Genomic DNA, 252,500 nt, shown 5'->3' on the forward strand with positions numbered 1-252,500 from the left:
TATATATATATATATATATATGTATATAAACCTTTTTTTTTAATTCATTATTAATATAAACGTGTCAGCTTTTTGTCAATTCATGATGCCTTTATCTCTATTTTTACATTTTGATAGAGAGAGGTATTTTTTAAAAATCATTTAATTTTATTTTTTTTAAGTTATGTACATTTATATGTACATGTAGATGATGTATCGGGACAGATCCATGAAGAGTTTGAGCAGAAATATGTCATATAGGAATGAACTATACACAATAACACATTAACAAAATGCTGTGTCACATGAATGGTTTTTGAAGTAATACCTTTGTGACATGAAAAAAACACAAGTAATATAAAAAAAAAAACCTTGTGTTTACTTTTTGATATCAAAATAAAACAAAAAGCAGTTTGGCTAATGAAGATGAAGTCTAATAAACAAGCTTTGTTCTTCCCTTGGTTCAGTACAACAAAATTAAAGAGGAGTGACAACTCTCACATCGAATACAGAATTTAACAGTCTTTGTTCAGTTTGATGAGACGACAAAACATTTTAGCTAGCGTTGATGTTAACTGAACACTGATACAGTCTGCAGTTAAATAAAGAAGGAGTGAACGTCCCAGTAAACAAAGTAAAGACTTTATAAACAAGTTGTGACAACGTTCACGACACATCACCTGCTGCTTTCTCCTTCGCTGTATACTTTCAGTGTGGGGACAAGTGTCTCCAATGTTGTCCACACCTGTCTCCATCTAAACACAGCAGTGCGCTTTTGAACGTGCGGCGGGAAGTGAGGGGAAATTACGTTAAACCAAGCGCTTGGCTCCGTTTACTCCGAGGGGAAATCTCCCGAGCAAAGTCTGTGTCCTTCGTCCGCCATGATTATCAAGCCAAACGCCGCTAGTGCGCATACTTCGTATTACTAACCGTCTGGAATTGTATCGCAAATTATCATTATACCGTTTATTGTTACATCCCTCGTCCATTAACAAGTAAAGAGTCAAGAGCGGTCACAACATTTTCTTGCCGCAAATGTTGGTCAATTTGTAGGGCTTACGGTAAATGACGAGGGCGGTCGCGGCTTTTGCCGCAGTTGCCGTGGTTAAATTCGAGCCCTGGCATTATGGTCCGAAAAATACGGTATTAGTGCTAAAAAAGAAGTGAACCTCCCGCCCACTTTCTGGCCACTCTCATGTTCCTGCTGCTAACTGGCATCTTTCAATAATGAATCACACACAGCTCCGCTGCTATTTCATTCATTATTCACCTCCAGCAGGACAGCCAGACCACTCACAATCTCCCAACCTGAATCGGAAGCAATGACTTTCGCACACAACACCTTAAAGGCCTACTGAAATTAAAATGTTTTATTTAAACGGGGATAGCAGATCCATTCTATGTGTCATACTTGATCATTTCGCGATAATGCCATATTTTTGCTGAAAGGATTTAGTAGAGAACAACGACGATAAAGGTCGCAACTTTTGGTCGCTGATTAAAAAAAAGCCTTGCCTGTACCCGAAGTAGCGTGACGTCACCGGAGGAAGGACTCCTCACATTTTCCCGTTGTTTACAATGCAGCGAGAGAGATTCGGACCGAGAAAGCGACGATTACCCCATTAATTTGAGCGAGGATGAAAGAATCGTGGATGAGGAACGTGAGAGTGAAGGACTAGCGTGCAGTGCAAGACGTATCTTTTTTCGCTCTGACCGTAACTTAGGTACAAGGGTTCATTGGATTCCACACTTTCTCCTTTTTCTATTGTGGATCACGGATTTGTATTTTAAACCACCTCGGATACTATATCCTCTTGAAAATGAGAGTCGAGAACGCGAAATGGACATTCACAGTGACTTTTATCTCCACGACAGTACATCGGCGAAGCTCTTTAGCTACTGAGCTAACGTGATAGCATCGGGCTCAAATGCAGATAGAAACAAAATAAATAAATCCATGACTGGAAGGATAGACAGAAGATCAACAATACTATTAAACCATGGACATGTACACTACCATTTAAAAGTTTGGGGTCACCCAAACAATTTTGTGGAATAGCCTTCATTTCTAAGAACACGAATAGACTGTCGAGTTTCAGATGAAAGTTCTCTTTTTCTGGCCATTTTGAGCGTTTAATTGACCCCACAAATGTGATGCTCCAGAAACTCAATGTGCTCAAAGGAAGGTCAGTTTTGTAGCTTCTGTAACGAGCTAAACTGTTTTCAGATGTGTGAACATGATTGCACAAGGGTTTTCTAATCATCAATTAGCCTTCTGAGCCAATGAGCAAACACATTGTACCATTAGAACACTGGAGTGATAGTTGCTGGAAATGGGCCTCTATACACCTATGTAGATATTGAACCAAAAACCAGACATTTGCAGCTAGAATAGTCATTTACCACATTAGCATTGTATAGAGTGTATTTCTTTAAAGTTAAGACTAGTTTAAAGTTATCTTCATTGAAAAGTACAGTGCTTTTCCTTCAAAAATAAGGACATTTCAATGTGACCCCAAACTTTTGAACGGTAGTGTAAATACACGGTTAATAATTCCCAGCTTGGCGAAGCTTAACAATGCTGTTGCTAACGACGCCATTGAAGCTAACTTAGCAACGGGACCTCACAGAGCTATGATAAAAACATTAGCGCTCCACCTACGCCAGCCAGCCTTCATCTGTTCATCAACACCCGTGCTCACCTGCGTTCCAGCGATCGACGGAAGGACGAAGGACTTCACCCGATCATCCGTGCGGTCGGCGGCTAGAGTCGGCTAGCGCGTCTGCTATCCAAGTCAAAGTCCTCCTGGTTGTGTTGCTACAGCCAGCCACTAATACACCGATCCCACCTACCACTTTCTTCTTTGCAGTCTCCATTGTTCATTAAACAAATTGCAAAAGATTCACCAACACAGATGTCCAGAATACTGTGGAATTTTGCGATGAAAACAGAGCTTTTTTGTATTGGATTCAATGGTGTCCGAATACTTCCATTTAACTAGTGACGTCACGCGCATACGTCATCATACATAGACGTTTTCAACCGGAAGTTTAGCGGGAAATTTAAAATTGCACTTTATAAGTTAACCCGGCCGTATTGGCATGTGTTGCAATGTTAAGATTTCATCATTGATATATAAACTATCAGACTGCGTGGTCGGTAGTAGTGGCTTTCAGTAGGTCTTTAAACTGCCAGTCCCTGTAGATCACACCAAGAATCTGCAATGAAGCTCACTTCTACCTTGCTCTCGCTGCTGGTCCCTCTGTTCCATGGACACCAGGGCGGAGAAGTGCGCCTGATCGTAAGCCAACACCAGCGGGGAGCAGTGGCAGCGGCTGGGAGGCACCTCCAGAGGCAAGTAGAGGCCCCCAAACGGGATGGGAGCAAACGCTAGGAGTCAGGACCACAACGTTAAGAGTTGGACATTTCTCTATTATCGGAAAGATCAAGACAAGGCGAAGGCTACCTTCTCCTCCCGAGTCTCTGAGCATCGTGTCGGCCACCACCACTATCGGCCTGCGGAGCACGTGGGCCAGCACAAACACATGGAACTCCTCCAGGCTCTCATAGACCGGATCCTCTGAATTATCCACCCTGCAGATAGAAACACGCAGGATTTCAAGTTCCCGAGTCGGTACAGAATCAGATCAGAATCAGAAGAGTTTTTATTGCCATTGTTTGAGAACGGGTTCACAAACTAGGAATTTTACTTGCCGCAATGGTGCAACATAAAACACATATAACACAGAATATAAATCAATCAATCAATCAATGTTTATTTATATAGCCCTACATCACAAGTGTCTCAAAGGGCTGTACAAGCCACAACGACATCCTCGGTACAGAGCCCACATACGGGCAAGGAAAACTCACCCCACTGGGACGTCAATGTGAATGACTATGAGAAACCTTGGAGAGGACCGCATATGTGGGTAACCCCCCCCCCCTCTAGGGGAGACCGAAAGCAATGGATGTCGAGTGGGTCTGACATAATATTGTGAAAGTCCAACACATCAGCGAAAGTCCGGTCCATAGTGGGGCCAGCAGGAACCATCCCAAGCGGAGACGGGTCAGCAGCGTAGAGATGTCCCCATCCGATGGACAGGCTAGCGGTCCACCCCGGGTTGGGAGCAGAGTAGAATAGAAAAGAAAAGAAAAGAAAAGAAACGGCAGATCAACTGGTCTAAAAAGGGAGTCTATTTAAAGGCTAGAGTATACAAATGAGTTTTAAGATGGTACTTAAATGCTTCTACTGAGGTAGCATATCTGTAACTGAGCTATCACATCTTGTTATTGTTCATGTGCCTGATGGCTGAGGGGAAAAAACTGTTCAGGTGGCGGGAGGTGTGGGTCTGGATGGACCGTAGTCTCCTGCCTGAGGGGAGAGGGGAGAATAGTTTGTGTCCAGGGTGAGAAGAGTCAGCTGTGATCCGACCTACACGCCTCCTGGTCCTGGAGGGGTGGGAGTTTGCAGCCAATCACCTTCTCAGCAGCAGTCGATGCTTGTCCCGGACTGTGGCGCCGGGGAACCACACGGTGATGGCGGAGGTGAGGATGGACTCAATGATGGCTGAGTAGAACTGCACCAGCATCTCGGTCGGCACCTTCAGTTTCCTCAGCTGCCGCAGGAAGTACATCCTCTGCTGGGCCTTTTTGATGAGGGAGCTGATGGTCGGCTCCCACTTGAGGTCCTGGTTGATGGTGGTGCCCAAGAAACGGATGGAGTCCACAATGGAGACGGGGGTGGGAGAGTCAATCAGGGTGAGGGGGGATGGTGGGGCTTTGACTTTCCTGAAGTCCAAGATCATCTCCACTGTTTTCTGGGCATTCAGCTCCAGGTTGTTGAGGCTGTACCAGGACGCCAGCCGGTCCACCTCTCTCCTGTAGGCGGACTCGTCGCCATCCGAGATGAGCCCGATGAGAGTAGTGTCGTCCGCAAACTTGAGCAGCTTTACCGACTGGTGACTGGAGGTGCAGCAGTTTGTATACAGGGAGAAGAGCCAGGGGGAACGTACACAGCCCTGAGGAGTACCAGTGTTTGTGGTTCGACTGTCCGAGACAATCTTCCCCAGCCGCACGTGCTGTCTTCGGTCCGTCAGGAAGTCATTGATCCAACTGCAGAGTGAGTCGGGCCCGCTGAGCTGGTAGAGCTTGTCTCGTAGCAGTCCAGGGTGCAAGCACACTTGCCGCAAAAATAGGAAATGTATCGGCTAAGCATGATCTCACCGCTTTCACCTGGCGGGACAACAATAGGTCCATCTGTGCAGGCTCGACACGTGTTTGAATGAAAGCGAGCGAAAGTAAGCGCGGAGGCAGAAGGCTCAGACACAAGGGAACAAGGAAATGTGCAACAATTAAGTTGTGGCGCACACAAACAGCCTACGCCGCCAAATTAGCTCTAATGAAGAGCCTCTTAATATGCGACTCCCACTCATCCCATTTAGGGACTCCTCTCACAGTCGGACCATCAAACATTCCAAACTTGATTACTGTGTTAGAGTCAAGCTCAATGACAGCTTAGAACAACCAAACTAATGATGCTGTTTAAAATGGGAGGTTGTTTACTTCTTACTTCTGACAACAGGCTAAAATTACACACGGTTAGTCGTTTTTTTTTTACGCCGACACATAACACCTGCTTGGAGAACGGAAATGAGAAACCATGATGATGGTTTCTGTGTGCGGAGGCGGAGGAAACCAGTTTGTTTCCGATCTGCTATAAAAAACCTGCTTGCATTCTTGTTTATGCAACAAGGAAGTCAGTAGGAGGGAGGGCTGAGATGAATAATACCACAATCTGTCACTAGATGGCACAGTAACATGTCAACTGACAGCATGTACTTCAATTACTGTTTTGCAATAGGAAAGGTTGGGGATTGAATTTTTTAGCATGGAAGATTTTGGTTATATTTTCAATTATGTCACTTTGTCCAAACCCCCTCGTCCTTAAAACGGTACTTTATACACATATCGAGTGTTTTATTTAGTAAAACAATCTATAAAAATTCAGTATCAACAATTTTTCTCAAACAAATTACGCTTGACTGACATATAAAGACACTGTCACTGTCCTAAAAGTTCTAGACATAAGCAGGGCCGCCAAACCCGGCTAAATTCTAAGCAGAATTTTATTTTGAAACCTTCTCTTCCATTACATTTTTCACACTTTTTAATTTGTTATTTATATCAAACAATTGTAATGCTTTTTTAATCAAAACTTTATTTTAATTTGATGCATGTTTGTACTAAAACAAATTCATAGGAAAGACATTTTCCAACAATTTATGTTTTTAGTGCAAAACAACAAATTGAGCATATTTGGGATTTGTTATAGTAATTGGGATGTGTTATACATTGTATATATTATATAAAAATACACTACCGTTCAAAAGTTTGGGGTCACCCAAACAATTTTGTGGAATAGCCTTCATTTCTAAGAACAAGAATAGACTGTCGAGTTTCAGATGAAAGTTCTCTTTTTCAGGCCATTTTGAGCGTTTAATTGACCCCACAAATGTGATGCTCCAGAAACTCAATCTGCTCAAAGGAAGGTCAGTTTTGTAGCTTCTGTAACGAGCTAAACTGTTTTCAGATGTGTGAACATGATTGCACAAGGGTTTTCTAATCATCAATTAGCCTTCTGAGCCAATGAGCAAACACATTGTACCATTAGAACACTGGAGTGATAGTTGCTGAAAATGGGCGTAGATATTGCACCAAAAACCAGACATTTGCAGCTAGAATAGTCATTTACCACATTAGCAATGTATAGAGTGTATTTCTTTAAAGTTAAGACTAGTTTAAAGTTATCTTCATTGAAAAGTACAGTGCTTTTCCTTCAAAAATAAGGACATTTCAATGTGACACCAAACTTTTGAACGGTAGTGTATAATATAATAGTATGGTATATCAGTATATATTATATACTGTGAGGCAGACGCACTAACCCCTCTTCCACCGTGCTGCCCACGGTTTAGACCAGACCTGGGCAAATTTAGGCTAATAAAGATTTTTAATCCGGCCCGCCGGACGTTTTCACATAGTTTTTATTAGACCTATAACAGGGGTGTCCGAACTTTTTCCACTGAGGGCCGCACACTGAAAGATCAAAGCAAGCGGGGGCCATTTTGACATTTTTTATTTTAAAAACCAATACAATATATGTATAAAAAATATACATTTAGGCCTCCACTCAGGCTTGATCCCGGGGTGCCCAAAGGGTTTAGGTTAAAAAATGTTTTTTAAAAATGTGTCATTATTTTGTATTATTATTATTATTATTATTATTATTATTCAAAGTTTAAATCTCTAGATCAACATTAGGTCTATCTGTCAATATAAAAAAAATGTTTTTAAGATTTAAGGTGTATGCCCTTTTTGTCAAAGAAAACCATGTTTTTTTAATGGAAAAAACACAAAATATGCAATATTCTCCCCCAATAAAATTTTAAAGTGGAATATTTCAGATTGTATAATAATTGGAGCTCATAACAACATTGATTTTAATTTATTATTATTTTTTGAGCAATGACACTTAAAAAAAAAAAAAAAAAAAAGTCCCACTACAATTATTGGGGATCCAAAAGGGTCCTGCTCAGTAAAGTGTTAAAATATAAATCGTAATTTTTTTTAAAACTGTTAACACAATAGTCCTGAGATCAACTTCAGATCTGTCCGTCAATTATAACTTGTATTGTTGTTTATTATGTTTCTTGTTTGTTCGTTTTAGGCCTTTCTTTAAAAAAAAACAACGTAGTTTTTTTTATGGCAAACACAAAATATGCAACATTTTCCCCCAAAAAATATCTCAAAGTGGAATATTTAATGTGACGTAATTCGAGCCTTGAATAGGTCAATAGTTCATAATAACATTGTGTTTGATTCATTATTATTTTTTAGAGAAAGAAACAGCCTGGTTGACAGCTTTGTGTTATTAGAGTCAACATAGCAACATTTTCTTGTCATTTGTTTGCTCTTTTATACCACTGTTTATGTTTTTTAATCGTATTTTTAGAATGTGCCGCGGGGCCGTTAAAAAATTACCTGCGGGCCACAAATGGCCCCCGGGCCGCACTCTGGACACCCCTGACCTATAACATCAAAAGTGTAGCTGCCATTATGATGTGCAGTGATGTTTTCAAATGGCCGTAAGTCTTGAAGTATACAAAGTATTTTAATGGTCGGAATCTGCGCTTTTGGGTGTTGTACGGGTTATTACGGTAATCTCCGTCACAGCAGCTGGCAGCAGACAAGGCACCAAGCAAGTGTGGGTGGGGTTTGTTTCCAGAGCAGCCAGCGTGTAACACTGATGCCAGGGACAGAGGCGGAAGCAGATTTTTTACAACAAAGTCTGCAGAAAAGTGATATTATAACTAGAGATATCCGATAATATCGGTCTGCCGATATTATCGGCCGATAAATGCGTTAAAATGTAATTATTAATTATTAATTATAAATGAAATTATCGGTATCGTTTTTTTTATTATCAGTATCGTTTTTTTTTTGTTTGTTTTTTTTTGTTTTTGTTTTTTTTATTAAATCCACATAAAAAACACAAGATACACTTACAATCAGTGCACCAACCCAAAAAACCTCCCTCCCCCATTCACACTCATTCACACAAAAGGGTTGTTTATTTCTGTTATTATCTGGTTCCTACATTATATATCAATATATATCAATACAGTCTGCAAGGGATACAGTCCGTAAGCACACATGATTGTGCGTGCTGCTGCTCCACTAATAATACTAACCTTTAACAGTTAATTTTACAAATTTTCATTAATTACTAGTTTCTATGTGACTGTTTTTATATTGTTTTACTTTCTTTTTTATTCAAGAAAATGTTTTTAATTTATTTATCTTATTTTATTTGATTCATTTTTTTAAAAAGTACCTTATCTTCACCATACCTGGTTGTACAAATTAGGCATAATAATGTGTTAATTCCACGACTGTATATATCGGTTGATATCTGTATCGGTAATTAAAGAGTTGGACAATATCGGCATATCGGATATCGGCAAAAAGCCATTATCGGACATACCTAATTATAACAGATTGTAGGTGTTTTTTAACCCATTGTGTTATATTTTGCCGCATTTGTTGCATTTTGCTGGATTGTAAAAAATGTCAATCGAGGTGGTGGTCTGAGAAGTAAAAGAGGAGCAATGTTCAATTGTTGTTAATATTCGGTGTTTTATCATTCATAGTTAATATTGTAAATCCCACATTCTTTATTTTCTTGTACATTTTGGGTGTCTCATTCAGTAAAAAAAACTGTCAAATTCCATCCGGTTTTTTAAGTGGTCTGTCATCACATTTTGAATTTTTGTATTAGTGTTCCTGAAAAAAACTAAACTACCCATTGTACAGCATATTTTTACAGCTAAATATATACAAACCCAAAGCCAGTGAAGTTGTCACGTTGTGTACATCGTAAATAAAAACAAAATACGATGATTTGCAAATCCTTTTCAACTTATATTCAATTGAGTAGACTGCAAAGACAAGATATTGAATGTTCACACTGAGAAACGGATATTGTTTTTTGCAAATAATCATTAAATTTGAATTTAATGGCAGCAACACATTGCAAAAAAGTTGTCACAGGGGCATTTTTACCACTGTGTTACATGGCCTTTCCTTTTAACAACACTCAGTAAAGGTTTGGGAACTGAGGAGACACATTTTTGAAGCTTCTCAGGTGGAATTCTTTCCCATTCTTGCTTGATGTACAGCTTAAGTTGTTCAACAGTCCGGGGGTCTCCCTTGTGCTATTTTAGGCTTCATAATGCGCCACACATTTTCAATGGGAGACAGGTCTGGACTACAGGCAGGCCAGTCTAGTACCCGCACTCTTTTACTACGAAGCCACGCTGTTGTAACACGTGCAGAATGTGGCTTGGCATTGTCTTGCTGAAATAAGCAGGGGCGTCCATGAGGATGGCAACATAAGTTGCTCCAAAACCTGTATGTACCTTTCAGCATTAATGTTGCCTTCACAGATGTGTAAGTTACCCATGCTTTGGGCACTAATACAACCCCATACCATCACACATGCTGGCTTTTACACTTTGCGCCTAGAACAGTCTGGATGGTTCTTCTCCTCTTTGGTCCGGAGGACACGACGTCCACAGTTTCCAAAAACAATTTGAAATGTGCACTCGTCAGACCACAGAACACTTTCCAACTTTGCATCAGTCCATCTTAGATGAGCTCGGGCCCAGCGAAGCCGGCGGTGTTTCTGGGTGTTGTTGATAAATGGCTTTGGCTTTGCATAGTAGAGTATTAACTTGCACTTACAGATGTAGCGATGAACTGTAGTTACTGTCAGTGGTTTTTCTGACGTGTTCTTGAGCCCATGTGGTGATATCCTTTACACACTGACGTCACTTTTTGATGCAGTACCGCCTGAGGAATCGAAGGTCACGGGCATAGCCGCTTACGTGCAATGATTTCTCCAGATTCTCTGAACCTTTTGATGATATTAAGACCGTACATGGTGAAATCCCTAAATTCCTTGCAATAGCTGGTTGAGAAATGTTGTTCTTAAACTGTTGGACAATCTGCTCAGGCATTTGTTGACATTTGTTTGTGAATGACTGAGCATTTCACGGAAGCTGCTTTTATACCCAATCATGGCACCCACCTGTTCCCAATTAGCCTGTTCACCTGTGGGATGTTCCAAATAAGTGTTTGATGAGCATTCCTCAACTTTCTCAAGTCTTTTTTGCCACTTGTGCCAGCTTTTTTGAACCATCAAATTCCAAATGAGCTAATATTTGCAAAAAATAACAAAGTTTACTATCTTGTCTTTGCAGTCTGTTCAATTGAATATAAGTTGAAAAGAATTTGCAAATCATTGTATTTTGTTTTTATTTACCATTTACACAACGTGCCAACTTCACCGCTTTTAGTACGGTATATATTTAGACCACGCAAGCAGCCCACGTTGGCCCTTTCTGAGCATGTGCCCTTGTCTTTTTCGAATTGTATTACTAATTCAATAACTTATGAGAGTGAGTCATAAAAAAAAAAGAGTGGTAAAATGATAACTGTCTGTACTTCCTCATGAAATGACCTTTAGTGTATATTTACTTAACTGCAGCAGGCACCAAACCTCCATAGGAGTACGGCATTCCCCTTGAGAGATGCCCTTTATTTGCAAATAGTTTTAAAGCAGGGGTCACCAACCTTTTTGAAAGCAACAGCTACTTCTTGGGTACTGATTAATGCGAAGGGCTACCAGTTTGATACACACTTAAATAAATTGCCAGAAATAGCCAATTTGCTCATTTTACCTTTAACTCTATGCTATTATTAATAATGAATGATATTTACACTTAATTGAACGGTTTAAAAGAGGAGAAAACCCGAAAAAAATAACAATTACATTTTGAAACATAGTTTATCTTCAATTTCGACTCTTTAAAATTCAAAATTCAACCGAAAAAAAGAAGAGAAAAACTAGCTAATTTGAATCTTTTTGAAAAAATTTAAAAAAGAATTTATGGAACATCATTAGTAATTTTTCCTGATTAAGATTAATTTTAGAATTTTGATGACATGTTTTAAATAGTTTAAAATCCAATCTGCACTTTGTTAGAATATATAACAAATTGGACCGAGCTATATTTCTAACAAAGACAAATCATTATTTCTTCTAGATTTTCCAGAACAAAATTTTTAAAAGAATTCAAAAGACTTTGAAGTGAAGTGAAGTGAAGTGAATTATATTTATATAGCGCTTTTCTCTAGTGACTCAAAGCGCTTTACATTGTGAAACCCATTATCTAAGTTACATTTTTAAACCAGTGAAATAAGATTTAAATTTGATTCTACAGATTTTCTAGATTTGCCAGAATAATTTTTTTGAATTTTAATCATAATAAGTTTGAAGAAATATTTCACAAATATTCTTTGTCGAAAAAACAGAAGCTAAAATGAAGAATTAAATTAAAATGTATTTATTATTCTTTACAATAAAAAAAATACATTTACTTGAACATTGATTTAAATTGTCATGAAAGAAGAGGATGGAATTTAAAAGGTAAAAAGGTATATGTGTTTAAAAATCCTAAAATCATTTTTAAGGTTGTATTTTTTCTCTAAAATTGTCTTTCTGAAAGTTATAAGAAGCAAAGTAAAAAAATAATGAATTTATTCAAACAAGTGAAGACCAAGTCTTTAAAATATTTTCTTGGATTTTCAAATTCTATTTGAGTTTTGTCTCTCTTAGAATTAAAAATGTCGGGCAAAGCTAGACCAGCTTGCTAGTAAATAAATACAATTTAAAAAATAGAGGCTTCTATTTGAGCTATTTTTAGAACAGGCCAGCGGGCTACTCATCTGGTCCTTACGGGCTACCTGGTGCCCGCGGGCACCGCGTTGGTGACCCCTGTTTTAAAGCATCACTGTGGGAGAAACATAAATGTGAGACGGCTTACCCTCCATTCGCGTTGCCGTTTTTGCTGAGATGCGTGCGAGGCTCGCTGGAGGCTAACTTGAGCAACTCGTTCCACTCCCGCTCCCACTCCTCCTCGGTGTACACTAGGCCGGACTGCACAAGCAACATAACTGTGGTGAGCACATGCTCGCCTACACACATGCATGCATGCACACTATTGCTTTCATCGTTCAGTGGCGCTATTTCCAACCAAGAGGTTTGATCAACCTACAGCTACTAATGAGAAAGCCTGATTCGAAAGTAGCGCTCCTAATTCTGAGAAGATTCTAAGATTATCAGCCATTTGTGGTAGAATGTGTGACAGTGGACACTCCTCCACAACCTCTTTGTTCTGTTGGGTTTGCTGCCACCTCCACCTCCTCTTCAGAGCGTCTCTTTCAGCTCCACTCTTCATCATGGTGTACAGGGACTTCCTCAGCATCAGGTCTCTGTCATGAAAGCCCCACATACCTGACGGAGATAGATGCATGCCATTATTACTAGGGATGATGTTTGATAAGAAATTATCGAGTTCGAGCCTATTATCGAATCCTCTTATCGAACCGATTCCTTATCGATTCTCTTATCGAGTCCAGATAGGTTGTTGTATATGGAAAAAAAAACACACAATATTTGGTTTAACAAAAGCTCACTTTTATTATATAAGAAAAAAATAAAATCTAATAAATAAATAAATATCGACTGTTACCCCCCTAAAAAAAAAAAAAAAAAAAAAAAATATTGACTGTTGTTACCCAAAGTATATTAAGTGGGATTTTTCAGAAAAACAAATATATACAGTAACAACCTGTCTCTGTGATCACTATAGGTGTATAAATAATAATATAGTGTTAAATAAAATCAGTCCCTTGGGCACAAAACTGAAAATAATACAGCTCTCCAAAAAGTGCACTTCTGCTGCTATTGGAACATAACTGTTTGTTATGATGCTTTGACATTTTTGCACTTTATTTCTTTATTGAAAGAAAATTCTATGAAGAGAAAAGTTGTTTGCAAATGTGGTTACAACGCTAAAAAAATTAAAAGTTAAAGGCCTACTGAAAGCCACTACTACCGACCACGCAGTCTGATAGTTTATATATCAATGATGAAATCTTAACATTGCAACACATGCCAATACGGACGGGTTAACTTATAAAGTGACATTTAAAATTTCCCGGGAAATATCCGGCTGAAACGTCGCGGTATGATGACGTATGCGCGTGACGAACGGAAGTTATGGTACCCCGTAGAATCCTATACAAAAAGCTCTGTTTTCATTTCATAATTCCACAGTATTCTGGACATCTTTTGCAATTTGTTTAATGAACAATGAAGGCTGCAAAGAAGACAGTTGTAGGTGGGATCGGTGTATTAGCAGCGGACAACTGACAACGTCACGCTACTTCCGGTACAGGCAAGGTTTTTTTTTTATCAGAGACAAAAAGTTGCGAACTTTATCGACGTTGTTCTATACTAAATCCTTTCAGCAAAAATATGGCAATATCGCAAAATTATCAAGTACGACACATAGAATGGATCTGCTATTCCCGTTTAAATAAAAAAAATTCATTTCAGTAGGCCTTTAAAGCTAAAAAAAGAAATACACTTTATTGAGTAAACATTATTTCTTTATAGGGGGAAAGATGTGATGTTATGAGCCAGGGAAGGGGTCGGCAACCCAAAATGTTGAAAGAACCATATTGGACCAAAAATACAAAAAACAAATCAGTCTTGAGCCGCAAAAAATTAAAAGCCATATTACATACAGATAGTGTGTCATGAGATATAAATTGAATTAAGAGCACTTAAAGGAAACTAAATGACTTTAAATATACCTATAAATGAGGCATAATGATGCAATATGTACATATAGCTAGCCTAAATAGCATGTTAGCATCGATTAGCTTGCATTAATGCAATGACCAAATATGCCTGATTAGCACTCCACACAAGTCAACATCAACAAAACTCACCTTTGTGCATTTACGCACAACGTTAAAAGTTTGGTGGACAAAATGAGACAGAAAAAGAAGTAACATAAAACACGCCCTAGAAAGTCGGAGAAAGTTATACATGTAAACAAACTACGGTGAGTTCAAGGACCGCCAAAATTAGTAGGACAAAACGGCGCTCGCCAAATACTCGAATCAGTGAAGCATGTTTAATATAAACAGTGTGATTCATAACAATTAGGGAGGTTTGTGTCATGTTTGTCCTCCTGCAGAAACCATATTAAAACAAAAAATATATTTTTTCCCCTCATCTTTTTCCATTTTTCAATACATTTTTGAAAAAGCTCCAGAGAGCAACTAGGGCGGCGCTTTAAAGAGCCGCATGCGGCTCTAGAGCCGCGGGTTGCCGACCCCCGAGCTAGGGAATATAACAACTACACTACCCAGCATGCAACGGGAGTGACGAGCATGCGCGGTAGCCCCGAAAAGTGTTGTTGCATGTCGCCACCCGGCAGCTAAGAATGAGGTTATGAGCACGCTGTGAAAGTAAACATCAAGAACTCAGCCAACACGCCTCGTCTGCATTATTTATAATTAGACAGTCAACACATATACAGTGTGATTTTGTTTTGTTTACAAGGAAAGAAAAACAAAAGTTCAAAAAGGGAGATGTGTTGTATATATATGTATGTGCTGTGGTTGCTTTAAGAACGTTGCGACAGCTGCCGTAAAGGAGGTGCGTTGCTAGCCTGGTTGCTATGTTCCCTGTTGGTGGTAAAAGTGTTGGTCATGTGTTTTTACCCTGCTCAAATCTCTCAGTAAAGTTATTCATTGGATTATACCTTTTTGTTTTGAACTTTATTACACCTTGGAGCGCTTTTTCCCGTTCATTGTTTTCCTGCTTTCCTTATCTGCGCCTAATGACTGAGCTACGTGACGCCATTTCTTGTGATGTCACACGGAGCATTTCTGGTCGGGACGGGATTCGAATAAAGAATCAACTCTTTTTCTTTACTATAGTGGTCTCGATTAACGGGTACCGGTTCTCAAAAAGGGATTCGAGTCCCAGGACTCGGTTCTTTTCTTATCGAACAACCGGGAAAACCGGTTTCGAGTATCATCCCTAATTATTACTGCATCTGGAGAAAGGTACAACTGCGAGTCCTAAAGGAACAATACACTGTATTTGATGCCAGCACGCGTACAGCACAGCATTTACAAGACCCCAAATTAAAACATTGGCGTGTCCCCAGGAATTTTATTTTGAAACTATCCCTTTTCGGAACATACTGTAAGACTGTGATCACCTATTATTCTATCTAACAGCGCTGGCAATATTTCCAGCCAACACTAAGGGCCTGATTTACTAAAGGTTTGCGTGTACTAAAACAGGTGCAAACCTGATAGCACACACAGAGCTGATCTACTACACGTGTGCAAAGTGGATTGCGTCTGTTAAGTGAGCAGAATAATCCTTTTGTCTTCATTAATATGCAAACTATATGCTGAACAATAAAACGGCCACGATACTGGGAGGAGAAGATGGAAATATAATTATTTTTCACGTGCAATGTGATTTATCAACACTCATTACCGTTTTGCGAGCACTATTTTGCGTTTTATTTAGCACGTGCAAACTGACAGTTCCACACACGGCTGCAGGATCAGTGCTTTTGCTGCAAAGACAGACGAGGGATAGACAAGAATCCTCTTAAGTGTGTGTGTCAACATTTTGGATGATATGAAATAAAAAAATATTAAGACATATCTTCTATTCAGCAACATCATTTTATAATTGTATAGCTGCTGGAGGACTTTAAGGGGCTGATTAAAACAAATTCCAACTGTCGAGTCAACACTAAGTGCCTGATTTACTAAAGGTTTGCGTGTACTAAAACAGGTGCAAACCTGATAGCACACGCAGAGCTGATCTACTACACGTGTGCAAAGTGGATTGCGTCTGTTAAGTGAGCAGAATAATCCTTTTGTCTTCATTAATATGCAAACTATATGCTGAACAATAAAACGGCCACAATACTGGGAGGAGAAGATGCAAATATAATTATTTAGCACACGCAATGTGATTTATCAACACTCATCACCGTTTTGCGAGCACTATTTAGCGTTTTATTTAGCACGTGCAAATTGACAGTTCCACACACGGCTGCAGGATCAGTGCTTTTGCTGCAAAGACAGACGATGGACAGACGAGAATCCTCCGCCTTACGTGTGTGTGTCAAAATTTTGGACGTTCAGAAATTTAAAAAAATATGAAGACATATCTTCTATTCAGCAACATCATTTTATAATTGTATAGCTGCTGGAGGACTTTAAGGGGCTGATTAAAACAAATTCCAACTGTCGAGTCAACACTAAGTGCCTGATTTACTAAAGGTTTGCGTGTACTAAAACACGTGCAAACCTGATAGCACACGCAGAGCTGATCTACTACACGTGTGCAAAGTGGATTGCGTCTGTTAAGTGAGCAGAATAATCCTTTTGTCTTCATTAATATGCAAACTATATGCTGAACAATAAAACGGCCACAATACTGGGAGAAGTTGTAAATATAATTATTTAGCACGCACAGTGTGATTTATCAACACTCATCACCGTTTTGCGAGCACTATTTTGCGTTTTATTTAGCACGTGCAAACTGACAGTTCCACACACGGCTGCAGGATCAGTGCTTTTGCTGCAAAGACAGACGATGGACAGACGAGAATCCTCTGTCTTAAGTGTGTGTGTCAAAATTTTGGACGGTCAGAAATTTAAAAAAATATGAAGACATATCTTCTATTCAGCAACATCATTTTATAATTGTATAGCTGCTGGAGGACTTTAAGGGGCTGATTAAAACAAATTCCAACTGTCGAGTCAACACTAAGTGCCTGATTTACTAAAGGTTTGCGTGTACTAAAACACGTGCAAACCTGATAGCACACGCAGAGCTGATCTACTACACGTGTGCAAAGTGGATTGCGTCTGTTAAGTGAGCAGAATAATCCTTTTGTCTTCATTAATAGGAAAAATACACGCTGAACAATAAAACGGCCACGATACTGGGAAGAGAAGATGCAAATATAATTATTTTTCACGCGCAATGTCATTTATCAACACTCATCACCGTTTTGCGAGCACTATTTTGCGTTTTATTTAGCACGTGCAAACTGACAGTTCCACACGCGGCTGCAGGATCAGTGCTTTTGCTGCAAAGACAGACGAGGGACAGACGAGAATCCTCCGCCTTACGTGTGTGTGTCAACATTTTGGACGGTCAGAAATTTAAAAAAATATGAAGACATATCTTCTATTCAGCAACATCATTTTATAATTGTATAGCTGCTAGAGGACTTTAAAGGGCTGATTACAACAAATTCAACCGTCCAGCCAACACCAAGGGCCTGATTTACTAAAGGTTTGCGTGTACTAAAACAGGTGCAAACCTGATAGCACACGCAGAGCTGATCTACTACACGTGTGCAAAGTGGATTGCGTCTGTTAAGTGAGCGGAATAATCCTTTTGTCTTCATTAATATGCAAACTATATGCTGAACAATAAAACGGCCACAATACTGGGAGAAGTTGTAAATATAATTATTTAGCACGCGCAGTGTGATTTATCAACACTCATCACCGTTTTGCGAGCACTATTTTGCGTTTTATTTAGCACGTGCAAACTGACAGTTCCACACACGGCTGCAGGATCAGTGCTTTTGCTGCAAAGACAGATGATGGACAGACGAGAATCCTCTGTCTTAAGTGTGTGTGTCAAAATTTTGGACGGTCAGAAATTTAAAAAAATATGAAGACATATCTTCTATTCAGCAACATCTTTTTATAATTGTATAGCTGCTGGAGGACTTTAAGGGGCTGATTAAAACAAATTCCAACTGTCGAGTCAACACTAAGTGCCTGATTTACTAAAGGTTTGCGTGTACTAAAACAGGTGCAAACCTGATAGCACACGCAGAGCTGATCTACTACACGTGTGCAAAGTGGATTGCGTCTGTTAAGTGAGCAGAATAATCCTTTTGTCTTCATTAATAGGAAAAATACACGCTGAACAATAAAACGGCCACGATACTGGGAGGAGAAGATGCAAATATAATTATTTTTCACGCGCAATGTAATTTATCAACACTCATCACCGTTTTGCGAGCACTATTTTGCGTTTTATTTAGCACGTGCAAACTGACAGTTCCACACGCGGCTGCAGGATCAGTGCTTTTGCTGCAAAGACAGACGAGGGACAGACGAGAATCCTCCGCCTTACGTGTGTGTGTCAACATTTTGGACGGTCGGAAATTTAAAAACATATGAAGACATATCTTCTATTCAGCAACATCATTTTATAATTTTAGAGCTGCTAGAGGACTTTAAAGGGCTGATTACAACAAATTCAACCGTCCAGCCAACACCAAGGGCCTGATTTACTAAAGGTTTGCGTGTACTAAAACAGGTGCAAACCTGATAGCACACGCAGAGCTGATCTACTACACGTGTGCAAAGTGGATTGCGTCTGTTAAGTGAGCAGAATAATCCTTTTGTCTTCATTAATATGCAAACTATATGCTGAACAATAAAACGGCCACAATACTGGGAGAAGTTGTAAATATAATTATTTAGCACGCGCAGTGTGATTTATCAACACTCATCACCGTTTTGCGAGCACTATTTTGCGTTTTATTTAGCACGTGCAAACTGACAGTTCCACACACGGCTGCAGGATCAGTGCTTTTGCTGCAAAGACAGACGATGGACAGACGAGAATCCTCTGTCTTAAGTGTGTGTGTCAAAATTTTGGACGGTCAGAAATTTAAAAAAATATGAAGACATATCTTCTATTCAGCAACATCATTTTATAATTGTATAGCTGCTGGAGGACTTTAAGGGGCTGATTAAAACAAATTCCAACTGTCGAGTCAACACTAAGTGCCTGATTTACTAAAGGTTTGCGTGTACTAAAACACGTGCAAACCTGATAGCACACGCAGAGCTGATCTACTACACGTGTGCAAAGTGGATTGCGTCTGTTAAGTGAGCAGAATAATCCTTTTGTCTTCATTAATAGGAAAAATACACGCTGAACAATAAAACGGCCACGATACTGGGAAGAGAAGATGCAAATATAATTATTTTTCACGCGCAATGTCATTTATCAACACTCATCACCGTTTTGCGAGCACTATTTTGCGTTTTATTTAGCACGTGCAAACTGACAGTTCCACACGCGGCTGCAGGATCAGTGCTTTTGCTGCAAAGACAGACGAGGGACAGACGAGAATCCTCCGCCTTACGTGTGTGTGTCAACATTTTGGACGGTCAGAAATTTAAAAAAATATGAAGACATATCTTCTATTCAGCAACATCATTTTATAATTGTATAGCTGCTGGAGGACTTTAAGGGGCTGATTAAAACAAATTCCAACTGTCGAGTCAACACTAAGTGCCTGATTTACTAAAGGTTTGCGTGTACTAAAACAGGTGCAAACCTGATAGCACACGCAAAGCTGATCTACTACACGTGTGCAAAGTGGATTGCGTCTGTTAAGTGAGCAGAATAATCCTTTTGCCTTCATTAATAGGCAAACTATATGCTGAACAATAAAACGGCCACAATACTGGGAGAAGTTGTAAATATAATTATTTAGCACGCGCAGTGTGATTTATCAACACTCATCACCGTTTTGCGAGCATTATTTTGCGTGTTATTTAGCACGTGCAAACTGACAGTTCCACACACGGCTGCAGGATCAGTGCTTTTGCTGCAAAGACAGACGAGGGATAGACAAGAATCCTCTTAAGTGTGTGGTCAACATTTTGGACGGTCAGAAATTTAAAAAAATATGAAGACATATCTTCTATTCAGCAACATCATTTTATAATTGTATAGCTGCTGGAGGACTTTAAGGGGCTGATTAAAACACATTAAATTGATGCATTTTGGTGTTCTTTAGTATTTTTTTTTAATAAGGTTAGGTTTTTTTCACATTGAATATCAACAATGTTTATTTTATACATTTTAATATTTTAACAATATTAAAATATTTATTTTATGAAAAAATAACTTTTTCAAGTATGCATTGAGAAGCCTCCTCCAATTAGCGCACTTTCGGCTGTAAGACATTTAAAAGTGGTTTCATTGTAGAAGCAATGACAGACTGCTTCTAAAATGCTCATAAAAGTGGTGCATGTTTCCTGCATGTTTGAAAACAGCAAAACGCCAGAGGTAGGAGCATGAAAACATGGATGTGCAGTAAATGAGTGTCTCTGTGGTGATGCCCCGTATGGTACACGCAAAATCCTCGTTTAAATAAGGCGGTCTGCACATGCAGTCTTAGTAATAGTACATGCTATTTTATAGATTGCACACGCTGTTTGCAGCCCCTAAGTTGCAGTTCTTCCAGTTTAATTCAAGTCAAATATACTCTAGAGGCCAACCTAAAGAAGCAGCATGAAGGAGGCAGTTTCCATCTCCAGTGGTGGCCAAAGGAAGCAGTTTCTTACAGCTGGTGCACATGGTGGACCACCAGTTCAGACGACCTGCACAAACACACACAAAATACTATATAACACTGAACGTGCAAAAAGAGCAACAGAAGGAACACACATGCTGAAAGCTCAAAGTTGGATGACCTGGTATGGAGACGTTAAATCATTTTGCTTAAATAGAGCTTCCTACAGAAGTAGAGTTACAGTTTACTACTATGTGGTGAAACAATCTGCAGTAATATGGTTTTCTGATCAACAATCTGTTAGAACAGTATGGCAAGGCATTAGTATATGTCAAAGATTGTACAAGTACTATACACAATGCACAGTGTGTTGCTGTTTTGGGTTACATATCAAATTAATTATACCTGTAAAAAGAAAAAGCTTTCAAATTAGTCCAAGGCCATGATACTTATTCAGCATGTAAATAATATATTATAGCTGAGGCCTTGAATTTACATTTTTTAAGGTCAAGGCAAGTGTTGCCTTAAAGGAAGGCTCATATTTTTGTCAGCTTTTTGTCATTACATGATACCTTTATCTCTATTTTTACATTTTGATTGGGGGAGGTATTTTTGTATTATTATTTATTTATGGTTTTAAGTTATGTACATTTACATGTACACTACCGTTCAAAAGTTTGGGGTCATATTGAAATGTCCTTATTTTGAAGGAAAAGCACTGTACTTTTCAATGAAGATAACTTTAAACTAATCTTAACTTTAAAGAAATACACTCTATACATTGCTAATGTGGTAAATGACTATTCTAGCTGCAAATGTCTGGTTTTTGGTGCAATATCTACATAGGTGTATAGAGGCCCATTTCCAGCAACTATCACTCCAGTGTTCTAATGGTACAATGTGTTTGCTCATTGGCTCAGAAGGCTAATTGATGATTAGAAAACCCTTGCGCAATCATGTTCACACATCTGAAAACAGTTTAGCTCGTTACAGAAGCTACAAAACTGACCTTCCTTTGAGCAGATTGAGTTTCTGGAGCATCACATTTGTGGGAAGGTCAATTAAACGCTCAAAATGGCCAGAAAAAGAGAACTTTCATCTGAAACTCGACAGTCTATTCTTGTTTTTAGAAATTAAGGCTATTCCACAAAATTGTTTGGGTGACCCCAAACTTTTGAACGGTAGTGTATATGTACATGTAGATGATGTATCGGGACAGATCCATGAAGAGTTTGAGCAGAAATATGTCATATAGGAATTAACTATACACAATCAAACATTGACAAAATGAAGTGTCACATGAATGGTTTTTGAAGTAATACCTTTGTGACATGAAAAAAACACAATAAATGTAAAAAAAAAACATGGCGTTTACTTTTTGATATTAATATAAAACTCAAAGCAGTTTGTCTAATGAAGATGAAGTCTAATAAACAAGCTTTGTTCTTCTCCAACATCGCCTCCTTGTAGTTTGGTGCAACCTCTCACATCGAATACACAATCTACACAGCCCGCGCTCAATTCGATTGAGATGACAAAAACATTCGAGCTAGTACTGACGTTATTTGAACACTGATACAGTTTGGCAGTTAAATAGCGGAGTAAACATCCCAGTCAACAAACTAAAGACTTTATAAACAAGTTGTGCCAATGCCTGCCTCATGTTTCCTCACGTCATTACCTCTCAGTCACAGCAGCTGATGGACGCCGTATTGAGAAAATAAAAGCAACATCAAATAGTTTTCTCCTTCGCTGTATCTTTTCAGTGTGTCTGTCTTCAATATTGTCCACACCTGTCTCCATCCAAACACAGCAGTGCGCTCTTAAACGCACGGCGGGACGTGAGGTGAAATGACGTTAAACCCAGCGCTTGGCTCCGTTTATTCCGAGGGGAAATCTCCGGAGCAAAATTGGTGTCGTTGGTCCGCCATGATTATCAAGCCAAACGACGCTAGTGCGCATGCGCCTGACTTCGTGTTTTGCCTAAAATGCATTACAGTGTTACCCACACATTCATTTATTTGTGGCGGCCCGCCACGAAAGAATTACGTCCGCCACAAATAAATAAAAAAAATAAAAAATAAAAAAAATGTTTTTTTTTGTTTTTTTTGTCCTGTCCAGCTTCTCAGGCAAATCATATAGTTGATGTAGATGCCCATATAGGCTGTTCAGATTTACTTTACAAAAGAGAAGTGTAGGATACTTCTCTTGTTGCCTTATTTGTATTTGACCACTACTGTTTTCTGTTTATTTGTTACTGACTGTGGCAGGACACCTCTGCCTCTGTTTCACTTTATGTTGCTGGTAAATAATATGGTTGTAGTAGTAGGCTAAAGTTTAACTATTTAGTATGCACTAATTAAAAGGGCGGAGCTTTAAGAGACATTTTAGCTTTTATATTTTATAAGATATATTTTTTGTAAGAACCACAATTAATAAATATATTTCAGTGAATAACTTATTGTTCAAATCTGTATATAAATATGTACATAAAGTGTTGTAATTATATTGTAAAATGGATGGATGGATGGACGTTTAAAACCAAACTGTTATTATTAATTAGTAAGTATACATTTTTTGAGCCTTTTTAGAGAAAATCATATCATTGTAGTAAATTATGCAAATTATGTGATGTCATGGTGACCACGCCCATAGCCACGCCCATAGCTACGCCCCCACCGCCACAGGTATCTTGGCAGTTTATGGGAAACACTGCATTAATAAATGAAGTTTTTTGGTAATTAAAAAATTAGACGGCATTACTAACCGTCGGGAATTTTATCACAAATTATCATTATACCGTTTACTGTTACATCCCTCGTCCATTAACAAGTAAAAAGTCAAGGGCGGTCACGGTCATGTTGTTGCCGTAAATTTTTTAGGGCATTATGGCAAGTCGGCGGTCGCGGCTTTTGCCGTGGTTAAATTCGAGCCCTGATAGCCTATAAAAAACTGCCAAATATTTGATCTCACTTTGCTTGGTGGTGCGAAATAATTTTTTTGTCACGCTAAATATTACAATATTCTTTAGACGGGGTGACATCACCCTCAGCCTGTGGCCCTCAGTGGAAGGAAGGAGTCTTAGCCTTGCATAGTCACAAGCAGTCAGCCTCCCTCCTTCCAGCTGAAATGACTGAATCATTTATTTAACAGTACACAGATGGGCTAAGCAATCAATACCTTTTGGTGACTTGCATTTTTATCCATTAACGGGGGTCCTAATTGTTTTTCAATTTGACATCTCAAAAGCAGATTTCTTGAGCCCATCTTGATTGATTGGAATTTGTTTGCTGGAATTAATTCAGAACATTATAATTAGTGCATAGGTCAACATATTAACTACAATTAATATGTTTCCTCCCAGTGGCGAGGTTCCAATGGAAATAACTGGAGAGAATGGTGTTACGCGGGGAGATGGGAAACTTCCCTTGCTGGTTTCCCGTCGAGTTCAAAGCTAGAGCCGGAAGATGAATCCTTGGGGATCCTGAAGAAGTGGCTTCATCCAGATGTCTTGGTATTATTCTCAACTGAACTCTCACCCGTTGCCCCATCTGAATTGCAGACTTTGTGGATTTTAAGTACAACGTTCCGTCCAAACAAGTGTAATGAAACTGACCCGCCTGCTCCAGGGCCATCATGGTGGACTGCTCTATCAGGTCTCTCTCTATGAAGGTCCTGAAGTCCTCGCTGTACACGCTGAGGTCCGGCAGCTGGAATGTGTAGATGGGCATCTCGAGAGGGAACTGCTCGTTGGTACACTCGTTGGCCACCTGCAGCCTCGCCAGGGAGACAATGGCGGAGCTGGCGTGGGAGATCCCCCGGGACAGACGCTTCTCTGGGGAGGAACATGGAGACAGATGTGAATGGATGTAGGGGAAACAAGTGGGGTCAATAGTGGAGACCATGTTCTAGGCTAGTGGTTCTGTTCCAACTTGTTCTATTGTTAATTCATGCCATTTTAAGCAGTGAACTACGTTCATACTGAACCAGTGTTTCCCACACATTCATTTATTTGTGGCGGCCCGCCACGAAAGAATTAAGGCCGCCCATAAAAAAATATATATTTTTTTTTTAAATTTTTGTCCTGTCCAGCTCCTCTGGCAAATCATATAGTTGATGTAGATGCCCATATCGGCTGTTCAGATTTACTTTACAAAAGAGAAGTGTAGGATCAAGATTTTTGGAGCTCTTTGTTCAGTGGATCAGATGTTTGATGAAGCTTTGTGTCTATCTACCACCACAACTGTTTTCTGTTTATTTGTTACTGACTGTGGCAGGACACCTCTGCCTCTGTTTCACTTTATGTTGCTGGTAAATAATATGGTTGTAGTAGTAGGCTAAAGTTAAATTATTTAGTATGCACTAATTAAAGGGCAGAACTTTAAAAGACATTTTAGCTTTTATATTTTTATAAGATATATTTTTTGTAAGAACCACAATTAATAAATATATTTCAGTGAATAACCTATTGTTCAAATCTGTATATAAATATGTACATAAAGTGTTGTAATTATATTGTAAAATGGATGGATGGATGGATGGACGTTTAAAACAAAACTGTTATTATTAATTAGTAAGTATACATTTTTTGAGCCTTTTTAGAGAAAATCATATCATTGTAGTAAATTATGCAAATTACTCGATGATGTCATGGTGACCACGCCCTTTTTTGCACCACGGACCGTTTTAATGTAGGCATTATTTTCTTGTGAAAAATACAACTCACTATAACGCTGAAGTAGTGGGAGCCCTGGGCTTGTTTCTTTGCAATGAAATGCTGATGTAAATCAGCCTTTGGCTACAATCTGTCACATTTATATTTGATATGTTCATGAATGTATCATGTCACAAAGTTATAACAAATGGCAACTTCCTATGAGGAGTTTTATTGTACATCATTGGTGTGTCTAATGCACAGGTGTCAAACTCAAGGCCCGCGGGCCAGATCTGCCCCTCCACGTCCTTTTATATGGCCTGCAAAAGCTTGGAAACAATATGTGTCAATAAAATACCTTATATTTTCTTTCTTTACTTTCTTATTTCTTACTAAAGGTATTTGGTTGTTTTTCTAGTTTGACAGGGAAAAAATTGTGTCCAATATTGCAACAAATATTATAGTATCTAACTTTTATGGTCAAAATCCAAACACATATTTAAATATCTGCTTAACTTCATCAAATTGTACACTATAAAAATGACCAATAGATTTTACTGTAAAATGTAGTGATTATTTTTACAGCATATGACTGTAAGTTGAAAAAAAACCCGACCAATGTTTGTTTTTCTACAGTAAAATTCGGTCGACTGAGCTGTCAGTATGTTTGTTTTTTTTAAATCCACGGTTGATGATTTTATGGTACCACATTTTATTTTGGTAAAAAACTGGCATCTGAGTTGCCAAAATAAAATTAAACAGCGGTACTGTATTTCTGTTTACAGTAATATGTTGTAATAATAATAAAATAACACCATATATTTTACAGTAAAAGTCTGGCAACTAAGCTGACAGTTTTTTTCTGTAAAAAACAGCGGTCAAATCCACAGATTTTTTTTACTCTTTACGTAAAAACAAAAAAAGCAAAATATTTAAATTCATAGGCAAATTCATTAATTATTGACTGTAACAAGCGGCCCTCTATTGGCAGCCATGACTGCGGTGTGGCCCTCAATGAAAACAAGTTTGACACCCCTGGTCTAGTGGGACAGGCCAAAGTTAAGTCGGAGAAAAGGCACTCCTTTAGAAATTATTTCATGTTTCTCTCCGGCCCGGTAACAAATGCTTCACGGAAAGGTACCGGTCCCCGGACTGGCGGTTGGGGAACACCGATGTAGACCACAAGGAAGTCTTTTACATTTAGAAAAACATTATAATATGACCCCTTTAATGCCCCTTCAGTGTTTCCCACACATTCATTTATTTGTGGCGGCCCGCCACGAAAGAATTACGTCCAACACAAATAAAAAAAATAAAAAAATAAAAATTGTTTTATTTATTTATTTATTTTTTTGTCCTGTCCAGCTTCTCAGGCAAATCATATAGTTGATGTAAATGCCCATATAGGCTGTTCAGATTTACTTTACAAAAGAGAAGTGTAGGATACTTCTCTTGTTGCCTTATTTGTATTTGACCACTACTGTTTTCTGTTTATTTGTTACTGACTGTGGCAGGACACCTCTGCCTCTGTTTCACTTTATGTTGCTGGTAAATAATATGGTTGTAGTAGTAGGCTAAAGTTTAATTATTTAGTATGCACTAATTAAAGGGGCAGAGCTTTAAGAGACATTTTAGCTTTTATATTTTATAAGATATATTTTTTAATTAATAAATATATTTCAGTGAATAACTTATTGTTCAAATCTGTATATAAATATGTACATAAAGTGTTGTAATTATATTGTAAAATGGATGGATGGATGGATGTTTAAAACAAAACGGTTATTATTAATTCATAAGTATACATTTTTTGAGCCTTTTTAGAGAAAATCATATAATTGTAGTAAATTATGCAAATTACTCGATAATGTCATGGTGACCACGCCCATAGCCACGCCCCCATCTTGGCAGTTTATGGGAAACACTGCCCTTATAATCCGGCGCACCATTTGTATGAAAACAGTCTAAAGTATACCATTCATCTGCAGTGCGCCTTATAATCTGGTGTGCCCTATGACCCGGAAAATACGGTAAACATTGTTTGGTTTAGCAACAAAGTTGAAATGGGCTTGTCAAGTAATTCCTCAGGTATAGTACTGTAAAGGAGGCATCTACAGTATTTGAGAAGAAGCACTGGATGAAACAAGAAAGTACGGTAATTAAAACATAAATCCCAATTGTACTATTTATAGTGATTTTTCAAAGTAAATCCAACAAAACCGATGCAATAGGTTTGTCTACCTTGTGCATTGTCGTCCTGCTTCTGCGCACACGGCCTGTCGATCTTGCTGACAGGGGTTGGTGTGTCACGCGCCTCCGGCTGTTTGTAATAGCGGCCCTCGTTGAAGACCTGCGGCAGGTTGGCAGTGTGGACCTGCCTGAGCTCCTCATAATCATTCAGAGCAGCACTGAGGTCCCAGTTTTTACCTGTGGGGTCACACAATAATAATGATGAAGAAAAACACCATCAAGTCTCAAGAAATTACAATTAATCATCAGTAAAACAGATTTTTTCCAGCGGTTCAAAAAGCTGACTGGAATTTCCCCACAGATGTGTGGCAACATGGAAACTACTGACAGCATATTACTGTAAACAATAATAAACACTGCTATCTTGGAGGTGCTACTGAGAGCAGAAAGTGATAACCTGGTATTGAAATCAAAAGGAAACTTAATTTGTAAAAAATGTCAACATAAAACAAAATTTTAAATGTGTGATTAACCAATCGTCAACTATTAAGATTCTATTGATTGTGTAGAACTGCATCATGAAGCAATTGAGGGTAAATAGAGTGCACTACTTGGCTAGAACCAGCAGAGGCGCTGTTGTTTGTGGTCTAAAGCAGTGTTTTTCAACCTTTTTTTGAGCCAAGGCACATTTTTTGTGTTGAAAAAATCCGGAGGCACACCACCGCCAGAAATCATTGAAAAACAAAACTCAGTTGACAGTAAAAAGTCGTCGTCGCAATTGTTGGATATGACATAATCAAGCATGCATCAATGTAGCTCTTGTCTCAAAGTAGGTGTACTGTCACCACCTGTCACATCACACCCTGACTTATTTAGAGTTTTTTGCTGTTTTCCTGTGTGTAGTGTTTTAGTTCTTGACTTGCGCTCCTATTTTGGTGGCTTTTTGTCTTTTTTTGGTAATTTCCTGTTGCAGTTTCATGTCTTCCTTTGAGCGATATTTACCGCATCTACTTTGTTTTAGCAATCAAGACTACTTCAGTTGTTTTTATCCTTCTTTGTGGGGACATTGTTGATTGTCATGTCATGTTCGGATGTACATTGTCTTCGCTCCACAGTAAGTCTTTGCTGTCGTCCAGCATTCTGTTTTTGTTTACGTTGTAGCCAGTTCAGTTTTAGTTTTGTTCTGCATAGCCTTCCCTAAGCTTCAATGCCTTTTCTTAGGGGCACTCACTTTTTGTTTATTTTTGGTTTAAGCATTAGACACCTTTTTACCTGCACGCTGCCTCTAGCTGTTTCCGACATCTACAAAGCACTTAGCTATCTGCTGCCACCTACTGTAATGGAAGAGTATTACACGGTTACTCTGCCCAGCTCTAGACAGCACCGACACTCAACAACAACACATCATTTGCAGACTATAATTACTGGTTTGCAAAAAATATTTTTAACCCAAATAGGTGAAATTAGATAATCTCCCACGGCACACCAGACTGTATCCACGGCACACTAGTGTGCGCGGCACAGTGGTTGAAAAACACTGGTCTAAAGAGCAACATGGCGTCAGGATTATTCAGCTCAACACAACACTGGCATTGAAATAGAAGTTCAGAACATTTGAAAGATTCTTGCCCCAACGAAGTTAGGGATAAGTACCTTTCACATTTGAATACCGGTGCTCAATGGTACCAATTTTCGGTACACCTGGGTGGGTTCATGTGTTAATAAATGTGAATTTGTTAAATAATAAAATATAAAAAAAATGTATTTAACATTTAAAAACTGCGCTGATAATGATAACTTTGCTGTCCAGTTATATATTGATGTCTGACACTTCTTAGTCTCATTTGCAAGTATTACATAGCAGACTTTGCATACAGTTGCCATTCCAAGATGTTCGATAACAGCAGTGTATAGACCAGTGTTTTTCAACCACTGTGCCACGGCACACTAGTGTGCCGTGAGATACAATCTGGTGTGCCGTGGGAGATTATCTAATTTCACCTATTTGGGGTAAAAAAATATTATTTGCAGACCAGTAATTATAGTCTGCAAATGATGTGTTGTTGTTGAGTGTCGGTGCTGTCTAGAGCTCGGCAGAGTAACCGTGTAATACTCTTCCGTATCAGTAGGTGGCGGACGGTAGCTAATTGCTTTGTAGATGTCGGAAACAGCGGGAAGCAGTGTGCAGGTAAAAAGGTAGATAATGCTTAAACAGAAAATAAACAAAAGGTGGGTGCCCCTAAGAAAAGGCATTGAAGCTTAGGGAAGGCTATGCAGAACAAAACTAAAACTGAACGGGCTACAAAGTCAACAAAAAACAGAATGCTGGACGACAGCAAAGACTTACTGTGGAGCAAAGACAATGTACATCCGAACATGACATGACAATCGACAATGTCAGTCTTTTTTCTAACATATGTTAGAAAAAAGGCTTGTTTGGAGGAAGTACCGTATTTTTCGGACTATAAGTCACAGTTTTTTTCATAGTTTGTCCGGGGGTGCGACTTATACTCAGGAGCGACTTATGTGTGAAATTGTTAACACATTAGCGTAAAATATCAAATAATATTATTTATCTCATTCACGTAAGAGACTAGACGTATAAGATTTCATGGGATTTAGCGATTAGGAGTGACAGATTGTTTGGTAAACGTATAGCATGTTCTATATGTTATAGTTATTTGAATGACTCTTACCATAATATGTTACGTTAACATACCAGGCACCTTCTCAGTTGGTTATTTATGCCTCATATAACGTACACTTATTCAGCCTGTTGTTCACTATTCTTTAGACATTTTAAATTGCCTTTCAAATGTATATTCTTGGTGTTGGCTTTTATCAAATACATTTTCCCCAAAAATGCGACTTATACTCCAGTGCGACTTATATATGTTTTTTCCCTTCTTTATTATGCATTTTCGGCAGATGCGACTTATACTACGGTGCGACTTATACTCCGAAAAATACGGTATGAAGAAAGGCAAGATAGTTTTATGAATATCTCCGTAGGGATGTCCGATAATGGCTTTTTGCCGATATCCGATATTCCGATATTGTCCAACTCTTTAATTACCGATACCGATATCAACCGATACCGATATCAACCGATATATGCAGTCGTGGAATTAACACATTATTATGCCTAATTTGGACAACCAGGTATGGTGAAGATAAGGTACTTTTTAAAAAAATTAGTAAAATAAGACAAATAAATTCAAAACATTTTCTTGAATAAAAAATAAAGTACAACAATATAAAAACAGTTACATAGAAACTAGTAATGAATGAAAATTAGTAAAATTAACTGTTAAAGGTTAGTACTATTAGTGGACCAGCAGCACGCACAATCATGTGTGCTTACGGACTGTATCCCTTGCAGACTGTATTGATATATATTGATATATAATGTAGGAACCAGAATATTAATAACAGGAAGAAAAAACCCTTTTGTGTGAATGAGTGTAAAAGGGGGAGGGAGGTTTTTTGGGTTGGTGCACTAATTGTAAGTGTATCTTGTGTTTTTTATGTTGATTTAATAAAAAAAAAACAAAAAACGATACCGATAATAAAAAAAACGATACCGATAATTTCCGATATTACATTTTAACGCATATATCGGCCGATATTATCGGACATCTCTATATCTCCGCCATTCCTCCATGGTTTGATTTCCAATTTTGGGGACTTATGCAGATTCCAAATGCATACAAAGAGGTACCAATAGGTAAGAAAAGTTGGTTTTGCATAATAGGTGCCTTTTAGTAGATTATAGTCTTAGAAGCAATTCATATAAAGACTAGAGAGCAAAGAAATATGGTGTTTTTGTAAGGAACACATGCTCCATCTCAAACAGAGTAAAAGGTTGAGGTTGGGTAGGGTCAGACCAGTGAAGATGCTGCAGCCAGACAGATCCATTAACAGAGTGACAGCAATATCCTGATGCGTAGGAGAAACCTGAGCATGCACACACTCTTGTTAAGACTCAAGCTGAAGAAATTGTGTGCGCACATCAGGCAGGGCGTGGCTCGTATGGCAGAGCGGCCATCCAGCAACATAAGGGTTCTTGGTTCAAATTTCAGTTTCAAGTTTGCTTCTGGTGCCATTCACACTGGTGTAGGGTTGTACGGTATACCAGTACTAACAAAGTATCGCGGTACTAATCAATTGAAATCGGTACTATACCACCTTTGAAAAGAACCGGTACCGTTCTTTCATCTGAATGCCGCTGTGCGGCGGTGACTACAGAGCCGAGGCGCATGATGTTGAGTGTGTCAAAACGCAGAAACAAAGTGCATACACGTGAAAACATCATGGAGAGGAAAAATGGAAAAAACTACAATTCTACTGGTTAATAAAGAGGGTGGCGAAGTACAATGTGGAGTTATTTGGGCTTCAAAACTAACAATAAAGGTCAACTTTAAACATGGAGGCACCGCGTTGCAAGTAGTGTTTTACACCTTTCATGCTTGTCGGCTCCCAGACCGTGGTCACTTTCACTTCACAATGGGTCCTTAAAGCTCCGCTCTTTGGTCGGAATGAAGAGGCTGTCGATTAGTTACAACTTGGTCACTTTACTTATAATTTCCACAGGGCACAACCGGACATCCACCATGCTATTAACACTCCTGCACATGCTAGCGCCACCTCTCCTAAATTGCCAACTAACTCACTCACGTCACTCACCCCACATACTGCCATTCTTAAAAGGGGCACCCGCACACTTACGCTCCTCTCACAACAGCTGCTTTAAAACACGCCTCGTCAAACGTGGCGATTAGTATTTCCACCTTTGCTTCAAACGTAGGTAAACATTTAAATAATAAGCATTTAGATCTGCACAAGGAGTTATAAAAAGTGACAGGTAATAATGTTGTTGCACATGTCCTGCTGTTCGGTCCGGTGCAGACTGTAGTCGAGGAGCACACGAAAGAAGGATCTGAGCCGAGGATGTCGTTGTTCCTTGTGCAGCCCTTTGAGACATGTGATTTAGGGCTATATAAGTAAACATTGATTGATTGAAGATTCCCTTCAGGGTCTATGCCATTTCAATGCATTTTAATTTATATTTTAACCTTGAAAAATTGTTCTTTTACTGTGAGTGTTTAATGAAGGGTAAGATATTCTGTTAAAATAAAGCCAATATTGACATTTTTCTTAGTTCAATTTATGATAAAATGATAAATGGGTTATACTTGTATGGCGCTTTTCTACCTTCAAAGTACTCAAAGCGCTTTGACACTATTTTCACATTCACACACCGCTCCTGCCACGCAAGGCGCTAACCAGCACACATCAGGAGCAAGGGTGAAGTGTCTTGCCCAAGGACACAAAGGACAGGACTAGGATGGTAGAAGGTGGGGATTGAACCCCAGTAACCACCAACTTCGCCACGCCGTCCCCTTGTCCTTTATTTGTAAAAGTATCGAAATGTATCGATATACATTTTGGTACCGGTACCGGTACTAAATTATTGGTATCGGGACAACCCTACACTGGTGTATGGATGTTTGGTGGTTGTCGGAGAGGCCGTAGGCGCAAATTGGCAACCATGTTTCCGTCAGTCGACCCCAAGGCAGCTTTGGCTACAAATGTAGCTTACCACCATCAAAGTGTTAATGTGGAGTGAATGAATGACGGGTTCTCAGTTTTCACTGTTAAGCAGGGCCGGCCCGTGGCATAGGCCGTATAGGCAAATGCTAAGGGCGCCGTCCATCAGGGGGCGCCAAGCCAGTGCCACAAATGGAGGGGAAAAAAAAAAAAGTTGGTACTATTATTTGTAAGTACAAAAAATAATCCCACGTTAATTAAAATGCAAAGTAAAGCCTATTTAATAGAAATATTATTTGTTACAACATTACGCCCCCCCCCCCCCCATGCCCCCGCACGGTGCGCCCCCTCCCTTCCCGTATCACGACTCTTACCACATCAAGAAATCAACACAAGATGTCAAAACGGCCAAAACTGTCAGGTGCCCAGGGAAGAAAAAATAGAAAAGAAGAGGAGGAGAAACGAGAAAAAGACAGAGGTAGCAGGTAGGTAACGTTAGCCTACATTAAATTATTTGTCTGTTACAGAATGTGATAGTAACCTGGCTTTTTAGCATTAAGCTAATGTTACATGATTCGGCAATTGCTAATCAATAAATAGCTAGTTCTGTTTTAACGTCGGGTAAATATTGTGGAGGGGGCTAAATTGTTATGGAAAATAATAATGTAACGTTAGGTAATTACAGTACTCCCACCTTACATTCCTCAGGGACATTTGTATTAGATCTTTTAAGCAGGTGTTTTTTGTTGACATTGTTATTGCCTTCTGGTTAGCTAATGTTTGCCCTGCAGGTAATAGTCACTTTTCCACCCCTTTATATATTAGGTATAGTTGTAAGCCTAGTTGTTAAAGTGCACATCATTAATGTTAATTAAGCAATATCACATGAGAGGGAATGCTGTTTTTAAATTTGAGCACTGCTGTGATTCGGTTAAAGATAATCATAACATAACATTCTCATATAATATGTTAATTTGCTTTCATTAAGTAAAAAAAAAAGGTAAAAGACAAAGCTATTCGGTTTCTTGTGAGTATATACACTTCACTGCCGATGTGTGGGGGGGCGCCACCTAAAATCTTGCCGAGGGCGCCAGATTGGTTAGGGCCAGGCCTGCTGTTAAGTGATTTGAATGTCTAGAAAAGCGCTATATAAATCTAATCCATCATTATTAATAGTGTTGATAAAACTCAAAAGCAGTCAAATTGAAATCAATCTTGCTTCTTTAAATAACGACGTAATGCGACTATCTTCTGACTTGGCTTTGGATAAAAGAGGGTAAGTGTAAGCGCATTGTTTAACTGTCAGGTTCTTGGCTCCGTTTGGCCTCTCTCTTATCACTCTCATGGCGTTCTTTGTGGAAGGAAGCAGACAGCTGTATTTGGAGAGAAAGCTCTTAACGCCCAGTCTGCACATTCAATGAAGCATAGTGCTGCATTTAGCAGCAAAAGAGATGAGTGTTTTTTCCTACAGAAACAGCTTAAAAGAGTGTGATAGTAAAAAAAGAGTAAAGGATACTGATGCTTCTGATAATGAAAGAATAATCTGCTTCTATAACGCTTGCAACTGAAAACCTTCATAAAAGTATGCACCTATCAGGGGCTTGTAACCTGACCATGTATGTCGGCCCCTAATGGACTCCTATGAGCGGAAGTTAGGCTATTTCCTCTTGACGAGACGTGATGCTTCTTCGCTAAACTGAACATGAGACTTGGAACCGCTGATTGCCGTCTCTCAAGCCAATCAATGCAAACGGATTTAGTGAGCGTCTCTCAGAGGTGATCAAAACCCTGCAGCAGGGCCGCTAATGCACGGTCCCTAAATGCATCCGTACCGCAGGCTTGCAATGGAAACAGTTCTCTGCTGCGTTTGAAACGGCTGTCGTCAGCAAAAAGAAGAGCTGACAAATTATTAACATGGTTACCCACATCCATTAGCGACATATTAGCATGATTCATGCAGGTATGTAACCGTAGGGGATTGACTTATTAAATGTGACGCCACTAAAAATATGGTTACGGACTCGCGCTCCAAAAAGGTAATAAGCCGCGGATATATAGGTTGTGAAATGAGTCATTTACACGGAAATATTTTGTTAATGTTTATTTACATACCTTAATTGTTTCCAATTGCTGCCTGTACCACGGCAGTAAAACGGTTCATCAAACAAAACAGAAGTCGCCGTCATGGGCCCACCAGCTGCAGAAGCTAGTTCTCCAATCAGTTAAACTAACTCAATAACTTCACTGTGACATTTTGGTAAATTTATTAAGGAATTTGTGAAACTGAAACAATACAAAAATAGTGCCAATCTAGGTTGATAATACTAACACACACACTTGTAAACATGTTAGCATATTAACTTTCAATTAATTATGATTGTTTTTATTAGAGATGTCCGATAATGGCTTTTTTGCCGATATCCCATATTCCGATATTGTCCAACTCTTAATTACCAATTCCGATATCAACAGATACCGATACATACAGTCGTGGAATGACATACTTGCCAACCCTCCCGTTTTTAGCGGGAGACTCAGTCTGCAATATGCTGTTTCTCAGAAAAGTTAACTAACAATTTAACTTTAAATAATGCAAATACCTCCCAAACTGATGTTTGCCTTCGCAGACTGTAAATACCTTTTTGTGGATGACAGTTTATGAGGTGGCGACTTGTCCAGGGTGTACGCCGCCAGAGTGCAGATAGGCTGCAGCCACCCCGCATCATCGAGAGAGACAAGATGTATAAAATGGATGATAGGTTGAGGATTTATCAAGTTATAAGTTTTCTCATTTTCCAGCATTTAACTTTTTTTTTTTTTTTTTTTTTTGGTGATTATTTCCAAGCGCTGCAACATGACTGGCTGGTACTGTGTGGCCTTGGAAACGCTGGAGACGAAAGCGGCACGCATTGCTTTGCAGACCGCAGACTTTCTTACCCCCGCCAAAGAGGTTATGTTTTCACCAGGGTTTGTCTGTCTGTTTGATAGCAACTGAACTTAAAGGGAAACTTCGGTTTTTTTCAACCTGGGCCCTGTTTTCATAATTTTTTCTGTATATGTGAGTGCTGGATAAAACATTTTTTGAGGTCGCGCCAGTATTGAGCAGGGCAGGCAGCCTCCAGCCCAGCTAACGCTCGTACACAGGGCAACTGGCTCTCGTCAAAATTCGGCCTATAAACATGCATTTTTTTCACACTGACAGGCTCAGATAGTTACAATGAGTGTCCGACAACATACTAGAAAGGAGAAATTAACGTATGTCTCTACCTTTAGCTGGAGATCGCTGTTTGTTGTGAGCTGTGTCCAAATCTCACCACGCTACAAATCTCGTTCCGAAATCTCGCGATAACTCGCGACAAAACACCGGTGGAAAAACAGTTACCTGACTGAGGTGAAGAGAGACGACCGAAGTGATTTTGTATTGGACTAAGTTACCGAAGACTGTTAGTTTAGTTTTATAGAAAAGGATAAAAGTAAAACAATGGTTCGTGAGTGCGCATTTCCAAACTGTGGCAACAAAATGTTGCGCTACTCTTCGCGCAGCTTTCATAGACTACCTTACTTCAACACGGACACACTGAAGTTATGGCTAGCTGTGCTACAAATGGATGCCGACACTCCTGTTGATGTACTGCGCCGTGCCGACCACAGGGTCTGCAGTGATCACTTTGATCGGGATGACTACTGCCAGTCAAAGAAGAGACCAAATCCGAAGCACCTTTACCTAAAGAAAAGTGCAGTCCCAAGATGGGAGACACCAGCTGCATGCAGAGTGCAGGTAATGTTACGTTATTAGCTAATATGTTGTGTTGATGTGATATCAGTATACACGAATGATAGTAGCAAATATAAGCACTGTATTAGCACCTTTACTAGGTAAAGGTGCTAATAAGGTAAAGATGTGATATATTACTGGGAATGTCTGTGGATTGTTTATGTGTAGTCTATGTTGTTATTGCTCACTGCCTAGGAAAATATTTTGTGCAGTCAATATTTTCTGAGGAACATAGTGGCATTTGGAGGGGTTAGAACTAAACTAGTATTGTGTGTAACTGTATTTTCTGGTATAAAAAACATTCACCTAAAACTACCTGAAAAATGAATATGCAACAATGACATGGTACACTACAATTTATGTTTTTTTCTTTTTGCCTTAGGAGAATGCCGGTACAGGTTTTCCTTCTCTAAACAAAGCGCACAGTGGGTTGCAAAGCCCATCTATGAACGGACCAAGCAAACCTTCCGTACCAACCTCATGGAGAGAGTCCTGAAGAGAAGGGATGACCACACTGTTGTTTATACAGAGCCTTTGCCCTGTCGCAAACCACGCCGAAGATTACTGCACAACATAGCTCCTGTTCCGAGGCCTGAAAAGGCAGACTTACTTGCACGGCACAGTTCACGGTTCAAACCATACTAAAGCTGACAAAAAATAATGTATAGAACATTATTGGTGTGTGTGGGGGTGTGGTTGTGGGGGTGTTGGTTTGTGGTTTAAAATAAAGAGATAGAAACACAGCTGTGCTATTGTTATTACTTTATTGTAAAAGATTGAATCTTACAGTGATATGTACGTGTACAGAAATATTTACAGTATATTGAAGATGTCCTCTGCCTCGTTGAAGCCAGTGTAAGTGCCGGTGGGAGAGGGGTACTTGCTTCTTATAGCCATAACTATACATCTAGGCAACACTCTCCTATTGCCACGACCTAGACGCTCTCCTCTGAGCGCCCACTCCAGCACCACACGGTAAGCCACTAGTCTGCATTGGCTGGAGAAGAGGAAAGAATCAAGTTTATTTGTGAAAAGTATGATGACTAAATACATACTGTAACAGTTATGAAGACTAAATACATACAGTTCTGAAGACTAAATACATACAGTTCTGAAGACTAAATACATACAGTTCTGAAGACTAAATACATACAGTTATGAAGACTAAATACATACAGTTATGAAGACTAAATACATACTGTAACAGTTATGAAGACTAAATACATACAGTTATGAAGACTAAATACATACTGTAACAGTTATGAAGACTAAATACATACAGTTATGAAGACTAAATACATACTGTAACAGTTATGAAGACTAAATACATACAGTTATGAAGACTAAATACATACAGTTATGAAGACTAAATACATACAGTTATGAAGACTAAATACATACTGTAACAGTTGTAATGACTAAATACATACTGTAACAGTAATTACTCATACCAGAGACCTTTCTCAGTAAATAAATTACACAAAGCTAAATATGTCACGTATACTCACTCAATAGACAGCTGGCCGTTTTCTCCCTGTGGTCTTGGCCGCCTCTTCCAGTTGATTTTGGGAACATGGAAGAAGGTCTCTAGCACTGCCCTGTTGATCAAGGAGGGGAAATCCTCTGATGACGTTACACAGCGTTGTGTACCGTCCACTGGGTAATCCCCAAACACAGCTGGCTGCAAAAGGTCCCATTCCCTGCAACAGAGGCATTCCTCCTCTGTAGGCAAAGGTACACAGCACCCACAGGAACACCACCAGTTTCCAGTGTTTCGCAGCCTTGCAGCAGCTGGTTCCGTGCCCTCTGCCTGTTGCCCAACTCCGTCTCTCCTCGTCCGTTCTTCAATTTCTTGAAGCTCTTCATCTGTGTACTCCGGCTCAAATAGATACGGCCGGCCATCAAAATCAAATGCAATTTCATCCACGTCGTCCACATCAGGCAAAAATTCAGCCATGACAGACAAACAAACAAACTTTTCTATAAAACTAAAATAACAGTCTTCGGTAATCCAACAGAAAATCACTTCAGTCATCTCTCTTCACCTCAGTCAGGTAACTGTTTTTCCACCGGTGTTTTGTCGCGAGTTATCGCGAGATTTCGGAACGAGATTTGTAGCGTGGTGAGATTTGGACACAGCTCACAACAAACAGCGATCTCCAGCTAAAGGTAGAGACATACGTTAATTTCTCCTTTCTAGTATGTTGTCGGACACTCATTGTAACTATCTGAGCCTGTCAGTGTGAAAAAAATGCATGTTTATAGGCCGAATTTTGACGAGAGCCAGTTGCCCTGTGTACGAGCGTTAGCTGGGCTGGAGGCTGCCTGCCCTGCTCAATACTGGCGCGACCTCAAAAAATGTTTTATCCAGCACTCACATATACAGAAAAAATTATGAAAACAGGGCCCAGGTTGAAAAAAACCGAAGTTTCCCTTTAAATAGTAATGGATATGGTATCGTGGAGGGGGGCGTGACCAGCGGGCCTGCCGCAGAACGGGGTGTGCAAGGACCGACCTAGAAGACAGCAACTGGTGCGTAGATTGCCCGGCTGGGCCTTGTTATCTAATCACCTGTCGCCTTTATTAGCAGCAGCCGGATGAGACAAGTTGTGGGAGTTGGAGTGGGAGCCAGAGAGAGAGAGAGAGAGACATGGACTAAGGAAAATAAATTTTGCTGGAAAGCAAAAGCCTATCAATATTTATGAAAATAAAACAGTGTTGTACCCTGAAATCCGGGCTCTCGTGGCAGTGTGTGGTGGTCCGAGGAACCCACTAGAGGGCAACCTCTACAGATATTTTTCAGGAAATGTCACAAAAAACAATTCCTGCACTTCCTGCTTAAGGCCTTCCACGCCCCACCTTAGCGCACCGCACTGCGCAGAGAATTCTGGGAGATGTAGTTTATTTCAGACCCGGCCAAGGCTAAAGCGCCGGAAAAAACTGCACACTAAGTTTTTGTTTGCTACCGTCAGGCGTCACGGTAATATTGTGAAGACTTTGAAACCGAAATACCGTAGTATCTACAATACCATTACACCCCTACTAGGCAGCTTTCTAACTATTGTCAAAGTAAATAACGCTACACAAGTTGATTTTCATTTCTTCATTTAATTGCTTATAGTTTAAAATGTGTATATTAAATGACAAAACATACTAATATGTCCTTACCTAATTTAAACATTCTACTCCAGTGAAAGAGTCCTTCAAAAAGGGGGGCACAGTTCGATGGTTAGAATTTTTCAAACAGGTTTCCTTACCGTTACTAGGGTGACTATGTGTTTATTATTCCTTGTTATACGTATGCTCAGCAGCACAACTCCATGGGGGTGCACAGGTCCAGCCCTCTTGCACGATCTCAATGTGATTGGTCACTTTTTAGTCACTGCTGATGCAATCATAAGATAGTAGAACAATTGCCAGTAAAGAATCTTTGGAAGTCTTGAAGTGAATCATAGGAGCACCAGTGACTGGTCGTAAAGTAACTTAGCGTGGGTAAATTCAGAATACAGAGACATTATTTTTTGGGACAAACTCATATTTTATACAGTGGGTTTGGAGTGATAAGTCTTTAAAGGTGCAGAAGTGAATTTGATTGATTGATTGAGACTTTTATTAGTAGGTTGCTGTCATGTCTTGGTTTGGTTTGGCCATGTGCTGTTTATTTTGGGACTCTTTTTAGTTCCTGGTTGTGCACTTCCTTGTTTGTTTGTTACCTTGCCAACCCATTAGTTTTCACCTGTCTTGTCACGCACCTGTTTCACGTTTTGAGTCACGCACCTGTTTTCACTGATCATGTCACTATTTAAAGGCCTACTGAAAGCCACTACTAGCGACCACGCAGTCTGATAGTTTATATATCAATGATGAAATCTTAACATTGCAACACATGCCAATACGGCCGGGTTAACTTATAAAGTGCAATTTTATAATTCCAGCCACACTTCCGGTTGAAAAACTCCTTCGGATATGATTTATGCGCGTGACGTCACAAAATCCACGGAAGTGGTTGGACCCCATCGAACCCGATACAGAAACCTCTTGTTTTCTTCGACAAAATTCCACAGTATTCTGGACATCTGTGTTGGTGAATCTTTTGCAATTTGTTTAATGAACAATGGAGGCTGCAAAGAACAACGTTGTAGGTGGGATCGATCGGTGTATTAGCGGCTAAGTACAATACTTACAGCAACACAACAAGGACTACTTACTACGCCTAGCCCGGGGGTCGGCAACCCGCGGCTCTAGAGCCGCATGCGGCTCTTTAGCGCCGCCCTAGTGGCTCTCTGGAGATTTTTCAAAAATGTATGAAGAATGGAAAAAGATGAGGGGGAAAAAAAAAATCATTTTTTTTATTTTAGTATGGTTTCTGTAGGAGGACAAACATGACACAAACCTCCGTAGTTGTTATAAATCACACTGTTTATATTAAATATGCTTCACTGATTCAAGTATTTGGCGAGCGCCGTTTTGTCCTACTTATTTTGGCGGTCCTTGAACTCACCGTATAGTCTGTTTACATGCATGACTTTCTCCGACTTTCTAGGACGTGTTTTATGCCACTTCTTTTTCTGTCTCATTTTGTCCACCACACTTTTAACGTTGTACATGAGTGCACAAAGGTGAGTTTTGTTGATGTTATTGACTTGTGTGAAGTGCTAATCAGACATATTTGGTCACTGCATGACTGCAAGCTAATCGATGCTAACATGCTATTTAGGCTAGCTATATGTACATATTGCATCATTATGCCTAATTTGTAGCTATGTTTGAGCTAATTTAGTTTCCTTTAAGTCCTCTTAATTAAATGTATATCTCATGACACATGTAATATGGCTTTTAATTTTGTGCGGCTCCAGACAGATTTGTTTTTGTTTTTTTGGTCCAATATGGCTCTTTCAACATTTTGGGTTGCCGACCCCTGGCCTAGCCGATGCTTGCCGCCAAACCCACGGATGAAGTCCTTCGTCGCGCCGTCGATCGCTGGAACGCAGGTGAGCACGGCTGCTGATGGGAAGATGAGGGCTGGCTGGCGTAGGTGGAGCGCTAATGTTTTTATCATAGTTCGGTGAGGTCCGGTTGCTAAGCTGCTAAATTAGCCTTAGTGTCGTTAGCAACAGCATTGTTAAGCCTTACCAGGTTGAGCATTTTTAACCGTGTAGTTACATGTACATGGTTTAATAGTATTGTTGATCTTCTGTCTATCCTTCCAGTCAGGGGTTTATTTATTTTGTTTCTATCTTCATTTGAGAACGATGCTATCACGTTAGCTCAGTAGCTAAGTGTGTCACCAATGTATTGTCGTGGAGATAAAAGTCACTTTAAATGTCCATTTCACGTTCTCGACTTTCATTTTCAAGAGGATATAGTATCCGAGGTGGTTTGAAATACAAATCCGTGATCCACAATAGAAAAAGGAGAGAGTGTGGAATCCAATGAGCCAGCTTGTACCTAAGTTACGGTCAGAGCGAAAAAAGATACGTCCATCACTGCCTCTCAAGTCCTTCACTGTAACGTTCCTCATCTACGAATCTTTCATCCTCGCTCAAATTAATGGGGTAATCGTCACTTTCTCGGTCCGAATCTCTCTCGCTCCATTGTAAACAACGGGGAGTTGTGAGGAATACTAGCTCCTGTGACGTCACGCTACTTCCGGTACAGGCAAGGCTTTTTTTTATCAGCGAGCAAAAGTTGCGAACTTTATCGTCGATTTTCTCTACTAAATCCTTTCAGCAAAAATATGGCAATATCGCGAAATGATAAAGTATGACACACAGAATGGATCTGCTATCCCCGTTTAAATAAAAAAAAATCATTTCAGTAGGCCTTTAAATCGGTCTGTTTCTGTTGTTCGTCCTGGCGACCTCACACTTGTTCATCACTCTGCTTCATGTCATGTTCACAGTTCCTTGTCAAGTAAGTTTTGTTTATTAATGCCACAGTTAGTGTTTTTGTTTCATTGTTCATAGTTTCTGCTAGTGATTGGTTGATGAGGCCTCATGAAGCGTTTCGACACATTGCAAAACTGTATTGATACTGTGTCAATACTGTGTCACTAAATACTGACATCTGCTGGACATTAAAAATCCCTACAGGCAACCTATGGACCGACTCAACTGACACTGATTTTATGACCTAGTACAGTGGTTTTCAACCACTGTGCCGCGGCACACTAGTGTGCCGTGAAATATTGCCTGGTGTGCCGTGGGAAATTATACAACTTCACCTAATTGGTCCCAAAAATATTTTTTGCAAATCAATAATCATAATAATGTGCCGTTGTCTAGTGCCTGTGCTGTATAGAGCTCGGCAGGGTAACCATGTAATACTCCATATCAGTAGGTGGCAGCAGGTAGTTCATAGCTTTGTAGAAGTCGGAATGTGTTGAGGATGGTTTGTCGTGATCCCAATATGCAGAGCACAGCGTGCAGGTAAAAAGGTATGTAACGCTTAAACCAAAAATCAACAAAAGGCGAGTCCCGCTGGGAAAAGGCACTGAAGCATAGGGATGGCTATGTAAAACAAAAGTAAAACTGAACTGGCTACAAAGTCAACAAAAACAGAATGCTGGACGACAGCAAAAACTTACAGCGTGTGGAGCAAAGACGGCGTCCACAAAGCACATCCCGTTCATGACATGACAATCAACAATGTCCCCACAAAGAAGGATAGCGTACGCACAACTTCAATAGTCTTGATTGCGAAAAAACAAAGCAGGTGCGGGCAATAGCGCTCAAAGGAAGGCATGGAGCTGCTATAGGAGAACACCAACAAAAAAGGAAGGGTCACCAAAATAACAGCGCAAGACCGAAACTAAAGCACTACATACAGGAAACAACAACAAACTCAAGATAAGGCACGACAACCTGGTGGAGTTTCATTTTTTTAAACTTTTCTGCTGGTGGTGTGCCTCTGTATTTTTTAATGAAAAAAATGTGCCTTGGTTAAAAAAAGGTTGAAAAACACTGACCTAGTATACACAATAATATAAACCAAGTCATTGTATTTCATTTAGGATTGTTTCATATCTTCATTTAAATAAAAATATATTTGTATCTTTTTTAGATACAGTCAATAAATAACGTGAACATGTATCGTGACTAGGATGGTGGAAGGTGGGGATTGAACCCCAGTAACCAGCAACCCTACGATTGCTGGCACGGCCACTCTACCAACTTCGCCACGCCGTCATTCCTGTACCTTCTCTAGTAACAGTAGTGATGGGTCCGGCAACACAGATGCATCGGCGCATGCGTCGAGCTCATAGAGCGATACCCTGTGTCGGTGCGCGTACCGCTTTTAGAAAGTCACATGACCGATCATGAGCTGCTTTGGTCACGTGACCGATAAGCGAACTGTATCGCACTGAGTCGCATCCGCTGTGCCCTGTGAGCAACGTTCCCTCTAAGGTGCGCGCCTGCGCAATTGCGCACTGCTCAAGCGTCCTCCGCGCACAGCAAATATATGCCGCGCACCAAATCAAACCCATCTGAATTCTAAACAAAATAAACACTTTTATTCTGTGTAATTTTGAAATGCAACTTTGAGTGACAGTGACAACAAGCGGCCCTAACGGTGTTTGTCAACGACACGCATTGCGCCGCTTCCTAATAAACACAGTTTGGCGCGCAGGCGTCAGTGCGATACAGTTCGCGTATCGGTCACGTGACCGGAACAGCTCATGATCGGTCACGTGACCAAAACAGCTCGTGTTCGGTCACGTGACTTTCTAAAAGCGATACGCGCACCGACACATGGTATCGCTCTATGAGCTCGACGCATGCGCCGATGCATCGGTGTTGCCGGACCCATCACTAGTTTCTGCCTTTGTGCAAGTTTTGTTTTCATAGTCAAGTTTTTACCTCCGCTGGGAGCGCCTTTTGTTTATACCCTTTTGAGTGTTAAAATGGAATAATGTATTTAAATTCACGTCTCGCACGCGCCAATTTTCCGTTGCCTTCCGGAGAAAGAAAACCCCAGGACCAAGTCTTGACAGTTGCACAGTGAAGTACATATTCCGTACAATTGACCACTAAATGGTAACACCCGAATAAGTTTTTCAACTAATTAACACGAAATGTATTATTTGACAACTTACTTTTGATTCTCAACACTCACATTTTCAGTCATGACTTTACATTGCGTTCAAAACATACATTCTGTGTCCAGTGTTCAATTTCTTGTAAAATGACCAGCATGAAGGACTATATTTTTAATCAGCAATCACTCATTCATAGAAGAAACAAATACTGTATTGGTCTCTGTCCAGAACATACTATTACTTACTTAATTTTTATACATTTTGATTTCTATTTACTGTTTTAATTGGTTTTACCCTTTAAAATCGTTTTTAATCATATTTATTTTTATATTGTTTTTATATTGGTTTTATATTTATTTATTTTTTGTTTTTATTCAGTCATTGGTGGAGCTGAAGATAATATTTGAATATTGTTTTTAATATTGTTTTTAACATTGTTATGCAGCACTTTGGAAACATTCTTGTTGTTTAATGCCTGGTTCACACCAACGGCGCTTGCCGCGCTTTAAAGCGGCGAGCAAAGCGCCGTCATTTTTGTCAATTTTTCCACGAATATCCCGATCTCCGAAGTAATGTTATGCTTTGATACGCTCTGATACGAATTAGTTGCCGCTTTGTTACCGTTCCTCACAATTTGATCCCGCTTTGATACGCTTTAAATCACGCTTTGATACGTTTTATTACGCTTTATTGAACTTTATTATGCTTTGATGCGATCATGACGCTTTAAATCAGGCTCTGACACGATTATCAAGCTCTGTTGTGCATTGTTACAACAAAAATAAGAAAAAAATGTGAAAAACTCAGTATACTGTTTTCCACACATTTTTTATATTCATTTATTTTTTCAATTCCTCTTTTTTTTCCGTTATATTATGTTTATTATTTATTATGTTTTATATCTTCATTTCTTTTATTTCTTTGTCATATTAATAAATATCTATCTTTCATTTCTTATGGTAGTTGACAACAATAAAAGGCATTTCTTTTATTTTTTATATTCATTTATTTTTTCAATTCCTCTTTTTTTTTCATTATATTATGTTTTATATCTTCATTTCTTTTATTTCTTTGTCATCTTAATAAATATCTATCTTCCATTTCTTATGCTAGTTGACAACAAAAGGCATTTCTTTTATTTTTTATATTCATTTATTTTTTCAATTTCTCTTTTTTTTCCGTTATATTATGTTTTATATCTTCATTTCTTTTATTTCTTTGTCATCTTAATAAATATCTATCTTTTTAATAAATATCTATCTTTCATTTCTTATGCTAGTTGACAATAATAAAAAGCATTTCATTTAAACGTAACATATTCTCTTTATTATTAACATTTTCATACAGAAAAATGATAGACAGTAATGTCAAACTGCAACATCAAACAGCAGAAGTACAGAAACAATGATCATCGTATAAAAAAAGCAATGATGCAAAAGAGAATGGATTTGTAATCCTGTGTTGGTTTTACATAAAGTTTCAATGTCACTAGTCAATATCACAGTCACTTCCTATTGCGCTTTGAACCAAGATCTGTTAAGCTTTCCTACGCTTTGAGTCAAGCTTTGCTGAGCTTTGTCAGGCTTTGTCACGCTTTGATACTCTCTCGGGGCTTTATTCCATTCTTGACAGAGCGCAGAATTTTTTTAAACCGTTTAAAAATTTTTGGCGAACTTGCCGCATGTCCCGCTTCACTACAAGCTTTCCCACGATCCATTAGGACCCTCACGCTTTAATCAGGCTTTGTTACGCTATAACGCCGCTTTGCATGCCGCTTTAAAGCGCCGTTGGTGTGAACCTAGCATAAATGTGCTATATAAATAAAGAGGATTGGATTGGATACTACATCTGATCTGAACTTCATTCTTAATTTCTATTTACTCAGGACACTGGCGCCGATCTCACTAACCATGCCCCATATTTCTGTGGCTTGTGAACTTTTGCACTCCAGTGTTTTGTTGTGTTCAATGTGGCTAAGTGAGTTAAGCTTACATGCCAGTAGCGCCTGGCTCCTCAATGCGACCCAGTGAACGCACACAAAGCCGTCTCTTGGGAGAGTTCTCGTAAAAACGTCACCGCGGCTTCTAAATCAGTGGTGTGGCCCTCTGTTGTGAGCCCCTGTCTTTACCCTCCCTTCCTTTTGTCTCCTTTCTGCTGCTTTTTCCACCTCATTTCCTCTCCCAACTCCTAACCTCAGAACCCAGCCCACATCAGGGAGTAGACCAGGGGTCACCAACGCGGTGCCCGCGGGCACCAGGTAGCCCGTAAGGACCAGATGAGTAGCCCGCTGGCCTGTTCTAAAAATAGCTCAAATAGCAGCACTTACCAGTGAGCTGCCTCTATTTTTTAAATTTTATTTATTTACTAGCAAGCTGGTCTCGCTTTGCCCGACATTTTTAATTCTAAGAGAGACAAAACTCAAATAGAATTTGAAAATCCAAGAAAATATTTTAAGGACTTGGTCTTCACTTGTTTGAATAAATTCATTATTTTTTTTTACTTTGCTTCTTATAACTTTCAGAAAGACAATTTTAGAGTAAAAATACAAACTTAAAAATGATTTTAGGATTTTTAAACACATATACCTTTTTACCTTTTAAATTCCTTCCTCTTCTTTCCTGACAATTTAAATCAATGTTCAAGTAAAAAAAATGTTTTTATTGTAAAGAATAATAAATACATTTTAATTTAATTATTCATTTTAGCTTCTGTTTTTTCAGCGCAGAATATTTGTGAAATATTTCTTCAAACTTATTATGATTAAAATTCAAAGAAATTATTCTGGCAAATCTAGAAAATCTGTAGAATCAAATTATTTCAAAGCCTTTTGAATTTCTTTTAAAATTTTTGTTTTGGAAAATCTAGAAGAAATAATGATTTGTCTTTGTTAGAAATATAGCTTGGTCCAATTTGTTATATATTCTAACAAAGTGTAGATTGGATTTCAACCTATTTAAAATATGTCATAAAAATTCTAAAATTAATCCTAATCAAGAAAAATTACTAATGATGTTCCATAAATTATTTTTTAAATTTTTTTCAAAAAGATTCGAATTACCTAGTTTTTCTCTTCTTTTTTTCGGTTGAATTTTGAATTTTAAAGAGTCGAAATTGAAGATAAACTATGTTTCAAAATTTAATTGTCATTTTTTTCGTGTTTTGTCCTCTTTTAAACCGTTCAATTAAGTGCAATTATCATAAATTATTAATAATAACATAGAGTTAAAGGTAAATTGAGCAAATTGGCTATTTCTGGCAATTTATTTAAGTGTGTATCAAACTGGTAGCCCTTCGCATTAATCAGTACCCAAGAAGTAGCTCTTGGTTTCAAAAAGGTTGGTGACCCCTGGAGTAGACCATCAACCGGACCACCCACTCCTTGTTAGTCGTTATCAGTAGTCTCTTACCTTCCAGCAGGTCTCTTGCCAGACCCGGTTCTGCCCCCGTGGACCGAACAAAGTCTGACAGGACCGCGTCCATGTCCAGAGTCATGTGATCATGTGCGTGCGCTGCCCAAGGTGCAGCGGAGGCCTTGGTGGACGCCAGCCTTCACGTTCTCATCTGATGAAGACATCATGAAAAAAAAAGAGGTTTTAGAATACAACTTGTTGCATACCAACTTTAAAAGTGCTGGGGTCGAGCAAGTGGGAGCGGCGCTCCGCCTCGTCTTACTCACAGCCATAACAGAACACCCAGTCTCACACATTTAATATCAACAAAGTCGCAGCCAGAGGTCGTATCCAGGACACACCTGCCTGTTTCCAAAAGCCTCTGGCGTTCCGCCTGTAATCACAACAATGCCAACTCTCTTCCTGCCTCTGTGCGCTCCTGGCTGTGATTGAATATCTTCAACCGCATCGCTGCTCTACTTACCAAGAGAGCATGTTTACGTGGTACAAACACAGCCACCAAATCCCTGGTGGTCAATAGTCTTGCTCGGTCACAAACAACGCTATTGAGAAGCGTTTCCGCCCTCGTTTTGCGGAATGAATGAGTTCATGCATAACTTTCATTCCTCTGGTGTGGGGGGGAGGTCAGAGAGGAGAGAGAAACACACCCCCGCAGGTCTGCAGCAACAACAACAACAACAACATGCTTCTGGGTACAAAGCAGAGGTTGCTCGAGCTTTGACAGAGGAGGAGCCGCAGCTTACTGGAAGGGCTCGTGCCTGCGCTGGCAGTCGGTCACTATGCCACGGTCCGCGTGACATTTCAACCCACCGGGACGGAATCATCTTGGCTTCAAAATGTCCTCTCAGTTACTTCAGATCAGGGGTGTCGAACTCGTTTTAGCTCAGGGGCCGGACGGGTAAAATCATGGCATAATAATTTAAAACGACAACTTAATAGACAACATAAAATAGAACAAGCACATTCTGAAAATGTGCATACCACAAATAATCCTCTTGACAAAACACTTCAAAGTTAGTTAAAAAATCTGAGGAAAAAATTGGTGCGTTTTCAAAAACGCCATGAAGAACACAATTAACTTAAGACTTAATCTCAGTGCATCTAAAAAGCAATTACCGTATTTTCCGGAGTATAAAGCGCACTTAAAATCCTTTTTTTCCCCTCAAAACTCCACAGTGCGCCTAATGTACGCAATAATTCTGGTTTTGCTTACTGACCTTGAAGCAATTTTATATGGTACATGGTGTAATGATAAGTCAGTGTTTCCCATAAACTGCCAAGATACCTGTGGCGGTGGGGGCGTGGCTATGGCCGTGGTTATGGGCGTGGTCACCATGACATCATCGAGTAATTTGCATAATTTACTACAATGATTTGATTTTCTCTAAAAAGGCTCAAAAAATGTATACTTACTAATTAATAATAACAGTTTTGTTTTAAACGTCCATCCGTCCATCCATCCATCCATTTTACAATATAATTACAACACTTTATGTACATATTTATATACAGATTTGAACAATAAGTTATTCACTGAAATATATTTATTAATTGTGGTTCTTACAAAAAATATATCTTATAAAATATAAAAGCTAAAATGTCTCTTAAAGCTCTGCCCCTTTAATTAGTGCATACTAAATAATTTAACTTTAGCCTACTACTACAACCATATTATTTACCAGCAACATAAAGTGAAACAGAGGCAGAGGTGTCCTGCCACAGTCAGTAACAAATAAACAGAAAACAGTAGTGGTGGTAGATAGACACAGAGCTTCATCAAACATCTGATCCACTGAACAAAGAGCTCCAAAAATCTTGAACTTTAGACTGCCATCAGTTTTACTCCCTACACTTAACCATGTGTTTCCTACTGCCTGCAGACTTTGCACCCTTTGTTATATACACATGTTGTGTTTCTAATATAAATACATTTAATAAAGTCAAATACAAATAAGGCAACAAGAGAAGTATCCTACACTTCTCTTTTGTAAAGTAAATCTGAACAGCCGATATGGGCATCTACATCAACTATATGATTTGCCTGAGAAGCTTTTTTTTATTTGTGGCGGACGTAATTCTTTCGTGGCGGGCCGCCACAAATAAATGAATGTGTGGGAAACCCTGAAAGTGTGGCCAGTAGATTACAGTCAAACATAAGAGATACGTGTAGACTGCACTATGATGGCAATAGGACTCAAGAAACAACCTTTGACCAACATTTTATATGTTCCATTGAGAATATAGAACATTGCACACGGCGCTCAAAAACCTATCAAAATGTTTTAGTACGACTTTGCTAAGCTATGAAGCCGCACCGCTTGATGTGCTTCAGCATACGAGTATTATTATGGTGTGTGTATAAGGTAAGACATATTATCTGGCGTTTTGTTTCGCAATATTATGCAAAAGCAACTTTTCTTACCTTTTGGTAATTGCTGATATGTATTTCGGGTCTGCATAAATCTTGAAAAACTGTGCGAGTCCGCCTTTGTAGTCTGTGCCGACTCCGTAGTTGATAAGCTTCTTTTTTTTCCTCTATCTTCTTGTTATGGGACATTCATCCTCCACTGTTGCCATTTCTAATATAAAGTAGTTTAAAGTTCTTACTTATATCTGTCAGTAAACTCGCCATGAAAGCACTAAAACATACCGGTATAGTGAGTTTACATTATTCACCCAAGGAACTTTAGTTATTAGAGAGTTCCGGTCGGACGGTTTTTCACGGGACACATTCGACATATGTTATTGTTTTCCGGATGAGGAGATGCTGTTCCGTTATTGATTGAAGTAAAGTCTGAATGTCATTAAATAAGTTCGCTCCATCTTTTGACACTTCTTCCACTCCCGTCCCGATCTTTAAACATAAACTATGCAACATTTTGACCAAAGAACCACCATTACATGTTATGTAGACCACAAGGAAGTGTTTTACATTTAGAAAAAAAAACCATAATATGACCCCTTTAAAGGCCTACTGAAAGCCACTACTACCGACCACGCAGTCTGATAGTTTATATATCAATGATGAAATCTTAACATTGCAACACATGCCAATACGGCCGGGTTAGATTAGTAAAGTGCAATTTTAAATTTCCCGCGAAATATCCTGCTGAAAACATCTCGGTATGATGACGTTTGCGCGTGACGTCACAGATTGTAGCGGACATTTTGGGACAGCATTGTGGCCAGCTATTAAGTCGTCTGTTTTCATCGCAGAATTCCACAGTATTCTGGACATCTGTGTTGGTGAATCTTTTGCAATTTGTTTAATGAACAATGGAGATAGCAAAGAAGAAAGCTGTAGGTGGGAAGCGGTGTATTAGCGGCCGGCTGCAGCAACACAAACACGTAGCGGCTACATCGTAGCCGGTGTTTCATTGTTTACATTCCCTAACGATGACAGTCAAGCTTTACCATTGGCCTGTGGAGAACTGGGACAACATAGACTCTTACCAGGAGGACTTTGAGTTGGATACGCATGCTTGTGGAGATGGGACAACAGAGACTCTTACCAGGAGGACTTTGAGTTGGATACGCGCTACCGTGAGTACGCAGCTGCGGCTTCCAAACATTTGATCGCTTGCCCGTACGTGCGTGCCGCTATGTGCATGTCACGTACGTAACTTTGGGGAAATATATGTGCTGTATGAACTTTGCTGAGGTGAACGGTACTTTGGGCTGTGGTATTGAGTGTGTTGTGCGGGTGTATGATTTGTATTGGCGGGTTATATGGACGGGAGGGGGGAGGTGTTTGTTATGTGGGATTAATTTGTGGCATATTAAATATAAGCCTGGTTGTGTTGTGGCTAATAGAGTATATATATGTCTTGTGTTTATTTACTGTTTTAGTCATTCCCAGCTGAATATCAGGTGCCACCCGCCTCTCACAGCATCTTCCCTATCTGAATCGCTTCCACTGCCCTCTAGTCCTTCACTCTCACTTTCCTCATCCACAAATCTTTCATCCTCGCTCAAATTAATGGGGAAATCGTCGCTTTCTCGGTCCGAATCGCTCTCGCTGCTGGCGGCCATGATTGTAAACAATGTGCAGATGTGAGGAGCCTTTCAACCTGTGACGCCACGCTACTTCCGGTACAGGCAAGGCTTTTTTATCAGCGACCAAAAGTTGCAAACTTTATCGTCGATGTTCTCTACTAAATCCTTTCAGCAAAAATATGGCAATATCGCGAAATGATCAAGTATGGCCTTTAATGCGCCTTATAATCCGGTGCGCCTTTTGTATGAGAATAGACCTGAATAGACCCGCTCATCAGCGGTGCGCATTATAATCCGGTGCGCTTTATGGTCCGAAAAATACGGTATATACAATTGAAGGCAAGCAAATCCATGTATTGTGTTTAATAAAAAAGAAAAATATGGTTAAATATGGAATTGATCAATTTCAAGCATTTAGGAGATATTACCCAATGCAACATTGACACTTTGTAGGAAAACATTGAATGCATTAAAAACATTCTACATGTCACACCTACCTCTGTGATCACGGCGCCACTAAAAGTAGTTCCTCAGTGTTTTTAACTCTCAGACTAATAATGTCACTAATATTTGGTTAATACGTGGGTCACGACACTTAAATGGAGCATTGTTGGCGGTTTTTGGATGTTTTTTAGAGGGCATTATGGGCGCAATACATGAGCTTCATTGGTAGTCACCTTGTACTTGTAGTATATTACAACATTTGAATGCATAAAACAAAGAAAAACATGTGTTCTTGTCTTACATAGGAAAATATAAAAAAAAGTGCAGTTTCCCTTTAAGAGCAGCCATGTTCACAACAGTCCCCCCCCCCCCACTGTAGGAGGTAACTGTGACTCAGAAACAACTGACTACATGTTCCACATCTGACATGATAACCGTGTGGGTGGGAGTCCGTCATTCCGTTAAAACATTTTGCCTGTCATACATAAGGCATTTTAGAGAACTAAAAAAAGAAATGAACAAAAGAAGCACTTCACTACTACTGTTACATTTATAAATCAGACCTACAAGGAAAAGAAATCCCTGTTAATAGATTTCAAAGTACAAACGTACTTACGGGTTGGTTTCTAGTATGTACAACTGTATTTCACTTGAACCACAGCTAATTAGATTACAAAATCAAGAAATTCCACTTGAACCAGAGCTAGTTAGAGTACAAAATCAAGAACCATAAACACATAGAATAAATATAAAACATAATACAATCACAATGCAGAGGGCTTTCCAAGTTTAGGATTGTGATAATGTGTAACTTAAAGGCCTACTGAAAGCCACTACTACCGACCACGCAGTCTGATAGTTTATATATCAATGATGAAATCTTAACATTGCAACACATGCCAATACGGCCGGGTTAACTTATAAAGTGCAATTTTAAATTTCCCGCGAAACTTCCGGTTGAAAACGTCTATGTATGATGACGTATGCGCGTGACGTCAATCGTTGAAACGGAAGTATTCGGACACCATTGTATCCAATACAAAAAGCTCTGTTTTCATCGCAAAATTCCACAGTATTCTGGACATCTGTGTTGGTGAATCTTTTGCAATTTGTTTAATGAACAATGGAGACTGCAAAGAAGAAAGTTGTAGGTGGGATCGGTGTATTAGCGGCTGGCTGCAGCAACACAACCAGGAGGACTTTGAGTTGGAGAGCAGACGCGCTATCCGACGCTAGCCGCCGACCGCATCGATGATCGGGTGAAGTCCTTCGTCGCTCCGTCGATCGCTGGAACGCAGGTGAGCACGGGTGTTGATGAGCAGATGAGGGCTGGCTGGCGTAGGTGGATAGCTAATGTTTTTAGCATAGCTCTGTGAGGTCCCGTAGCTAAGTTAGCTTCAATGGCGTCGTTAGCAACAGCATTGTTAAGCGTCGCCAGGCAGGAAAGCATTAACCGTGTATTTACAGGTCCATGGTTTAATAGTATTTCACAATATTATGTTAGACCCACTCGACATCCATTGCTTTCGGTCTCCCCTAGAGGGGTGGGGGGTTACCCACATATGTGGTCCTCTCCAAGGTTTCTCATAGTCATTCACATCGACGTCCCACTGGGGTAAGTTTTTCCTTGCCCGTATGTGGGCTCTGTACCGAGGATGTCGTTGTGGCTTGTGCAGCCCTTTGAGACACTTGTGATTTAGGGCTTTATAAATAAATATTGATTGATTGTTGATTTTCTGTCTATCCTTCCAGTCAGGGGTTTATTTCTTTTGTTTCTATCTGCAGTTAAGCCCGATGCTATCACGTTAGCTCCGTAGTTAAAGTGCTTCGCCGATGTATTGTCGTCACTGTGAATGTCCATTTCGCATTCTCGACTCTCATTTTCAAGAGGATATAGTTCCGAGGTGGTTTAAAATACAAATCCGTGATCCACAATAGAAAAAGGAGAGAGTGTGGAATCCAATGAGCCCTTGTACCTAAGTTACGGTCAGAGCGAAAAAAGATACGTCCTGCACTGCACTCTAGTCCTTCACTCTTACGTTCCTCATCCACGAATCTTTCATCCTCGCTCAAATTAATGGGGTAATCGTCGCTTTCTCTGTCCGAATCGCTCTCGCTGCTGGTGTAAACAATGGGGAAATGTGAGGAGCCTTTCAACCTGTGACGTCACGCTACTTCCGGTACAGGCAAGGCTTTTTTTGTCAGCGACCAAAAGTTGCGAACTTTATCGTCGATGTTCTCTACTAAATCCTTTCAGCAAAAATATGGCAATATCGCGAAATGATCAAGTATGACACATAGAATGGATCTGCTATCCCTGTTTAAATTAAAAAAAATCATTTCAGTAGGCCTTTAATATTCAAACAGGAGGGTAAAAGTGCATTAAAATGGTATTGAAAATCAATTTTTTTCACTTAACAATGGACACGCTTGGAATTAAACTATTAGCCTAGTATCTGTTTCATCTTTTATTTATTCACTGTGGCTGTTGTAGTTAACACAACGTAGAACCTGCATTAGACTATACAGGTGTGCCTAATGTTGTGGCCTGTATCTACTTCCCCACTAGATTTATCTTACAGGCTTTGTGTGTTTAACTGAGAAGAGTACTAATGAGGCGTTATATGAGTCAAGCCTGTCATAGGACTGTGAGCGTTGTTGCAACAACCATAAAGATAGTCTCATTCCTTTTTACTACTTGAAAATGCAATCAATGCAGTACAGATCTGCGGTTTGTGGTGAGATTTATCGGCAATAAAAAAAAAAAAAGTATCACTGAGGATACTGTACACTTTAAGAGTCCAATTGCTGTCAGTGATGTCAGTGCTGTTCTACTCGGAGCAGAATTTTGAAGAGATCAAACTTACTTTCTGTATTTTTGCTGAGGTTTGATGACAAGCCATCAGACGACCGTGGGACTGTCGGGACCAGACGGAGTTCTAGTCCATGACTTCACAGGGCGCGAGGCGGAGTAAGACAGTGGGGATGCAGAGAACCCTGAAATACACGCAACAATACAGGAAACCACAAACCTCTGTAAGTTTTTCATGCTGTGGTAAGACAAAAAAAAAACACCAAATGGAAACATTACAGTCGGATTATTATTCGTGTCAAGTGAGTATTACTCTGATCTTTGGGAAACAATTGCAGTCATTTCAGTTGTTCACAGTAGGAAAAAAGGTAGTTGCAATGCTATACACTACCGTTCAAAAGTTTGGGGTCACATTGAAATGTCCTTATTTTTGAAGGAAAAGCACTGTACTTTTCAATGAAGATAACTTTAAACTACCGTAATTTCCGGACTGTAAGCCGCACCTGACTATAAGCCCCACCAGCTAAATTTAGGGGAAAATACAGATTGCTCCATATATAAGCCGCACCCGACTATAAGCCGCACCAGACTATAAGCCGCAGGGTTTTGATGTGTAATTACCGTAGTATATAGGGGTTCCTGCTACCACGGAGGGGATTGTCGGGACAGAGATGACTGTTTGGGAACGCAAAGCGTCCCATTTATTAACAATAAATCTTTCAATCATTCAATCAAACTTTCAAATCTTTGACATGGCGAACAGCATTCGTGCAGAGTACAAATAATACAACGGTGCAAAGTAATACAAAGTGCTCGCCTGTACGTTATCAAAATAACCAGCCTACCGGTATATGAAAAGTCAGTCTTTAATCATTGTGTCATCGTCTTCCTCCTGCGTACTAAAACCACCGAAATCCTCTTCGTCGGTGTCGGAGAAGAACAGGCCGTAAATAAGCCGCACCCTTGTATAAGCCGCAGGGACCAGAACGAGGGGAAAAAGTAGCGGCTTATAGTCCGGAAATTACGGTAGTCTTAACTGTAAAGAAATACACTCTATACATTGCTAATGTGGTAAATGACTATTCTAGCTGCAAATGTCTGGTTTTTGGTGCAATATCTACATAGGTGTATAGAGGCCCATTTCCAGCAACTATCACTCCAGTGTTCTAATGGTACAATGTTTTTGCTCATTGGCTCAGAAGGCTAATTGATTATTAGAAAACCCTTGTGCAATCATGTTCACACATCTGAAAACACTTTAGCTCGTTACAGAAGCTACAAAACTGACCTTCCTTTGAGCAGATTGAGTTTCTGGAGCATCACATTTGTGGGGTCAATTAAACGCTCAAAATGGCCAGAAAAAGAGAACTTTCATCTGAAACTCGACAGTCTATTCTTGTTCTTAGAAATGAAGGCTATTCCACTAAATTGTTTGGGTGACCCCAAACTTTTGAACGGTAGTGTATGTGTCTCATTGCTTGTCAGCAGCTGCAAAATCACAATAATGCATTTTTTTTGTTGATTCCTATGATCAAAAAACAACTGAAGTACGGCTACTGACAGAGACCGAAGGTGTTTTGTGCACATGTAATGCCATGTGTATTAGTGGCTCAAACTGGTAAGTTTGGTGATTGAATTCAAAATGGTACTAAGTACCGTACTTTTCAGACTATAAGGCGCACTTAAAATCCTTGCATTTTCTCAAAACTTGACAGTGCACCTGATAACCCGGTGCGCCTAATGTACGGCATCATTCTGGTTGTGCTTACCGACCTCAAAGCTATTTTATTTGGTACATGGTGTAATTTATAAGTGTGACCAGTAGATGGCAGTCACACATAAAAGATGCGTGTAAACTGACTAAGATGACGCCAGTAAACAACACCAAAACTTAAAATGTTAAGAGATACGTGTAGACTGCACTATGATGGCAATAGGACTAAAGTAAACAACACCAACATTTTATATGTTCCATTGAGAATATAGAACATTACACACGGCACTCAAAAATCTGTCAAAATGTTTTAGTACAACTTCGGTAAACTATGGAGCCGCACCGCTTGATGGATTGTCGGCACATTAAACATAAGAGTATTATTATGGTGTGTGTATAAGGACCATACTTGCCAACCTTGAGACCTCCGATACCGGGGGGTGGGGGAGGCGCGGTCGGGGTGGGGCGGGGGCGTGGTTAATAGGGGAGTATATTTACAGCTAGAATTCACCAACTCAAGTATTTCATATATATATATATATATATATATATATATGTATGAAATACTTGACTTTCAGTGAATTCTAGCTATATATATATATATATATGTATATATATTTATTTTATTATACATATAAATAAAATAAATACTTGAATTTCAGTGTTCCGGGGGCTATCCAGTAGATGGCAGTATTGTCCTGTTTAACTTCTCCTCCGTTCATGACTCGGCCACCGTGTTCAATGGAGAAGTCTGTTTTACAAAATGTACAGGCAACATAATTACATACCCCTTCCCCTTCGAACTGTCCTGGATGAACTGAAATTCTTGTTTCCATTCGTTTTGGAAGTTGGAAGCGTATTTCTTCATCTTGCTTGTCGAAGGCGTCGCCATGTCTGTAACTTCCTCGTTCTTCTGCTTCGCCTCCTTGTTGTGTGCGCAGTTGTGCACTCTACTCTCTAAAAGCCGTAGATGTTATGACGTCATTGGGCAGGCAAGCAGTTTATATTGTGGGAAAGCGGACGTGAGAACAGGCTGTCCCCACTCAGGTCCGCATTGAGCTGGAGGGGGCGTGGCCTCCAGCTCCGGCTGAATACCGGGAGTTTGTCGGGAGAAAATTTCTGCCGGGAGGTTATCGGGAGAGGCGCTGAATACCGGGAGTCTCCCGCTAAAAACGGGAGGGTTGGCAAGCATGATAAGGACCGCAAAATGGCACCTATTAGCAGACATTATCTGGCGTTTTGTTTCGCAATATTACGCAAAACCAACTTTTTCTTACATTCTGATCTGTATTTGGGATCTGCATAAGTACTGAAAATTTGCGCGGGTCCGCCATTGTTGTCCGTGATGACACCGTAGTCGATAATCTTCTTCTTTTTCTCTACTTTCTTGTCATGGGACATTCATCTTCTGCTGTTGCCATTTCTAATATAAAGTAGCGTAAAGTTCTTACTTATATCTGTCAGTAAAATAGCTATCAAAGCGCTAAAACATACCGGTGTAGTGGGTTTACATAATTCACCCACGAAACTTTAGTTATTAGAGGGTTCCGGTCGGACGTTTTTTCACGGGACACATTTCCGGCATTATTGAGCCACGGATGAGAAGATGCTGCTTGATTGAAGTAAAGTCTGAATGTCATTAAAACAGTTAGCGCCATCTTTTGACATTTCTTCCACTCCCGTCCTTGCACGCTACACCGCTGCAACAAAGATGACGGGGAGAAGACGCTGTCGAAGGTGAGCCACGTAAATAAGACCGCCCACAAAACGGCGCATCCTGAAGAGACGCTCAGAAAGCTACTAGAAAATGGTCTGTAAAACACATACTTGCCAACCCTCCCGTTTTTAGCGGGAGACTCCCGGTATTCAGCGCCTCTCCCGATAACCTCCCGGCAGAAAATTTCTCCCGACAAACTCCCGGTATTCAGCCGGAGCTGGAGGCCACGCCCCCTCCAGCTCAATGCGGACCTGAGTGGGGACAGCCTGTTCTCACGTCCGCTTTCCCACAATATAAACAGCTTGCCTGCCCAATGACGTCATAACTGTAGAATGATTGAGGGCGAGTTCTTGGTTTCTTATGTGGGTTTATTGTTAGGCAGTTTCATTAACGTCCTCCCAGGGCGGTAACAACACACAACAACAGCAGTCACGTTTAGTCTACCGTAAAGCATTTATTTTGCCGTAAACAGCAATGTTGTGACACTCTTAAACAGGACAATACTGCCATCTACTGGATAACCTCCAGAACACTGAAATTCAAGTATTTCTTTTATTTATATGTATGATAAAATAAATATATATATATATAGCTAGAATTCACTGAAAGTCAAGTATTTCATACATATACATATATATATATATATATATATATAAAATACTTGAGTTGGTGAATTCTAGCTTAAATATATTCCCCTCTTAACCACGCCCCCCCCCCCCCCCCCCCACCTCCCGGTATCAGAGGTCTCAAGGTTGGCAAGTATGGTAAAACATCATCTAAGCAACATTTTGACCAAAGAACCACCATTACATGTTATGTAGACCACAAGGAAGTATTTTACATTTAGAAATAAATCATAATATGACCCCTTTAATGCGCCTTAAAATCCGGTGCGCCTTTTGTATGAAAATAGACCTGACTAAACCCGCTCATCGGCAATGCGCCTTATGATCCGATGTGCCTTATGGTCCAAAAAATACGGTAGGTATAAGGCATGGTGAAATCTTTGCCATTTTACAGTCCGTCAGTCCAATCATATTCATTGGACAGAATCATCACAAAATGCCGACACGCATGAGAAAACAACACAAACCTGGTTGAGAAAGTGCAACGCTAGCCTGGCCATATTTGCTTATAAACAACAATGTGTCGACGTGCTGATGTTGCTTAAGGCACGGAAGGGTCACTATTGTGGATGTTATCTTCCAGTGAATGACACACAACCAGCAGAGGTCATGTGACATGTTTAGATCAACAAATTTGCTGTGTTGACACAAAATTTGTCGTAGAAGCAAAAAAAAACAACAACTTTCTAAACCATTGCTGCTTTTCTACTGCGCAAAACGGTCGGAACAAGACACGCTAAAGAACAAAGATGTAGAAGAATGAGCGTCACCTGTATTTTCGTCTTGGAATGTGGAATGGACCGAGATTGAATAGGCTCTCAGCTCTTTTCTAGCAGTGGTTCGTCGAGAGTTCCATTCTTATGACAGCTTTGAAAGTCCAATTTAAGTCTAAATCAAGACTTACCGTATTTCCTTGAATTGCCGCCGGGAATATAGTATTCGCCTGCCTAGAATTACAGCCGGGTCAAACTCGTTTCGCAAAATAATTAGCGCATGCTTGGCACTTCAGCCGGGTCAAATATGAGTCATTAAATGACTACCGCTTCCTGGTGGTAGAGGGCGCAAGTCAGTGTTTCCCACACATTCATTTATTTGTGGCGGCCCGCCACGAAAGAATTACGTCCGCCACAAATAAAAAAAAATAATATATATATATATTTATTTTTTTTTGTCCTGTCCAGCTTCTCGGGCAAATCATATAGTTGATGTAGATGCTCATATAGGCTAGGATACTTCTCTTGTTGCCTTATTTGTATTTGACCACTACTGTTTTCTGTTTATTTGTTACTGACTGTGGCAGGACACCTCTGCCTCTGTTTCACTTTATGTTGCTGGTAAATAATATGGTTGTAGTAGTAGGCTAAAGTTAAATTATTTAGTATGCACTAATTAAAGGGGCAGAGCTTTAAGAGACATTTTAGCTTTTATATTTTTATAAGATATATTTTTTGTAAGAACCACAATTAATAAATATATTTCAGTGAATAACTTATTGTTCAAATATGTACATAAAGTGTTGTAATTATATTGTAAAATGGATGGATGGATGGATGGACGTTTAAAACAAAACTGTTATTATTAATTAGTAAGTATACATTTTTTGAGCCTTTTTAGAGAAAATCATATCATTGTAGTAAATTACGCAAATTACTCGATGGTGTCATGGTGACCACGCCCATAGCCACGCCCCCACCGCCACAGGTATCTTGGCAGTTTATGGGAAACACTGCTAGTGATCCTTCTTGCGACTACTGGTACTGCAGAAGGCCGGTGCTGCAGAAGAAGACAACAAGCAGCAAGCATGAGCAGCGATCGTTTGCTTGCACTTTTAACATGGAGGATTACATATCTAAAATAAAACAGTTTTCTAAACTGGACTTTCAATCGAAGCAGGAGGTAATAATTAAAGGAATATCTCCATCGAGACAGAGAGACTTTTAAAACTGAAGAAAGATAAGGAAGACTGCTTTTGATCAGAAGCAGCTGTACATGGACTCATTTATAAGTAAAGGTAAGACCATAATAATGTTTTTTTTTATTAAATGTGCTTTTCATGATAAGGTAAGCGCCGGAGTGAGAAGAGGTTTTAAAATAATTAGCGCATGCTTGCCCATTCCGCATGCTTTTGGTAAGCGCAGGAGTGAGAAGAGGTTTTAAATTAATTAGCGCCCCGGCGGCTATTCAAGGAAATTCGGTATATCTAAATGAGCCCAACATAAATTAATTAATGTTTTGGACAGAACACATAAAAGGACATACATAATACGGTGTTTTGTTTTTTTTGTCATAAAAAAATACAATCATGTGTGCTTACGAACTGTATCCCTGCTGACTGTATTGATCTATATTGATATATAATGTACGAACCAGAAATATTAATAACAGAAAGAAACAACCCTTTTGTGTGAATGAGTCTGAATGAGTATAAATGGGGGAGGGAGGTTTTTTGGGTTGGTGCACTATTTGTAAGTGTATCTTGTGTTTTTTATGTTGATTTAATTATTTTTTTTAAAAATATATATTTATTTGTATTTTATTTATTTATTTTTTTAAATTTATTGTGCGGCCCGGTACCAATCGATCCACGGACCGGTACCGGGCCGCGGCCCGGTGGTTGGGGACCACTGATCTACGCCATTGTCTTCTCAAAACATAAAAAAGACCACAGGTTGTATATTTAATCTTTAGGTTCAAATACACGCATTTGGGTCCAAGACCACTGGGGAAAATGACCTTGCAGCCAATTAGTGTTTGTCTCTTATCGGCTTTCTCCTGAGAAGCCCATACGTTAGTGATTGCATTAAGTCAAGTCACTGTGGGTCACAAAATTGCCATTCTTTACATGTCATCCACAACCCTGTAAGGAATGAGGTTTAAATCATGCAAGACTAAAACACATGAACTCGCTAATGATGGAGGACATGAAATGAAATGTACCTCTCTTGCACTACACATGACCACATGCTGCTTTGACTACATGGCACTACCGCCTCTGCAAAATGACAAAAGCAAAAGCCAAGAGGAGAAGGATTTTATTTTTCCTCAGATGTCCTGTTGTTTTGCTATAAATGCACTGCATATACATGGGCATCATAGCCAAGCGCAGTGAGTTAATAGTCACCCACGTGCAAGGCAGAGATGCAGCAAGTGGGAGGTGACTTGTACTCATATTTGCACGCCTTCGTCTCCATCACAGGAAGATACATGTAGGTGAAGGTTTGTGGCCGCAAATTCCCCCAGGTATATTTATAGCTTGAATTTAGAAAATCTGTTATTCTTGCATAATTTGTCTTTTTGGAATTATGCTACAGTACTGTACATATTTAGTACGGCATGGTCAAGAGAAAAGTGATGAAACACATTCATTCATAGAAGATATCAGGCATAGGTGACGTTTTCATGAGCTGTGTGGTAATTGGACAGTAACTTGACCATAAACAAAAAAAAGGTGTCATCCAGTTCTGTCTCCATGACTATGTTTACACTAAAGGCTCAAGTGGCCCAAATCAAATTTTTCCAGCTGACTGTTTGGACTGCAAATAAAATGTGATCTTTGTGAGACTTCAGTAAAAAACATGCACAGGCTGCAATGTGGCCTCGATGCCACTTGCATGTGCAATTCGATAAAGTAAAAACAAAGTAAGTTGACCGGATTATGTAACTGAACAAGGAAGTCGCTACAAGTACTACTACAAAATAAAATACAAGTCGCCACTACTTAACAACACAACATGTTTTTTTTTACATACAGATAAATTAAAAGTAATATAATGTATGAATTTGTTCATACTACTGTCACTACCCAACTGCCAAAGAACTGTAGACACCTTAATATTTCAGTGTTTCCCACACATTCATTTATTTGTGGCGGCCCGCCATGAAAGATATACGTCCGCCACAAATTAAAAAAAAAATATATATATATATATATATATATATATATATATATATATAGATATATATATATATATATATATATATATATATATATATATATATATATATATATATATATATATATTAATTTTTATTTTATTTTTTATTTTTTTGTCCTGTCCAGCTTCTCAGGCAAATCATATAGTTGATGAAGATGCCCTTATAGGCTGTTCAGATTTACTCAGGATACTTCTCTTGTTGCCTTATTTGTATTTGACCACTACTGTTTTCTGTTTATTTGTTACTGACTGTGGCAGGACACCTCTGCCTCTGTTTCACTTTATGTTGCTGGTAAATAATATGGTTGTAGTAGTAGGCTAAAGTTAAATTATTTAGTATGCACTAATTAAAGGGGCAGAGCTTTAAGAGACATTTTAGCTTTTATATTTTATAAGATATATTTTTTTGTAAGAACCACAATTAATAAATATATTTCAGTGAATAACTTATTGTTCAAATCTGTATATAAATATGTACATAAAGTGTTGTAATTATATTGTAAAATAGATGGATGGATGTATGGATGGACGTTTAAAACAAAACTGTTATTATTAATTAGTAAGTATACATTTTTTTAGCCTTTTTAGAGAAAATCATATCATTGTAGTAAATTATGCAAATTACTCGATGATGTCATGGTGACCACGCCCATAGCCACGCCCCCACCGCCACAGGTATCTTGGCAGTTTATGGGAAACACTGTATTTGTTGCTTCCTATACTGTATATACTGTTATACTATTTGATCTTGCACTGGTACTGTATTTGACTACTATACTTCTACTTGTACTGATACCTTTACCATAACTACTGTAACTTATTGTGCAACTCATTGTCTTGTAATTAACGTACATCAGAGCTATTCAAATGTTTGTATTTTTTTTGTATTTAGTATATTCGATTCTGTAACTAGTAATTGGATCCCACTGTACGCAATATCTGAAGGGCATGGAAAAAAGCATTTCACTGTGGTGTACTCTGCATGTGAACTTGAAACTTGAATGGATATATATCAGTGGTGTGCCATCAGGGCCAGCAAGGCCTTTTCTGCTGGCCTAACATAACCAGAAATCATCATCATAATTAAAGATAAAAGTAATTTTGAATTTACTTTCCCTAAATATCTAAAAGTATTCATATTCTCTTTAAGTCATATTATGCTCTTTCCAGTGCTGTTGTTTTTAAGTTAAGAGTTTGTATCCAATCAGAATTCAGCTAGCTTATGTTGCCATGCTGTACGAAACCTGCCCGGGACATTCAGAATCAACAATGCGGGCGTCTGTGTACCGTAAGTGAACGGACACAAACAGTTGATAGACAATTGCCATAGCCTATCAGATCACGAGTTGTTGTCTGTGCCTTACGCCGTGATTGGATACTCACTTGGGAGTCCCAAGTGAGTATCCAATCACAAGTTGTGAAAACAGGAAGTGGCACTGGAGCCATAGAAAGCCACAGAAAACTCGCCGGTACTCACAAAGAAGGAGAGCAAAATGTTGATTAGGTGGCAGATATATATTTGCAAGGCCATTTTCAAGAAGGATACTTAAAGGCCTACTGAAAGCCACGCAGTCTGATAGTTTATGTATCAATGATGAAATCTTAACATTGCAACACATGCCAATACGGCCGGGTTAACTTATAAAGTGCAATTTTAAATTTCCTGGGAAACTTCCGTCTGAAAACGTCTATGTATGATGACGTTTGCGCGTGACATCGAGGGTTGAAGCGGAAGTATTCGGACACATTGTATCCGAATACAAACAGCTCTGTTTTCATCGCAAAATTCCACAGTATTCTGGACATCTGTGTTGGTGAATCTTTTGCAATTTGTTCAATTAACAATGGAGACTGCAAAGACGAAATTTGTAGGTGGGATCGGTGTACAGCAACACAACCAGGAGGACTTTGAGTTGGATAGCAGACACGCTACTGTCCTCACCTTGACTTCCTCCGTCTCCGGGCCGCCGACCGCATCGATGATCGGGTGAAGTCCTTCGTCGCTCCGTCGATCGCTGGAACGGGTGTTGATGAGCAGATGAGAGCTGGCGTAGGTGGAGAGCTAATGTTTTTAGCATAGCTCTGTCGAGGTCCCGTAGCTAAGTTAGCTTCAATGGCGTCGTTAGCAACAGCATTGCTAGGCTTCGCCAGGCGGTACAGCATTAACCGTGTAGTTACAGGTCCAGAGTTTGGTAGTATTGTTGATCTTCTGTCTATCCTTCCAGTCAGGGGCTTATTTCGTCTGTTTCTATCTGCATTTAAGCACGATGCTATCACGTTAGCTCCGTAGCTAAAGTGCTTCGCCGATGTATTGTCGTGGAGATAAAAGTCACTGTGAATGTCCATTTCGCGTTCTCGACTCTCATTTTCAAGAGGATATAGTATCTGAGGTGGTTTAAAATACAAATCCGAGATCCACAATAGAAAAAGGAGAGAGTGTGGAATTAAATGAGCCCTTGTACCTAAGTTACGGTCAGAGCGAAAAAAGATATGTCCTGCACTGCACTCTAATCCTTCACTCTCACGTTCCTCATCCACGAATCTTTCATCCTGGCTCAAATTAATGGGGTAATCGTCGCTTTCTCTGTCCGAATCACTCTCGCTGCTGGTGTAAACAATGGGGAAATGTGAGGAGCCTTTCAACCTGCGACGTCACGCTACTTCCGGTACAGGAACGGCTTTTTTTATCAGAGACCAAAAGTTGCGAACTTTATCGTCAATGTTCTCTACTAAATCCTTTCAGCAAAAATATGGCAATATCGCAAAATGATCAAGTATGACACATAGAATGGATCTGCTATCCCCGTTTAAATAAAAAATATTCATTTCAGTAGGCCTTTAAGAGAAACTACATCTTGTGAGACGAGGTCAGGCGACACCGGTGAAATGGTTTGCCCGCCACTTTCACTATGAGCGGTACCACTGGCTTATATGACGTCGAATGGGTGCTACAAATTGTGAGTTCAAATATTAAATTGTTTCATGTTTAATTTGTTTCATACAATTCTTTTGATTTTGACAGTTGCACGTAAGATATGTTTTAATTGCTGAAGCGGGTTTATTGAATGTTAGATGCGCCAAAAAAATAGACCGTTTTGTACACAGTTGAGGGAATGCAATGCCCAGTAGTGTGCAAGTGTGCTTCTGTATAGTATCTCCAGTCGTGTCCATGTGGTGACATCAATTACGGTGAAGTCGCACTAAGTAGGACATCACTGAAGGCCTCGGTGAGAAACGCACGGCCCGCCACTGCTGTTAAGTAGTGATGGGAATTCCGGTTCTTTTTTGGCTGGGCTCACTAAAAAGAGCCAACTCTTTCGGCTCCCAAGTGGCTCCTTATATTTCTTGTTGCTTAAATCAGTGTTTTTCAACCTTTTTTGAGCCAAGGCACAGTTTTTTTGTAACTCATAAACTTGAAAACCACACTAGCCATTATTCACCACAAATAATACAAATTATATTTTAAGGTTTATTAGTTTTTAAAAAATGCATATAATAGATCCCATATTTCAAGATATTACACATTATTATCGCATTTAAATGCAATTTTTCCTACTAGCTTGAGTACACCAGGCATTATGAGATTCATGTTTTCAGTATATTTTTTCTTTATGAAGCATGTTGACAAAAATATTGTTTTATTATTTCACAACACATTAATAAAGTATTAGTAAATGATTATATATCAGGGTTTCCCACACACTCATTTATTTGTGGCGGCCCGCCACGAAAGAATTACATCCGCCACAAATAAAAAAATTAAAAATTAAAAAAATATTTTTTTTTTATTTTTTTTTGTCCTCTCCAGCTTCTCAGGCAAATCATATAGTTGATGTAGATGCCCATATCGACTGTTCAGATTTACTTTACAAAAGAGAAGTGTAGGATACTTCTCTTGTTGCCTTATTTGTATTTGACTTTATTAAATGTATTTATATTAGAAACACAATATGTGTATATAACAAAGGGTGCAAAGTCTGCAGGCAGTAGGAAACACATGGTTAAGTGTTGGGAGTAAAACTGATGGCAGTCTAAAGTTCAAGATTTTTGGAGCTCTTTGTTCAGTGGATCAGATGTTTGAAGAAGCTCTGTGTCTATCTACCACCACTACTGTTTTCTGTTTATTTGTTACTGACTGTGGCAGGACACCTCTGCCTCTGTTTCACTTTATGTTGCTGGTAAATAATATGGTTATAGTAGTAGGCTAAAATTAAATTATTTAGTCTGCACTAATTAAAGGGGCAGAGCTTTGAGACATTTTAGCTTTTATATTTTATAAGATATATTTTTTGTAAGAACCACAATTAATAAATATATTTCAGTGAATAACTTATTGTTCAAATCTGTATATAAATATGTACATAAAGTGTTGTAATTATATTGTAAAATGGATGGATGGATGGATGGATGGACGTTTAACACAAAACTGTTATTATTAATTAGTAAGTATACATTTTTTGAGCCTGTTTAGAGAAAATCATATCATTGTAGTAAATTATGCAAATTACTCGATGTCATGTGACCACGCCCATAGCCACGCCCCCACCGCCACAGGTATCTTGCCAGTTTATGGGAAACACTGAATATATATATATATATATATATATATATATATATATAATAAAGTAATTAGATATTGTTAGTGGAGGTTGGTGATGAGTCACGTATCCCATAGTTGACAGCTTGTTTCACTTCTTTAAATCAGTGTTTTTCAACCTTTTTTGAGCCAAGGCACAGTTTTTGCGTTGAAAAAATGCGGAGGCACACCACCAGCAGAAATCATTAAAAAACAAACTCAGTTGACGATAAAAAATCGTTGTCGCAATTGTTGGATATGACTTCCGAAAGGGACAAGCGGTAGAAAATGGATGGATGGATGGACTTTAAACCATAACCAGGCATGCATCAATATAGCTCGTGTCTCAAAGTAGGTGTACTGTCACCACCTGTCACATCACACCCTGACTTATTTTGAGTTTTTTGCTGGTTTCCTGTGTGTAGTGTTTTAGTTCTTGTCTTGCGCTCCTATTTTGGTGGCTTTTTCTCTTTTTTTGGTATTTTCCTGTAGCAGTTTCATGTCTTCCTTTGAGCGAGATTTCCCGCATCTACTTTGTTTTAGCAATCAAGAATATTTCAGTTGTTTTTATCCTTCTTTGTGGGGACATTGTCGATTGTCATGTCATGTTCGGATGTACATTGTGGACGCCGTCTTTGCTCCACAGTAAGTCTTTGCTGTTGTCCAGCATTCTGTTTTTGTTGACTTTTTAGCCAGTTCAGTTTTAGTTTCGTTCTGCATAGCCTTCCCTAAGCTTCAATGGCTTTTCTTATGGGCACTCACCTTTTGATTATTTTTGGTTTAAGCATTAGACACCTTTTTTACCTGCACACCGCCTCTAGCTGTTTCCCACATCTACAGAGCAATTAGCTACCTGCTTCCACCAACTGATATGGAAGAGTATTACACGGTTACTCTGCCGAGCTCTAGACAGCACCGACACTCAACAACAACACATCATTTGCAGACTATAGAACGTGAAAAGCGGTAGAAAATGGATGGATGGAATTACTGGTTTGCAAAAAAATATTTGTAACCCAAATAGGTGAAATTAGATCATCTCCCACGGCACACCAGACTGTATCTCATGGCACACTAGTGTGGTTGAAAAACACTGGCTTAAATTAATGTATTATCAAATAATGTGTAAAATAAATAACAAATTTAAAAAAAAAACATCAAATATAAGACATGTATAGTATTTATATGCCTTTATTAATAAACTTTACACATACATAAATTAACTTAATATAAAAAATACCTATGTTAATTTGTAAAAGTTTCTCATCAATTGAGTCTTGTTTTCCTGGGGTCATAGCCTTTTGCAAAAAGTGGCTCATAGTGTTCTGGGATGTAAGTGTACTAGGTTGCTGTGGTGGTGATTGACATACTAGCTGATGCTCCACACACAACAGTTGCAGGACCTTAATTAGCAGAGTCCCTTGCTGGACTTTTTTCCAACTCCGTTAATTGCACTGTTGGAGGATTAGTCCGCGCATGCCTGTGCTGGTTGTTAGTGGCGCTTGCTCGATATGACATTTTTATTTTACAAAGTGTACACTCTGCCTAACACTTTTAATATGTGTCCAAATCTTACTCCTTTTCCTGCGGCCACTCATCTTGTAATTTGCATACAAGCTTCTACTATTAAAATGAATAATTGACAATTTGTTATCACATTCAATGTTGCTATTATATTGATCATCTGTATAATAAAAACAACTATTACTGATGTGGGAGAAAAAAATTGTATCTGGATCTATATCATTTTCCAAATCCTGGTTTTTGTGATCTTTGTTGCAGAAATTTTTTAGTTCCATATTTTCTTGTTCAACAAACTTTGATGTTGTTTCAATAATCTCTATAAGTGTAGGTGGATGCAATCCTCAATGTAGGTCCTCTTGTTTAGTCGTCCCTTGGAACATAGTAGTGCCGATGCTGAATTTAGGTGCTTGTTTTCTGTCAGAGTCCATTATCATCGTTGTTGTGGTAGCTGTGTAAACTTTAAAAATTGTCCAGGTCCTTGATGTCATGGACAACAATTACTCTTGCTTCTGGACTTCCATTCAGCTTGATGTAGATTTTACAGTTGGCGCTCCAAGTTCCCTGGATTTTTCCCTGCCTTCTCAAGTCGTGTGCTTTCTTGGCGATTCCAGCATTACGAATCTCTCTCGCTCCATTGTAAACAACGGGGAATTGTGAGGAAAACTAGCTCCTGTGACGTCACGCTACTTCCAGTACAGGCAAGGCTTTTTTTTATCAGCGAGCAAAAGTTGCGAACTTTATCGTCGATTTTCTCTACTAAATCCTTTCAGCAAAAATATGGCAATATCGCGAAATGATCAAGTATGACACATAGAATGGATCTGCTATTCCCGTTTAAAGGCCTACTGAAATGAATTTTTTTTATTTAAACGGGAATAGCAGATCCATTCTATGTGTCATACTTGATCATTTCGCGATATTGCCATATTTTTGCTGAAAGGATTTAGTAGAGAAAATCGACGATAAAGTTCGCAACTTTTGCTCGCTGATAAAAAAAAGCCTTGCCTGTACCGGAAGTAGCGTGACGTCACAGGAGCTAGTTTTCCTCACAATTCCCCATTGTTTACAATGGAGCGAGAGAGATTCGGACCGAGAAAGTGACGATTACCCCATTAATTTGAGCGAGGATGAAAGATTCGTAGAGGAGGAACGTTACAGTGAAGGACTTGAGAGGCAGTGATGGACGTATCTTTTTTCGCTCTGACCGTAACTTAGGTACAAGCTGGCTCATTGGATTCCACACTCTCCTTTTTCTATTGTGGATCACGGATTTGTATTTTAAACCACCTCGGATACTATATCCTCTTGAAAATGAGAGTCGAGAACGTGAAATGGACATTCAGGGCCTTTTATCTCCACGACAATACATCGGCGAAATGCTTTAGCTACGAGCTAACGTGATAGCATCGTGCTTTAACTGCATATAGAAACAAAAAAAATAAACCCCTGTCTGGAAGAATAGATAGAAAATCAACAATACTATTAAACCGTGGACATGTAAATACACGGTTAATGCTTTCCAGGCTGGCAAAGGTTAACAATGCTGTGCTAACGACGCCATTGAAGCTAACTTAGCAACTTAGCAACCGGACCACACAGAACTATGCTAAAAACATTAGCTCTCCACCTACGCCAGCCAGCCCTCATCTGCTCATCAACACCCGTGCTCACCTGCGTTCCAGCGATCGGCAGAAGGACGAAGGACTTCACCCGATGCGTTTGGCGGCCCGGAGACGTAGGAAGTCAAGGTGAGGTCGGCGGCTAGCGCGTCTGCTCTCCAACAAAGTCCTCCTGGTTGTGTTGCTGTAGTCCGCTGCCAATACACCGATCCCACCTACAACTGTCTTCTTTGCAGCCTTTATTGTTCATTAAACAAATTGCAAAAGATGTCCAGAATACTGTGGAATTATGAAATGAAAACAGAGCTTTTTGTATAGGATTCTACGGGGTACCATAACTTCCGTTAAACTGACTTCGTCACGCGCATACGTCATCATACCGCGACGTTTCAGCCGGATATTTCCCGGGAAATTTTAAATGTCACTTTATAAGTTAACCCGGCCGTATTGGCATGTGTTGCAATGTTAAGATTTCATCATTGATATATAAACTATCAGACTGCGTGGTCGGTAGTCGTGGGTTTCAGTAGGCCTTTAAATAAAAAAAAATCATTTCAGTAAGCCTTTAATTAACTATCTTTATAATCGATTTTAATCGATTTAATCTATTTAATCGATTAGTTGTTGCAGCCCTAGTTTAGACTGGCCCAAAAAAAATCAGATCTGAGTCACTTGAGGGCAAAAAAATCCAATTTGGTGTGCAATGAAAATAAATAAACATACAAAAGACAAAATAGATATCAGAATTGACTTTCAGCCATGCTGAAGTGCACATTTAAGTAACACTAATAATCTATAGCATAATAAATGTTTTTAAATAACTGTACACCTGTGGCCTCAAACACACAACAACACACCACCACCTTACACACACCTTGCTTTTGCCATTGGGCGGGTGACTGTGCAGTATAGGCACAGACAGCTGCTTATCAGCTCCTGGCCACAGGGTATCTACCCTCTGGAAAATGCAGAAAACAGGAGGCCACAGTCATTCTGATCCATTTGCAAACATCATAACACAGACGTGACGTGGCCGCTCTCCTTTTACAACTCTTGGGCTTTTAAGTCTAGACTCCCATGCTTCACATGCTCGGCTGAGAAATGCTGCAGGAAGCAATAATGTCACTTTACATCTCATTGCCACGCTGCACACTGCGAGATCAGCAAGCGTGTGCATGGAACTGGGACTTGTTGTTAGGACAGGAATCTTAGAGGTATGTTTCAGCACTAGTGACCTGAGGAAGACAACAACAATGTTCATCTACCCCAATACAATTCTAATTCAAAATAGGGGGCGTTTTTTTCGGGAAAAATGGCAAAATTGTCATTTACATCAGAAATCCCCGTTAAACCAATACAAATGTTTTTTCTTTTAATTAATATGTATTTGTTATTGGCCTGAACGGGACCTGAACCCATGTCCCTTGTGTAACAAGAACATGTAATTTACCACTATGATATCCACGGTCCACCCTGGCACACTTACTGTATTTGGCAGGTTATAAAGAGTTTCCCAGTGAGGAACCATCTATTATTGTGTAAATGAAATTTTAAAACAATTCCAGGCTCCTTCATGGCACTTACAGTTGAGACATTTTTTCAAGCTGACTCACGTCGTTTCTTTCGACCAGAAGGTATGTGTGAGAAGTTGCCTGCTTTTTTTTATGTAAAGATAATAAGTCTCCTATTTGTCAAGTTTTTTACAGCTTTGGTTTTTAACAGGGATGTTTTTCCGTCGTCTTTAATAGGGCTCCAGCTATCAATTATTTTAGTAATCAAGTATTCGAATGAAGCTGAGATAGGCTCCAGCACCCCCCGTGACCCCAAAAAGGGACAAGCGGTAGAAAATGGATGGATGGAAGTATTCTATCGATTAGATCACAGGCGTCAAACTCAAGGCCCGCCACATCATTCTATATGGCCCGTGAAATGGTAATAATATATTTTCATAAAGAATATTTTCTTACTAAATGTATTTGTTCTTTTCATTTTGATATTCAGAAGATACATGAACTGCATGCTTATCTTTATATACATGTCTTTATTAAAATTGTATATTATCTAATAATGCAACAAAATGCAACATTTAAAAAAAAATAAAATAAAATAAGCACTTGAATATCAAATTGACTTATGATTTCAAAGCAAGTTATCAAATTGTGCACTGTAAAAATTAAAATAGACTTTTACAATAGGTAAAATTCTGGCAACTGAGCTGCCAGTTGTTGTTTTTTACTACAAAACAACTTTGGTACTGTTTGTCTTTACAGTAATACACTATAAAATTAACCACTCTAGATTTTACTGTAAAAAAGAGTGGTACTGTTTTTCCATTCCATCCATCCATCCATCCATCCATCCATCCATCCATTTTCTTCCGCTTATCCGAGGTCGGGTCGAGGGGGCAGCAGCCTAAGCAGAGAAGCCCAGACTTCCTTCTCCCCATATATGCCGTAAAAAACCACTGCAACTTTTACGATAAAATTCCAGCAACTGAGCAAGGTTTTTACACTAAAATCTTTTCTTTTTTTTTTTAAATGAACTTAAAAGAAGCGAATAATCAAATGCTTAGGCAATAATGCAATATCATTAGCCGAAACCTTATTTAAAAAAAAAAAATCATATTTACAAGTGGCCCTCTGAGGTCAGACATAACTGCGATGTGGCCCTCAATGAAAACAAGTTTGACACCCCTGGATTAGATTATTTGAATAATCGAGTAATCGGTTAAAACACACTTTATAGCCTCAATGTGTATTTTAGGAAAAATACGGTACTAATGAACAAATATTGTTCTGCTTGCCATAACCTTCATTCTCGTTTTCTACACTGCAAAAAGTCAGTGTTCAAAAACAAGAACAAAAAAAAAAATTAGGGGTATTTTACTTGAACTAAGGAAAATTATCTGCCAATAGAACAAGAATATTTGCCTTGTCAAGACTTTCCAAAACAAGAAAAAAATTAGCTAACCTCAATGAACCCAAAAATACCTTAAAATAAGTATATTCTCACTAATAACAAGTGCACTTTTCTTGGTAGAAAAAAAAATAAAGTGAGACATTTTTCCTCAATATATTGAAAAATATTCTTAAATGAAGTAAATGCTAGTGCCATTATCTTGACATAATGATATGCGCTCGGCATTACATTTCTTGAAACCAGCAAACATATACTAAAAACTAGTTTAATTTTAGCCGCTCAGGCAAATCATATTGTCTAAAAATGCATTTTCCCATCCATAACATGACATCATCGCGCCAAGTGTGTGCTCTTTCAGTCAATTAGTGCACGAGGAATATACATATATACTATATATATATATATACTATATATATATGTATATATATATATATATATATATATATATATATATATATATATATATATATATATATATATATATATATATATATATATATATATATATATATATACATACATACATACATACACACACAGCCCGGCCCCCAGCCAAAAAATTTTTAATTATAATTTTGAAGAATTTACCTGAATGTGCATGAACTATTTCTGTTCAAAATAGTTTGAAATGTCACATGTTAAATGTTTAAATATTAACTGTCAGTTTACTGTACTGTGCCAACTGTACTACTACCGTAATTTCCGGACTATAAGCCGCACCTGACTATAAGCCGCACCAGCTAAATTTAGGGGAAAATACAGATTGCTCCATATATAAGCCGCACCCGACTATAAGCCGCAGGGTTTTGATGTGTAAGTACCGTAGTATATAGGGGTTCCTGCTACCACGGAGGGGATTATCGGGACAGAGATGACTGCTTGGGAACGCAAAGCGTCCCATTTATTAACTATAAATCTTTCAATCATTCAATCAAACTTTCACATCTTTGACATGGTGAACAGCATTCGTGCAGAGTACAAATAATACAACGGTGCAAAGTAATACAAAGTGCTCGCATGTACGTTATCAAAATAACCAGCCTACCGGTATATGAAAAAGTCAGTCTTTAATCATTGTGTCATCGTCTTCCTCCTGCGTACTAAAACCACCGAAATCCTCTTCGTCGGTGTCGGAGAAGAACAGGCCGTATATAAGCCGCACCGTTGTATAAGCCGCAGGGACCAGAACGAGGGGAAAAAGTAGCGGCTTATAGTCCGGAAATTACGGTATATGAGTACGTGTTTTCTATTGTTTCATTGAAAATAAAACAGCAAAGTCCATTTGGTTGTCATCTGTTTTAATTATGAGACACAATTGTGTCAAAGTCCTGATTTTTTTATTTCATGCTTGAAATAAGAAACTATTACTTTAAAAAAATAGTTTTATACTTGTGAGTGTTGATGACACAGCTTTGCAACAGTTGATATTCTAGTTTCAAGCATGTTTTACTCAATATAGGTCATCAAATCTCAGCAACAAGCTGTAATATCTTACTGAGATCATGCTTAGTGAGAAGAATTATCTTATCAGACAGAAAATAAGCAAATATCACCCTTATTAGAGATATTTCATCTTACTTTGATTTCAGTTTTTGCAGTGTAACAAATTCACATCATCAACATTGAAATTGCACTTTTACCATGTGTGAATTAATAAAAACAAAAACTCTCCACACACCAGATTTTATAAATTTTTGTAAGTTACACTCAAACAATTAATCGAAGGAACAGAATATAAATTGAAGTTTTTTTCTAATCAAATTAATCGTTGCAGCCCCAGTCTTTTTGTCCATCCATCTCTCTCGTGTTGTTCATTTGCTTGAATCATGTAACACAGTGTTTCCCATAAACTGCCAAGATACCTGTGGCGGTGGGGGCGTGGCTATGGGCGTGGCTATGGGCGTGGTCACCATGACATCATCGATTAATTTGCATAATGTACTACAATGATATGATTTTCTCTAAAAAGGCTAAAAAAATGTACACTTACTAATTAATAATAACAGTTTTGTTTTAAACGTCCATCCATCCATCCATTTTACAATATAATTACAACACATTATTCACTGAAATATATTTATTAATTGTGGTTCTTACAAAAAATATATCTTATAAAATATAAAAGCTAAAATGTCTCTTAAAGCTCTGCCCCTTTAATTAGTGCATACTAAATAATTTAACTTTAGCCTACTACTACAACCATATTATTTACCAGCAACATAAAGTGAAACAGAGGCAGAGGTGTCCTGCCACAGTCAGTAACAAATAAATAGAAAACAGTAGTGGTCAAATACAAATAAGGCAACAAGAGAAGTATCCTACACTTCTCTTTTGTAAAGTAAATCTGAACAGCCTATATGGGCATCTACATCAACTATATATATATACCTTCCTAGTCACGTCCGTTGTGTCCTTGGGCAAGACACTTCACCCTTTGCCTCTGATGGCTGCTGGTTAGCGCCTTGCATGGCAGCTCCCGCCATCAGTGTGTGAATGTGTGTGTGAATGGGTAAATGTGGAAATAGTGTCAAAGCGCTTTGAGTACCTTGAAGGTAGAAAAGCGCTATACAAGTATAACCCATAACCCATAACCCATATGATTTGCCAGAGAAGCTGGACAGGACAAAAAAAAAAAAAAAAAAAAAAATTTTTTTGATTTTTTTATTTGTGGCGGACGTAATTCTTTCGTGGCGGGCCGCCACAAATAAATTAATGTGTGGGAAACACTGTAACATGCAGCTAGGAGCGTGGCCAAGGCTTGAGCGGATAGACGCCGAGAAAGAAGGACATAAAACCGGATTTCCCTTCAAAAAACCACAAGGTTGACAGGTATAGCATGTCTACACCACAAGCTAACACAGAAGCCAACATTTGTTACATGTGACCTTATGGCCGAGTCCAAGCTTGGGCTCAGCTGTGTGCAGCGTTTGCCCAAAACAAAGATGTGGTTGCTGAGGGGCACAGCAAAAGATCATAACCCCTCTTAAATGTCAGTCCACCCCAGATCTACTATCACTGCAACCAAACCCTGCTCTCTCCACTGGGAACTTCCCAAACGGAAGTTACGAGCACACAGCGACGGCTAAAACAGTGAAATCCCCCCCTGAAAACAGAACATTCTTCCCCTCCTGAACATATGAAGAAGTTGCAAAAAAGGACAATAAACATAATAAAGTGTCAGTATAGAAACTGTACAAAGCTAAAGCGGTACTCATCTGTGTATTTATTTTCTGATTGCCGAGCAGAAAAACAGGCCAGCTTGTGTTTGCTATTGAGATTATGCTGAGAGAAATTTGCAAACATTCTTAGGAGTTCTCACCAGCTCACTTGGAACCCAAAGTGCATTTCACTTTGGCCTGTTTGGGTTAGTTTGGTCCTTTGAGCATGTTATCATGAGAATTTAGTCGGATTTTGAGCAAATTGACAGGCTAACAAACAATGGATTAGAACAGAGCTGGGCAAATATTTTGACTCGGGGGCCACATTGAGAGAAAAAATGTGTCTGGGGGGGCCAATGTGTATATAAATGATATATACACTGTGGAGGGGGGCGTGGTCTGCGGGCCTGCCGCGGAGCGGGGTGTGGAAGGACCGGCCTCGAAGCACAGCTGGCAGGTGATTGCAGTGTTTCCCATAAACTGCCAAGATACCTGTGGCGGTGGGGGCGTGGCTATGAGCGTGGCCACCATGACATCATCGATTAATTTGCATAATTTACTACAATTATATGATTTTCTCTGAAAAGGCTAAAAAAATGTATACTTACTAATTAATAATAACAGTTTTGTTTTAAACGTCCATCCATCCATCCATCATCCATCCATTTTACAATATAATTACAACACTTTATGTACATATTTATATACAGATTTGAACAATAAGTTATTCACTGAAATATATTTATTAATTGTGGTTCTTACAAAAGATATATCTTATAAAATATGAAAGCTAAAATGTCTCAAAGCTCTGCCCCTTTAATTAGTGCATACTAAATAATTTAACTTCAGCCTACTACTACAACCATATTATTTACCAGCAACATAAAGTGAAACAGAGGCAGAGGTGTCCTGCCAAAGTCAGTAACAAATAAACAGAAAACAGTATTGGTCAAATACAAATAAGGTAACAAGAGAAGTACCCTACACTTCTGTTTTGTAGAGCAAATCTGAACAGCCTATATGGGCATCTACATCAACTATATGATTTGCCTGAGAAGCTGGACAGGACAAAAAAATAAATAAAAATAATTTTTTAAAGTTTTTTTAATTTTATTTGTGGCGGACGTAATTCTTTCGTGGCGGGCCGCCACAAATAAATGAATGTGTGGGAAACACTGGATTGGATGATCAGCCCCAGCTGGGTAATCCAATCACCGGCCAGCTGTGCTTCGAGGCCGGTCCTTCCACACCCCGCTCCGCGGCAGGCCCGCAGACCACGCCCCCCTCCACATACACATTTAGCTGTAAAAATATGCTGTACAGTATGTGTGTTTGGGTCCCTTTTTTTCAGGAACACTAATACCAAAAGTCACAATGTTTGATAGATTTCTAAAAAAGTTATAACAGACCACCTCAAAAAAACAGAATGGAGTTTTACAGTTGTTTACTGAATGGGACACCCAAAATGTATATGAAAACAAAGAAAGTGGGATTTACAATATTAACTATGAACAATAAAACACTGAATATTAACAACATATGAACAAAAACTGCAAAACATGAATGCAAAGTGTAATAAACACCTACAATATGACATATTATCACTTTTATGCAGACATTTGTTGTAAAAATCTGCTTCCGCATCTGCTGGCTGCTCTGAAAACAAACCCCGCCCACTCTGCTTTGTTCCTGGTCTGAGCTGCTGTGACCTAGATCAGTGTTTTTCAACCTTTTTTGAGGCAAGGCACATTTTTTGCGTTGAAAAAATTCGGAGGCACACCACCAGCAGAAATCATAAACTCAGTTGACAGTAAAAAGTTGTTTACGCAATTGTTGGATATGACTTTAAACCATAACCAAGCATGCATCAATATAGCTCTTGTCTCAAAGTAGGTGTACTGTCACCACCTGTCACATCACACCCTGACTTATCCGGACTTTTTTGCTGTTTTCCTGTGTGTAGTGTTTTAGTTCTTGTCTTGCGCTCCTATTTTGGTGGCTTTTTCTCTTTTGTTGGTATTTTCCTGTAGCAGTTTCATGTCTTATATTTCACGCATCTACTTTGTTTTAGCAATCAAGAATATTTCAGTTGTTTTCATCCTTCTTTGTGGGGACAATGTCGATTGTCACGTCATGTTCGGATGTACATTGTGGACGCAGTCTTTGCTCCACAGTAAGTCTTTGCTGTCGTCCAGCATTCTGTTTTTGTTTACTTTGTAGCCAGTTTAGTTTTACTTTCGTTCTGCATAGCCTTCCCTAAACTTCAATGCCTTTTCTTAAGGGCATTCACTTTTTTTTTTTTTTTGGTTTAAGCATAAGACACCTTTTTACCTGCATTTACAAAGCAAATAGCTCCCGGCTGCCACCTACTGATATGGAAGAGTATTACGCGGTTACTCTGCCGAGCTCTAGACACTCAACAACAACACATCATTTGCAGACTATAATTACTGGTTTGCAAAAAATGTTTATAACCCAAATATGTTATGGAGACGGCGTGGCGAAGTTGGTAGAGTGGCCGTGCCAGCAATCGGACGGTTGCTGGTTACTGGGGTTCAATCCCCACCTTCTACCATCCTAGTCACGTCCGTTGTGTCCTTGGGCAAGACACTTCACCCTTGCTCCTGATGGCTGCTGGTTAGCGCCTTGCATGGCAGCTCCCGCCATCAGTGTGTGAATGTGTGTGTGAATGGGTGAATGTGGAAATAGTGTCAAAGCGCTTTGAGTACCTTGAAGGTAGAAAAGCGCTATACAAGTATAACCCATTTATCATTTATCATTTATGTGAAATTAGATCATCTCCCACGGCACACCAGACTGTATCTCACGGCACACTAGTGTGCCGCGGCACAGTGGTTGAAAAACACTGACCTAGATTACCGTAATAACTCCTATAACACCCAAAAGTGCAGATTTCAACCATTGAAATATTTTCTATAATTCAAGACTTAGTCATTTAAAAACAGCACTGTACATCATAATGGCGGCTACAGTTTTGATGTTAAAGGTCTAAAAAAAATTATGTCAAATGTCCAGCGGGCCGGATTGAAAATCTTAATGGGCCGCATGTGGCAAACGGGCGGTATTTTGCCCAGGTCTGGATTAGAATAAGGGTCTTCAATGAGTTATTTGTTAAAAGACCAATGCCGCACAGTGGAGACTATGGAGTATACAGTATAAAGTTAAAGTACCAATGATTGTCACACACACACACAACAGGTGTGGCGAAATTATTCCCTGCATTTGACCCATCGCCCTTGATCACCCCCTGGGAGGTGAGAGGAGCAGCAGCGGTGGCCGCGCCCGGGAAACATTTTTGGTGATATAACCCCCAATTCCAACCCTTGATGCTGAGTGCCAAGCAGGGAGGTAATGGGTGCCATTTTTATAGTCTTTGGTATGACTCGGCCGGGGTTTGAACTCACGACCTACCGATCTCAGGGCGGACACTCTAACCACAAGGCCACTGAGCAGGTCAGCAATGTCCAGAGGTAGCAGGTTTGGCTAAATGTTCAGTCAAATAATCAAAAACTACTTCACTTCTTTATTAGGGCAGCACAGTGTCCAAAAAATAAGCTACTCTCCCTGTTGACCCAAAGTCATTTCCAAATTCCTCTCTTTTGTTTCAGCGGCTAACGGGTGCGGTATTACTGCAGTTGAGAAAAGGGCACAGTTACTCGAGCTTCTACTCCACAAGCTGTCATTCTTTTGTTTGTCAAGCATTCGATGAGACACCCGCAGAGAGCAGAACATTTGTTTTCTCATCTTAAGATCGAGAGTAAGCGACAGCTAAGCAACTGATTTCAACCTGCGTTTTCTGTATAGTGCCTTCTTCAGTAGAAAGAAAGTGCCAGACAAAATGGAGAGCTTCCAACAGGGCTTTTTTCACAAAGAAATGGAGGTCTGACCTCCTTTTCAGAGTGAAAGAAAATGACCTACAGTGTGGGTTTTCATGAATCTGAATTGAGCCACCAACGACATACTGTGCAACTGTGTGCGGTTTGATCTCGGAAAAACGAATTGAGGCAAGGCGGGGAATAGCTGTGCCCGCTTGACCCTGGTGGGGTAAATGTCTTCTGCAACAAACCTCTTTCCAGACTGACTGACAAGACTGACAAGGGAGCAAAAATTTAAAAAATAAAACCTTGAGCAGAATACCAAGTCAAATGTCTTGTCTGTTACATACTTGTCCAATAAAGATTCTTTGGACAACAGGTGCGGAAAGCATTACTGCGTTTATTTAACGTGAATATAAAATGTCATCCATCTTTTTGAAATAAGTGCAAAAAAGTCAAAGAAAAAGCAAACCCAGATTTAATCATTTGATGTTTGCTTAGTTTAGATCAGGGGTCGGCAACCCGCGGCTCCAGAGCCGCATGCAGCTCTTTAACCACTCTGATGCGGCTCAGCTGCATACTTGCCGACCCTCCCGATTTTCCCAGCATACTTGCCGACCATCCCGATTTTCCCAGGAGACTTACAGATCTCAGTACCTCTCCTAGAAATCTCCCGGGGCAAATATTCTCAGATTTTCACCCTAACAACTAAATTAAGGGCGCGCCCTAATGGCACTGCATTTATTGTCCTCTATAGCCTGTACAAACAGCGTGCCACATGTTGTACGTAGCTTTTACTTACACACGTAGGAGACAGCAAGGCATACTTGGTCAACAGCCACACAGCTTACACTGACGGTGGCCAAATAAAACAACTTTAACACTGTTACGTTACTAATATGCGCCACACTGTGAACCCACACCAAAAAAGAATGACAAACACATTTCTGGAGAACCTCCGCACCGTAACACAACATAATCACAACACAACAAATACCCAGAATCCCATGGAGCCCTAACTCTTCCAGTCTACATTATACACCCCCGCTACCACCAAACCTCCCCACACATCCGTGCGTCGGTTGAGGTGGGCGGGGTTTGGTGGTAGCGGGGGTGTATAATGTAGAGTTAGGGCTGCATGGGATTCTGGGTATTTGTTTTGTTGTGTTTATGTTGTGTTACAGTGCGGATGTTCTCCAGAAATGTGTTTGTCATTCTTTTTTGGTGTGGGTTCACAGTGTGGCGCATATTTGTAACGTAACAGTGTTAAAGTTGTTTTATACGGTCACCGTCAGTGTATGCCTTGCTGTCTCCAACGTGTGCAAGCAGAAGCTGCATTCAACATGTGGCCAAGCAGGTACGCTGTTTGAGCGGGCTGTAGAAGGCGCTAAAGGCAGTGCCATCACGCCCTGAAATTCGGCAGTCTCCTGGAAAAATTGGGAGGGTTGACAAGTATGATGCTGTCAAGCGCCATTCATTTAAAATTCATATTAAGGTGCAGGCTGGTGCGTGTGTCTGAGACCCCTGGTTAAAACATAGCACAAAGCAAAAAAAAGCTTTGTATGCAGTGTTATTTCATTTTAAATTTTCAAAAGAGTTTTGTGGCTCCCATTGTTTTCTTTAATTTGTGAAACTTGTCAAAATGGCTCTTTGAGTGGTAAAGGTTGCCGACCCCTAGTTTAGATCATTTGCAGTTTGAAATCCAAATTTTTAAGAGGTATGATTCAATTAAATTCCCATGTATACTACATCTGGGGGATTTTATTTCCATGTATGGCTTTGGACTTTTAGCACGGCTAAAAAACAAGGAAGCTTAAAAAACTATAATGGAAAAGCCTTAATAATAAAACCAGCTTTGGCTTACATGGAAATGTTTCAGATATATAATTGTTTGTGACAATGTAGGGTTAATTAGAATGTCATAAACCATTAATTGCTTTACATAATAATAGCAAAGATCAATGCATCTTGAATTAGGCTCTGAAGACGGCCGGGTCTGGTATGTCATGATAAATATCATACTAGTCTGTTATGAAGTCATCAAAATGTCAAAGCCACACGGGCAGCGGGGATATATATGAAGCTGTCTGGTAAAGCTCGGCTTCATATCATTAAAACTAGATATCTTTTCAAATCTATGCAATTAGCAGACAAATGTGACTTTCAAGGTGAAAGTGGTACCGCAGTTAGTTTAATACTTTCACAGTTCAAACAGCTCAGTTTGACTGAAACATAATGCAGCATGCTTCAAAAAAGACTTAACACTGACTCAGTATTGAATATAGAAGGGGAAAAGATGGCATTTGGTTTTGAATCATATCATTCATAAGATTTTAGGGTCGAATTGGTCAAATTGGTACAGGTTCCTCTTCGGCACTTGAGCCACACACATTTCAACCAAGATTCTGAGAGAACTGTTCAATGAGAGAGTATGTATGTTATACATCAGTTTCCCAACTTGATTTAATGTTTTCTTTTCACACAGGATACTATCGGCACAAACCAAAAGCATCACAACAAGCCATGTGAGACCAGTATGTTCTCTCATTGGTCAGATGCGGGTTCAAAACATGCAAACCAGCAGAGGTTTTGGTGTACAAATTAGTAAACAAAGCAGCGCTAATAAACATTAGAGAGAAAAAGCTGTCCATCAGAATACAGTAGGAGAATAATCCTACAGTACTTCAGTAGAGGACATATTTGGTAAGTCATCTACTGTATCTATTGACAACCTGTAGTTAAGTCAGCACTAAGCCTTTTGGGGTCAAACACGATCGGTTCAAATGCCAGTTGGAACGGACCGAGGTCGGACTGCTTTGATGCTTGCAGAGATAAGGTCGGTTGCAGTTCGAACTCCAAAGCTTTGCGCAGTTGGAGGCGTATTTTTTAAGAATATTTTTATCATATTTGAATAACCTCCGGGGGATGGAAAAAACAGGTAGTAGCAAACCGTATCTTTAAGGCGATTAGCCGAATGAGCACAACATTTTGTACGCACTTTCAGAAGACTTACACGCACAAGTCCATAAAACTTGAGCAACGTTCGGGGGAAAACATGGCCGACATCAACCAAGACGTCTGTCGTGACACAAACAAGACTTAGTCACTAATTGCCCATAAGTCATTGACAAGGACATCTATATTACATGTGTGCTAAAATGTCTTCCAAAGCATTTTGAGCACACCCCATAGTGGGTAATAAAAACGTCATTTTCAATCTTTTGAAAAATGAACAGAGAGATGTACTTATTTTTCCCCATGACTTTACATTTGTTGGCATACAAACAGTTGTAAGACTAGCCTGGGAACAATAGCTCCTTACTTCTTTTTTTAATAATCAAAGAGTCAAAACAGACGAGCCCCCTTTGTGGCGTCTGGATGACCTCTCTCTCTCTCTCTCTCTCTCTCTCTCTCTCTTTACGCTCTGGCAGACACTTGACTTCGCCTCCTCACCCGTCGAGACGTCTGAAGCACAGGGTCCACTTTAAAGCGCTGCAGTGATTGGACGTTGATTACATGGGGCTCTTGACTTATTTCTTTTCCAAATGAAGGCCAAAGTTTTCCTGTGTCGAAACATAACACAAAGCCATAGCTAGCAGGTGCTTTGTTTTTTTAAGGAAACCAATGTTGTTGATTTTTTTCTCTACAATTAAAGCTTATGATAGGGTTGTTTTGTTTACTCAGGATAGTAGGCAGTTGGTAGGCATCTTCCCAAAGGAATGCCACCGGGCATCGGGTGTGAGTGACATGGAAGTATGAGCTGAGTTTAACACTAATCATCATCTCTTGCTGTCTTGGTTTTCTGCAGCTAAATGTCAGTGACATAAACATAATTCTCAGCGGTAAATGATCGGGTGCCAAGCTTTGAGCCATCTGTGGAACTCGGCATGGGCTGGCATGGCACTCATGGGCCTGGCTTATCCAAATCAGCTGACCGCCTTCACCAAAAGCAGGTGATAGGTTGAAAACCAAGGAGCGACACTGACAGAAGGATTTTCAATTTGAGTGTTTGTGTAATGCAGATGTGTAATGCTGACTTAGACTTAGACTTAGACCAGGTGTGTCAAACTCATTTTAGATGGGGGGGCCACATGGAGAAAAATCTCTTCCCAAATGGGCCGGACTGGTAAAATCATGTCACGATAACTTAAAAATAAAGACAACTTCAGATTGTTTTCTTTGTTTAAAAATAGAATAAGCACATTCTGAAATTGTACAAATCTTCTTGGTTTTTTTTTTACACTTACATGTTGCGGTTAATAGTATTGTCGTTATTTATATTTTCTGAATACATTATGTGATAATGTTCATCAGTCAACTCATTGGTGTTCATTTTCAATCTATCAAGATAAAGAAATTATATCAAAATCAAATTACTGTATGTTATTTGTATATTTTGATCATTTTCCTTAACTGGTGCACTAACATCATGTGGTTTATTTTGTACACTACAGTTCAAAAGTTTGGGGTCACCCAAACAAACACATTGTACCATTAGAACACTGGAGTGATAGTTGCTGGAAATGGGCCTCTATACACCTATGTAGATATTGCACCAAAAACCAGACATTTGCAGCTAGAATAGTCATTTACCACATTAGCAATGTATAGAGTGTATTTCTTTAAAGTTAAGACTAGTTTAAAGTAATCTTCATTGAAAAGTACAGTGCTTTTCCTTCAAAAACAAGGGCATTTCAATGTGACCCCAAACTTTTGAACGGTAGTGTACATATGTAGCATCATCTACAAAAATACAAAGAATTGCTATTGCGACATCTAGTGGACACATTTAGAACAGCTGTTTCTTTCATTCAAAAATTACAGGTTGATTTTTATACTTAGCAAACTCATCCCGCGGGCCGGATAAAACCTCTTCGCGGCCCTGATCCGGGCCCTCCGGCCGTACGTTTGGACACCCCCGACTTCGACAAACTTTAATGATCCACAAGGGAAATTGTTCCACACAGTAGCTCAGTTACAAAGGATGGAAAGGGTAAGGATGGAAAGGATAATGCGGGTATAAAGTAAGACTAAAAACGTACTGTAGTAGCAATATAAAATATAACATCCATCCATCCATTTTCTACCGCTTGTCCCTTTTGGGGTGGCGGGGGGTGCCGGAGCCTATCTCAGCTGCATTCGGGCGGAAGGCGGGGTACACCCTGGACAAGTCGCCACCTCATCACAGGGCCAACACAGATAGACAGACAACATTCACACTCACATTCACACACTAGGGCCACTTTAGTGTTGCCAATCAACCTATCCCCAGGTGCATGTCTTTGGAGGTGGGAGGGGCCTATCCCCAGGTGCATGTCTTTGGAGGTGGGAGGAAGCCGGAGTACCCGGAGGGAACCCACGCAGTCACGGGGAGAACATGCAAACTCCACACAGAAAGATCCCGAGCCCGGGGATTGAACTCAGGACGACACCCCTGACTTCCGACAAACTTTAATGATCCACATGGGAAATTGTTCCACACATGAGCTCAGATACAAAGGATGGAAAGGGTAAGGTTGGAAAGGATAATGCAGGTATAAAGTAAGACAAAAAATGTACAGTAGTAGCAATATAAAATATAACATATATGTAATATTTATATAATATCACCACAATATCCATTGTGGTGAAGGAGGAGCTGAGCCGGAAGGCAAAACTCTCAATTTACCGGTCGAACTACGTTCCCATCCTCACCTATGGTCATGAGCTTTGGGTTATGACCGAAAGGACATAGCGGCCCAAATGAGTTTCTCCCTTAGAGATAGGGTGAGAAGTAGAGCCTAGTCTATAAAATCCGCTACACCTCCCTGATACCGAAGTACATGTCAAACTACTTCCTTAACGTAAATGACCGCCATAACCACAACACCAGGGGGAGCTCCACTAACCACGTTAAACCCAGATTCCGAACTAACAAAGGTCTTAACTCATTCTCTTTCTATGCCACATCAATGTGGAATGCGCTCCCAACAGGTATAAAAGAAAGGGCATCTCTATCCTCCTTCAAAACCGCAATAAAAGTTCACCTCCAGGCAGCTACAACCCTAAACTAACACCCTCCCCTGATTGCTAATAATCAAATGTAAACAATCAAATGCAGATACTTTTTCTTATGCCTTCTGATCTCTCTCTCTCTCTGTCTCTCTCTCTGGTCCACTACTTGCTGTCCATATCCTACCCCCCCCCCCTCCACACCCCTGATTGTAAATAATGTAAATAATTCAATGTGATTATCTTGTGTGATGACTGTATTATGATGATAGTATATATGATAGTATATATCTGTATCATGAATCAATTTAAGTGGACCCCGACTTAAACAAGTTGAAAAACTTATTCGGGTGTTACCATTTAGTGGTCAATTGTACGGAATATGTACTTCACTGTGCAACCTACTAATAAAAGTCTCAATCAATCAATCAATCAATGCTCCTCCACATGGAGAGGAGCCAGATGAGGTGGTTCGGGCATCTGGTCAGGATGCCACCCGAATGCCTTCCTAGGGAGGTGTTTCGGGCACGTCCGACCGGTAGGAGGCCACGGGGAATACCCAGGACACGTTGGGAAGACTATCTCTCCTGGCTGGCCTGGGAACCCCTTTGGATCCCCCGGGAGGAGCTGGACGAAGTGGCTGGGGAGAGGGAAGTCTGGGCTTCCTTGCTTAGGCTGCTGCCCCCGCGACCCCACCTCGGATAAGCAGAAGAAGATGGATGGATGTAATATTTACATATTATGTTATATACTGATATATTATATTCTATTTTTATACAATATATAACAATTACCAAGCAAAATATAGTGCAGTTTCGTCATAAATCGAGACAGCTACTGAAGAAAGAGACAACATAAACCAGGTCATTGATTGAAGAAATGTATGAAGAGCAGATGCAAAACTACTCATTCTGCACTTTAATGACACAACAACTGCTTATTATGATCTTCTCCGTGTGTGTGGCGACACATTTCAGTCGAGTGAGCTCATGCTTTAGTGCTTTGAAAACGGGCCACCATTACCAAAAATAACGCTGGGACAATTCCCGTGTACGTATTACATTGCCACCGTACATCACATCACAAACATCTCAATGTGACTAAGCACACGGAGCCTCGCATCCATGTTGACAGCGTCCGAGTCTTCGCCATCACTCGCCGTTATTCGTCTGCGTGTTTTGAGCCTTAAAGCGAGAATAAACGCTAAAGTTGCACGCATGGAGGCACGTAGACGCATATCAAGACAGGTGCACCTGTCCGCAGTGCTAACCTATTGTGCGCGGAAGCCGTAGAACAGGGCCTGGCGGTCCTTGATGGGAAGCCCCCTGAACCACTTAGAAAATATTAAAACCCGAGCGTGTCTTACCGTTCTGTCGTCAGTCATTGCTCCCCATTGTAACGTTTTCAAGTCCCGGGGCTGCTTGACGAACCGTTAATTCCTGCCTGGCCGCCTCCCTCCCACCTCTCTCGGTCTTCCTCTCTCACAGTTGCTCATCCCCATGTCATATTCCTCCGCTGCAGCAGAGTCTAAGCCACGCCCCCCTCCGGCTGCCGTGTGACGTAAACCACCGGTCGGCTCGGGCCGAGCGCGCATGCGCGCACGTAGGCGAGCGTGAGCAGGACCCGAAAGCCCGCGAGAGGCCGCTGTAGTGCCTGAGTAAAAAAAATAAAAAACTGATCTCAACGTTAGACTTCCAACAAGACAATTCAGCGGGTATGTTGTGACACACTGTGGTGGCTTTGCTACTAAATACAACTTTTGTTTCTTCTTATAATGCATTCACACACAAAAAACTTGAATTGTTTAAGAGTAAACGTTGGTGGCAGGCATTATTTTCCCAGAGTAACAAACACACATACAATATGAATATATGATACATAAACACACATACAATATGAATATATGATACATATGAACAAGGTATTCGTCTTTAATTTGATACATTACCACGCATTGTTTCAGTTTTAATTTTTACATATTTTATGATTCCCCCATTAATACTGCATGTTGTGTTTGTATCGCTATCTGAGTTGTAAACCACAGAATCGCACTACTTACAGTCAGGCCTGGCCCTAACCAATCTGGCGCCCTAGGCAAGATTTTAGGTGGCGCGCCCCCCCACATCGGCAGTGAAGTGTATATACTCACAAGAAACCGAATAGCTTTGTCTTTTACCTTTTTTTTTACTTAAAGAAAGCAAATTAACAATCAGAATAGTTAACAAGATTAAAAAAAATATGGATAAATAAATGAATACAAAAAATAAAAAATGAATATATGAAATATAATATTTTTTACATACATAAACACAAAATAAAACGTGTCAACAAGTTGCATAAAATAAATTAAAAATACAATATAAATAAGGCACTGCACAAAACAAGATATCAAACCAGTATGACTTTAACAACTATATTACAAAAAAAGGGGATCCTACAGAGTTCTCTATTTGTGCTTTTTAATATTGCATTAACTAGAATTACTTACAAATGACTGTACACCAGGGAGTACTGTAATTACCTAACGTTACATTATTATTTTCCATAACAATTTAGCCCCCTCCACAATATTAACCCGACGTTAAAACAGAACTAGCTATTTATTGATTAGCAATTGCCGAATCATGTAACATTAGCTTAATGCTAAAAAGCCAGGTTACTATCACATTCTGTAACAGACAAATAATTTCATGTAGGCTAACGTTACCTACCTGCTACCTCTGTCTTTTTCTCGTTTCTCCTCTTCATTTCTCTTTTTTCTTCCCTGGGCACCTGACAGTTTTGGCCGTTTTGACATCTTGTGTTGATTTTTTGATGTGGTGACGTCCAAAAAGAGTCATGATACGGGAAGGGAGGGGGCGCACCGTGCCGGGGGAGGGGGGGCGTAATGTTGTAACAAATAATATTTCTATTAAATAGGCTTTACTTTGCATTTTAATTAACGTGGGATTATTTTATGTGTTTAGAAATAATAGTACCAACTTTTTTTTTTCTTTTTTTCCCCTCCAACATTTGTGGCACTGGCGTGGCGCCCCCTGATGGACGGCGCCCTTAGCATTTGCCTATACGGCCTATGCCACGGGCCGGCCCTGCTTACAGTCGTATTAAACCACAATAAACCGGGCGCGACCTAGATTTGTTTTTTGGGTGAATCTAGGTCAGCTGATTAAACACGCACATATTTTGAATGCATGCATGCACATTTACACATATGTTAACAACCAAAACGGGAAACAGTACTATATAACTATTTGTGAACATTATTAATCCATGCTTATTCACATTAAGAGCCCAGTGTGTGTGTGTGTGTGTGTGTGTGTGTGTGTGTGTGTGTGTGTGTGTGTGTGTGTGTGTGTGTGTGTGTGTGTGTGCGTGTGTGTGTGTGTGTGTGTGTGTGTGTGTGTGTTCTTGTATTTCTACCCTTCTTGAGACATCAACTAGGAAAAGTAGCTTCCATATGAGATATGTGAACAAGTCCGGACCGAAATCATGTTCCAAATACGGAAACCATTGCAATTAATAGAGAGCCAAATAGTAGAGTCTGTGAACATTGCTCCAAAGTCAGGATTTTTTGTTGATTTAATGTGCATACAAATGTTTTTGGAAGAACGGTTGAAAATTCCTATAAGCACACTCCGCAACCTTGTGGACAGCCTTCCCAGAAGAGAGGAAGCTGTACAAGCTGCAAAAGGTGGACCCACATCATATTGAACCCTATGGGTTAGGAATGGGATGGCACTTCAAGTTCATATGTGAGTCAAGGCAGGTGGCCAAATACTTTTGGCGATATAGTGTATATCTAGAAAGGGTGGTCCTAAAGAGGTAAGCATTTTTCGGGGGTCTCAAGAAGGGTAACAAATACAAGAGTGTGTGCGTGTGTGTGTCTGTTCTTGTATTTCTACCCTTCTTGAGACATCAACAAGGAAAAGTACCTTCCATATGAGGACCGGTGAACAAGTCCGGACCGAAATCATGGTCCCAATACGGAAACCATTGCAACTAATAGAGAGCCAAATACTAGGGTCTGTGAACATTGCTCCAAAGTCAGGATTTTTTGTTGATTTAATGTGCATACAAAAGTTTTTGGAAGAACGGTTGAAAATTCCTATAACCACACTCCGCAACCTTGTAGACGGCCTTCCCAGAAGAGATGAAGCTGTACAAGCTGCAAAAGGTGGACCCACATCACATTGAACCCTATGGGTTAGGAATGGGATGGCACTTCAAGTTCATATGTGAGTCAAGGCAGGTGGCCAAATACTTTTGGCAATATAGTGTACATCTAGAAAGGGTGGTCCTAAAGAGGTAAGCATTTTTCGGAGGTCTCAAGAAGGTAACAAATACAAGAGTGTGTGCGTGTGTGTGTCTGTTCTTGTATTTCTACCCTTCTTGAGACATCAACAAGGAAAAGTACCTTCCATATGAGGACCGGTGAACAAGTCCGGACCGAAATCATGGTCCCAATACGGAAAACCATTGCATCTAATAGAGAGCCAAATACTAGAGTCTGTGAACATTGCTCCAAAGTCAGGATTTTTTGTTGATTTAATGTGCATACAAAAGTTTTTGGAAGAACGGTTGAAAATTCCTATAAGCACACTCCGCAACCTTGTGGACGGCCTTCCCAGAAGAGAGGAAGCTGTACAAGCTGCAAAGGGTGGACCCACATCATATTGAACCCTATGGGTTAGGAATGGGATGGCACTTCAAGTTCATATGTGAGTCAAGGCAGGTGGCCAAATACTTTTGGCAATATAGTGTATATCTAGAAAGGGTGGTCCTAAAGAGGTAAGCATTTTTCGGAGGTCTCAAGAAGGTAACAAATACAAGAGTGTGTGCGTGTGTGTGTGTGTGTGTCTGTTCTTGTATTTCTACCCTTCTTGAGACATCAACAAGGAAAAGTACCTTCCAAATGAGGACCGGTGAACAAGTCCGGACCGAAATCATGGTCCCAATACGGAAAACCATTGCATCTAATAGAGAGCCAAATACTAGAGTCTGTGAACATTGCTCCAAAGTCAGGATTTTTTGTTGATTTAATGTGCATACAAAAGTAAACATTGACAGGTGCAAAGGCAGCAATATACGATAAAACAAGACGGCAGCTAAAGATCGACTTGCCTATTCATCCCGAAAAAAACCCGCCAGGTGAACAGCTGATTTTACGACTTCCGGGGCTGACGAAAGACAACCCTCGTCCCACGTCCCATATATGACCATAGGATGAACAAATAGACTACGGTACTAAGACTATAGTGGCCGTTAACAGTTAGCTTCTACAGCTGGGTTTACCAAAGTGCGGCACAGGGGCCATGGGTGGTCCGTGACTCGTTTGTCATCGGCCTTAAGCACGTTCAATCAATCAATCAATCAATGTTTATTTATATAGCCCTAAATCACAAGTGTCTCAAAGGGCTACGTTACAAAAAACAAAAAAATAGAGATCTCATTGGCAACACTAAATGGTCCCTAGTGTGTGAATGTGAGTGTGAATGTTGTCTGTCTATCTGTGTTGGCCCTGCGATGAGGTGGCGACTTGTTATCCGCCCGATTGTAGCTGAGATAGGCTTCAGCACCCCCCGCAACCCCGAAAGGGATAAGCGGTAAAAAATGGATGGATGGATTTGCACCCCTGGTGGTGAAATCTATCAAAATTAGGGTGGTCCCAAAAAGGAGGGATTTTTTCAAATTGACTGTGTGTCGGTTTTAAAAGTGCTCCCCCTCTGGTCAACATATGAAATAACAAGTGTGTGTAAACAATTTGAAGTGCTCCCCCTCAGGCCAACATATGAAGTTAAGTTAAAGTACCAATGATTGTAAAACACACACTAGGTGTGGTGAAATTTGTCCTCTGTAGAGTGGCCGTGCCAGCAACTTGAGGGTTCCAGGTTCGATCTCCGCTGCCGCCATCCTAGTCACTGCCGTTGTGTCCTTGGGCAAGACACTTTACCCACCTGCTCCCAGTGCCACCCACACTGGTTTAAATGTAACTTAGATATTGGGTTTCACTATGTAAAGCGCTTTGAGTCACTAGAGAAAAAGCGCTATATAAATATAATTCACTTCACTTCACTTCACACTCTGCATTCGACCCATCTCCTTGTTCACCCCCTGGGAGGTGAGAGCATTGAGCAGCAGCGGTGGCCGCGCACGGGAATCATTTTTGGTGATTTAACCCCCAACTCCAACCCTTGATGCTGAGTGCAAAGCAGGGAGGTAATGGCTCCCATTTTTATAGTCTTTGGTATGACTCGGCCAGGGTTTGAACTCTTGACCTACCGATCTCAGGGCGGACCCTCTAACCCAGGCCTGGGCAATTATTTTGACACGGGGGCCACATTTAGAGAAAAAATGTGTCTGGGGGCCGGTATATCTATTTTTAGAAACACTAATACAAAACCTCCCAATAATGTCTGATTGAAGGCTAAAAACGTTATGACAGACCGCCTTAAAAAATGTAATGGAATTTTACATTTTTCTATGAACGATAAAACACTGAATATTGACAAAATATTTCGACATATTTTACAATCAAGTGAAACGCAACAAAAATGCAACAAACAGTGAAATATGAACGCGAAGGGTACAGAAAAAACCCACCTACAATCTGATATATCTGATATTTGCTGAATTCCCCTCAGGGATCAATAAAGTACTTTCTATTCTATTCTATTCGATTCTATTCTATATATCACTAAGCTTTAGAACTTTGTTGTGAAAATCTCCTTCCGCGTCTGTGGAAACGCTTCCCGCCCACACTGCTTGGTGCCTCGTCTGAGCTGCTGTGACGTAGATGACCATAGTAACTAATTAGATGACCAACGTAACTAGTATATCATGCATAAGCGCAGATTCCAACCATTGAAATACTTTGTATAGTTGAAGACTTACGGTCATTAGAAAACATCACTGCACATCATAGTGGCAGCTACAGTTTACATCTTAAAAATCTAAAAAAATTATTTGGGAATGTCCGGCGGGCCAGATTGAAAAGCTCAACGGGCCGCATGCGGCCCCCGGGCCTTAATTTGCCCAGGTCTGCTCTAACCACTAGACCACTGAGTAGGTGGAAATAACAAGTGTGTGTAAGAAATTTAAATGCGCCCCCTTTGGCCAAAATTAATAACATAAAAACATTGAAAACATTTATATAGAGACATACTGCAATAACTTGTAGTAAATAATGAAGATTAAAGGCCTACTGAAATTTTTTTTTTTTATTTAAACGGGGATAGCAGATCCATTCTATGTGTCATACTTGATCATTTTGCAATATTGCCATATTTTTGCTGAAAGGATTTAGTAGAGAACAACGTCGATAAAGTTCGCAACTTTTGGTCTCTGATAAAAAAAAACCTTGCTCCTACCGGAAGTAGCGTGACGTTGTCAGTTGTTCACTCCCTCATATTTTCCTATTGTTTTCAACGCAGCTAGAGCTATTCGGACCGTGAAAGTGACGATTACCCCATTAATTTGAGCGAGGATGAAAGATTTGTGGACGAGGAACGTTAGAGTGACGGACTAGAATGCAGTGAAATACATATATTTTTTTCGCTCTGACCGTAACTTAGGTACAAGCTGGCTCATTGGATTCCACACTCTCTCCTTTTTCTATTGTGGATCACGGATTTGTATTTTAAACCACCTCGGATACTATATCCTCTTGAAAATGAGAGTCGAGAACGCGAAATGGACATTACAGTGCCTTTTATCTCCACGACAATACATCGACGAAGCTCTTTAGCATCTTTAGCATGAGCTAACGTGATAGCATCTGTCTCAAATGCAGATAGAAACAAAATAAATAAATCTCTGACTGGAAGGATAGACAGAAGATCAACAATACTATTAAACCATGTACATGTAACTACACGGTTAATAGATCTCAGCCTGGCAAAGCTTAACAATGCTGTTGCTAACGACGCTAAGGCTAACTTAGCCACCGGAGCTATGATAAAAACATTAGCGCTCCACCTACGCCAGCCAGCCCTCATCTGCTTTGCTCAGCAACACCCGTGCTCACCTGCGTTCCAGCGATTGACGGCGCGACGAAGGACTTCACCAGATCATCCGTGCGGTGGGTCTGCTAGTATCGGCTAGGCGTCTGCTAGCATCGGCTAGGCGTCTGCTATCCGAGTAAGTGGTCTTTGTGTTGCTACAGCCATCTACAACGTTCTTCTTTGCAGCCTCCATTGTTCATTAAACAAATTGCAAAAGATTCACCAACACAGATGTCCAGAATACTGTGGAATTATGAAATGAAAACAGAGCTTTTTTGTATTGTATTCAATGGAGAAGGCATACCTCTGTTCCTCGGGCTACGTCACGCGCATACGTCATCCTTCGAAGGCTTTTTCAACCGGAAGTGTGGCGGGAAATTTAAAATGGCACTTTATAAGTTAACCCGGCCGTATTGGCATGTGTTTCAATGTTAAGATTTCATCATTGATGTATAAACTATCAGACTGCGTGGTCGGTAATAGTGGGTTTCAGTAGGCCTTTAAAAACCAATTACAAACAAAACAAATCTAAAAATGTACAAAAACGTACCTTTTTTTTATTTGCATAGTATGTATATATTATTAATGTTGTCAATACAAATCTTTATATATCTACAAAGGGTGGTCCTAAAGAGGTAGGCCTTTTTCAGAGGTCTCAAGAAGGTAAGAAATACAAGAATGAGTGTGTGGGCGTGTGAGTTTGTGTGTGCGTGTGTGTGTGTGTGTGTGTGTGTGTGTGTGTGTGTGTGTGTGTGTGTGTGTGTGTGTGTGTGTGTGTGAGAGTGCCTCACTGGCTGCATGCACTGCGTCGGTGGGAGTCGGTCAGCAGCGCTGCCTCCTCTTCCCCACTTGCTGCCGCACATAAGTCCCCCGGCTCCCACGGCAATGAGGTCCCTCTTCGTCTTCCGCTTCTTCTCCGGTGCGATCCGGATCATCTTCCTCCTGTGTTGCTGTGTTTCTCACGCTGGCTGCAAAGCTCCATCGCCTTGCCCGAGTGGACAGTTTCTGTTGAAGAGCCAGTGCGTCCTCTGTCATCCCACCTGCTTTGAGTGCCAGGGGCATGAGCTGTTTGAATGCACTACCTGTGGAGTGGGTGAGTAAGAATGTCCAGTAAAGTTGGATCGACTAAAGAAAAAGCATATAGGAGAGCTGGGCAAATATTTTGACCCGGGGGGGCCACATTGAGAGAAGAAAATGTGTCTGGGGGGCCAATGTGTATGTGTGTATAAATGATATATACACATTTAGCTGTAAAAATATGCTGTACGGTATGTGTGTTTGGCTCCCTTTTTTTCAGGAAGACTAATACCATTGATTGATTGATTGAGACTTTTATTAGTAGAGTGCACAGTACAGTACATATTCCGTACAATTGACCACTAAATGGTAACACCCCAATACGTTTTTCAACTTGTTTAAGTTGGGGTCCACGTTAATCAATTCATGGTCAAAAGCCAAAATTCACAATGTCCGATAGAGTTCTAAAAACGTTATGACAGACCACCTCAAAAAACGGAATGGAATTTTACAGTTTTTTTTTACTGAATGGGACACCCAAAATGTACATTAAAATAATGAAAGTGGGATTTACAATATTAACTATGAACTAGTGCTGTCCCGATACCGGTACCAAAGTGTATTTCAATACTTTTCAATACTTTTCTAAATAAAGGGGACCACAACAAATTGCATTATTGGCTTTATTTTAACATAAAAATCTTACGGTACATTAAACATATCTTTCTTATTGCAATTTTGTCCTTAAATAAAAAACTGAACATACTAGACAACTTGTCTTTTAGTAGTAAGTAAACAAACAAAGGCTCCTAATTAGTCTGCTGACGTATGCAGTAACATATTGTGTCATTTATACACCTATTATTTGGTCAACATTATTAAGGGCAAGTGATAGAAAATAAATTATTAATCTACTTGTTCATTTACTGTTAATATCTGCTTACTTTCTCTTTTAACATGTTCTATCTACACTTCTGTTAAAATGTAATACTCACTTATTCTTCTGTTGTTTGGATACTTTACATTAGTTATGTATTTATTTTTTGTTTTTATTCAGTCATTGGTGGAGCTAAGGATAATATTTGAATATTGTTTTTAATATCGTTGTGCAGCACTTTGGAAACATTCTGTTGTTTAAATGTGCTATATAAATAAAGTGGATTGGATTGGATAATTTTGGATGATACCACACATTTAGATATCAATCCAATACCAAGTAGTTACATGATCATTCATTGGTCATATTCAAAGTCCTCATGTGTTCAGGGACATATTTACTGAGTCTTTAAACATAATAATATAAATAAAATAAAAAAACAAAAAAGATTTTGTGATGCTAAAAAATATCGATGTAATCATAGTAGTATTGACTAGACTAGTAACGGCCGGTACTTTTTAGAGGCGGTATAGTACCGAATATGATTCATTAGTATCGCGGTACTATACTAATACCGGTATACCGTACAACCCTACTATGAACAATAAAACACTGAATATTAACAACATATGAACGTCACTCCTCCTATACTTCTCAGACCAGCTCACCGATAGACATCTTTTACCATCAAGCAAAACACAACAAAAATGTAAAAAACAGCAAAATATGAACGCAAAGTGTAATACACACCTACAATACGATATAATATCACTTTTATGCAGAACTTTGTTGTGAAAATCTGCTTCCGCATCTGTTTCTGACACATGTGTTTGGAGCTGGCTGCTCTGTAAACAAACCTCACCCACTCTGTTTTGTTCCTGGTCTGAGCTGCTGTGACGTAGATTACCGTAATAACTCCTATAACACCCAAAAGCGCAGATTTCAACTATTGAAATACTTTCTATAGTTCAAGACTTACGGTAATTTAAAAACAGCACTGCACATCATAATGGCGGCTACAGTTTTGATGTTAAAGGTCCAAAAAAATTATGTAGAACGTCCGGCGGGCCGAATTGAAAATCTTAATGGGCCGCATGTGAGGCGTGGGCCGTATTTTGCCCAGGTCTGGTATACAGTGCATACCAGACCTGGGCAAAATACTATACTGTATACTATACAGCAGGGGTCACCAACGCGGTGCCCGCGGGCACCAGGTAGCCCGTAAGGACCAGATGAGTAGCCCGCTGGCCTGTTCTAAAAATAGCTCAAATAGCAGCACTTACCAGTGAGCTGCCTCTATTTTTTAAATTGTATTTATTTACTAGCAAGCTGGTCTCGCTTTGCCCGACATTTTTAATTCTAAGAGAGACAAAACTCAAATAGAATTTGAAAATCCAAGAAAATATTTTAAAGACTTAGTCTTCACTTGTTTGAATAAATTCATTAATTTTTTTTACTTTGCTTCTTATAACTTTCAGAAAGACAATTTTAGAGTAAAAATACAACCTTAAAAATGATTTTAGGATTTTTAAACACATATACCTTTTTACCTTTTAAATTCCTTCCTCTTCTTTCCTGACAATTTAAATCAATGTTCAAGTAATTTTTTTTTTTTTATTGTAAAGAATAATAAATACATTTTAATTTAATTATTCATTTTAGCTTCTGTTTTTTCAACGCAGAATATTTGTGAAGTATTTCTTCAAACTTATTATGATTAAAATTCAAAGAAATTATTCTGGCAAATCTAGAAAATCTGTAGAATCAAATTTAAATCTTATTTCAAAGTCTTTTGAATTTCTTTTAAAAATTTTGTTCTGGAAAATCTAGAAGAAATAATGATTTGTCTTTGTTAGAAATATAGCTTGGTCCAATTTGTTATATATTCTAACAAAGTGTAAATTGTATTTTAACCTATTTAAAATATGTCATAAAATTCTAAAATTAATCTTAATCAGGAAAAATTACTAATGATGTTCCATAAATCCTTTTTTAAATTTTTTTCAAAAAGATTCAAATTACCTAGTTTTTCTCTTCTTTTTTTCGGTTGAATTTTGAATTTTAAAGAGTCGAAATTGAAGATAAACTATGTTTCAAAATTTAATGTCATTTTTTTCGTGTTTTGTCCTCTTTTAAACCGTTCAATTAAGTGTAAATATAATTAATTATTAATAATAACATAGAGTTAAAGGTAAATTGAGCAAATTGGCTATTTCTGGCAATTTATTTAAGTGTGTATCAAACTGGTAGCCCTTCGCATTAATCAGTACCCAAGAAGTAGCTCTTGCTTTCAAAAAGGTTGGTGACCCCTGCTATACAGTATAGTTTTGCTTATATGGGATGGGACTTTTTTTTTTTTTTACAATGAAAGAATATTGACATTCTTGCTACTCCTGTCTGTCTGATGTGTATTGTAGTGCTTATCTTTATAGAGCGAATACATTGATCATTGTTTCATCATAGCTTGCTGTATAGCTTCTTCTATTTGACCTTATATAGATAAAGGAAGATAAGAACATTCCTATCAGGTGAATTCAAAATGTAATGGATGACCAGTAAAAAACATTCCAAAGTAGTTTGTGGTTTAACATTTACCCTTGTTAAACAGTCACAGGTGCCCTTCCTAGCATCTCAAGTCACAGCAGTACCATTGACATTCTTAAAAAAGTGTAGGTGTGATCATTTTTCTCTAGCATTTTCTGTGTAATCTGATCGTGTCAGAATAGGCTCTTTGTTATAATCCGAGGGAAAGGGAAAAAAAAATATCCCCTTTGGCTAGAATTACCTGAGCAGTTCACTGGGCTTAACCGCTCTGCTTCACACAGACTTGTGTGGTTGTCACAGTCGTATTCTGCAGTATAGTGATTGTTTTATGCGGTCCACAGCTTTGATGTTGTTTATCAAAGAGCATGAAACATCACGGTCCTCGCCAGACTCTGCAATGTCTATTGTTATGTAGTATGTGTAGAGCAGGGTCAATAGCGGGTGCAGCCTGTGGTTACTCTTCTGTCCCAACTCAACTTTTTAAGATAGTACTGTGACCCAGCTGCTTCTAGGGGTCCCTCAGGTGTCAATGCTTAGCCCACAGCATGTATGAGCAACGTAGGGCTTAGCAAGTTGTGTACAATAGCACAACACAAGGTTTTGTATCCGAATTTGAGGTTCTCAGTAAGTGAGACATGATATGCATTGGCTATGTTTACATGCGCAGATATTCCTGTATTAAATCCGAATACAGTATTGTAAATATTTGGGAACATTTTAAGACATGTTAACACCTTTTGTATGTTTGGCGACTCCGATTAAAAACCTGATTCCGATTCTGTATCAACCCAAGGTTAGGTTTTATTAACTCGTAAATTGGAAAATGTTCCCTGACTGAGAATCGAACACGAGTTAAAGCAGATCTGGGCACATGCGGCCCGTTAAATATTTTCAATCCGGCCCGCCGGACGTTCTACATAGTTTTTTTTAGACCTTTAACATCAAAATGGGACACTCAAAATGTACATGAAAATAAAGAAAGTGGGATTTACGATATTAACTATGAACAATAACATCCTTCATACCGACAGCCATCAGACTGTATAATGAATATGTTCCTTTGACTGTACATGTACTGTAAATGTATAACCTATTTATATTATTCACATGTGAATAATGTTGTATAATAGACAGTATTTATCTTATTCACATGTGAATAATGATGTATAATAGACTGTATTTATATTATTCACACGTGAATTATGCTGTGTAATAGACTGTATTTATATTATCACATGTGAATAATGCTGTATAATAGACTGTATTTATATTATTCACATGTGAATTATGCTGTATAATAGACTGTATTTATATTATCACATGTGAATAATGCTGTATAATAGACTGTATTTATATTATTCACATGTAAAAAATACCTAAGTGTTTATTGTCTATTGTGAGCAAACTGTGCTGCTGAATTTCCCCCAGGGATCAATAAAGTACTTTGTATTCTATTCTATTCTATTCTAAAACTGTCGCCACCATTATGATGTGCAGTGCTGTTTTTTAATGACCGTAAATCTTGAACTATACAAAGTATTTCAATGGTCAAAATCTGCGCTTTTGGGTGTTATTGGAGTTATTACGGTAATCTATGCCACAGCAGCTCAGACGAACAACAAACCAGAGTGGGCGGGGTTTGTTTTCAGAGCAGCCAGCCCGAGAAACGCATGTATCAGGAACAGATGCGGAAGCAGATATTTACATGATAATATATCATATTGTAGGTGTTTATTACACTTTGCATTCATTTTTTGCTGGTTTTAAAATTTGTGTTGCGTTTTGCTTGGTCTGAGAAGTAAAAGAGGAATGACGTTTATATGTTGTTAATATTCAGTGTTTTATTGTTCATAGTTTATTTTGTAAATCCCACTTTCTTTATTTTAATGTACATTTTGGGTGTCCCATTCAGTAAAAAACTATAACATTCCATTCCGTTTTTTTGAGGTGGTCTGTCATAGAACTCTATCGGACATTGTGACTTTTGGTATTAGTGTTCCTGAAAAAAAGGGACCCAAACACACATACTGTACAGCAGATTTTGACAGCTAAACGTGTAAATATAATTTATACACACATACACATTGGCCCCCCCAGACACATTTTTTTCTCTCAATGTGGCCCCCCAGTCAAAATATTTGTCCAGCTCTGAGTTAAAGGGATCTGCGCTTTTTTTTGGAATCACAATCATTATGAGAGACAAGAACATGCATGTCTTTTTTTTTTTTTTTAAGATTTTAAAGATGGTAAAAAATTAGAGATGTCCGATAATATCGGCCTGCCGATATTATCGGCCGATATATGCATTAAAATGTAATATCGGAAATTATCTGTATCGTTTTTTTTATTATTGGTATCGTTTTTTTTTTTATTAAATCAACATAAAAAACACAAGATACACTTACAATTAGTGCACCAACCCAAAAAACCTCCCTCCCCCATTTATACTCATTCACACAAAAGGGTTGTTTCTTTCTGTTATTAAAGGCCTACTGAAATGAATTTTTTTTATTTAAACGGGGATAGCAGATCTATTCTATGTGTCATACTTGATCATTTCGCGATATTGCCATATTTTTGCTGAAAGGATTTAGTATAGAACAACGACGATAAAGATTGCAACTTTTGGTATCTGATAAAAAAAAGGCTTGCCCTTACCGGAAGTAGCGTGACGTAGTCAGTTGAACATATACGCAAAGTTCCCTATTGTTTACAATGATGGCCGCATGAAGTGAGAGAGATTCGGACCGAGAAAGCGACAATTTCCCCATTAATTTGAGCGAGGATGAAAGATTTGTGGATGAGTAAAGTGCAAGTGAAGGACTAGTGGGGAGTTGAAGCTATTCAGATAGGGAAGATGCTGTGAGAGCCGGGGGTGACCTGATATTCAGCTGGGAATGACTACAACAGTAAATAAACACAAGATATATATATACTCTATTAGCCACAACACAACCAGGCTTATATTTAATATGCCACAAATTAATCCTGCATAAAAACACCTGCGTGTTTGTTACGCTAGCTCCTAGCTCCTCTGCTAGCTCCTAGCTCCATAGAACACGCCAATACAATTCAAACACCTGATCAACACACACAATCACTCAGCCCAAAAGACCGTTCACCTAACCCAAGGTTCATAAAGCTTATATATTTTTAAAAAGTTACGTACGTGACGCGCACGTACGGTACGGTACGTGTTATGCTAGCTCCTAGCTCCTATGCTAGCTCCTAGCTCCATAGAACACGCCAATACAATTCAAACACCTGATCAACACACACAATCACTCAGCCCAAAAGACCGTTCACCTAACCCAAGGTTCATAAAGCTTATATATTTTTAAAAAATTACGTACGTGACGCGCACGTACGGTACGGTACGGTACGTGTTATGCTAGCTCCTAGCTCCTATGCTAGCTCCTAGCTCCATAGAACACGCCAATACAATTCAAACACCTGATCAACACACACAATCACTCAGCCCAAAAGACCGTTCACCTAACCCAAGGTTCATAAAGCTTATATATTTTTAAAAAGTTACGTACATACGCAAAAAAAAGTTGCGCACATACGGTCAAGCGATCAAATGTTTAGAAGCCAAAGCTGCATACTCACAGTAGCACGTCTGCGTCTTTGTCATCCAAATCAAAGTAATCCTGGTAAGAGTCTGTGTTGTCCCAGTTCTCTACAGGCGTCTGTGTATCGAAGTCAAAAGTCCTCCTGGTTAGAGTCTCTGTTATCCGAGTTCTTCCATCTTGACTGCATCTTTCGGGAATGTAAACAAAGAAGCGCCGGCTGTGTACTGTTGTGGCTGACTACGTTCGAAAAATACGTCCATTTCGCACCGACAACTTTCTTCTTTGCTTGCTCAGCTTCCTTCTCCATAATGCAATGAACATGATTGAAACAGATTCACGAACACAGATGTCCAGAATACTGTGGAATTATGAAATGAAAACAGAGCTTTTTCGTATTGGCTTCAATGTGGAAGGCATACCCGTGTTCGCCGGTCTACGTCACGCGCATACGTCATCCTCAGAGGCGTTTCGAACCGGAAGTTTAGCGGCAAATTTAAAATGTCACTTTATAAGTTAACCCGGCCGTATTGGCATGTGTTATAATGTTAAGATTTCATCATTGATATATAAACTATCAGACTGCGTGGTCGGTAGTAGTGGGTTTCAGTAGGCCTTTAATATTCTGGTTCCTACATATATATCAATATATATCAATACAGTCTGCAAGGGATATAGTCCGTAAGCACACATGATTGTGCGTGCTGCTGCTCCACTAATAGTACTAACCTTTAACCATTAATTTTACTAATTTTCATTCATTACTAGTTTCTATGTAACTGTTTTTATATTGTTTTACTTTCTTTTTTATTCAAGAAAATGTTTTTAATTTATTTATCTTATTTTACAATTTTTTTTAAAAAGTACCTTATCTTCACCATACCTGGTTGTCCAAATTAGGCATAATAATGTGTTAATTCCACGACTGCATATATCGGTTGATATCGGTATCGGTTGATATTGGTATCGGTAATTAAAGAGTTGGACAATATCGGAATATCGGATATCGGCAAAAAGCCATTATCGGACATCCCTATAAAAAATGCTAAAAATATGCGGCTAACGGGAGTCACCGTTGTAGCCTTCAAACCCCTCTACAACAACTTCTAAACCCTCCAGCAACGTTTTATATACACACTGAAAGTATAGAAATAATGTAGTAACAGAAACATTGATAACAATATGTAATATGTTCAATATTTACAGCATTTTGATCATTTCAATTATTTCCGGGACTGATTTATTACGCGCATTGATTTCCGTTTCCATAGCAACGCACGTCTGACTTCTGGCAACATGTGTGTTCCGACTTTTGGAGTCAAGCGTGAGTGTATTTTCTTATAATGGCAGACTTGGTAACAGAAAACAAAGATGACTATTTTTGGACAAATGAGGACTCACAAGCTTATCTTTTTGAAGGTGAATATACTGCTGCTTATAGAAGCGAGCACGAAGGAAGAGTGAAACGTTCGGAAGCCGGGAAAGGGGGGTGAAAACTATTTTGACGCTATAAATATGGAACTTGGACACAAGCTATTTCGACACAAATTGTTTGCTTACCCAGCTGGACCAGACGAACAACTGTCTATCGAGTGAGTCACTTTAATATCGATCATGATACACGCAGCACGTCATGCGTGTTGGTACAACTGCAGTACATACGCAGTCTGGATAGCTCAGCTGTGTACAACCAAAACAAAACATTTCGAAAACCACATAGAACACATTTTATTTTTGCCAAACCTCCTTCATCCCCAACATTTTTGGAAAAGGGATGCCATGTAGGGATTTGTTCAGGTTAATGGCATTATCCTTGGAGAAGAAAATGGATTAGGCGTCACATAAACAGGTGTGTTGTGTTCTTTTCCTCCTGCTCAGATGAAGATGGACAGGAACGTTTCCTCCACCAAGGTCGCTGTCGGACCCACTGCCCGCGGGGACTGTATCCTGACAGGGGTCACTATGCCTGCCTGCCCTGCAAAGCCAATTGTGAACTCTGCACAGATGGCAACTTATGTGCCAAATGTCGAGAACACTACAAACTCCACAATGGGCTTTGCCAAACAGCGCTCTGTGATATAGGTAAACGGGAAGCTAAATCTTGTGTTACAGTTAGTTGCATTGACACACTGTTACTTAAAGGGATCATATTGTGTTTTTTTCTAAATTGAGAACACTTATTTGGGATCTACATAACATGTAATGGTGGTTCTTTGGTCAAATTGTTGCATACATTTTGTTTCACAGACCATCTTCAAGCCATTTCTTCTTATTTACTTAACTCCACTTAAACTGTGTCTTCTCCATGTCAGCCATGTTTTAGTTTTCAGCGCTTCCATATCGAGTCTACAGACTGATACAAGTTAGAAGCAGTGATGGGCAAGCTACTTGGAAAATGTAGTTAGCTATGCTACAAGTTACCCCCAATTAAATGTGGCTAAGCTACAGGGGAAGCTATCCCCAGAGAATTGTAGCAAGCTCAATGGCAAAATTAGCTTGCTGCACATATATATATATATATATATATATATATATGTATATATATATATATACATACTGTATATGTGTTTATCTAACCCTAACCATAGCCCTAAACCTAACCCTAACCTTAACCCCCTAAGGGTTATGGTTAGGGTATGTATACATATATATATAAATACTGTATATATATATATATATATATATATATATATATATATATATATATATATATATATATATATATATATATATATATATATATATATATATATATATATATATATATACATACATATATGTATGTATATATATACATATACATACATATATGTATGTATGTATGTATGTATGTATATATATATATATATATATATATATATATAAATATATATATATATATATACATACATGTATGTATGTATGTATGTATGTATATATATATATATATATATATATATATATATATATATATATATATATATATATATATATATATATATATATATATATATATATATATATATATATATATATATATATATATACATATACATACATATATGTATGTATATACCGTAATTTCCGGACTATAAGCCGCTACTTTTTCCCCTCGTTCTGGTCCCTGCGGCTTATACAAGGGTGCGGCTTATTTACGGCCTGTTCTTCTCCGACACCGACGAAGAGGATTTCGGTGGTTTTAGTACGCAGGAGGAAGACGATGACACAATGATTAAAGACTGACTTTTCATATACCGGTAGGCTGGTTATTTTGATAACGTACAGGTGAGCACTTTGTATTACTTTGCACCGTTGTATTATTTGTACTCTGCACGAATGCTGTTCGCCATGTCAAAGATGTGAAAGTTTGATTGAATGATTGAAAGATTTATTGTTAATAAATGGGACGCTTTGCGTTCCCAAACAGTCATCTCTGTCCCGACAATCCCCTCCGTGGTAGCAGGAACCCCTATATACTACGGTAATTACACATCAAAACCCTGCGGCTTATAGTCGGGTGCGGCTTATATATGGAGCAATCTGTATGTTCCCCTAAATTTAGCTGGTGCGGCTTATAGTCAGGTGCGGCTTATAGTCCGGAAATTACGGTATATATATATATATATATATATATATATATATATATATATATATATATATATATATATATATATATATATATATATATATACTATCGTTCAAAAGTTTGGGATCACCCAAACAATTTTGTAAGATAGCCTTCATTTCTAAGAACAAGAATAGACTGTCGAGTTTCAGATGAAAGTTCTCTTTTTCTGGCCATTTTGAGCGTTTAATTGACCCCACAAATGTGATGCTCCAGAAACTCAATCTGCTCAAAGGAAGGTCAGTTTTGTAGCTTCTGTAACGAGCTAAACTGTTTTCAGATGTGTGAACATGATTGCACAAGTGTTTTCTAATCATCAATTAGCCTTGTGAGCCAATGAGCAAACACATTGTACCATTAGAACACTGGAGTGATAGTTACTGGAAATGGGCCTCTATACACCTATATCGATATTGCACCAAAAACCAGACATTTGCAGCTAGAATAGTCATTTACCACATTAGCAATGTATAGAGTGTATTTCTTTAAAGTTAAGACTAGTTTAAAGTTATCTTCATTGAAAAGTACAGTGCTTCCTCTCCGCTTTGTAGATCTCGGGCCAATCCAATCCAATCCACTTTATTTATATAGCACATTTACACAACAAGAATGTTTCCAAAGTGCTGCACAGCCATGTTAAAAACAATATTAAAAACGATATTAAAAACAATATTAAAAACAATATTATGCTACACCAATGACTGAATAAAAACAAAGAATAAATGAATAGAAAACCAATACAGAGACAATAAAAAAAATAAATATGATTAAAAACGATTTTAAAGGGTAAAACCAATTAAAACAGTAAAATAGACATCAAAATTGATAACCCTCACCCTAACCACACAGGACAACAGAGGACAGAAGACCACACAACTCACGTAGTGTTAAAAGCCAAAGAATAAAAGTGGGTCTTAAGACGAGACTTAAAACACTCCACTGTGGAAGCAGTTTGAAAATGGAGGGGCAGAGTGTTCCAGAGTTTAGGGCCGACCACAGAGAAGGCCCTGTCTCCCCTGGTTTTAAGTCAAGACCAAATCTTCCTGTGGATTACCAATACATCAAAGAAACCGACACCTTCATGTCGCTTCCCATCCCACACAGTGGAGTTTTACAAGCCTTTTGATTGGTAAGATCAAAGACAGCTTTTGTCTTCTCGCCGGGAACTCATGGAAACACAAAGTTTTGAGATAACTTAGATACAATTATTCTGACACCTATTGACTACAATGGCGGACTTGCGCAAAGCTCTTCCGGTAAATCTTTACCATGTATGGAGATATCTGTTTACGGCACCAATGGGGGAAACGTCACAAGTGGGGCGAATTCCAAACAACTCGTTTGGAGGAAGTATGAAGGAGGGCAAGATAGTTTTATAAATATCTCCGAAACCTCCATGGCTTGATTTCAAATTATGCGGATCCCAAATACGCCAAAACAGAATAGAATAGAATGGACTTTATTGTCATTATATTTGCATATAACGAGATTAAGGACTCCAATTTAAGGTGCCATCGTGTCATCGGCGCGCCGCCATCTTGTACTTGATGGCGCGCCGCCATCAGGTACCATTAGTTAGGAAAAGTTGGTTTTGCATAATAGGTCCCCTTTGATGCGATCATTTACCATATTCATTGTATTAAAAATGGAACTTAGATGCAAAGAAGTCATTAGAAATGCTACAGATGGTAAGATTTGCATGTCTGTGTTCCAGGACAGGTTCAGGATCCTGACACCGGCGAGTGCATTGACTGTGAAATAGGCTGTAAAACATGTTCCACAGGTAAAAGTCCTACTTTGGCATTCTTGTGTATTATTGCACTGAAGGTCATGTATATCTATGAAACTCAGTGCATCACTGTTGTCATTCTTCCATTTTTTTTACAGAAGAGCCAGAGATGTGCAACAGCTGTGCCGAAGGTTATTTTCTGTGAGTTTTTTTATTTTCCTTTCATTTGATCTTTTACTGAGTGACAGTTTCTAACTCTCTTATGATGAAGGTGTCTTTAGACATTACTCTGGTTATTTGAAAATAGGATACAATAGAAAGACCTTGAGGGGGAGAAAGTTTTTATACCGTTTAGAAATTGATTCGGAAAGTAAAATGACTGGAATCTCAAATTCAAGATGTCGCAAAACAATCCCGTAATCCATACCCATGATCCTGTAAATATTATAAAGTTAATTAACCTACTCAGTGGCCTAATGGTTAGAGTGTCCGCCCTGAGATGGGTAGGTTGTGTGTGTGACAATCATTGGTACTTTAACTTTAATTTATTTTTACCTGGAGAAGTTTACCAGTCTTAAAACAATCCAGATCAATTAAAATAAAATAAATCTCCTTATCATTTGAAGATGCCAAACAAAACTTCACAGCCAGTGAACAAGAAAATGTTTGTTCGACAGGCTTTTCTCATCATTTCCATGCTAGCCATTCACCGCTATCATGTTAGCATGACCTCAGTAAATCTACAGTATTTGTATATGCTTAACAAATTGTCTGCCTAATAGGGTTACTCGATACTGACAATATATCATATAAATTATATAAATATTAGAGATGTCCGATAATATCGGCCTGCCGATATTATCGGCCGGTAAATGCTTTAAAATGTAATATCGGATATTATCGGTATCGTTTTTTTAATTATCGGTATCGTTTTTTTTGTGTTTTTTTTTGTTTTTTTTTTATTAAATCAACATAAAAAACACAAGATACACTTACAATTAGTGCACCAACCCAAAAAAACTCCCTCCCCCATTTACACTCATTCACACAAAAGGGTTGTTTATTTCTGTTATTAATATTCTGGTTCCTACATTATATATCAATACAGTCTGCAAGGGATACAGCTCGTAAGCACACATGATTGTGCGTGCTGCTGCTCCACTAATAGTACTAACCTTTAACAGTTAATTTTACTAATTTTCATTAATTACTAGTTTCTATGTAACTGTTTTTATATTGTTTTACTTTCTTTTGTACTCAAGAAAATGTTTTTAATTTATTTATCTTATTTTATTTTATTTAAAAAAAAACCAACCTTATCTTCACCATACCTGGTTGTCCAAATTAGGCATAATAATGTGTTAATTCCACGACTGTATATATCGGTATCGGTTGATATCGGTATCTGTAATTAAAGAGTTGGACAATATCGGAATATCGGATACCGGCAAAAAGCCCTTATCGGACATCCCTAATAAATATGAATGGATGACCGGCGATATACATTTTAATGCAATCGTCATATCAAGAAAATGCATGTTGATAACACATTCTTCGCTGTGTCTGCAAATTTGACAATAACAAGCGTACAAACCCATCTTCAACGCAATGTAACGTCCTCGTGAGCGGCTAATGTCCCTCCACAATGCAAAGGCACTTCTAAGTCAGCATTCTCGCTTCCAAGTTTCATCCCTTGAGGACGAGTCATAGCGAAACCTGCTACACTACACACCAGACAAGGATACAATAAGCCATGCTAAATGCTAACCGCTCCAGGTAGAGCTCTTGAATGATACACATATCGAGAGTAACGATACCAAGTATAGTAACAGAATACAGTATGTGTCAGGTAATGCTTTGTCATGCTTTTTGTTGTTATTCTCTTTGGTTTTGAGTCTGTTTCTGTTTCAGCGCTTCTTGCTTTGTTTATGTTCTGGTTGCTAGGTGCGCTGATCACACACACTAGTTTCTGTTTATTAATTAGTGTCCCCACCTGCTGGCGGCACTAATTACGCTCTCTTCTATGCCTGTCTCGCCGTTCACACTATGCAACAATTACTTTGGTTTCCTTGTGCCTATTTTCTATGCGACAATTACGTGGGTTTGCTTTTGGCTACTATTTGCTCAATGCTACGGTAAGACTTACTTGTTGTTCGCTCTATGCAACAGTTCACGTTTGCTAACCTCGCCCAGCTTTTTCTGTTCTTTCTGTGCGCTTCCAAGCGGCACGTCGTTTTTGCTTTTCACCTTGTATATGAAATTAAAAGACTGACCGTTTCCTGTCGTTCTGCATCCTGGGAACACGACTGTCGCTGTATTGGACCACCTCATAACAATACGGTCGATACCACAGTTGTTAGATCGATAATTGTTCACTGCGGAAGTCTTTATGTGTGGGTTCCCCGGGGACCGACAGAATCCTCGTGACCCAAGTCCGGGGTTCAACAAGTCTTTTATTTTCCTTTTTTATGTTGGGCAACGTTCTCGGTTTGTCTCGCTCGCGGCCTCCTGCTCGCTCGTGCGTGTCTGCTCCTCTCTCCCCCTCATGACCTCGGACGCTGCTGATAAAGGAGACAGGTGATTAGATAACTAGCCCCAGCTGGGCAATCTACTCACCTGTCAGCTGGGCTTCGAAGCCGGGCCATACACACTCCCTTCCCGCAGGAGGCGCGCCGACCACGCCCCCCTCCACATTCACTATCTCAAAAAATTTAGTTGTTTTTGTTATTTTTTACAAACCCAGAAAAGAAGTCCCTGGTCACAGGGGTGCTTTAACAGCAAAAAAGTAAATATTTAAATCAGAGCCAATAGTAGGAAATCTTTTAAATATTTAATTGATATTGTTACACCAACATCCTGTGTTTTTGTCTGATTATAATTGTGATAAAAAATGTAAATCATTCAATGATTTAAACATTTCAAGTATGAGTATTAGCATTAATACAACCAATACTGCCCCTGTAATTACTTGGTATTGGACATCTACATTTGTGGTATTGCCTAAAGCTAATGTAAAGTATCCAAACAACAGAATAATAAGAATAATTACATTTGAACATAAGCGTAGATAGAACCATCTAACAACAGAAAGTAGCCAAAATATTAACATTGAATTATCAAGTGAATTATTAATATTTGAACAAAGTAATACAACCGCAAATGATGCAATATGTTACGGCATACAGTACGTCAGCAGCCAAATTAAAGGCCTTTTTAACCCGTTTTGAAATGGTTCTACCAAATTGCATATTGTGGTACATACTGTATTGTTATCAGAGGAGGCTGCAATATATTTTGCGGTGTCGAGAACAGTGGGATGTCAGGTTGAAGAGAGGAAAAGCGTGCAGGCGTGTTCAGGGGTTAAAATGCGTGCCTATTGCTCACTTTCCGGTAGGGTTATACGTTATACCGGTACTAGTATATAGGGATGATGTTTGATAAGGAATTATCGAGTTCGAGCCTATTATCGAATCCTATTATCGAACCGATTCCTTATCGATTCTCTTATCGAGTCCAGATAGGTTGTTGTATATGGAAAAAAACACACAATATTTGGTTTAACAAAAGCTCACTTTTATTATATAATAAAAAAAATAAAATCGAATAAATAAATAAATATTGACTGTTACCCACCTAAAAAAATAAAATAAAATAAATAAATATTGACTGTTGTTACCCAAAGTATATTAAGTGGGATTTTTCAGAGAAACAAATATATACAGTAACACAAAAACAAGCTGTCTCTGTGATCACTATAGGTGTATAAATAATAATATAGTGTTAAATAAAATCAGTCCCTTGGGCACAAAACTGAAAATAATACAGCTCTCCAAAAAGTGCAATTCTGCTGCTATTTGACATAACTGTTTGTTATGACGCTTTGACATTTTTGCACTTTATTTCTTTATTGAAAGAAAATTCTATGAAGAGAAAAGTTGTTTGCAAATGTGGTTACAATGCTAAAAAATGAAAAGTTAAAGCTAAAAAAAGAAATACACTTTATTGAGTTAACATTATTTCTTTATAGGGGGAAAAATGTTATGAGCTAGAGAATATAACAACTACACTACCCAGCATGCAACGGGAGTTACGAGCATGCGCTGTAGCCCCGAAAAGTGTTGCATGTTGCCACGCTGTGAAAGTAAACGTCAAGAACTCAGCCAACACGCCTCGTCTGCATTATTTATAATTAGACAAACAACACATCTACAGTGTGATTTTGTTTTGTTTACGAGGAAAGAAAAACAAAAGTTAAAAAAGGGAGATGTGTTGTATATATATGTATGTGCTGCGGTTGCTTTAAGAACGTTGCGACAGCTGCCGTAAAGGAGGTGCGTTGCTAGCCTGGTTGCTATGTTTCCGGTTGGTGGTAAAAGTGTTCGTCATGTGTTTTACCCTGCTAAAATCTCTCAGTAAAGTTATTCGATGGATTATAGCTTTTGTTTTGAACTTTATTACACCTTGGAGCACTTTATCCCGTCCATTATTTTCCTGCTTTCGCTATCTGCGCCTAATGACTGAGCTACGTGACGTCATTTCTTGTGATGTCTCACGGAGCATTACTGGTCGGGACGGGATTCAAATAAAGAATCAACTCTTTTTCTTTATCATAGTGGTCTCGATAACGGGTACCGGTTCTCAAAAAGGGATTCGAGTCCGAGGACTCGGTTCTTTTCTTATCAAACAACCGGGAAAACCGGTTTCGAGTATCATCCCTACTAGTATAGTACTGCGATACTAATGAATCATATTCGGTACTATACCGTCTCTAACAAGTACCAGTCCCCGCCTCCCTTTTTTTTTTTTAACGGGCATGACGGCGCCTCATCTTCACGTCGTGACTTCGCTAGTTTTACGATCAGAGGAGCTTGTTTGGCAGCACACAATCACGGAGTACTTACAAGCAGACACAGTGTGTAGACAGAAAGGGGAGAACGGACGCATTTTGGCCGAAAAAGTAAAGATAAAGGTGAAGTTATAACACTGAAACACCCTCAGGAAGAGGTGCTTTAAGACATGGCTAGCGAGCTAGCGGCTAACGTCCAGGCGCAGTCTGCAGTGTTTTAGCTACTTCTAAATCACTAATCCTCATCTCCATGGCGACAAATAAAGTAGGTTTCTTACAAGTATCATCCCTGCAGGACAAGGAATAGGTAAACATGCTTCACTACACACCGTAGGAGGATACAATAGCTCACCGCCATCACAATGTAAACAAATGTCATGAGTGGATCTACACCTGACATCCACTGTAATGATACCAAGTACAAGAGCGTATCTAGTCGATACTAGTATGATAACATTGATATTTTTTAACATCACAAAATCTTTTTTCCTTTTTAAAATTCATATAATGTTTATAAACTCAGGAAATACGTCCCTGGACACATGAGGACCTTGAATATGACCAATGTATGATCCTGTAACTACTTGGTATCGGATCGATACCCAAATGTGTGGTATCATCCAAAACTAATGTAAAGTATCAAGCAGCAGAAGAATAAGTGATTATTACATTTTAACAGAAGTGTAGATAGAACATGTTAAAACAGAAAATAAGCAGATATTAACAGTAAATGAACAAGTAGATTAATAATTCATTTTTACAGTTTGTCCCTCATAATGTGTACAAAATAATAGGTGTATAAATGACACAATATGTTACTGCATACGTCAGCAGACTAATTAGGAGCCTTTGTTTGTTTACTTACTACTAAAAGACAAGTTGTCTGGTATGTTCACTATTATATTTAAGGAGTAAATTGCAATAAGAAACATATGTTTCATGTACCCTAAGATTTTTTGTTAAAATAAAGACAATAATGCCATTTTTTGTGGTTCCCTTTATTATTATTTAGAAAAGTATCAAAATACATTTTGGTACCGGTACCTGTACCAAAATATTGGTATCAGGACAATCCTACTCTGGTTGGGGGTGTCACTAATGTCATATTGATTTAAAAAATGTTTCTAATATTTTCGCGATCAACCGATAAGGTCCCAAAGATCAACTGGTGGATCGCGATCGAGGGGTTGGCGACCCCTGGTCTAATGAATTGTTTTATCTATGTTGTACTGGACAACTATATATATTTGCTATGTTGCAGTCAGTCCCATTTCCGGTTCTATTTCTCCATTACCATCACGGTCATGTGATTTCATTACAAAAAATATGATAAGTTAAAAGCAAGCACTGATTTGAAGCCCTGCACGATGGTGGCTGGAAGTACAAATGTTTGACTTGTGAAGCCTATTTTGGTCAAAATTAAACATCTGTTAGGACGGCTGCACTCAAAGCTGCTCTGAAATTCCCCCTTGAAATGCCCCTGTGTTGCAAATTACTTTTTATATAATATTTTCATTGTTGCACTTCCCACTAATCAATCTCCCTTTTACTTTGAATCAGCGGTTAGAGAGCTTAAACAGACCTCTGATTGTGAGCTTCTCCCCCCGCTTTCTGGTATTATGTGAGTCCGGTTACCGTCTATTCAGAATGCGACAGTGTTACCTGAGCCATTGGGAGCTCAGAGGGAAAGGTTTGCTTCAAACAGGTAATAATAGGTGTATGCAAAGAGAAGGGAGGAGCTGGTGTGTTTGTGTCACCACTTGTGAATCACAGCAGCAGGTGATTGTAAGGTAAAAGTCAACATGGGATGACAGTTTACTGCTCTTCTTAAACATATACTGTATGTGCGCGTGTGCAACATTTTATATTAGTAAGCCTTAAAATGATAAATGCCCTGGCAAAATTTTAAGTCAAATTCTTTTTTTAATTTTTCAGTTGGAAATGACACTAGAGAGTGGTAAAAGGTAATGTTAACTAACAAACGAATGTCATGTTTCAAAGTTATAATAGCGAATAAGTGAGATGTGAATACATCAGAATGTTATTTTTGATTGAAATATGTATTTTTTGTCAAGGGTAGGGTTGTCCAGATACCAATGTTTTGGTACCGGTACCGAAATGTATTTCGATACTTTTCGGTACTTTTCTAAATAAAGGGAACTACAAAAAATGTCATTGTTGGCTTTATTTTAACAAAAAATCTTACGGTACAGTAAACACATGTTTATTATTGTAATGTTGTCATTAAATAAAATAGTGAACATACGAGACAACTTATCTTTTACATACTTGCCAACCTTGAGACCTCCAATATCAGGAGGTGGGGGGGGGGGGTGGGGGGGGCGTGGTTGGGGCGTGGCTAAGGGCGTGGTTAAGAGGAGAGTATATTTACAGCTAGAATTCACCAAATCAAGTATTTCATATATATATATATATATATATATATATATATATATATATATATATATATATATATATAAATAATATATATATATATATATATATATATATATATGTATGAAATACTTGAGTTTCAGTGAATTCTAGCTATATATATATATTTGTTTTATTTTTTATTTTATTATACATATAAATAAAAGACATACTTGAATTTCAGTGTTCTGCAGGCTATCCAGTAGGTGGCAGTATTGTCCTGTTTAAGAGTGTCACAACATTGCTGTTTACGGCAGACAAACTGCTTTACGGTAGACTAAACGTGACTGCTGTTGTTGTGTGTTGTTACCGCACTGGGAGGATGTTAATGAAACTGCCTAACAATAAACCCACGTAAGAAACCAAGAACTCTCTCTCCTTGTTGTGCACTCTACTCTCTAAAAGCCGTAGATGTTATGACGTCATTGGGCAGGCAAGCTGCTGGGAAAGCGGACGTGAGAACGGCTGTCCCCACTCAGGTCCGCATTGAGCTGGAGGGGGCGTGGCCTCCAGCTCCGGCTGAATACCGGGAGTTTGCTGGGAGAAAATCTCTGCCGGGAGGTTGTCGGGAGAGGCGCTGAATACCGGGATTCTCCCGCTAAAAACGGGAGGGTTGGCAAGTATGTCTTTTAGTAGTAAGTAAGCAAACAAAGGCTCCTAATTAGTCTGCTGACGTATGCAGTAGCATATTTCCATTCTATTAATGTGTAAATATTATGAGGGACAAGCTGTAAAAAATAATTATTAATCTACTTGTTCATTTACAGTTAATATCTGCTTACTTTCTGTTTCAACATGTTCTATCTACACTTCTGTTCAAGTGTAATAATCACTTATTCTTCTCTTCTTTGATTTTTTACATTAGTTTTGGATGATACCACAAATTTAGGTATCGATCCGATACCAAGTAATTACAGTATCATACATTAGTCATATTCAAAGTCCTCATGTGTCCAGGGACGTATTTCCTGAGTCTATAAACATAATATGAATTTTAAAAAGGAAAAAGATTTTGTGACGTTAAAAATATCGATCTAATCATACTAATATCGACTAGATACGCTCTTGTACTTGGTAACATTACAATGGATGTGGGGTGTAAATCCACCCATGGTGTTTGTTTACATTGTGACGCCGGTGAGTTATTGTATCCTCCTACGGTGTGTAGTGAAGCATGTTTAGCTATTCCTCATCCTCCAGTGATAATGCTACTTGTAAGAAACTTACTTTATTTGCTGCAATGGAGGCGAGGATTAGTGATTTAGAAGTAGCTAAAACACTGCCGACTGTGGATGGACGCTAGCCATGTCTTAAAGCACCTCTTCCTGAGGACACTTCAGTATTATAGCTTCACCTTTATCGTTCGTTTTTAGGCCAAAATGCGTCCGTTCTCCCTTTTCTGTCTACACACTGTGTCTGCTTGTAAGTAGCCTGTGTGTGTGTGCTGCCGAACATGCTTCTCTGCTCGTAAAACCAGCAATGTCACGACGTGACGATGAGCCGTAATGCCCGTTAACAAAAAGAGGGGCGGGGGACCAGGACTTTTCAGAGGCGGTATAGTACCGAATATGATTCATTAGTATCGCGGTACTAGTACTAGTACAATACTAATACTATATTAGTGTACCGTACCACCCTAATTGTTTTGGTTTTATCGCCCAGGCCTAATTAAAATGTTACAATTGGCAATTGTCATCAAAAACAGATGGAGAATGTCCTATGGGATACATTGTGGTTGTCTTTTTTTTTTTGTGGTGTAAGTCGCTGATGTGAAAGTAATGAGCGTGTTGGAGTGGTCTGGCTCCGTGAAGAAATGATGGATGTTTGGCATTTATTGACATTTAGCTTCCTCTCTAAGGAAATAAGAAATGACTGAGACAACACTCAACAGGTTTGGTCTCCTCGCCTGCAGCTTAACTTGATGGTGCGCCCACGGCGTGTTTCAGCGATCGTACACGCACACCGGGAAGGGAGGAGGCGTTGCTTTGGTAATGCTGTTGTGTCTCGGTGGAATGGAGAGTCTAATATTTGCACAGAGGGGTCCTCAAACATCCCGCGGTTTCTCAAGTGGTGCGTTTTCAGAGACGGCGTCGGGTCCACGCCAGCTGCTATTGTTGCGTGACTTGATGGATGCGGCGCGGCGCCTCCAGCTGTTCCCCCTCAAACAACCAATGCATCTTAGCGCCATGGCAACGCCACAAGAGATTGCAGCCAGTGGTCGGACTCTTATAGGGGAAGTCGGCACAACACACTGAGAGGATTAGCGGATTGTGGCTAATGAGCTCGCTGCCTTTCAGAATTTGGCTTTTCGGAAGTAAAGTGGAACCTCTCAAACTAACATTTTCTGGAAAAATATGCCTCAAAAGTTAAAAAATGTAACTTGCTGTGACATAGGCAAGGGTATGTTTACCATGAATTGATTAACGTGGACCCCGACTTAAAAAGGCCTACTGAAATGAATTTTTTTTATTTAAACGGGGATAGCAGATCTATTCTATGTGTTATACTTGATCATTTCGCGATATTGCCATATTTTTGCTGAAAGGATTTAGTATAGAACAACGACGATAAAGATCGCAACTTTTGGTATCTGATAAAAAAAAAGGCTTGCCCCTACCGGAAGTAGCGTGGCGTAGTCGGGTGAACATATCCGCAAAGTTCCCTATTGTTTACAATGATGGCCGCATGAAGTGAGAGAGATTCGGACCGAGAAAGCGACGATTTCCCAATTAATTTGAGCGAGGATGAAAGATTTGTGGATGAGGAAAGTGCAAGTGAAGGACTAGTGGGGAGTGGAAGCGATTCAGTTAGGGAAGATGCTGTGAGAGCCGGGGGTGACCTGATATTCAGCTGGGAATGACTACAACAGTAAATAAACACAAGACATATATATACTCTATTAGCCACAACACAACCAGGCTTATATTTAATATGCCACAAATTAATCCCGCATAACAAACACCTAGGTGTTTGTTATGCTAGCTCCTAGCTACTAGCTACTAGCTCGAGCTAGTTATAGCTCGAGCGGGTTATATGGACGGGATCCCGTCCATAAAACCCGCCAATACAATTCAAACACCTGCACAACACACACACTCACTCAGCCCAAAGGACCGTTCACCTAACCCAAGGTTCATAAAGCTTATATATTTAACCAAAGTTACGTACGTGACACGCACGTACGGGCAAGCGATCAAATGTTTGGAAGCGCGCGGGTGGGACCTGATATTCAGCTGGGAATGACTACAACAGTAAATAAACACAAGACATATATATACTCTATTAGCCACAACACAACCAGGCTTATATTTAATATGCCACAAATTAATCCCGCATAACAAACACCTAGGTGGCTGTTATGCTAGCTCCTAGCTCTTAGCTACTAGCTCGAGCTAGTTATAGCAAGCGATCAAATGTTTGGAAGCGTACTCACGGTATCGCGTTTGCGTCTGTGTATCCAAATCAAAGTCCTCCTGGTAAGAGTCTCTGTTGTCCGAGTTCTTCGATCTTGACTGCATCTTTCGGTAATGTAAACAATGAAACACCGACTGTGTTGTGTTGCTGACTTCCCTCGCAAAATACTCCGCTTCGCACCGACAACTTTCTTCTTTGCTTGCTCAGCTTCTTTCTCCATAATGCAATGAACAAATTGCAACAGATTCACCAACACAGATGTCCAGAATACTGTGGAATAATGAGATGAAAACAGAGCTATTTCGTATTGGCTTCAATGGGGAAGCCATACCTCTGTTAAACTGGCTACGTCACGCGCATACGTCATCCTCCAAAGGACTTTTCAACCGGAAGTTTAGCGAGAAATTTAAAATGTCACTTTATAAGTTAACCCGGCCGTATTGGCATGTGTTGCAATGTTAAGATTTCATCATTGATATATAAACTATCAGACTGCGTGTTCGGTAGTAGTGGCTTTCAGTAGGCCTTTAAACAAGTTGAAAAACTTATTCAGGTGTTACCATTTGGTGGTCAATTGTACGGAATATGTACTGTACTGTGCAATCTACTAATTAAAGTCTCAATCAATCACTCATTGCATCAGGGGACCCCAAACTTTTTGATTCGGGGGCCACATTGGCTTAAAATAATTTGGCCTATCTATATACATACACTTGTAAAGAACATCATGTCATGGCTGTCTTGAGTTTCCAATAATTTCTACAACTCTTTATTTTTTTGTGATAGAGTGATTGGAGCACATACTTGTTGGTCACAAAAAACATTCATGAAGTTTTGTTCTTTTATGAATGTATTATGGGTCTACTGAAAATGTGAGCAAATGTGCTGGGTCAAAAGTATACATACAGCAATGTTAATATTTGCTTACATGTCCCTTGGCAAGTTTCACTGCAATAAGGCGCTTTTGGTAGCCATCCACAAGCTTCTGCTTGAATTTTTGGCCACTCCTCTTGACAAAATTGGTGCAGTTCAGCTAAATTTGATGGTTTTCTGACATGGACTTGTTTCTTCAGCATTGTCCACACATTTAAGTCATTACTTTGGGAAAGGCCATTCTAAAACCTTCATTCTAGCCTGATTTAGCCATTCCTTGACCACTTTTGATGTGTGTTTGGGGTCATTGTCCTGTTGGAACACCCAACTGTGCCCAAGACCCAACCTCCGGGCTGATGATTTTATGTTGTCCTGAAGAATTTGGAGTTAATCCTTATTTTTCATTGTCCCATTTAAAGCACCAGTTCCATTGGCAGCAAAACAGGCCCAGAGCATAATACTACCACCACCATGCTTGACGGTGGGAATGGTGTTCCTGGGATTAAAGGCCTCACCTTTTCTCCTCCAAACATATTGCTGGGTATTGTGGCAAAACAGCTCCATGTGTGTTTCATCTGACCTCACATGGACAAAGATAAGACCTTATTGCAGTGAAACTTGCCAAGGGACATGTAAGCAAATATTAACATTGCTGTATGTATACTTTTGACCCAGCACATTTGCTCACATTTTCAGTAGACCCATAATACATTCAAAAAAACACCAAACTTCATGAATGTTTTTTGTGACCAACAAGTATGTGCTCCAATCACTCTATCACAAAAAAATTAGAGTAGTTCTCCATTTACAATAAGTGCTTCCAGGATTTTTCACACTTTTTTTTATTTGTTATTGTTGCAGCCCTAAACGCCTGAATTTGTCAGCTTTTTCAGAAAGTTGCAGCAAAAGTTGCAATGTTTTGAAGCTTATTATTATTCAATAACAATGAATCAGCTTGTGATTGAATGAATGTGTTATTAATCCACCTGTCATGTAGATCATCCACTGCCTCCCCTCACTGATCCACCTCATCGCTGATATCATCCATTCTTCCCTCACACCTAGAAATGTTCCCCTCAGCCTTCAGAACAGCAGTCATAACGTCAATTTTGAAAAAAACCTGTCTCAGATCCAAATCATTTCAACAACCTTCGTCACATTTCAAATTTACCATTCATCCTTGATAAAAAATGTCTCCTCCCAGATTCACTCCCACATACTGTTAAATTCCAGTCTGGTGTGACCCTGCACAGCACTTGTAAACAAACCACTAACGATCTCCTCCTGGCAGCTGATTCTTGTCTTCTCACCACCAACAATACTGCATTTACATCTCGTGACCTGAATATTAACCAAGTTTTAGCGATATTGTTATTATAGAGGCTAACGCAGACAAACTATTTTTAGTGGCCCTGGGATCTGAGCCGAGGATGTCGTTGTGGCTTGTGCAGCCCTTTGAGACACTTGTGATTAAGGGCTATATAACTCAACTTTGATTGATTGACATAGAGCTAACTAGCTTGAGCTGCTATATCAGGCATGGGCAATTATTTTTACTCAGCGGCCACATTGGTCGGTGTCTGGGGCCTGGTACATATGTGAGTATATATATATATATATATATATATATATATATATATATATATATATATATATATATATATATATATATATATATATATATATATATATATATATATATATATATATATATATATATATATATATATATATATATAAAATGTATCAGTGGTCTTTGATGGCTCTCATTAAATCTGTCATGATTAATAGTGTTGTTGTTGTTGAAGGGAGAAGCAAATGTTGTGATGCTTCTGTAAAATGACTATGCCTCCGTATGCTTAAAATGAGCAAAATACCTAAATATGACAATAGATCCTGTTACTACATTACATATATACTTACAACAAAACATTTATTTGGGTTTATTACAGCGCTTTATAGGCGGAATAGAGCGACTCTCATTGGCTCCATTGTTATTTGTCTTTTGGTAATGTTTATTATGGGCTTGCTGCAATGCAAGCAGCCCATATTATTATTCCTCATACTTCAACTTTAATTATTATAGTTCCGCACGTTTCTCTTATGCTTAATACGTGACGAACGGGCTGACGAACCCCCACATATGTTATACCGGCGGAAAGGTCTCACTCGCGCCTACGGCGGTACTTTAAGTTGGCAACATTTCGTGTTACCATGGTGATGCTATTCACAAATATTTTAAAAAATGGGCCAATTGAATGGGTAGATACCCTTTTAATGGACGATTGCTCTGAGACAAACGCCAAAAAGACAAGATTACCTCTTCTTGTAGCTCAGTCATACTTTCACATAGCTCGGTGCTTAACGTCTCATTTTGTTCACACACTTGTCTACTTTCGACACAAGCTAACTGATAGCATGCTAACGTTAGCTTGCTTGCATGCTAACATAAGCATGATGTTTTTTTAGCTAAATTTGCTTCCGTTTACCCCAGAGTCAAATAACTTGGTAGCATGTAAAGCATGTAAAGTTCGCATACTAGCAAGCTAATATTAGCATGCTAACTTTTTTTTTGCTGTTTTTTCACCCTTTTCTCTACTTCCGCAGCTATACACCTTACAGCCGTGTTACTTGATATGTGAGACATGATAACTGTTAGCATGCCATCGTTAGCACACATGCTAAGTTTTACATTTTAATGTAAGCATGCTAATGCTTACATACCAAAGACTATAAAAAATGGGACCCATTACCTCCCTGCTTGGCACTCAGCATCAAGGGTTGGAATTGGGGGTTAAATCACCAAAAATGATTCCCGGGCTCGGCCACCGCTGCTGCCCACTGCTCCCCTCACCTCCCAGGGGGTGAACAAGGAGATGGGTCAAATGCAGAGGATAAATTTCACCACACTTGGTGTGTGTGTGTGACAATCATTGGTACTTTGACTTTAATGTTTTAGGCTAGCTCTGTAGCTCATTTTGAACAGTTACATCTAAAACTCACGGATTCAGACACTCGGCACCATCTTAAAAGTATGGCGGCTTCCGACGACCCCCGGCCAGAGGTCCAGGGCACAGATAGCAGGCCCATCAAAATTTCCGTGGGAATTTGCTAGTTTACAAAATACAATGCATAAAAAAAGAAACATATGTGTTCTTGTCTTACATAAGGATTGTGAATGATAGGCACAATTCCCCCCCAAAAAGTGCAATTCCCCTTTAATGACACCCTCTGAGCTGCAAATAAAATGGCCATTAACTTTTTGTATGTGAGGGGGGAAGGGGGGGGGGGAATAAGCACAATAAGTTTGAAAAAAAAAAAAGAATGGAAGTTCTATTGCCAACAAAACAGTTGCCGGTGTCATTTCATCCAGCTTTATGTGGGTGGAAACTGCCTCCATCAACATTCATCTTCTATTGTGTCACTTTGAAAGGTCCATTTAAAATGTCACAATAGGCCGACATATTGGCTCTTAAAACTTTTGGTCAATAATTAATTGAAGAGTTTTGTTCGCATAAACTTTGCTTGGATTTAGACAAATCACTGTTGAGTATGCGTAAATATTATGTTTGGTATTACACTCGGGTTGTTTATTAACTTTTTTCCTTCCCAGTTTCAGACACCAGTGTCGCAAGCACTGTCCCCGCAGCACATATGAGGACTGGAGCAGGGGTGTGTGTTTGTCCTGTCCCACATCCTGCACAGACTGTAGGAGTGACGCACGCTGCCTTGCCTGCCAGCCTGCTTACTTCTTATATGGTACCATATTTGGCCTTTTTTTCCCATTTTCTTCTCTTATTACCATTTTTTTTAATGTCAACGCAGTACTATAGTGTCTTTACATGCAGTCACTGTGTAGGTGTCCATATTCAGTTGACACTCAGTCATGAGTCTTCATTTGGATTGCAAATCAAGTTTGTGTGCGCAAATGGGAAAGATTTGATATGCAAATCATGGCTTTTTGCTTTTCAATTGGCATGTTAGGTTGTATTCTCTTTGTAAAAAATGTTATAGGTAAGATAAATGTCACATAATCTTATTAAAATGATATAAAAATAAATATAACCACAAAAATAACAACTAGATGAGGCAATTCCTGAAGGAATTGCGTGTGAATGCTCCAATGCTGAAGTTCAAGTGAAACGCTGACAGAATGTAGTATGAATGTAATTAGTTTGAATCAGGGGCGTCACTAGCTTTTAAGGACGGGGGGGGCTTAGCCCCCAGGAGATGCAGGATGCGAGCGAATGTAGCGCACGAGCACAAAACTTCACAAACGGCTAACAAAGACTTAGAAAATATTCATTGTTATTATCATTATTTCAGTCGGTTTCTTTTCAATCTGGGTTCAGTACAACAACAAACATGGGTTTGCACAGTGACATTTTGTTTACATCATCAATAAGAAACAATGACTTGCATGATCCTTCAAGATACACTGAAACACAATGAAAGTCATGGCATTAGCCTCTATGTTATTCATTCACAACATAGAGGCTAATGCCACCACTTTAGCTCACAATACAATAATTGTTTGTTCCCAAATATTTTGAAGTTGCACAGATTACATTTTGGACACATATGTGACTAAAATGGTTGTAAATGCAAGCCCTGGAAATATTACTTAATACTTGAATTAAAGTAATATCTGGACCGAGATAATTTGGCTTGTATATAATATATTTATATATATATATATATATATATATATATTATGGCAAGCCGTTAAGGAAATTAAATATATATGGAAGTCTGAATAGAAATGAGAAACTTTTATATATGCTGTAAATAAGAAAGACTGCTGATCTGAAAAAGAGCCAAAACTGTCACAGAGCTGAGGGACCATCTTCAAAGTGCAATGCTGAAACAAATAATGCAAACAATAAAATGTAACTTCCAGGGTTTGAGATTAACGTAGTCCCGTCGTCCCGGGGATGGTAAAAAAAAATGCACGGGATGAAATTAAATGCTCCCCGGGACGATGGCTTTTAACCATTTTTTTTCTTTTTCTTTTTATGTATTTATTCATTTTACATTTTATATTAAATATCTTGGTTTTTCCACCCTCTGAAAATCCTATGAAATGTTTAACAAGCCATCCTATAATAATACAACAGCTATTAATGTAACAATACAATAAAAAATATATATTTAATGATGTTGTTTTCATTATTTTAACAATAGGCTAATGTATATTACTTTATATAGATTCTACAAGAAACACAAAACTTAAAAACTAAATTATTTACAATTGCAGACACAAGGTTCTTGTTCTGCAGTGCTGTGTGCTAATGTGCTTCGTAGACCTGCAGGATCGCAAGCAAGGTCGCAGAGAAAATGCGGACTGGATTTTGAGTGATGTGGGCATTTTCTATATGAACAAGTGGAATGGATTGGATACCGACGCACTAAAGGGGCTCACTAACTTACGCTATGAAGTGAGGGGAAACTGAGTGAATAATGACAGATTATATGATTATATATTTAAACTCATATTCGGGCCACTTTATAATTAATATGTCGGCATGTCGGCATAACGCGTTGACCTCGCGACGTCACGCGCATACGTCATCCTCCAAAGGCGTTTTGAACCGGAAGTTCCCCGGGAAATTTAAAATTGCGCTTTATAAGTTAACCCGGCCGTATTGGCATGTGTTGCAATGTTAAGATTTCATCATTGATATATAAACTATCAGACTGCGTGGTCGCTAGTAGTGGCTTTCAGTAGGCCTTTAATTTTGGTGTAGAAAAAAATGCTTTGGAGCATTCACACAATAATTCGATGTAGTTATTTTCATAGTGGATTTCAATGTTTCAACTGTTGTCTCTTCCCTGTTAGGAGACAATTGTGTTCAACAGTGCCCGCAGCAGACCTTCACTGACACCACTGGGTGGCGCTGTGAGTCTTGCCACAGCTCCTGCCAGACATGTCACGGGCCTCGGTCTACAGACTGTGACCTTTGTCTCGCTGGAAACCCTCCTCTTCATGGGCAGTGCCCTCTGGCTAACTGCCCATTGGGCCACTACTTTGATGGTAAGTCTTCCTCATAGCCATTAAGGTGGCTACTTTTCCCCTTCCACCTGCTAGTATTGGACAGACACAAGATTAGAGTCGAACTGGGTTCATTCTCTGATGGTTGATGTCTTGCTGGAGGGCACTCGAGCAGAGTGGGCACACCCACGTTGTCATCTGAGAGCCACTTTAATGGAGCAGTTCTAGAAAGCCTAGCTCCGGCACCCACATTGATCTTTGTCACTTCTGAAGTACCAATAATGTTATCAGCCAGGCTATTATTGTCAAGAACCATTTTATTTATGTGATGTACAGTTTTCACAAAAGTGCTTACAATTTTCACATTTCAACAATATTTTCTTTATCACAGTATATCTTCTGAAGGGACAAGAAATTAAACTGTGGTTATACTTTAGAGTAGCCCAGTGTAAATATTGACAGCGGTTTTTAATTTTGTTTTAGTCACTGTTTTTTGACGAACATATATGTATTTAGTCTAGTTTTAATCAACAAAATTACATATTTCAGTCAGCCAAAATGACTAATTATTATTTTTTGTGTTGTTTATATTTAGTTTTAGTTGACTAGAATTTGGTTGACTATAATATATACCAGGGGTCACCAACCTTTTTGAAACCAAGAGCTAATTCTTGGGTACTGATTAATGCGAAGGGCTACCAGTTTGATACACACTTAAATAAATTGCCAGAAATAGCCAATTTGCTCAATTTACCTGAAACTCTATGTTATTATTAATAATTAATTATATTTACACTTAATTGAACGGTTTAAAAGAGGAGAAAACACGAAAAAAAAATGACAATTACATTTTGAAACATAGTTTATCTTCAATTTGGACTCTTTAAAATTCAAAATTCAACCAAAAAAAAGAAGAGAAAAACTTAAAAAAAGAATTTATGGAACATCATTAGTAATTTTTCCTGATTAAGATTAATTTTAGAATTTTGATGACATGTTTTAAATAGGTTTAAAATGCAATCTACACTTTGTTAGAATATATAACAAATTGGACCAAGCTATATTTCTAACAAAGAAAAATCATTATTTCTTCTAGATTTTCCAGAACAAAATTTTTAAAAGAAATTCAAAAGACTTTGAAATAAGATTTAAATTTGATTCTACAGATTTTCTAGATTTGCCAGAATATTTTTTTTGAATTTTAATCAGAATAAGTTCGAAAAAACAGAAGCTAAAATGAAGAATTAAATTAAAATGTATTTATTATTCTTTACAATAAAAAAAAGTAAATGTACTTGAACATTGATTTAGATTGTCAGGAAAGAAGAGGAAGGAATTTAAAAGGTAAAAAGGTATATGTGTTTAAAAATCCTAAAATCATTTTTAATGTTGTATTTTTTCTCTAAAATTGTCTTTCTGAAAGTTATAAGAAGCAAAGTAAAAAAATTTATGAATTTATTTAAACAAGTGAAGACCAAGTCTTTAAAATATTTTCTTGGATTTTCAAATTCTATTTGAGTTTTGTCTCTCTTAGAATTAAAAATGTCGGGCAAAGCGAGACCAGCTTGCTAGTAAATAAATAAAATTTAAAAAATAGAGGCAGCTCACTGGTAAGTGCTGCTACTTGAGCTATTTTTAGAACAGGCCTGCGGGCTACTCATCTGGTCCTTACAGGCTACCAGTTGCCCGCGGGCACCGCGTTGGTGACCCCTGATATATACAGTACAGGCCAAAAGTTTGGACACACCTTCTCATTCAATCTTTATTTTCATGACTATTTACATTGTAGATTGTCACATCAAAACTATGAATGAACACGTGTGGAGTTATGTACTTAACAAAAAAAGGTGAAATAACTGAAAACATGTTTTATATTTTATTCGCCCTGCGATGAGGTGGCGGCTTGTCCAGGGTGTACCCCGCCTTCCGCCCGAATGCAGCAGAGATAGGCACCAGCACCCCCCGCGACCCCGAAAGGGACAAGCGGTAGAAAATGGATGGATGGGATGGACGTTTTATATTCTAGTGTCTTCAAAACAGCCACCGTTTGCTCTGATTACTGCTTTGCACACTCTTGGCATTCTCTCAATGAGCTTCAAATGTGCTTGAAGTTCATCCAGAGAATGCCAAGAGTGTGCAAAGCAGTAATCAGAGCAAAGGGTGGCTGTTTTGAAGAAACTAGAATATAAAAGATGTTTCCAGTTTTTTCACCTTTTTTTGTAAAGTACATAACTCCACATGTGTTCATTCATAGTTTTGATGTGACAATCTACAATATAAATAGTCATGAAAATAAAGAAAACACATTGAATGAGAAGTTAAATGGCCTTTTTTAAAGTTTCCTTGAAATAACTTTTATTTAAATTAACCAGCAAAGCATTTGTTTAACAAAAAAGTAGCTTAATCGTTATGGTCAGGAAGGAAACTGTTAGTCATTTTATGCTCCGCAGGTCAATATTAATAGATATTTTTCAGGCATTTCTTCTTTTTCCACTGCTACTGTGACCCATCCGGTCTGGTTTTTGCTTTTCCGTTCTGCCCGGGACTCGAACCTGAGAGACGAGCGTGCTAGCTACCGAGCCAAAAGCCCGAGCTGATTGTGGAATCTTTACAGTAAAACGTTACTGTAAAGTTTCTACAGTCAGTGGTGGAAACGTAATATAAAACAGTGAAATGAAACTTAACTGTTTATTATTTGTTGACTAAAATGTTTAATTTGCCTCATTTTAGTCAGGGGAAAATTGGTTGATTACGATAACTAAGACGGAAATTGTTAGTCAACAAAATTGACACTGAGGTATGCAGTGTACAGCTTGTGTAGCATTATATATTATTATCTAAATTAAGGGTGCTAAAAATATGTATTCAAATCTAAATAACAATTTTTATTTATTCCAATTCTTAATCGATTCATAACTTTAGAGAATCGATTTAAAAATATGTTTTTTGGTTTTTGTTTTGTTTTGCAAAACGTTTTTTTAAGAATCATTGTTTTAATTTAAAAATTAAAAAAATATTGATATTATTATTATTATTGATAATGTTGCTTTTATTAATTTTTGATTTTCCTTTTTTTTTTTAAGTATTGAATTTGTAAGTTTTCTCAATGGGGTTGCTCTATTTACTTTTATTAGATTGGTTAACATATTGTGATTTTTGTAAATATAATTGTAAAAAGGCCAACACGGCGTGTATAAGTGGTACACAAGCAGCCAAGAGGAGCTTTTGTAACCTGTAACCTGTTTTGAAAAGGTTTTTGTCAGAATAATTGTATCTAAGTTATCACAAAACTTTCTGCTGCCATGAGTTCCCGGCGAGCCGACAAAAGCTGTCTTTGATCTTACCAAGCAGAAGGCTTGTAAAACTCCACTGTGTAGGATGGGAAGCGACATGAAGGGGTCGGCTTCTTTGATGTATTGTAATCCACAGGAAGATTTTGTCTTGACCCGAGATCTACAAAGCGGAGAGGAAGCAGGACCTGACCCCCCTCCAGGCACCTTTTCTTTGAACTGTTTTGTGACCAAAGGCAGCGGCTGTTTATGACCCCTGTCCCTTTAGAAACAGCTGTTGCCATGTAATCAGGGAAAGTCCAAATAAGAGAGGATGCGTACAATCTTTCGTCCGAGCGTGGTGGGAGACCGTACAAAGAGTACAGCCCAGACGTTTCTCCTCAATTGAGCCAAATTGAATTCTGTCTCTGTTTAATAGATGTTATCAGTGTTTGAACCTGACATTTTTATTATCATTTATATACCAAATAATATATTACAAGAATTGTGTTAGGTCGAAAATCGATTCTGAATCGAATAGTCACCCCAAGAATCGGAATTTAATCGCGAGGTGCTCCAGATTCTCTATTTATTATGCACAAAAGATCAATCAAAACACAGCAATTGTGGTCTAAATAGGTGGGGACATAAGTGACTACCAAGGTAGTACTTTGCTTTGAGAAGATAAACCATAAAAAAAGGGTGCTGAAATGTGGTGAGTCTGCTAACATTTATGAGATGCATGTATTTTATAACTTTTATACCGCTTGTTTTTATTCCAGCCGAATATGCTAAATGTCACACCTGTGACATGTCCTGCAAGACCTGCTTCGGCCCACAACCACTGGATTGTTCCTCTTGTTTTGAAGGTACCAACACTTTCTGTCATGCTTTAAAAATCCCAAACATGATGTCTCTCATGAGCATGGTGGTGTCACAGGCTATTTCCTGGACCAGGAAAGTTCTTGTGTGGTGCAGTGTCCCTCCGGCTCCTACGCTAACTCCGCCACTCAGCTGTGTGAGAGCTGCTCGCCTAACTGCGAAGCTTGCGTGGGCGCCAGCGATAACTGCATCAGCTGCTCCAAGCAGGGCAGCTTTAAGCTCTTTCTCCACCAAGGGATGTGCTGGTCAAATTGCCCAGAGTAAGCTGCAATAACACTTTCATCCTTGCTACGAATGCTGTTTCCCAGAGACATTATGTGTTTGTTGAGTAACAATGCCAAAGAAAAACATCACCTGAGCACTGCGATGCTTTTTGACTTTGGGGCCCACCTAAATATTAACACTGAATTAGTAATCTTACCCTTGATTTGAATTGTATCCAATAATTACTACTTACCTACTTACACTTTAAGAGGATAAACCTTGTCGAATGATATGAAACAATGTGTTAATCACAAAGATTATTATCAAGGCTTAGTTCAGGATAATTACAAAATAAATACTAATTAAATATGAGGGAAAAGAAGTGACTCATATAAATTAGAGATGTCCGATAATATCGGTCTGCCGATATTATCGGCCGATAAATGCGTTAAAATGTAATATCGGAAATTATCGGTATGGTTTTTTTTTATTATCAGTATCGTTTTTTGTTTTTTTTGGGGTTTTGTTTTTTTTTGGTTTTTGTTTTTTTTATTAAATCCACATAAAAAACACAAGATACACTTACAATTAGTGCACCAACCCAAAAAACCTCCCTCCCCCATTTACACTCATTCACACAAAAGGGTTGTTTCTTTCTGTTATTAATATTCTGGTTCCTGCATTATATATCAATATATATCAATACAGTCTGCAAGGGATACAGTCCGTAAGCACACATGATTTTCCGTGCTGCTGGTCCACTAATAATACTAACCTTTAACAGTTAATTTTACAAATTTTCATTAATTACAAGTTTCTATGTAACTGTTTTTATATTGTTTTACTTTCTTTTTTATTCAAGAAAATGTTTTTAATTTATTTATCTTATTTTATTTTATTCATTTTTTTAAAAAGTACCTTATCTTCACCATACCTGGTTGTCCAAATTAGGCATAATAATGTGTTAATTCCACGACTGTATATATCGGTTGATATCGGTATCGGTTGATATCGGTATCGGTAATTAAAGAGTTGGACAATATCGGCATATCGGATATCGGCAAAAAGCCATTATCGGACATCCCTAATATAAATTGAAGAAAAATACATCCATATACAATTGCACAGTGATAACATACATTGTAATTGAATTAATAATAAAATATAATAATATATATAGATATTTGTGGAGGTTGCCCTCTAGTGGGTTCCTCGGACCACCACACACTGCCATGAGAGCCCGGATTTCACAGTACAACACTGTTTTATTTGCATAAATGTTGAGAGCCTTTTGCTTTCCAGCAAAATGTATTTTTCTTTGGTCGTGTCTCTCTCTCTCTCTGGCTCCTACTCCAACTCCAACACTGTCTCGTCCCGGCTGCTGCTAATAAAGGCGACAGGTGATTAGATAACAAGGCACACCTGGGCCATCCACTCACCTGTCGCTGTCTTCGAGGCCGGTCCTTGCACACCCCGTTCCGCAGCAGGCCCGCAGGCCACACCCCCCTCCACAATATTACCTAAATAAACTATTTAAAATGAAAATACAGCTTCACCGCTTTAGTCATAATTTTTGCAATTAATATGCACTGATTTCCCAAATAGTTAGTTTTTTTGTATTTTCACACCTACATGCGAAGTCCAAGGGTGCGCTTATTTCATTTTAGCGCGTATAACTGAATTACTTTTCCGGTTGACCTATGACGTCACACGAGGATTTGCGGATTCCCTACAACTTGTTTTAACTGATGTCCGCTGTAATATTTGCACAGATTACAAATATCTCACATGGCTATGCTGATGTTAAAAAAGCAGATAGCATCAAGAAACGATCTTGAATTGCGCTAAGGACATGATGCTACTACCAAGAATGTACAGTATCTGGTTGGATGCAAAGAAAGGCAGCGGAAGAGTTTTTTTGAAGGCTTATTTTATTTAGTTAAATAATATAACTTAGGTACCCTAGCTGTAAAAACAAAAATATGGTATATGGCAAAAAAATGGATATCATATGCAGCTGAGATAGGCTCCAGCACCCACCGCGACCCCAAAAGGGACAAGCGGTAGAAAATGGATGGATGGATGGATCATATTTCTTAGCTAATTTGCTGTAGCTTGATGACGTTGCATCTCTGATGATAGTATTGATATTTGTTAAACATCCTTAATTCAATTCTGAAATGTGCAGAAGGCTCATGTTCTCCAGGTCATCTTTGTGTGTGTGAATGACGGAAAGAAAAGCTCAGACTCCCTTAAGATAAATAATTTGGCTCCACCTGCTGATTTGCATGTGTAACCCATAGGGATCAGCCCCCTTCACACGAACCAAAGTGTGCAGATTAAGATACAAGATCGCTAGATAACAAACCTAAACACTAACCTGTTGTTCAGAGTAAATCCTAAACCGTCAGAGAATATTCCCATATGAACTTTTACGGGTCAATATGGTAATAGCCCACCTGATGGAGACAAGTGGAAGAAGAATATAAAAGAAGACACATTCAATGTTTCAATCAATCAATCAATGTTTATTTATACAGCCCTAAATCACGAGTGTCTCAAAGGGCTGCACAAGCCACAACGACATCCTCGGCTCAGATCCCACATCAGGGCAAGGGAAAACTCAACCCAATTGGACAATGAGAAACCTTGGAGGGGACCGTAGATGTGGGACCCCCCCCCCGGGCGACCGGTGCAATGGACATCGAGTGGATCTAGCATAATATTGTGAGAGTCCAGTCCATAGTGGATCTAACATAATAGTGAGAGTCCAGTCCATAGTGGATCTAACATAATAGTGTGAGAGTCCAGTCCATAGTGGATCTAACATAATAGTGAGAGTCCAGTCCATAGTGGATCTAACATAATAGTGTGAGAGTCCAGTCCATAGTGGATCTAACATAATAGTGTGAGAGTCCAGTCCATAGTGGGTCTAACATTATATTGTGAGAGTCCAGTCCATAGTGGATCTAACATAATATTGTGAGAGTCCAGTCCATAGTGGATCTAACATAATAGTGAGAGTCCAGTCCATATTGGATCTAACATAATAGTGAGAGTCCAGTCCATAGTGGATCTAACATAATAGTGTGAGAGTCCAGTCCATAGCGGATCTAACATAATAGTGTGAGAGTCCAGTCCATAGTGGATCTAACATAATAGTGTGAGAGTCCAGTCCATAGTGGATCTAACATAATAGTGTGAGAGTCCAGTCCATAGTGGATCTAACATAATAGTGAGAGTCCAGTCCATAGTGCATCTAACATAATAGTGTGAGAGTCCAGTCAATAGTGGATCTAACATAATAGTGTGAGAGTCCAGTCCATAGCGGATCTAACATAATAGTGAGAGTCCAGTCAATAGTGGGTCTAACATAATATTGTGAGAGTCCAGTCCATAGTGGATCTAACATAATAGTGAGAGTCCAGTCCATATTGGATCTAACATAATAGTGAGAGTCCAGTCCATAGTGGATCTAACATAATAGTGTCAGAGTCCAGTCCATAGTGGATCTAACATAATAGTGTGAGAGTCCAGTCCATAGTGGATCTAACATAATAATGAGAGTCCAGTCCATAGTGGGGCCAGTAGAAGACCATCCCGAGCGGAGACAAATGCTTCTAGGTAGCATCTCTAACTGTTACCAGGAGGGCATTCCAGAGTACTGGAGCCCCAATAAAAAACACTCTATAGCCCGCAGACTTTTTTTGGGCTCTGGGAATCACTAATAAGCCGGAGTTCTTTGAACGCAGATTCCTAATACAATATTGCTGTATTAAAAGCAATAACTGAGTGATCTGGTGTTCTTCCAGGGGTTACTTTGAGACAACAGAGGGGTCATGTGACGCCTGCGAGACTCCCTGCCTCACGTGCGACGCTGTCAGCACAAAGTGTCTGTCCTGCACTGACGGCCACTACTTGGAGGGCGGCGTGTGCACGCTCAACTGTTCACTGGGCACGTACCCTGCAGACGACGCCACCTGCAGACGCTGCCCCCCACATTGCGACGTCTGCGCCGATGACAGGACCTGTTACAGTAAGTGAGAAGGAAGAACATTCCCCTTAAGGTCATCCCAACGGAAAGTTCACCACTTCTCTCTCACAACCCTTTAGAATGTAGCTTCTTATACCTGATGCTAAATGGCGCATGTAAGGCTAATTGTCCAATGGGCTACTATGAGGACCTGGATGTGGGCCGCTGCGGTCTATGCCACCCCACCTGTGGCAGCTGTTCTGGACCTTTGGTAGACGACTGTGACAGCTGCTCCACATTCAGTCCCAAACTCTATAAGGGCACATGTTCAAAGGTGTGCCAGACTGGCACCTACTATGAGGATGCAGCTGCAGAGTGTCAAGGTGAGCCTTGTTGTGCTAGTTAAAACATGGTGTTGTTAGCAACCATGCTAATATTGTCAACACACACGTTAGTTAGGTCGTGTACGGCCTTTTCTGGACTCTCCAAAGTACAATTAGGTTGTTTTCTGGAAAATATACCTCAAAAGTCAAACACATCCAGACTGGATTACCTTTTTTTTTCCAGACATGCACTTATTAATTATATTAATGTGAAGTGAATTATATTTTCTATAGCACTTTTTCTCTAGTGACTCAAAGCGCTTTACAATGAGAAACCCATTATCTACAAAACCCAAAACCATTGAAGTTGGCACGTTGTGTAAATGGTAAATAAAAACAGAATACAATGATTTGCAAATCCTTTTCAACCTATGTTCTATTGAAAAGACTGCAAAGACAACATACTTAACGTTCAAACTAGTAAAATGTGTTATTTTTTGCAAATATTAGGTCATTTGGAATTTGATGCGTGCAACATGTTTCAAAAAAGCTTGCACAAGTGGCAGAAAAAACTGATAAAGTTGAGGAATGCTTATCGACCACTTATTTGGAACATTCCACAGGTGAACGGGCTAATTGGGAACAGGTGGGTGCCATGATTGGGTATAAAAGCAGCTTCCATGAAATGCTCAAACAAGGATGGGGCGAGGGTCACCACTTTGTCAACAAATGCGTGTGTCAGGTTTAAGCACCGAACTATCTATTAAACAGAACAAGAAGCAAGGAATCAGGCAGAGACAGAGTTCAATTTAGCTAATGAGGAGAACGCATGGAGCTGCACACTCAGTTACAGTCTCACCCTACGCTCTGAGGAACAGTCCATGTGTTCCTCTATTTATTCGGTGGAGGAGTTCCCTAGTTACATGCTGAGGCTGCTTCTAAAGGGAGGGGTCACACATTATGCGAGCAGCTCAGTAGGTACAATACGTGATTATTCAGAACGGAATGTGCTGGCCTTGACTGGCGTTATTGACTCATTCCGCATTAGTATGATGGAGACAAGGCTTGAATTGCTTTGCCAGTTGGCGACACACTGTCATGTTTATGATGATTTATTTCTTGAATACAAATATTATTATTCACTTCTCAGCAGTGAGACACTCACTTTCTTCCATAGCATAGTTGGAAAAATAAAATCCTTTTCATCGCTATGTAACCTGCCTTACTTCCTGTGTCGTATCCTCGATTAAATGAAACGACAGTTATAACTTGTGAAATCTAACTATAAACCATACTTGCCAACCCTCCCGATTTTTCCGGGAGACTCCCGAATTTCAGTGCCCCTCCCGAAAATCTCCCGGGGCTACCATTCTCCCGATTTTCACCCGGTCAACAATATTAAGGGTGTGCCGTGATGGCACTGCCTTTAGCGTCCTCTACAACCAGTCGACGCGTCCGCTTTTTCACCATACAAACAGTGTGCCGGCCCAGTCACATGTTGTGTACGGCTTCTGCAGATACACGTAAGTGACTGCAAGACATACTTGGTCAACAGCCATACAGGTCACACTGAGGGTGTCCGTATAAGCAACTTTAACACTGTTACAAATATGCGCCACACTGTGAACACACACCAAACAAGAATGACAAACACATTTCGGGAGAACATCCGCGCCGTAACACAACATAAACACAACAGAACAAATACCCAGAATCCCTTGCACCCAGAATCCCTTGCATCCCTAACTATCCCGGGCTACAATATACACCCCCGCTACCACCAAAACGTCGCTCTCCCCCACCCCTCAACCCCGCCCCACCACACCTCAACCCCCCCAATCTCCCGAATTCGAAGGTCTTAAGGTTGGCAAGTATGCTATAAACTAATGCCAGCGAGTTAGACCGGATGTTTTGGTCAAATCTTACGGGGTTCCCTGTGACATTTGCTACGCTAACTAATGGCGGCGATGCTTTTAACTCAAATTTTTGCTTGCAACTTAAAGCATAAAAATGAGCTTAAAACATTCTAAAGTTAAGGTATATTTACTTATATTTACAGTGGTATGACTACTATCAGTGTTAAAATGGTACTTCAACAATTTCCTGTACTCATAGGTGGATTAATGACCGGGCCTACCGGGCCCAGGCCCAGGGGGCCAGAGGCCCCAAGGGGCCAGGCCAACTTGGCCCCGCGGCCGCGACCCAAGCAAAACTACTTTTGCAAAAATAATAATCTTAAGCCCCAAGGGGCCAGGCCAACTTGGCCCCGCGGCCATGATCCATAGAGGGTAAGAGGCCCCAAGGGGCCAGGTCAACTTGGCCCCGCGGCCGCGACCCACAGAGGGCCAGAGGCCCCAAGGGGCCAGGCCAACATGGCCCCGCGGCCATGATCCATAGACGGTCAGAGGCCCCAAGGGGCCAGGCCAACTTGGCCCCGATCCATAGAGGGTCAGAGGCCCCAGGGGGCCAGGTCAACTTGGCCCCGCGGCCACGATCCATAGACGGTCAGAGGCCCCAAGGGGCCAGGCCAACTTGGCCCCGCGGCCACGACCCACAGAAGGCCAGAGGCCCCAAAGGGCCAGGCCAACTTGGCCCCGCGGCCGCAAGCCACAGAAGGCCAGAGGCCCCAAGGGGCCAGGTCAACTTGGCCCCGCGGCCACGATCCATAGAGGGTAAGAGGCCCCAAGGGGCCAGGTCAACTTGGCCCCGCGGCCGCGACCCACAGAGGGCCTGAGGTCCTAAGGGGTCAGGCCAACTTGGCCCCGCGGCCATGATCCATAGAGGGCCAGAGGCCCCGAGGGGTCAGGCCAACTTGGCCCCGATCCATAGAGGGTCAGAGGCCCCAAGGGGCCAGGCCAACTTGGCCCCGCGGCCACGACCCACAGAGGCCCCAAGGGGCCAGGCAAAATTGGCCCCGCGGCCATGATCCACAGAGGGCCAGAGGCTCTCAATCATTATTATCAAAGCTAATTCTCAAATTGGATGGATCACACAACCTCACTCACATATTCTTTATCAATTATTAAAGGTTGTTTCTGAATTTTGATCACAGAACTTAATGCAAATATTCTTGATTGATTGACAAAGCTCATTCTCAAATTTTGATTACACAACCTTACTCTGACAAATTATCATTATCAAAAAGCTCTATCTCGAATTTGGATCACAGAATCTCACTCAAGTATTCTTAGCTGTGCCCCTCCCCCATCAAGTCTTTCATAAACCGGTCTGTTCTTTTAGAATCTCCTCATTTGGTATTTTGAACTCGTGAGAGACTGCTCAAAATTTGGTTTCCTTTCCCTCAGTTCAGACTCAGAGATAATTTGAAATCATTCAACAAGAAGTTTAACGCGCGCACACACACACACACACACACTTGAGTTGAGCATTACTTGGAAATTCTTATATTTTCCATTTTGCTGTTATTATCAGCATCTTCCCATTTTGTCCTTTTCTTTCGAGAAAGTTTACAGTCTGACATTTGTCACTGCTGTCAGTTAATAACTTTTTGGTCTTTGACCCATTTTGTCATTTTCTCGATTCGATCGTCACTGACCACTCTCTCCTGTCTGGCAGACATCGTTGCTGCCATCATAGCTAGCAAGCTGCCTGCAGCGGGTCATCCCTATGTTCCCCGTCCCTATGTTACCCGGGTCCTATGTTCCCCTCTACCGGGGAACTAAGGACCCTTTTTAAAAAAAAGGGTTCTATGTTCCCCGCTGCGGGGAACGTACAACACTTTTTCCAGAAAAGGGTTCTATGTTCCCCGCTGCTTCCAATGCGCGACTAAGTAAGACGCACGCAGACACGCATGACAGAGACGCGTTTAAGTTGTCGAAGGAAGGAAGTTCGCGTTTGAGTTGCTCTATCTGCTGCCGCACGCCCTGTGACAGGTTAGGTTTAGGGATGGTTTTGGTCAGGGCACAATTTCGCCAAAAAAGTGCTCCACAACGCCCTGTGACAGGTTAGGTTTAGGGATAGTTTTGGTCAGGGCACAATTTCGCCAAAAAAAAGTGCTCCACAACGCCCTGTGACAGGTTAGGTTTAGGGATGGTTTTGGTCAGGGCACAATTTCGCAATTTCGCCAGATACAATGCAGGGAACATAGGACCCTTTTTTAGAAAAAGGGTCCTAAGTTCCCCGGTCGCATACAAAGACCCAGGAACAACCGGGGAACATAGGACCCGGGGAACATAGGACCCGGGGAACATAGGCACGCTCCCGCCTGCAGATAGCAACATTTTGGTGTCCTTTGGGAAAATATTTAGAAAGAAGACAAAAGTACACACAGTTGTACAACTATTATCTTTATGATCTTTTTTTTGTTAGTTTCTCTGTTACTGTGTGTGGCCAATTAAGCGACTTTTGGCCATACCTGGCTGGTGACATTTAGCGACTTTCTGGTTGATGTTAAGATTAATAATAGCAACAGTTCTCTTCATCTTAATGCAATTTATTGTGTCTGTCTCTCCACATTTTGCCATTAGGTACTTTGAGCTCTTGTTGGTCAGTCACTCTAAGGTACATTGTTGCTGCCATCATAGCTAGCAAGCTGCCTGCAGATAGCGACATTTTGGTGTCCTTTGAGAAATATTAAGAAAGAAGACAAAAGTACAAGACATTGTACGATTACTATCTTTTTAAAATTATTTGTTTCACTGTGTGATTGACCGACTTTGCCGCTAGATTTCGCGTCTTTTGGCCATACCTGGCTAGCGACTAAAAACATCATTTAGCGACTTTTTGGTTGTGAAGATAAGTGGTAAAAGCAGATCTTCCTGTTGGTCTTCCCACATTTTGCCATTTGGTACTTTGCACTCTTCTTGGTCACTCCAAGGCATTTGTCCCTGCCTTCAGCTAGTCACTTGGCTCTTTTGGAATATATTTCACTGTAATTGTCTCTCTCTCTCTCTTTCTCCTCAGTACAAATCAGCCTGTTCCCTTGCCATTCATCACTGACCACTCTGCTCTCCTGTCTGTCAGACATTATTGCTGCTTGCAGATAGCTTGGGGTCCTTAGAGAAAATATCAGAAGAGAAAAGTACACAATTATCTTAATTATCTTTTTTATTCAGTCAGTCCTTCAGTGAGTCCCAGTGTGTTGGCGATTAAGCAACGTTGGCATTCAATTAGCGACTTTTGGCCATACATGGCTGGCGACTCAAAAAACTAGAAAAAAAGTACAAAAAGTTGTACAATTAATATCTTTATTATCCTTAATTCCCCTGAATCCTAGAGTGTGTTGCAATTAAGCAACTTTGCTGCTAGGTTTAGCGACTCTTGTTTTGGGCATACCTGGCTAGCGACTACAAACATTATTCAGCAACTTTTTGGCTGTTAAGATTAACGTTAATAAATTAAATCCTAATACAATTTATTGTGTTGGTCTCGCCATCTTGCTATTAGGTACTTTGAATTCTTGTTGGTCTCTGCTAAGGTATCTGGCTGTTGTCTTTGCCTTCAGTTAGTCACTTGGCTCTGGAATATATTTAACTGTACTTGGCTCTCTCTTTCTCCTCAGTACAAATCAGTCTGTTCCCTTGCCATTTAGACATTTTCTTGATTGGATCATCACTGACCACTCTGCTCTCCTGCTGTCTATCAGACATTGTTGCTCCCATCATAGCTAGCAAGCTGCCTTGGTGTCCTTTGTGAAAATATTTAGATAGAAGACTAAAGTGCACAAAGGTGTACAATTATTATCTTTTCAAAATATTTGTTTCACTGTCAGTGTGATTGACCGACTTTGCCGCTAGATTTCGCGTCTTTTGGCCATACCTGGCTAGCGACTGAAAACATCATTTAGCAACTTTTTGGTTGTGAAGATAAGAGGTAAAAGCAGATCTGCCTGTTGGTCTTTCCACATTTTGCCATTTGGTACTTTGCACTCTTGTTGGTCACTCCAAGGCATTTGTCCCTGCCTTCAGCTAGTCACTTGGCTCTTTTGGAATATATTTCACTGTAATTGGCTCTCTCTCTCTTTCTCCTCAGTACAAATCAGTCTGTTCCCTTGCCATTTAGACATTTTCTTGATTCGATCATCACTGACCACTCTGCTCTCCTGCTGTCTATCAGACGAATCAGTTGATTCTCTGCTCTCAATTGTCTATGCTAGTAAGCTGTTATTCTCTGCTTTGGAGTGTTGATGCTGGGTTGCTAGTTTTCTAAATCACCTCACACACTTGAAGGAAGCAGCACCGATCATAAACACACAAACAAACTCACACACACACACACACACACACACACACACACACACACACACACACACATAGTTGGTTTATCTGTTGTGATAGGCAAAGAGCCAATGTGCAAAGAAAGAAGGGAAATATGGATCATAAACGTTTAAGTGGAGGAGCTAGAAAAAAAATTCAGCAAGAAAAGAAAAAAAAGGAATCAGTTTTACTTGAGAGTGTTCCAAATATCTCCAGCTTCTTCAGTACAAAGACATCTGCTGAAAGCAATTCTATAAATGCTACTGCAAATTCAGCTAAGGTTAGCAATGCACCTGAGCTAGCATGTAGCTCCCAAGATCCTGAGACCACTACAAGTGTAGACACTGAACCAAATGCTTCTGATGCTTATGATTCAACCAATTCAGCAGTAGCCAGTTGCTCGGATGAATGTGAGGTCACTGCACCTCTGGACAGCATAGAAAATGAGCTGAATCTTTCTTCAACACCATCTACAGTGACAACTCTACCTAGTGATCCCGCTAAATGGGCTGAGACCCTCACTGAGTCAATGAAGGAAGTTCTTATTCAAAGAGGTGCAAAATCATTTCACAACCGTCACAGCCATTATCCAGCTTCTGTGAGGAACAGTGGGCTAGGAGGCAAAACCCGATGCCTAAACAATGAACATTTTACTTCACACTTGCCCAATGGACAACGAGTACAAAGAGAGTGGCTGATGTACTCTCCCTCTACTGGTAATGTTTACTGCTTTGCATGCAAACTGTTTTCCCCAAAAACGCATTCTTTTGTGACAGGCTATTGTGATTGGAAACACTCAGAAAGATTTGGTGAACATGAGCGAAGTGCTGAGCACATAACCTGCATGCAAGCAGTCTTGAACCGCGCCAAAGGTGCCACAGTTGATGCAGACCTGTTCAAACAGTTTCAGGCAGAGAGCAGCTATTGGAGGCAGGTGTTACAAAGAGTTGTTGCAGTCATTAAATTCCTTGCAGAAAGGGGCCTTGCATTTAGGGGTAAAAATGAATCGTTAGGGTCTCCTCTCAATGGGAACTACCTTGGTATTCTGGAGGTCCTGGCTGAATTTGATCCCTTTCTAAAGGATCACATCAGAAAGTTTGGGCAGATGGGTCGAGGTAATACCTCATATCTGTCCTCCACCATTTGTGAGGAATTCATTGAATTGATGGGTGCAAAAACCAAACAGGCTATAGCAGATGAACTGCAAGCAAGCAAATACTACTCTATCATTGTGGATTCAACCCCAGATTTATCTCATGTGGACCAATTGACATTCATATTCCGTTTTGTTAGCAAAGAGGGCAGTGTTGTTGAACGCTTTGTGGGTTTTGAGCCCATTACTAGCCATACAGGTGAAAGTTTGGCTAACTGTGTCATGTCTGTGTTGGAAAATCTAGGGTTAGAGCTGTCAAATTGCAGGGGGCAGGCTTATGATAATGCCAGCAACATGTCAGGGAGGTATAATGGGTTGCAGGCTCACTTAAAGAAAAGCAACCCATTAATACACTATATTCCATGTGCAGCTCACTCTTTGAATTTGGTGGGAGTCAACAGCATTGACAGATGTGGAAATGAAGTCTCTAAGTATTTTGACTTGATTCAGTCTATTTACAACTTCACAACTGCATCCACACACCGATGGGACAGGGTATTTGGCAATTCCAACATAGATCTCACACTTAAAGCTTTATCCAACACGCGTTGGAGTTGCCGTGCAGAATCTACCAAAGCACTGTGGCAGAACTACAGTAAAATAAAAGCAGCACTACAGGTTATTTCCACTGATGACACAGAGAAACGAGACACACGAACTGAAGCTGACAGTCTAGTGCGGAAGCTGGATTCACTTGAGATGGCCTTCATGGCAGGCTTTTGGGACACTGTTCTGTCCAGATTTCAGGCCACAAGTCTGCAACTTCAAAAAGCAGACATGGACCTTGGTACAGCAGTTAGATTGCTGGAATCTCTGCGCACCTTTGTTCTCTCCCAAAGAGATCTATTTGATCATTTTGAGCAGAAAGCCTTAAACATGTTGGGTGGCACCCCATCTTACAGGGCTGAACGGACGAGGAAACGTAAAAAGTTTGCTGATGAATCAGCATCCCCAGATGTTGTGCTTGAGGGAAGGCAACTGTTTCAAATAGAGACATTTATTGCCTCTATTGATCAACTGAGTTCAAGCCTTAATCACCGTCTGGAGGCCTACAAACATCTGAACAATTTGTTCAGTGTCCTTTTCTCTTTGGATACAGAGTCCAATGCTTCAGTCCTTCACAAGGCCAAGATTCTCACTGAATCATACCCATCTGACCTCAATGAAAGTCTTGGACAGGAGCTTATACAGTTCAAATCTTTTATACAGCTCAACAACACTGATGAGGAGAGGACCCCTTCAGGACTGCTCAAAACAATAATACATTTTGGACTACAGCCTACGTTTCCTAATACATACATTGCGCTACAGATTTTTCTCACTCTACCGGTCAGTAACTGTGAGGGAGAACGCTCATTCTCTCTTTTGTCAAGAGTAAAAAATGAGCTGCGCACAAGAATGACTCAGAAAAGATTAAATGCGTTATCTCTAATGGCAATTGAGAGTGAGCTGACAAGAGAGTTGGACTTCAATGATGTGGTGGATGATTTTGCAAAATTGAAAGCACGAAAGAAACCCCTTGCTTAAAGGTGCACTGTGTAAGATTTTTAGGTTATTTCCAGAATTCACCCATTCACTAATGTTAGGCTACCTGTTTTCATGAATACTTACCACCACCATAAAATTCTAAGTATCCATTATGACTTGGAGAATTGCACTTTTGCCATTTCTGGGAAGTGTCACCTGGATTGTGAAGATAGGATTGACTTTAGGCAGAAGCTTGGTGCTTTCTCTGGCAAACTGAACCTCAAGCTTCATTCTCTGCAGCTTTGCATTCTTGTGCAGACTTTCATCCACAAGGAACTTTTCAACTTCCCCACTATCGTGAAGGGGCCATCAAAAGATTTCAGTGTGTCCAGCATGTCTAGTCTCTTACTCTCCTTTCTTTGAGCCATCTCTTGTTTCTCATCTGCCCTACTCTCGAATTTTGCCTTCATGAATTTACTCCAGTTGAGTTCAACCTCCCTTTTTGCTTGTGCTGCTGCCTTGAAACCTCTGAAGCTCCTGGCTCTTCTGTAAAATTATTGACCTATTGACTGCGTTCAGTGTGCCCAACTTCTTCAGTTTGTAGTCCACCTTGCCACATTGTCTCTCCATCCCAATGTTGTGCACAGGGGTGCCATCAATGTTACTAGCCTGTTCACTGACAGGGTCCATTGGGAAGGTCTCCTCATCCATCCTCTGCCTGGCCAGGACAGTCTTCAGATGGGGCAGCATGAGATCTGTCAGCTGCTTCACTTCATCCAAGTATTCGGCAGCCACGTCTGACACTGAGTTCAGGACATGTCCAGTGCCTGTCCAGCCACTATAGCATTCTTGGAAATGGGCTATCTTGACCTGCATGCAGCCCTTGTACCATGAACTGGCCTACACCTTTCTTTGTGGTGCTCTCCGATGCATGTTATCATTTTACCTTTCTCCTTCTCCTCAAGCTTAACCACAAATAGATACAGACTTTGAGCCTCAATTTGCTGCACAGCTGCCGTTATGCCAATGTGTTTTCCTAAGATATTATTTTATTTTTAATGATAGAAGGGAGGAAAAGGGGGCAAAAATCATGTCCGATTTAGTTTTTTGGGTGGGTTGGGGGGTTTATTTCATGATAGCTACCAACTTCCAATACATAATATCTCTCAAATGACCCAATGCACCATCACTGAAGTGGGCGTAATCATTTTCAAAAATGTTTATTTTTAGGCCATTTATCCCCTCCCCCTGTGTCTGTGTGAAACCTGTGCTTGTCAGTGTCTGTGTGGTATACCTAATAGTGTGTGTGCAGTATGTGCACTCTTCTGTACAGTACAGTGTGCATGTCTGTTCACAGTATACAGTATTTCTTGCATAGTGCGTGCGTGTGTGTGCGCCCACACGCGCGGGGGGTTGAGGGGCCAAGACCATGTCAGGCCCAGGGGGCCAAAATTTCTTAATCCGCCCCTGCCTGTACTGTTATTAAAAACGTTGTGATGGCAGAAGTTAATACACACAGTCACATTATAATAGAACCTTTGACAATCTAATAAATGGATTTAGTGATGCAGCTTTTATACTAGTTGTTTAAAGAAATGCATATGCTGCTGAATGACGATGACGGATTATGTGCAGAGTGCCATCAGACTTGCACAAGCTGCTCCGGACCAGACCCGAACCAGTGCACCCAGTGTGAACGGGGCCTGGTGCTGGACCCGAACACACTCCTATGTGGGGTGACCGGTGATAGCGACTGCCCCCCAAAGACCTTCCTGCACGACGACCAGTTCACATGCATAGGCTGCCATCGCCACTGCTACTCCTGCGAAGGGCCTGGCAGCCATGAGTGTCTCACTTGTGCGGTCCCAACATACCTTCACAGTGAGTTCCTACTTGTGTTCTTCTTTTTGGGATTTAAAAGGAATTAGATATACAGTACATATATAACATACCTTCACAGTGAGTTCCTACTTATGTTCTTCTTTTTGGGATTTAAAAGGAATTAGATATACATATATGTGTATATGTCTGTGTGTGTGTGTATTGTATATATATATATATATATATATATATATATATATATATATATATATATATATATATATATATATATATATATATATATATATATATATATATATATATATATAATACACATATACACACATATATATATATATATATATATATATATATATATATATATATATATATATATATATATATATATATATATATATATATATATATATATATACACTACCGTTCAAAAGTTTGGGGTCACATTGAAATGTCCTTATTTTTGAAGGAAAAGCACTGTACTTTTCAATGAAGATAACTTTAAACTAGTCTTAAATTTACAGAAATACACTCTATACATTGCTAATGTTGTAAATGACTATTCTAGCTGCAAATGTCTGCTTTTTGGTGCAATATCTACATAGGTGTATACAGGCCCATTTCCAGCAACTATCACTCCAGTGTTCTAATGGTACAATGTGTTTGCTCATTGGCCCAGAAGGCTAATTGATTATTAGAAAACCCTTGTGCAATCATGTTCACACATCTGAAAACAGTTTAGCTCGTTACAGAAGCTACAAAACTGACCTTCCTTTGAGCAGATTGAGTTTCTGGAGCATCACATTTGTGAGGTCAATTAAACGCTCAAAATGGCCAGAAAAAGAGAACTTTCATCTGAAACTCGACAGTCTATTCTTGTTCTTAGAAATGAAGGCTATTCCACAAAATTGTTTGGGTGGCCCCAAACTTTTGAACGGTAGTGTATATATATATATATATATATATATATATATATATATATATATATATATATATATATATATATATATATATATATATATATATATATATATATATATATATACAGTATATATATATTTAATACACACACACACAGACATATACACACATATGTATATGTATAACATATACATTACATATAACTATATATATATGAACATATAGACATATATATAAATACACATACACATATGCAAATAAATATAATGTATATATGTGTGAATATGTATGCATACATATATTTGTGTGAATATATGCGTGTGTATATGTGTGTATATCAATATATATATGTGTGTATGTATAAATGTATATGTGTGTATGTATGTGAGTTAACATACGTGTGTATATATACAGTGTGTATTATCTATTTTTTTATTCACAAAAATCAGAAAATGTGAATCAATATAATAAAGGAAAATAGAACAACCCAACTCAAACCCAGCTTTACAATACTTAAGATATACATTTACAGCGCATTTGAGAAGACTACAAATACAATACTTAGTTTTGAATTAACAATAGCAATAACAACAATAGCGTTGATAGCATTCTTGCACTCCTCTCCAACAGTCAATCCATCCTGGACTATCATAACACAGTCAAACATGTCATAAAGTCATGCACAGCCAGTTATCTGGAAATCAATGTCAATAAAACCGAAGAAATATGGTTCAACCCCCCCTCACCTCAGCACCCCATCATCATAAACAAACAACCAGTTAAAACAATTGACACTTTTAAATACCTGGGCGTAACCTTGGACAATAAACTCACCTTTGATCAACACACCACAGACATTCTAAAAAGAAGTCAACAAAGACTGTCAGCCATCCGTAAACTTAAAGGACTACACGTTGCACCTCACCTCCTGTTGTTACTTTACCAAAGCAATGTTCAACCCATCCTTATGTGCTGTTCCACATGTTTTTTCACTATGCTTTCTGTAACCAACCGGACCAAACTCACACGCATTACAAACATAGCAGCTAAAATCATCGGCCTACCCACACCCAACATTTCAGATCTAAACCACAGGTCCATCATAAGACTGGCAAACACGATAGTCCAGGATATGACTCACCCACTACACCAGGGGTCGGCAACCCGCGGCTCCGGAGCCGCATGCGGCTCCTTGACCACTCTGATGCGGCTCAGCTACATACATGCCGACCCCCCCGATTTTCCCAGGAGATTTATGGATCTCAGTGTCCCTCATAGAATACTCCCAGGTTAAAAGTAATCCTATTTACACTCTAATTACTAAATAAAGGGCATGCCCTAATTGCACTGCAGTAATTGTTCTCTATAGCATTTACATACAGCGTGCCAGTCCAGCCACATGTTGCATGTTGTTATTACTTGCACACACAGGAGACAGCAAAGCATACTTAGTCATCAGCCACACAGCTTACACTGACGGTAGCCGTATCAAACAACTTTAACATTGTTACGTTACAAATATGCGCCACACTGTGAACCCACACCAAAAAAGAATGAAAAACACATTTCTGGAGAACATCCCACCGTAACACAACATAAACACAACACAACCATTACCCAGAATCCCATGCAGCCCTAACTCTTCCGGTCTACATTATACACCCCCGCTACCACCAAATCCCCCCACACATCAACATTTTTGTTATTTTTGTTCGTGATGTGTAATGTCTATTGGTTAAATGTACGGCAGTGAAAATTAATTCCCCAACGGGGACCAATAAATCTAAATCTAAATCCAATCGATAATAGTGATTAAAAACATCAAACAAAAACAAACAAAATCAATTACAATGACAGAAACAATATGTATTATTATTATTATTATTACTTATAATTTCCATCACCATCACAGCCATGAATCATAAATACAGTAACAACAGTCACACTTGCATTGTAACTCATAAACTTGAAAACCACACTAGCCATTATTCACCACAAATAATACAAATTATATTTCAAGGTTATTTATTAGTTTAAAAAAATGCATATAATAGATCCCATATTTCAAGATATTACAAATCATTAACGCATTTAAATGCTATTTTTCCTACTAGCTTGAGTACACCAGGCATTATGAGATTCATGTTTTCAGTATATTGTTTTTTTTATGAAGCATGTTGACAAAAATATTGTTTTATTCTTTCACAACACATTAATAAAGTATAAGTAAATGATTATATATATATATATATATATATATATATATATATATATATATATATATATATATATATATATATATATATATATATATATATATATATATATATATATATATATATATATATATATATATATATATATATATATATTAAATAAAGTAATTAGATATTGTTAGTGGAGGTTGGTGATGAGTCACGCATCCCATAGTTGACAGCCTGTTTCACTTCTTTAAATCAGTGTTTTTCAACCTTTTTTGAGCCAAGGCACAGTTTTTGCGTTGAAAAAATGCGGAGGCACACCACCAGCAGAAATCATTAAAAAACCAAACTCAGTTGACAGTAAAAAATCGTTGTCGCAATTGTTGGATATGACTTCCGAAAGGGACAAGCGGTAGAAAATGGATGGATGGATGGACTTTAAACCATAACCAAGCATGCATCAATAAAGCTCTTGTCTCAAAGTAGGTGTACTGTCACCACCTGTCACATCACACCCTTACTTATTTGGAGTTTTTTGCTGTTTTCCTGTGTGTAGTGTTTTAGTTCTTGTCTTGCGCTCCTAATTTGGTGGCTTTTTCTCTTTTTTTGGTATTTTCCTGTAGCAGTTTCATGTCTTCCTTTGAGCGATATTTCCCGCATCTACTTTGTTTTAGCAATCAAGAATATTTCAGTTGTTTTTATCCTTCTTTGTGGGGACATTGTTGATTGTCATGTCATGTTCAGATGTACATTGTGGACGCCATCTTTGCTCCACTGTAAGTCTTTGCTGTTGTCCAGCGTTCTGTTTTTGTTTACTTTGTAGCCAGTTCAGTTTTAGTTTCGTTCTGCATAGCCTTCCCTAAGCTTCAATGCCTTTTCTTAGGGGCACACACCTTTTGTTTATTTTTGGTTTAAGCATTAGACACCTTTTTTACCTGCACGCTGCCTCTAGATGTTTCCGACATCTACAAAGCAATTAGCTACCTGCTGCCACCTACTGATATGGAAGAGTATTACACGGTTACTCTGCCGAGCTCTAGACAGCACCGACACTCAACAACAACACATCATTTTCAGACTATAGAACGTGACAAGCGGTAGAAAATGGATGGATGGATGGATGGATTTACTGGTTTGCAAAAAAATATTTTTAACCCAAATAGGTGAAATGAGATCATCTCCCACGGCACACCAGACTGTATCTCATGGCACACAGGTTGAAAAACACTGCTTTACACAGCAATATATAAGTTGAGTGAACACTGCCTCTGCTGGTTGATGCCAATATTGGCATATTTTTGGGATCTTGTAATACTCTTGTAAGATCTATATTTTGCATAACAATTTATTGTCAATGACGTCATCAACTGGCCTAATTCATCTGCAGCATAATTACTGGTGTATAAGAATCTCACATTCTATTGAAAATGTGAGAACTGTAAAGAACTAGCGTTGAGTACAGCACAAAAAAAAGAAGTGTGTATGCATTAATTTGTGTATTTGCAGACAGGACTTGCGTGAACGAGTGTCCAGCTGGCACGTACACGACGAGGCAGGAGGCAGACGGAACCCAGCTGGGGTTCTGTTTACCGTGTGACCGCGTATGCGCCACCTGTACAGGGGTGTCGCCCAAAGACTGCCTGGCGTGTGCACCCGGATACTTACACCTCCTTCATCTGTGTGTCAGCCATTGTCCTACCGGGTATGATTGCCTTGCCATCATTTCCCATTGTGTGGACTTTGTGTAGAGACGTACAGTAAGCTCTTTATAGTTTCTGTTTGCTTTCTCCTTCCTGGAATTGATTCATGGACGTTACTTTCTTAGGATAGATAGATAGATAGATGAATCAACAATAGCACATTATGACCATAATCCTACTAACATTCAACCCCATAGGTCCAGGTCCTTTTGAGATCTAGTGTAACAAGTTTCTTGGCATTTTTAATTATTATTAGCACACAGTTTTGCAGTAGAGTAGAACTGCGTGTAGCTAAATAAGGTACAGTAGTCACTGCAAACAACAACAATAATAAATGTATCGTTAAATGAATACTCTCTCATTAGAGGGGACCTATTATGATTATAGTCTACATTTGAAACACTCCCTCGTGGCTTAGATCAGGGGTTCGTAACCTTTTTTATCTCGAGGCCCAAATTTTCCACTAAAGAGGGGCACGGTACCCACTCAAAAATTAACACTGAATTAGTAATCTTACTCTTTATTTTTCAATCAATCATCAATCAATGTTTATTTATATAGCCCTAAATCACAAGTGTCTCAAAGGGCTGCACAAGCCACAACGACATCCTCGGTACAAAGCCCACGTCGATGTGAATGACTATGAGAAATCTTGGACAGATTAAACCCCCTACCCCCACCCCACCCCCCACCCCCCACCCTCCACCCCCCTCTAGGAGGGGGTTAATCGTTAATCGTGTTCAATAATTATATCTAAACCTACTCACAGTTTAACAAAATAGACCTTGCCAAACGATATGAACGCATGTGTTAATCACAAAGATTATTATCAAGGCTTAGGTCAGGCGGATTACAAAAATAAATACTAATCAAATGTACTTAAACTTAAAGAAACTGATGAAAAGTAAATTACGCAGTGCTGCAATAAATCCACTCATCCTGACTAAATGTTAAAGTACTTTAACTTTAAGGGATTTATTGATTTAATGTGAATTTTGCTCTCCAAGTCACATTCATACAGAGGTGGGTAGAGTAGCCAGAAATTGTACTCAAGTAAGACTACTGTTACTTTAGAGATTTATTACTCAAGTAAAAGTAAGGAGTAGCGACCCAAATATTTACTTGAGTAAAAGTAAAAAGTATGTTGTGAAAAAACTACTCAAGTACTGAGTAACTGATGAGTAACCTGTTTGTTTAATGATGACGGCAACAAGTAATGCACAAAAACATAAAAATAACAATGAGCAAATTCAGAGCCAGGAATATCTCTTAAGCAACTAAAACAATAATATATATTAAATAATAATACATTAACATTTAAAAAAATTAAGGCAAATTGAGCCACAATAACTTAATAGGACCATAGGCTCAGTAAGCAGAGATTACAAAGGAAAATAACAAGTTAGCCTTTACGCAAACCATAAACTGATAGGTGTGGGCTGCATCTGGGAACACACTGTGCACTTCTGATTGGTGTTTCTATGCATGCGTGTGTGTGTGTGTGTGTGTGTGTGTGTGTGTGTGTGTGTGTGTGTGTGTGTGTGTGTGTGTGTGTGTGTGTGTGTGTGTGTGTGTGTGTGTGTGTGTGTGTGTGTGTGTGTGTGTGTGTGTGTGTGTGTGTGTGTGTGTGTGTGTGTGTCCTAGAGGCTGCAGTGCGTTAATAAATGTCCCCACACGATGTACATTTGACAGTGATTCATAGCAGGAAAGCTAACATCAGCCTAAGGTGACAGCCAAAATTTTTACTAACGTTACTTGTAATACATGTGCGTCCTCAAATTTGACGTTGAGTTCATGTAAGCTTAAGCTTGTTGCCGCTGAAACTTTATGTGCAGTTAATCACGTGACCGCCCGGCTCTGTTTGATTGGTGAAACGTTTTCAAACGTCACCAGTGACTGCATTTGATTGGTGAAACGCAGGCGTGCGACAGATCCTACTTTGAAGGTCTGTCTGACAAACCAAAACAAACAAAGCGTGCATTAACAGATCGATAAAAATCAGTAGCGAGTAGCGAGCTGAATGTAGATAAATGGAGCGGAGTAAAAGTAGCGTTTCTTCTCTATAAATATACTCAAGTAAAAGTATGTTGCATTAAAACTACTCTTAGAAGTACAATTCATCCCAAAAGTTACTCAAGTAGATGTAACGGAGTAAATGTAGCGCGTTACTACCCACCTCTGCATTTATAACCCACTTTTTGCGAATGTCTGCAAGATGTTCAATTGTGGAGCCATTCCCGGATTGGAAATGAAAAGTAACATCATTTATTTTTTGAAAATGTTCTTAAATACAGTGCATCCGGAAATAACTCACAGCGCTTCACTTTTTCCCACATTTTGTTACCTTTGGGCAGTTTTTCCCCATCCCTTTTTGCAGCACCTATCAAGCTCCATTAGGTTGGATGATAAGCGTTGGTTTACGTCCAGGATGTCTCTGTACATTGCTGCATAAATCTTAGTCTAGTCAGGGAGGTGACCAAGAACCTGATGGTCACTCTGTCAGAGCTACAGCATTCCTCTGTGGAAGTCAGAAAGAAGCCATTTCTTGGTAAAAGGTTGGCCAAATTGTCAAGTCAAGTCAAGTCAACTTTATTTATATAGCACATTTTCAACAACTTTTTAGATTGCACCAAAGAGCTTTACAGGTTAAAAAAGCATGGAGCAAACAAAAAAAACAACAACAACAACAACAACAACAAAAAACAACTAAGCAAAACAAAAAAAACAAACAAAGAACATAAACAATAAGTGTGCTAAACAAGATAATGCAAATGCAATACGGTAAAAGGGGTCGAATAAAAAGTTTTAAAAAATTGCACCTGAAAGACTCTCCAACAATGGGAAACAAAATTCTCTGGTCTGATGAGACAAAGATTGAAGTCTTTGGCGTGAATGCCGGGCATCATGTTTGGAGGAAACCAGGCACTGCTCATCACCAGGTCAATACCATCCCTACAGTGAAGCATGGTGGTGGCAGCATCATGGTGTGGGGATGTTTTTCAGCAGCAGGAACCGTTAGACTAGTCAGGATAGAGGGAAATATAAATGCAGCAATGTACAGAGACATCCTGGATGAAAACCAACACTTATCATCCAACCTGATGGAGCTTGAGAGGTGCTGCAAAGAGGAATGGGCGAAACTGCCCAAAGATAGGTGTGCCAAGCTTGTGGCATCGTGTTCAAAAAGACTTGAGGCTGTAAAGGTGCATCAACAAAGTATTGAGCAGACTATGAATATTTACGTACATGTAATATTTTAGTTTTTTATCTTTAGTAAATTCGCAAAATTAAAAAATGTTTTCACGTTGTCATTATGGGGTATTGTCTGTAGAAATTTGAGGACAAAAATGAATGAATACCCCTTTGGAATAAGTCTTTGACTTGACAAAATAAGGTGGAAGAAGTGAAGGGCTGTGAATACTTTCCGGTGCGCTGTATATATTTTGAATTTTTTTCCAGACGCAGTCGAAAATAAACTTAATAAACATTAGATAGAGTCACAACATTAGGTACACCTGCACACTTGCCATCGATTCATACTTTGCATTAAAAAACCCAGCTGTTTTAGCAGCATTAATGACTGCACGTGTTACTACGCACATGCCAGGATTATTGAAAATAATACTTTATTTGACCTTTTTGTGTAATATCTTATAGATTGAAGCAGAGAGGGAAGACATCCTCCCCCTCTGGCTGAGATCGTGACTTAATGTCCAAACGAGTATCAATCAATCAATGATCAATCATCAATGTTTAGTTATATAGCCCTAAATCACGAGTGTCTCAAAGGGCTGCAGAAGCCACAACGACATCCTTGGCACAGATCCCACATCAGGGCAAGGAAAAACTCAACCCAATGGGACAATGAGAAACCTTGGAGGGGACCGCAGATGTCCCCCCTAGGCGAGCGGTGCAATGGACGTCGAGTGGATCTAGCACAATATTGTGAGAGTCCAGTCCATAGTGGATCTAACATAATAGTGAGAGTCCAGTCCATAGTGGATCTAACATAATAGTGAGAGTCTAGTCTATAGTGGATCTAACATAATAGTGAGAGTCCAGTCCATAGTAGATCTAACATAATAGTGAGAGTCTAGTCCATAGCGGATCTAACATAATAGTGAGAGTCCAGTCCATAGTGGATCTAACATAATAGTGAGAGTCCAGTCCATAGTGGATCCAACATAATAGTGAGAGTCCAGTCCATAGTGGATCTAACCTAATAGTGAGAGTCCAGTCCATAGTGGATCTACCATAATAGTGTGAGAGTCCAGTCCATAGTGGATCGAACATAATAGTGTGAGAGTCCAGTCCATAGTGGATCTAACATAATAGTGTGAGTCCAGTCCATAGTGGATCTAACATAATAGTGTGAGAGTCCAGTCCATAGTGGATCTAACATAATAGTGAGAGTCCAGTCCATAGTGGATCTAACATAATAGTGAGAGTCCAGTCCATAGTGGATCCAATATAATAGTGAGAGTCCAGTCCTTAGTGGATCTAACCTAATAGTGAGAGTCCAGTCCATAGTGGATCTAACCTAATAGTGAGAGTCCAGTCCATAGTGGATCTAACATAATAGTGAGAGTCCAGTCCATAGTGGATCTAACATAATAGTGTGAGAGTCCAGTCCATAGTGGATCTAACATAATAGTGTGAGAGTCCAGTCCATAGTGGATCTAACATAATAGTGTGAGAGTCCAGTCCATAATGGATCTAACATAATAGTGAGAGTCCAGTCCATAGTGGATCTAACATAATAGTGTGAGAGTCCAGTCCATAGTGGATCTAACATAATAGTGTGAGAGTCCAGTCCATAGTGGATCTAACATAATAGTGTGAGAGTCCAGTCCATAGTGGATCTAACATAATAGTGAGAGTCCAGTCCATAGTGGATCTAACATAATAGTGAGAGTCCAGTCCATAGTGGATCTAACATAATAGTGTGAGTCCAGTCCATAGTGGATCAAACATAATAGTGTGAGAGTCCAGTCCATAGTGGATCTAACATAATAGTGAGAGTCCAGTCCATAGTGGATCTAACATAATAGTGAGAGTCCAGTCCATAGTGGATCTAATATAATAGTGAGAGTCCAGTCCATAGTGGATCTAACATAATAGTGAGAGTCCAGTCCATAGTGGATCTAACATAATAGTGAGAGTCCAGTCCATAGTGGATCTAATATAATAGTGAGAGTCCAGTCCATAGTGGGGCCAGCAGGAGACCATCTGAGTATGTCCACCTTGCAGTGATGTCACAATGTAGCCAGACCCCAAAACCTTCTGGAAAAGGTGCATCCAACCTTATAATTTGACGCTTTGGTATTAACACAAATATCTAATATTGTAACAACATTTATATGCCAGAAAATAATACATTTATCATAGGTTCCCTTTAAGTAGTGCAGGTGTACCTATTGTTGTGGTGCTATTGCAAAATGACATCATACTAATAAATGTCCTATTGTTTTCTTACATATAAATGTGCTTTTATGTCAGGTACTACCAAGCCGGCGCCCACTGTAAGAAATGCGACCACTCCTGTGAGATGTGCACGGGTCCGGGACCAGAGTCCTGTCGGCCCTGTCTCCCTCCTCTTCTGGAGCTGCAAGGAACCAAGATGTGTGTTGAACGTTGCCCACAACGCTTCTACCAGCTGGACGAGGTGTGCAAGCAGTGCCACATCAGTTGTCGCACCTGCACAGGTACGTGCCAACACAATATGTGACTGCGCGCCGCACTTTCTGTCAATATTGGTGGCCGCTTTTACGGTTATCCTCACCAAATGGCGTATGTTTGGCAGACGCCTCCCCTCAGAGCTGTGTGACGTGCGACAATGGCAGCACGCTGAAGGACAAAGTCTGTTATCCACGCTGTGAGGAGGGGAAGTACTTCACTGAAGAGGTTTGCTGTTCATTTCAACTATTGACAGTATGATGCTGCTACATCTTAGTTATAAAGTACGGCATCTACACCAGGGGTCACCAACACGGTGCCCGCGGGCACCAGGTAGCCCGTAAGGACCAGATGAGTAGCCCGCTGGCCTGTTCTAAAAATAGCTCAAATAGCAGCACTTATCAGTGAGCTGCCTCTATTTTTTAAATTGTATTTATTTACTAGCAAGCTGGTCTCGCTTTGCCCGACATTTTTAATTCTAAGAGAGACAAAACTCAAATAGAATTTGAAAATCCAAGAAAATATTTTAAAGACTTGGTCTTCACTTGTTTAAATAAATTCATAATTTTTTTTACTTTGCTTCTTATAACTTTTATAAAGACAATTTTAGAGAAAAAATACAACCTTAAAAATGATTTTAGGATTTTTAAACAAATATACCTTTTTACCTTTTAAATTCCTTCCTCTTCTTTCCTGACAATTTAAATCAATGTTCAAGTAAAAAAAAAATTTTTATTGTAAAGAATAATAAATATATTTTAATTTAATTCTTCATTTTAGCTTCTGTTTTTTCGACAAAGAATATTTGTGAAATATTTCTTCAAACTTATTATGAGTAAAATTCAAATAAATTATTCTGGCAAATCTAGAAAATCTGTAGAATCAAATTTAAATCTTATTTCAAAGTCTTTTGAATTTCTTTTAAAATTTTTGTTCTGAAAAATCTAGAAGAAATAATGATTTGTCTTTGTTAGAAATATAGCTTAGTCCAATTTGTTATATATTCTAACAAAGTGCAGATTGGATTTTAACCTATTTAAAACATGTCATCAAAATTCTAAAATTAATCTTAATCAGGAAAAATTACTAACGATGTTCCATAAATTCTTTTTTTAATTTTTTCAAAAAGATTCAAATTAGCTAGTTTTTCTCTTCTTTTTTTCGGTTGAATTTTGAATTTTAAAGAGTCGAAATTGAAGATAAACTATGTTTCAAAATGTAATTGTCATTTTTTTCGTGTTTTCTCCTCTTTTAAACCGATTAATTAAGTGTAAATATCATTAATTATTAATAACAACATAGAGTTAAAGGTAAATTGAGCAAATTGTCTATTTCTGGCAATTTATTTAAGTGTGTATCAAACTGGTAGCCCTTCGCATTAATCAGTACCCAAGAAGTAGCTCTTGGTTTCAAAAAGGTTGGTGACCCCTGATCTACACTATCAGGTTTTTTTGGGGCATGGCTCCCTAAGTGGAGACGGTTATTTTAGCTCCCAAGTGGCTCCTGTGATTTTTTTTTTGTTGCTTAAATTAATGTCTTAAAACATTTTAAAGCCTGAGCCACTAAATAATTGACAGAAAATTCCAATTACCGTAATTTCCGGACTATAAGCCGCACCTGACTATAAGCCGCACCAGCTAAATTTAGGGGAAAATACAGATTGCTCCATATATAAGCCGCACCCGACTATAAGCCGCAGGGTTTTGATGTGTAATTACCGTAGTATATAGGGCAGGGGTCACCAACCTTTTTGAAACCAAGAGCTACTTCTTGGGTACTGATTATTGCGAAGGGCTACCAGTTTGATACACACTTAAATAAATTGCCAGAAATAGCCAATTTGCTCAATTTACCTTTAACTCTGTGTTATTATTCATAATTAATGATATTTACACTTAATTGAACGGTTTAAAAGAGGAGAAAACACGAAAAAAAATGACAATTACATTTTGAAACATAGTTTATCTTCAATTTCGACTCTTTAAAATTCAAAATTCAACCGAAAAAAAGAAGAGAAAAACGAGCTAATTCGAATCTTTTTGAAAAAAATTAAAAAAGATTTTATGGAAGATCATTAGTAATTTTTCCTGATTAAGATTAATTTTAGAATTTTGATGACATGTTTTAAATAGGTTAAAATCCAATTTACACTTTGTTAGAATATATAACAAATTGGACCAAGCTATATTTCTAACAAAGACAAATTAATATTTCTTCTACATTTTCCAGAACGAAAAATTTAAAAGAAATTCAAAAGACTTTGAAATAAGATTTAAATTTGATTCTACAGATTTTCTAGATTTGCCAGAATAATTTTTTTGAATTCTAATCGTAATAAGTTTGAAGAAATATTTCACAAATATTCTTCGTCGAAAAAACAGAAGCTAAAATGAAGAATTAAATTAAAATGTATTTATTATTCTTTACAATAAAAAATATAAATTTACTTGAACATTGATTTAAATTGTCAGGAAAGAAGAGGAAGGAATTTAAAAGGTAAAAAGGTATATGTGTTTAAAAATCCTAAAATCATTTTTAAGGTTGTATTTTTTCTCTAAAATTGTCTTTCTGAAAGTTATAAAAAGCAAAGAAAAAAAATGTATGAATTTATTCAAACAAGTGAAGACCAAGTCTTTCAAATATTTTCTTGGATTTTCAAATTCTATTTGAGTTTTGTCTCTTAGAATTAAAAATGTCGAGACCAGCTTGCTAGTAAATAAATACAATTTAAAAAATAGAGGCAGCTCACTGGTAAGTGCTGCTATTTGAGCTATTTTTAGAACAGGCCAGCGGGCTACTCATCTGGTCCTTACGGGCTACCTGGTGCCCGTGGGCACCGCGTTGGTGACCCCCGATATAGGGGTTCCTGCTACCACGGAGGGGATTGTCGGGACAGAGATGACTGTTTGGGAACGCAAAGCGTCCCATTTATTAACAATAAATCTTTCAATCATTCAATCAAACTTTCACATCTTTGACATGGCGAACAGCATTTGTGCAGAGTACAAATAATACGACGGTGCAAAGTAATACAAAGTGCTCGCCTGTACGTTATCAAAATAACCAGCCTACCGGTATATGAAAAGTCAGTCTTTGATCATTGTGTCATCGTCTTCCTCCTGCGTACTAAAACCACCGAAATCCTCTTCGTCGGTGTCGGAGAAGAACAGGCCGTATATAAGCCGCACCCTTGTATAAGCCGCAGGGACCAGAACGAGGGGAAAAAGTAGCGGCTTATAGTCCGGAAATTACGGTAGTCTACTTGTCAAGCGTAAGTACAGCGTAAATATAAATACGGCTAATCCTTAATCACTCAATTGATAAATTACGGAAATTACGGTATTTAAAACTGGAGCTTTTATTGGTCCTTCTGAACAAATTTTTTTTTTTTACAAAAATCCATTTCCAGATATGATTTTCAATTCGTATCATATTTGACACAGCAGGTCACAGGATATTATTAGGGGTTTTTTTATAACAAAAAAAAATACACATAAATATCTATCATGTTATTTCCTAACATAAACATAACAGATCACTTGAATTCACATTCTTTATCATTGTCAAAGCATATTCAATGTTGTAATTATTTGCCATCTAAAATAACATGCAAAAGGTCAACATCAGTATGTATGTTTTTAAAGAGAACATTACAAAACAAAATATCAAATAAAATGTTTATTTCTTCATGACTATGCATAATATATGCTGATTATCAGAATGCCCATAATACTGGGAGGAGTGGATGCAAATATACAAACCCCAAAAGCAGTGAAGTTGGCACGTTGTCTAAATGGTAAATAAAAACAAAATATAATGATTTGCAAATCCTTTTCAACTTATATTCAATTGAATAGACCGCAAAGACAAGATACTTAACATTCGAAATGGAAAACTTTGTTATTTTTTGCAAATATTAGCTCATTTGGAATTTGATGCCTGTAACATGTTTCAAAAAAGCTGGCACAAGTCGCAAAAAAGACTGAGAAAGTTGAGGAATGCTCATCAAAGACTTATTTGGAACATCCCACAGGTGAACAGGCTAATTGGGAACAGGTGGGTGCCATGATTGGGTATAAAAGTAGATTCCATGAAATGCTCAGTCATTCACAAACAAGGACGGGGCGAGGGTCACCACTTTGTCAACAAATGCCTGAGCAAATTGTTTAAGAACAACATTTCTCAACCAGCTATTGCAAGGAATTTAGGGATTTCACCATCTACACTCCGTAATATCATCAAAAGGTTCAGAGAATCTAGAGAAATCACTGCACGTAAGCGATGATATTGCAGACCTTTAAACCCTCAGGCGGTACTGCATCAAAAAGCGACATCAGTGTGTAAAGGATATCACCACATGGGCCCAGGAACACTTCACAAAATTACAGTTGGTCGCTACATCCGTAAGTGCAAGTTAAAACTGTACTATGCAAAGCCAAAGCCATTTATCAACAACACCCAGAAACGCCGCCAGCTTCGCTGTGCCTGAGCTCATCTAAGATGGACCGATGCAAAGTGGAAAAGTGTTCTGTGGTCTGATGAGTCCACATTTCAAATTGTTTTTGGAAACTGTGGACGTCGTGTCCTCCGGACCAAAGAGGAAAAGAACCATCCGGATTGTTCTAGGCGCAAAGTGTAAAAGGCAGCATGTGTGATGGTATGGGGGTGTATTAGTGCCCAAGACATGGGTAACTTACACATCTGTGAAGGCACCATTAATGCTGAAAGGTACATTCAGGTTTTGGAACAACATATGTTGCCATTAGGGATGTCCGATAATGGCTTTTTGCCGATATCTGATATTCCGATATTGTCCAACTCTTTAATTACCGATACCGATATCAACCGATACCGATATCAACCGCTATATGCAGTCGTGGAATTAACACATTATCATGCCTAATTTAGACAACCAGGTATGGTGAAGATAAGGTACTTTTTTTAAAAATTAGTAAAATAAGATAAATAAATTAAAAACATTTTCTTGAATAAAAAAGAAAGTACAACAATATAAAAACAGTTACATAGAAACTAGTAATGAATGAAAATTAGTCAAATTAACTGTTAAAGGTTAGTACTATTAGTGGACCAGCAGCACGCACAATCATGTGTGCTTACGGACTGTATCCCTTGCAGACTGTATTGATATATATTGATATATAATGTATGAACCCGAATATTAATTACAGAAAGAAACAACCCTTTTGTGTGAATGAGTGTAAATGGGGGAGGGAGGTTTTTTGGGTTGGTGCACTAATTGTAAGTGTATCTTGTGTTTTTTATGTTGATTTAATAAAAAAATTTAAAAAAACAAAAAAAAACGATACCGATAATAAAAAAAACGATACAGATAATTTCCGATATTACATTTTAACGCATATATCGGCCGATAATATCGGCAGGCCGATATTATCGGACATCTCTAGTTGCCATCCAAGCAACGTTACCGTGGACGCCCCTGCTTATTTCAGCAAGACAATGCCAAGCCATGTGTTACAACAGCAGGGCTTCATAGTAAAAGAGTGCGGGTACTAGACTGGCCTGCCTGTAGTCCAGACCTGTCTCCCATTGAAAATGTGTGGTGCATTATGAAGCCTAAAATACGACAAGGGAGACCCCCGGACTGTTGAACAACTTAAGCTGTACATCAAGCAAGAATGGGAAAGAATTCCACTTCAAAAATGTGTCGCCTCAGTTCCCAAACCTTGTTAAAAGGAAAGGCCATGTAACACAGTGGTAAAAATGCACCTGTGACAACTTTTTTGCAATGTGTTGCTGCCATTAAATTCTAAGTTAATGATTATTTGCCAAAATAAATGAAGTTTCTCAGTTTGGACATGAAATATGTTGTCTTTGCAGTCTATTCAATTGAATATAAGTTGAAAAGGATTTACAAATCATTGTATTCTCTTTTTATTTACCATTTACACAACGTGACAAATTCACTGCTTTTGGGTTTTGTAGTTTTATCCTGGTATTTTGGATCTTAGTAGATCAGACTCAAAATGCCTCAACTATTTTGTTTATTTTCTTCACCTTTGCAGGGTGAAAAAAAAAAAAAAAAAAAAAGTACCTTGACTACTTTTACAGGCAACCTGTGCGCCATGTGACCGCTCATGCCAACACTGCAGTGGTCCCAGACCTGACCAGTGTCTGATTTGTCACCAAGATTTTGGTCTCCACGCCGTGGAGAGTCGCTGTGCCCGCTGCTGCCAGGCAGGCGGCAACCATTCAGACTGTTGTGTTTGTGACAGCCGCTCAGGTACGAACGCCATCTTCATAAACAATTCACTACTAAAAGTGTGTGTGTGTGTGTGTGTGTTAGCTCTGTGTGTGGAGCTCACCGGACCCAGGTCAGGCGAGGAGCTGGTGACCGACATGAACATGTCATCGAGAGTGCTCAAACACACCTCGGTGGCCGCGCCCGTCGCCCTGCTGGCGGCGCTGGTTTTGGCTGTGCTGGCCTTGGCTTTAGTGAAGGCCCGAGCCAGGAAGAGGCTCTGCTGGAAGCAGAGTTACGAGAGACTGAGCGGCAACGCCAACATGCCTCACGGCGTGCCTGAACCGGACAGCGGGGACGAGGTGGACGTGGTGTACACCAGCAGAGGAGGCTCGGTGTATCGGCGCTACAGTTTCATCCACGAGCGGGACGCCCACGCTGATCCTGTGGACGAGAGCACTTGTCTCAACCAGTCCTAGACCGGACCCCCTGAAGGGTACCAACTAAAAACACTGTGATGTGTACGCCAGGTCACTAGATGGCAGCCTTTGTGGCACAAGTCACCGTATCAATAGGAGGAGTTTTAGTGGTTCAAAAGTAAAATGATGAATATTTGTTGCTATTTGAGTTGTGAAGGAATTTATCTTGACAATATCTACAAACATTATATTTATTTAGAATTGTGACTATCTCACATAAGCCTTTTATTACACAGTATATTCTCAAAGAATGAATGGTCAAATAGGGACAAGATTCAATAAATAAATACATCTTTACATAAGTTCTTAAATAATGAAATGTGTCATTGATCATTTAAAATTGGCATTAAATACATAAATGTGTTGTAAAATTGTCATTCATTTTAAATGAAATTTGATTATTTAATCATTTATTTCATTTAAATTTCATTATTTGATTATTGATATCATTATTCGATGATTTATGAAAATGTATTTTATTGATTTATACTTAATTTATTAAATGAAATTATTTTAATTATTATTTAAATTGATAATCGACTTAATAATTACAAACGTCAATGTGTCATGACATATTTAGATCATTATTGAAAGATTTATTTAATTAATTTTGAATACATAAATATTAAAAAACACTTAAATTGGTCATTAATGCATTATAATTTAAATTAATAGGTGTTTTTGAATGTGTCATACAGTTTTTAGTGTAAAATTATATTAAATTATTCTGTCATTTCATTAATTATTTCATGAATGAATTAATTATTGATTGCATTTTGGTATTAATTAAATAAAGACACATGTTAAGTAAATGTTTAAATATGTATTTATTACAAAGTAAATAAATACATATTTTAATGATGATTAGATTGAGTTGAGTGTGTCAATTAATGAAATCATTAAATAAATCATAATAGGATGAAATCAATAATGAACTATTGATGATGAAATCAATAAATAAATCCTAAAATAAGGAAATCAATCATTGATTATTTTTAAATCAATCAATTGTTCATAAGTAACTCAATAGTTAATTGTCTTCACTATTTATTTAAAGGGGAACTGCACTTTTTTTTCGGAATTTTGCCTATCGTTCACAATCATCATAAGAGACAAGAACACACATCTTTGTTTCCAATTTTAAACACCCTCCATCAACGTTGTATATACACACTGCAAGTCTATATATAATGTAGTAACAGACACCTTCATAAAAATATGTAATATGTTCAATATTTACCATATTTTGGTCATTTTATGCACAGACGGAACTATTTCTTCGGCACATTTATTTCCGTTTCCATAGCAGCGCACTTCCGACTTCCTGTTACACATTTGTTCCTCAAACACGAGTGTGTGTTGTAATCGTGTCCGACTTGGTAACAGACAACGTAGACGACTATTTTTTGGACAAATGAATATTGACAACATTATCTTTTTGAAACTAAATATGGAAGGATGAGCTGCTGCTTCTAGAAGCCAGCACGAACGGAGGGTGAAACGGTGGAGCAGACAGACAGCCTTACGGACAGAACGGAGGGTGAAACGGTGGTGCAGACAGACAGCCTTAAAGACAGAATGGAGGGTGAAACTGTGGAGCAGACAGAAGCCGAGAGAGTGCAACTTGGTCACGTTGCTAACCTGGAACTTTCTGCCAAATTATGCCGAATTAATGGATTATTTACCCCAATTGGAACTTTCAGTCAAATTATGCCGAATTAATGGAATATTTACCCCAATTAACTGACGTCATTCCGGCCAGCTGGACCAGACGTACACCTGTCCATCCAGTGAGTCATTATGATACACGCATACAACTACATTACATACACTGTCTGGATAGCTGTGTACAAACAAAACATGAAATAATACTTTACAGATACTATAATATGATCGTTCGTCTTTTTCACTCAGTACATATTGGTGTTTTATCACAGTGTTGTGCATTACAAACTCAAACGCGTTCCGTTCTGACGTAGAAACTAGCTTATCCCTTGCCGTAGTTAGCTTTTATGGCTAATACCGAAGCACTGTTTGTGTTAAATAGTTGTTCAGTGTTCACTCTTACAATAACAATGTTGCTACAACTTGGTTAGGTTAGAGAATGTAAATGAAGTATTACTGACGTTTTTCAATGCATTTTTAAAGTGATTTAGAGGTAGAATGGATTGCTCCAATGGGTGAGGGCCGACATCCGGGCAACTGAGCTACATACTGTTGTGTGTCAATCTTACCACTGAATTGAATACACAAAGCTTAGTATCCTTTAGAAGGTTTATTATTAATCACAGACCGACAGGAACATCACACTGCCGGCCGGCTCCGTCACATGTGTGTGGTGTTACATAACAACTGGTACCTTGAACAAATCCGTTTCCTGTTCCGGGTCATGTGACCAGATGGATAACCAATACATGACATCCCTCTTTTCCTTGGAAATAAACTTGTACCGTAAACAACCTCTGTACTGACCCTTAAAACCACAAAACGTTTTCTCCAAACAAACCTGTGAAACCATTGCACAGTAACATGTGGAACACTTTTTTTCCCAATGCACAATAACTCTCTTTTCTTTTTTTTTTCCAATGTAAGTCAACCTAGGTCAAGACAAAAATCACTGAACCTTCCAGGTGGTTTTGTAACCCTTTGGGGTCTGGCCTTTGGCACTTCTGACATCCGGGTGTGGTGTGGAGTGTGATTGTCATTAGTCTGTCCCTCTGTGTCCCCTCCAAGTGCAATGTCCTCCGTCCACTGCGTCTCCTCTTGTGTGTCGTGTCTCTCTGTTGGTCGGTTTGTCACATATCTCTTTACATGTGTGGTGTTTCTCTGATATCTCGCTCCTGTTGGTGATTCAACCACAACCTGATTCCCTGTTTTGCTCACCACTTTATGTGGTGTCGCGTTGAAGGGTGTGGTGAACTTGTCCACCTTGTCCTGCTGTACGAGCACTGTGTCTCCAACGTCTACTTGTGAGTACTGAGCTCCCCGTCGTTCATCAGCATAGAGCTTTGCTTTTCCCTTTTGCTCTGCATCTCTATCACGTACTTCCAGCGACGCTGTGTGTGATCCACAGAGATCTGGCAATTTTCCCCTCATCCTCCGATTGAAGAGTAGTTCAGCAGGGCTCTTCCCAGTAGTAGCATGTTCTATGCTCCGGTACACAGTCACATACTTCCTTAGTTCACGTTTCCAGTCCAGTCCTTCTGCATGGGCGATCCTTATCCTTTTCATTAGTGATGAGTTCTGACGCTCAACTTCTCCATTTGCTTGAGCCCACTTTGGAGTCGTCTTCACGTGTGTGATTCCATTTGTCTCGCAATACTCCTTGAACACGTCAGACTTGAACTGTGGCCCCTGGTCTGACCTGCAGGTAACTGGCAGTCCGTGTCTGCTGAAAATAGACTCCAGACTGTCCACAACCTTCTCTGCAGTTGTGGAGGTCATAATGTCATACTCATAATAGCGACTGTAGTAGTCCACCACCACAAGTATGGAGTGGTTAGTTGGCAGCGGTCCTAGCAGATCTATGGCCACATCTTGCCAGGGCCCGTCCGGTAGACTTGTGGATCTCAGTGGTTCTGGTGGGTCATGTCTGGCTACAATCTGGCATCCATGGCAGGCCTTACAGTACTTCTCGGCTGCCTTCTCCATGCCAGGCCACCAAACCTTGGTTCTGAGGTGCTGTTTGGTTCCCACTATTCCCAAATGTCCCTCATGGGCTAGTGTAAGTGCTCGTGCTTGCAGTCTCTGAGGCAGCACTATGCGTGTCCCCCGTAACACAATGTATCCAATAGTACATAGCTCGTTAACAATTGGTGCATACTGTTTACAATTATCAAAACATCCGCTTGTTATTGCATTGCGTACCTCAATTAATTCTGGGTCAGTAGCAGAGGCTTCCTCTATCTCTCGTGTAGTAAGTGCTTTGGGTGTGGCACTCATTGCTACAAATCTAACATACTCTTCTGAATCATGTTTGTGTACCTCTTTCTGTGCTGTGTTGCCCAGCAGCCGTGACAATGGGTCTGCTATGTTTTGTTTCCCCGGTACGTATACAACTCTGAAATCATATGGCTGTAATCTGAGGACCCATCTCTCAATGCGTGCGGATGGTTTGGATCTAGGGCCATATATAACCTCTAATGGCTTATGGTCTGTGACCAAATCAAATCTCTTGCCATACACATAAGGATGTAGTCTCTCACAAGCCCATACTAGAGCTAAAGCTTCGCGCTCTGTCTGAGAGTACCTACGCTCACAGTCTGTCAGGCTGCGACTCACGTAGCACACAGGTACCATCTCCCCCTGTTGTTTTTGCACTAGCACTGCACCTAACCCTACTGGACTAGCATCTGCTATCACCTTGGTTGGTGCGTCTTTGTCAAAGTAGGCTAGTATAACAGCTTTTGCTAATTCCTCCTTCAAAACCTGAAACGCTTTTTTCTGTTCTGGACCGAACTCAAATGGTACGTCTTTTCTGGTCAGGCGTCTTAAAGGTTCTGATATTGTTGCAAAACCTGAGATAAATCTCGAACTGAATCCTACGAGACCCAAGAAGCTCCTAACTTCCGAAGCATCCTCTGGTTCTCTGGCCTCTACTATAGCTCTGACCCTCTCTTCTGTAGGACCAATCCCTTTCTGTGTCAGAAGTATCCCCATGAAAACCAACTTGTCCATGTTGAATTGACATTTATCTGGATTTAGTGTTAAACCACACTGTGAAAGCCTCTTCATCACAGCATGTAACCTCTTGTCGTGTGTTTCCTGATCTTGTGCATGTACTATCACATCATCTGATATGTTCTCGACACCCTCGATGCCGGCTAGTGCATTGGCTATCTCATGCTGGTATTGCTCACTGGCTGATGAGACACCAAAAATCAGCCTTTTGTACCTGTACACTCCATTGTGTACTGCAAAAGTGGTTATATCTCTTGACTCTGGGGTCAGTTCTAACTGATGGTAGCCCCATTTAAGATCTAGCTTGCTAAATATAGCAGAGCCATTCAGGCCTTGTAAAACGTCATCCACGGTTGGAATAGGGTACCGTTCTCTTATGATCGCTTCGTTGGCCCTCCTCATATCTAGACACAACCTGATATCATTGTCAGGTTTTGGGGATATCACCACGGGGTTTAACCAAGGGGTGGGACCTTTGACACACTCTATTATGTCTAGCTCAGTCAGCTCCTTTATTTTATTCTCTACAGCCTCTCTGAGGTTGTATGGTATGCGCCTGAGAGGCTGTGCCACTGGCTTGACTTTTGGGTCTATTCATAGGCTGAGCTGTTTGGTTTTTAATTTTCCTACACCCTTAAATACCTTTGGGTATTGTTGCCTGAGGGTGCCTTTGATGTCTGTAACTACAGATACATTCTCACCTATTTTCAGCACCCCTAGTTTCATGGCTGTCTTTCTCCCCAGTAGTGGTTCACCATTACCCTTGATTACAATGAACTCTGCCTGTTCAGATCTGTCACCGATGGTGATTTCACACTCAAACATCCCCTTAATTGGCAGTGGTTCATTGGATGAGTATGGGTACAAATTCCTCTGCTCTTTTGGCACATAAGAATTACATTTGATATTTTCTGCTTTTAGTTTTTCCCATACATTTGTTCCCATCACATTGCTCTTAGCACCAGAATCAACCAGCATTTCCACCTTAACTCCCCCCACACAAAATGTAAGTTTCTCTGACATGTCATCCTCTTTCACATTGAATGTAAACTCACTGTCATGTTCTACCTCCAGATTGTTCACATTTTGGTTTCTTGATCCTCTTGAACGGCACATTTTGGCGTAGTGGTCCTTCCCGTTGCATTTGTGACATGTCTGTCCACGTGCAGGGCATTTGGGATCTTTTGCCATGTGATCAGCGCATCCACATCTGAAGCACTTCCTCTCCGAAGTGGCGCCTTCTTCTTTTTCCGCTGTTTTCCCTCTAGGTGTAGAGTATTTCCCTCCTTTTTGAGCAACGCGATGCACAGCCTCCGTGTCCCTCCCGTAGACTGTAGGTTCCCTCTTTTCCTCAGTTAGAGACATGGCTGCCATCTGTTCCTCGATCCTCTCACATTGTGAGGCTAATTCCAATGTGCGGGCAAGAATCAACGTGTCCCCTTCCTCCAGTAGCTTTCTGCGCACATATGATGATGTACATTTATTCAGGATAGCGTCCCTTATCTGGTTGTCTGTGTCAGCCTGGAAGCCGCAATCCCTCGCAGTCCGTCTCAAACGTGTAGAAAACTGTTGCACCGTCTCACCTGTTTCCTGGCACAACTTGTGAAACGTCTGGCGGGCATATGCTGAGTTGACTTTGGGCACGAAGTAGGTGTTCAGCGCCGTGACTGCCTTCGCATAGTCAGTCACCTCCCCGGTGTCTGGTAGAGTTTGGAACACATCCTGGACGTCTGGTCCCGCCAGGTGTAAAAGTAGAGCTCTTCTCCTCTGCTTCACCACAGCCGTGGCGTCAGCATCAATAATCAGTCCTTTCCCATCAGCATATAATTCAAACGAAGTCAGCCAACGGGTCCATCTCGGCCCGAGCGTGGCTGGGTCCGTGTAACATGCGAACGTTTGAATCCCCGACTTGTCCATGTTGCTTGTTTAACTCCTTTTAACGTCCAACTAAACAGTCTTCAAACGTCCACAATAATCCTCGTCGCCATTGTTGTGTGTCAATCTTACCACTGAATTGAATACACAAAGCTTAGTATCCTTTAGAAGGTTTATTATTAATCACAGACCGACAGGAACATCACACTGCCGGCCGGCTCCGTCACATGTGTGTGGTGTTACATAACAACTGGTACCTTGAACAAATCCGTTTCCTGTTCCGGGTCATGTGACCAGATGGATAACCAATACATGACACATACGGGTTCTTCGAGCCATAGCAACCAGACTGGCGTTGAAAACAAACCGTTGCCATTACTCTTTAACCTGTCGACCTACGCTGGTTAAACCCGTCATTCTGCCTCCAAAATGCCGAAAAACTGTGTTGTTTTTGGTTGTGCTAACCACAACCGGAAACAGGGAAAACAAAGGTTGTATTTTGTTCTGCCAAAGCGTGATAAAAGCCCACAGAGACGAGACAAATGGCTCGCAGCTTTACACTGGGAAAACGAGGACGGTTTTCACTGGAGTCCCCCAAAGTCCCGGGTCGTGTGTTCGGATCACTTCGTTTCTGGTAAATATAAGGAACAAAAATCCACCTTCTTAACCACAACTTGGCTATACGTCCGTGCTAATGTTGTACTTGTTGAGTTTGTACCTTATAACGTTCGACAGCTGAAGTTGTTGTACAAAAATAACATGCGGTATATACTATATAGTCTATAGCCTAGCTAGCTATTTTCGAAAACCGGTTTCGTTTAAATTTGCGCTTAACAGTTGGGTTTTTAAAAACCAATAAACCCTATAATTTTCATGTTGCCATTCAATACATGTAGCCCTCGAATCTCTCAATATTTTATACACTAACACTTGATCTTGTTGTTGATAACTTCCGCGTCTCTTTCTTAGTAGCGCGCAGGCTAAGCTAACTAGCAAGCTAAGCTAAGCCTGAGAAGCTTTAAAGTTCACTGAGACGAGTCTGACGCAAATAATACATTTTCGTTTTTTCACACGATATGCGAATAAGTAAAAATGCGTAAATGAAGGATTTAACGCCGACTTCCAAGCCACAACGCTCGTTAAATGCTTTTTCTGTCAATGCTGTGTTCGCTGTGAGCTGGTTTGTTTTCAACGAATTCCCGGTTGCTAGGGGATTGGTAGGCGGAAGTGACGTAGGTCCGCCCTCACCCATTAGCGGCATTGCTAGCTAGCTGGAACGAGCCGATTTTCACATGTTTTTTATTTATTTTATTTTTATTATTTTTTTACTCACTGTTCGATGCCGCTTGTGTCCGTCATAATTTGACTCTAATCCTCCAATTTGTTGGTATTTTTTAAAATGTTTTAAAATAATATTTATGTATTCATTTGATAGGGAAATCATAATACAGGTATTAAGAAACACCCCCCCCCCCCCACACACACACACACACACAGACTTGTCCTTTTACTTTGTTATAGTACATTAATAAACACACCAATCTTGTTAATAGATGTATATTACACTTATTATATATGTATATTTTACTTGTTAATATATGTATATTACAACTCCTTTGTTATAGTACATTAATAAACACACCAATTATATTGTTAATAGTTGTATTTTACTTTGTTATAGTACATTAATAAACACACCAATTATATTGTTAATAGTTGTATTTTACTTTGTTATAGTACATTAATAAACACACCAAAAAGATTAATAGATGTATATTACTTTGTTATAGTACATTAATAAACACACCAATAATCTTGTTAATAGATGTATATTACTTTGTTATAGTACATTAATAAACACACCAAAAAGATTAATAGATGTATATTACTTTTTTGTATATTACTTTTTATTATAATCAGCATTTCCGTTTTCTTAGCGTTGAGTTGCAAAAAGTTAGCGGACATCCATTGTTTAATTTCATTAAGACACGCCTCCAGCTGACTACAATCCGGCGTGTTGGTCAGCTTTAAGGGCATGTAGAGTTGGGTGTCATCAGCATAACAGTGAAAGCTAACACCGTATTTGCGTATGATGTCACCTAGCGGCAGCATGTAAATACTAAAGAGTGCAGGGCCAAGAACCGAACCCTGGGGAACTCTGCACGTTACCTTAACATAGTCCGAGGTCACATTGTTATGGGAGACACATTGCATCCTGTCAGTAAGATAAGAGTTAAACCAAGACAAGGCTAAGTCTGACATACCAATACGTGTTTTGATACGCTCTAATAAAATATTATGATCAACAGTATCGAAAGCGGCGCTATAGTACATTAATAAACACCAATAAGATTGTTAATAGATGTATATTACTTTGTTATAGTACATTAATAAACACACCAATAAGATTGTTAATAGATGTATATTACTTTGTTATAGTACATTAATAAACACACCAATAAGATTGCTAATATATGTATATTACTTTGTTATAGTACATTAATAAACACACCAATAAGATTGCTAATATATGTATATTACTTTGTTATAGTACATTAATAAACACACCAATAAGATTGCTAATATATGTATATTACTTTGTTATAGTACATTAATAAACACACCAATAAGATTGCTAATATATGTATATTACTTTGTTATAGTACATTAATAAACACACAATAAGATTTCTAATATATGTATATTACTTTGTTATAGTACATTAATAAACACACCAATAAGATTGCTAATATATGTATATTACTTTGTTATAGTACATTAATAAACACACCAATAAGATTGCTAATATATGTATATTACTTTGTTATAGTACATTAATAAACACAGCAATAAGATTGTTAATAGATGTATATTACTTTGTTATAGTACATTAATAAACACAGCAATACGATTGTTAATAGATGTATATTACTTTGTTATAGTACATTAATAAACACACCAATAAAATTGTTAATAGATGTATATTACTTTGTTATAGTACATTAACAAACACCAATAAGATTGTTAATAGAAGTATATTACAACTCCTTTGTTATAGTACATTAATAAACACACCAATAAAATTGTTAATAGATGTATATTACTTTGTTATAGTACATTAATAAACACACCAATAAGATTGTTAATAGATGTATATTACTTTGTTATAGTACATTAATAAACACACCAATAAGATTGTTAATAGATGTATATTACTTTGTTATAGTACATTAATAAACACAGCAATAAGATTGTTAATAGATGTATATTACTTTGTTATAGTACATTAATAAACACACCAATAAAATTGTTAATAGATGTATATTACTTTGTTATAGTACATTAATAAACACACCAATAAGATTGTTAATAGATGTATATTACTTTGTTATAGTACATTAATAAACACGCCAATAAGATTGTTAATAGATGTATATTACTTTGTTATAGTACATTAATAAACACACCAATAAGATTGTTAATAGATGTATATTACTTTGTTATAGTACTTTAATAAACACACCAATAAAATTGTTAATATATGTATATTACTTTGTTATAGTACATTAATAAACACACCAATAAGATTGTTAATAGATGTATATTACTTTGTTATAGTACATTAATAAACACACCAATAAAATTTTTAATAGATGTATATTACTTTGTTATAGTACATTAATAAACACACCAATAAGATTGTTAATAGATGTATATTACTTTGTTATAGTACATTAATAAACACACCAATACAATTGTTAATAGATGTATATTACTTTGTTATAGTACATTGACAAACACCAATAAGTTTGTTAATAGAAGTATATTACAACTCCTTTGTTATAGTACATTAATAAACACAGCAATAAGATTGTTAATAGATGTATATTACTTTGTTATAGTACATTAATAAACACAGCAATAAGATTGTTAATATATGTCTATTACTTTGTTATAGTACATTAATAAACACAGCAATAAGATTGTTAATAGATGTATATTACTTTGTTATAGTACATTGACAAACACCAATAAGATTGTTAATAGAAGTATATTACAACTCCTTTGTTATAGCACATTAATAAACACACCAATAAGATTGCTAATATATGTCTATTACTTTGTTATAGTACATTAATAAACACACCAATAAAATTGTTAATAGATGTATATTACTTTGTTATAGTACATTAATAAACACACCAATAAGATTGTTAATAGATGTATATTACTTTGTTATAGTACATTAATAAACACACCAATAAGATTGTTAACAGATGTATATTACTTTGTTATAGTACATTAACACACCAATAAGATTGTTAATAGATGTATATTACTTTGTTATAGTACATTAATAAACACAGCAATAAGATTGTTAATAGATGTATATTACTTTGTTATAGTACATTAATAAACACAGCAATAAGATTGTTAATAAATGTATATTACTTTGTTATAGTACATTAATAAACACACCAATAAGATTGTTAATAGATGTATATTACTTTGTTATAGTACATTAATAAACACACCAGCAAGATTGTTAATAGATGTATATTACTTTGTTATAGTACATTAATAAACACACCAATAAGATTGTTAATAGATGTATATTACTTTGTTATAGTACAGTAATAAACACACCAATAATCTTGTTAATAGATGTATATTACTTTGTTATAGTACATTAATAAACACAGCAATAAGATTGTTAATAGATGTATATTACTTTGTTATAGTACCTTAATAAACACAGCAATAAGATTGTTAATAGATGTATATTACTTTGTTATAGTACATTAATAAACACACCAATAAGATTGTTAATAGATGTATATTACTTTGTTATAGTATATTAATAAACACACCAATAAGATTGTTAATAGATGTATATTACTTTGTTATAGTACATTAATAAACACACCAATAAGATTGTTAATAGATGTATATTACTTTGTTATAGTACATTAATAAACACACCAATAAGATTGTTAATAGATGTATATTACTTTGTTATAGTACATTAATAAACACAGCAATAAGATTGTTAATATATGTCTATTACTTTGTTATAGTACATTAATAAACACAGCAATAAGATTGTTAATAGATGTATATTACTTTGTTATAGTACATTAATAAACACAGCAATAAGATTGTTAATAGATGTATATTACTTTGTTATAGTACCTTAATAAACACAGCAATAAGATTGTTAATAGATGTATATTACTTTGTTATAGTACATTAATAAACACAGCAATAAGATTGTTAATAGATGTATATTACTTTGTTATAGTACCTTAATAAACACAGCAATAAGATTGTTAATAGATGTATATTACTTTGTTATAGTACATTAATAAACACACCAATAAGATTGTTAATAGATGTATATTACTTTGTTATAGTACATTAATAAACACACCAATAAGATTGTTAATAGATGTATATTACTTTGTTATAGTACATTAATAAACACACCAATAAGATTGCTAATATATGTCTATTACTTTGTTATAGTACATTAATAAACACACCGATAAAATTGTTAATAGATGTATATTACTTTGTTATAGTACATTAATAAACACACCAATAAGATTGTTAATAGATGTATATTACTTTGTTATAGTACATTAATAAACACACCAATAAGATTGTTAACAGATGTATATTACTTTGTTATAGTACATTAACACACCATTAAGATTGTTAATAGATGTATATTACTTTGTTATAGTACATTAATAAACACACCAATAAGATTGTTAATAAATGTATATTACTTTGTTATAGTACATTAATAAACACACCAATAAGATTGTTAATAGATGTATATTACTTTGTTATAGTACATTAATAAACACACCAGCAAGATTGTTAATAGATGTACATTACTTTGTTATAGTACATTAATAAACACACCAATAAGATTGTTAATAGATGTATATTACTTTGTTATAGTACATTAATAAACACACCAATAATCTTGTTAATAGATGTATATTACTTTGTTATAGTACATTAATAAACACAGCAATAAGATTGTTAATAGATGTATATTACTTTGTTATAGTACCTTAATAAACACAGCAATAAGATTGTTAATAGATGTATATTACTTTGTTATAGTACATTAATAAACACACCAATAAGATTGTTAATAGATGTATATTACTTTGTTATAGTACATTAATAAACACACCAATAAGATTGTTAATAGATGTATATTACTTTGTTATAGTACATTAATAAACACACCAATAAGATTGTTAATAAATGTATATTACTTTGTTATAGTACATTAATAAACACACCAATAAGATTGTTAATAGATGTATATTACTTTGTTATAGTACATTAATAAACACAGCAATAAGATTGTTAATAGATGTATATTACTTTGTTATAGTACATTAATAAACACAGCAATAAGATTGTTAATAGATGTATATTACTTTGTTATAGTACCTTAATAAACACAGCAATAAGATTGTTAATAGATGTATATTACTTTGTTATAGTACATTAATAAACACACCAATAAGATTGTTAATAGATGTATATTACTTTGTTATAGTACATTAATAAACACACCAATACGATTGTTAATAGATGTATATTACTTTGTTATAGTACATTAATAAACACACCAATAAGATTGTTAATAGATGTATATTACTTTGTTATAGTACATTAATAAACACACCAATAAGATTGTTAATAGATGTATATTACTTTGTTATAGTACATTAATAAACACACCAATAAGATTGTTAATAGATGTATATTACTTTGTTATAGTACATTAATAAACACACCAATAAGATTGTTAATAGATGTCTACTACTTAGTTATAGTACATTAATAAACACACCAATAAGATTGTTAATAGATGTATATTACTTTGTTATAGTACATTAATAAACACAGCAATAAGATTGTTAATAGATGTATATTACTTAGTTATAGTACATTAATAAACACACCAATAAGATTGTTAATAGATGTCTACTACTTAGTTATAGTACATTAATAAACACACCAATAAGATTGTTAATAGATGTATATTACTTTGTTATAGTACATTAATAAACACACCAATGATCTTGTTAATAGATGTATATTACTTAGTTATAGTACATTAATAAACACAGCAATAAGATTGTTAATAGATGTATATTACTTTGTTATAGTACATTAATAAACACACCAATAAGATTGTTAATAGATGTGTATTACTTAGTTATAGTACATTAACAAACACACCAATAAGATTGTTAATAGATGTCTACTACTAAGTTATAGTACATTAATCAACATACTGTAGACTAGAGCGGCACACAAATGGTGCCTAGAGTACAAGTCAAGCAGACACGCCTCCTGACTAATAAAAGCCCTGGTGGTGCCAAAGCTGAACACACAAGAGCATCCCCTTCTTGTCTGCAATGAACAAGAGAAGGATCTTTGACAAGTTCCTCAAAGGCCGCCTGCTGAGGTCCGTCATCCTGGTCCTGGTGAGTCTTCTCACACTCTTCACCCTGAGGGAGGCGGACTTTAAAACGCCACAGCAGTTCTCCGCCGACCACCCCGGATGTTCCGCCATCCTCACAGCAGACCTGCAGCACCACGAGGAGCACCTGCAGCGTCTTCTGTCCTCCACCCAGAGACGCCACCTTCTCCAGGAGGACTTCTACGTCAACCTGACCCGGGACTGCCAGGGCTACGTCGCCCGCAGAGGTTTCATCACGGTCCCTCTCAGCGAGGAGGAGAGGGAGTTCCCCATCGCGTACTCCATGGTGGTCCACGACCAGATCGAGATGTTCGAGCGCCTCCTGCGGGCCGTGTACGCGCCCCAGAACGTCTACTGCGTGCACGTGGACCGCAAGTCCACCGGGAAGTTCCGCGCCGCCGTGGAAGCCATCGTTTCCTGCTTCCAGAACGTCTTCATCGCCGACAAGTCGGAGAAGGTGACCTACGCCTCGTGGTCCAGAGTGCAGGCGGACCTGAACTGCATGGAGAGCCTGTCCAAGTCTCCGGTGCGGTGGCGGTACCTGCTGAACACCTGCGGCACAGACTTCCCCATTAAAACCAACAAAGAGATTGTGGAAGTCCTGAAGGTCCTGAACGGGAGGAACAGCTTGGAGACGGAAGCCACCAACGACTACAAGAAGCAACGCTGGTTGTATCACTACAACGTCACCCATGACGTCATCAGAACTGACGTGAAGAAGAGCCCGCCGCCCATTCGGACCCCGATGTTCAGCGGTAACGCCTACTTTGTGGTCAGCAGGTATGGAAGAATTATTGTAGCAAAATGTGTTTCTTAATCGCATTGTGTACTCATTTTTGTGTCTGTACCTCAATTTGTGTGTGTCATTAAGAGGCGTGTTTTCATTTGTGTCCATATTTTGATCTGTCTGTCCATAATTCGATCTATGTACTGTATATGTGTGTGTGTGTGTGTATTTCTACCCTTCTTGAGACATCAACAAGGAAAAGTAGCTTCCATATGAGGAGGTGTGAACAAGTGAGGACATAAATCATGGTCCCAATAACATTGCATCTAATAGAGAATGTCTCATTAGCACCCCTGCTGGTGAAATATATCAAAATGAGGGTGGTCCCAAAAAGGAGGGGATTTTTCAAATTGACTGTGTGTCAGTTTTAAAAGTGCTCCCCCTCTGGTCAACATATGTAAAAACAAGTGTGTGTAAGAAATTGAAATGCGCCCCCTTTGGCCAAAATTAAGTAAAATATGAAAATGAAAATGTGTATAGAGACCTAGTGTAATAACTTAAATAATGAAGATTAAAAAACAATTACAAACAAAAAATTTATAAACAACTAAAAGTTCACCTTTTTTATATTTGCATAGTACGTATATAGTATTAATGTTGTAAATGGGTTATGGTAAATGGGGTTATACTTGTTATTACCGTATTTTTCGGAGTATAAGTCGCTCCGGAGTATAAGTCGCACCGGCCGAAAATGCATAATAAAGAAGGAAAAAAACATATATAAGTCGCACTGGAGTATAAGTCGCATTTTTTGGGGAAATGTATTTGATAAAAGCCAACAGCAAGAATAGACATTTGAAAGGCAATTTAAAATGTCTAAAGAATAGTGAACAACAGGCTGAATAAGTGTACGTTATATGAGGCATAAATAACCAACTGGTATGTTAACGTAACATATTATGGTAAGAGTCATTCAAATAACTATAACATATAGAACATGCTATACGTTTACCAAACAATCTGTCACTCCTGATCGCTAAATCCCATGAAATCTTATACGTCTAGTCTCTTACGTGAATGACATCAATAATATTTGATATTTTACGCTAATGTGTTAATCATTTCACACATAAGTCGCTCCTGAGTATAAGTCGCACCCCCGGCCAAACTACCAAAAAAAAATGCGACTTATAGTACAAAAAATACGGTACTCCCCCTCTGGTCAACATATGAAATAACAAGTGTGTGTAAGAAATTGAAATGCGCCCCCTTTGGCCAAAATTCATTTAAAAAAATTTAATAAAAATGTGTATAGAGACATAGTGTAATAACTTAAAGTAAATAATGAAGATTAAAAAACAATTACAAAAAAAAATTAATAAATAACTAAAAGCTTACCTTTTTTATATTTGCATAGTTCGTATATATTATTAATGTTGAAAATGGGTTATGGTAAATGGGTTATACTTGTTATTACCATGAATTGATTAACGTGGACCCCGACTTACCATGAATTGAAAAACGTATTCGGGTGTTACCATTTAGTGGTCAATTGTACGGAATATGCAATCTACTAATAAAAGTTTCAATCAATCAATCAATCAATTGTATAGCCTATTGCGCTTTTCTACCTTCAAGGTACTCAAAGCGCTTTGACACTATTTCCACATCCACACACTGATGGCGGCAGCTGCCGTGCAAGGCGCTGACCGCGACCCATCAGGAGCAAGGGTGAAGTGTCTTGCCCAAGGACAAAGCGGACGTGACGAGGTTGGTAGAAGCAGGGGATCGAACCAGGAACCCTCAGGTTGCTGGCACGGCCACTCTCCCAACCGTGCCACGCCGTCCCCAAATGCAAATCTTTACATATCTAGAAAGGGTGGCCCTAATGAGGTAGGCGTTTTTCGGAGGTCTCAAGAAGGTATGAAATGCAAGAATGTGTGTGTGAAGCAGGAACACTGATTGGCTGTCTTTTGACATGTGACACTTCTGCCGTGTAAGACTTGTGTGTTTGTGCAGTGATTGTGTAAGAAGACACGTCAACAATTTATATTTCCTTTCCCTACACTCACCGCTACTGTATTTTCCAAACAATAAGCTGCTACAATGTTGTTATGAAGCGGCTAATTTTTCTTCGCCAACGCCCATAATGTTTTATATTCAACAAATACTTTTCATGTCACACCAACAGAGACACTGAAAGTGTGTCATTGTTTGTGCTACGGCGCCATCTTTTGGACGAGTTCGCTCAAAATTATTCTTATTTCATCATTTCAAGCGACGTTTGTAAATTTTACAATGTAACTAAAACAAATCATACTTGCTTAACCGTCCCATGTGTGATGTCCGTAGGAGAGTTTTCATGCATATTGCTACCTGCTATCGTAATGTAATCAAGCTAGCGTCGTCAGGATTAGCAAATATGCTAACGAGTTCGCGTCTGTTGGTATCAGGCAAAATCGAACTGTTTGAGAAATCAGCGAAAATAAAAAAAATCAATCTGTTTGAGAAATCTGTGAAAATACAAAAAAATAGAATTGAAAAATCTGTGAAAATACAAAAAATCTAACTGTTTTAAGAAATCAGTGAAAAAAAAAAAAAATCGAACTGTTTGAGAAATCAGTGAAAATACCAAAATATAGATCTCTTTGAGAAATCAGTGAAAATACAAAAAATAGAACTGTTTGAGAAATCAGTGAAAATACAAAAAATCGATCTCTTTGAGGAATCAGCGAAAATAAAAAAAATCGAACTGCTTGGGAAATCAGTGAAAATACCAAAAAATAGATCTCTTTGAGAAAATAGTGAAAATAAAAAAAATCTAACTGTTTGAGAAATCGGTGAAAATAAAAAAAATCAAACTGTTTGAGAAATCAGTGAAAATAAAAAAAATCGAACTGTTTGAGAAATCAGCGAAAATAAAAAAAATCGAACTGCTTGGGAAATCAGTGAAAATACCAAAAAATAGATCTCTTTGAGAAAATAGTGAAAATAAAAAAAATCTAACTGTGTGAGAAATCGGTGAAAATAAAAAAAATCGAACTGTTTGAGAAATCAGTGAAAATAAAAAAAATCGAACTGTTTGAGAAATCAGCGAAAATTAAAAAAAATCGAACTGTTTGAGAAATCAGCGAAAATAAAAAAAATCAATCTGTTTGAGAAGTCAGTGAGAATACAAAAAAATCGAATTGAAAAATCTGTGAAAATACAAAAAATCTAACTGTTTTAAGAAATCAGTGAAAATACAAAAAATCGAACTGTTTGAGACATCAGCGAAAATAAAAAAAAATCGAACTGTTTGAGAAATCAGTGAAAATACCAAAAAATAGATCTCTATGAGAAATCAGGGAAAATACAAAAAATAGAACTGTTTGAGAAATCAGTGAAAATACAAAAAATCGATCTCTTTAAGGAAATCAGCGAAAATAAAAAAAATCGAACTGCTTGAGAAATCAGTGAAAATACCAAAAAATAGATCTCTTTGAGAAATCAGTGAAAATAAAAAAAATCGAACTGTTTGAGAAATCAGTGAAAATAAAAAAAATCTAACTGTTTGAGAAATCAGCGAAAATTTAAAAAAATTAATCTCTTTGAGAAATTAGTGAAAATACAAAAAATCGAACTGTTTGAGAAATCAGCGAAAATTTAAAAAAAATTGATCTCTTTGAGAAATTAGTGAAAATACAAAAAATCGAACTGTTTGAGAAATCAGCGAAAATAAAAAAAATCAATCTGTTTGAGAAGTCAGTGAGAATACAAAAAAATCGAATTGAAAAATCTGTGAAAATACAAAAAATCTAACTGTTTTAAGAAATCAGTGAAAATACAAAAAATCGAACTGTTTGAGACATCAGCGAAAATAAAAAAAAATCGAACTGTTTGAGAAATCAGTGAAAATACCAAAAAATAGATCTCTTTGAGGAATCAGTGAAAATAAAAAAAATCGAACTGTTTGAGAAATCAGTAAAAATAAAAAAAAATCGAACTGTTTGAGAAATCAGTGAAAATAAAAAAAATCGAACTGTTTGAGAAATCAGCGAAAATTAAAAAAAATGTATCTCTTTGAGAAATTAGTGAAAATACAAAAAATCGAACTGTTTGAGAAATCAGCGAAAATTAAAAAAAATTGATCTCTTTGAGAAATTAGTGAAAATACAAAAAATCGAACTGTTTGAGAAATCAGCGAAAATAAAAAAAATCAATCTGTTTGAGAAGTCAGTGAGAATACAAAAAAATCGAATTGAAAAATCTGTGAAAATACAAAAAATCTAACTGTTTTAAGAAATCAGTGAAAATACAAAAAATCGAACTGTTTGAGACATCAGCGAAAATAAAAAAAAATCAAACTGTTTGACAAATCAGTGAAAATACCAAAAAATAGATCTCTTTGAGAATACAGTGAAAATACAAAAAATCGAACTGTTTGAGAAATCAGCGAAAATAAAAAAAAATCGAACTGTTTGAGAAATCAGCGAAAATTCAAAAAATTCAACTGTTTTAGAGATCAGTGAAAATACAAAAAATCAAACTGTTTGAGAAATCAGTTAAAACACAAACAATTTAACTGATTGAGAAATCAGTGAAAATACCAAAAAATCGATCTGTTTGAGAAATCAGTGAAAATACAAAAAATCTAACTGTTTAAGAAATCAGTTAAAATACCAAAAAAATCGAACTGTTTGAGAAATCAGCGAAAATACAAAAAATTTAACTGTTTGAGAAATCAGTGAAAATAGCAAAAAATCAAACTGTTTGAGAAATCCGACTAATTTAGTGCATGGCAACGTAGCGACTAAGAGTCTAATTTGGTTGACTTCAGCACAGAATAACATGAGTGCCAGGCGCCGACTAGTGGTGAGTACTGGGAAAGGAAATGTGAAGGTTTTTTTAGACACTCAGATCGTTGCACGGACACACAAATCTTACACGGAAAAAGTCAGGTGTAAAAAGGCGGCCAATCACACATATGGAAATACGGACACACACATTTAAACACACACGCAGTTCTGATGACACACCCAGATGGAGACACACAAAGGTGTGCACAACAATCGGACTACAGACACACAAGAGTGAGATAGTTCCGCTCCAATAATCCTTTCACAAGCAGGGCCTTTGTGGAGCACGTGCTTCAGGACCGGGAGGTCCGGGCCCTGCTGCAGTGGGAGGAGGACACCTACAGTCCGGACGAGCACCTGTGGGCCACCTTGCAGAGGATGCCCTCAGTCCCCGGGGCCGTGCCCGCCAACGCCAAGTACGACCTGTCCGACATGCAGGCCTTGGCGCGGGTGGTCAAGTGGAGCTACCTGGCGGGGGACGTGAGGAAAGGGGCCCCCTATGATCCGTGCTCCGGGGTGAATAGAAGGGCGGTTTGTGTCTATGGGCTGGGGGACCTGCAGTGGCTCCTGAGACAGCACCACCTGCTGGCCAACAAATTTGACCCCCTGGTGGATGATCTTGTCATTAGGTGCTTGGAGGCCGTTCTCTACTTTAAAGCTTTAGATGCCAGATAATTGACTCTTACAAGGAACTCTGATTCTACCATCCATCCATTTTATACCTCTTGTCCCTTTTACAATTCTAGACATTAATCATGCAATATGTGCTTTTATACAATCACCACACCAGCTGGGGTTCTTGTCTCTGACCGTTCACTTTAATGTCTCTAGTCACACCACGGAGCCTCTCACTCACATGACTTTTTGGAATGATTGCCCCACTTTTGTCAGGGAAAATGACAGGAAATTGACCTTAATTGTGGATTTTGTATATTGCTTGGAATGAAAACAAAACTTCTTGAACAAATATTTAACTCTTCAGACAAAAACACGTTAGGCACTTCATTAATGCATCGAAGTCTGTGGCGCTATCTTGTGGACGTTGTGTGTAAATACGCTCATTTGGACTTCTAGTAAAACATCGTTTCAACTGTACATTTGTGGAAAAACAATACAAATATGCAACATACAGTACAGGCCAAAAGTTTGGACACACCTTCTCATTCAATCTTTATTTTCATGACTATTGACATTGTAGATTGTCATATCAAAACTATGAATGAACACATGTGGAGTTATGTACTTAACAAAAACAAGGTGAAATAACTGAAAACATGTTTTATATTCTAGTTTCTTCAAAATAGCCACCCTTTGCACACTCTTGGCATTCTCTCCATGAGCTTCAAGAGGTAGTCACCTGAAATGGTTTTCACTTGACAGGTGTGCTTGAATGCCGAGAGTGTGCATTGCAGTAATCAGGGTGGCTATTTTGAAGAAACTAGAATATAAAGTTAAAGTACCACTGATAGTCACACACACACACTAGGTGTGGTGAAATTAACCTCTGCATTTGACCCTACCCTTGATCACCCCCTGGGAGGTGAGGGGAGTAGTGAGCAGCAGCGGTGGCCGCGCCCGGGAATCATTTTGGTGATTTAACCTCCAATTCCAACCCATTTTTACAGTCTTTGGTATGAGTGGTTAGTGTCCCCCCCAAAAAAAATCGGTAGGTTGTGAGTTCAAACCCCAGCCAAGTCGTACCAAAGACTATAAAAATGAGACTATCATTGGTACTTGAACTTGAACTTAATGACTCGGCCGGGGTTTGACCTACCGATCTCAGGGCGGACACTTTAACCACAAGGCCACTGAGCAGGTGACTACCTCTTGAAGCACATCGAGAGAATGCCAAGAGTGCGTAAAGTAGTAATCGTAGCAAAAGGGTGGCTATTTTGAAGAAACTAGAATATAAAGTTAAAGTTCTACTGATAGTCACACATTAGGTGTGGGGAAATTGTTCTCTGCATTTGACCCATCCCCTTGTTCACCCCCTTGGAAGTGAGGGGAGCAGTGAGCAGCAGCGGTGGCCACGCCTGGGAATCATTTTGGTGATTTATCTCCAATTCGAACCCATTTTTATAGTCTTTGGTATGAGTGGTTCGAGTGTCTCTCCCCCCCCCCCCCCCCCCCAAGATCGGTGGTGTGATTAACCTCTGCATTTGACCCTACCCTTTCTCACCCCCTGGGAGTTGAGGGGAGCAGCGGTGGCCACACCCAGGAATAATTTTGGGGATTTAACCCCCAATTCCAACCCTTGATGCTGAGTGCCAAGCAGTGAAGTAATGGGTTCCATTTTTATAGTCTTTGGTATGAACTCAGTGGCCTAGTGGTTAGAGCGCCCGCCCAGAGATCGGTAGGTTGTGAGTTTAAACCCCGGCCGAGTCATACCAAAGACTATAAAAACGGGACTATCATTAATGACTCGGCCGGGGTTTGACCTACCGATCTCAGGGCGGACACTTTAACCACAAGGCCACTGAGCAGGTGACTACCTCTTGAAGCTCATGGAGAGAATGCCAAGAGTGTGCAAAGTAGTAATCGGAGCAAAGGGTGGCTATTTTGAAGAAATGTTTTCAGTTATTTCACCTTTTGTTGTCAAGTACATAACTCCACATGTGTTCATTCATAGTTGTGCTGTGACAATCTACAATGTAAATAGTCATGAAAATAAAAACTGTACTGTATGTAGATCCAAAATAGCGCTATGACTCGCTGGAGTTGCCTTTTGTGAACATTGTTGTCCCTCCACATGAAAAAAATAACGCTTTATTTTTTTCTCCCCAGGCCAGTAAAAATAAAGGCGGGGTCAGAGACCTAAAAAAAAAAAAAAAGCACTTTTAAAATCAAGAGCAACCATAAAAATATATTACTTTCTCTCCTTTTTGTCACCTTTTGAATATAAATATATATTTCAATGCAATAAAGCAGTACATGCATCATTGATTTGTAACAGAGTGCCTTAAATAGGGTAACAAGGAAATGCACTCCTCTGGACAGGACAGAGCAACACTAAAAAGGGATTAAAACAACACATAAGTAACAGGCAGCATGGCTTCAACGAGGCACTTTTCCAGTCACATCACCCAAAACACACTAGGGGGGGGGAAAAAATCGAGTGGCAGCGCTTTAAACATTCTTCATCCTTCTCTTGCTCTGTTGCTCAAGGGTCACTCGGGCAGGGCAGCGGCGGCCGTTTCCACTTTGCTGTGCCCGTCCTGGTCGATCCTGCACATACACATGTTGTACTTTACTTGTAACCCTTGGGCAAACTTTACATGGACTACACACTCTTCAAAAGAGTAGAAGTGTTACAAGTAGGACTGTCAACAAAAAAATGGATTATTAGATTCAGTGTTTCCCACACATTCATTTATTTGTGGCGGCCCGCCACGAAAGAATTAAGGCCGCCACAAAATTATTATTATTATTTATTTATTTTTTGTCCTGTCCAGCTTCTCAGGCAAATCATATAGTTGATGTAGATGCCCATATCGGCTGTTCAGATTTACTTTACAAAAGAGAAGTGTAGGATCAAGATTTTTGGAGCTCTTTGTTCAGTGGATCAGATGTTTGATGACGCTTTGTGTCTATCTACCACCACTACTGTTTTCTGTTTATTTGTTACTGACTGTGGCAGGACACCTCTGCCTCTGTTTCACTTTATGTTGCTGGTAAATAATATGGTTGTAGTAGTAGGCTAAAGTTAAATTATTTAGTATGCACTAATTAAAGGGGCAGAGCTTTAAGAGACATTTTAGCTTTTATGTTTTTATAAGATATATTTTTTGTAAGAACCACAATTAATAAATATATTTCAGTGAATAACTTATTGTTCAAATCTGTATATAAATATGTACATAAAGTGTTGTAATTATATTGTAAAATGGATGGATGGATGGACGTTTAAAACAAAACTGTTATTATTAATTAGTAAGTATACATTTTTTGAGCCTTTTTAGAGAAAATCATATCATTGTAGTAAATTATGCAAATTACTCGATGATGTCATGGTGACCACGCCCCCACCGCCACGGGTATCTTGGCAGTTTATGGGAAACACTGAGATTACCGTATTTTTCGGACTATAAGTCGCAGTTTTTTTCCTAGTTTGGCCGGGGGTGCGACTTATACTCAGGAGCGACTTATGTGTGAAATGATGAACACATTAGCGTCAAATATCAAATAATATTATTGATGTCATTCACGTAAGAGACTAGACGTATAAGATTTCATGGGATTTAGCGATTAGGAGTGACAGATTGTTTGGTAAACGCATAGCATGTTCTATATGTTATAGTTATTTGAATGACTCTTACCATAATATGTTACGTTAACATACCAGGCACCTTCTCAGTTGGTTATTTATGCCTCATATAACGTACACTTATTCAGCCTGTTGTTCACTATTCTTTAGACATTTTAAATTGCCTTTCAAATGTCTATTCTTGGTGTTGGCTTTTATCAAATACATTTCCCCAAAAATGCGACTTATACTCCAGTGCGACTTATATATGTTTTTTCCTTCTTTATTATGCATTTTCGGCCAGTGCGACTTATACTCCGAAAAATACGGTAATAGCAATTCTTATTTGTAACTATTCTTTAAAAAAGTTGTTTTTTTCTAATTGTGTGCTACCAAAAGAATTACAGCTTAAGCCATAAACCAGTAATACATCTTTATTTATTATATATATATATATATATATATATATATATATATATATATATATATATATATATATATATATATATATATATATATATATATATATATATATATATATATATATATATATATACTTTCAATGAATTAAATATTTTTAAAACTTCAGATCTATCTATTGTATTGATATGAAGTTATTTATTAATTAATTTTTTGTATGTTTTATAACCTTTTTGTCAAAAATTGTATTTTCTTAATAGAAAAATGCAAAATATGCCTAATTTCTAAGAGTGGTATGTTTTTAATTGCAGCCCTAAATAGATCAATAGATCAAGACAACATTGATTCTGAAACAGAAGACATAAATTGTTTCCAGTGCAAAACTGACTTAGAATGGGTATAAAAAAGCATGCAGGACTTGGTTGAGTTTGCCTAAGATCATTTCCACTGCGTTTAAGCAATTTAATGGCTGTTTCACCCATTTACGCTCATCAAAGCTCTGAGAATTATGCTACTTTTTCTGGCGCCATCTGGTGGTTGTGTGCTGTAGTCACACCAAAATAATATTTTCTTGTTTTCCCAATCAGCAAGAATTAGATTCCTTCAGGTTTCTTGTCAAAAAGCATATTAATTGAACAGGATTACAGTCTGTCTAAAAATATCAGTTATATTGGGAGTTAATGGAGCTGAAAGAATATGTTTATATCCAATAACAACGTGGCAATCAAAAATACAATGCAATATTTAATTACAACAAAAAACTCCCAGGCAACATTTAAGACTGCTAACCTTCAAACTGAACAATCCTAAAATATAAGGAACACATCTGATGGGCCCTAGGGTTGCACAAAGGTTAATTAAACAGCTTTATAACATTAAAAACACTTTTTGTCATGTGGTGACCATTTGTCTGAAACACTAAGGATGCAGGGACAGATGCTGTGGTGGGACTACAGTACTAATTATACACTCCATATAATAATAGTCAGGAGGACTTTGAGGGCTAAAATATAATGATTTTCAATGAGTAGTAGTTTTTAGTTTTGTTCAGTTATTGACTTTATTGTCATCAAACAATTGTATGTAATAAAAACAATAACAAACTAGTTTAAATATTGTGATTTTCAAGGTAAAAGTTTATTTTCAAGACAAAATGATTTTCAAGGTAAAAGTTGATTTTCAAGACAAAATGATTTTCAAGGTAAAAGTTGATTTTCAAGACAAAAAATTATTTTCAAGGTAAAAGTTGATTTTCAAGGTAAAAGTTGGATTTTCAAGACAAAAAATGATTTTCACGGTAAAAGTTGATTTTCAAGACAAAAAATTATTTTCAAGGTAAAAGTTGATTTTCAAGAAAAAATAATATTTTCAAGGTAAAAGTTGATTTTCAAGACAAAAAATTATTTTCAAGGTAAAAGTTGATTTTCAAGACAAAAAATTATTTTCAAGGTAAAAGTTGATTTTCAAGGTAAAAGTTTATTTTCCAGGTAAAAGTTGATTTTCAAGACAAAACGATTTTCAAGGTAAAAGTTGATTTTTCAAGACAAAATTATTTTCAAGGTAAAAGTTGATTTTCAAGACAAAAAAAGATTTTCAAGGTAAAAGTTGATTTTCAAGACAAAAAATTATTTTCAAGGTAAAAGTTGATTTTCAGGAAAAAATAATATTTTCAAGGTAAAAGTTGATTTTCAAGACAAAAAAATATTTTGAAGGTAAAAGTTGATTTTCAAGACAAAAAATTATTTTGAAGGTAAAAGTTGATTTTCAAGGTAAAAGTTGATTTTCAAGACAAAAAATGATTTTCAAGGTAAAAGTTGATTTTCAAGACAAAATTATTTTCAAGGTAAAAGTTGATTTTTCAAGACAAAATGATTTTCAAGGTAAAAGTTGATTTTCAAGACAAAAAATGATTTTCAAGGTAAAAGTTGATTTTCAAGACAAAAAAAGATTTTCAAGGTAAAAGTTGATTTTCAAGACAAAAAATTATTTTCAAGATAAAAGTTGATTTTCAAGGTAAAAACTAATTTTCAAGGTAAAAGTTTATTTTCAAGTTAAAAGTTGATTTTCAAGGTAAAAATTGGTTTTCAAGACAAAAAATTATTTTCAAGGTAAAAGTTGATTTTCAAGACAAAAAATTATTTTCAAGGTAAAAGTTGATTTTCAAGTTAAAAGTTGATTTTCAAGGTAAAAATTGATTTTCAAGGTAAAAGTTGATTTTCAAGACAAAAAATGATTTTCAAGGTAAAAGTTGGATTTTCAAGACGAAAAATTATTGTCAAGGTAAAAACTGATTTTCAAGGTAAAAGTTGATTTTCAAGACAAAAAATTATTTTCAAGGTAAAAGTTGATTTTCAAGACAAAAAATTATTTTCAAGGTAAAAGTTGATTTTCAAGACAAAAAATGATTTTCAAGGTAAAAGTTGATTTTCAAGACAAAAAATGATTTTCAAGGTAAAAGTTGATTTTCAAGACAAAAAATTTATTTTCAAGGTAAAAATTGATTTTCAAGGTAAAAGTTGATTTTCAAGACAAAAAATTATTTTCAAGGTAAAAGTTGATTTTCAAGACAAAAAATTTTTTTCGAGGTAAAAGTTGATTTTCAAGACAAAAAATTATTTTCAAGGTAAAAGTTGATTTTCAAGACAAAAAATTATTTTCAAGGTAAAAGTTGATTTTCAAGGTAAAATTTGATTTTCAAGACAAAAAATTATTTTCAAGGTAAAAGTTGATTTTCAAGGTAAAATTTGATTTTCAAGACAAAAAATTATTTTCAAGGTAAAAGTTGATTTTCAAGACAAAAAATTATTTTCAAGGTAAAAGTTGATTTTCAAGACAAAAAATTATTTTCAAGGTAAAAGTTGATTTTCAAGTTAAAAGTTGATTTTCAAGGTAAAAATTGATTTTCAAGGTAAAAGTTGATTTTCAAGACAAAAAATGATTTTCAAGGTAAAAGTTGGATTTTCAAGACGAAAAATTATTGTCAAGGTAAAAACTGATTTTCAAGGTAAAAGTTGATTTTCAAGACAAAAAATTATTTTCAAGGTAAAAGTTGATTTTCAAGACAAAAAATTATTTTCAAGGTAAAAGTTGATTTTCGAGACAAAAAATTATTTTCAAGGTAAAAGTTGATTTTCAAGACAAAAAATTATTTTCAAGGTAAAAGTTTATTTTCAAGGTAAAAGTTGATTTTCAAGACAAAAAATGATTTTCAAGGTAAAAGTTGATTTTCAAGACAAAAAATTGATTTTCAAGGTAAAAATTGATTTTCAAGGTAAAAGTTGATTTTCAAGACAAAAAATTATTTTCAAGGTAAAAGTTGATTTTCAAGACAAAAAATTATTTTCAAGGTAAAAGTTGATTTTCAAGACAAAAAATTATTTTCAAGGTAAAAGTTGATTTTCAAGGTAAAATTTGATTTTCAAGACAAAAAATGATTTTCAAGGTAAAAGTTTATTTTCAAGGTAAAATTTGATTTTCAAGACAAAAAATGATTTTCAAGGTAAAAGTTGATTTTCAAGACAAAAAATGATTTTCAAGGTAAAAGTTGATTTTCAAGACAAAAAATGATTTTCAAGGTGAAAGTTGATTTTCAAGTTAAAAGTTGATTTTCAAGGTAAAAATTGATTTTCAAGGTAAAAGTTGATTTTCAAGACAAAAAATGATTTTCAAGGTAAAAGTTGGATTTTCAAGACGAAAAATTATTGTCAAGGTAAAAACTGATTTTCAAGGTAAAAGTTGATTTTCAAGACAAAAAATTATTTTCAAGGTAAAAGTTGATTTTCGAGACAAAAAATTATTTTCAAGGTAAAAGTTGATTTTCGAGACAAAAAATTATTTTCAAGGTAAAAGTTGATTTTCAAGACAAAAAATTATTTTCAAGGTAAAAGTTGATTTTCAAGACAAAAAATTATTTTCAAGGTAAAAGTTGATTTTCAAGGTAAAAACTGGATTTTGAAGACAAAAAATTATTTTCAATGTAAAAGTTGATTTTCAAGGTAAAAGTTGGATTTTCAAGACAAATAATGATTTTCAAGGTAAAAGTTGATTTTCAAGACAAAAAATTATTTTCAAGGTAAAAGTTTATTTTCAAGGTAAAAGTTGGATTTTTGCATTAGGGTTGTACGGTACTAGTATAGTATTCTGGTATTAATTCATCAAAAACGGTATTATACTCTGAGTATAAAGTACCTGTTAGCCATTTATTTTTTTTTACGGGCATGACGGCGACAAATAAATTAAGTTTCTTTCAAGTATCATTATCACTGCAAGACGAGGAATAGCTAAACATGCTTCACTACACACCGTAGGAGGATACAATAGCTCACTGGCGTCACAATGTAAACAAATGCCATGGGTGGACCTACACCTGACATCCACTGTAATGATACCAAGTACAGGAGCGTATCTAGTCGATACTACTATGATTACTTTAAAATGTATATATATATATATATTTTTTATTTATTTATTTATTTTTTTTTTAAATTGATATCATATTCATAAACTCAGGAAATATGTCCCTGGACACATGAAAACTTAAAATTATGACCAATGTACCAACTATTTGGTATCGGATCGATATCTAAATGAGTGGTATCATCCAAAACTAATGTAAAGTATCCAAACAAGAGAAGAATAAGTGATTATTACATTTTAACAGTAGCTAGAACATGTTGAAAGAGAAAGTAAGCAGATATTAACAGTAAATGAACAAGTAGATTAATAATATTTTTTTACAATTTCTCCTTCATAATGTTGACAAAATAATAGGTGTATAAATGACACAATATGTTACTGCATACGTCAGCAAACTAATTAGGAGCTTTTGTTTGTTTACTTACTACTAAAAGACAAGTTGTCTAGTATGTTCACTATTTTATTTAAGGACTAAATTACAATAATAAACATATGTTTCATGTTCCCTAAGATTTTTTGTTCAAAATACAGCCAATAATGACATTTTTTTGAGGTCTGCTTTATTTAGAAAAGTATCGAAAAGTATTGAAATACATTTTGGTACCGGTACCAAAATATTGGTATCGGACAACCCTATTGTCTGCAAATGCACATTATAAATAAGATAAATAAATAATTAAGATAAAATAATAATTATAAACAACAATAAAAATAATTACAATAAAATAATTAAGATAAATAAATAATTAGAAATATAATAACATATATTGTGAGTCATTCTTGCAAAGTAATGACTTCAATGTGCAACATCCCCAACAGAGTGAGTGAAGTACCGTACTTGTTGGTATTTCATGTTTTTAGCAGCAGTTTTTAAAAATGTGCCTACGTGATGTGCTGCATCCCCTCTGAAAAATCCAATTAAAGCCCAAAACAGATGAACAGTCATTGCTTAATAAGTGTGCAGATTGCTTTAAGTGCACATGCTCGGGAACATTAGATGTGCGGTGAGTCATGCAAACAAGCTGTGAAGGCTCAAATCAGTGTCAGGGAGGATGAGGATGAGGAGGCACCATGTGAGCGTGCAAACCACACAACCACTTCCTTGGAGACACACCCATTTTACTTAGGACAACAGGAATTTACTTACCGAATATCAAAAAAATCCCAATGTAAACCTTTCATCGGAGAAAACATACATGCCAGTAATTATCAACACAGCGAGAGGCTTGAAATGAAACCACACAGGACACAAAAAGTGTCTAATTGTGAGTGAGGTGGGCCCTCTTAGGGGTCAGCGGGTCTTGGTTAGTTTTGTGAAAAGCAAAGTTCTGACACCAAGCCCTGGGTAAATAAAATAAAAAATGCAGAATACCTTTTATGGCTTTTCCTATTTTTTTCCTGGTCAAACCTTAAGAAGGGAGCAGGGAAATGAAGTTTGAGAGAGCAGAAAAGACAGCCAGAAGCAACCAAACTACAATGTTTGTTGTACAACATGGAAGAACCTTTCGCCTGAGGGTGTATTCTTATCTTAGTATGTTTTTCTACAACATACACACCTGCATGCGATCCTATTTCATTGCCGTGCAGTAAAAATTCTATCACATTTGGGTAAATATTGAATGATGATGTAAAACACAGAATTGAACAATTTAAAACATCAACAAAAACATCTCTTCTGTGCAGGAGACATCAATTCAATGACTATCTAAAACTCAAAGTGTATTTTACATGTTCTTTGTGTTGATAAAACTACTATGAAAAACATTTGGCCCCAAAAGATGGGGACAAAATGGTCAAAAGAAGTGCAAAATACAAAAAAAATCAACCATCAACGTCCCATGCACAGACATAATATTAATAAATCAGTAACACTCAACACCTGCAGTCGTATAAAACCATCATGACAAGTATAGGCAACACCCGTACAATTATTATGACAACCATAAACCCAAACAATGAGTGTGACATCATCATCATCAACACTGCATCTTCACTATAGGGGTCAAACATTTTCTATTCTGAAAGCTACTTTTACTAGATAAAAATGGCTGCTAGCTACTCAGTTTTGTGACATTTCTTTTCACAGCTTATTTCAACGGGAATAAGTTTGTTTTGCCAGCGCATTAAAAACCTCTAAAGGCTTAGTGGCCACATGCGTGGACAGCACCTTTTAGCTCTTATTTCCAAAATTGTGTACACTACTGAATTGGGGTCTTATGGCCACTTATGTGGACACTTATACTGCCATCTGGTGGTGTAAGAAGAGTATAACATACAATGGAATTTGGAGAAAAAAAGGGTAAAAATAAGAATTAGCATGTCACTAAACATGAAGTACATGTTTGTGTACTTATGGACTAAGTACATCATATCAAAAGATGATTCTTAGTTTTTATTCTAATTAGGGTCCAATAAGCCCAAATAGCAAAGAGAAATAAAAAAAAAAAAGCATGTAAACAAACAACTTGGGCCTTAAGCCTTGTTTTGTATGACAAAAACAACAAAAAATGTTGTTCATCTGCATCTTAACTCCTGCAGTAGATTTTAATTTTTTTCTTTTTACACTTGCATTACAGTTAAGGATATTTAAATATTGTTTAAAAAAACATTACATGGAGACTTGAGACACTCGTGATTTAGGGCTATATAAATAAACATTGATTGATTGATTGATTGACTTAATTACTGAAAGTAACAGTAGAGGGAAAATCAAGTTGCCTCTATATTGAAGCTATTATCATATATATCTAATTTATGACACCAAAAACGTCCAAAGTTTGCGAATAAATAGAAATGATCGAAATAATATCAATCCCAGCCGTTTTGAGAGTTAACAAGGAAGCCATTCACGAACCATACCATACCATGAATTGATTAACGTGCACCCCAAATTAAACAAGTTGGAAAATGTATTCGGGTGTTACCATTTGGTGGTCAATTGTACGGAATATGTACTGTACTGTGCAATCTACTAATAAAAGTTTCAATCAATCAATCAACATGGTCCGTGATGTAGAAATAGCAACCGCAGATCTGTTCCCCATCAACAACAATGCTAATAAAGCAGACTTTGTGAGAGCCAACAACGATTACTTGGGGAAAATTATGATCCAGAACCTCATATTTTTGATCCCGAACACAAAGTGGATGAGCAATACCTACTCAGTGGCCTAGTGGTTAGTCCGCCCTGAGATGGGTAGGTCGTGAGTTCAAACCCCGGCCGAGTCATACCACAGACTATAAAAATGGGAGCCATTACCTCCCTGCTTGGCACTCAGCATCAAGGGTTGGAATTGGGGGTTAAATCACCAAAAATGATTCCCGGGCGCGGCCACCGCTGCTGCCCACTGCTCCCCTCACCTCCCAGGGGGTGATCAAAGGTGATGGGTCAAATGCGGAGAATAATTTCGCCACACCTAGTGTGTGTGTGTGTTAATATCATTGGTACTTTAACTTTAATACGTTTTAGAAGCCGAGTGCTAAACGGATGTAGCTCCAATAAAAAACTTTAACATCAACAACATTGCTAGGTACTAAACATACAAACTATTTTATATAAAACACACACTTACTGTAATATTTCCACTCTCATCGGGATGCCAACCGACAGGACGCTCACATAATTGTGTTTACATGAAGGTTCAATCACAGTTCAATCACTAGCGTCTTTTTCACTATCTCAGGGGATGTGAAAGTGGACCAGCCTCTCGGTCCATGGCCACATTTGTCTACTACCGGGTGAGAGACGCATGAATTATAATTTAAAGTTGACTTTTAGCAAGTTTGAGACGAAGCAGGAGCTGACGCCGGCTTAGTGTGTCAACAATAGCAGCGTAAGCTAGCTATCAATGCGCCGCTAGAATAGGCCGTCTGCGTTAGCGCTTATAATAACAATATCGCTCATATTTGGTTAATGGAGCATTTTTGGCGGTTTCTGGAAGTTTTTAAAAAGGGTATTATGAGCGCAATAGTATCTGTTGACTTAATTGTTAGCTTATTTATTTACGATTTAATTTGCATGTTCCTTTTGACTGTACATGTACTGTAAATGTATAACGTATTTATATTATTCATATGTGGATAATGCTGTATAATAGACTGTATTTATATTATTCACATGTGAATAATGCTGTACAATAGACTGTATTTATATTATTCACATGTGAATAATGCTGTATAATAGACTGTATTTATATTATTCACATGTGAATAATGCTGTACAATAGACTGTATTTATATTATTCACATGTGAATAATGCTGTATAATAGACTGTATTTATATTATTCACATGTGAATAATGCTGTATAATAGACTGTATTTATATTATTCACATGTGAATAATGCTGTACAATAGACTGTATTTATATTATTCACATGTGAATAATGCTGTATAATAGACTGTATTTATATTATTCACATGTGAATAATGCTGTATAATAGACTGTATTTATATTATTCACATGTGAATAATGCTGTATAATAGACTGTATTTATGTTATTCACACATGAATAATGCTGTATAATAGACTGTATTTATATTATTCACATGTGAATAATGCTGTATAATAGACTGTATTTATATTATTCACATGTGAATAATGCTGTATAATAGACTGTATTTATGTTATTCACATGTAAATAATGCTGTATAATAGACTGTATGTATATTATTCACATGTGAATAATGCTGTATAATAGACTGTATTTATGTTATTCACATGTGAATAAGGCTGTATAATAGACTGTATTTATATTATTCACATGTGAATAATGCTGTATAATAGACTGTATTTATGTTATTCACATGTGAATAATGCTGTATAATAGACTGTATTTATATTATTCACATGTGAATAATGCTGTATAATAGACTGTATTTTTGTTATTCACATGTGAATAATGCTGTATAATAGACTGTATTTATGTTATTCACATGTGAATAATGCTGTATAATAGACTGTATTTATGTTATTCACATGTGAATAATGCTGTATAATAGACTGTATTTATATTATTCACATGTGAATAATGCTGTATAATAGACTGTATTTTTGTTATTCACATGTGAATAATGCTGTATAATAGACTGTATTTATGTTATTCACATGTGAATAATGCTGTATAATAGACTGTATTTATATTATTCACATGTGAATAATGCTGTATAATAGACTGTATTTATATTATTCACATGTGAATAATGCTGTATAATAGACTGTATTTATATTATTCACATGTGAATAATGCTGTATAATAGACTGTATTTTTGTTATTCACATGTGAATAACATGTGAATAATCTCTAAGCATTCCGAAACAGACTGTTTGAAAGTACGCCTGATCAAGTGGTACTTCCCAAACACTGTTGTATTCTACCAGAGATTTTTAGGACCTTCAAAGACCAATGTCAACAATCGCTAACAAATCAGAGGCTCTTAAAGCGCACATGAGAGAAGGGCTCCTGTGCATCTGCAATCCCCTGATTCACGTACGATCGTACGCTTAAATTTTCTTTCTAGGAAGTTGACCTCTAAACCAGTGGTCCCAACCACAGGTCCGGGGACCGGCACCGGTCCGTAACGCATTTGCTACCGGGCCGCACAGAGACATTAAATAATTTATAACCGACCGCATTTCCTCCTACTTAACTTTGACCACTCCCACCAGACACACCAATAAGCTTGTTCATAGATGTATTATAAAACTCCTAATAGGAAGTCGCCATTTGCTATATTTGTTACATCTTTGTTACATGGCACAATGCACATTATTAAACATATAAAATGTAAAGGTGCCAAATTGTAGCCAAAAGCTAGGTTCCATCTAGCTAGGTTGATGACCTAAGTTTAGGGCAGATCAGGAACAAAGTGACCATAGTAGTTAAAGTGCATAAGGCCGATGGAGAAGTGCTAAATTGTTGCATATAATAATTGTGCTGAAGGAAAAAAAGACACATCTCCTTTGGCCTAGTAAGTTAAAGTGCTGGTGTTATTGCACATAGTCCTATTACATAAGTGGTTAGCAATAACGGATGTAGTAACGCATTAAAATTTGGACCAAAAAGATAGCATTAGTGTATCTATCTATGAAATATTGCACAAAATATGAATACATAACATTTAGAATGGAAATAGTAACCCACAGAAATATATTGGAACTAATGTCAAGTATTTCTAGCTTTCTTATATATCCATGCTCTTGTCCTTGAATGTGATGTATCACCTAAAACCCATCAGATATTAAAGGCCTACTGAAATGATTTTTTTTTATTTAAACGGGGATAGCAGATCCATTCTATGTGTCATACTTGATCATTTCGCGATATTGCCATATTTTTGCTGAAAGGATTTAGTAGAGAAAATCGACGATAAAGTTCGCAACTTTTGCTCGCTGATAAAAAAAAGCCTTGCCTGTACCGGAAGTAGCGTGACGTCACAGGAGCTAGTATTCCTCACAATTCCCCATTGTTTACAATGGAGCGAGAGACTCGGAGCGACAAAGCGACGATTACCCCATTAATTTGAGCGAGGATGAAAGATTCGTAGATGAGGAACGTTACAGTGAAGAACTAGAGGGGCAGTGATGGACGTATCTTTTTTCGCTCTGACCGTAACTTAGGTACAAGCTGGCTCATTGGATTCCACACTCTCTCCTTTTTCTATTGTGGATCACGGATTTGTATTTTAAACCACCTCGGATACTATATCCTCTTGAAAATGAGAGTCGAGCACGCGAAATGGACATTTAAAGTGACTTTTATCTCCACGACAATACATCGGTGACACACTTAGCTACTGAGCTAACGTGATAGCATCGTTCTCAAATGAAGATAGAAACAAAAGAAATAAACCCCTGACTGGAAGGATAGACAGAAGATCAACAATACTATTAAACCATGTACATGTAACTACACGGTTAAAAATTCTCAGCCTGGTAAGGCTTAACAATGCTGTTGCTAACGACGCTAAGGCTAATTTAGCAACTTAGCAACCGGACCTCACAGAACTATGATAAAAACATTAGCGCTCCACCTACGCCAGCCAGCCCTCATCTTCCCATCAACAGCCGTGCTCACCTGCGTTCCAGCGATCGACGGCGCGACGAAGGACTTCATCCGTAGGTTTGGCGGCAAGCATCGGCTAGGCGTCTGCTAAGTAAGTCCTTGTTGTGTTGCTGTAAGTATTGTACTTAGCCGCTAATACACCGATCGATCCCACCTACAACGTTCTTCTTTGCAGCCTCCATTGTTCATTAAACAAATTGCAAAAGATTCACCAACACAGATGTCCAGAATACTGTGGAATTTTGTCGAAGAAAACAAGAGGTTTTTGTATCGGGTCGATGGGGTACAACCACTTCCGTGGATTTTGTGACGTCACGCGCATAAATCATATACAAAGGAGTTTTTCAACCGGAAGTGTGGCGGGAATTTAAAAATTGCACTTCATAAGTTAATATTATTGTATTGGCATGTGTTGCAATGTTAAGATTTCATCATTGATATATAAACTATCAGACTGCGTGGTCGCTAGTAGTGGCTTTCAGTAGGCCTTTAAAGCCTAAACAAAGCCTACTACTAGCAAACTTTTTTTCTTTTTTTTTAAACAAAAGTCTATGGAGAGCTTTTTTGCAAAAGGAAAAGGCCAGGGGCTCCCACTAATTGAATGCTATGGTGAGTTTTTTCATGTATTCATTTTTCATGCACTTATTTGCTATATCTATCTGCCAAACGTGGAAGGCCGGTCCGTGAAAATAATGCCTACATTAAACCGGTCCCTGGTGCAAAAAAGGTTGGGGACCCCTGCTCTAAACCACAAGGATGTCACTCACTCATTTAGTTACACAAACGTGGAAGGTTTGGCTGCAAATGTATCCAATTGTCATGGTGGGATAACTGCTGATGATGGCACATGGACAACAGTGTGCTGCTTGTTAAAGAAGGGGGTAGTACTCACAGCTTGATACAATCTGGTATGGACACGTACTCCATGGGGACCAACTCTGCCAGGTCTGTCAGGCTGTACACGTACTTGATTTTCTGACTAAATTTGGTGCTGTAAAAAAGAGTTGAGTTATAAAAGCAAGAACTAATGAAGAATGTGCACGGTCTCTCTTACCTAATGAAAGGTTTAGTGAGTGCCAACACGGTGCGAATGAACCAAGAGGGATGGACGATTATCAATGACTTTAGGTTCTTCCTTAACCTGGAAAACAGCAAGTTATTAAACGTACATTTTAAGACGCCATATTGCTATTGTAGTTAAAGTGACAAATCACCTTCTGTCAATCTGCTGATAACATTTTCTGAGCCAGCCGACGGTTGGCATCTTTTTCCGAGAGGTTGCCCCGTTGAGATAGACAATCATGTAGTTCTCTGCCACCAGAAGCTCCAGTGTGCCGATGACGTACCTGCAAGATTCCATTAGCCGCGGTTATGAAAGGCTCTCTCACGAGGCAGATAAACACTTACTTGAATAAATTGTCCATGATGTATCTGTAATTTGGTTGACTGCTCTCAGGCATGAAGCACACAGCAAAGACAATTATGGCATTCAAGCCGTCGCCATAGTAACCTGCACGGAAAACATCACTTAGTGTTTACTATTGAAAAGCCTACTTATTTCCCTTTTAAATTGTGTCCATTCGCAAGTAACAAATATTTATGGAAGTTTGCATGTGCCAAATCTTCCAAATATTATACAGCACAGTCGCCGCTTAAAGCATATTCTACAATGTTATGGTCCGAAATTAAACATTTTCAAACATAAAAAATGGCTAAAACTAAAAATACCGATACTACAGTAGTATTTGCCACTAAAGGAGACCAAACTAATCAGAGCGCCCATGTTCAGTATCAAGGCCACTGATTGGCTCAGCCTCAGGCAGCATTACTATATTGGATTAGAAGATCTTTAAAGTGACCATAGGGTGTTATTTCATGTCCAGAGGGCTCTCAGGGTGCTGAAAAACCTATTTATTATCCCACTTCTCTGTGAGCGCTTTGAGTATCTAGTAATAGAAAAGCGCAATATAAAATCTAATCCATTATTATTATTTAGAAGGTTGTTAAAATATTTTTACGATCTAGCTATGAAATTAATTGATTTATAATAATGATTCCTAGTCTGCCGAAATTAATTTAATTTAATGTCCACAACCAATTAACAGCGATAAACGAGGGCGACTGTATTCTTCCGTTGCTATGGAGACTAGGGATGTCCGCCGATATTATCGGCCGATAAATGCGTTAAAATGTAATATCGGAAATTATCGGTATCGTTTTTTTTATTATCGGTATCGGGGTTTTTTTTGTTTTTTTTTAATTAAATCAACATAAAAAACACAAGATACACTTACAATTAATGCACCAACCCAAAAAACCTCCCTCCTCATTCACACAAAAGGGTTGTTTCTTTCTGTTATTAATATTCTGGTTCCTACATTATATATCAATATATATCAATACAGTCTGCAAGGGATACAGTCCGTAAGCACACATGATTGTGCGTGCTGCTGGTCCACTAATAGTACTAACCTTTAACAGTTAATGTTACTCATTTTCATTCATTACTAGTTTCTATGTAACTGTTTTTATATTGTTTTACTTTCTTTTTTATTCAAGAAAATGTTTTTAATTTATTTATCTTATTTTATAATTTTTTTTAAAAAGTACCTTATCTTCACCATACCTGCTTGTCCAAATTAGACATAATAATGTGTTAATTCCACGACTGTATATATCGGTTGATATCGGTATCGGTTGATATCGGTATCGGTAATTAAAGAGTTGGACAATATCGGAATATCGGACGGCGTGGCGAAGTTGGTAGAGTGGCTGTGCCAGCAATCGGAGTGTTGTTGGTTACTGGGGTTCAATCCCCACCTTCTACCTTCCTAGTCACGTCCGTTGTGTCCTTGGGCAAGACACTTTACCCTTTGCCTCGGATGGCTGCTGGTTAGCGCCTTGCATGGCAGCTCCCGCCATCAGTGTGTGAATGTGTGTGTGAATGGGTGAATGTGGATATACTGTCAAAGCGCTTTGAGTACCTTGAAGGTAGAAAAGCGCTATACAAGTATAGCCCATTTATCATTTATCATTTATATCGGCAAAAAGCCATTATCGGACATCCCTAATGGAGACCTGTATTGGAAACATCTGGAGGACCGTTATGTTAATTAATTAGTCCAGATTCTGCCTCTGGAATACCGTCCCACAGCTGTGTGTGACCAGCATATATTGTGTGTACTAGTGTTGTACAGTATACCGGTACTAGTATAGTATTGTGGTACTAATGAACCAAAAACGGTACTATACTCTGTTTATAAAGTAGCGGGGGGGGGGGGTGTATATTGTAGCGTCCCGGAAGAGTTAGTGCATAAAGGGGTTCTGGGTATTTGTTCTGTTGTGTTTATGTTGTGTTACGGTGCGGATGTTCTCCCGAAATGTGTTTGTCATTCTTGTTTGGTGTGGGTTCACAGTGTGGCGCATATTTATAACAGTGTTATAATGATAAATGATAAATGGGTTATACTTAGGGATGTCCGATAATGGCTTTTTGCCGATATCCGATATGCCGATATTGTCCAACTCTTTAATTACCGATACCGATATCAACCGATACCGATATCAACCGATATATACAGTCGTGGAATAAACACATTATTATGCGTAATTTGGACAACCAGGTATGGTGAAGATAAGGTACTTTTTCAAAAAATTAATCAAATAAAATAAGATAAATAAATTAAAAACATTTTCTTAAATAAAAAAGAAAGTAAAACAATATAAAAACAGTTACCGGTACATAGAAACTAGTAATTAATGAAAATTTGTAAAATTAACTGTTAAAGGTTAGTACTATTAGTGGAGCAGCAGCACGCACAATCATGTGTGCTTACGGACTGTATCCCTTGCAGACTGTATTGATATATATTGATATATAATGTAGGAACCAGAATATTAATAACAGAAAGAAACAACCCTTTTGTGTGAATGAGTGTGAATGAGTGTAAATGGGGGAGGGAGGTTTTTTGGGTTGGTGCACTAATTGTAAGTGTATCTTGTGTTTTTTATGTGGATTTATTAAAAAAAACAAAAAAAACAAAAACGATACTGATAATAAAAAAAACGATACCGATAATTTCCGATATTACATTTTAACGCATTTATCGGCCGATAATATCGGCCGATAAATGGCCGATGTCTATTATCGGATATCTCTAGTTATACTTGTATAGCGCTTTTCTACCTTCAAGGTATATAAAGCGCTTTGACAGTATTTCCACATTCACCCATTCACACACACATTCACACACTGATGGCGGGAGCTGCCATGCAAGGCGCTAACCAGCAGCCATCAGGAGCAAGGGTGAAGTGTCTTGCCCAAGGACACAACGGACGTGACTAGGAAGGTAGAAGGTGGGAATTGAACCCCAGTAACCAGCAACACTCCGATTGCTGGCACAGCCTCTCTACCAACTTCGCCACGCCGTCCCTGTTTAACTTTTTTTGTACGGCCACCCTCAGTGTGACCTGTATGGCTGTTGACCAAGTATGCGTTGCAGTCACTTGTGTGTGTGAAAAGCCGTAGATATTATGTGACTGGGCCGGCACGCAAAGGCAGTGCCTTGAAGGTTTATTGGCGCTCTGTACTTCTCCCTACGTCCGTGTACACAGCGGCCTTTTAAAAAGTCATACATTTTACTTTTTGAAACCGATACTGATCATTTTGAAACTGATACCGATAATTTCCGATTTTAAAGCATTTATCGACATCCCATTTAGTTTTTTTGTTGTTACTAATAGGACTTTAATCATGCAATCTACAACATTAAACTACGAGTGCTGCTGTTAGAATATGTCCTTGACACTGACCTCCATGGCTTATAACTCGCTTGTAAGGGTCAATGGCCGTCATGTCCACCCTGTGCTCCTGGTCTCCAATGCGAAACACCCTCCAGCGTCTGCCCTCCTCCCTTTCCTCTGAGGCAGAGTATTGCTGGACTGACTCCACGCCCTTCTCTAGTAGTTCTGTAGATTTGGGCTTGGGGAGATCATCTGAGAGAGAAAAAGGGGGAACACAGGGGAGTCATTTTGTATTCTTGCTTCAGCTAAATAATTACTCCAACATGTGTGGTGGACTGATCATTATAGTAGACATGCTGCATCTATCTCAATTACAAATATACTGCATTTCCTTATATAATGGCAGGAGATGTTTATTTCCTTTAAATTGAATTGCAGATGGAGGTTTTTATTTAAGTATCTGTTAAATAATAGTTCACAATACTAGCTAACTAGAGTTCAAAACTAGGAAAAAGGACTACTGCAGGGAAATGCAGAGGAAAAAGTGAGAACCAAAGCAGACTGGGAAGAATGAACAGTAAACATTCACCACATTGTGGAGTGTGCGCGAGCGGATGATGCATCACACCACTAATTCTGCTAGAGTGAAGGCCATTATATGAGGAAATGCAGCAAATCTCTTCATTTACAACCTGCACAGCTCACATTTTCATGTGCATTGATACAGAGTGGATGATCTGGGAATGTCACAGTGAAATAACAGAAATAAACGAGCTGCAGAAAGTAAAGAATCATCAACAGTGGCAAAACAACCTTGATGATTGAAATATTTGAGTGATTAAGGATTAGCCGTATTTATATTTACGCTGTACTTACGCTTGACAAGTAGACTACCGTAATTTCCGGACTATAAGCCGCTACTTTTTCCCCTCGTTCTGGTCCCTGCGGCTTATACAAGGGTGCGGCTTATTTACGGCCTGTTCTTCTCCGACACCGACGAAGAGGATTTCGGTGGTTTTAGTACGCAGGAGGAAGACGATGACACAATGATTAAAGACTGACTTTTCATATACCGGTAGGCTGGTTATTTTGATAACGTACAGGCGAGCACTTTGTATTACTTTGCACCGTTGTATTATTTGTACTCTGCACGAATGCTGTTTGCCATGTCAAAGATGTGAAAGTTTGATTGAATGATTGAAAGATTTATTGTTAATAAATGGGACGCTCTGCGTTCCCAAACAGTCATCTCTGTCCCGACAATCCCCTCCGTGGTAGCAGGAACCCCTATATACTACGGTAATTACACATCAAAACCCTGCGGCTTATAGTCGGGTGCGGCTTATATATGGAGCAATCTGTATTTTCCCCTAAATTTAGCTGGTGCGGCTTATAGTCAGGTGCGGCTTATAGTCCGGAAATTACGGTAATAAACCATACTAACCTGAGCATGAACTTTATATTTGATGTCTTGGCTTTTTACAAGAAACTACTGAGATAAACATGTGTTTATTTGGATCTGTATGCAAAGATTACTAATACAGTATGTAAACTATACTTTTAGTTGTGTTTTTTATTACTATAGTTTGCATTTTGTCCTAAATCATAAAAAATTGCTATTTGCAGAAATGATGCAAACATTATAACATGGTGTTTCTTAAAAATGTGGTCAATTTCAGGAGAGGGGGAAACAATGTCATGCACAAAAAAAATGATGATAGACAAAGAATGAAACATGAAAAAGGGCCATGATTTATTTTGTCATCAATCTGGACACGGTGTGATTGACCATGAATGAGGGGGAACTGTTCATGAGACCTTACCACAAGCACCAGAGAGAAACCTGTTGCTGCCCTGCAGCCTGTTTCCAGGCCGGCAATGGAAACAAGTCTTCCATGTGAAAAAGCAGAAGGCAGCGGTGTGGAAAGACAAAAACAACACAGCACATTTTAACTAACACTTTCGTGTGTGGCCTACCCAAAACCTGCAGAATCAAGGAAGCATCACACTATACGGACAGAAGAATGGGACTCTTAATTGTGAAATTATTATTCAGTGGTTAGGCTGGATCATGTGACTTAATACAGTACAGGCCAATAGTTTGGAGACACGTTCTCATTCAATGAGTTTTCTTTATTTTCATGACTATTTACATTGTAGATTGTCACATCAAAACTATGAATGAACACGTGGAGTTATGTACTTAACAAAAAAAAGGTGAAATAACTGAAAACAAGTTTTTATATTCTAGTTTCTTCAAAATAGCCACCCTTTGCTCTGATTACGGCTTTGCACATTGTTGGCATTCTCTTGATGAGCTTCAAGCACACCTGTGAAGTGAAAACCATTTGAGGTGACTACCTCTTGAAGCTCATGGAGAGAATGCCAAGAGTGTGCAAAGCAGTAATCAGTGCAAAGGGTGGCTGGCTACTTTGAAGAAACTAGAATATAAATATTGTTTTCAGTTATTTCACATTTTTTTGTTAACTACCGTATTTTCCGCACTATTCAATGAACGTCCTATTTTAAAACTTTGTTCATATATAAAGGCGCACCGCCTTATAAGGCGCATAGAATAGACGCTACAGTAGAGGCTGGGGTTACGTTATGCATCAATTAGATGGAGCTGCGCTAAAGGGAATGTCAACAAAACAGTCAGATATGTCAGTCAAACCTTATTAATAGATTACAAACCAGCGTTCTGACTAGGGCTGCAACAACTAATCGATTAAATTGATTAAAATCGATTATAAAAATAGTTGCCGATTAATTTAGTCATCGATTCGTTGGATCTATGCTATGTGCATGCGCAGAGGCAATTTTTATTTTTTTTGTAAATTTTTATTTTTTATATAAACCTTTACTTATAAACTGCAACATGTACAAACAGCTGAGAAACAATAATCAAAATAAATATGGTGCCAGTATGCTATTTTTTTTCTTTCAATAAAATACTGGAAAGGATAGAAATGTAGTTTGTCTCTTTTTTATCCGATTATTAATCGATTAATCGAAGTAATAATCGACAGATTAATCGATTATCAAATTAATCGTTAGTTGCAGCCCTAGTTCTGACAACTCCATTCACTCCCAAAATGAATAAACAGCTGTCTTAATATTTTCCCCGAGGTAAAGTCAGTGACGTGGTATTTCGTTTATCTTTTAACAACAGCAAGGTATAACATGTAGTGCAACATTTATATCACATAGTGGAGGGGAACTTTTCCTCAATTCAATAAACACATAAAAAAAAGTCTGATACTGTTACGGTAAATCAAACGTTAGTGCAATCACAATATAGTAACACTCGAAATAGTGCAGAGCAATAACAATATATCAATAACTCAACGTTGCTCAAACGTTAATGTCACACAACACAACACACAAAATAAACATGTAAAGCTCACTTTATTAAGTTATTCCTCATCCACGAATCCCTCGAATTCTTCTTCTTCAGTGTCCGAATTAAACAGTTGGGTGAATACGGCATCCAACACCCGTCGAAGTCGTCAATAATCGAGTCAGTGTCGCTGCTGCTCTATTCCCGTGTTCTACTGCGTGACTGATCGCCTTGAGTTTAAACTCTGCGTCGTAAGTGTGTCTCTTAATAGAAGCCATTTTGGGGTCTTTACATAAACACACAAATGGAAATGAAACGGCACGCCTCGCGCAGACATATATCCCAGCATGCACCACGCACATCTTCTTCTACGGGGGAAAATGAAGTTGGCGGCTGCTTACCGTAGTTGCGAGACCTGTTGTGGCTCAATATTGGTCCATATATAAGGCGCACCGGAGTATAAGGCATAAGTCAGCTTTTGAGAAAATTGGAGGTTTTTAGGTGTGCCTTATAGTGCGGAAAATACGGTACATAACTCCACATGTGTTCATTCATAGTTTAGATGTGACAATCTACAATGTAAATAGTCATGAAAATTTAAAAAAAGCATTGAATGAGAAGGTGTATCCAAACTTTTGGCCTGTACTGTACACTACCGTTCAAAAGTTTGGGGTCACCCAAACAATTTTGTGGAATAGCCTTCATTGCTAAGAACAAGAATAGACTGTCGAGTTTCAGATGAAAGTTCTCTTTTTCTGGCCATTTTGAGCGTTTAATTGACCCCACAAATGTGATGCTCCAGAAACTCAATCTGCTCAAAGGAAGGTCAGTTTTGTAGCTTCTGTAACGAGCTAAACTGTTTTCAGATGTGTGAACATGATTGCACAAGGGTTTTCTAATCATCAATTCGCCTTCTGAGCCAATGAGCAAACACATTGTACCATTAGAACACTGGAGTGATAGTTGCTGGAAATGGGCCTCTATACACCTATGTAGATATTGCACCAACAACCAGACATTTGCAGCTAGAATAGTCATTTACCACATTAGCAATGTATAGGGTGTATTTCTTTAAAGTTAAGACTAGTTTAAAGTTATCTTCATTGAAAAGTACAGTGCTTTTCCTTCAAAAATAAGGACATTTCAATGTGACCCCAAACTTTTGAACGGTAGTGTATACTTTTGACCCAGCAGGAAATGCACCTGTGAAGAGGTTAACCCATGACAAAAAAACAACTCTTTCATTGACAGGTTGCACTTTTGCAGGTTAAAGAGAGATCACGTGTCCTAACAAAGTTGACTTAGCAGTGCATTGCAAATACAACCATTGGAAAAGGCCCTTACCTTCCCATTCAAACTCATTGCTGTTGTCGGAAGGTGTGTCCATGTCATCCAAGTCCAGCTCTGTACTTTCATCCAACTCATCAGACAGAATAGAACCTTCACTACGGTCGAGAGTGAGGCTGATGTCCGGAGCCGCGAGCTTCTTCTTCTCCTTCTTGCCATGGTTCACTGTGTAGCCTACAGAGAAGATGAGGAGTAACAATCAATGTTTCACAGACTTTTAATCCTTACACAGTTGTGTCTTACAATTAAGAGATGTTTTTCCTGGCAATACTCCATGGCTAGAGGATGGGAAGATAAGTCCATTCGAAAGGTCAGCCAAAGTTTACCGAGAGTGATGAGCACAATTAACACCTCTGCGTCATGTGTAACTAGGCCTGCAGATACCATTCTACACAGCGTCCAGACTGGCCACATTAGAGAGACTAAACATGTCTACATTTAATATTGATCAAAACTGAGCATTAGCATTTTTGTGAAGGCTGTTCTGATGGCGGACTTGAACTAGATCAGAGGTGTCAAACTCAAGGCCCGGGGGCCAGATCTGGCCCGCGACATCATTTTATCTGGCCCGCAAACGCCTGGAAATGATATGTGTCAATAAAGTACTTCATATTTTCTCACTAAATGTAATGAATTTTTTTCATTTTGACAGAAAAAATATATGTACTGCTTGAAAATGCATGCCTTTTATACTTTAATAGTATCTAATATTGCAACAAATATTACAGTATATTATCATACTTTCCAAACATGTTTTCGTCTAAATAAAAATACTTAACTTTACAGCAAACTACCCATGAAATTAATAAAAATGACAATACATTTTACGTTGTTCTTTACAGCATATTAGAATAGAATAGAATAGAGTTTTATTGTCATTATTACAGTGAACAGGTTCAAAGAACAACGAAATTGGAGCAGATCCCCTAAGGTGCATACACAGTAATTTAGTAATATAAATAGTAAAAAAAAAGATAAAAAAGAAGATGTTAATTGAAAAAAACTACTACAGTTTTTTGCGTTAAAATTCTTTTGACTGTGCTGCCAGTTTTTGACTGTAAAATCTACGGTTGTTTTTAATTAAAAAAGAAGTATACCGTCTTTTCATTTACATTAATACACCATTGTGTATTACTGTAAATGAAAAAAATATATATATATATATATATGTATATATATATATATATATATATACACACACTACCGTTCAAAAGTTTGGGGTCACATTGAAATGTCCTTATTTTTGAAGGAAAAGCACTGTACTTTTCAATGAAGATAACTTTAAACTAGTCTTAACTTTAAAGAAATACACTCTATACATTGCTAATGTGGTAAATGACTATTCTAGCTGCAAATGTCTGGTTGTTGGTGCAATATCTACAAAGGTGTATAGAGGCCCATTTCCAGCAACTATCACTCCAGTGTTGTAATGGTACAATGTGTTTGCTCATTGGCTCAGAAGGCTAATTGATGATTAGAAAACCCTTGTGCAATCATGTTCACACATCTGAAAACAGTTTAGCTCGTTACAGAAACTACAAAACTGACCTTCCTTTGAGCAGGTTGAGTTTCTGGAGCATCACATTTGTGGGATCAATTAAACGCTCAAAATGGCCAGAAAAGGAGAACTTTCATCTGAAACTCGACAGTCTATTCTTGTTCTTAGAAATGAAGGCTATTCCACAAAATTGTTTGGGTGACCCCAAACTTTTGAACGGTAGTGTATATATATAGTATATTTGTTTTTACGGTAGAAAAACTGGCAGCGAAGTTGCCAGAATAAAAAAAAGAACTCGTACTGTTTTTACATTAACAATATGATGTTGTAAAAACCAATGTCAATTTAACACAAAAATTCTGGCAACTAAGCTGCCAGCTTTTTCCGTAAACAGTGGTACTGTTTTTACATTTACCGTAAAATGTTGTAAAAAAACCCACTATATTTTACAGTAAAATTGTGTAAATGTAAAGTTTTTACTGTAAAATCGACAGTCTACTTAAAACAATTTATATAATTAATAATGAAATCCAGAGGCAAATTCCTACATTATTCACTGTTACAAGCGGCCCTCTGATGGCAGCCATAACTGCCATGTGGCCCTCAATGAAAACCACTTTGACATGCCTGAACTAGACTGTACAAGTGTACCTAATGAAGTGTCCACTGAGTGTAGCCGTGTTTACATCCCCTTGAGTCACATATTGTTATTTTCAATCAACAACAAGTGGATGTGTCATCGATGTTAACTACTTTGTTTTCCTTACCAGTGTCTCCCTCTTCAGAGGCTCCAGCAAATAACTCGTCGTCGAGCTCCTCTTCCTCAGGCAGAGGCCTAACAAACAAAGTGATCAGATTAGTTGTGGGTTTCTACTGACTCGTGCAGAGCAGCGAGTTCCATCCTTGCATGCCCTCCATGTGAGCGTAAAACTACCGTGGAAAGTCCTCATCCTGCCACTCTTCCTTAAGCTCGACTCCCTCCATTCTTAACCGAGCCTCTGTAGTGGCGACTGATTCCTGACGCTCCAGGCTGGGGGAATAAAACAAACAAAAGATAAACTATAGCCGTTTTCTCTGGCTTAAAGACTCTCCTGAATGACAAGTGTGTCCATTGCAATGAGGGTAAGATCAGTTTTACAAGAATACCAAAGACATAATCACTTAACTTGATGGACTTGCATAATCCCTTGTGGAATGGCCAAACATGTCAGAAGGAAAATTGTGCCCTCATTAAATTCCTCTGAGACATAAGACTTTACAAAGGGAAGAACAACATGAAACACTTAACCTTAAAAGGCGGTTTAATTTTGTTAATGAAATGGCCCTCTTGCAATCACACCTAAATGTACCGTATTTTTTGGAGTATAAGTCGCACCTGCCAAAAATGCATAATAAAGAAGGAAAAAAACATAAAAGTCGCACTGGAGTATAAGTCACATTTTTTGGGGAAATGTATTTGATAAAATCCAACACCAAGAATAGACATTTGAAAGGCATTTTAAAATAAATAAAGAATAGTGAACAACAGGCTGAATAAGTCTACGTTATATGAGGCATAAATAACCAACTGAGAAGGTGCCTGGTATGTTAACGTAACATATTATGGTAAGAGTCATTCAAATAACTACCGTAATTTCCGGACTATAAGCCGCACCTGACTATAAGCCGCACCAGCTAAATTTAGGGGAAAATACAGATTGCTCCATATATAAGCCGCACCCGACTATAAGCCGCAGGGTTTTGATGTGTAATTACCGTAGTATATAGGGGTTCCTGCTACCACGGAGGGGATTGTCGGGACAGAGATGACTGTTTGGGAACGCAAAGCGTCCCATTTATTAACAATAAATCTTTCAATCATTCAATCAAACTTTCACATCTTTGACATGGCGAACAGCATTCGTGCAGAGTACAAATAATACAACGGTGCAAAGTAATACAAAGTGCTCGCCTGTACGTTAACAAAATAACCAGGCTACCGGTATATGAAAAGTCAGTCTTTAATCATTGTGTCATCGTCTTCCTCCTGCGTACTAAAACCACCGAAATCCTCTTCGTCGGTGTCGGAGAAGAACAGGCCGTAAATAAGCCGCACCCTTGTATAAGCCGCAGGGACCAGAACGAGGGGAAAAAGTAGCGGCTTATAGTCCAGAAATTACGGTATAACATATAGAACATGCTATACGTTTACCAAACAATCTGTCACTCCTAATCGCTAAATCCCATGAAATCTTATACGTCTAGTCTCTTACGTGAATGAGATCAATAATATTATTTGATATTTGACGCTAATGTGTTAATCATTTCACACATAAGTCGCTCCTGAGTATAAGTCGCACCCCCGGCCAAACTATGAAAAAAACTGCGACTTATAGTCAGAAAAATACGGTACCATGAATTGATTAACGTGGACTTAAACAAGTTGAAAAACGTATTCGGGTGTTACCATTTAGTGGTCAATTGTACGGAATATGTACTGTACTGTGCAATCTACTAATAAAATAAATTGTATAGCGCTTTTCTACCTTCAAGGTACTCAAAGGGCTTTGACACTATTTCCACATTCACACACTGATGGCGGCAGCTGCCGTGCAAGGCGCTGACCACGACCCATCAGGAGCAAGGGTGAAGTGTCTTGCCCAAGGACAAAGCGGACGTGACGAGGTTGGTAGAAGCAGGGGATCGAACCAGGAACCCTCAGGTTGCTGGCACGGCCACTCTCCCAACTGTGCCACGCCATCCCCAAATACAAATCTTTACATATCTAAAAAGGGGGGCCCTTATAGTCCGAAAAATACGGTATATGTATATATATATGCATATGTCTGGATACATGCATGTGTGTGGATATATACATATATGTAGATACATATCTTCTATTTTATCTTTTTTGTTACTATTATATTACTCAATAATTGTGTATGCACCTTAGGGGATCTGCTCCAATGTTGTTGTTCTTTGAACCTGTTCACTGTAATAATGACAAATAGAACTCTATTCTATTCTAAATGGCGGACTGACGCAAAGCTCTTTGTGTAAACCTCAACTATAAATTGAGATATCCGATGATGTAACCAAGGCAAAATACGTTACTATAGTATCAAATTGCAATCTGCCGGTTTGGCAAAAGTTTTGAAGAAAGCAAGATTGTTTTATGAATATCTCCATCATGCCTCCATGGTTTGATTTGAAATTATCAGGCCTTATTGGGATACTAAATGCACAAAAACAGGGCAAGAAAGTTGGTTTTGCTTAATAGGACCCATTTAAACTCTGCATATGTTCATGTTTTATAAGTTCTAAAGTATTGTAAAATGATCAGCATTCAGTGTCTTGTCAATAATGTAAATGACACTTCACACATTGTCTTTTAGCAGAGATTCGGCCTGAGTGGGACAAAATCAGCTACTTTTAACATCAATTGCTTGCATTTTTACCATTCTAATCATATTATTTTGTGACCTTTATGATCTGCAACTTTTAATCGAAAAAAAAACCCCGATGTAGATATCTTTGTGTTAGGCTTGGATGATGTATCGATTTTTTCCGATAAATTTGAGTTTTTTTGTTGCAGACAATTTTAAAAAAGTAAGTTTTTCTCCTCTTCCTCCAGCATACTTTTAGCCCCCGTTAGCTTCCATAGTCCTCGCCTGGCTTCTTACTTCCTTAGCAGAGATTCAGAAGCCTGGCTAATGCTAATGACAGTGAGATGTTTGTTCCAAAGAAAATAAAAGTGTTGTCAGTGCTTTAGATTTGTGGCAACAGGCATGGAACAAATGACTGCACGCTGCAAAGTTTGTTAAAAAAAAAAAGGCAGCAGCACAACAAACTTATTCCAGTGGGGGAAAATGCAACTCTCTACGAGGCGAACAAAACTGCAACAACAAACAAACTCTACTTTAGAATAGGGCTGCAACTAACGATTAATTTGATAATCGATTAATCTGTCGATTAATACTTCGATTGATCGATTAGTAATCGGATAAAAGAGACAAACTACATTTCTATACTTTAGAATAGGGCTGCAACTAACGATTAATTTGATAATCGATTAATCTGTCGATTACTACTTCGATTAATAATCAGATAAAAGAGACAAACTACATTTCTATCCTATCCAGTATTTTATTGGAAAAAAACAGCGTACTGGCACCATACTTATTTTGATTATTGTTTCTCAGCTGTCTGTAAATGTTGCAGTTTATAAATAAAAGTTTATTAAAAAAATAAAAAACATTTTATTTAAAAAAAAAAAAAAAAAACTGCGCATAGCATACACTACCGTTCAAAAGTTTGGGGTCACATTGAAATGTCCTTATTTTTTAAGGAAAAGCACTGTACTTTTCAATGAAGATAACTTTAAACTAGTCTTAACTTTAAAGAAATACACTCTATACATTGCTAATGTGGTAAATGACTATTCTAGCTGCAAATGTCTGGTTTTTGGTGCAATATCTACATATATATGTATAGAGGCCCATTTCCAGCAACCATCACTCCAGTGTTCTAATGGTACAATGTGTTTGCTCATTGGCTCAGAAGGCTAATTGATGATTGAAAAACCCTTGTGCAATCATGTTCACACATCTGAAAACAGTTTAGCTCGTTACAGAAGCTACAAAACTGACCTTCCTTTGAACAAATTGAGTTTCTGGTGCATCACATTTGTGGGGTCAATTAAACGCTCAAAATGGCCAGAAAAAGAGAACTTTCATCTGAAACTCGACAGTCTATTTTTGTTCTTACAAATGAAGGCTATTCCACAAAATTGTTTGGGTGACCCCAAACTTTTGAACGGTAGTGTAGCATAGCTCCAACGAATCAATGACTAAATTAATCAGCAACTATTTTAATAATCGATTTTAATCGATTTTAATCAATTGAATCGATTAGTTGTTGCAGCCCTACTTTAGAAGCAGCTTATTGTGGCCGAATAATTGACACACAAGGCTAGGTACCATGTATGATGAGAAAAAAGAAGAATGCATAGAGCTCATACACACGTGTGCTGCTGCAAAACTCTTTCGGAATTATAAGGCATGATGTAATCAATCAATACAGGGATATTTGTGCAATAAAACGTGTACATTGTCTTTAACATCAGTACACACTAACAAGGAGCTCAGGATACTTTATGGAAAGGCCCGTGTTTATCCACTTACTAAAACTATAGTCACCTCAATATTTTACTTGTTTACTTATTTGCATGCAAAGTGCAATGCTACATTTTTATTTACAGAAGTAGTTTTTTTCAAGCAGAAGTATTGCCTTCCGGAGGAAGCTCTTAAGTTCTTTGAAAAAAAAAATTACATAAAAAGTACAATTTATATCGGTTCTAAAAAGAACAACATCATGCTAATTTGAATGTTGCCAAGAGTAAGATGCAGTGTCATTTTAAACAACTATTAGTGATCAAATAAAAGCAAAACTTGTTTTGTAATATACATGTCATTTGTATTCTTTGGTTTCTTTAAAAAATAGGGTAAAATTGGAAAAAGAAAATCGTACTTCGAATTTTTGTGAACAAAATCGGACATTTTATTTTGAGGCCATATCGCCCAGGCCTACTTTATGAATTTATAAAGTAAAATATAGTTCACTCCGACGAAGTGGCTTAGTGGTTCTGATGTCAAATAAAACTTGATAAAAACGGTCAACGTTAAATGAGACATCGGGAATGCTCATGAGAATCCAGCTCAATAAGCATCTTGAGTACTTTCAGGAACTTCTGGGTTTTTTTTCATGAGAAGTGATGCCAAGAAGCGATAGCAAAAACATGCGATTATAACCATAGAACAGGAAACAACTTTATTGCCATTGGTTATGACTAGGGATGTCCGATAATATCGGCCTGCCGATATTATCGGCCGATAAATGCGTTAAAATGATCGGTATCGTTTTTTTTATTATCTGTATCGGTTTGGTTTTTTTTATTTTATTTTTTTTATTAAATCAACATAAAAAACACAAGATACACTTACAATTAGTGCACCAACCCAAAAAACCTCCCTCCCCCCATTTCTTTCTGTTATCAATATTCTGGTTCCTACATTATATATCAATACAGTCTGCAAGGGATACAGTCCGTAAGCACACATGATTGTGCGTGCTGCTGGTCCACTAATAGTACTAACCTTTAACAGTTAATTTTACTCATTTTCATTAATTACTAGTTTCTATGTAACTGTTTTTATATTGTTTTACTTTCTTTTTTATTCAAGAAAATGTTTTTAATTTAGTTATCTTATTTTATTTATTTTTTTTAAAAAGTACCTTATCTTCACCATACATGGTTGTCCAAATTAGGCATAATAATGTGTTAATTCCACGACTGCATATATCGGTTGATATCGGTATCGGTTGATATCGGTATCGGTAATTAAAGAGTTGGACAATATCGGAATATCGGCAAAAAGCCATTATCGGACATCCCTAGTTATGACTACATAGTTATGCCATTTTACCATCCTTTTTAATTACCTAGCCAGTCATTTTATGTTTTGTCAACTGTAACAATTTGCAACTTGCCACTTAATCAGATCACTAACTACCTTGGAAAGCTCAGCATCTTGTATTTAAAGGGCTTAGTTTCTATAAACCACAAGGCTCCCTTCACTAATACCGATCATCTGTATGTTTGCTGTACAGAGCTTCCTTTGATGCAATAATCACATACTGTACTGCTATTTGCGCACCAAGACACGGAAAAATGCTGGGTATTTTGGTACTCAACATAACATATTTGCAGCTTATACAGTATAAGCAACTAATCCGCACATAGCATACAACCTGGAAGGTCCAAGTGGTACAAGAATATTGGAAGTTTAAGATGTGGATCAATAGTGTGTTGATTGTAATACTGCAAACATCATGGTGAATGTAAAAGTACCAGTTTTATTGTATTACTGCACCTATATTGAACAATGCAAAGTGTGTTATCTATGTATATAAAGATGTAGTTTGACTAATGTTTAAGATGACACTGCAGTCCTGTTTCTCTAGAATGTATTAGCTCGCGACTCGAGCGCTGCCTAAATCTTGGGGCTCACTATGTACAAACTTCCAATAAATAGCTCAGAGGTTTAGAAGGGCAGCGATTGATAAGTAATCCAAGCACACAATTGCAATTAACTGCAGCAGATGTAAGACCAATTGTACAGCCGGTCAAACCACATTTGAATACAAAACATACCAGTTACCTACCGTAGCAAGGGCAAGGAAGTTGTCATGCAATTCTAATAATAATCATTCTTATGATAATGAGCAATTAAAACAAATCATGGACAGGTTTTATACCTACTACCTATCCACTTTGTGCCTCGTGGCACATACGGCCCTCACAGAGCTTCTCCACTTCTTAAAAGTTAAAGTACCAATGATTGTCACACACACACTAGGTGTGGCGAAATTATTCCCTGCATTTGAACCATCACCCTTGATCACCCCCCGGGAGGTGTGGGGAGCAGCGGGCAGCAGCGGTGGCCGCGCCCGGGAATCATTTTCGGTGATTTAACCCCCAATTCCAACCCTTGATGCTGAGTGCCAAGCAGCGAGGTAATGGCTCCCATTTTTATAGTCTTTGGTATGACTCGGCCGGGGGGTTTAAACTCACAACCTACCGATTTCAGGGCGGACACTCTAACCACTAGGCCACTGAGTACGATCGGCTGCTGCAGTCCTCGCCTCCGACCATGAGTTCCATCCTCCCTCTTTCCTTTCTTTCTCAACGGTACGCCTCCAGGTGGTCTTTGGTCTTCCCTTTCTTCTTTCCCCCTCAGGTGCCCAGGTCATGGCTATGCTGCAAATGTTGTTGTGGTCCTGCCGTAGTATGTGTCCAATCATCTTCCATAGTTCCATAGTGATAGCAGTTCTTCAGTACAGATGTGATCTTGCCAGCAGATTCTGAGTATTCTTCATAGGCATTTGTTATGGAATACGTCAACCGTAAAGGTTTCACACCCGTACAGCAATACTGGTACCATTAGTGTCTTGTACAGTTTTAGTTTTGTTCTTCTTGTGATGCTGTTGGAGATCCAGGTCTTTCCAAGTGTGATGAGTGCGCCTCTCGCTTTTGATAGTCTATCCTTCAGATCCTTCATGCCGCCTCTCTCTTTACAAACTGTGGCTCCCAAGTAGGTGAACAGGTCTACCTCTTTGACATCTTTTCCATTGATTTGGATTTGTTCCTGGTTTCTTGCATTGATCCTCATTGTTTTAGTCTTTTGTGTATTGATCCTGAGTCCTACTCGCCCGGCTTCTTCATCCATCTGTATTGTTTTACTCTGCATGTGCTGTTTTGTGGAAGACAGTAATGCTACGTCATCCGCAAAGTCCAGGTCGTCGAGTTTTGATGTTAGCTTCCAGCGAATTCCATTCTCTCCCTCTTAAACTGTTCTTCGCATTATCCAATCCATCATGATCAAGAACAGGAATCCGGACATATTACATCCTTGTGTGACACCGGTTTTATACAAGCAGCCTTAAAGTGGTCACATGTTTTTCTACATTAAAACACTTCCTTGTGGTCTACTTAACATGTAATGGTGGTTCTTTGGTCAAAATGTTGCATAGATTATGGTTTACAGACTATATTCAAGCAACTTTCTGACTGTCTTTTCAGGATTTGCCGTTTTGTAGGCCGTCTTATTTACGTGCATCCACTTTGACTGCTTATTCTCGTCAGCGATGTTGTAGTTTTTAGCACTTCCATATCGAATCTACTGACGGATACAGTATAAATTCGAATTACAAGGTACTCTGTATTATAAACAGCGGAGGATGCATGTGCATGTACTTGCCAGTCTGCCCCACAACATGAGGATAGTGAAAAACGAGGAACGTATTGACTACAATAGCAAACTCATGCAAAGCTCTGCGGGTAAATACCTACCATTCATGGAGATATCCGCAGACGTCAAGATTTGGGAAAATTCCAAATGGCTTGTTTGGGGGAAGGATATGGGAAGGTAAGATTGTTTTATAACTGTCTTTGACATGCCTCTGTGGTTTGATTTGAAATTTTTGGGACTTATGCACATCCCAAATACACTAAAAACAGGCACCAATGGATAACAAAAGTTGGTTTTGCATAATAGCTACTTGTGTTTTATTTACAAGACATGACTTGTGTTTGATTACAAAGCAGATCTGCACTCAAACATTTCACCCTTGTGCTATTTTGAGGTCATTTGTCATTAAAGAGACACATGGTCTGTATTGAAGAGTTTATGCACATATAGTTTGACCCGTCAGTGAGCAGCTCAAAATCAGGTGGTTCAATACCAGTTGAAGACACCCCTGATATAGAGAATCAAACCAATCAAAAACAGAATGTGTATGTTTTGTTAAGGGTGAAATTAATACCTCTCTGACAGTGATCGGCCATTATATACAGTACAGGCCAAAAGTTTGGACACACCTTCTCATTTCAATGTGTTTTCTTTATTTTCATGACTATTTACATTGTAGATTGTCACTGAAGGCATCAAAACTATGACACCTGTGAAGTAAAAACTATTTCTGGTGACTCCCTTTGGAAGCTCATCGAGAGAATGCCAAGAGTGTGCAAAGCAGTAATCAGGGCAAAGGGTGGCTATTTTGAAGAAACTAGAATACAGGGGTTAGTGCATGTGCTTCACAATACGAAGGTCCTGAGTAGTCCTGAGTTCAAACTGTGTGTAGTTTGCATGTTCTCCCCGTGAGTGCGTGGGTTCCCTCCGGGTACTCCGGCTTCCTCCCACCTTCAAAGACATGCACCTGGGGATAGGTTGATTGGCAACACTAAATTGGCCCTAGTGTGTGAATGTGAGTGTGAATGTTGTCTGTCTGTCTGTGTTGGCCCTGCGATGAGGTGGCGACTTGTCCAGGGTGTACCCCGCCTTCCGCCCGAATACAGCTGAGATAGGCTCCAGCACCCCCCGCGACCCCAAAAGGGACAAGCGGTAGAACATGGATGGATGGATGGATGGAGTTTGAGTTTGAGTTTATTTCAAACATGCAAGCATACAACATGATACATCACAATTTCCAGTTTCTCTTTTCAACATGTTGGAAAAGGAGTAGGAAGAAGCAGAGTTTATTTAATCCTAACCCTTTTCTTTTACATAACAGTTGCTAATACCTTTGTTCACTTCCTGTTCTCAATTTATTCACAATATACCGTATTTTTCAGACTATAAGTCACCCTCTACCACCGTGCTGCACCGACCTAATACACATCTTGTATCATCCCGTGAGGTGTGGATTATTTTTTTTGTTCGGTTTGTACTTCATGAAGTTTTGCACTTGTTTTTTTTGTGTGTTTTTTGTTTGTTTTCATTCTATTTGGATGTATTTGTTTGGTTTGTATTAGAGATAAATGCTTTAAAATGTAATATCGGAAATTATAGGTATCGTTTTTTTTGTTATCAGTATCGTTTTTTTATTTTATTTTTTTATTAAATCAACATAAAAAACACAAGATACACTTACAATTAGTGCACCAACCCAAAAAACCTCCCTCCCCCATTCACACTCATTCACACAAAAGGGTTGTTTCTTTCTGTTATTAATATTCTGGTTCCTACATTATATATCAATATATATCAATACAGTCTGCAAGGGATACAGTCCGTAAGCACACATGATTGTGCGTGCTGCTGGTCCACTAATAGTACTAACCTTTAACAGTTAATTTTACTAATTTTCATTAATTACTAGTTTCTATTTAACTGTTTTTATATTGTTTTACTTTCTTTTTTATTCAAGAAAATGTTTTTAATTTATTTATCTTTTTTTATAAAAATTTTTAAAAAGGACCTTATCTTCACCATACCTGGTTGTCCAAATTAGGCATAATAATGTGTTAATTCCACGACTGTAAATATCGGTATCGGTTGATATCGGTATCGGTTGATATCGGTATCTGTAATTAAAGAGTTGGACAATATCAGAATATCGGCAAAAAGCCATTATCGGACATCCCCAGTTTGTATGCTTGTGAATCTGGGCTATCCATTAACTACTTATTATGTTGAAGGGGGCAGGAAATATAAGATTTTCTTCATCCTGTTCCTTCTCAAGCATAGGTGTGCAAATATGTGTTTTGTTGTTAAAGTTTAATTGTCTATTGATCAAAAATGCACATCAATGACGGAGATAAATAAAAATGAAATGAAACGCAGCTAACGTAATGGATCTACAACAGTGGTTCTTAACCTGGGTTCGATGGAACCCTAGGGGTTCGGTGAGTCGGGCTCAGGGGGTCGGCGGAGGTCAAGACACACCCGACTCACCGTGTAAATAAAAACTTCTCCCTATTAGCGTATTACGGATACGGCAACAGCAGAAGTCACACTGATTTGTGTAATTTGTTGTGAGTTTATGCACTGTGTTGGTTTTGTTGTTTGAACAAGGTGATGTTCATGCACGCTTCATTTTATGCACCAGTAATAACACATGGTAACACTTTAGTATGGGGAACATATTCACCATTAATTAGTTGCTTATTAACATGCAAATTAGTAACATATTGGCTCTTAACTAGTCATTATTAAGCACTTATTAATGCTTTAAACAGCATGGCCTTATTATAACCCTAACCCTCTAACCCTAACCCAATAACTCTAAATTAAGTCTTTGTTACTAGAATATGTTCCCCTAGTGCAGGGGTCGGCAACCTTTACCACTCAAAGAGCCATTTTGACCCGTTTCACAAAATAAAGAAAACAATGGGAGCCACAAAACTCTTTTGAAATTTCAAATGAAATAACACTGCATACAAATTTTTTTTTTTGCTTTGTGCTATGTATAAACCAGGGGTCTCACACACGCGGCCCGCACCTTAATAAGAAAATGTAATATTAGTGCGGCCCGCGAGTTTTATATGAATGCCGCTTGACAGCATCACACTTGACAACCCTCCCAATTTTCCCGGGAGACTCCCGAATTTCAGAGCAACTACTCTCTCGAAATGTCTACTGAATTTCACCCAAACAACAATAATAAGGGCGTGCTATGATGGCACTGCCTTTAGCGCCCTCTACATCCTGTACTAACAGCTTGCCAGCTCAGTCACATGTTGTATGCGGCTTCTGCAGACACACATAAGTGACTGCGAGGCATACGTGTTCAACAGCCATACAGGTCACACTGAGGGTGCCCGATTAAACAACTTTAACACTCTTACCAATATGCGCCACACTGTGAACCCACACCAAACAAGAATGACAAACACATTTCGGGAGAACATCCGCACCGTAACACAACATAAACACAACAGAACAAATACCCAGAATCCCATACATCCCTAACTCTTCCGGGCTACATTATACACCCCCGCTACCACCAAACCCCCCCCCCCCCTCCGTGCGTCGGTTTAGGTGGCCGTGGTTGGGGGGGGGGGGTGTATAATGTAGCCCGGAAGAGTTAGGGATGCATGGGATTCTGGGTATTTGTTCTGTTGTGTTTATGTTGTGTTACGGCGCGGATGTTCTCCCGAAATGTGTTTGTCATTCTTGTTTGGTGTGGGTTCATTGATTGATTGATTGATTGAGACTTTTATTAGTAGGTTGCACAGTGAAGTACATATTCCGTACAATTGACCACTAAATGGTAACACCCGAATAAGTTTTTCAACTTGTTTAAGTCGGGGTCCACTTAAATTGATTCATGATACAGATATATACTATCATATATACTATCATAATAATACAGTCATCACACAAGATAATCACATTGAATTATTTACATTATTTACAATCAGGGGTGTGGAGGGGGGGGGGGGGGTAGGATATGGACATCAAGTAGTGGACATAGAGAGAGAGAGAGAGAGAGAGAGAGAGAGAGAGAGAGAGAGAGAGAGAGAGAGAGAGAGAGAGAGAGAGAGAGATCAGAAGGCATAAGAAAAAGTATCTGCATTTGATTGTTTACATTTGATTATTAGCAATCCCGGGAAGGTGTTAGTTTAGGGTTGTAGCTGCCTGGAGGTGAACTTTTATTGTGGTTTTGAAGGAGGATAGAGATGCCCTTTCTTTTATACCTGTTGGGAGCGCATTCCACATTGATGTGGCATAGAAAGAGAATGAGTTAAGGCCTTTGTTAGTTCGGAATCTGGGTTTAACGTGGTTAGTGGAGCTCCCCGTGGTGTTGTGGTTAAGGAAGTAGTTTGACATGTACTTCGGTATCAGGGAGGTGTAGCGGATTTTATCGACTAGGCTCAGTGCAAGTTGTTTAACTCTGTCCTCCACCTTGAGCCAGCCCACTTTAGAGAAGTGGGTAGGAGTGAGGTGGGATCTGGGGTGGAGGTCTAGAAGTAACCTGACTAGCTGACTAGCTTGTTCTGAGATGTTTGGAGTTTAGATTTTAGGGTTTTGGAGGTGCTAGGGTACCAGGAGGTGCATGCGTAATCGAAAAAGGGTAGAACGAGAGTTCCCGCCAGAATCCTCAAGGTGCTTTTGTTGACCAGAGAGGAGATTCTGTAGAGAAATCTCGTTCGTTGGTTAACCTTTCTGATTACCTTGGTTGCCGTTTTATCACAGGAAAGGTTAGCCTCTAGAATGGAACCTAGGTAGGTGACCTCATCTTTCCTGGTGATAACAATGTCACCCACTTTTATGGTGAAGTCATTGACTTTCTTAAGGTTGATGTGGGACCCAAACAGGATGGATTCTGTTTTTCACAGTGTGGCGCATATTAGTAAGAGCGTTAAAGTTGTTTATACCACAACCCTCAGTGTAACCTGTATGGCTGTTGACCAAGTATGCCTTGCAGTCACTTACGTGTGTAAGCAGAGGCCGCATGCTACATGAGACCGGGTTGGCACACAGATAGCATGGTGTGAAAGCGGACGCGACGACATGTTGTAGAGGACGTTAAAGGCAGTGCCATCACAGCACGCCCGTAATATTGTTGTCCGAGTGAAAATCGGAGAATGTTTAGGCACTGAAATCCGGAAACGGAGGGTCGGCAAGTATGCAGCTGAGCCGCATCAGAGTGATCAAAGAGCCGCATGCGGCTCCGGAGCCGCGGGTTGCCAACCCCTGGCCTAGTGTCCAAAAAACTCTAAATTAAGTTCCCCATACTAAAGTGTTACCAAAAACATATAACTTTGTCTTGAATTTGAAAAAAACAACATTTAATTTTTCACTAAAGAAGGGTTCGGTGAATGCGCATATGAAACTGGTGGGGTTCGCTACCTCCACCAAGGTTAAGAACCACTGCTCTACAACAACATACCTTCCAATGCGCTCAGATGGCGTGCCAGACTTCTGACTGTTGTCAACAGTCGTCCTTTCCTGTGAGCCGCTTCTTGTTTTGGTTAGACTCTCCTCAAGTGCCTCCTCGCCATTTTCCACCGTGGACGCCGTGCTGTATTGCAGTTGGTCCAGTTCCTCCTCGTCCACTTCTCCGGACACCCCAGAAGACGACGGGCTCGACGTCGGTCTGTCCCGGAAACCCTCCTCGGTCCGCCTGGGTGTGCCGAAATCTGTGCGACTATTGTTCAAATTCATGTCACTTACACCCTTCAGAGCCGCTTCACTTTCTATCCCAACGGTGTCCATGACTTCCACGTCTCTTACCGCCCTGTTTTAAGCCGAGAGGGACTGCTTTTGTTACGCAATCGCTATCAGTCACACCGCACAAATATGACACGACTGGTGCTTAGCGTGTTAGCTTTAGCCCCTCGCTTTGTTGTCGCCGACAACTAGCTAATGAGCCGACACACTACATGTCGTCTCAGAGTGGTGGACGATGCACCGGGCGAGGAAATAGTAACCCGGTCCCATTAACGATATCGCAGAAATAGTACGGGAGTGTAAAAAAAACAGTCCTGGCTTTTCTGAGGTAACACTGCGCACAATCGGCTCCTTTCCTTCCCTACTTCCTCCAAGCGAGCAGTGCGCTCATAGACACGTTATAAGTAGACGCAGCATTGGCTGCTGTGACGCGAGAAATTGGGCCGCCATCTTGAAGTGGTGATGAGGGAGCCGGCGAGCAGCCTAAACCAGTGTTTTTCAACCTTTTTTGAGCCAAGGCACATTTTTTTCATTGAAAAAATCCCAAGGCACACCACTAGCAGAAAACATAAAAAAAATGAAACTCAGCAGCCGATATCGACAGTAAAAAGTCGTTCTCGCAAGTAGTGAAGTGAAGTGAATTATATTTATATAGCGCTTTTTCTCAAGTGACTCAAAGCGCTTTACATAGTGAAACCCAATATCTAAGTTCCATTTAAACCAGTGTGGGTGTCACTGGGAGCAGGTGGGTAAAGTGTCTTGCCCAAGGACACAACGGCAGTGACTAGGATGGCGGGAGCGGGGATCGAACCTGCAACCCTCAAGTTGCTGGCACGGCCGCTCTACCAACCGAGCTATAAAGTAATGGATGTACATTCAAACCATAACCACCCATGCATCACTATAGCTCGTTTTAAAGTAGGTGTACTGTCACCACCTGTCACAGCACGCCGTGATTTATTTTTGAGTTTTTTGCTGTTTTCCCGTGTGTAGTGTTTTAGTTCTTGTCTTGCGCTCCTATTTTGGCGTTGATTGTCATGTCATGCACGGATGTACTTTGTGGACGCCGTCTACTGCTTCCACACGCTGTAAGTCTTTGCTGTCGTCCAGCATTCTGTTTTTCTTTACTTTGCAGCCACTTCAGTTTCAGCCTCCCGCTGTCGTCTGCATATTGTGATCACGACAAACTGTGTTACCGACATCTACAAAGCAATTAGCTACCTGCTGCCACCTACTGGTATGGAAGAGTATTACATGGTTACAGCACCGACACTCAACAATGGCAAATTATATGCGGATTATAATTACTGGTTTGCAAAAAATATTTTTAACCCAATTAGGGGTAATTACATAATCTCTCACGGCACACCAGACTGTATCTCACGGCACACCAGTGTGCCGCAGCACAGTGGTTGAAAAACACTGGCCTAAACTGACAGTTGACAGGTAGAAAACAAAGATGGTGTTCAGCGTTTTCCTGCTCAAATGAGCGGACTGTTGAAAATAGGAATCTGGGGGATTACTTCTCACGAGTAAGATTTAACATTAACGTACTATTGGTTGTATTTTGCATACTTGCCAACCTTGACACCTCCGATTTCGGGAGGTGGGTGGGGGGCGGGGGGGGGGGGGGGTTAAGAGGGGAGGAGTATATTTACAGCTAGAATTCACCAAGTCAAGTATTTCATACATATATATATATACATATATATATATATATATACACTACCGTTCAAAAGTTTGGGGTCACATTGAAATGTCCTTATTTTTGAAGGAAAAGCACTGTACTTTTCAATGAAGATAACTTTAAACTAGTCTTAACTTTAAAGAAATACACTCTATACATTGCTAATGTGGTAAATGACTATTCTAGCTGCAAATGTCTGGTTTTTGGTGCAATATCTACATAGGTGTATAGAGGCCCATTTCCAGCAACTATCACTCCAGTGTTCTAATGGTACAATGTGTTTGCTCATTGGCTCAGAAGGCTAATTGATGATTAGAAAACCCTTGTGCAATCATGTTCACACATCTGAAAACAGTTTAGCTCGTTACAGAAGCTACAAAACTGACCTTCCTTTGAGCAGATTGAGTTTCTGGAGCATCACATTTGTGGGGTCAATTAAACACTCAAAATGGCCAGAAAAAGAGAACTTTCATCTGAAACTCGACAGTCTATTCTTGTTCTTAGAAATGAAGGCTATTCCACAAAATTGTTCCAAACTTTTGAACGGTAGTGTGTATATATATATATATATATATATATATATATATATATATATATATATATATATATATATATATATATATATATATATATATATATATATATATATATATATATATATATATATATATATATATATATATATATATATATATATATATATATATATATATATATATATCTACATCCTGAAAATATGCAAACAAAACTGTGTTTGGATAATTGATACTTCAAACTTGCATAAATAAATCTTAAGGAATATAACATAACTTGGCTTCTGAGAGCTTCAAAATGTAATGAATAAAATGCTAAAGTTGTTGATAAACAAGCAATTATTTTAATAATTAAATATGGTCATTTTAAATGAATTATTATGATCATTTGAAATTAATTATTTCAAATATGTTTATTTTAATGTATAATTCTATGGCTGGATGTAATAAGGAGTCAGAAAAAATACAAATAAGAATACAATTAATTTTGATGTTTTTAGCAAAATATAGTAAAAATGTATTTAGTTTTTTTATTTTTGAATTAATAAATATATTATTTTTTAATTTTTAAATTAATAAATATATTTATTAAATATATTTATAGTCTGGATGATTTAGTTCTTGTCACCCTGTTGTCCTCCCGTCTCCGGGCAAACGCCTGGAGATGCTCTACGTCAACAACACAGTCGGCGGCCCGTCTGTGCGCAGCTCGTACATCGCCGCCCTCTACTTCACCCTCAGCAGCCTGACGAGCGTCGGCTTTGGCAACGTGTGCACCAACACGGACGCCGAGAAGATCTTCTCCATCTGCACCATGTTCATCGGCGGTATGCCGGACGCCTCGTATGGAATAACGTGATTGGGCAGGCACGCTGTTTATATCGTGGGAAAGCGGACGGGAAAAAAGGCTGTCCTCACTCAGGTCCGCAGGGAGCTGAAAGGGGGCGTGGCCTCCAGCTCCGGCTGAAAATTGAGATTTTCGGGACAATATTTGTCCCGGGAGGTTTTCGGGAGAGGCACTGAATTTCGGGAGTCTCCCGGAAAATTCGGGAGGGTTGTTGGCAAGTATGGTATTTTGTGACAAGAATATTACCACAGAGTAGAGAATAGGATAGGGGTAGGATAAGTCTTTATTGTCATTGCACAAGTACAACAAAACTTTGTTTTCAGCACAAACCCGTTCAAGATTAGACAAACAAACAGTGTACAGGGTTACAGAACAGGAACGCTGATGGGTCGCCACAAGGCGCCCCGTAAAAGATGGGAAAAAGGTTAAACGCATGGGGGTCGGATGAGTAAAAAAAATACAATCTAGACTGGGCTCCTAAGGGGGCCCAGTCTGGAGTGGGAAAAAACCTCCATAGCAAAGCACATACACATATTATAACATACATCTCAAAATATCTAGCAACAGGGGGGAGGGAGTGGGGGGTCATGGTGGCAGGCCACAGCACTCAGGCACTGCCCATCCTTCCATCACCCCTATGGGATTTGCATCAAGGGCGTTGGATTGGGGATGGGGTATGTGTGTGTGGCGTATATTTTTGTGGATGCATGTGTGTGTGTAAGCCTGCCGCGTGTCTCTGTTCCACGGCCTTGATGTTGTGCAGCCGATAAGTCCAAAGTAGAAATGTAATTTAAAACATTTGTATGCACGTACAACACTTAAGACCTTCAGTATATCAGTATGTGGAATTAAATTATGGAATGGATTAAGCAAAGCAATCAAACAATGTACTAATATGATCCACTTCAAGAAACTCTTCAAACTTAAAGTGTTTACAAAGTACAAAGAAGAAGAATACTGAATTTATCTAATTCATCCATTCTTTCACTCTCAAAATAATCTTACTTATCTCATCATATGAAATGTAACTTTCTTCACCAATTATTATTATTGATTTATTTTTATTGTGATTACTTATGGAGTATATTGTGAATAAATTGAGAACAGGAAGTGAACAAAAGTTTTAGCAACTGCTATGTAAAAGAAAAGGGGTAGGATTAAATAAGCTATGCTTCTTCCTACTCCTTTTCGAACATGTTGAAAAGAGGAACTGGAAATTGTGATGTATCATGTTGTATGCTTGCATGTTCCAAATACACTCAAACTCAACTCAACTCAACTCAACTCAAAGTCAACAACAACAGGTGTGTGTCCATGAGAGACAAGAAAAGGGAGATTGTTGTGTCTTTGCTGCACTGTCCTTCAGGAGACTCTCGAAGCCAGGGAAACAATCCAAGTTAGAATGTTTTGTATACTAGTGAAAATAAAATGTGCTTTTCACTCTAAATTGTCTATGACTGGTCCTCAAAATCCTGCGGGGCAGACAGTCCAATGTGATCCAAAATCACAGGTGTGTCCACAGTTCTTCCCGCATCCTCCAATCATTTGTGGCAGCTTTGGGGTACTTTGAACACTGCCAGCAACTTCCATTTTGTCGACAAACCAGAGCAACGCTTACTCCAATCAACAGATGTCCTGTTGTCATAATTCCGAATAGGTATATATCTTCCCGTCCTCAACTGAAAAGGGTCGCCAGGCACCCGGCACCCGGCACTCCTTCTCCTCCCAAGAGTCTGTCGCGTGTCCACCAACAACCGCTCCGTCATGACAACCAGGTTCCCCCAAACCTGAGAGCTTGTCAATTTCGTTGAGGCTAGTTAAATACTTCCAATGTTTAGATTTGGAGAGCAGTGCAAAAAGAGGCAACAAAAAAGTTAAGACAAGACAAAGAAGCAAGCAGGAGAGATAAGGGAGAGGAAAGGGGAGCGTCCACCCTCGATGAGTGCCAGTGAGAAATGAGAAGGAGCAAAGATCTTCAATAGTACTGAAATCGTAGCCGCTAGCAAACAAGAGTATGACCATAATAGAATTGCTTGTCAATGAAATGAATTACATTTAAAAATGTCATACTTGAATAACAGAAAGTTGAAATAAATGATGAAGATAAAGATTGTAAGACAGAATTGGCTTTTATTCTGAATCCAGTGAAACAGACTGGTGGTTTTAGCTGATATAAAGACTTTCAGGTGTTTATGTATGTTTATGTTTAAGTATTTGGCAGACGCTTTTATCCAAAGTGACATACATTAAAAAATACATATAAAACAATCACTGTAAACATGATCATTTAAGGGAAGAATGTAATACAAAATATCAATACAAAGTGTCAAGACAGAATGAACTCTCTGCTGCTGCAGCAACAGAGATACAGTCTATAGGCTTAAACAAGTTGGAAAAACTTATTCGGGTGTTACCATTTAGTGGTCAATTGTACGGAATATGTACTGAACTGTGCAATCTACTAATAAAACTTTCAATCAACCAACCAGGTCCTTAAGATATATCAATCAATCAATCAATGTTTATTTATATAGCCCTAAATCACAAGTGTCTCAAAGGGCTGCACAAGCCACAACGACATCCTCGGTACAGAGCCCACATACGGGCAAGGAAAAACTCACCCCAGTGGGACGTCAATGTGAATGACTATGAGAAACCTTGGAGAGGACCGCATATGTGGGTAACCCCCCCCCCCCCTAGGGGAGACCGAAAGCAATGGATGTCGAGTGGGTCTGACATAATATTGTGAAAGTCCAGTCCACAGTGGATCCAACACATCAGCGAAAGTCCAGTCCATAGTGGGGCCAGCAGGAAACCATCCCGAGCGGAGACGGGTCAGCAGCGTAGAGATGTCCCCAACCGATGCACAGGCTAGCGGTCCACCCCGGGTCCCGACTCTGGACAACCAGCACTTCATCCGTGGCCACCGGACCTGTGCAACTCCCCCTCCATAAGGGAGAGGGGAGCAGAGGAGAAAAGAAAAGAAAAGAAACGGCAGATCAACTGGTCTAAAAAGGGGGTCTATTTAAAGGCTAGAGTATACAAATGAGTTTTAAGATGAGACTTAAATGCTTCTACTGAGGTAGCATCTCCAACTTTTACCGGGAGGGCATTCCAGAGTACTGGAGCCCGAATAGAAAACGCTCTATAGCCCGCAGACTTTTTTTGGGCTCTGGGAATCACTAATAAGTCGGAGTTCTTTGAACGCCGATTTCTCGCCGGGACATATGGTACAATACAGTCAGCAAGATAGGCAGGGGCTAGACCGTGTAGTATTTTATACGTAAGTAGTAAAACTTTAAAGTCACATCTTAGGTGCACAGGAAGCCAGTGCAAGTGAGCCAGTATAGGTATACATATAGGTATATAGGTATATATGTATATACAGTATAGGCGTAATATGATCAAACTTTCTTGTTTTTGTCAAAAGTCTAGCAGCCGCATTTTGTACCAACTGTAATCTTTTAATGCTAGACATAGGGAGACCCGAAAATAATACGTTACAGTAATCAAGACGAGATGTAACGAACGCATGAATAATGATCTCAGCGTCGCTTGTGGACAAAATGGAACGAATTTTAGCGATATTACGGAGATGAAAGAAGGCCGTTTTAGTTACACTCTTAATGTGTGACTCAAACGAGAGAGTTGGGTCGAAGATAATACCCAGATTCTTTACCGAGTCGCCTTGTGTAATTGTTTGGTTGTCAAATGTTAAGGTGGTATTATTAAATAGATGTCGGTGTTGAGCAGGACTGATAATCAGCATTTCCGTTTTCTTAGCGTTGAGTTGCAAAAAGTTAGCGGACATCCATTGTTTAATTTCATTAAGACACGCCTCCAGCTGACTACAATCCGGCGTGTTGGTCAGCTTTAAGGGCATGTAGAGTTGGGTGTCATCAGCATAACAGTGAAAGCTAACACCGTATTTGCATATGATGTCACCTAGCGGCAGCATGTAAATACTAAAGAGTGCAGGGCCAAGAACCGAACCCTGGGGAACTCCGCACGTTACCTTAACATAGTCCGAGGTCACATTGTTATGGGAGACACACTGCATTCTGTCAGTAAGATAAAAGTTAAACCAAGACAAGGCTAAATCTGACATCCCAATACGCGCTTTGATACGCTCTAATAAAATATTATGATCAACAGTATCGAAAGCGGTGCTAAGATCAAGAAGCAGCAACATAGATGACGCATCAGAATCCATCGTTAGCAATAGATATAGATATACATATAGATATAGATATAGATATAGATATAGATATAGATATAGATATTTAATGTATTCATACATTGTTTATGTAGGATATACACATGTATATATAACCTAATCATATTGTTTCTTCAATTTAAAAATAGCTGACCGTTTTTTTCCCCTTTCTCTGGGATTATATTCCCAGTTTTGATCTCGGATGTCTGGTCCCTTATAGCATATAAGAATATTCTATTACTGTTAAGCAAACTATGAATAATAAACATGTGTCCTTTATCATAGCTACACGTATGACAAAAAAGCGCGTGAAAATCAGTGGTATTCAGTGAGGTAAGCTGAATTAAATGCGCTGACAGTTCATTGCTCCTGCCAAATTAATTGCACTGAGTGGAGCGGATCACCACTCCAAGATGGCGGCCCCGCGTCTCGTCAGCGCCAGTAGGCAGTAGCGCTCGATGTGGAGTACCCTGCGAAGATGTCTATGGGTGCGCTCCTCAGTCCACGTCACTGGCGGAAGTGACGTCAGCAAACCGCGGTTATATAACTTGCTCAGGCTGCGGGTTCATGACATCGTATGTTTGGTCGACCACCTGGCCGTTGATGCTATTGTCTTTTGGTGTTCCGCGTCAGTCAATGTACCGATATTTAAACGCCAAGTGAAATCATGTTTAATGAAGCACAGCCCCCCCGACTTCGTTATGTTGCTAAAACGTTAAGTGTCGCCGCCTTATTTTGTAACAAGCCGCTTGTTGTGGAAGCCACATCTGCTAAGCTAATGTTGCTAACTAGAAGTTAGCTATAGTGTTTGCCATTTTGGCTAACCAAAGATAAACGAAGTAAAACAATTACATTTTTTCAACTACAAACGCTAAATTGCCAGTTTCCCAAAGTCTGCCATTTATACCAACAACGCTGACTAAAAGCTACCGTGTGCTAACAGACAGTTAGCCGTAGCCATCGTCTCTGCCTTTGCCAACAGCATCTCCACGTCCACTGGCCACAGGTTGGTATTGAACACTGTCAATCATTCATACACACACATTCCAATATATATTTTCTGTTAAATAAAACATGAACACCAACAATCTCCAGTAAAAATCTACTCCCAATTGAATGTATTGGCCCCATACACTTGTAACCTATTTGTATGGACTTGCCTCTATGCGATGTATACGTTCCTGTTATAGCAGGCCTGGGCAATTATTTTGACTGGGGGGCCAAATTTAGAGAAAGAAATGTGTCTGAGGGCCGGTATATCTATTTTTAGGAACACTAATACAAAACCTCACAATAATGTCTGATTGAATGCTAAAAACGTTTTGACAGACCGCCTTAAAAAACGGAATGGAATTTTACATTTTTCTATGAACGATAAAACACTGAATATTGACAACGTATGAACGTCACACACCCTCTCCATCGACATATTTCACAATCAAGCAAAACGCGACAAAAATGCGACAAACAGCGAAATATGAACACAAAGGGTAAAAATACAATATACAATCTGATATATAACTAAGCTTTAGAACTTTGTTGTGAAAATCTCCTTCCACGTCTGTCCCTGACACCCACATTTCAGGCTGACACTCTGTGGAAACGCTCCCCACCCACACTGCTTGGTGCCTCGTTTGAGCTGCTGTGACTTAGATTACCATAGTAACTAATTAATTACCATAGTAACTAGTATGTCATGCAAAAGCACAGATTCCAACCATTGAAATACTTTGCATAGTTGAAGACTTACGGTCACCTGAAAACATCACTGCACATCATAATGGCAGCTACACTTTCCATCTTAAAGATCTAATTTATTTGGGACTGTCCGGCGGGCCAGATTGAAATACTTAACGGGCCGCATGTGGCCCCCGGGCCTTAATTTGCCCAGATCTGTGTTATAGGCTGTTATACAGTATATGCCTTGAGCTCTTATTTTGAAGGCGCTAAGAGCGGACGTGGTGACATGTGGTGGAGCGGAGTTTTGCAAAACAAACTAAAAAAGTGGTCCTCGTGTAAAACTGGAGCCTCCGTGTTTGTTATTTTGTAGTTTTATACAGTATAGGCGACATATATAAACCCTCGGTTATTCGAACCCACGCCTCCAGTCTCTTCGGAGGCGTGGGTTCGAATCCCACCGCTGGTTTTACACGAGGACCACTTTATTTCGTTTGTTTTCAAAACTCTGCTCCACCACAACGTGTCACCACTTCCGCTCTTAGTGCCTTCAAAATAAGAGCTCAAGGCATATACTGTATAACAGCTTATAACAGGAACTTAACATCACATAGAGCAGTGGTTCTTAACCTTGTTGGAGGTACCGAACCCCACCAGTTTCATATGCGCATTCACCGAACCCTTCTTTAGTGAAAAATAAAATGTTGTTTTTTTTTCAAATTCAAGACAAAGTTATATGTTTTTGGTAACACTTTAGTATGGGGAACATATTCTAAGTAACAAAGACTTAATTTAGAGTTATTTGGACACTTGGGGAACATATTCTAAGTAATAAAGACTTAATTTAGAGTTATTTGGTTAGGATTAGAGTTAGGGTTATAATAAGGCCATGCCGAATAAGGCATTAATAAGTACTTAATAATGACTAGTTAAGAGCCAATATGTTACTAATTTGCATGTTAATAAGCAACTAATTAATGGTGAATATGTTCCCCATACTAAAGTGTTACCATGTTTTTATTACTGGTGCATAGAATGAACCGTGCATGAACATCACCTTGTTCAAACAACAAAACCAACACAGTGCATAAACTCACAACAAATTACACACTTTCAAACCAGTCAGCTGTTGCCGTATCCGTAATACGCTGATAGGGAGAAGTTTGTATTTACACCATGAGTTGGGTGTGTCTTGACCTCCGCCGAACCCCTGAGGCCGACTCACCGAACCCCTAGGGTTCCATCGAACCCAGCTTAAGAACCACTGACATAGAGGCAAGTCCATAAAAATAGGTTACACACTTATTCAAATGTGCAGCAACTAATACATAACAAAAATCAAACATGCCAGTTCTTTTACTACTATTTTAACTATGTACACCTATAAAATCCATTTAGAGTAGTACTTATTTTGTTAGTTTATGTAATATTCATAACCAGTTTTCAGTAAGACGTTTATCGGGGATGTGGTGAATGAAATGTTTAATTACAGCAGTTTGTATTTAACTTGCAGAGATTGACACACCATGGTTCTTGTTCTATTTAGTAAATATGCAATGCAAATAACCCCGTGGTTAGTAGTTCATGTCCCCTGGAGGATTTCATGGGATCCTCGTCAAGCTTCTCAACTTTTGCCACAAGGTGGAAGCAAATGCACACATAATTGCAGTCTTGGCTTTAGCTATAACCAAAGAGCCTTTTGTATTGCATGTACAGTAAACCTAATTCTACATTATATTATAACTTTCAGGGACACATTCTTATCAGCTTTTGTCCATACATGTTATTTTGTAATTGTCTCCTTTTATTTAGCAATGTTTTGCTGTACTCAACATGATTTTTATGGCACTAATTTGAAATTCTTAAACAGATCTCATGGTCAAAAACAAGGATCTCACATAATGATGATTCCTGCTTAATTCCTTCTCCATGTGCATGGGATCATCCGGTGTAATTTCTAATTAACACGTTGCTATTTACACTGTTGGATCATTAGGCCTCATCACAAAAGCATAATCCAGTCAAATGGAGAGTTTATGCTTCTCATCCGCGGTGGTGCTGGTTGCTAATGAGTCGTGGCACAATTACCTTACAAATGAAGACAAATGTTTCTGCTTTAGTCGAGATAAATCTGCCTGCCAGAGTAGAATGATGCACACTCTGCTCGGTTTATAATACATTTCATGGGGTAGGACATTTCTAGCATGAACTTATTTTTCTTTCATAGTCAGTCAAATACGATTATTACCGGCTCTGTGTAGTCTATTTACTTACCTGCAGCGAGTACCAGGCATCTATGAGTCTACGAATGTGTCTATATATGTATATGTATATTATATTTATATATGTATAATATACATATTTATATTATTCACACGTGAATAATGCTGTATAATAGACTGTATTTATATTATTCACATCACATGTGAATAATGCTGTATAGTATGTATTGTCTATTGTGAGCGAACTGTGGTGCTGAATTCCCCCCAGGGATCAATAAAGTACTTTCTATTCTATTTTATTCTATTCTCTATATACGTTATGATTAGATATATCACTGTAAACTGTATATTTTGAATATTTTATTCTACAAAATCCATTACTAAACAAAAACAATGTAATGGATTTGTCCTCATTGGAACGTTTGATTGAATTTGGTTTTGTATCTATAGCGTAATGTCTATATCGTACATTCACTGTATATTCACTCTTGCTGTTAAAATGTTCATAAAACAAAACAAAAACATGTGGCTGAAGACTTTCCACAGTACTATATTGCCAAATATCTTTTTAAAATAAATATTTATATTTATGTATTATGTATTATATTATAAAGAATATACCCCAGACGCTTTCTAATAAAGTATTTTGTTTATTCCATATTTCGCATGGAATAAATCCACTTTAAAATCTACAGTAAGCAAGGCGTGCTTTCTTCTTGTTTGTGGACATATTAGCTCTTTGTTTTTTAATCCTTTTGGCAGCTTTTGCTCCAAAATTTCTTTAAACACCACCGTAAACTTTAGCTTCACCATGTCTGCTATGTAGGCGGTGTTTACTTTAGTTATAACGTCTACTACAACTCATAGAGGTATCAGATGTCATAGTAAATGTAATTATAGCCACCTACTTGCAGCACTTCTTTATTAAACGTATTTATTGAAGTGCGGCATTTATTTATTCAAGTGGATGACTCACACAACAATTAAGTTGTATACAAGGTGTATCAGAGGGGAGGAAATTGGTATGTCTAGGAAAGTTATAATAATTGATTATTGCCTCCTAGAATCCGCTTCTGTCTTTGTCAAACTGCAGTGCAGTAATATTGCTCCTGTCCTTAGAATTTAAAAGTAATTATTAATCTGCGGGGGGAGCAGTTTTTTCCTTCTCCTGTGGCTCCACATAAGAATACCGGTTGGTTTGAATAATAAAGTGAAATAGTCAGATGCAGGATGCGTATATTTCCCCCTTAAAATAAATAAATAAAGCAAGCACTTCAGATCTATAGCAAATGGCACAGTGCTACTTCCCCCTCTTCCTTTCATGATATATAGAAAAAGGAAAGCTGGGATCTGAGATGGACGCTATAACCAAAGCAGTCATTAGGAAGATCCTCCAACCAATTTCCATAAATGGGGTAGCGGGAAGTATTTAGGCAAGTCGAAGTATATCACTAATGAGATGAGACAAAAAGGATTCATGTGCACGTTTTATGTGATCTTCTTTCTGAGTGTAGATGAATAATTATTTATGATTTTAGAGGCCTAAAAAAAGGGAGGCAAGAACATAGCGATGGGGGGGAGAGTGGTGAAAAATTTAGAGGAGAAGTTAAATGAATATTTTAGGGAAGATGAAATATTTAAAGGAAACAAATGAGCAAAACATTTAAAACGGCATGACAAATAGAAGAAAGTGCTGTTAAGATGGCCTTCCTGATGTGTGCTGCAGTAGCCTTGAGGACTGCGACGGTTGTTTGGAAAATGCCGGTAACCGAGGGCTGACCTCGCAGCTGAGCAATATTAGCCCTTGATTCAGTGCCGTTTGTGTTGCTGCTACCAGGCAGACCAGGCGTGTCTCATTGACCTCCCGCCGCTTTAGCTTAGGGTCGACGGTAAAAAGATAACACATGATGACACAAATTGCAAACATGGTCGCCGCTAATTTCTCCAGAGACAGTCCGCATTAGAATGTATCAAAGCATCCCTCTCATTCTTCCCAGCGCGCTTTGTAAATTTCACCTTCCGTCACAAGAAATGAAAAAAACAAATATCTGCCTATGCATGAGTGCTGGATCATTTGTTTCCCAAATGCGAGAATAATTAAATCAGCAAACAAATAATTAATCAAGTCAACGAGAACAATTATCTCAAAGATGCCTCTGAGACTGGGACGTGTATACTGAACTGATTAATTATCCCGCTAAAGATAATTGAGTGCATCTTGAAATTTGACTGTGTCCTCTCAATATGCTCTTACATCTGTTGTATATTGTTTGTTGTATATGTCGCTGTACCTGCATTGGCTAATACCGTAATTTTATTACGACACAAGGGTCGTTTTAAGAATTTTATCTTTGCAGTCATGGTAGTCCTCTAGAAAGAGTTTCCGTAGCAGAACCTCCAGGTTCTGTAACAGCTTCTTCCCTCAGGCCGTAAGACTCTTGAACGCATTCAAATAATCCCCTCAATTCCCCCCAAAAATGGATTAACTGGCTGGAATATAAAGACAATATAACATACATCCATAAACCTGGATGCATATGCGAAAGTGCAATATATTTATCTGTACAGTAATCTATTTATTTATATCTGCACCTTATTTCTTTTTTATCCTGCACTACCATGAGCTAATGCAATGACATTTTGTTCTTATATGTACTGTAAAGTTCAAATTTTAATGACAATAAAAAAGGATGTCTAAGTCAAATTATTACTGGAACATAATGAACAACCTCAGAACTCCAGAGCTGCAAATTTAGGAGCCAGCTGTGCCTCAGCTGAACTTCAAGAACCTTTTGGATTCACAATATATTCTAATCTGTATTAAGCGGCCTATTAAATGCATTAAAATGTAGCAGTGACCCTTGCTCGATGATCCAAGTTCAACTTTGTCGGCGACGTCGTCTCCTGCCCTCGCTAACTTGTGGGGGGGACCATTACTTACTTCCTAGCCAGACAGCCATCATTACCCCTGTAAATGATGGGAAGGCAGCCCGATCCCAACAGCTTTATTTCCCCGCTCAGCTCAGCCGACGCGAGCTATCACATCCCGTTAACAATTCCATGGCTCCACCGTAAAGATAAGCTCTCTCAATCAGTGCCGTCTGTTTCGCTTGCCAGCTGAAGGGTCATCGTTCATCACTCGCTGGAACTGCAGACTCCCCTCTCTCTCTCTGATATTCGCCTGTGATTGACACGGTTTGGGTCATCCACTTTTTTTGGTGATATTTTGAATTCAAATCAACCCTCAACTAACCCAAATTGCAGTATTCTCTCCCATCTTTTCATTTTAAGCAAATATTGTATTTTTTCCCGTGGAGTTTTTCAAATACCGCCTGGTATGAAGTCAGAGGCGTTGACATTTTAATCAGTGAACATTAGAAGCCGACACTGTCAGACCAGATGAAGGTCATTGCATCCGCTTGCCATTACTCTTAATGGTTGTCCTAATGACTCATTTACACGTCAGATCTGGATGATATTTTATGTGTAAGCACACATTCTAGTCAAGGCCTTTTATTCTATTAACCCGTCTTGCCTGCACTAGATCCTTCCCGGGATCATTCCCGCGTGGCTTAGCCTTTGATAAATATGCTTTTCGGTTTGGCTAATTAATGCATTCAGCTAAGATTCTCCTCACTTGTCACCCACACTTTAACCTCGTAGCAAAGGAACGTACTTTTGCGTCTCAAATTAAAGGTCCTCTGAGACGGCGTACATGCGTGCGACGCGGCGTGCCGCACCGGCTGGTCGTATCTCATCTTCAGGGCCTCTGAAATGTTTTTTTTAGCGCCTGAATGAAATTACGGCGCATCACTGTTATGTGGTGTTGACATATTCCGAGCAAATACGCTTTAGTTTACTAGGTCTTGTCGCAGACGGTTTCTTTGTTTGATAACCCCACAAGGGTTTTTTTGTAGATGTGTTTCAAAAACAAAATAATTTGCTTTGCGATTAGAATCTGATAGTTAATTAAACACAGTAGTGTTGATTTGGCTACATGTCAATTAGTATTACACAGCTCAAGAGACTACATTCTCTATTTGTCAAGACTATGTAAATGTAAAACCTAATAAAACAGCTGCGCAGTTCGATTAACGTTGGTATAGTCAAGCAAAGCAAAGGCATCCTGCTTGTGTTGAGGCAGCATATTTGAAAGCCTCCCCGAGTTCACTTTACTACCTTGCCCACATTAATTGAACCTATTCAGCATTTTGAAATGTACCCCTCAGTATTTCTTTTTACTGCCTGCATAATTGCCGTTTGCAGCCATTTGTAGGTTAAATGAATGGGAGGCGGTCATCAGCATAGGCTTATTTAAATCCTCTTAACCAGAGGAAGGGCCATATTACAATATTGTAAGATATGCGTCGGATGAAATTGTTTGAACTTTTTTAACACTTCACTACGTTTGCAGCCCCACAATAGTCCTAACTAGAGGACAGTTGTGACTGTGAAATGCTACAATGTGGATATAGGAGCAGAATGGCTCAAAACTATGGGGTTTGTTGTCTGTTTCTATGGTAGCCAGTCCCAGGGTGCCACGGTACTATAGAGGTGTCTTTACAAACAGTAAACACTCTTTTATGCTCAGCCAGTGAATAGGCCTGTAAAGGAAACCCTGGTTTCTAATGGTCATTGAATGAGATTGTGTTATTTACTCAGGAATGGCAAACAAATAAGCATAATGTTAATTTGCAGGTAAACACCCCCAGCCCCCAACAATGTGAACACATTGCACTGCTGCTTAGTAATTAACAATAAAACATGATTCGGAGTAGGGCTGGGCGATATGGCCTTTTTTTAATATCTCAATATTTTTAGACCATTTCGCGATACACGATATATATCTCGATATTTTGCTTTAGCCTTGAATGAACACTTGATGCATATAATCACAGCAGTATGATGATTCTATGTGTCTACATTAAAACATTCTTCTTCATACTGCATTAATATATGCTCATTTTAAACTTTCATGCAGAGAGGGAAATCACAACTAAGTCAATTGACCAACACTCTATTAAACAGTTTTTAAGCAGTGGCACAAACATTCAAACATTTCAAAACAGAACGTGCAAGATTGTCAGAGACATTTTAAAACAAGCTTTTAGTGCACTTTTGTGCATGATGTCACTAAGATGAAATTTCAAAATAACACTAAATTAAAGTGCACTTTTTGTACAGAACGCCACTACAATAGTTTAAAACAAATAAAATGAACTTCTGTGCATGATGTCACACAAGATATTTCAATAACTGTTAATAAATGAGCTGCATAATAGGAAATCAAATTGTGTACGTCCTTCGCTTTGTGGTAGGTTCCGGCGGACGTTATCTCCTTATGTCGTGGACTATTTTTTTCATACGGTGTTGATGTGGAAATGGTTGCCTCGGCATTTTGTGGGTGTGACACCGAACGGAGATGTTGACACTCTTCATTCTCTAGCAGGTGACTTTTCAAATGATGCTACATATTAGCAGTAATGCTACTTTTTGTAGCAACGCTTTCGCCCCCCACTGGACGAATTACGGTTGTGTGTTCGACATACAGTATTCCCACTTGAAGCCAAACCACCGCCAGACGATGGACCCCGTGCTGTTTTTCTTAGGAATTAATTCATTTGTTACCAGATTCGCACCTTCTTTCTCTAGTATTAGCACTCGCACCACAGCTAACTTTAGCCACGCTGCTACCTCTCTGCTCAGCGAGGGCGTAAACGTATGTGACGTATGTAAGAAGGTGCGCTTGTTTAAGTCTCTGTGAGAAGGAGAGACTAGAAAGAGTGAGAAGAGCCTGAAGTGTAATGCCTGCAGCTAAAAGCAACTGCGTGAGAACGTATACTCGAATATCACCAGTGTTTCCCACACATTCATTCATTTGTGGCGGCCCGCCACGTAATAATTACGTCAGCCACAAATAAAAAAAATAAAAAATAAAACATTTTTTGGTTCTTGTTTTTGTTTTTGTCCTGTCCAGCTTCTCAGGCAAATCATATAGTTGATGTAGATGCCCATATAGGCTGTTCAGATTTACTTTACAAAAGAGAAGTGTAGGATACTTCTCTTGTTGCCTTATTTGTATTTGACCACTACTGTTTTCTGTTTATTTGTTACTGACTGTGGCAGGACACCTCTGCCTCTGTTTCACTTTATGTTGCTGGTAAATAATATGGTTGTAGTAGTAGGCTAAAGTCAAATTATTTAGTATGCACTAATTAAAGGGGCAGAGCTTTAAGAGACATTTTATATTTTATAAGATATATTTTTTGTAAGAACCACAATTAATAAATATATTTCAGTGAATAACTTATTGTTCAAATCTGTATATAAATATGTACATAAAGTGTTGTAATTATATTGTAAAATGGATGGATGGATGGATGGATGGACGTTTAAAACAAAACTGTTATTATTAATTAGTAAGTATACATTTTTTGAGCCTTTTTAGAGAAAATCATATCATTGTAGTAAATTATGCAAATTACTCGATGGTGTCATGGTGACCACGCCCATAGCCACGCCCCCACTGCCACAGGTATCTTGGCAGTTTATGGGAAACACTGATCACTATATAGTCATTTTTTATATCGCACAGAGACAAACCCGCGATATATCGATATATATCGCCCAGCCCTAATTCGGAGAATAGTACAGTATATATTTTACATACGTTTACGTGATGGAAACAAATCTAAATGATTGCATTGATTTGGTTGAAAACCTACCTCACAATATATTTCAGTGAGTGAGGAAAAACATGACAAGAGGTACGATTGTTTCCTCAATCAAACTTCATTTAGTAAAGTCAAATTGATACAGTGCACTAGGGTTGTCCCAGTACCAATATTTTGGTACCAGTAGCAAAATGTATTTTAATAGTTTTCAAAATAAATTGCACCACAAAAAATATAAATAAATATATATATATGTATATTATTGGCTTTATTTGAACAGAAAAGCTTATGATACATTAAATATGTTTCTCATTGCAATCAAATAAGAATTTTGTCAAAAAACAAGAGTGAACATTGTAGACAACTACTCTAGCAAACAAAAGCTCTTAAAATGGCTGCAGGCATATGCAGTAACGTGTAATTTCCCATTTTATTGTTTTGTCAAAATTATGAGGACAAGCGGTAGAAAATTGATTATTAATTTACTGGTTCCTTTACTGTTAAAAGCTGTTTACTTTCTATTATAACATGTTCTATCTGCACTTCTGTTAAAATGTAGTAAGCACTCATTCCTTTGTTGTATGGATACTTTACATACATTTTAAGTGATACTACACCCTTTGGTTTCAATTCAATACCAAGTACTTACAGGATCTTACATAATTAAAGTTTTCCGGTGTCCAGGGACATATTTGCAGACTTAATTAAGAATAAAAACAAATGACAAAAGATTTTGTGATAATAGAAAATATCGATGTATTTAATCATTCTATCATTGTCACTTGACTTAATACGGCTCTTGTACTTGGTATCGTTACAGTTGACGTATGAGAAGAGATCCAGCCATTTATTTATATTCAGGAGCACTAACTTGTTGCTGGCGGTTAGCTATTGTATCCTCCCACAGTGTGTAGTGAAGCATGTTTAGCTATTCCTCGTCCTGCAGGGATGATGATACTTGTAAGAAACTTACTTTATTTGTTGCCATGGAGGCGACAGTGTTTATAGCTTGACATTTATTGTTTGTTTTTAAGCCAAAATGCGTCCATTCTGCCTCTTACGTCGTCACACCGTGTCTGCTTGTATGTACTCCGTCCAAAGAAAATAGCACCGGTATTTTTCAGAGGCAGTATAGTACCGTTTTTAATTCATTTGTACCACGGTACTTTATTAGTATTGCTATACCGTACAACCCTACTGTGCAGTGTGCACATATACAACTACTTAGACAACTTAATTGACATATATTCCATGAATTGAAAATAGTTCACAGCATACTGGAAAGTTTGTTATTAAAAAGTCAGGTAAAGCAAGCCATCCCAATTACCATTTTTTCCTACGCCTTCGGGGAGCACCAAAATCGTCCCAAAGTTTTTAGGAGGCACACAACATTTTGACAATGATCAAATTAGAGAAAGTGCGTGGAAACAGGGACTTCACATAAAGGTAGGGATAGAACGGTTTATGAAAACAACCCGAACGGTTCAGTTGACCTGACATGGCTGGAGCATGTTTTTTTTTAATTTTGAGTTACTAATCAGTCTGGAACCAAGCTTGTCTCTTACTTAGGGGTGTAACGGTACGTGTATTTGTATTGAACCGTTTCGTTACGGGGGTTCCGGTTCGGTTCGGAAGTGTACCGAACAAGTTTCCACACGGACATATTAAGTAGCGTAACGCACGTTGTGTAAACAATGCACACCGAGGCACAACACACGGCATGCTAGCAGCTAACGGGTTACGATAGACTGACCATACGTCCTCCTTTCACGGGACATGTCCTCTTTTGCGGAGCTGTCAGGGCGGAGTTTCTTAAATGCCTCAAATGTCCGGCATTTTGAGTTAGGGTTGCATGTATTTTCAATGTACGTTCAGGGTTAAGAAGGGGTTAAAAACAAAACAAATTGTGCGTGCAGCAGAGACAGAGAGAGCGAGAGAGTTATGATAAACGCGCATGCGTCGACAGGCTCTGCTTTTTATCCATAGATTTATCAGATTTAATTTTTTATTATCTATAGCAGGGGTGTCAAAAGTGTGCCCCGGAGGCCATTTGCGGCCCACAGCTAATGTTTTAAAGGCCCACGGCACATTCTAAAAATACTATTAAAATATACAAAAACATAACAAAAGTGAAATCAAAAAGCTTAAAGGTTAAATGTAATTTAGAAAAAGTTGCAATGTTGACTAATAAAACAAATCTGGGTTTTTTTCTTTCAAACTGTCATTGCTCAAAACATAATATTGAATCAAAATCAGTGTTATTATGAATTATTGACCTATCCAAGGTTCCGATTACTTCACATCAAAAATGTCCGGCATTTTGAGTTAGGGTTGCGTGTATTAACAATGTACATTCAGGGTTAAGAAGGGGTTAAAAACAAAACAAATTGTGCGCGCAGCAGCATTGGTGAGAGAGGGGCAGAGACAGAGAGAGCGAGAGAGTTATAATAAACGCCATAGATTTATCAGATTTAATGTTTTATTAGATTTAATGTTTTATTATCTATAGCAGGGGTGCCAAAAGTGTGCCCCGGAGGCCATTTGCGGCCCACAGCTAATGTTTTAAAGGCCCACGGCACATTCTAAAAATACTATTAAAATATACAAAAACATAACAAAAGTGAAATCAAAAAGCTTAAAGGTTAAATGTAATTTAGAAAAAGTTGCAATGTTGACTAATAAAACAAAGCTGGGTTTTTTTCTTTCAAACTGTCATTGCTCAAAACATAATATTGAATCAAAATCAATGTTATTATGATTTATTGATCTATCCAAGGTTCCCATTACTTCACATCAAATATTCCACTAAGAAAAACATTTTTGGTGGAAGATTTTGCAAATTTGGTAAATAAATAACCCAAAAATTTATATTTTGTTGTTTTCTTACTGTACGGAAAATGAACCGAACCGTGACCTCTAAACCGAGGTATGTACCGAACTGAAATTTTTGTGTACCGTTACACCCCTACTCTTACTCTAAAGACCCAAACAGTTCCCAAATGACTTCTTTGAGTCGGGTTATGTGCATTTTTACACACTTGTTGTGCAAAAGCCGAGTAAAAGCACTGAAAAACATTGTGTAAATGCTAATGCTTTTGAGCTGGCTGGTGTTACGTTGACAAACTTAGACAAACTTTATTGATCCACAAGGGAAATTGTTCTAAAAGGGGCCACAGATGCCAGAGATTGCAGCATTTTAAGCATCTTCATTGCAAGTTAATGAAAACCTGACAGCTTTTAATTGTTTCACTGCCAGTAAACAATCAATTACTGATGCATCTTTGTGTTGGCTTTCCTTTCTTAAGCATTTAAATCCATCCATCCATCCATTTTCTACCGCTTGTCCCATTTGGGGTCGCGGGGGGTGCTGGACCCTATCTCAGCTGAAATCTTAAGCAGTTATTGGTACATTATTATGTTACATTATTACACTTTTACTTTGTCAAAATAAGTATTATTTATGTCAATATTTCTGCATTTAATTCAGGAGCCATTTTTTCATTTGTTTTGTTTTAGATTTTTTTTGTAAAAACTACAACTGATTAAAGGCAACAGTGGATTATTGGGATGAATGGTATTCCAGGTGTTAAAAAGAACAATATTGTACACCGAACTGTAAAAGGATCTTAACTTTTACACCCCCATATTGAACAAGCCAAACTATTTCGGGAATCAATCTATTTTAGTGTATGTAATAGGGTTGTCCCGATACCAATATTTTGGTACCGGTACCAGATGTATTTCGATACTTTTCTAAATAAAGGGGACCACAAAAAATGGCATTATTGGCTTTATTTTAACAAAAAATCTTACGGTATATGTTTATTATTGTAATTTTGTCCTTAAATAAAATAGTGACCATAGGTGACAACTGTCACTCATTTGTCGCCATGGAGGCGAGAATTAGTGATTTAGAAGTAGCTAAAACTCTGCAGACTGCGGCTGAACGTTAGCCGTGAGCTAGATAGCCATGTCTTAAAGCACCTCTTCCCTGACGGCGTTTCAATGTTATAGGTTCAGTTTTTAAGCCAAAATGCGTCCGTTCTCCTTTTTCTGTCTACACTCTGTGTCTGCTTGTAAGTACTCCTTGTGTGTGCGCTGCCGAACATGCTCCTCTGCTCGTAAAACCAGCAATGTCATGACATGACGATGACAGAGGGCGGGGGGTTGGGCACCGGTACTTTTTAGAGGCGGTATAGTACCGAATATGATTCATTAGTATCGCGGTACTATACTCGTACTGGTATACCGTACAACTCTAGTATGTAATGTGTTTTACAATATAGACCCAAAGCAAATAATTGTGTCACTCCTCCAAACTATGTTTTTGCAATTATATATCACTGTATAAAGTGTATTTATGGTATAAAGACACAATCTGCCATGTTTTAAGTGATCAGCATTGCTCAGTACTTAGTTTGTCTTCACAAAAAGTTCACCTTAAGGACAAGACCAGCATGCTATATGTTAGTCAAGACTTTTTGTAGTTTGTTGACGAGTCTTGATACAGACATTTATCTAAGCTATCAAACAACATGTTTTGCACATCTGTCAAGTCATCACAAAGCCTTAAACCATTCCAAATCAAAGATTGATCAACCCCTCTGCCAACACGAGCGTTTGAAGCCTCCTTTTAATTGACACATATCGGCCAAGTTTACCAGTAACTGTCAGCGCAGGCTGCTCACATCTGATGTGTGATGAGACAAAGGAAAACTTATAATTACCCGTTCTGTCACTTTTTCATGTTAAATGTTTAAATTTCCATCCACACGTACAATAAATATTGTGCGCCAAAGATGTTATTTTCCCCATGCACTCTGCAGGCTTCAAGCCTTCTGAAAGAATTTATCTGCCATTACAGCCACAGCGTAACTACAAAAAAAAAAAATACTTCCTCGTCTTTTAAAAAAAGATGAAATATTTTCTCTGCTATGTAATTTTCCTCCCTGTATTTCGAGAGTTACTGACCTAAAAAGGTTGATCAAAGACTGTTGGAACTCTACAGCCTGCAGCAACCAATAAATTGGTCCATTCGATGTTTTGCACTGACAAATTATTCTCCAGAGCACTAACATTCTTGGTAGCAACTCAATTAGCAGGAGACAGACGTAGCAAGAATTCACATTAATGTTCCACAGACGTTTCAGTGTTTTATCATTTTAGTCAACTTTGGAATGGATGGAGCCTTTTATGTCATGCAAACGATAAGTATTTGCTAGTGATGCTTGTTTTTTGCTGCAGGAATCTACACACCGCACATTCTCAGGTCTTTAGGCTTTTACACAATGCCAGCTTGACTTAGAGCTTCAATATGCTTTCATGTTACAGTTGAAAACCAATATTTTGTATTATGGCTAAGAGGAGACTGATCTCACTCAGTCAATGTGAAGAGCAATATCGACAAAAGGATACATGTTACCGTATTTTCTGGACCATAGGGCGCACCGGATTTTAAGGCGAACTGGCGATCAGCGGGTCTATTCAAGTGTATTTTCATACAAAAGGTGCACCGGATTGTAAGGTGCATTAAAGGGGTTATATTATTATTAATTTTTCTAAATGTAAAATACTTCCCTGTGGTCTACATCAGTGCTTTTCAACCACTGTGCCAAGGTGTGCCGTGGGATACAGTCTGGTGTGCCGTGGTAGATGATCTAATTTCACCTTTTTGGGTTAAAAATATTTTTTGCAAACCAGTAATTATAGTCTGAAAATGACGTGTTGTTGTTGAGTGTCGGTGCTGTCTAGAGCTCGGCAAAGTAACCATGTAATACTCTTCCATATCAGTAGGTGGCAGCCGGTAGCTAATTGCTTTGTAGATGTCGGAAACAGCGGGAGGCAGTGTGCAGGTAAAAAAGGTGTCTAATGCTTAAACCAAAAATAAACAAAAGGTGAGTGCCCCTAAGAAAAGGCATTGAGGCTTAGGGAAGGCTATGCAGAACGAAACTAAAACTGAACTGGCTACAAAGTAAACAAAATCAGAATGCTGGACGACAGCAAAGACTTACTGTGGAGCAAAGACAATGTACATCCGAACATGACATGACAATCAACAATGTCCCCACAAAGAAGGATAAAAACAACTGAAATATTTTTGATTGCTAAAACAAAGTAGATGCGGGAAATATCGCTCAAAGGAAGACATGAAACTCCTACAGGAAAATACCAAAAAAAGAGAAAAAGCCACCAAAATAGGAGCGCAAGACAAGAAATAAAAGACTACACACAGGAAAACAGCAAAAAAGTCCAAATAAGTCAGGGTGTGATGTGACAGGTGGTGACAGTACACCTACTTTGAGACAAGAGCTATATTGATGCATGCTTGGTTATGGTTTAAAGTCATACCCAACAATTGCGACAACGACTTTTTACTGTCAACTGAGTTTTGTTTTTTAATGATTTCTGCTGGTGGTGTGCCTCCGCATTTTTTCAACGCAAAAAATGTGCCTTGGCTCAAAAAAGGTTGAAAAACACTGGTCTACATAACATGTAATGGTGGTTCTTTGGTCAAAATGTTGCATAGACGATGTTTTACACATAATCTTTAAGTCGCTTTCTGACAGTCGCTTTCTGACAGTCGCTTTCTGACAGTCGCTTTCTGACAGTCGCTTCAGGACGTGCCGTTTTGTGGGCGGACTTATTTACGTGGCTCACCTTCGACAGCGTCTTCTCCCCGTCATCTTTGTTGTAGCGGTGTAGCGTGCAAGGACGGGAGTGGAAGAAGTGTCAAAAGATGGAGCTAATTGTTTGAATGACATTCAGACTTTACTTCAATCAATAACGGAGCAGCATCTCCTCATCCGTGGCTCATTAGTGCAACAACAACGCCGGAAATGTGTCCCGTGAAAAAACGTCCGACCGGAACTCTCTAATGACTAAAGTTCCTTGGGTGAATAATGTAAACTCACTAAACCGGTATGTTTTAGCGCTTTCATGGCGAGTTTACTGACAGATAAGAACTTTACACTACTTTATATTAGAAATGGCAACAGCGGAGGATGAATGTCACATAACAAGAAGATAGAGAAAAAGAAGAAGCTTATCGACTACGGTGTTGCCACGGACTACAAAGGCGGACGCGTGCACATTTTCAGGACTTATGCAGATCCCAAATACAGATTAGCAGGTACCAGAAGGTAAGAAAAGTTGCTTTTGAATAATATTGTGAAACAAAACGGCAGATATGTCTTACCTTATACACACACCATAATAATACTCCTATGTTGAAGCACAGTACAATCCATCAAGCGGTGCGGCTTCATAACTTACAAAAGTCGTACTAAAACATTTTGATAGATTTGTGAGCGCCGTGTGTAATGTTCCTTATTTTCAATGGAACATATAAAATGTTGGTGTTGTTTACTTGAGTCATATTGCAGTTTACACATATCTCTTATGTGTGACTGCCATTAAATTGCAGTCTACACGTATCTCTTATGTGTGACTGCAGTGTTTCCCATAAACTGCCAAGATACCTGTGGCGGTGGGGGCGTGGCTATGGGCGTGGTCACCATGACATCGAGTAATTTGCATAATTTACTACAATGATATGATTTTCTCTAAAAAGGCTCAAAAACTGTATACTTACTAATTAATAATAACAGTTTTGTTTTAAACGTCCATCCATCCATCCATTTTACAATATAATTACAACACTTTATGTACATATTTATATACAGATTTGAACAATAAGTTATTCACTGAAATATATTTATTAATTGTGGTTCTTACAAAAAATATATCTTATAAAATATAAAAGCTAAAATGTCTCTTAAAGCTCTGCCCCTTTAATTAGTGCATACTAAATCATTTAACTTTAGCCTACTACTACAACCATATTATTTACCAGCAACATAAAGTGAAACAGAGGCAGAGGTGTCCTGCCACAGTCAGTAACAAATAAACAGAAAACAGTAGTGGTCAAATACAAATAAGGCAACAAGAGAAGTATCCTACACTTCTCTTTTGTAAAGTAAAAAAAAAAAAAAAAACAATTTTTTTTTTTTTAATTCATTTTTTTATTTATTTGTGGCAGACGTAATTCTTTCGTGGCGGGCCGCCACAAATAAATGAATGTGTGGGAAACACTGGACTGCCGTCTACTGGTCACTTATCATTTCACCATGTACCAAATAAAATAGCTTCGAGGTCGGTAAGCACCACCAAAATTATTCCGTACATTAGGCGCACCGGGTTATAAGGCGCACTGTCGAGTTTTGAGAAAATGAAAGGATTTTAAGTGCGCCTTACAGTCCCAAGAATACGGTACTTTATGTAAATTTTTGCCAAGCTGCCATTTTATTCCTATTTAACCACGCAATCTAAATGTACAGTCAAACGACCAAATGGTTACTTCTGAAAACACTAAATGTACACTAATAATGTCATGTCGCTTCCATAGCGCTTTGATTTGCATATATGTCCATTGTCTGCGCTTTTGATTGCAACGCCCGCCAACACTGGTGACCTGCATATGGTTAACGTGATTTAGTTCCCTGCTGTTCAAACACTATTTATCCTGTAATGAAGACACACTGAAAGCAGAACAGTTTGAGTTGGCCATGAAAAGATTATTTACAAGTAATTCAAACATAACTAAAATGTTGAATTTCTGTTCATTGACATTTTTTAGACTGTTTTAGTCAGCCTAAATTCTAATGTGTAGATTAGAATAGCAGCTGTCCAAATATAAACATGCTTACATTTAGAGGGAAAGAAAATCGGTTATTTCCACTTTTTGTGTCACATTGAGCTACTATGCACTGCTCATGCAACTCTGCTTAAACAACCACACAACCTGAGAGTTTGCATGTGGCGGCAGCAACAAAAACACATGCTCGCTCTTTCTGTTATGCAAATATGAAATGGGAACCTCAGCACAATAACAGCTTTATAGTCTCACTGTACGTTTGGCCAAAAGACTGTCTGAGAATGCTGCATAATTAACTGGCAGCCAAATGTTCCCCCGAGTCATTGCTTTATTAACAAAGCAACGGAGCCCTTTTTAATTGGCCATTTCATTGGAAACCCAATTAGAGTAGATAACATCAGACACATTGATCAAGAATATGATGGCGTATTGTCTTAAATATGTACCTTTTTATGGCGTATGTTCATGACAAATGACACGGTCTGTATTGTCCTCTGGTGTATAACATGTTTGAACATATTATAGAAGCAGAAGAGGAGAAATTTACCGTTTATGTACGTACTGGTAAGTGGGAGCAAATATTGCATTCAATTAGTGTCCATGTTTCTCGTTTACAGATATGCATTTACAGTTCATATAGAATTAGAAATATTATATTTCTATAAGGTTTAAGGAGAGGGGTAATTAATTTAGAATTTTTAGACAAACGTCCTTAAATATGACCCTTAAATCGTATTCTCATCTAAAATGCAAATATTTAAAATACAATTGTGAGGAAAAACTTACATTGCCAAACTCAGGTATAGGTTTAAAAAGTAACAATTGTAATTCTCATACAGTAGTTGTAGAAATTAGTAGTTTAATTTTGCAACCCTGCAGCGTTCGACAGTTTATGACAAAAATGGAGGGAGCGTCAAGCACAAATATATAACACTCTTCTTTGTTATTGTCTGATATGCGTTTTTAAAATGTGTATTTCAGTAACAATGATGCATATGTAATAATTTTGGTGGTGCTCACCGACCTCGAAGCTATTTTATTTGGTACATGGTGAAATGATAAGAGTGACCAGTAGACGGCAGTCACACATAAGAGATACGTGTAGACCGCAAGTTAATGGCAGTCACACATAAAAGATACGTGTAGACTGCAAGTTAATGGCAGTCACACATAAGAGATACAGTATGTGTAGACTGTAATATGACTCAAGTAAACAACACCATGTAAAATGCATAGACCAAAATACATCTGTAATTGTAAAACCTGAAATGGAAACGGAAATCTAGAAAAGGGCAATTTTGATCAACAGGATGTCACAGATTATTTGAGCTGCCTCATAACACTGCCCCGTAATATGAACTCTCGTAACCTTTCTGCTCACATGCAGATTCTGTTTGTTTCTCTACAACCTCCCTTCTTTCTGATAGGTCACTTTAAAAGACCTATTATGTCCTGATCAGAGCCAATCTGAGAATACTGTTACCGTCGAACTGTGGCCCTTTTGAAGGAGATTAGAGTCTACACAGAATAACCTAGTATCAGTGTATTTTGTCATTTAGCGTACGATCTTTACCGTTACCATCTATTACGATGTCTTGTGAACATGTCAAAAATCTTTTTAAAGTTATCTTATTTTGACTAGCAAAAAGTTTTTACTGGATATATGCTCCCCAAGTAATTGCAATGGTGTTATATAACACATGTATTAAGTTACGAGTGGGATTCCCTCACAATATAGTCAAATTTGTGTTATTTTATTGTTTTTATTTTAAGCACTTAACTTCATAATGGATTATTTTGTCTAAAAAAGGGGTCCACAAACTACGCCCCATGGGCCGGATCCAGCCCACCAGCACCCACAATCTAAAGTTAGTCTAAAGTAAAAAAAAAAAATTAAACAATTTTTTGCATCTGTTTTGTCCAGCCACACAGGCAAATCACATTGTTAATGTAGATGTCCATATCTGCTGTAAATATTTACTTTGCAAAAGAGAAGTGTGGGATATTTCATCTAATGGGATAGGAAGAAGAAAAATAAC

At 38.5% G+C, this 252,500-nt stretch overlaps 6 protein-coding genes across 14 annotated transcripts in view; 3 read left to right on the plus strand and 3 right to left on the minus strand.

Annotated features, from left to right (window-relative positions):
- The window catches only part of otud7a (OTU deubiquitinase 7A), a 123,891-nt gene extending 35,061 nt beyond the window's left edge, over positions 1-88,830 (minus strand). The window contains exons 1-10 of the mRNA XM_062061281.1: positions 88,692-88,830; positions 55,766-55,895; positions 48,456-48,609; positions 27,737-27,922; positions 24,458-24,676; positions 20,828-20,929; positions 12,772-12,899; positions 12,430-12,542; positions 3,447-3,574; positions 3,221-3,370 (exon numbers count right to left, since the gene is read on the minus strand). Coding sequence (XP_061917265.1) covers positions 3,221-3,370; positions 3,447-3,574; positions 12,430-12,542; positions 12,772-12,899; positions 20,828-20,929; positions 24,458-24,676; positions 27,737-27,922; positions 48,456-48,540 — 1,111 coding nt within the window. The 5' untranslated portion in view covers positions 48,541-48,609; positions 55,766-55,895; positions 88,692-88,830. The remainder of the gene's footprint in view (positions 1-3,220; positions 3,371-3,446; positions 3,575-12,429; positions 12,543-12,771; positions 12,900-20,827; positions 20,930-24,457; positions 24,677-27,736; positions 27,923-48,455; positions 48,610-55,765; positions 55,896-88,691) is intronic.
- Positions 37,291-39,350, minus strand: LOC133658037 (uncharacterized). Its single transcript, XM_062059642.1, has 2 exons — positions 38,519-39,350; positions 37,291-38,007 (listed from the first exon to the last, which is right to left on the minus strand). Exons 1-2 carry the CDS (start codon positions 39,043-39,045, stop codon positions 37,824-37,826), a joined length of 711 nt encoding a protein of 236 aa, XP_061915626.1. The 5' UTR covers positions 39,046-39,350; the 3' UTR covers positions 37,291-37,823.
- A 6,187-nt stretch (positions 88,831-95,017) lies between the features above and the next one.
- Positions 95,018-163,027, plus strand: LOC133658836 (proprotein convertase subtilisin/kexin type 5). Its single transcript, XM_062061282.1, has 16 exons — positions 95,018-96,418; positions 105,214-105,417; positions 108,654-108,722; positions 108,827-108,869; positions 123,848-123,993; positions 126,074-126,268; positions 130,278-130,364; positions 130,436-130,637; positions 134,394-134,617; positions 134,695-134,937; positions 145,348-145,593; positions 150,180-150,375; positions 155,873-156,078; positions 156,177-156,277; positions 162,140-162,311; positions 162,375-163,027. The coding sequence occupies exons 1-16, from the start codon at positions 96,124-96,126 to the stop codon at positions 162,746-162,748; spliced, it is 3,003 nt and encodes a 1,000-aa protein (XP_061917266.1). The 5' UTR covers positions 95,018-96,123; the 3' UTR covers positions 162,749-163,027.
- A 13,483-nt stretch (positions 163,028-176,510) lies between these two features.
- gcnt3 (glucosaminyl (N-acetyl) transferase 3, mucin type) lies at positions 176,511-183,669 on the plus strand. Its single transcript, XM_062061288.1, has 2 exons — positions 176,511-177,602; positions 182,660-183,669. Exons 1-2 carry the CDS (start codon positions 176,758-176,760, stop codon positions 183,060-183,062), a joined length of 1,248 nt encoding a protein of 415 aa, XP_061917272.1. The 5' UTR covers positions 176,511-176,757; the 3' UTR covers positions 183,063-183,669.
- An 839-nt stretch (positions 183,670-184,508) lies between these two features.
- On the minus strand, positions 184,509-224,384 carry bnip2 (BCL2 interacting protein 2). 4 transcript variants are annotated; one of them, XM_062061285.1, is made up of 12 exons: positions 223,672-224,383; positions 210,392-210,487; positions 210,225-210,292; positions 207,957-208,133; positions 203,342-203,524; positions 199,937-200,039; positions 199,744-199,875; positions 199,584-199,670; positions 199,422-199,520; positions 192,839-192,874; positions 192,614-192,641; positions 184,509-185,612 (listed from the first exon to the last, which is right to left on the minus strand). In XM_062061285.1, exons 1-11 carry the CDS (start codon positions 223,995-223,997, stop codon positions 192,620-192,622), a joined length of 1,329 nt encoding a protein of 442 aa, XP_061917269.1. In that variant the 5' UTR covers positions 223,998-224,383; the 3' UTR covers positions 184,509-185,612; positions 192,614-192,619. The 4 variants fall into 4 exon arrangements, with proteins under 4 accessions (XP_061917269.1, XP_061917267.1, XP_061917271.1 ...); XM_062061283.1 differs by lacking the exon at positions 192,614-192,641 and having other exon boundaries at positions 223,672-224,384; XM_062061287.1 differs by lacking the exon at positions 192,839-192,874.
- A 7,401-nt stretch (positions 224,385-231,785) lies between these two features.
- The window catches only part of foxb1a (forkhead box B1a), a 303,263-nt gene continuing 282,548 nt past the window's right edge, over positions 231,786-252,500 (plus strand). For 4 of the 6 annotated variants that reach the window (XR_009827541.1, XR_009827540.1, XR_009827542.1 and 1 more), the window contains exon 1: positions 232,230-232,241. The gene's annotated coding sequence lies outside the window, so the exon portion shown is untranslated. Of the gene's footprint in view, positions 232,242-252,500 lie in introns of all 6 variants that reach the window. The other 2 variants (XM_062061291.1, XM_062061290.1) reach the window with 1 other exon arrangement.

This window comes from Entelurus aequoreus, linkage group LG10 (genome assembly GCF_033978785.1).
Source record: "Entelurus aequoreus isolate RoL-2023_Sb linkage group LG10, RoL_Eaeq_v1.1, whole genome shotgun sequence".
NCBI lineage: Eukaryota > Metazoa > Chordata > Actinopteri > Syngnathiformes > Syngnathidae > Entelurus > Entelurus aequoreus.

Coding starts and splice junctions, on each gene's coding strand:
- LOC133658037 (XM_062059642.1), bottom strand. CDS start 39,045: ATGACTGAAGTGATTTTCTGTTGGATTACCGAAGACTGTTATTTTAGT. Junction 38,008..38,518: donor AACGGCCAGCTGTCTATTGA/GTGAGTATACGT, acceptor CCTCTTCTCCAG/CCAATGCAGACTAGTGGCTT.
- LOC133658836 (XM_062061282.1), top strand. CDS start 96,124: ATGCACTGCGTCGGTGGGAGTCGGTCAGCAGCGCTGCCTCCTCTTCCC. Junction 96,419..105,213: donor ATGCACTACCTGTGGAGTGG/GTGAGTAAGAAT, acceptor CCTCCTGCTCAG/ATGAAGATGGACAGGAACGT. Junction 105,418..108,653: donor AACAGCGCTCTGTGATATAG/GTAAACGGGAAG, acceptor TCTGTGTTCCAG/GACAGGTTCAGGATCCTGAC.
- gcnt3 (XM_062061288.1), top strand. CDS start 176,758: ATGAACAAGAGAAGGATCTTTGACAAGTTCCTCAAAGGCCGCCTGCTG. Junction 177,603..182,659: donor GCCTACTTTGTGGTCAGCAG/GTATGGAAGAAT, acceptor TTTCACAAGCAG/GGCCTTTGTGGAGCACGTGC.
- bnip2 (XM_062061283.1), bottom strand. CDS start 223,997: ATGGACACCGTTGGGATAGAAAGTGAAGCGGCTCTGAAGGGTGTAAGT. Junction 199,876..199,936: donor ATCATGGACAATTTATTCAA/GTAAGTGTTTAT, acceptor GGAATCTTGCAG/GTACGTCATCGGCACACTGG. Junction 199,521..199,583: donor CTCACTAAACCTTTCATTAG/GTAAGAGAGACC, acceptor TCTTTTTTACAG/CACCAAATTTAGTCAGAAAA.